This window comes from Neolamprologus multifasciatus, chromosome 17 (assembly GCF_963576455.1).
Source record: "Neolamprologus multifasciatus chromosome 17, fNeoMul1.2, whole genome shotgun sequence".
Classification (NCBI taxonomy): Eukaryota; Metazoa; Chordata; class Actinopteri; order Cichliformes; family Cichlidae; genus Neolamprologus; species Neolamprologus multifasciatus.
In genome coordinates, this window is record NC_140455.1 from 26,125,698 (window position 1) to 26,412,266 (window position 286,569).

A 286,569-nucleotide genomic window follows, 5' to 3' on the forward strand; every position below is an offset into this window, starting at 1 on the left:
GGCTGCGCTGACATCTCTGATTGGAGCAGCCCCAAACCTTAACGTAACAGGCCTTGAACAGCAGTGCTTCAGCAATTTTTCTGAAATTATTCCTTTGATTGTTATTCTATATCACCTTTTATGTAAAATAAAGGATGTTTTTTATGGGGTCTTCCTCCAGTTTGATGGAAATGGAAACACTTCAGCTGAAAACTACTGATTGTAGACCCACATAGGTTGAGTGCCGCTTCTTATTGATTTTGTGGATGTTTATTACACCACCTCTGCCTTTTTTGGCTTGTGACTGCACTGGAATTGTATTTTTTTTAATGCATGCAGCAAGTAGTTATAATGTTTGTCTGTATGTATGTGCTGTCTTGGACTTCTTTTGTTATTTTGTCTGTTTAAACGTGAGTAGGCAGATCTGATAGGTGCCGACAGAGCTGGCAGCTAGCCTGTGTATCTTAGTTAAAGGGCAGTGTGTGCATAATGCTGGCACGGCGGAGTATCAGGGTCTATAATCTCTTCTGGAGCAGTGTCATCATGGTGGGGTCAGAGTCCCCTTTTCCCCAACACGGACAGAGAAGGAGACTGAAGTGGAGTTGACAGTGTGTACACCGTAGGCCATACTCACTAAAGCTGCAGGAAAGCTAAGCACAAGGACAAATGACATATTGCAGCACACATTAGCATTTTTAGCCTAGCAAAGGATTAAGTGTTAGAGTTAGGAAATGATGCAAATTCATATGCATGTGCTTGCTGCAGCAGAATTAGCATATTGGCTCTGTTTGTATAACCCTAACCTTAACACATTGACTAGCACTTTTCAAAGTATCAAGAAGAATCAGTGAATTCCTGCTATCTCTAAATTCTCAGGTGGCTCTGTTATGAGTGTTAAACCTAGTACTTAGGGTAGCATTGAATAGGCTACCATTGCACGGCTTACTCTTGCAGCTTACTCTAGCACTTAGCTCAGTGCAAGCAAGAAAGTGTCATTGAATTAGAACTGCAGCAACTGCAGATGTTCTGACAGTGCAAAGAAATCCCCCCACCCCAAGTTGCCATATTTGTGTTTTTCCTTCTTCAGATGATTACCCCCAATAAGCTGTTGGTGCATATCCTGAAGAAGGGGAAATATAGACGGGGGCAGCCTTCAGCAGACGCTGCCTCCCCGTGTACTCCAAAAAAATCCCCTTTTTGCAAGTTTGAACTATCGCTAGAGCTGCTTGTTTTTATTCTCACTCTTACTCATCCCTCTCCTCCTTGAGAGATCTTGCTTCTTAAAATATTCATCCCCTTTTTCCCTCCTACTTTTCAACTAACTTTTTGTCAAGAGAACAATTTTTAGAGCCCCCCCCCCTTTTTCTTTTTTTTTTTTTTGCTGTCTTTACATCTCTCTCTCCCCCTTTTCTGTGTGGACTGTTTTGTTTGCCCCTCCAGACTTCATCTTTCTGTTGTTGTTATCTGGGTCAGTTTGCGAGAGGAGTTTCTTCTCAGCTTTTTCTTTATTTACCCCCACCTCCCTCCACACACACACACACACACACATTAAAGGGGGCTAAATCTATTCTTAGTACTACACAAGTAACAGGGGTTGTCCTCCTTTCATTGTTCCAGGTGACATGAATATTGCAAACAAGAGGACTTACTGTGTGGGAAATGAATTAGTGCTATTTTTCCACATGAAAAGGGCCTGTCTGTCTCTGTTACACGTGTGCACCTGATTGTCTTGCATTCCTATTCTTCCCCCCTCTCTCTCTCTCACTCTCTCTCACTCTTGCCTCTCTTTTTCTTCAACCTCAGCATTACAAATTGAATGATGAATGTTTTATTATATTATTTCCTTGTTCCCATAGATGCCAGGAGGTATATACGCAGGAGGCATTTCGACAGTGCCTTTGTGACATTCCCCCAGGGTTCTACAGAGGATTGAAGCATAGCAGAGAAGATTAACGCTTGAATGTTTTGTATTATTACTCTAAACCCTGGAAGGTGAATGTGGAAGGTCACCATTGTATACTGTGTAATATAAAGTACGCCTGCCATTGTCAAAGATTAACACCTGTCCAATACATTTTAATAGCTGCCATGGTAGTTTGTGATGTCTTAAATACAGAGACCATAGCCATGAGGTTATTTTGCCACATAATATGCAAGTCGGTATTATTTTTCATATACTGAAAAGCCACTTTTTAAGTGTTATATTTGCAACGCTATGGCTTTGTCAAGCTAATGACAGTTCAATCAAGGGAACTGGAAACTGCTTTATCATCACTCTGTGTAATAACTCAAAATCTATGCAAACTTCTGGGATTACCTTAATGAAAGGTCAAACTTCAAGGTCAAACCGCTTTAAATAAATTCTAACCGATTTGCATGTTTTACTTGTACTATAGTTGATCAACTCTCATCCAGAACCTTAGCACACCACCCAAATCTGGGGTGACGCTGTCCCATTGATTGTGCTTATCTGCAGCGCTTTCTTTTTTTTCTACTCTAACACCTTCTCCCTTATTGCCTGATTGCTTTGCCTCACTTGATAGGTTCTGTGTACCGTCAATATTTTAGTCAGAGATTAATTTCACCGCCAAATCTAGGCATTGGAAAGCTCTCAGCAATCAGATAACATTTATAAAGCCATGCTTGACCCTGAGCGTGGAGGATGAAGGGAGAGAGAAAGGGCGGGGTGGTTTGAGGATTGGAGGGTGGATGCAGCTCATTACGCTCACCTCAGACTTTTTCAATCTAACAGGATCCTCATCCTCTGGTTTGACAGATTGACCAGCTTGTCTGTATTAACTCCTCCCAGCCACATTTCTAACTGGCACAGGCCTGAAGTTCCTGTCAACTAGTTTCCTGACCGCCCTCCCCAAACGGTTCTCATTTCACCGCTGTTGTTTCGTAGCTATAGGCGCAATGTTGACTTCTCCTTTCATTTTCCGGGGGCATATGGACGACATCACATTAATCCTTTGCTAAGACTGCACGGTCAATCATACTGTATTAAATCCTAATACTTTCAAGGTGACCCTGGCACGGATTCACTCGGCATATGGTCCAGTTTTAAGCCCTGAAACAGCAACGTGCAGGGAGGAAAAGACTTTTATCTTTTTATTTCATTTAAATCAACACAATTTATGAACTTCTAGCTAAAGATCATTGAGGGCTTTAATGTTTTTTTCCTCTTTCCCCGGTAGATTGCTGATTGTGAAATCTGTGGCCACAGTCCAGGGAGCTACTCTCTGTGGTTTTTGCCCTTTACATCCCTTCTGTGAATTGATTTTCCTAATTTAAGCAGCGGTTGGATTAACTCAGAGATCACACAATGTTTTGGTTGACAAGAAAAAAAAAAAGACCCATTAAGCCAGTAAATGAACACATCCTTCCAGCCAACATTAACTTCAATCAGTTTGCTTTGAAATTTAGATTTAGTCAATTAGAGCTTTATTTATCAACCTGGAGAGAAATAAATGGGATTTCAAAGAGACCTATTATGACAAGACCACGGCATAAGTGAGCAGGCAAGCAGCTAGCCTACACTATAGCCTATTACTGCTCTTTGACTCATTTATTGTAGCTAAAAAGTGTTGCTGGCAAACTGAACCCAGCAGTAATTCTATATGGCACTGCTAAGAAATATTGATTGCAGAGACATCTATACATCATCTACCATCATTATTGACAGTTTTGCTCAAGGAGAATTGTTCATATTTGTGCGCTGCAAGGCCGAGAGTGTTGTCTTTATCCTATCGCAGCACTGATGATTGAGGTGTTTTTCTGTACACAGTACCGCTGAGGCCACGGGAGCCTCTGTTAGCTGTGACTAGGATGATAGGATGATGGTGTTGCAGAATGCAATGTACCATTGCTGTATTTATTGATTTCCAAACATGATTTATGCTCAGCCAGCCTTATATAATTGTTAGGAGGCACTTGAACGTTCAGTCATTTTAGGTAACTAAATTAGTTCTCATACTAGCATCTGGCAAGCTACCAAACAAGCTAGTGTCGCTTGATATATTGTGTTTGTAGGGCATGTTGCTTACAGTGATAAGCCACAACATTAAAACCACTGACAGGTATGGTAAAAAACACTCATCATCTCATATGAATGCGGTGTTCTGCTGGGGAGACGACACGCCTAAATCTTGCTGCAGACTGTACACAACAATGTGGCCCAAGACACTGCAAAACACTGCTCACGAATGACTTGGCAACATGGCCGACATGAGAGCGAGCCCAAGACCTTGACTGGCCTGCAAACTCTACAGATCCAATTCAAAGCAAGCATTCGTTAGCTGTCCTGAAGCAAGTCTACCAGTGGAGGCCAGCTGGGCCCAAAGGATTTAAGCATCCACAATCACCATAGGACAACCCAAGTGGTCAGTGCCCCAGAGACTCAGAGCGGTTTTGGAAAGCTTAAGGGCAATTTTAACACTAATTGGCAAGTGGTTTTTATTTTATTTATTTATTTTTGGTTGCAAGTCTTTTATTCCATTTATGATGCAGCTCAACAAAGACTTAAAGGATCATAGTTTTGGCTCACAGCTATGTAATGTCATCTGTGAACTAAAGATTTTCATGCTTATCTTGCTTAGTCTTTCAGGATGTTATAAATAAAAATAAAAGAAGATGAAAATATAGAACTGAATACTGTAACAATCAATTTCTACTATACATATTGTTAAAAGTCTCTGTTGTATGGAAGATGTCACTGCAATTACATCTCCAACAACATGAACGGATATGGAAAGTGTGGAATCAATAGTCAGTTGAACACATCAAAATGTTGTCCCAGTTACAATCCATGGCCTACAATAGTTAGTCAACTTTCAGCAGACTAATCAATGTGACTCCTACAGATGGAAGCAATGACCATTTAAATGAGGAAATTTGTTTGTCAACACAAACCACATTAGAGTAACTGAAGAGAGAGGATCAGAAATGCATTGTTCCACATTATTGATGCACGGCTGACAATGAGGCCAAAGGTTGTGGTTTCACACCGCCAATCAAGCCTGCTTTTCATGTATTGATCTGTTTTGAGGTGGTGCTGGTTGTTAAATGTGAATCCCCACTGATGACAGCTGGACTCACTTGTATTCCAGTCTGCATTAAATAGTGTAATTTCCACTGTGTTCCCACTGAAGGTAATAGACTGGACTTGACATTGCTGGGTAGGTGATGAGGTTTACTTATATTTAGTTTGTAGTTCAGTAACCACTTTTATAGTATTTATTCTACAGCGTTTGATTTACCCGGCATCCTTTTACTGAACGTCATTCAGTCATTTTCCAATTTATTTACCTGATTTAATCAGGACTCAGTGAGCCAAAAACTCTCGACCAACTACTTCAAAATATGTAAATGAAGATAAAGCAGTGATAAGAGACAGGCCAGTATGTAAAATGAATTTTATCACATTTAAATCTCTTCTTTCTTTTCTTTTTTTCTTTTTTTTGTTCAAATTACAGTCATGGTGATAAAACAAAGTACACCCTCTTTAAAATCTTTTAAGCATCCGGACATAATTTGGTTCTTAGAAGGTCATAACATTAGGTAACTAGAGTCTGAGATGGTCTACAAAACATGACGTATTACACTGTGACATTATTTATTTGTTAAAAATGAAGTCAAAAGGAAAAAGCAGTGTGTGTAAAAAGCAAAGTACATCTGTACAGCTTCCAAAGGAATTAAGAGGGTAAGTTGCAAGCAGGTGCTACTAATCAAATGCAAAGTGTGTGCACCTCCAAAAAAGAAAAGATTTTTGGCACTTTGTAGGTCCGGAGCATTCACTTTTATGTTAACACTTTGCCAAGAAGGTTTGCAAGGTTGCATTTGTACAAACCACAAGATTTCTGGAGCAATCTCCTTTGGACTGTCATGATCTGGGCAGCTTTTGGGTTTTTTGTATTATGGTTTTCCTTCTTTTTCTCTCTGAGTCACAGTGGGAGTGCTGCACCAGCTTCTCCATTGCTCCCACCAGTACATCAGAGTCATCTCTCTTGGGTCGCCCTTCCTGCACCTGGTAACTGCTAACATTCCTTCATCTCTCTCACTGGTTCAGTTTCTGCAGTCAGTTCTGCTACACCAGTCTTCTGTATGCGCTCAGTAAACCACTCTCAGTAGGTAAATAAATGTTTTAAACTTGCTCCCAGTTTGCTGAGTTTAAATTTAGAGGCCAATTTGTGCCGAAACATGACTTGAACAAAGTGGAAATATTTGGATATAATGCTCAGTGCCACATTTCAGTCATTTTAGATCAATCAGTCATCATCAGTCATCATCAGTCAGTCATTTTAGAGAAAAATGAGGCTGTTTGTCTGACAACAACAGCTGGATCATGCAAAAGTCAATGATCCCAAGCACAACAGCAAATTTACAACAAAATTGCTGAAAAGAATAAGAATTAAGATGTTGCAGTGGTTCAGTCAGTCCATACGTCAATCTGATTGTAAAGCTGTGGAGAAACCTTAAAAAAACTGTGTATAAATAAACGCCTACAAACCTCAATGAACTTAAGCAGTGCTGTAAAGAAGAGTGGGCCAAAATTCCTCAACAATGAACCAATAAAGTCTCACAGAAAATGATTTCTTCAGCTCTACAAGCTGTTGAATCACTGTACTTTGGCTTAGTTTTTACGGTGGCCCCTAGAGACAAAGCACGTACAAACTCCAAAACACTTGCAAACTCCAAAACACTTGCAAACTCCAAAACACATGCAAACTCCAAAACACTTGCAAACTCCAAAACACATGCAAACTCCAAAACACTTGCAAACTGCAAAACACTTGCAAACTCCAAAACACTTGCAAACTCCAAAACACATGCAAACTCCAAAACACTTGTAAACCCCAAAGCACATGCAAATTCCAAAACACAACGGAAGTGCTCCAGGACGCTAGGGGCAGTGTTGAGCTTTTGTTACCTAGTAACTACACAAGCCAGGATGTACCAATGACCGGATTTGGGGTCTGCAGCCTTAAAGTCCGCATTTTAAGGCCGATTACGTCACAGCGACACGACGAAGGCTGTCCCAATTCAAAGGCTGCTCGAAATGCGGCCCTCAAATGCGTCCTTAATTTCCCTGAATTTTAAGAATGGGTCGCTGTAGCCTTCATGGCCCAACATATCCCAGATTTCATAGCTCGCCTGTGGTGTGGATAATTTTGCCGAAAAAAACGGCTGAAGCGGAGCCGCCAAGAGTAAACTTTCAGAAGTAAGTACTGAATATTATGTCATTTATTTATGCGCAAATGTTTTTTATAATGAAGAACATTAAAACATTACTGTTGGCCACATGTCGGGAAAGTTATGTGACATTAGCGATGTTTGTACTAACTTGGTTTTAAAGCCTTTACTCCAAAATATACACCGTTCAATAGTTGACTTTAATCTTACAGAGAATGTGATGATTTTATGGATAATTAAAGTCAGTCATATATCCACAAACACAACAGGCTGAAAGTCAGTGATGCTGCTCGGTTTGCAGTCCTGAATATCACGGCACAAGCAGGATTCACTGCACTGTTAATGTTAGCTATGTTATATTGCTGCCACTGTTCGGTGGTGTAGAGCCAAACGGACTTTAACGTGTGTTTGAACGAGCTGACGGTTCACTCGTTAAGCTGAAAGAAAGGTGCTTTAATCACAGGAGTCACACACGTGTCCACTGTACCATCTGGGAACTCTTCTTGTTTCGTAATAACACAGTCCTCCTTCTTTTGTGCTGTTTTGTAGCAGTGTATACACCTGAGGCTGTCACCTGTCTGTCTGTCCTGCACTCTCTCTCTTTTTCTTTCTCTCTGATTGTGTAATAAAAGTATGAACATGTATTTATAAGTTACATTTGTGTTTGAATCCTGCAGCTTATCACGCATTTGATTTCCATGTGTGACAACTGCAAGTGTCCAGAGTGAGGACAGACTGAGGGACTCACTGCTGCACATCATCTGTGAGGCTTTGCACCCCTGATGATCCACCAGGACTCAGCAGTGTGTGAGGAAGAGGAGGAGGAAGAGCCAGCAGCAGCTGACAGATGGAGAGAATAGACAGACTGTTCCCTGTTTGTGAAGGACTGCTAGGAAAGTTTAACATAACTAATTGTCTGTCCTGAATCAGTCTTATTAGGTAATGTTCAAATAATTTTATCATTCCAGTGTTTGCAGTGTGGGAGAAAGTACTCAGGGCCTTCAAGTTACACACTATGAAAGGAAGAAACAAGTTTAATATTCAGAAACCTAAAGTATGTATCAGCAGCTGAATGGACCTAAAAATAAATGTTTGTTTCAGTTCTATGAAGCTTTGAGTATTTTGGATTAGTAGCAGTGCTGTGTTTGTTGCATCATATTGCTGTAATTGTTTATATGCTTTATATATTCTGAGGTAAGTTGATCTATAGCGTTACATCATATTCTATAATGATGCTATGTGTTTGTATACTTTCTGCCCAGTTTGACCCATTTAGCAGAAGTCAGCCTGTTTAAGGCTCTGATATCTATTCTGTATGACTTAAAGCAGTTATGACATGGTCTGATTTTCTCACCCAATAAAGGAATATTCAATATATCAGTCTACTCTTCATTTTATCAGAAACAGTTATCACAGCTCATATAATTTCTTTTTACACACGTATGTAAGCAATGAGCCAAATTTAGTAATGCCAACATACTGAAGGAACAACATTTCTCTCTTATATATGATACACCTATATATGCACTGTCAAAGATACTTGTCTTTGAGTGAAGATTTAAGGTGATAAGACCTATAAATAACTGCAACTTGAATCTGTACTGTGGCTCAGTATTTGACACAGAGTTCATGTTCACTGCTGTAATAGCTAATAATGATTAATATAATAACTATAATATTGGCCATATTATATTTACATTACCAAAGTGATATGACTTTAGTCTCATGAACAACATTAGCTAATTGTTATTTACTAACTAATCTTAAATGACTGTTCAGTACAGAAATGAAGCCCAAAAATCATGTTTTACTGTCCTGTGGTCTCAACCTCAGATACTTATCAAATCACACAAAGCTCTTGTAGAAACAAACAAACAAATGAACAAAATATGTTTTCCTTCATTTCTGTCAAACAAAGTTGTATGACACGTTTCCAGCGGTTAGTATCATGGTTGCTAGGCAACCTGGGAAGCGCGACAGAGACTAGACCGTCCCATACAGACAAACTTGCCGTTTATTTTGCAAATCGAGCTCAACACTGCCCCTAGCGTCCTGGAGCACTTCCGTTGTGTTTTGGAATTTGCATGTGCTTTGGGGTTTGCATGTGTTTTGGAGTTTGCAAGTGTTTTGGAGTTTGCATGTGTTTTGGAGTTTGCATGTGTTTTGGAGTTTGCATGTGTTTTGGAGTTTGCAAGTGTTTTGGCGTTTGCATGTGTTTTGGAGTTTGCATGTGTTTTGGAGTTTGCAAGTGTTTTGGAGTTTGTACGTGCTTTGTCTCTAGGGGCCACCGTAAGTTTTTGTTAAATGTTGTTAACATTTATCTGGGTTGTATTTACCTAATCTTAAGCCATGGTTAACGACGAAATCATTTTTTTTATATCCTGATATCTAAAACCTTAGTAATGTCAGAGGGTCTACCATCTTTCTTTCCATTATTGTACATTATGCATGATCTGTCATCAAAACCGGATATATCCTACCCCATCCTCTAATGCTACAATTACAAGCATTACAGCAACATGAATCAGGAGGTTCACTGTAGTTCTGAAGACTTCTCATGAGACCTTAATCATCACACTCACACACTGAGATAAATAATCTAATCTTAAGCAGCAAACAGATGACTGAGTGGCCTTCCTGTCCCCCCCATCAGGCTTAAAAACTGCACATAACTCAACAAACTCAACAAACAATTCTCACACACTGTCTGAATAGCTCATATGCATGCCTATCATGCATCACACAGCCATTAATGATCAGTGACCCACCCACATAGTGATTTAGTTTTCCGAGAGTGATGACTCATCATACTGTGATATGATTAACTGGTTGCATTTAGATCACTACATTGTTAAGTACTTAGTATAGTAGCACATAATGCTGATGTATTAAAATGGGGCAGTAGACAGATTTTTTATTTATTGATTTATTTTGCTTCATAATTATGTAATAATAGTGCGGCTCCGCGTGGTTTGGGAAAATAAATTAGAAGTATTTAGCTGAAGTGTATTTTATTTATGTTAGTTCTTTTTTTAACTTGTAGTTCTAAATTGGAACATTATATATATATATTTTTGTCATCGCTCAAAATAAGCGTCACACTCGCGGAGGCCGGTGTGCCCGCTGAACGCCATTCATTTATCGAGACTTTCAACCCCAGGTAGGCCAATTATGGATCTTCGGATCCACATTATGTCAGCAGCTGTTCTCCACCGTGAACTATGTTAAAAACAAACACCGCTCACGCCTCACAGATGACAGCTTACAGTCCTGCGTAAAGATGAAAGTGACTTCGTACAGCCCCGATTTGCAGACACTGTGCACAGAGGTTAGGGAGCAGAAGTCCCATTGTAAACAGCCGGCTGTAGCTTTTCAGCTCACAGCCCGACACATACCAACAACAGCATAGATAGCACAGACGTTAAGGCGGCGAGGCGTGATTGTAGGTGCCGCTCAGGTGCGTCCGCCTCCCCTGCAGCGGCGCTTCAGACCACGCCCCGCCACACACATTAACCAGGTAAAATACATATTTAGGCAGAATTTTGCAAATATCTATTTTTCTTTTTTTTTTTTAGCAGCATATTGCTTTTTTCCCAATTCAACGTCAAGGCTCCAAAAGCCCAAAGGCGATATAAGGGTGGCGGCTCACAACAGTTTTTGTTTGCTACATGGATCATTTTAGTTCAGCTGGGTGTCTTTCCTTTTGTTATATTTCTTTAAGAGTTCAAAATGTGTTAATTACATAAATAAAATGTAATTTTCTCTGTAGCAATTTATGGATTTCATAAGCAACACACTTTAGTTGTTCACACAAAGAATAAAGGTAAAAAAAAAAACAATATATACAGTGTTATCTTCGTTTTAGATGTCAAAAAGTATTTGCGGCTCCCAGTGTTTTCTTTTGCGTGGAAACTTGCGTGGCTCTTTGGGTGTTAAAGGTTGCTGACCCCTGGGCTATAGAGTAATTAAACCATCGCTGTTTAGACTGGTTGCCTATAAGCAGCTTTCACTATCCAAATCTGTCTGCCAGCGGGTACTAAATCTCTCAGAACAATGGCAACTCATTTGTGAAGCCAAAAACGAACGAGGACAGCACGTTTGCTTTTCTTCGTAGTTACTGGCACCTAATAATGGATATGATTTATACAGCGCTTTTCAAGGCACCCAAAGCGCTTTACAATGCCACTATTCATTCACTCTCGCATTCGCACTGGTGGAGGCAAGCTACGGTTGTAGCCACAGCTGCCCTGGGGCAGACTGACAGAAGCGAGGCTGCCATATCGCGCCATCGGCCCATCTGGCCAACACCAGTAGGCGGTAGAGTAAAGTGTCTTTCCCAAGGACAGAGAGCCCGGGGATCGAACCGGCGACCTTCCGGTTACAGATACGCTTCCCAACCCCCTGAGCCACGGTCGGAAACGGTGAAAACACTACCCATCAAAAGAAGGAAAGGAAACTTTGAGAGTGAAAAGTTTTACTGTCTATGAAAGTAAAACTAGAGTGAACCTTAGAGGGGCGTTCACACGCAGGAGAAAGCTCTGGAGCATGAGCCGGTTCAAAGGCAACGTTCACTTGGCATTATTTTCACTAGATCAATATAAAATAGAACCTGCTCACCTAATAGCCCAATACAAGAGGGTGCTTTAAAACAGAAAGCAGCCTCCCAAACAGCTGTGCAGTGGGAGGAGTGGGTTGCTTTAAAAATGCATTTTTGTTACAGGCAATAGCATTTTTACTTTTACTGTTTATCATGGATGTTTAGAAATGTAATTTATTTTTCGGTTGTTTTGGAATATTGGTAATCCCACTCTACAAAATGTTGGGATTCTTTGCTAAATGCTTGCAGATTTTTCAGATATAGGCTTTGATCCCAGCAACACATGAAGCCCCAGTTAACACTGCACAGCATGTAGTGATTTTGGAAGGGTACAGTAGGTTTTGTTCAGGGAAGACACATTGTGTTTCAGCAACATGATCCTGAATCACATTGTGTTTGTATTATAGCAGAATGGCTATTTTAAAATCCTGCATCAGCCATTCAAATATACAGCAACTTGTCTCCGCAAAACTTTAGATAGTGTTGTTAAAAGAACTGATGCAACTGACAGTAAGCATTCCTCTGTTCCTGCCACAACTTTTTCCTGGCATCACATTTTAAATTAGCATATGTATTTTCAAAAGACAGTTTCCCAATTTAAAAATGTACCCGTTTTCAGATGAGTATTGATTTTTAAATGATCTGCAAATCATTTCACTTCAGTTTTTTTTTTTAAATTCAAATTATCCACGGCGTCCCAACTCTTTTAGAAACAGCAGATTTCAGTCAAATTTGCCATTACTTAAGTGCCTTGAATGAGTCGCACCAAGAGGCCAATAATGCCCCGTGGTTGCGGCAAACTATAGCAATAGAAAACAGAAAGCTTTAGAATTACAGAGTTGGCAGGGAACTGACTACCACTGTGACTGTGCTGCTGCGGCTCCCTTCTCACTCTGAAATGCCTAAGATTGATGTGTTCATTTAACATTAGCCTCCAGCACCACAAAGAGGATAAGCACCTGGGCTCTAAAAATACCTCCTTTTCAGATCACCCAAGGAAGAGAAAATCAGATGAGTGAAATTACACTCCAAATGGAACCCCATTCATATTACAGTCTCCTCCTTGCCAGCGATCCACTGTGTTCACAGTAACGGCTCGCTTGCTACTGAAATATTGATATTCATATGGAAATGCTACCCTTTATTAACATAATAACATAAACAAATTGGGGATTTGATTTGAGTCCAAGAAAAGAGGCAATGGGGCACTTTTGGCAAGCTTGCTAGTCAACAGCTGTGCGTCTCAGCCCAGCATGATGTATGCTTATACGGCTTCTGTCGAGAAGCTTTAGCAGCTGTATTTTTATTTTTCTCTGTATAAAAGAATACGTATAGTGCGCGCTCGCACGCGTGTTTGCGTGTGTGTGCGTTAGTGAAGTGTGATTATATATCTATAAGCTTGTTGTCATAGTAACTGTGCCAGGCAGGGCTTACTCTATTTCTTTTTTCTTTTTTAGTCTGAGAAAAACAGCCCCTGGGAATCAAAAAGCCAACAATTAACTAAGCTGCGTCAGCCATTTAAGGTTTTTCAAAATTGCATGCTAATGAAAATAGTATCACAGGGGTGAAAAATGGCTACTGTTCAAGACTGTCCTTTTTCCTAGGATTTGCATTTATGAACATAATTCTTTAATACCAGTTTACGTTAAAAGTGTGTCTGTGGGGAGGTGGCAGGGTATTATGGTACATATAGCGGTATTAACACGTTTCAAGTGGCTACTATTTTGCAGGATTCAACTGACTTCACCAGACGTGAGGTAACTGATAAAGGTCACACACTTAAAATAGATCTTTCCAACTATGGGTAAATGGTGGCATAGGAGTAAAAATAATATAACAGTCCACTTTCCACCCTGCCAACACTGTGTTTTTATCTTTTTATGGAGATATTATTCAGCAGCTATGGCCCCTCTCATCATTCAGTGCTTCTGATCATGTAAGTGAGATGGAAAGAATGGAGATGTGGTCAGTCAGTCATGTCTAAGAAGACCTTGGAGGACCAGAGCGCTTTGCTCCTGGGACCTGACAGCACAAAGCTGATGGATTGTTTTACCCAGCAGACAAGCCGGGGTTAAAAAACCAAGACACTGTGACCACACCTGGGATATTAAATGGCACTGGAATATCATTAGGTTGATTCCTCTTGAGGTCGACTGCTAATGGGTCTACTTTATACAAAAACATCATATCAAGGTAAAATCAGAGTGAATTCCAGGAGCGTGCTGTGTGGATCCCTGGGAAAAGAAAAAAAAGGTTGAGAAAAACTTCAGATGGATTCCCAGAGGACCGTGTTTAGAGAAAACAACAGCCACTGTGGTCAAAAAAAATTATACTCATCATGGGCATTAATAAAAAAACATTCAAAGTCAGTTTTAAAGTCACCCACACACATGGATAAGGTCGGCTAACATTAAACTTCTGGAAGCCTTCCCAAAGTCCCAATCTCAAAATTTATGAACTACACTTAAAAGCCAGGTCCGTGCTAAGAAACCAACCAATTTATGTGACCTCCACTGATGCTACCAAGAAGAATGCCTTACCAAAAGGTGCTGTGGGAAATTTAACCAAATTTTAATGGGGTGTGTAAATATTTTTGAGCCTGTATATATACTTTTGACCCTGTGTGGATTAAGGATGTATGCTGTACAATCACTCCACCCTGGAAAAAGAACAAAGAATGTGCAGAGCCACTGAAAATTTCCATAAAATTTAATGTGATGCACTACCTGAACACTTCTAACGTATGGGTACCTCTAGAGATTTCCTGTAGTGTCTGAGCATTGAGTTATTGGCAGCTGATTGTTTGGATCCTGTGGATTTTTCATTGGGGCCTCTGTGTTTCAGCACCTTGCTGATGCTCACTTGGGTCTATAGAAACTGGAGGCCACCTCGATGCCTTAAGCTCTTTGTTATCTTCCTCCAACTGTTCCTAAGTCACTTCTTTTTGGGGCCGTGCCATTGCCACCGGGGATATCAGCTTAGTCTACGACATTTCCTAGGTGGAAAGGTGCATGTAGTTATACCATCCGGATGAATGGCTAAAGATTTCTCAACAGGACCCTCCATTGTTATTGTCAGTGGTGTTAATCTTGCAGCTGAATAGTCTGTCCATGTTATATCTCCAGTGACATCTCCACAATGCTTATAAGCAATTCCTTATCACATAGAGCAGTATAATAGGAGGTTTTACTGCTATGTTTACAATACATTTTTGTTCTTGCTAAATATCTTCTTTTAGTGCAATTTATGAGTTGTATGTGTGTATGTTAATAGCGTGATATTTCATGAAGTTCTGTTGAAATATATACAGATATAGATGTGATACCAGTGACTTTGTAATCCAACCACAACACAGCTTCCTCTCCGTTCCCATCATTTTTAGTCATTCTGTAGTCATCAAACAGGCAGCAACAGACACAATTCTATCTGTCCGACGTGAAGGACAAATCACGGGAGTGTGTTTGATTCATGTGCCTCCTTGAGAGAAATGCCCCTGCCATTGCACTCTTTATCCCAAAATCTTATCTTTCTTATAAGCTCCAAGGATACAACTCCCTCCAAACTCACAATTCCCTGGGATATCTAATGGAAGGAAGAAAAGCAAGAGATGAGATTGGCTAATTAGGTTGATTTTAGCATGTTCACTCTAATCCATGCAAACGGCGTGCCACACGATCAAGCCAACAGCTAAACGACCTGCTTGGAGTATTAATTGCAATCTATTAGTTATACATCTTAATTAACCCCCACCTCACCCTGCATCACCACTAAAATATATCGGACTTTCTGATAAGACTGAATTTGCAGCTGAAACCACGTCTTTTATACTGCTTGTGAGCATATTTTCCAATTAGTTGGGGGGATGCTTGAGAGGGACTGCGTCAAAAGTAATAAATATAACAGCAGGGAAGGATTTGTTCTCAAGGATTATAATAAAATGACTATAAATGAAGGAACAACTAATTCTCTAATATAATAGTTTTGCTTTTAATCTACCTAATTACTTTCCAAATAAACCATAAAACATATCTTTTGTTTTCAGTGTCTTTTTTGTGCTTAAATATAACTGGAGGTGTGGAGGATTTTTACAGAACTCGTATGTTACAGGAGAAGAAAATGAGCTTGAGCCAAGGAGGTTTTCACACCAAAACCGGACCAGTTATACTCATTAGGAGTTGGCATTGCAAGAGCCAGATCATTTCAGATTCGGAGGATAATCAAAGGGCCAAAGAGATTAAGGAGTCAGTCTCCTAACCTAATTATTCCTGACACAGACAAGCAAGATGAGGCCTTAAAAGTTGGAGCAGAACAACAGGATTATGCTGTGTGCTTACAAAAGAGATGTTTCCACATGCAGCTCTGTGGACAGGTCAAGGCCTCTGTCAGAACAGAAGGCGAAGACTGGTATTCAGGCTGACAATATGAGCTCGTCTTGACATTTGTGATGGATCTGCATTGTTCCCTGAATGTTTAATCACTCATACCCAGTGTGGCACAAAGAAGACGGATGATGCTTCTGCATTTTACTCAAGCCGTAAGATTAATTTAAGTGAAAATAGCAGAATGGGGATGAATGACAAGCATGGATTCAGTGGGTTTTTTTCATTAATAGACTGGTATTGTGGATCAATTTCCATTTGAATTCGCAAATGCAAACATTTCGTCTGCCTCACCAGCAAAATGTTTCAGCACATTGAGTGCTTTACTTAACTTGCGCTCAAGTTGCATTTTTCACAGACGCAGAGTTATTAGCCTTCTCTCAGCAGCATCAGCCTCGGCGTTCTCTCCGCTGTTGTATGAGACCCATATTACGTTACAGCTAATGAAAACCAACAATTACAGCTAGTGTTGCGCCATTAAAAGCAGTCAACTAGTGAAACACGAGATGGTTTTAATTATGAAGCAGTCGGAGAAAGGTAATGGATTTGTCACCGCAGTCAGAACTGAACCCAGGTGCTCATCGAAAGTGCTTTCACAAAGGTTATTCCTGCATGTTTCGCACACTACATTTTGTTTAAATGTTAACTTTAAAAAGCTGAAAAAGAGAGAAATGTAAAATATACGGTCCTGTAGAAATACAGGCATAAAGAGCAAGCATTTGTCTTTGATAGATTGGACACCTTGCTGTCATTTTAAAAATCTGAGTACACCTATATATTAACCTTCAGATCGTTACAGTCAAAATGAGGAATTCCACATTAGCTGTCAATTATTAGAATCCTCTTTGATATTACTGTTGCAGGAAGTAGTATAGTTGCATTTATAAAAATGCATGATCTGACTAAACTAGCATACACATAGTTGCATCTTGCATGTAAACCTGGATTATTTGCTTAGTGAAGGCTGGAAAAAAGCAATTGAAAATTTAATTTAATCATTTTTAGGACTTTCTTTAGGAGTAACAATCTCAAACCAATTCAGAACTATTTTAGTGCATTGATATTTTTTTTTTCTGAGATATCTTGATTGTTGTAGCAATCACGATATCTCAGGTTATTTGACTTTCTACAAGCACTTTTGGTGAGCAGTTGGGGTAATTATGACCTTCTGAACTAGCAAATAGCAAATCAGCACCAAACTATGATGGTACCTCCACTGTGCTAACACACACAATGGAGAGTACTGAATATCAGTATGAAAATTTGGAAAGTTGTAAAAAAAAATGCCAGCTTATAAGAAAATTGTGCATTTATTTCCATAGTCTTTGGGCATGTAATAAAAATTCTACTAAGCTGTAGAGTTGTACCAAGTACTGCCAGTGTGTTGCTGTCATTTTAGCTTGAAGTTTATAGGACATCCATTTAAAGACAATTTTTGTTCATGGGTTTGTCGCTTTTTCCAGCGTTTTGCATGATTTGATTTCTTTTAAGGTCCTGTGTAAGTTGTTTTGACCAAGGCAAGTCAGTAAATTTGAAAAGTGGAGCAGATTTTGTCAGTTAAGATGTTATGCATTTCTTGCTTTATAGAGAGTTGTACCAACGAACCAACACTTCGTCTCTTTTCTTTTATTGGAACTGCTAACACAGTTTGAATGCTCAGAGTATTCATACACTACACTATGGGCAGATTCACTAACACGTTTCACCTGCACAAACTGGATTTTGGCATAAAACAGTATTGTTGGCAGTGTTTATTATTTAAATCAAGTTCGCAAACTGATGGTAGCAAAACAGTCAAAGCTATTTTGACTTGATAGCAGTCAAAACTAAGAAATTCGAGCCCCATTTTGGAGCGAAAACTCCAGAAATCCTAGTACTTCCAAAAGGCTTTAAAAGCCTGCTGTTCTAATGGAATAGTATGCATGCTCTGGACAGATTAACTGAATATAGATTTGTTTGGCTGCAGTAACAGAAGACGTGTTTGGCAAAAACCAAAGGTCGCTTTTCATGAGAAGACCATCATTCCAAATGGGAGGCATGGTGTTGGAAATGTTATGGTTTGGGATTTATTCCCTGACTCAGGGACTGGGCAGCACACAGTCATTGATTCAGCTCTGATTTCTACATCATGAGAAATAGTGCTTGAAGATAGTGTTAGGTTATCTGTCCAAAAGTGTAAATCGAACTGGAATTGGACCTTTCAACCAGATAATAATCTTAAGCACACAGCAACCTCATTAAAGAATCTCTCAGCCGACGAAATTGAGGATTACTGGATAAAATCTTACCGAAATGCTTTGGGGAGATTTGAAACAGGAAATATTTGCAACTGAATGTATTTTGCAAATTTTCAGTTATCCACTGTCAGAGACCGGTGGACAATTTTGCAAAATACCTACAGAAAATCTGCTAAATGGGTAATATCTGAGGCCAAGGGTATAATAACTTCTCCCAGTGAAGAATATTACATAATTCCATAAATGTTTTGTTCACTACAATATTGAAAAGACTAATTCAAATTGTTCAAGTATATTACCTTTATCTAGACCGTGTATAAAAGAGCCTTGTTTGCTTGTTAATATATTTCAAAAAGACAGCAAGTGTTCATTCACCTTTTCTTTTTCACCACTCTATTTATGGTGTAAAAGGAAGTTAGTCAGTTAAGCTTGTATATACCGACCATGGCCACATTACTACTACACATTATCACCAGGTCATGGGCTATTTCCTGTTCAAAAAGCTGCTCATGCGAGACAATACATTTTTAGATCGACACTTTTATAGCCAAAGCCAGCCTCTAAACTTCCTGTTCATGGGTAAAGTGGAAAAAGACTGATGAATTAAATAACTTCAGCACACTGCCTCAGGCTTTTACACCAGCACTCACCTCTCATAAGTAACAGCACATAGTGGATTCAGCTCTCCAATATAATTTAGAGTTTTTTTGTATGAACATGCTTCTTAATCAGCATTTGGCAAATATGTAATTGTAAATGACTTAGTAAAGTGTAATAGAGAGTAAGAGGCCATACGGGACTGTGTCTGTAAAAATAGATAACTGCTTGGAGATGGTAGCAGTTTTCTAATGGTAAAGAACAAAGCAGTAGCCTTGGCAGCATTTTTTAAGGTTGGGCCAGTTTCTGCCCACAGAGAACAGTATAGCAATAATTTCCTGCCCCTACCACTGAACACCAGTGAAAATGTAGTATTTTTTTAAATATTAGGTCATTTGCTTGCTTGTTTTCGAATTAATCATGCTGATGCTAAATAAAACTGTGTTTTTTGAAATGATCATACAGTTGTTTCATATTAGAGGCACACTGACAGACAAATAATGCCCTCGCTAACCTCTCGTAATTGAGCTCAGTAGCATTCGATGGTGATTATGGCTGTGCTTTAGGTTGTTCAGGTGCATTTTTATGAGTCATACTTTTTTAACATTCTCTCTTGTGAAAAAAAAACATTTCTTTTTCAGACTTCCTCTGATTATTTTCATGGAGCTAGAATAGATGGTAGTCGTGACAACTGAATTTTGAAGAGAAAGAGATAAATTAGCTTGTGTGTTTACAGAGAATGTTTTTCTTTGTATTTTTTTTTTTTTTTAGAAAATATCTGTTTTTTAAAATAAAAGACTAACTATTATTATGCTGCTTTTCAGCGCATACGCATGTCTGCGTATGTACTGACCTTTTCCGCCTGTCAAGTTAGTGAGCTTTTATGTGCTAGTGTGACTATCTGTGAGTTATCAGTGTTTTATATACTGACCTTGTCTTTTTACAAGTTTTTTGGAAGTGCAGGTTGAAGTTGGCTTCACAGTCATCATTTGTCCCTGTATGGTGGGTACATACACATGGCTGACTGAGTGCACGGTAGGTGTGCCTCTGCATGCGTGTGTGTTGGTGCATTGAAACGTGGACACCCTGTCCCCTCGGCGGATTGTGTCGCTCCTGCTCAATCCAAAATAAAGAGTGCTGGCCCATTCTGCAGCCTCAGTTCCTCTGGTAAATGGCTGGCTGAGTGGCGGTAATTGCCTCCCGCCCTGCCAGTTCACAAAAGCAGCAGAAAATGCCGTGCAGAGATTCAAACTACAGCTCCCATTAGATTACACTGAGCAAGCTTGGGTGTCCCGATTTCCGATTGCCACCCTACACCACGCTCTCACAGTCTGAGGCTCAGTACTTTAATATGTGAAGAAACAGGATTGCAAACATCATCCAAGGTCATTTTTCCAGTGTAGTTAGGGGGGGAGATGTTTGCTTAGATAAACAGAAAGGTCATTAGCAGGAGACATGAGGAAGCTTTGACAAATGAAGTCAAGCCCAGTTAATGCTCCATTCTTTGAGGAGGTATCTTTGTAGAGATGAAAAAAATTGAAAATTGCCCTAACTCAGGGGTCTGCAACCTTTAACACCCAAAGAGCCACGCAAGTTTCCACGCAAAAGAAAACACTGGGAGCCGCAAATACTTTTTGACATCGAAAATGAAGATAACACTGTATATATTGTTTTTTACCTTTATTCTTTGTGTGAACAACTAAAGTGTGTTGCTTATAAAATCCATGAATTGCTACAGAGAAAATTACATTTTATTTATGTAATTAACACATTTTGAACTCTTAAAGAAATATAACAAAAGGAAAGACACCCAGCTGAACTAAAATGATCCATGTAGCAAACAAAAACTGTTGTGAGCCGTCACCCTTATATCGCCTTTGGGCTTTTGGAACCTTGACCTTGAATTGGGAAAAAAAAAAAAAAAAGCAATATGCTGCTAAAAAAAAAAAAAAAAAAATAGATATTTGCAAAATTCTGCCTAAATATGTATTTTACCTGGTTAATGTGTGTGGCGGGGCGTGGTCTGCAGCGCCGCTGCAGGAGAGGCGGACGCACCTGAGCGGCACCTACAATCACGCCTCGCGGCCTTAACGTCTGTGCTATCTATGCTGTTGTTGGTATGTGTCGGGCTGTGAGCTGAAAAGCTACAGCCGGCTGTATGCATACAGCAACCGTGTGTAAAAGGTGGTCAATAAAGAGATGCTAAAAAGCAGCGGGTCTGCCGTGGTATGTTTACAATGGGACTTCTGCTCCCGAACCTCTGTGCACAGTGTCTGCAAATCGGGGGCTGTACAAAGTCACTTTCATCTTTACGCAGGACTGTAAGCTGTCATCTGTGAGGCGTGAGCGGTGTTTGTTTATAACATAGTTCACGGTGGAGAACAGCTGCTTACATAATGTGGATCCGAAGATCCATAATTGGCCTTCCTGGGGTTGAAAGTCTCGATAAATGCATGGCATTCGGCGGGTACACCGGCTTCCGCGAGTGTGACGCTTATTTTGAGCAATGACAAAAATAATAGAATATAATTTGTCAATATAAAATTGTACTTAGTAGTCAGTATAATCTTTTTGTGATATATAAGTTTGCATATTATAGAATACTGCATGATGACCCTTTTATGACTTAGACTGTTGTTGGAATCAAGACTTGCTTTATAAATTCTTTCTCACAGTGATAATAGCTGAGCAAGCTGTTATCATTTCACTCCTGCCAGGAAGAGGGGAGCTGGATGCTCTTATCTTCAAGAAGAGGGGCAACGTCCTTCAGAATAACACACACACACATACACCTGAACCACTTTTATCTTCACTCCCTACATACTAACATTCCTCTGTTAATGAATAGACGTATTCACTGTTGTATTACTTTTGTATATAAATAAAGGCAGGTGCAGGAGACAGGGCGCACATTCACAGGGCCCCCACTCTGGTGTGAGCGTTCTGTGATCATGCCCTTGCAAGTAAAAACTGCAGCGTCTGTGTGTTTCTACCTTTAGATTCTTAGCTGAAGAAGTGTCTTTTGAATAAATCTCTTGACGTAATTTTATTTTTATATTTCAATATCACAATAATCTTCCAATTTAGAACTACAAGTTAAAAAAGAACTAACATAATAAAATACACTTCAGCTAAATACTTCTAATTTATTTTCCCAAACCACGCGGAGCCTCACTATACGGACTAAAGAGCCGCAGGTTGCCGACCCCTGCCTAACTGTATATCTCAGTTTTCTCAGTAAGCGTCTAAAGCAGAGCAGGCATCTTGAGAATGAAGAGAATAAACCAATATAGCATAAAGTATATACACAGTTTTTTTTCCGTTCATATGCCTCAAACTGCCAGCATATCCTAAACATCCCTCAGGCAAAAACCCATTTGATTACCAACCAGTATTGCATTCTCGATATACGATGGTGTGATTCTTCTTTCTTGCCGTTCTGTCTCAGACATCTGTTTGTATGGGTGAACAGATGGGGGGACGAGGGGGTGGGGTGGGGATGGGAATACTCTAGAGGTTATTGGCTATTGAGAAAAATGCTTGCCTGACTTCCCTTCCCCCCTAGCACTTTTGCTTTCTCAGTACATCTTGCCCTGGTGGACACAAGTGCATCACTGGCACATGTGACTCTCCCACCTACAGTGTGGCACTCTAACATACACATGCAGTTGTCTCATACATATATATGGTTGTGTGTGTGTGTGTGTGTGTGTGTGTGTGTGTGTGTGTGTGTGTGTGTGTGTGTGTGTGTGTTTATACACATGGACACATATATTGGCAACAGGACATTCGGTGTGTGTGTGTAGTCTCATGAGGCACCACCACCACAAACATCAGCAGCTCATCAAAGCAGGATATTAAAATGAGATGACTCAGACTGACGATGACGCTGTGAGACCCACCAAACAACCAGTGTAGCAAAGGGTAACATGCTTCTCTCATTCTTTTCTCCCACTCCGCGTCTTTGATACGTGGTCAAATAAGGAGAAGACACTTCACTAAAACATTCATTCACAAGCATAGAAATAACAGGATCACGTGGCATGCACGTCTGCGTACACATACCAGCTAAAGTAAAACTGGCATTAGGTGTATTAGGAGGTTAGGAGAGAAGAACTATCTGTATATGTATATTCATAGTCATGTTCATATTTGTTTAGCCCTAACTGTAAAATGAGGAGTCTTCGTTCCAGTCTTTCTAGAAACCACAAGCAAGTTATCTTTTGGGCTGATATTGTACTGTGGGGTGTTTAAGATGAGGCCCGGTGACTCAGGACTTGCAAGTGAAACATGTGATGGCCACTAAGACTCTAAATCCACTCCAAGGTTTTGGTGGCTGCTTGATTAGTGAAGAGGCTAATTTAGAATAATGTTTGTCACCTAGGTTGACCTTAGCTATCAGTCTTTTGCACTCTCTCTTCCAGACGTGTGTGTTATGAAGCACAATTAATGGGTTAATGAGCTGTATCAAGCTTGAAGTCACAGTTTTCAGTGTCACAAAAGTGGTCAAGTCACCATGGTAACATGCTCAACACATAACTTACTATGGAGCAGGATAAGTTCAGAATTTTTCCATTTAAGGTAGACTAGAAATGCCACGTTTTCACTGATTTGTTTATTTACAGCATGTCTTAAGTGGAATGTAGAGTCTCTGCAGGGGGGTATATGTTTAATATGTGCAGCTTGTTAACTTGTACCTTACTAACATTACAAATTAAGCCCAGCTGAGCAAACATATGCAGTTTTTATGCTAGATTCTAATCTGAATGAATTTCTTGTCTGATTTGTAGCAGCATTACATTTTACTTTTAGGTTTTTAGGATCTTTATATATTTTTATTACCATTTTATCATCACCATCTGATAATTTCTCTGATTGGAGCAGGAAGCACTCATAGCCATCATTGTATTTGCAGAAGATGAGTCATATGATGCGAGAAATACCCCTTTCTATGTGAGTGTACACAGAGCCTGAAGCAGAAAGCCCAACTAACAGAGGAAGTTGATAACCACTATCAACAATACTCATTATCTGCATCTGAGGGGCTTGTTGGCTAATGCAAAGAAAGCCTGGTTGTGTTAAACTTCCATCGCAGTATACCTGTAAGGTCAGTCGGGCTTGTTTGAACTTTCTTTGCATTATCTCTTGATGTACGTACACAGCATAGGTCTACATATCCACACATTACAAACATTAGTGATAAACTAATGATACATTTAACTTGTTTTATTGATGAATTTACATTTCTTATAAATCATGGTTGGTCTTTATCATTTGTTCTTCCCTTTGAGCCAGGGTCACGATGAAAGTGAAAAAGATTCAGGGCTTGAGCCAATATCACCTGGTACTTGTCAAAGACAACTGAGTGTTACTAAAAGAGTTTACCTTTTTTGTAGATTTCTTACATCTGTTGTATATTGTGCATAGAGAATATACATGTTCTGTAGATCGGGGGGTTGTTAAAGCCACCATTGAAGGAAGCTTCCATTTTTGGATTAAGATAGAAATATTTGTGCACATAAAACACTCTGTACTGATTGCCTAGTATTTCTTCCAACCTAAAGAAAACATATTTCCTCAAATGTCAGACTGTCCTTTAACCAATCCTCTCACCTCATACTGAAATCTGTGCTAAACACAGAGAATAATCCAGGATTACATAATAGCAGCTCCATGGCAGATGTTGTGACCCAATTCTCTATTCACTTGAGTGCAAGGTTATGACGGGTGCTGTGAAGGTTAGCTGGTCTGGTGGAAGTGAAATACATACTATATATGTGTATATATATATATATGTGTGTGTGTGTGTGTGTGTGTGTGTGTGTGTGTGTAGTATAAATATCTTGATAAGATAACATAGATAAGATAGATAGATTATATTGCCCAATATTAAGTGTAGTATAATGGATATTGGATATTAAGTAACTGGTGCATAATCCACTCAGACCAAACCTAGACTGAATCTTTGAAAAAAAAAAAAAAAGTTGTTTGTACACAGCAAATTCAAAAGTGTTAAATGTTTTGGTGTTAGTAGTCTTAGAGTTAATTTTACTCTAAGTAGAGTCACATGCTTTTAATGTAACTCTGAGGTGTAAAATGATAGTAGTTAAAATCGAGTGTTAAAAATGAGTGTTTCTATTTCAAATCTGGAGGTGTTACAATGGAAACATTAACTCTTGACCTCTTAACTCTGAACTCCTACAGGGGCTATGACACCAATAGAGTAAATTCACAGACTCCGCCCCCAGCACGGCTCCAATCGAAGCTGAAGTGAAGCCGTTTCAGAACATTTTGCTCTACATATTTGAGTTGTTTGCCATGCTTGGTAAGTCATGTTTTCAAAGATTGTTTCAATTATTATTATTAGCTTTTACTTCTGTGGCTCTTTGGAGTTGAGACAAAGCTGTGTGAAAGGCATTAGCCGTGTTGCTCGCTGATAGCACCGCTCGCTGTTTTAGCTAGCTGAAAGGTATTGTTTTCGGCAAATACCACAGCCTTGAAAAAAAGCTTGCATGTGAATTTTCGGTTAAATTTTTTGGTCAAATACACCTAAAACAATGTCTAGAATGTGAAATGTTGATATAATGGTGCTACTTGAAGCCTGAAAACGATCTCCCATAAAAAACGAGCAAACAGCAGTAGCAGATGTCCCGAGTCCCGACTGAGTTCTACATTAGCATTTAGATTCCTCCATAGTTTTGTGCACACGGTTTAGGTAAAAATGAAAAAGGTTGAGGTTTTACATTTAGTTCAGTACTACCTGTTGCCTGTGTCCTTATCTTTTGGGAAAATACTTTACACAAGTAATGTCTCAAAAAGGATTCCTTTTTTTTTTTTTTTTTTTTTTTTTTTTTTACTGTGCTGCAATTGATTTGTGCCATTAATTAGTGTCAACTAATTTTTATTCAATCTCCACATAGGATATGCTTGTGAAGATGGAATATGGGGGAGAGCAGAAGTGCGTTGAAGTTCCACAAAGTGATGACTGAAGGACATGCATATTGTATTTTGTATTTATTGAAATAAGTGATGAGAATGCTGTTATTTGCATTTACCAGCTCACCTATGTCAGACCTTTTGATAAACGAAATTCTAATGAAAGTGAGAACATGTACACTGTTACATCTTTCAGAAAATGTTTTGAAATTGTGGTGCACAGTTCAGAATAAATGTTTTTCAAAAACCATTGCGTCTTTTTAGTAAATGTTTATTTCCAAAATAAATTTCTAGAAGTTCAGAACAGTAAAATTCCCGCTTTTTAGAATTAATTAGAAGATAACTCTTACGTAGTTAAACTAAAATACTCTTTGAGAGTTAATATATAAACTCTTAACACCAAGTGTTAAATTATCAACTCCAGAGAGATTTGGTGTTTAACACTAAATCAGAGTTAACATACCAACTCTCCAAAAAGAGTTAAATTAACACTCTCTGGTGTGGACCCATATAGACACTTTAAAAGTGTTGAAATCAAATCTGACAGTGTTAATTTGGACATGCTGGATTTGCTGTGTACACTATAAATAGACGCTGAATTGTTTGACAGCGAATTAACTGTTTGCTTGCTAATTATTTGGTTATTCTTTGAAACCTCCAGCTATCCTCCATGCCTGGTAGCATCATGATTAGCAGAATGCTGACAAAAGAAAACCTTCCTTATCCACAGTGAAAATTATGATGCTGTGATTAATAAAAGCTGTGAAAGACTGACACAGAACAAAAGTGAGTATAGACTTAGTTTATGCAGGCCGCAAGGTTAAGGTCAGTCTCAATCACAATCTCATTTGCAAGTATCCTATAGGTGTGCTATTGAAACTGCTTTAGCTTGCCCACAACTGCTGCTAGTCTGCAAGCACCTTTGCAACCTATCTCAACCCCGTCTGGACCTTTTCATGCTGTTTTTGACTTAATGTTGTGTCTTTTATAATTGATGCCTGCTCTGCTCTGTTATGTGCTAGGTTTTGCTGCTGCTCTCCACGCCGCTGGCTTTCCATGTATGTACCCTGAAAGGCAGAGACGTGTGCTCTCCCTACCAAATGCTTTCCATATATGTGCGCAAAAGGGCATTGAAGTCCCAGAGAAGAGCAATGCCACCAGATATGAATTACTGCAGATTTCTTTAGACTATAGTGTTTCTGACTGAAATCATTTTTATTTCTGAAAAAGAAAAACAAACTTTTAGCAATACTACAACTTTGACTAAATTATGGACATTAACAAAATCGACTATAACAACTTAATGTTTGCCCCCTTTATGCATGATCTCTTACTGTTGCAACGAGTATCAGCCGGCTTCAAAATAACTGTTAATAATATTTAATGCCCAAGACGACTCCTGATAATGTCCAGGGTCCAGGCCAGGGTAGGAGGCACTGTGCACAAGATCCAGTGTGAACTGTTCCACACTGAATATATATGCCCTTGACAAGATAAAGAGAGGTGAAGGGCTTAAAGTTGGTCACATTGCATTAGCATCGAGCATGCCTGAGTGGCTGACAGGGCAATCTGACTGGAGCCTAATGGTGGTAAAGGCAGTATACAGGAGGAGAGGGACAGAGGGTCTACCATGCTTTGGGCATTACATGGGACAGTCAGATGGGGTCACTCAGCAAAACCAAGCAGCCACCCATCAATAATTAAATCAGTCACAGTCAATATATTTCAGCATGAGCGCCTGAGCACTTTGATCACAACAGAAAACAACAAAACTGACAATGCAAAGGACAAATTAAGCCATTTGTTTGACAAGGAACAAACTGCTACATGGGTGCAGCGTCTGTATGCCTTGTTCATGAAGTAGGCATTCATGTGTATACACAAGTAGGAAACTGTGCTATCTGCTTTTTTTCAATTTGAAGGGAGAGTGCGTCAACGAGTACTCCATTGCTCTTTATGGAGAGGATGGCTTTTCACCAGAGCTGTGGCCCCTCTGTCAAATTAGATTAAGGGCTGCTTACTCATTATTGACAGGAGCCGCTTGCAGTAATGACCCATAGTGAGAGAGTCGTTTCCTTTGATGTAAGAACACAGCCTACACTGGACATTTCCCACAGCATATCTCTTTGGGGGGGGAGCTCTTTGATGGCCATTACATTTTTGTGAATTATTCCACATTGCAATGCTAGTTCTGCGTCTGGTCCGACTTTGATCTAAAAAGCGCCTGTCTGATGTGCTTTTTTTCTTCCCACTCCCCTTCTTTGGCCCACCCTAAAGTCAGTTGACAGGGAGGTTAGATTTCATAAAGGCCCTTAGGAGTGTGTGTCTGCATTTCATTTGTTTGAGTTGGGAAGATGACAGAAGTCACATTTAATTACAGGGTTCTTGTGTCATCTCAGAAGATAAGGGGGTATGCTGTGAGTGCATGATGCATACAAAATGATCATAGTCTGTTCTCTTCCATATTCCGGAGGAAAATATATCTGCCCATTAGACTGTCGTGTAAGGCAAAGTATTTGAATTTCTGCTAGAGTGAAATTTTGTTTGTGGATGTGCATGCATACATGCATTATGGGCCTTCGTGTGTATGTTTGCATTATGTGCTTGCACACCTGCTTCAGTCTGTGTTGTGCATTTGGCCCACTGCAATGCCCCAGAGCTGTGCAGCTGCTCTGTGCAAACAGCAGGTTTCCCAGCGAGATGCTAAAGAGGAAGCTTGACATTGTGTGCGGTCCTTTGTGATTAACACTAGCCAGAATGCCAGAGAAGGAGAAAGCTATCTGCCTCTGATTAGACAGTGAGAGTTCACTTTTAAAACATACCAGTACACCTTACCATTCGAAGCCAATGTAGACAAGTCTGTGGTATTGTTAAATGCTTGTTCACATCAGGTATAAGGGGAAAAGTGTGCGGGGAGATCTCAATTGGACCTGGCAGTTTGGTAGAAGAAGTAGTTGCTAATCAAAGTCTAGCATTCAGAGCTGACAGTATGCTTTACTACCAGTGACAGAGACTGAGCTGTTGTATATAGCCTCGGTACCATCTGAGGTTTGGGATGCCCTCACTGCAAGCTTTTGGCCTTGGCAAAATGTTACCCTGACTTCAGCTCTGAATCATATGTCACTGCATCATCTCACGCCATGTGTTACACTGACCTTTACAAGGCAGGTGTGATTTTAAAAAAAAGCCATTTATTCTTATCCTGTAAAATTTTTTAATTTTCCCCCGTAAGGTGCACTGATAATTGCACAAAACAATTTTTGGACTGCAAGATTTTTGATAGAGCACTATTTATATCTTCATGTATGAATACTATGGCACGATGTTTACAAAATTACGCAATCATCTACCGACTGCTGCAGGGTATGGCCTGTGTTGTTGTTGCAGTCACCTACTTACATCACATTATCATATTGGTTTCAGCTAGTTATGGTTGTTTTCCTAAAAATGTAGTAGCAAATGAGAATTTAGACAAGGCAATGTGAAGTCTAGAAAGTCTATCATTTTTTCTGAAGACTAGGAACATCACTGTTCAAACATGATTGCTGACAGTATTACGCTGGTCCCAGCATGCAAAGGAGGAAACAGCTTCTATTGAAACTTTTTTTAAAACGGGGATGGGGTGAGTCAATTTTAGCTATAGAACAAACAACCTCAGTCTGTTTTTTGCCGCTGGCCTCTACAGCTATATCCGGCTCCAGATACTCAGTTCAAAGCAATCTGGCAGGTGGAGTTAGAAAAGAGCACAATGTTGTCAAACAGAAATCAGATTTGCTCCACTCTCCATTAGCCTTAGCCCCTTCACTCTCTCTCTCTCCCCCCCCCCCGGAGATCACATTAAATGACATCTGCTATCATCAGGATAACCTGTGTCAGGTACGTGACAAGACTGCAGATCCCGGGTTGATGAGAGAGATGATGGAGGAAAGAGAGAGGAGATAAAGGAGTTACTGCAAGCTTAGGAGTTCTCACGCTTACATTAGAGCTTGTTAGATCTGTCCCAGGATATAATTAACATATAAATCGAAGCTGGTTCATAAACCAAGCATGGTACAGTTGAGAACAGGTTGATGCCTCTGGGAGGAAAGAAAAGAAGCATGTATTCAAGGCGTATACTTTCAGGTACACCTCGTTTTATCATTCTAATAAGGTACTGTAGGACATGGGCAATGTGATCAGAAATCACCCGTGTTTCACAGGAGCATCTGTAGGAAAGACGTTTCAACTTCCAGGCTTAGTCTGATAAGAAGGTCCGTTGAGTGAATGCAGACTGAACAGTTGTCAAAAGTAGCCATGCATGACCTGGCACAGGAGCATCAGCCACAACCAACTATCTCACCTTATCTTCTGACAGTAGCGTTTGGAGAGCTCACACCCTTCTATCCGTCTCTATTTCTCTCTCTTTCATTGCATTCAGCTCTCCCATTTCCTCTTGGCAGTGCTAAAGGGCCACTTCTGTTCACTTGGTAATGAGAAGATGTGTCTCTTTGTCACATTCTTCTTCAGCTTCCACTTGGTTTTAAGCATCTCTCTTTTGTTGCCTTTTTGAACATCTGTTTGTATCTCTTTCAGTCTCTAAAAGGATTGTTTATCTGCCATCACCTCTTTAACAGCAAAAGATATCCAGCCGAGCAGATTTTATCTCTGAAATGCCTTTAAAGGACTGAGCGTACGTATCTTTGAAACGTGTACGCAATGTGTTTCATCCAAGCGTCTTGTCTCTTGATGCCGTCTTTGAGTATTTGGTCTTTCATCCAATTCCTAATTGTACTTATCCTGCTGTATACAGTACTGTGCACACTTTGTGGCTTTTCACTGGATAAAACACTGACTCCAGGCTTCTGTCCAATACGCTTCCATTGAGTACTAATCATCTGGCAGAATGTGAATTCTGCTTTTCTGGAGGAAATCATTAAAAAGACTCACAGAAAAAAAAGCTGCCTCCAAATAGCCGGGGCCCAGACATTGTTGGACTGAGGCGTCTGCACAGGCGCCTGATTAAAAAAGAAGCTTGGGTATTAATTGGCCAGCTGATGTTAGGTTGTCAGCAATAGCTGATGGCTCATTATGCTGCTGGAGCAGAATAGGGGGAGGATGAGAGATGAGCGCACCCCCTTATACATTCTATTTTGGCCATCCTTTAACCGAGCACACCCTGTAATTTCAGCATCAACACATCACTCAACGGGTCTAGTGTATTAGATAAATAAAATCTGTCATTCCCATGGATACAAGCTTGGTGGGAACTGCACTAGAGAGATGGGTATGATTGTGCTTGTGTTTGTTTGTGAAGCAGGGAATCATGGGGACAGTTTGCTTAGCTAATGGGGTTGGCGGGCAGCACAGTGCTCTCTCAGGCGAACAGCTAATTACCAGGAGCAGATGAGAACATGGTGAGTGTGTGTCTGGGATCCAAAGACGCACTGCTCAACCAACCAAGATGGTGCAGTCTCCCTTCTGCCCAATCAGAGGCCCTGAGTTGATACCTCGCTTCCTTATTTAGTGTCCATCCAGCCAATCGCTGGCATCTTCACCTTTAAGGGACTCACCCACCTCTCGAGTGAAGCTTCCATTTGCCATGGCAACAACATGTGTCAAAAGGCTACTTAGCCCAGAGGGGATCTCACATAAACAGAATCCATTAAGTTCAGGGTCATTTAACGTTCACATTCCCTAATGTCACTGCAGATGAACAATTGGAATGTGACGACCGTCCTTGAGATGAAATTGAGATTTTTGTTCGTTGGAGAACAAAGGATGAATCTCTTTGGCAGCACATGGCCATGATGTGAATATCTTTCTATTACATTTGAGATAAACCAGACCTTGTAGCCACTGGCCAGCCCATTCTCATTCCCGTGTCGTCAAACACTGCAGTTTTGTCAAGTTTTACAGGTCTACACGAGGTGTCCTGTGGTAGAGGACCCCTTGGCATTACATAAAAATGCACTGGGTTAGTTTGCAAGATAGATTTAGTGTAGCAGCATATTTTCAACTAAACCACCATCGTGTCCTTAGTGTATTATATTTACATTTTTTTCACTGATCTCTTTTTACAAATTTTATTTCACTTTTTTTTTTTTTTTTTACAATTTCTACTCTGCTGGTTCCTTTTTTGTGTTATCAGATTTTGCACTATTCTAAGCTTTTCTTTATAGGTTATGATACAATAATCCCACAGCTTTTTATCTAAATTTTTACACCTAAACAAATGTTTCTTGTTCCCCAAAAAAGATACACACAATTCTTTAATGGTTGAAAAACCTGTGACTTACTCCACCAACATCTCTGCAATCTACAAATGTAGACCATGTTGCTATTTAAACAAGGACTATTGTCCTTTGGCATCTAATGTTACCACGGCCAGTGCTTTAACCTGTCGTGTTCAGGTCAAATCTGACCGATTTACAAATCTAAAAACTCATAAATATTGTGTTTTACATCCGATTGCCTCGAGGCCTTATGACATTCTCCACATTATTCATTTGAACATATAAAAGTGATGAGCACCATAGGAAATGAATGGGGATCCACCCCCTAGCTTTGGCCTCTGACCCCCTGAGTGGCCCACTGAATGACCAAATGAAAGACCCACTTTTACAATCTACCGAACGACCCATTGAACTACCCACTGAACTGAATTTGGTGGTAAAAAATGTTTCTTATGTTAATTTAAGAGCTGTTAAAACTAAACGGTCAATTGTGATGGACATCTTGTGCCTTGGCAGTATTTACCACGCTGCAAAGAGAAAAAGGATTCCGGTTTGCAGTTTCCAGTTGATTTGTGCCTTAAAACGAAATAAAACGAAGAAAAGACTTCCTACTTAATAGGAGAAACCTCTAAAATCATGTCTTTACAAAGTGCGACAGGATTTCACTTACCTCCAACTGTCAGTCATCAAATTACTGCTTCAGGCCAGGTAACATTTGTAAATTAGATTTTTTTTTTAAAATTCTGCTGCACCTTTGAGATGATGTCGTGACACTTCTTATCATTTTTCAGTATTATTCTGACACAAGAGCAAAAAGGTGGAAGATATCTCATATTTCTAGGGTAACCATAGCAATGAATGCTGTGTCTACGAAGGAGTTTCTGCAGACCAACGCCTACTGCAGAGACTGGATGATGCTGTTGCTGTATTATGCAAGTGCAATAAATTTTATTGTTGCAAATATATAGATCTTTGTGAAAGACAAAGAGCTAGAGGGGTATTGTTCATAAATCTACACCGTGTGCGTGGTGGACGTACTGCTGAGAGTTGCATTATTCTTTTCTCTTTTGAATCACAAAAGTCCTGTGACCATGACCACGTGCACAGTTATGGTATGGGTGAGGACTGCACGCAAGACCTGTGCCGTAACGGCTCATTTATCATTCATCTGTGGTTGGCCCAAGCCACCCAGGGGAATGAGATTTCCTTGGCCTCATGGCAAGCTATTTAGGTGGATGCATAAGGTACAGACAGCCTTGCAGATATACAATACCATTTTTATCCCCTTCCACATATATACACAACTCATCAATACATCTTTTACACTGGAATTCACCTTTATATTGAGCTGGAATCCCCCGGTTTTAGTGTATTTTTAGGCCCACACACATAAAGCTTGTAATGTGAAACAAAAATTTCTCCATTTTTGTCCATTTAAAAGATCACAGATGATGGAGCTGCTGTTATAGCTTATCATCATATTGAGGCTTTTACTGCTAAAAATAAGTTTGATGTGCTATCTGGCACTGAAAAAAAATCGAATATTTCCAGTATGATATCATATCATTCACCCGTCCTGTAAATAGCACACTGCTCTTGCCTGGGATAAAATTCCATCATTACATTCTTGCCCGTGTCTAGCTCTGCTCTTTTCTGTATCCCTCTCATCTTTCCTACCATGTCAGTAAAGAGAGCATATTTGAGAAGGTTAGACTATCCACTGTCCTTTGAAAATAACTTTAAGAATGTCATTGTTCGTAGTGGGTACTTTCGCTGCCACACTTGATGAAAAACTCTTGTGAATACGTCCTAGTTTTGATAGGATATCAAAAAAAGGCGGCCTGTGCTTGCACCTTGAAGGTGACAGATACTTGAAAAATATAAAACACGAGACAGCCTCATTTCAAGCCCAGTAAACAAAGCAGAGCACATGTCAGACATTCCCCAACAGGGTACACTGACACTTAAGGGAAACACAGGGCAGCAGTCACTGTCACACACAAACAAACTGACCCACACTGTCCACACACAGGACACCTACTGTACAACTACATTTATATTTAACCGGCAGAGGTTCTGATGTATATTTCAGCAGTGAGAGGTTCTTGATGGTAACTTTTGCAGCACAGCAGTTAAAGAATGTATCACCCAGCGTGCCATCCAATCACGAGGCCCGATTTTCACTTCCCCTCTGCTCGCACACTATAGGGAACAAATCAGAGCGTCTTCATCCTCCCTGAAGACACACATAGAGAGAGAGATGCACATTTATTATACATGGTATATGTGGTTATGTGGAATGAACCGGCCGCAGCAAATTGGGCACATTTTGCTCTGACGCTAGTCAGTCTCCGAGGGGAGCCAATTACTACGTCTCTCCTTCAGAGCAGAGCCAAAATAACCGAAATTCCCTCATCTTCCCCTGAGCGCAGACGAAGAGCAGTGAGAAAAATGCCCACTCCCCGGTTTCTCATTCGGTTAGCCCTACAGACACTCGTTGAAATCACACATGCACTGCATTCATTACCTGCTAATGACTCTTCATCCCTCAGAGACCAAGCAGAGAGAGGAAAGTGAAGGGAGAAGACAAAAGATGGAAGTGGAAGGGTACGGTAAAAGAAATATAGATGGAAGTAAGATGCTGACGTCCAACATCGCAGACAGCAAGACGTGCCCCAGGAGCAGGTGATTTTCAGACTGGAACACTGAACATTGGAGACATGGAAATATCCGATACGGCTGGTTACTCCATGTTGGCTGGTGGCCTAGGAGCAGCCTGGCATTGAGAGCTGAACTGCCCACGCACCTGTGCTGACCTTCGCTTTGACTGGGCAACACAAAATTTTGAGTGTGAAAAGCTTTATAGACTGCATTTGCCAACAATACACAACACGAAGAAAATCCATTGATCGGTGGTTTCTTTTTCCTTCAGCTGGACCTGTAGCCCTTATTACACATTCAGAGTGAACCATTTTAGCCTCTTTGGAAAATAATGATTCTGTAAAGTGCTTTTTTGGGCTTCAGCAAATGGGACCTTTTACACACTAAAAGACCTAAAGATAAGCCATGCTTTTACATAATGGTGTATTTCACTCTAATGGTGTATATTGTGACCACACCATTAGCAATACTGTGCCACGAGAGATAATTTAACAGAAGGTTTATAAGACATATAATTATGCCCCATGTCTGCCTTCTTATCCTGCTGAACTATATTCTTTTTCTGGCAGCTGGAATTTAATTCAAAGTGTGTGTCCAGTACTGAGTCTTACTTTTTTTAGCCGTGGAGGTTATTCAGACCAGTTATTCAGTCTCTCATCTTTGTATTCCAAACAAAGGCATATGCTGAAGTAATATGTTACACCAGCATGCACGCGTGCATTATGCTATAAAATTATTGCGACTGTGTGCAGTGAACCTGCAGTCACGTCGCCTGTGAAGTGGTTGCTGCCATCTTCAAAATGACGTTGAAGATACACGATAAGACAGCAATAAGCAGAGGGGTCAAGTTGGCAGTTACATGCATGTTTGTGATGATTAACTGTGATAAATTGGAAAAAATCAAACTCGTTTGAGTCGGTGACCTGTATGTTTCGAAGATAACACACAAGCCAGGTTTCAGCTCCAGCCTGCATGTTGTTCTTTCTGCTCTCACTCCTATTTTTCCTGTTAGCGTCACTGTCTTGTCCAACAATAAAGGCTAAAAAAAAAAATAACACAAATTCTATCTGTTCATGTGTACATATGTAGAAATTTATAGTAGCTATTTACATTCATTTAGAAATTTAAAAGTTCCTCCATAAATATTGATGTAGTTGGTGCAGGATGGCCCAGACTGATGTTGACAATCAGTCTCTGTTTAGAAATTAGACTTTACATATTTTTAAACATTTGTTAATCTGTGTAAAAAGGATTGCAAAGACTGCAACTGTTTGGAGACAAGTTGCCTCCCACCATGTTGTAGTGTTTCAATTGAAAGTGGTTGCACTTGGTTGCCAAAATTGAAAAAGCTTTAGTCTTTCTGATAGCAGTGATCTTTGTACCTTAAACAGTGGGTCTGCATGAGTGGTGGAAGCATATTTTTTTATTTTGTGGCATGCAGACTTTTAGATCCCTTTAGTTTTATGGCAGTTAACAGCCAGCTTGAGGTCATCCTCAGAAAGAAAATAAATCTGGAGGTCCAATAAAGACATTTCTATACTTGCAGGATAACAATGGACTTGTTAGTTAGCAGTACAGAATGCTATCCATGGGTAATTAAGTTTTATATTATCTGGAGGTTGATTGACCTAAAAACATTAGTCAGCTAAAACTGATGTTGTGTTCTTGAAGGTAGATTGCATCAGCAGCTTATATAGGTGATACACAGAAAACCCACGCAACCTATTGGTTTATTAGGCCAACTCTTTCACTCATTTTTTTCTAGTCTGCTTGCGCTGCCTAACCAAGAAACACTGCTGCTGTGGCTCAACTGTGTCTTACTCGCAAGATTTAAAACTGCTAATCACTCATAAAACTGTTAAAGGAAAATCCACAGGATAAACTGGTATGTTAAATTTTATATTATGCATCATTATCAACCCAAAACCTAAATATATTTAGTTTTCTATCATATAGGTTCAAGATTCAAGACATCTATTGTCATTCTGTAACATTAGGTAGCATGAGAAGGACCAAAGTTAAGTAATGAGGTCCCCATGAAACTGTACTATAACAAATAAAACAACAAAATAAATAGAGCTAGCAAGGACAAGGCAAGGATATAAATAAAGAAAGCAGTCTAAGGTGCTGTAAGTGTTAGACTGCATAAGGGCATTGATAAATATAATATAAGAGTTTATAAGTCTGATAGCTTCCAGGAAGAAGCTGCTTCTCAGCCTGGATGTTCTGGACGCACAGCCTTCTTCCTGAGGGGAAGGGCATAAACAGTTCATCAGCTGAGCTGGAAGAGTCCTTCATGATACTGGCAGCCCTGTTACTGCTTCTGCTGATGTCGATATCTGCAGTTAATGAGAGATTGCTGCTGCTGAACTTCTTTTTGGACTTAACGGGCTACTGCAGTCTTCCTGTGTGCAGCAGAGCAGTTTCCATACACCCGAGTACCCCCACAGTGACCCACTTGAGCCTCCTCAGTAGGTACAGCTGCTGGCAGGCCTTCTTTATTAGGCTGCTGGAGTTGATGTTGAGGTGAGGTCGTTTTTGATGTGCATCCCCATGTACCTGAAGCCATGATGACCTCTTCCATTTTCTCCACATTGATGCAGAGGTTTGCTCTGCACCAAGCCTCGCGATCTTCTACCTCTGGCCTGCACTATATCTTATCATTACTGGAAATCAGTCCCACTACTGCTGTGTCATCTGCACACATGACAGCGTGGGTGCTCGGGATTGTGGCTGAGCTGGCATAATTTAGCAGAGCGTACACCAGGGGGCTTACAACAAATCCCAGTGGAGAGCTAATAATGAAGATGACAGGGGAGCGAGTGGTGCCGTGGGTCCCCAGTAGGGACTCAGCCCTAGTGTTATCATTTTGTGTATCAGAAGTAAATCAACAAAGTTTTGCAATTTAAAGCCAGAAAAGAGATGGCTTTCTTTTGTTTTTACTTCCTGTTAAAATCCACATTAGTGACCTTCTTTTAATGGTATTAGCTTTTGAGGATCGGGTTGAACATGAAGGTTACCCAGTCTGCCTATTCATTCATTCATTCATTCATTCATTCATTCATTATTTATATAAATATATCTGCATGTGGTGGCTATAGTGTCAGATGTCCTTGATGCATCTTCCTTTGTGTCAGAGATAAAACACTGTAACCATGGAATAAAGCATTGTATTCTTACATGCATGAATGAGTGAATCTGGCTATTGTAAAAGAGAGTTTTGAGTAGTCAATGAGACTAGAAAAGCACCATACAAATACCAGTTCATCTCCTTAAAAAGCTCAGAAACTGGCAAAACATTGTTGTCGCCATTGTCTTTTTAGCAATAAACTGAAAGGAAGCCAGCTAGTATTCAGTCTTTACAAATTGAAACACAGGCTGCATTGTGAACTAAAAGCCATACCAGCTGTGCTCTTCGACAGGAACAGAGATGAAACGTGCACATTCTAATTACGCTTCACTCCACAAAAAGTATGAGCCACTTGCTCACAATTAGTGTTAAAGTCCAACCCCGCAGAGGGCTGAAGTATTGCCATAGATTTTCTGTATCGTCAAATAAGTGCGTTTAGAGAGCAAAATGGTCTTTTTTGGTGGGTTTGACTCACACCCTGCTCCCTACAGCGAGAGATAAGGTGGGTGTTCACTGCGACATGATGAAATGATTGTATCTTTTCTGTAAGAGGTCCGCAGGGTGACTCAGAGAGACATGTGCATGAGCATTTATTCTCTCCATGTCTGACTACCTTTCTTTGAGTTTCCTGCACACACATAACACACACACACACAACCTCTGTATGTGACTGTGTGATCATGTGCACATAAGAGGGGAAGTGTATCTTTTAAATCACCCTGTGGACATTGCACATTGTGTGTGTGTGGTGTAAAACTCTGGACATCTTCACACTGGAGAGTTTGCCTGTGGGCTTCTCTCTGTCCACTGTCATTCACTGAGCTCAAACCCCTGAGGACAGATTCTTTAGCTAGAGGATTCTGTTTACTAGAAACCTCTGCTTTAATAACTGAGGACTGCTTTCTTTTTATGACATTTCTGTGTCTCCCATATATGACAATCACCTTTCAAGACACATGCATACTTTCACATCTTCACATTATATCAGCGTTTTCTCTTTTCTTTTCCTTAAAGCCATTTTTTGAATATGAAAGCATGGATTCCTGTGATAAAGAAAGTTTTCACAGGGCTCTCTGCACACCTGTGGAAAAACTAAGTAGACCGTCACTGTTTCCATAGGAATTAAGATGGTAAGTACCAGCCAGGTGCTGCGAATCGATCATAGGCAGGTGTGAGCACCTCTATAGAAAGGTGGTTTTGGCAGTTTGCTGGTGTGGAGTATTCAGGTGTGTGTTAGCACACAACGCCTTGGTCTTCCAGGAGTGGACATCAAAGAAAATTCACATCAAGGTCAGATTGCGCAATGCTCAGAGAAATTGCAAAGAACCCAAGAGCTACATCTCAGACTCTATAGGCCTCCGTCAGCATGTTAGATGTTCATAACAGTAGCTTGTTTGGAAGGATTGTCAGGAGAAGCTCTCGTCTCTCTAAAAACAACATGGCAGCACAGCTTAGGTTTGCAAAATTGCATCTGAAGAAACCAAAATACTTCTGGAACATTATCATTTGGAGAGATGAGACCAAAAATCAGCACAAACAACTTGTAGCAAATCTGAAGTGTGATAGTGTAGGGACAACTGTTAACTCATCTCCAAGTCTTCTAGACCAGGTCAATCAACAAGACAATGATCTGAAGCACAGCATCAAAACTAGGACAGAATGGCTGAAAAATAAAATAATTTAGGTGTTGTACTGATCCAAAGCCAGGCCATATGGTAGGACTTTAAGAGAGCTGTGCATAATCAAATATCCACAAACCTCAATGGATTAAAGCGACATTGTAAAGGGACAAAATACTGCACAACTGTCATAAATTTTCCTCTGATTATAGGTCTTAGTTACCTAAATGCTTATTGTAATTTTATTCAGACATGACAGGACATTTTTAAGAGGGGGCCAAATTGCTTTTTGACTTATGGAGCATGAGAGCATGATGACAGAGAGACAGTAATGACAAAAATGATGGAAGACTGTCTTTTCACAAGTTGGGTCAGTGATGGGCTTTATTTTGACAAGCAGGCCTTAATTTAATGACCATGTTGAGTGGAAGCGATGCTTGTGCCACTTCCCACAATGACTCTGTTCATGCGTTTTCTCAAAAGGAATCCTAACAATGAACAGGCACTGACTGAAAATGAATCTGCACTTACTTTGATAAGAGACTGAACGCCGGAGTCATTTCTCTAGCACAAATGTCAAATGTGTTTCAATTGTGCTGTTATTCCTCTTTTACCGTAATTGTAAATAAATAAAAAAACAAAAAAAACAAGTAAAATGATGAATATATGTGATACAGAGATAATTAATTAGCTTGGGAGCTTTGCTTAGACACAACAAGCACTTAATGCTTTAGGGAACTCATCAGTATTTTCTTGTGTTTTGCATATGAAATGTAGAAAATGATCATCACTGGCATGTCAGCGCAATAAAAGGGCTCTTGTTGTAGTGTATTAAGATTCAGCTTAAATGTGCAATGAGCTTCTGTTATTTTATACATTCTGTTTGTTTGTTTTTTGTTTTTTTCCCAGGGCTCTTACAGCGACATGACACAAATCTTTCATAAGGTCTGCCATGTGCGTCAGGATGAGGTGTGCTTACATAAAAGTAATCGAACTTCCTTGACACCACTTTAACAGCGAAAACCAAAGTTTCTCACTTAAGGCACAGCACATCTTTTATTCCCTTTTCAATCTTTTCATCAAAGGATCTACAGCACCAAGTGCCATTTCCAAGGTGAAACAGAAAGTGGACACAAAAGACGAATATCTCACATTCTCGCCTCTGCCTTCATTTTCACCGACTAAAGCCTATCTCGTCAAACAATATGCAATTACCAGCATTTAAACAGCTAAACTTGCTATAGTGATTAGCCGGTGTTTACCATAAGCAACATTTTGTACACAAGATAACGGCTCTCATTTGCATATGCTAATGCTCGGTAATTAGCTATGCTCCTGCGGGTAATTCCTATTCAGCCCCAACCTACAGGCACTTTCCTTTCTTTCTTTCCTTCTTCTTCTTTTTTTTTAAACAGCAAAATAATGAATTAATTCAATCAATCATGTAAAGGCTAATATATGCATAACAAATGGCAAGGGGACGGTTTTAATGTCAGAAATCAAAAGGCAAAGATCCAAGAATTCTCTGAATGAAAGAGAATGCTGCTGCTCAGGTAGACTTAATTGTATTTCTCTGACAAACAATAACACAAACACCTTGTTTGCCACATTTTGGGATGGTAATTGTAATGCTTAGTGTTCAGCTGGGGACAACAATATAGGCAATTTATCCAAAAACCATCTTTGTTATCGCCTGCCCACACAAACCTGTTGATCGTGTTCTTCCAATACAAGAACAACAAAATGGCTTTTGTGTGCTTTTTGAATTAAGGTAAACCTCTTTCGCCCTCCAGCCAGACATGACTTAGAAGTAGTGACGAGAGAGCGGGAGAGAGAGACGTTGATGTAATTTAGGTTTAATGTGTGTTTGCACTCCTAATCTTCTCTCTTCTCCGCTGTTGAAAGGCATGATAAACTCTGAGACTGTTAGCTGTGAGGCAGGCACCTATGCTCATCGTTCTTGTCCCATTACCTCAGACTGGGCTGGGGCATTATCACACCCAGTTCCATATTCATTCCCATCAAAGATGAGGCCAGAGTGAGGGCAGGATATATTTTACCTTCACAAACAAATGCCTAAACTATTATGAGAACTGAAAGGATGATAGCTTCAGGATAGCTGTGTTTGTGCAAGGCCTAAATTTAGAGTTTTCTCTAGTGAAAAAGGGGGGAGGGGGCGTTAATGTCAGCTGTCTGTCATAAAACCAATAATGTAGTGATTTACAGCGGCTCTTATATGGAGCTAGAGACTGGAAATTCAAAAACCCCAGGGGCATCGCAGTTCATGAACAGGCATCGCTGGAGTACAAGGCATGGCCTGCAATGTTAATACACACTTGTAGTTTTGTTTCGGGGATTTTTTTTTTTTACTTACTTAAAAGTAAAGGTCAAATGTTGTGGCAGCCCGACAGCACAAATTCACCACAACAAATGACAGCGTCTGGGTTTGCCAAAACTGATCACAGCTGAATTTGTTTCATTTGATGTCCCTATGAAAGCCATGTTTATTCTTATTGCATGCCCACTCACTTGAATTCTAGAGCAGGGATGGCAAACTACAGCCCACTTATGTGGACCGGACAAGTGAAACCTCTTTCTGTCAGTGTACAGAAATGGAAGTAATTTAATCAGGTGACCAAATTTAATCAATGCGATATCTTAACATAAGACAAAGAAGCACAGTTTCAATGGTATGTCTCAGTTCTTCCGCATGATAAACACGTTGCTGTAGTAAAATTTAAAATTACCAACAACACAGCACCGAGCTACCTTAAGGAACTCCTTAAATCGTATGTTCCTGCCAGAGCATTAAGATCATCTACTCAGTTCCTGGCTGAAGTCTAGAGGTGACCGGACGTTTGCCCTGGCTGCACCAGAGTTGTGGAATAACCTTCCGATTGTGATCCGGGCGTCTGATTCCATCCAATCTTTTAAATCACGGTTAAAAACCTATTTGTTTAATCTTGCCTTGCCTTTAATCTTGCCTTTCTTGCCTTTCCTGCTTGTTAATGCTCTAATCTGACTTTTAGACATATTCTATTTTTTCTTATACATATTCTTATACATATTTCTTATACATACATATTTTTATGGCTTGTGCTTTTATTATGTTTTTATTTTGATATGCATTTTATATTACCCCTGTGTATTAATGGCATTGACCTGTGAGGATATTTGATACCTGGCTAAGGCATTATAATACTCGTGTTACTTCTCTGTCTCTTATGTTAAGCACCTTGGTTTACCGCTGGTTTTTAAATGTGCTCTATAAATAAAGATTGTTGTTGTTGTTGTTGTAGTAAATTAAGAAATGCCACATGACTTTTTGGACTGTAAGAAGCAAATGTGTAAAACTACAGAAATCTGTAACTTGATTACGTTGGTGTAGTACAAATGGCCACACAAAGACTTTGCTGGGCCGATTCTGGCCTCCGGGCCTTATGTTTGTGCCAAATATCGCTTCTGTAAATGGTTAAATGACAGAAAAGACAAACATTTAGTCATAAGCTGTTTTTTTTTTCCACAGCTTGTTAGTTATCCCAGCATCTGATGGATGTTGTTATCGTCTCACTATTTTGTTGTGATTTTTATTTCTTGGCACTGTCACAGATGTCAAGCAACTACCCCACTTTTAACACCAACTCTCAGCTCAACAAAAATACCCTTCAGTCATGAGTGATGTTTTTCTGCCAACTACTGTCAGCTATTTAGTTGCCATTATGCTCTTACTCCATTAACAGCTGTTGTGGTGAAATGTGTTTATGCATAACTGTGTTAAACACCATCCTATTACAGGTCCTCAAACACATATCCTGAATTCAGCTCCTTCATGCTGGCTTCAGGATAATACACCTGAAAAATAACAACCAAATGTGGCTAATTGACACACAAAACTTCAGTCATTGTGGCCCATCGGTAGCTAAATCCTTTCTTAGGCAACAGGAAATGACTGAAATAGCCCTAGCAAGACTAAAAGATGAATTTTTTTTGTGTTAACTTTTACATTCATTCTCACTTCTCATCCTATGATAGCTGTGAGAGGCTCCAACCCTCATGTGACCCTGAACGGTACCAGCGGAAGAAGAAGGGAAAAATGGATGGATTTATAGTCCTGTAAGTCTTTGTGCTAGCCATTAGGAAACTCTCCTTCTTCAGTTGACTGTGCACTAAATGAGGTTTACTCAAGCAACACAATGGGAATCATTTCAGCCTTAACCTCCTAAGACCCGAACTCTTCCACGACATGCATTTTTAATTTCTCTTTGATATTTGGTCATATTGGGGCCCGATGAATGTAAAAACAAAGAATTACCAGATTTTTTTTTTCAACCTTATTTTTGTTTTTAAGAAAAAATAAGAGCCACATATGAGGATATTCGTTTACAATTTTTGATAGAACAGTAGCAGTATAATGCCCTCATAAGTGGATATCGGGCCCATGTCGAGCAAAGTTGAGTGTTTTAGTCTAAATAACCCAAAATGTGATGTCCACATATGTGGACGCCAGGTCCTAGGAGGTTAAATAAAAAAGCAAAACTTTGATATCATTGTATAGTGGTTTCCTGTTAATCAGGGTTTACACAACCACCACAGGGATTCATCTGTCTCCACCCTATCCCTTGCATTCTTTTCTGTCACACTAACCCTCTTCATTACATCCGTCTTTACATTTAAAGTCCCTTGTCTCACCTCCATACCTACCTTTCATTCTCTCTCGCTACCTCCTTTTTCTTTAGTTTCCTTAGCACCCTACTGGTCAACAGCACCGGCTGCAGTTGTTGTTAACCTGGACCATGACTGATCCACTATGGAAATGTCACTCGTAGTCATGTTTGATTTAACAAAGATTTTATGCTCTTCCTGATCCAGTCCATTTATTGTGGCTTGGGACTAGCAGCGGGGGTGCACTGCCTTGTGGACTCCCGCTGTGGCCGCGTTTCCAAAGAGGAGAGCATAACTGTGTATTGCTGTATTATTACAGCATTTATTTGCAGAGTAAATTGGTTTGAATCTCTGTTGCAGATGAATTTGTGTTTGCTATTTTAGCAAGATACTAAAAAAATGTAGACCCATTACCAAATATCAGTATTCTGGGAGCTGCATCTCTCATTAATTTTCCATCAGAACCAGCAGTTTTAAACTTCACTTTCAGCAACAGAGAAATGCAGCCGACCTGCTCTGTGGGTGGAGGTTGCCTTGGAGAATCACCTGGTGTTACCAGGGAAACAGATAAGCCGGTGGAATGGCTATTTATGTAAATGCGTGATTGCCATGGGTGGAGTGTACATGTCAACGCACACCTGACAGCCGAGTCTGTTGCTATGGCGTCCAAGAATTAAAAGTGGATGAAGGGGATTATTGCAGCCTCACAAAATTCAATAAAACACGATAGCAGCTGTACTTATTTAGAGACATTCTGGACCGATTTGATTTGGCTGAAAGTATCAAGGAAATGTGCAAATGATAAATTTAATACGTGTCCCCTGTTGGTGCCTGGTACCTGGGTCTCAGTCTGTCAGCGATAATAGCCCTTGGTATTTCATCATACATTCAGACAGTGTGGCTGGTCGTGTTAGAGCACGGTGAAATTACAAGGAAGCCACCATGACAAGATAAATACAATAAATCTAATATGCTCTTTGTCAAATTCAGGGCTGAGTAATGAGTTCTGGAGGCTTTCACAGTAGACAGCAACTTCAATTTCAAACAAATGGACAGTATGTTCTCATATTAGTGTGAGAGAGCTCATATGGGGAACTGTAAGGAAAGTTGCAGACTTGTTTCCAAGTCAATTTAAGTGTGAAGATTAGAACATGCCCGCAGACGTAAAGACGTATAACTGTAGATGGTGATACAGGAGTTTAGGCTTTAATACATCAAAAAACAAAACAGCTCCAAGCCGCAAACCCGCTGCGCTTACAGGTTACACTTCTTTGTGGAATATCACAGATGAACAGCATGAATCAGAGCATTTCTGCTGACAAGTGTTGCGTAGAAGCAGTTATATAATCATAGCATGTCGGCGCGCTGCATTTCTACATGCAGTCTTCCAACTAAGAGGCTCACTCGGGGGCCTGTGATGTCCCCAGCTGGCACCTGCTGCTGCAAGCGCCATCCCCGCAGTTGCAGGGCATTAGCATGGCATAAAGCTGGCACAGCACAACGAGAACTTGCACAAAACCCTCTGGGGAGAAAGGGAAGGGTGGGGTTTTTCTTCTTCTTCTTCTTCTTTGGATGTAGTAGGGAGTGTTCCTAGGCAGAGGCCATCCCCAGAGCAGTAGAAGGTACAAGAGAAAACTTGCAAGCCACCACATCAGGCACAGAGTGGGATCCGCATGGCACTTGATAACACTATACTCAGGTGGCTCACAGCAAGCAGATGCAGGCTTAAAACAATAGCCCTCAGTGGAAGGGATGTGGAGAAACAAGTGTTGGCTTGGCACTTGAACATATGTGGAGGTTGCGATCCTAGAAAGTGAGTGTGTGTGGTGGACTGAGGTGTGAGGAGGTATGCATATATGCACATATGGTGCAGTGCTGAACATGTTGGTGACTGTGGATGCAAGCTGGAGGGCAGGAAGAGGCCGCAGAAGAACAATGTCATTGTGCTTTTCTAATGTGTACGCATGAGTGCCACGAACTATACTTGTGTATGCTTGGCTTGCCAGTGTACCGAAAGCACTGCGAGGTTCAGGGAAAGATGCAGCCATCGTGCTCTAGTAACGAGATTCTCGCACCCTCTGGTGCGTGATGTCACTTCAGTGGAGGGCTTCCTCTAACAAGGTGCTAAAGGAGAAGACAGCAGAGCAGAGCATGCACTGCTTATCATCTGCATGAGTGTGTGTATCCGTGCACTGGTGTGTGTGTGTGTGTGTGTGTGTGTGTGTGTGTGTGTGTGTGTGTGTGTGTGTGTGTGTGTGTGTGTGTGTGTGTGTGTGTGTGTGTGTGTGTGTGTGTGTGTGTGTGAGTGAAGGGGGGGTGGCCTTTTTTGTGCTCCAACTTCAACTCCAAACCTGTCTTGGAAAATGCCATGGAAACCCACACTGTGTATTTAAACTAAGCAGCTTTTACCTTTCAAAGTATTGAAAAAAAAAGCTGGCTCTTAACTAAAGTGAAAAGGTGGGCGTAGTAATAAAGTACATTTGAGTGCTGAATTTGAGTTACTTGTCCTTTTCACTCCATATTATATATATATATATATATATATATATATATATATATATATATATATATATATATATATACATATATATAAATTGATGATTGAATCCCAGCCACAGCATGCATCATCTGATTAGAATATTAGCAAGAGACATATAAGTAAAGCCATACTGCCTGGTTTAGGAAGGTCCACATCCGGGGCATGCTGATGTAACGTGAACTATTGGAACAATAGAACCCATGGAGGCACATGGAGAACATGCAAATTCCTTTTCTGCTGTATATCATGCTTAGCTGTCAATTTTGACAAGTGGTTTTCAAAAGGCATCAAAGCAGAACTGGCTTTGCACCAGCGCAGGTACACGCACCGCATCAGCGGAAAATATGTAATTCTAAATATAGATATACTGCATACAGATTTAAATCCATTTTTTAAACTGTTTTCTAGACAGCAACATCAAACCTAAAAGTATTTTAACTCATTGACATCTTTTGTGCAAAAACCATTTTTTGTGCAAGAAATCCAATCTTTTTCGAATCTGTGAAAATTGTACAAAGACAAAACATCAAATATTAAAACTGAGGCAACGAGATATATATGTGCTCATTTTGAATTTTGTGCCAGTAAGAGGAAAGTTTGGAGGTGTTTACTGCTGTGTTTCATCATCTCTTCTGTTATTGTAATAGCACTGCACTTGGAAACTGCGGAGACCAATTGCTTTGGTTTAAAAGGAAAAAATACTTTCTATTGTTGCTTGATACAGGAACGCTGAAAAGCAACTCCAGTCTTTGTGAAAACATCTATCCTTATTAAGTGTTTTTTTTTAATATATATAAAAGCTGTCAGCATCAGTCTCCTCACCAAAAGTAAAATCAATACAAAGATGATGATTTTTATTTTGATTCACCAACCAACTAGAGCTCATTCTGAATAACATTCTATGGAAAAGAACATATTTTTTTTTCAGTAGAAAATCTCTTTTTCCTCTCAAGTGTTTGTGCTTGCTGCAGCATTTATTTAAAAAAAAAACCACACACACGCATTTAACTTTGCTTAAAATCAGTCTAGTGGTAAGATGGAGTCATCTGCCAACTAGGGGTATAGCAGGAATGTGGACACACAAATGTAAATACTTAAAAAGGAAACGTTGTGCTGGGGGAAGAAAAGCAAACAACAAAACTGTCTCCTTTTGAGTGCAAGTACAGAACAACATGAGTCACATTTACAGAAAAGGGCTGCTGCTGAAACATCGCTAGGAAATAACATGTCCGAAGGAATATGTCCTGGCACACACGTAAGCACATAATAAAGTCACACACACACTTACATGCAGAATAAACACACAAAGATGTTTGACAGGAGGTCTGAATGATGTTTGGAGAGTCTGAATAGCAGTGCAATCTGATAAATATTATCTGGATTATTATTGCTTCTCCGAGCCTCAGAGGAATCTTTGCCCTATTGGATACATGATTAATCTGTGAGCAAATTATTGCTCGCCGTCCTTGGAGGCCTCTTTTTAAATTGCACTGCAGTCTCCCAAAACCTGGAGTCAGAGAATGATTTGTATGAATAAGTCTTCCTTTTTCACCATTTCTTTTCACAGTCTTTTATTCACTCACCCACTGAGGACCTTCGGTGTATTCAAACTAAGCGGAACCCACACCTGTCGCAGTCATACTGCGCTGATGGATTATATAATGTCCAAACAACCCCGTCAGCATGTGCATTAGTGTCACGCTTACGCGGTGATAGACTACTGTACTGAACGTCCAAGTGGATCTGTGCGTCTACGTGGATCAGCGCTAAATTGTTTAGTGAAGACCCTGGAGTTCCCTTCTCTTTGAATTCACATCCAAATGATGCAGAGTGGGTGGGAATGGCAATGACAGCGTGGCTTTTTCAATCACTTGGACCTGGTACTTTGGAAGTACTGTGTTGGCCAGGCAGCTGGGCAAAATAGAAAGTAGCATGCCATCTAGCACTGAGCTTTTTCTTCCTTTAAATTTTAGAGCAGTTAAGAATGAAGGCAATTTTCTGACACGTTATATACCTACAAGACTCTGAGATGGTGTTCATAATGCACATATGCTCACAATTTCTGTAGATGTCTGGTTTACATTCCAAAATAGTAGGCAGTGATATTGCAGACTAACTCGGGTTGCCGTCACAGCTTGTACGTAAAAAAAAGGAAGGTTGCCTTCGGTTGCCTGCAAAGTGAAGGCAACATTCATTGCTTTTAAAGGACAACAGGGGGAGACTCCTCTGGTTGCAAAAAGAAGTCCTTCGTATAGACATCTGAAAGGAAACGACCCGTATTTCTCTATCCATTTATAACCTTTTCAGATTAGTTCATGATCCCACTCTCTAGTTTAAAGTTGCTGAAGCCCCAAGAAACCAGCTGCCTTGATTAACCTTAGCTTGGCACATCTGGATTAAAAACCAGTTATCAATAAATATTTGGCCTATGGGCCACATTTGATCTTGACTGAATATAAATCTGATTTCCTCAAATAAAATAGTCACCTACAGATACCTCTTATATTGACAGTTGTTATTGTTTTGGGCCACCTTCAGCTTTTTAGACCTAACTGAGGCATAAATGACAGAAAGGGAGATAAGCGCAAGACATTCTGCCCACACATTTAAAAGGCAACATTTTTTTTTGTTTCAAAGTTTCTATTGATATCACAGTAGTGTTATAGTGTTTTAGTTTGTGAGCCGGAATGCTGAACGTCCTGGGCTGAGAAAGGCAGTTTTAATCTGCACTGTTATTTGATGGTATAAGAAACCAGAGCTCTTGGAGAAAGCCCACACAGGCACAGGCAGGGGATTGGTTTTGAAACAAAACCCAACCCTAGGTAGGAAAACTTTTCATAGTAGCGTTTATGAACGAGGTGATGATTAGCTCTTCAGGGAGAATTGCTGTTGCTGCTCAGACCCCTCGAGAGCTTTCTCAAACAGCAAAGCCTTTTCTGTTAGGTTATTTGCTACAACATATTTAATACAACAAAGTATTTACATCTAAAAGGTCTTCAAATTGGCCTTATAGTTTCATCAAAAACATGCCCACAGCAGCATTCACACCAACGCAGCGCTTTGAAGTTGTTTTGACACTATGCTGTTGTTGGCCTGTTAACGGCCTTTCGTGGTGAAGGGCATCCCGAGGGCTCAGTTTACCGACTGACTACATGAGTTAAAATGTCAGCAGCATACTGTGCAGCTGTGATAAACCTTCTCTTTGTTAGGGATACTAAGACATGCAGAAATGTTGGTTTGACAAATTAGCATTTTGCCGATTGCCCCTACTTTTTCTGAATTGCAGGCACAAACAAAATTCTTTGCTCTGTACTTGTGATCACATTTGAATATAATGCACAAAAGCAAGCCTCGGACAGCTCAACAGGTTTAATTAAATTACGCAAATCCCCATTTCTGTGTCCGCTCACAGCAACTTCATCGCTATCTGGGACCTACAATGGAATGGACCCGCTGTTGTAATAGGAGCTTACAAGGAAAGAAAAAAATACTCTGGGGTGGTGAAATGTTAAGAAGCGGGATTACGCTAAAACCTGAAAAGGAATTACATGTAAATCTATATATTCTGGACAATGTCTACCTAATTAAACTTAAATTCTGGCTCTCCAGAGTGTCTTCCGCAAAGCAGTAATTCTTCAACAAGGTTGTTATTGCACAGTATTTTTAAGGATTATTCTACACCTTAACCTGCTTCTCCACTCCCTCCTTTGTGTATTCAAAACTGTAAATTCACTTTATTTCAGAATAATGAGCAAGTAAAAGAGACTGACTTGCAAAAAAAAAGGTTTCTGTGAGCAGCAGTTAAGTGTGAATTAAATTAAATATGATGAAAGATAAAGCTTAAGACAAGCTGAGGAGCCCTATGGCCAAATGTGACTAGCACTTGCCTGGTGGGGACATTAACCACGGAGTCGATCCCAGGGCTAAGTGCAATGCCTGTTAGTTTATTAACTTTATTGGTGTTCGATTGAGGAAGAGAAAAGTTCACAGATGGCTTCTTGATGAGAATGAGAAGGCAAACAAAACCTCCCACAAGTGTCGTACATTTGATTCCCAGAGCCACTTTTCCTGAGCCGGTTTAATTACAACGTTTTATTGATATAGAATAGCAACATCCATGACAGCATTAAGAAATGACAATGATTTCAGGAGAATCCTTTTTTCCCTGTAAATATGCAAATATCAATGTGCTTCAACACTGTAGTTCACAAATGACTGAATAGATTTGTCTAGGGAATGAATTAAAGCAGTAAACTGAGGCCATATTACATGTTTATATCACAGGCTTTACCCTATCCACGATCTTTCTGCACACAGTTGACCACATAAAATTTTTAGCTTACTGTGTTTAGGCCGGGCTGCTGGAAAAGTAGGTGGGAAACGTGTGAGCGATGCAGCCCAGAGTTTAGAAGAAATGACATGCCAGATTGTGGATGAGCCCCTGTCCAGATACTGGCGTGTTTTATCTCTCAGATCACCCTTTTTATATATTAGTATTTTAAAAAGCCCAATAAGTTAAAAAGTACCTAAATTAGTATTGAGAAACTTGACCAAATGAATGCTTTAAAAACTAATTTGTTCCGATCCATATTGAACAGCTGTAAGATGGTTGCTCAGAGGCTTAAGAACACCAGCAACTGCAGGAATCAGGATTTGCACATTGATTCTCTATAAGAGTAACACGGTTCACAGTTAATACACGTACACAGTGGCAGGAAGCCCCTCTCCCTATACACACAATAAAAGCTGTTTGTGTGTCAAACCACATTAAAAAATATGCACTGTGTAAAAACACCTTTAGTTTAATAAGAGGAACAACAAAATGAGATGTGCAAAATGTAATCCTTCCATAAGATTACACAAGAATGCGACATGATACTCCAAAACAATGTAACACCATAATGCACCTATAAGAAGCTACATGGGGCACAGTTAATACCCAGAGACGCACAGTGGCAGGCTGTCCTCTAATCCTCTGCAGGGAGCCTGAAAAGATGCAAATCGGGGGAAAATCAAAACCCAGGAAGACGTCAGTAATAGTCTTTTGTTCCATTTCAGTTTAAATTAGATTTAATGATTTTTAAATGTCTTAGCTTAACACAGCGAGAGAGAATCACAGCACATCTCACCAGTAACAAATCTTCTACGACAAGTAAACAAGAAACTACACAGACATTTACACTTGAATGACAGGTTAAGTTGGTAACCTCGTGCAGGTTATGCCTTTGTTGCACGGATGGATGTGCGTGCTGTACTTGTGGCCTTGCCCTGGGTTCAAAAGTTTTGCAGCTCCCTTCCACGTCTGCGTGCTCCAACAGATGCGGCACGCAGAGCAGCTTCTGACCTCTGTGCTTTTGTATAGTTTTGTACCTTTACATCAAAAGAGGTCGGCGCCTTTGTATGTGGTTTGTAGCTGCCCTCCCAATTAGAAGTTAGAAACAGGACTGGTATCATCTTATTTTTTCTATCGGCTACACAGAAAAATTATTTATTTAAGTGCCCCGTGATGCCCTTCAAACAAGCATTTGTATCGCAAAGATGTTTCAGTGGAATACTACTGTGTTATTTTTAAGAAGGTGGGTTTTGTGTAATGTTATCTGTCTCTGCGCATCAGCAACAGCTATCTAGGTAAGTGCTGTAACACAGTCATACACACATCCTATGTTCAAAACATCAAGCTCCCTGCAGCTTTCCTAAAATATAAATGTAATCATCTGGAGCAGCCACTTTGCTAGCTGGAAAGAAGACGTAATATCCAGGACAACTTGAACTATTCAGAAATGAATTATCCTTTGGGCTTCAATCACACAGGCTGGGCAGATACAGTCTGGCAACTTCCATTCACTGGGGAAAAATGTGTATTCCCCAACTGGTTGGTGAGTGGTTGTTATGGGTTGCTAGAGGACCCCGACTTTCAATTAAATTCAGTTTTATTTTTACAAATCACAACATCAGTCGCCTCAAGCTGCTTTATTTTGTACGGTAGACCCTACAATAGCACATAGAGAAAAACCCAACAATCATATTAGCCCCTATGAGCAAGCACTTTGGCGACAGTGGGAAGGAAAAACTCCCTTGTAATAGGAAGAAACCTCAGACAGAACCAGGTTCAGGGAGGGGCGGCCATCTGCCCCCACTGGTTGGTGAGAAAGAAGGAAGACAGGATAAAAGACATGCTGTAGAAGAGAACAAGAGATTAATAACAAGTACAATTCAATGGAGAGAGGTCTATTAACAAATAGTGAGTGAAAAAGGTGACTGAAGAAGAAATACTCAATGCATCATGGGAATCCCCCAGAAGCCTACGCCTATTGCAGCATAACTAAGGGAGGGATTAGGGTCACCTGATCCAGCACTAACTATATGCTTTAACAAAAAGGAAAGTTTTAAGCCTAATCTTAAAAGCAGAGATAGTGTCTGTCTCCCAAATCCAAACTGGAAGCTCAACTTGTCTGCAGACAATGTCCCACAGCTCTCTAAGTGATAATGTAACTGTAGCAACCATCACATTTCAAAAGAGACAACTTCCACTTTGAAAATGAATTGTCACTTTTCACTGTATCACTGCTCCTCGGCAAATAGTTGGCGAGTGTCTGTTGACAAGTTGCCGTCTTCCCTCCAAACTAAAAACAACTGTAACAATCCGCTAACAACAGATGCCTTCACAAGGTTTTTGGTGGAGTATCAGTTACCTCTTTGTCCCCAGTTTCCACTAACACCTGCTAAAAACTCACCAACTGGTCGGGGAATCAACATTTTTTCCAAGCTGTGGTTGCCAGGTAGTCACTGTCCGGCAATCAGTTTCACAGTCACAGCCACCAACCTCCAGTATCCACACCTTTTTCTTCTTCTTAGTGACCAGTGATTTCCTAATTCACTAGTGGTTGTTGGCTGACACTATGTGACATGTTTCCCAAGCAACCAGGGGTTTCTAGGGAGTGATCATCTAGTCCCTTAAGCCGCATCCACACGGGAAGCGATTTGTAGCGACAGGCTTACCAGAGGTCACATAAAGAGAGTGACATTTGGTGTCTTAAAACGATTACGGAAAAATACCCGCTGACGATACAAAGTGGGCAGGACCGGAGATAAACTTTTCTCAATTTCCAGACGACTAATTGAAGCAACTACCATTGAGAGTGAAGAATATCTGTGACTGACACATGACCTGATAGAAAATGCATTAGAAGGTTACCTAGGCAACCGGAGCCTGGAATCTCCGCCAGCGACCAGCCGTCAGCTTCAAAGCGATGTGTGACGAGCAAATCTCTTCCAGTGTAGACACAGCTTTAAGAACATTAGTATTTTTATCATCTTAACTGGGCTCTGAAAGCACTCAGATACCAGAAGGTAGCATTCAGTGTTGCCTCAGCTTTCATCAGGCAGTTTTGTTATTAGTAGTTCAATTTAAAAATTCTTCATAATTGCTAGATTTTGAAAATTGATCAAATAATTCAGGTAATAAAGGTATTATCACTAACTGCTAATTATATACTGAGATATTTTCCAAAGATAGTTCTGGCTCTATTATAATATACACAACTGATCTTTTACTTACCAAAATACTCTTTATTGGAACAGTTAGGCGCTTGAAACTAGTGGAGCTGTTTGACCAAGTAGTTTGATACCAAAACAGGCTTCCATTTTTTTTGCAATTCATTGTGGTTATTGGCAGTGAAACTTCAGGGGGCTTTGGTGAGTCACACGTCTGATGCCAAACAGCTCTTTCTTCTAGCTCTCACAGTCACTGAATAAGATGACAAATACATGGCAAGCTGAGGATTTATAAGTAACATGTGTTGCACAGAAAGCTGATTTGATTCCCACTCTCATCTGAATTGTCAGAAAACGAGATGATGAGGAGTGCAAAGGAGCTCAAAGGAAATAATAGCTATATATAGTTTGCACTTCACAGTTGGACTGGCAGCTGTTCGCTGCAGGTAAACCAACTTTAAATCAGACAGCAGTTTGATCTAAAGAAGTTCACTGGTGGGATAAAAGAACACAATAAAAAATAAAGAGAAGCATCTGGGAGGGAAAAAAGAGAAAAGGTAGTTCAGTGGAATCCTGAACTGCAGGAAGGGAAGTGGGTTGAATCTCCTGCGATTGTGTGCTGTCGTTATCTGTGGTGTGATGTGATGATGTACAGAGTAAGTCTAATGGTCTTGAAATCATTCGGGGATAAAGCAGCTAGAATCCCCAATAAAATCTTCTTCAGGGTAGATTTCATCACCAATGGTGGCAAATTTGTGTTGATAGTACCGTAGTGTACCGCCGGGCAACAAAATGGCAACATTGTGTTTTACTTCACGGGTTTAAAACACACACGCAAAATATGCTCAAAATGCAGGGAATGGAGAAAAGTGGGGCTTCTTTTTTTGTTTAAAAGAGGCGGTGCCTTTTTTAAACAAAATTAATTTTACTTCAGTATTTCGATAAGCTTTTACGTCACACCTGAGAGTTGTTGTGGAATTCATTCATCCACACATCCTGACCGGTAAACCATATCAAATACTAAAAGCATTCGCTTTATGCAGGTCAACTAATAAAACGGTGAGGTTACATCAAAAACAGGATGTGTTAGCCTGCAAAGACGGAACACTTGACTGCATGACACAGTGAAATGCTAGCCTTTTTGAACTCCTAATACAAAACAGCAAACTTGTGATGAATTGCCCCACATCTCCCCAACTTAGTTTATTATTGTGCATAAATGTATTTATTTTTTTCACCATCATTTTTAAGCTGTATAGTAAATGGCCCAAATGCTGAGTCACTTTACAACACCATCTGCTAATGCACATTAAAAGTCAGGTTTCTTTGTAGCTGTTACTGAAACCACTAAAAGCTAAATGCAGGTTTGTGCCTGTGATACATCTCTCAAAGCTGATTCATGCCTCATATAAAACCATGCCTGATATATAACCAGCTTATTGTTGATGTAACGTGTTGTTGTTTTTTTTTTTTTTTTGCATTATGTTTTGGTTGTGGCCATTTGATCAAATGTGCTGCTTTTAACAGTTTGTTATTTTTAGTTTGTTCAGCACATTCAAAATGAAATAAAATGATGGATGCATTAAAGTGCCGTGTCTCAACTTCAATTTGGCCATTTAACACAAAGTGCCCAAATTGCAAGAGTTCTGAAGTAATTGGACACTCTTCAACTGAACGCTTCCTGGCCAGCTAATTCAGTTAATTCATGCATGAAACGATTCACGTGCGGTTCCGAGTTGATAAGAGAACATCCATTTAGTTTCATTTAGAGTTGTCTGCCTGTGCAAGGATTGAGGAGACTGTGAAAGTAAAAGCAAATCTGTCAGAGAGTGCTTTCAAGGTGAGATTTCCAAAACTCAAGCAGGTGTTCAAAGTAAAATTCACCCTAAATTAGCACAAGACTTTTGGGTGAAGAAAAAAAACTTCTGGACTACAAAGGTCAAGAGGGTTTTCTACAAAGGAACATTTTTTCTTGGAAGAAAAGAAGAATCAAGTCCAGAGCCTCACAGACTTCTGCATAAATTCGTGAAACAGAAAGTACACTGTATTTCAGCTTTATCGGTCTCTGACATTGTTCTTCGCACAGTTCTTTTAGATTTGCAAGTATTCATTAATGCACAGCTCTCTGATGCATTCAGCCAGCTGGAGGTCTGGACCTTGCCTGAATTATTGCAACACCATGATTCTTTTCTTTTTCAGCCATTCTATTGTAGATTTGCTGCTGTGCTTGGTATAATTCTCCTGTTGCATGACCCAATTCTGGACACGCTTTAGCTGTTGACTGTAGAATGCTTTGGTATGAAGAAGAGTTCTTGGTCAACTCACTGACTGCAAGGTGCCCAGATGCTGTGGCTGCAACACAATTCCAAATTAATACCCCTCCAGCACTGTGCTTGACAATTGGTATGAGGGGTTTGTGCTGATATGCTGTGTTTGGTTTTCTCCAAATGTGGTGCTGAGGATTATTTCCAAACATCTCCACTTTGGTCTCATCTGTTCCTGTGGGTTAATTAGATACAACAAAACTAAGCCATGCTGCAGTGCTCTTTTTAAAGGGTAGATGCTTTCTCCTGCCAGCACTTTTAAACAAAGCATACTTTTTAAATCTTTTTTTCTAATTATACTGTCAGGAACTTTAACGTTTAACATGCTAACTGAGGTCTGCAGTCTGAGATGTAGCTCTTGGGTTTTTTGCACTTTCTTTTTAATTTGGGGTGAATTTGCTGGAATGCCCACTCCTGATAAGATTTCCAACTGCCTTGATGGTTTTCCCCTCGATGAACTTCAAATTGTTACTTTTTTGTTATTTATACAGCACCAAATGTAACAGTGTACTTTCTGTTTCACGATTTTATGCAGAAGTCTGTGAGGCTCTGGACTTGATTCTTCTTTTGCGTCAAGGCGCTTTCTATTGTAGGGTAAAGAACCTACACACTGCTTCTGCATTCTGGCTTTGATGGCACAATGTAATATGTCTTGTTTTGTTGTTCATCTCTGGTTTTATTTAAATCATTTAAACACCTGTTGCGAAACAGATTATTTTTTTCATGTCCTTAAATGTAAAACCTTAGAAGCGACAGAGGGCGTCCTTTCTTTTGGACAGCTTTAAGGTGCAAACGAGGGGTAAGTCACCAAAAAACAGAGGAAGACGTTCACTGAAACATAAAAGGAGATTAATTAGTATATGTAGGAGACAATAATACACAAAAAGATACAGAAACACAATGAAAGAATGCACACATCAAAAGTTTGCTTTGAAACTTTGCTTTTATATATATATATAAAAACAGCCATATAAATAAGAATTACAATGAAATGGACTAATAAGATGATTAGTCCATTTCATTGTAATTCTCACTGACCCTTTATGCACAGCTTGTCCTGGAATCATGAATGCTACTTTTAGATACCGACCACTAATTAACACTGCTACTACCTCCCAATAACTGCAGTATCCCTTTTGGCAATGTGTGTAGCACTGTGTGATGTGTTAACAAAGTGTCATTCATAACTGCCAGACAGATAGGAGAAGCCCTTACAGAGAGGATCCCATGCCTAAAATTATAAATACATCCACGAAGAGCTGTCTGAATGTGAGCTGGCCAGTGCTGTGATGGCTGCCAGCCTGAAGGGACTAAAGCAGGTGAATACTGGATACCAAACTGGACCACTGGAGGACAAGAGGGCAGGACGTGAGCGGGTGTTACTCTCAGATAAGGAAAGGCAGGGAAGCAGTGCAATATTTTTAGCGAGGGGAGGCATAAAATTAGGTGGCATGAACAGTAAATTAACAGTTCGGAAGATTAAATGAAATCAAATGAAGTTCAGATTTTAGATTCCAGCTTGTTAAAAGAGGAGTCTTAAAAGAAGCTAATGTTTTAAAGCAGTCCATCATTGGGGTGATGCATGAGCTATTTCATGTGTTTGGCATCATGTCCCCAATTCCTTACTCTCTTCCCATTTGTCTCCATTGTTGTTTTCCTTTACATGTCTCTTCTTTCTTTGCTTGCTTTTGATTCCTTTCTTCCTTCTTTCTCCTGCTTTGTGAATTATTAAGATTTATTTTCTCCTCAGACCCCTCAGAGGAAAACATGTCTTTGGTTCATAAAAAAAACATATTTCCTCTACTGTTGCTTTTTGTTCACATCAAATCATTGATTTCTTTTTTGTCTTTCCGGCACTGTTGTTGTGCGCACGCGGCGAGATCACAGGAAGAACATTATTTGCCTGATTGAAAAAGGACCTCTGTGATGCCTGCTTTTCTCTTACAAATACCTTCAAAAACAAGGCAACATTTCATGGTTTAATTGGTGTTGAGACGTTTCTGATTCGACTGCCGCAGATGCTGTGGAAGACCTCGTATAATCGACATTTCTAAGCAAACAATTTGCTGACAACAGTTCTCTGTAATCTGGCTGCTACGTCCGCTGGGCGTAGTTTCAACTATGACAGCTTTACAAACAGAGAGGAGATGAAATCAGAGGGCTTAACTTACAACTCAAACAGACAACCACTTTTCATATCTTGTGCGGTCGCTTTCTTTGCTTTCCTTTTCTTCTTTAGCACATGGCCCGGTTGCTATCTCATCAGCTCTGAGAGGCAAACCAATCAGGCACATGGGGAGACAAAGTATAAAAGACGATGAATAGTTTGTGACAAAAAAAGACAGAGAAAGGACGTGGATGTAAAAGACAAAGACATCGTACCGAGTCCATGAGTCAGCTCACAGCACAGACAGGATTCTTAATTGCCCTTAGAGCATATTTCTCATCCCAACTTGTGGTAATTGGACATGAACACCAGTGATAAATTGCCTGGGCCATCTTTGATTTGGTGGCTGCTGACTGCTATGTAGCACCTTGAAATTATAACTGGCATCCAGAGGGGAGAAATGCTGGCAGCACTTTTTATTTGTACCAGCCTCAGCTTTCAATTCCACACATATATTCGAAATCATTTAACACTTCGGTGTATGCGCTTTCTAACAGATACAATACAGCGTTTACTCATGAATAGTAATTCACGCCTTCGGTTTTTACATGTAAAGTAAAAACTTAAACCGTGTGTCAGAAAGAGCCATATAAAATAAAAGTACCCCTGCCATGTCTAATTGAAAAACATATCTTCCAGGCTGGAGGTGTTTCTTAAAAACACAATTTGAATGTTGAATAGGCAAACTTCTATTATTGTCGCCCTCTTTCAAAGCGGTTCGGTCACTCCGTCAGAGTTTTTAATCTCAAGAAGAAAACAGCCAAGCCGGTTTGTTCCCACCGCAGTTGTTTTTCATTCTAAAAGCCATCTGAAATGAAACTGCATATTGTTTTTCTGCTACAGAATACGTATCTGCTCTGTAAATCATATGCCCCGAGCCTAAAGTTACACACTTATATATAATAATTTTCAGTTCAATGATTACTCAGCCTCTCTTTGCATTAACTTGTGAGAATGCTTTAATACTTTTTGTTTTTTTATAGCCAGTAAATTTATATTTATGTAAAGCAATGACATCATCATTTTTGTTACAGCCAGTTGCTCACACAACCTAAACCAGGGGTCGGCAACCTTTTTGATGACGAGTGCCGTCTAAAATTTCCTCAGAAGTCAATGTGCCATATAATTGCATTAGCAATAAATTTAATAACGCTCTACACACTATATAGAACAACTTTACAGAATTATATTTGTTCGCAGATGTTGGCAGCTGTCAGCGAATAGTTATCAGCTATTTTGAAACAAAAAAATGACACTTTTATCCATAACAGCAAATGAGCTGTACAACAGAAAATGCAAATGCTATTTATGGTCTCCTCACAACAATTAAAACAAACGCTGTTGTGACAGTGATGTACACTGTCTTGTTGGTATATGTGTGATTTCTATACTTTTTACATCAGATAAAAACTTTGGTTGTAAGATTCAGATAATTATTTATTAAAAGCTAGACATTTTAAATGAGAATAAGAAAGTATTTCTTTGTGCCCCCCTTTCCCTGTTAATGCCCTACCTGGCCCCCTGGCAAAACTTTGCTAGACCCGCTCCTGCACAGTTACCAGCTGTCAGCTACGTAGAAAAGGATCCTGGTGTTATTTGTCTCTCAGAAACAGTTCATAACTTCCCTTCAACTCATTCATGTCACCTAAAAGGTAAACCTGTTTCTACATCACGTGTTCAGCTCTGATGATTCAGTAAGGACATCTCCTGGTTTCATCTTCATGTTTCCCTCTCACCACATATCCAAACCAATATCATGACCAGCAGATTTTACAGCTGTGGCTCCAGCAAACATCAGCTGATACTAGAAATTAATATGAAATAAATTCTAACAACAGTTGATCAAGCTTAAACGTGCTGCTGCTGTTTAACGCGACCTCCGCTGACCTCTTTCTGGCGCAGTGGGAGATAAACAAACAAGAGAGAAAAGCCGATCAGCTGATCATTGATCAGTTTCATGATTGAAGTAGCAACAGGAGAGAGAGGGGGGAGAATGAGAGGAGAAGAGTCCACTGTGCAGCGTAATGACAGAATAAATCCAGCTTTCTGTCTTTTTCCATTCTAGCTGAAGTCCGGGACAAACTGTTTCTTTTCAGCTCAATATGAAACGTGTAATATTTTCTCTGAATACGGGACGATTCCATTTTTCACAGGACGGTTGGCAACTCTACTAACCAACCTTATGAATAAAATAAAGTTTACTATCAGTAACATCATAGCACCCACCCAGATGTATAGAAACTCCGTCATGCTAGCTACCACGCAGTACGAGTTATTGTAACTGACTGTAAAAAGTCAGCACAACGAAAATAACCTTTATATCTGACCCAGATAGACTGCAGGTTACAACTTCTTACCCGAAGTTCAGTTCACCTGACACTCGGACCGGCGGCTGCCTTGGATCTCTCCTCCTCCTGCCTCCACTTTCCCTCATCCACCTGCTGCCCTCTGTGGAAGCTCCGCCATAGCCACCACCAAACAACTGAGTTATTGTTACACATCGGCCAGCATCTGGCCAATCCACCACCTTTCATTGTTTATACCGTTACAAAATAAAACCCCAAACAACAAACAAACAAACAAAAAACATCGACCCATAAAAAAGAAAAATCACATCGGCCCACCGGGCAAATGGCCAGTCCAGCTATGGTCGTGCCATCAGTTAACCCTTCGTGCCCAGGGTTGCCGACCCCTGACCTGAAACATACCCTCACTAAATACTACTTGGTGGATGGCAAAATATAAACATTGCAGCAACTCAGTTCTTTTAGATACATAGAGATGAGCTGCTGAAGCTCAATGCAGCCAAAGCGTGCAGATGAGCATCTCTGAATGCACAACAGGTCAAAGTGCAAACAGCAGAAGACCACACAGTGAGCAGCTTTTAAATGCCACAGCCTACACGAGCAGCTTTATGACCACAGAGTACCCGTGTTCTAACGACTGCTTTCAGCAGGATAACAACTTTTCTTAAACTTACAGTCACAGGATCACAATCGAAAACAGCACCTTTGGGATGTGATGGAACAGGAGATTCATGTCATGGAAGGAACTGCAACAAATCTGCAGCAACTGTGTGATTCTATCATGTAAATATGAACCAAAATCTCTCAGGAATCTGTCTCATGAAGAATTAAAGTGTTTATGAAGGGGAAAGCCGTCCAACCCAGTGCTAGCAAGTGAGCAGTGAGTCGAGGTTTCATACTACACCTCGACAAACAAATGCACCATGAATGTGTCTCTTCAACCAGTACAGATTTAATCAGCACAGATGTTTTCTTTTTCTACTTATCCATGATCTCCTGCCTAGGCTTCTGCCTGTCAAAAATGTGCCTCTTCAAAGACTCAGTCAAAAATATTTTCTAGCATTTGCCTTTTATTACCCTTTTATTAATAAACTCTAGCAGTAATAATACATTCTTTAAAAACGTGTGACGTTTTTGGCTGCAGAAACGGACGAGTGGGATTTCATTTGGACTAAAGGACTGGCTTTTTATTGAGCAGCAGCGATGATCTGCTCGCCTGTCTGTGCTGCCTATGTTATCTATTTCTGTGATGCAGTAGGTGGGAATAGCAGACCATCAGGACAATCGGTGACACTTGGGCCCAGTGTTTCCTCAGCTCCCTCCCTTGCTTAATCTGTGTTTTCTTTGTGCTATCCAACATCTCGCTCGTCACTAATCCACACTCGCAGCGCCTCGCCACTGACTCAGAATCTCAAGATATTTTCCTTCCCTTTGTGTGTCTTTCCATGGCTTTTCATCCAGGTCATGACACAGTGATTCAATGATGAGCTTTTTCTAGCGCTGGGAATAATGTGGCCGCTTGTTTTGTGAGTTATTTAAACACTAAAATCTGCCCTGAAAATAAATTCCTATGAAATTCAGTGAAAGTGTTGATTTAAAGAGAGCGATGAGGTTTTTTTCTTATGCAGGTTTGGATGCACTTCTTTTAATGACAAACAGAGCTGTCATTAAAAACTTGTAAACCGAAGCCCACTGGAAATCAAGTGTCCGCTTCACAGTTTTCAGTGTGTTAAATACCTATTTTGTCAGGGTGACTGACCTGCTAATGCAAAGCGCTGCTGAATTCTTATTATTGCAGTATCCTTGTTAGGTTTGCTCTTCGGGAAATAGGCTTTAAACCATATGTATGGTGATTTGAGGAGGCAATGGTGTGGTTTATGTAAGATTTGGCAAAGCATGAGTGCTTTATGATTAACAGTCATTTAATGTGGAGTAGAGCATTTATTTATATGGCAGGCTACATTAAATGTTTATGGGCACTTTATTATAGACCCTTTATTTTATTTTTTGTCAAGTTGCAGGCAAAAGCCGATGAAGATAAGCTCAAGAAAACAGATCAAAAACAAAGAAAAGTCAGATGAGTATTTCAGGGAGTTTACCTTCAGGATTGACAGAGAATTACCCGAAAAGGAAAAAAAATTCTGCGTGTGACAGGTGTCTGGGTGGTCCAACCTGCTGCTGATGGTGTCCAACCATGAGGGATACCGACTATTATTTAAATTTTCTATGTTTTATATATGCTTTTACAATTTCACTGACTCATTAATGTGGTTTCAAATAATTACGTTGGCATATTTACACTCAACCTGTTGTTTTAAATCCTTTTAAACATCCTGATCCGTACGTGGAAACTTGATTTGTCTGAGCCATGTGCATAAATGCTTTCACCACACCACAGATGAAAAGAAATGGTTTTCTTCCTTGTGTTGGATTAAAACTGGTCAACTATTGTTACCCGATTATGCGCACATTGATAGCGGTGTTTTTATATTTTTTGGTCTTTCATTTAAGAGATAATAATGATAATATTTGTATTTTTTTCCTTTAGATAATTTTTGTCCGTTTACTTCATGTAACTGTTAATGAGCACACTTTTTTTTTAGATATTCTTTACCAAAACAGAGTTAATTTAATAAGGGGAATGTAATTTTCTATTTAATTAGTGCCATATATTAGGCATTATTTAAGTGCACGTGTAATTAATCATTTTAGCTGTTTAGCTCCTAGTAATGAAAGACTAGCTCGCAAGCGCCCCCAGCTGAATGGCAGCTACAGTTATGTGCAATAGGATTAAAAGGGAGTGGAATGACTGCGCTGTTTGTGGAAGCCACAAAGGCAGGGTCCCTTTAAAGATCCAGAGCTAAAACTATGAGTCAGGCAAAGACTCTTACACTGTTAAGAGTCCTGCAATTAAAAAAAAAAGACTATATGGAGCTGAAAATTAATATAATGGATCCACTTTTATAGAAACCTCTGCCTCAGCAAAGATATCAAGTGTTACCTTCCTTTCCCATTTAACTCAGACAATTCACCTTTGAACTGATTTTTATTTTATATTTATTTTCAACAGAAGCATAATATTGTTAAGAGTGTAGTGTCTAGGCTCAGAGCTCATCACTCCCAGCAGATACATTAGTGACTGATGAGTGAGTAAGTACCCCCCCCCCGTCATTTTTTCAGTGTAACAGTCTCCAAACCATAGATCTTGCTGGCCCCTGTTATTTTACTACTACCTCTACTTGTGGCCTCCCTGTTATATCCGTCTCGTCTTCATTCGCATGTTTTTTCTCTTGGTTCTGACCTTTCTTCTCTCTCCAGAGCATACCTCCACCTTCTCCCTGCAGGTCAAATGTCACCTGCAAACATTATTATCCACAGACACTCCTGCCTGACCTAATCTGTCAGTCTGTAGCTTAACTCCATCCATCTCTTCTCCACTGTCTTCCATACATCTCCTGCACCACCCTCACATACGTCTCTGCCACTCCGGACTTCCTCATACAGTTTGGGTCTTGGCAGCTCATCATATGCTTTCTCTGCATCCACAAAGACACCTTTCTGCTTCTCCATCAACTCTCTCAAAGCAAGCATGACATCTGTTGTGCGGTTTCTCAGCACAAAGCTATGCTGCTGCTTGCTGATCATCACCTCTCTTTTTTACCTAGTTTTATTATCGCTTTCTTGTTGTGAAGAGACAGACAGCACTAACCACCCTGATATGCTACTAATTTAACTCAAGTAAAACAACAATTTAGAGGTTTTAGTCAATTTTGGTCACATCTGACAAAACAACATGACTGACAAGGCTTAGACGGACGTTTATTGGAACATATTGGGTAAACTTTCTAAATTCGTTCTGCCCCTGACAAACACCCACCATGTTCAATAATGAAGAAGACTAAAACTAATGAAAGTAAAATAAAACATTTTAAAAAGATTAAAAAAAAACAACAACTTTGGCCTTGATTGTAGATAAATCTTCAAATTGGACTGTTGTCGCAAAGAGGCTACAAATTCTCTTCCAATACAGATATATTTTGTTTCAGCCAATGGGATGGATCCAATCCAGTGCACGTCAAGGTTTTCTTTTAAAAATTATTTTTGAGAATTGTTTTTGTTTTTAAACAGGCAGGAAACACTTCAAACCTGTACTTTAAAAAAAAAAAAATCACCTCATGTAAATTCAGTAGCTGTGCTTCTGCACGACTTACATAAACTTTAAACTTTTAAGTGAAAACAGTTGATTTTACAGCCCGTTTGTTAGCAGTAGCTGAGCAGGAAGTGATACATTTGAAAGATTTTGGAGGTGAAGGTTAAACAAGCTCAAGCTTAGACAAATTACCATCGGTAATTGCAAATTTTGTGGTTAAAAAAATAAATTAAAAAACCCCAAACTGTCAAGCTTTTAGTGAAAGACCTTTGCTGGATTGTGATGTTTTACAGGAAACAAAACCTTTTATCTGCATTGAAGTGCTCTTAAATTTTGGCACGAGTGTTTCATAAAAAAACTGAAACCCTGAGCTTTATGTCTAAAGGACTTTGTTTCAGGTTGCATTTTTGCATTCTTTCATTTTTATTTGAGGAAAACAAAACAAAAACCCACATTTAATTTGCTTATTTTTTATTCATCAGATTTTTAATAGAATGCAAAGGTCCATTATGTGGAAACAAATTCAAACACTGTATCTGCCATGGCATACAGAGACAGGAAGAGAAGAGACTGCCAGAGACAGGATCATTACCGTTATCAGAATGTAAACTTTACAGAAGAAGAGATGATAAAATGCCACGTGAAGGCATCGATATTTACTGGTCATAAAAGTGTGACAGTGAATAAACGACAAAACACTCCCCACAAAAACATCTGCAAATGTCATAATCACACAGATATACACTGAAGACAAAAATAATTCATCCTTTTTTTGTTTGTTTGTTTGTTTTTTCTTTTCAAGTCTGTGTGGCTTCACCTACAGCACTTTTCTAAAACAAAGCAATATACACCTTTCAACATATCCTCACATTTACAAGAAATTCATTAGGGAAGCATTTGTTGCTTAAAAAAAACAAAGATTAAAAAAAAATTGAGCTTTTTCCTGCAAAACAGACGTTCCCTTCCGAGTAAAGAGGAAAGTGGGGCTTGGGCTAGAGTGTCAGAGAGCAAAGTCGATGACTGGCTGAAACACATACGTAGGCATCACTTATTATCATTCACACAGGTACTGCTGAGAGGATAGTGTGGCAAATAACGGACCGGCAATAGTGCAGCCGCTGATTAGGGAAACTAAAGGACGAAAGGAAAGTGATTCTTGCATGATAATTATTTTTTCTTATAGCTTTGCTAGCATGCTCTATATGGAGCTACTGGGGCTAGCAGGAGGACAAGATGTAAGAGAAGAAGAAAAGCCAGATGGGAGGGTTGAAATGCTAAATATGAGGGAAGAGTGAGTCGCGAGCTTGTTGTTTAGTTCGTCTTCTGTCCGAAGCATCACTTGCCGTCCACGTTGGTCTTTGGAATGGTGTTTAATGGATGGTCTGTTCTCTTTTTTGTGCATCTTCTTTTATCTTTCCTTTCTTTAACGGCTGTAACCGAACTCGTCTGCGTCGTCGGCACGGAAGTCTCCGTAGCGCCAAATGTTGAGCTGATGGGAGGACAGAGACAGATCTCATTGACCATACTGACACAGATAACTGCACAATGTGGTAAAAATGTCCCATTGCTTTGAATGGAACTTCCAATAACCTCTCCAGCACATTGCATGTTAAATGGACAAGAAAAAAGAAAAAGAAGCTAAAGGGAAGAGAGAGCTACAGTGCAACACAGAGAGAGAGAGCTTAGTGCTTTCACAGACCAGTGTGAAGAGCCAGCATCATCATCATCTCCATTTAATCAGACCAGCGTATCCAGGAGGTTCACAGTGCCTCAAACGCCACCAAGTCTATTACTTCTCCTATTCCATTACACTGACAATCCTGCACTGCCCCATAAACCATCTCGTTTGCCTGAATGTCGGCTTTACCGCGACGTGGTTGGCAAAGAGTGTGCGCACTTTGGAACAGCACCCAGTTAGTTACTGCCTTTTTAAAAGCCATAGAAGCCGTCCGGTCTGACAGGTGTTTGTGTGTATATGCGCAGGTCTGCTGTCTGGGATGCTTCTTTTATGGCTCTCAGAAGCATGCGCGTTCAGCTGTTAATGCTGTGATTCATACCTAATTAGCGACTGTGCTAATTAGCAGTAGTTATTAGAATGAATGAAATGAATGAAGCCATTTCCCTGTTTCGCACTCCGCTGCCTTTTTTTTCTGCTCCTCCCTGACACCCTGAAAACATGGCAGTAACTCCGATTGTGATTACAGTCAATTCCACCTCTGACTGACTCATTGTCTGGACATGCTGTATAACCGCCGGGTAGCTAAAGCGTCACAGGAGGGACTGATTCTTTTAGAATGTAGAGCCATCATGCTTTACAAGAGTAAACAAAGCGACATCCAAGTGTCTTCTGCGTGCTCCTGGGGCTCTTGTGAAAGGCTTTTTCTTTGTTGTACGATCCTGTCAAAGTCTCCAGGTTTCAGCCCTTGTCAACAGGACTTATTTGAACAGACCTTTATTACTCCTCTATTATTTTTACATAATGTCTTTTTTAAAATTTTTCTTTTAAAGTATGGCCCCGTAGAGCCGTGTTTGACAAGTGAAAGGTTGATGGTTCAATTCAAGCTAAAGACGCTAATCCCCTTTGCGGTTGTGTCAGGAAGGGCATCTGTTGAAAAATGTGCGGCGCTAACCGCTGGGACGACCCCTTGTCACAAGAGACGAGGTTCAAGTGGCTTCTATTTATTTATGTTTTAAAGGATCAGGATTCAGATTTCCTGAAGAAGTTGGGTAATGTAGTTTCAACTCTTTAATCCTTAAAAAAAACTTACTAGGAGAAACCATAGAAGCTCTTTTCTGAACTGAGTGTTTGCTGTAATATTTCAGGCCTGCTTATAGAACAAAATGACCCGGTGCGCTTCAGAGATTAGTGAAGGTGGTCTCTGCCTGTGCAAACTGTCCAAATAATCGTCAAACCACGTCTTTTTATATATCACACATATCTTTGATATGCTGATATATATGCATTAATGTACAGGGCAGGTCGTCACCCTTATGGAGGAACGAGTCTTAAATCGGAAAGTTGGCACATGTAGTGCACTGGTGGCTTTTAAAAGCAGCAGGATGAATATGTTTTAGTTCATTATTGCCAAAAAAAGGCAACGACTTTCTAGTTTCTTGTGCATATTTATGATATCATCAGTACATAGATGCTTTTGCAATGGAAGAAGTAGAAACTTCAGTAGAAAAGGAACCTTTGAGTGTATACAGCACTTGACCTAGACACAAGTGTGGCAATTTGGACATGTTATGAAGTCTAAACATCAGTTGTGTAAGGGGCGAAAAACACAACACAACAAAACACAGAAATGAACCATCAATGGTCTCCAGGCTTTATATGTGAAGGAGGAAGTTCAATATGATGTTCACTCTAAGTGAAAATCACATTTCCACTCACTACCTAAGGAACCCCACACACAGTGAAGCGATGTATAGAGAAAAAGAAATTGAAACAGTATTACGAGAAAGTAAACAATGGCACTCACAGTGTGTCTGGAGAGCTGGACTCTCGCAGCCCTCCCCGTCCATCTGTGCTACACATAGCGCGAGATAGCACTACACATTAAATTGTAACCCCCCACCAACTAGTCCCTAGAACTCTCTGGTCTGAAAGCACTTATTGTTTTTACATTTCCTGGGTTCCTTTCCAATCTTTTGCTGCCAGTTTCACTTGGCTGGCCGCACAGTTTACTGGTCACAAAATAAATAGATTTGCGGCGGATTGTTATGTCAAAACTCCGACTCGACTCATTCCAACATGAGAGCCCAGTGTGCTAGACCCTAAATCCTATTCATTCCTTCCTCACTATCCCCACTGCACTCTTTTGCACAAATCCCCACCCCCCATTTTCATAGAACGGACCTGCACAGACTGTGGGCAGCAGTCCATATGGGACAATGCTGACTGCCAATGTAATGTGTGACATCTTGAGAAAGAGAAAAAGCAGAGAGGAGAGGATACACTTTCTCTCTGATAGTTTCCAAGGGAGAGTAATTAGTGTTGTAATGTATTCTTGTTTTGGCATCAGTAGATTTCTCAGAGAGGCAAACAAACTACAGGAGGAGGCGACGGAAAAGTGGGAAAAAAAAGGAAAAAGAAATAGAAAACGACAGACAATAAGATGGTGGCTGGGATGAAGTGACTTACCCTGGCACTCTTGGCAGATTCTTGACTGTTCAGGTACTCTGTCACCTGAGGCAGAAAGAGACAAGTCATTAGCATATCACATCCCTGCGTCACCCGTAGGATTTTAAAGGATTAAGGTGAATCAATGCATCCTTTCAACCTGTTCTGCCCCTGAGACATTTCTTTTACCTGCATACATGGAAATTTACAAGTTTTTTTTTTTGCACAAAGTTGACTTTTTATAAAGAAGGGTACTTGCTCACCCTCCCCTTCAGCACTAGATGGAAGGAGCGCAATGTTCTCTGAAGATCAACAAGATCGAAACAACACGCAGACACAAAGTGGTTATGTTACTGCGGGCAATGCAGATCACACAAACATGCAAAGGAAGCACACGGAGCTCCCGACGTCATGTTACAGCGCAACGCTTTCTGTAACTGAGTTAATCCACCAATGGGAGTGGCATCACTTCATGCTAAGTCACTCAAGATAAGAGGCTCTCATACTCATACGTCGATGGTGTGCAGAAGATTTTTTTTTAAACAAGTGCATTTGTAGGACACCTTAAAGGTGTTCTCCTTTGGTGTTTTTTTTCTCTTTTGGTACAAAAACAGTTCTCTTTTGTTTTGTTTTTACAGTAAGGTTGTGGAACAGTGAAATCTAACAGGGAATGAGTCAGCTATGAGCAGTACTGTATAGCTAACTATAGCAACTGTTTGCTAAACAAAACGCATTGTAACGGATACTGTAGGTGCTGTGCAATTAATCAGCTACAACTATAAAAACAACACTGCACGGCACTTTGTAACGACAGCCTCTTTTACTGGTTTTACCCCTCACTCACTGACTGTCTGATAGGCTCCGGCAGGTTTAGTTGGATCGAGCTTTTTCTCAACCAGAAGCGCAAAATCAATTCAGCTAATTAGAAACATACAATAGTGTAAAAAGGAACCGAAGATACAGATCTGCTGTTTTCTTTAAAAAAAAAAAGAAGAAAAAAAAAGGCATCAAGTAATCATAATTGTTTGTTATCTCAACTTAGAGCCTAGAGATAACATTGAATCAACATGTAATTAGCAAATACAGCCAACCTGATGTTTATTCACCAAAGGCTATGCAACGATGATCTATCAAAGTCTGCAAATGAACTTAAATGCTAAAACCCGATGCCTTAAAAAGTGGAATTAAGCTATGACATTATAGTAAAGCAACTGAGTCTAGGGTAGCAACTTGAGCACGTGCCATCTCAGGGTGTATTTTTTGATAAAATCTTTAAATCTAAACTTTCTAATCTGTGATAAATAAACCTAATATGAAATAAAAACAAAGTGTACAAGTATTATTAAAGTGTATAAGTATTATATAAGTCCCCAGATAGTTCTGCCACATACTGTATATAGAAACTCTTTCCACGCTGTCCATTTGCTCAATAGAAGTGCTGCTTTAAAAATATCTACTCAAAGGTAATATGCACATATTGAGAGTATGGAGAGGATTATACGGGAGTTGGAGGAGAGAAGAGAAAACCAATGTGCAGTGTTGAGCATATTGACTGCTTCTGCTAGAACAGCCATTTAGCCTCATTGAATGAACCAGTGATGAGTCATAGGGCAGGTGGGGGGGGGGGGGGGGGGCAAAGGGAGATAGAGAGACAGTTTGCTTAGGTGGGTACAGTGTAAGTGGATGCTTGGACCTTGAAAAGCTCAAGCAACAGACCCTTGGAACGAGATGTCCTCCACCACTTACAATATTGGATAAAATTGTGCACGAGGTACACAAACACAAATAAGAGGTTGCACCACATCTACCGAATAAGCACAATCTGTACGATGCATGCATGAATTTGTTCATTCCTGTCTTTTCTGACATAGTGGCAGACATAACCATGACAGTAAAAGGAAAACTTTAATGAAAGAACACAAAGAAATCCAAAGTCAATTGAAAGAGCAGTCATTGTATTTACACATAAAAGACTCCGTTTTCCAGTATGTTTTGAAGGCGATTATAATAGCAGAAGAGCTGGTTGGCACATACACATCTAGAACAAGGATGCCAGATGTTAAAACAGTCGAGTGTGGATGAGGCTCTGGAGTTTAATTGCTTAGCTAGCTTGTGCACATAGGTTGATTTGATAGCTGCGCTGCATATGGCACAGCCAAGATAACAGACCTGTCTGTCTGTGTGAGCGCGTGCACATGTAAGTGTGCGGCTGAGGAAAGTGCTGTGGCTGCACAAGTCATCCGTCAAAGCCAGCTAAAGGAGAGATTTTTTTTGTTTTTGGAAGGCATTGGGATTTGGCATCTTGGTCCCATCAGGCAGATGTCACCATATGGAAGACCCAGCCGAAGATATTTCACAGACACAAAAGGCCAGTGATGCCATTTGGGCTTTGGAGGAGAGCTCTCAGTGCTCACAGCAGTCTTTCCCAGTGCAACACTTGGACAGCTAGGGGAAGCTAACATGATGGGGAAGAGGGTCTCATACGCGCCAAAGTGGATTAGGCAATATATAAACACAAAAGAGAGAATTGCATTTGTGAGGAAAAATGGCAAACCCCAAAAAGAGCTCAACTTTAGAGGAAATGTATTCCATCTGCACTTTTTCCAAACTCCATAGAGCTGAGAGGCTGAATCCAAATGCTAAGTATTCTGTGAAAGATGCAAAGTCAAGAGCACTACAGCACAATATGCACAGATGATATGCTGCCATACTGAAATTATCATGGTGGGCCTCTTTGTACTGTGGTCGGGAGGGTGCCTTTCCTGGCTCACCCTCATCTTTCACTGTTCCCCTCACTTCACTTCACTGAACACAACAGCCAATCACTGTGCAGCTGAACACAGATGATGACAGACTTTGGATTTCGAACGGCTGCACGTATCCTGTCCCGGATCCTTCTTTTCACAGCTTTTCTATTGGCTCCAGTAGAGAGGCACAATGGCTCATTTGTGACACAAAGTGATGTAAAACTCGTCTGGAGAGGCAAAGAAAAGGAATATTTATCTTTATAGCAAACAAGGGTGTCATCATATAGATGGAGGAGGAAGGGAAATGTAGAAATGATGGCAGGGAGGTAGAATAAGTAAAATAATGTGCACGTAAAATAAAGAAGCCCAATAAGAAAAGAAAAGAAAATGCAGAGTTTGTAGAGGGTTCAGGTAGCAGAAGGCTGCGGGCGACAGTGAGCTTGTCTGGATGACCCTACAGAGCTCCCATATGCCAGACAGATGCCATTAACGGTGAGCAGTGGCTATGGATGCTGGCACCAGAGAATATGTTGTTGGCTAAGGAGGCTGCAGCATACGTGGGAGTGCTCCTGAATGCATGTGATTTCATTCTTTGCAATTACTTGCAACAAAACAACTGACAAAAAAGTTCTACTGTAAAAGCCTGAGACTAAAAACATCTATCTGATACTCGCATTCGCACCAAAGGGGAAGGATCTGAAAATACTTTTGACTCAGCGTTAATGTATGCAGGTAACTTTCTCACGCAAGACTTGGTGGGAGACTTTGTGTAAGTGTGATGCTTCCCGTAAGATGAACGACAGGTGGTGTCGGTCTGGCGGTTTGGCACTTGTCTGTGTATCTGACTGGCTGTGAATCTGCGAGAGTGAGAGAGGCAGCGAGGGAGGGAGACCGTGCATTTCCCCGCACTGGCCAGCATGCCATGCCCAGGTGGTGTTCTGCTAAGTGCGGTGTGAAAGTGGCGGATCGGAGCGAGCGCTAACGCGGCACTTTTGTGACAGGTTGTGCACGTCTGGTGCGTAGGTGAGCTGCGTCTTCTTTGAATTTCACAGCACGTGAAAATGCTAAAGTAAAGCCAGATTTTTGGATGGCGTGTGTATGAAAAACAAGTGACTAATCGACGTTTCAGTGCCCGGGTGTGTTCACGTGGTCCTCGCTGACGATATGGGATGTCAGAGGACTTAAAAACCACCCGAGTGGAAAGGGAACAATGAGGCGTGTCCTCTGTGCATGTTGCACTTTTCTCATTAGCAGCAATGATGATCAGGCGCACAGCCTTTCAGACACATGCAGTCAAACTCCAACATAAAAACTGCCACTAACAGCCTTTTGTCACTATTTCTTTGTTGCTGCTTTGCTCTTGTTTTTTTTCATCCCACTCTATCAATCCTTATTTCGTCTTCTTTCATGTCCCCCCCGCCTGCCTGCCATCACAGCCTCCTTTTGACTACACTGAAAACAAAAAACTCTGCAGCAGACGGATCGTCGTCAGAGCTTCTTCCAGAAAATAATAGCTTTCATGTCCGCAGCTCAGGGTGTTTCCAGTTGAGAATGCTCTGTTAAGCAATGGACTGTCCTATGAGACATCTTTCAATCAACATGTCCACGCATAGCTAACAAGGGAGGGGACTCCTTGAAGGTTTGTCATGTGTCAGGACTGGAGGAATGCAGTGGTGCTTATGTAAAGACAATATAGAAAGACACTGAATCAGATTTTTATTTATTTTTTTAATGGATGTAAAACAAAGTAGATCTACAATGTCTGGCAATTTGTTTTTTGTGTGTGGCTTTTATTTCTCCTAATCCTTTCTTTACTTCCTACTAGGGCTGCACAAATGATCAAACACTTACAATTAACTATTTTTGTTGGCTTATTTGTTTATTTTGACCACAAAGTGAAAGTCTTCAGATTCAGATTCTGTCTTTTCCGTGAATGCTCTGGCATTAACTAAGCAGGGGAAATTGAAGCTTCTGAAGTTGACATAGAACCCAGCTGGGTATTTAACTTAGGTCCCTCATGCTATGAGGCAACAGTGCCAAATAATGAGCTACCAGACCTTGTTGGCCTGCAACACTTATTAAAACCTGATAATCGAGATAAAATGAAATTAGCAAAACTCCATTTTGCGATGACCCATCGTTTTATCTCGTGTTAGAAATCACAGCACACAGCTTTCCTTTGCACCGGTGTGATTTTGCTCCTTCCCAAACCCCCACCAAAAAGCCAAAGCACATCGAGTGCATGAGTGTCATTGCCCCTGTCTGCTGCAAACTAAGACTACATCCTGTTACATGCTGGTCCCCCCAGCATGGCTGTCGGATGAGATCAGATGCTTTGTTGGGAACGTGGCATGACAAGCCCACCAGCGTAGGTTCGTGGAGTTAAAGAGGACACATTCGTGTACCCCAAGCACATACAACAAATGCAAACAGCGTCTAGTGCTCTCCCAGATGTTCTGGAAGGAACTGCTCTTGTAAATATGCAATAACACCACTGCATCTCACCCTAACGTGCAAATTTACTCTCATAAAAGTTGTGTAAGAACATTTTGCTCTTCTCCAATACCATTTTATTTTTCCCAGCAAGGTCAGATATCACAAAACAGTATAAATTAAAACAGCCTGGTGCCTCTACTCCCCTCCTGTACTCACCCCGGGGTCTTAGGAGGGAGGATGGCGTGTAACAGTGTGTGTGTGTGTGTGTGTGTACACATCTGCAGAAGGAATGGCATCTGTGAAGTGGCGCGTGTCAGTTAGGACATGTACAAAAAAAAAAGGGAAAAAAAAGACCCTCAGAGCAGTGCCAGCAGGGGAGGAAAGTGCATGCTAGTGTGTATGCAGTCAATAACAGGGAGCAGAAAATGTCCATTAAAAGGCCCCATCTCTAACTCTACTTGTAAATTAGGTATTGAGCTATTGGTGGAGAGCGGTTATGCTGTAACACACCCGTGACACTCAGTGGGGGGGTGTTTATGTGTGCCCTGTGGGTTTTTGGGGGATGAAGAGGCTCTTGATGGGCTGTGACAGGCGTTGGGGGTTGAAAAGCGAGGGCAGCAACCTGAAAAATCAGTCAACTGGTGGACTGGATATGGCTAAAAGCCATTTATAAATGACACGGTGAAGACTTTTTGGGTTGGGGGCGGAGGCGGCGGAAATCTGATACACTGTGGGGTACCGACTTTCTGTACTCGGCCACACAAACTCCAACCTGCTATTTTTTGTTCTTCTTCTTTTAATCTTACTGGCATTTTTATTACAATTTCACAAACACAAATTTTACTACATTACTACTTATCTTTGGTATTCATCTCCCAGGTTTGCACTTGTGTGTTTTACCATCGCTTTCCTCCTTTCCTCCATGTCAAATACATGAGGGACAGCTACATATGTGACTCCTGTTCTTGGGGAACAGTGTTACATGAAACGTGGTTTGCCCACCAGGCCTCAATTTGTTACAAAGAACCTACTCTACAGAGGCAACAACACTCCCAGGAAGCATATCTTCAATCTCCAAAGCAGTGCCTTAACAGCATGGCAGCAGAGGTGCTCACCACATGAGACCCTTGACTGGAGACTAAAGGGGCAATCGTGGTTTGATAAATGGAAGAGGCGATCCCTGGAGGCAGCCCTCTGCACGTGTGACCCTCTTTCCTGATTTCCCCACATTCAGCTCCCTCTTTATCTACATTTTCAAACTCCATTAACACAATTATTCTGTCCTACTAGCTAACACTGGGGACTATAGCAAGTTGTAAGAAAACTACACTACCCCTGAGGCCCTTTGTGTAAGGAAAAGGGAAAAAAAAAAAAAGTCTGAATAAACAAACCTCACATCATGTGAGCTTCCGCTTACAGGCGTCTCTTCTGGGCCATCAAAGCTTTTCACTATAAAGTCAGCTGCTCAAAATTCATACGGTAAAAGCAAAGCATCAGTGTGAATACGGCAAGAATACAGAGCAAGAAGATAAAAGGCAAAAAATAAAACCATATTTCCTGAGGGGTTCCTGATAATTATAGCTTTCACTTTGAATAGGCCACCTCACAGCTGTTTCCACCACAGTCCACCTTCTGCCGACACACTCACGAAAACATTTAGGTAAAGATCTTCTCTCCATCTTTATATACATTAGGTTAAGGTATCTTAATCCTTTCTGTGGGGAACAAGGTGGAAGCGAAGTCGATACTCCAGCTTGGCTGTTGGTGATTGATAATAATTATGGTGGTGAAGGCAGACGCTTCCGTATTTGTAATTGAGTTGTAATTAGTAAACTGGAAATTATTAGCTTGTAACACTAATGAACTTTGGGGGCCAGCACAGACTTCGGTTAGATGAGGTGACCGAGTGAGACAGTCGGCACCGTGGCCCACCACAGTTTGAATCAGTCATATTTGTTGGCAGCTGCTGACAGAAAACACTGGTGAAAAGCAGCAGAGCACAAACGACAGCGCTCCTAACCACACAGACATCTTCCACTTGAGCTGCCATGACAGGCTCATTACAACTTGGATAAAGAAATATTAAGTGCAAGTGTGAAGTTCTGTGCAGTAGCTAAAAAATATCTGCTCCAGGCACTTATTACTTGTGTGCCCAATCAGGTAGAAAGAAAATAATATATCTGTCATGCAACTTGTGGGCATTATTATCAACCTTGTGTGGGTTTGAAGGGCAGAAACATCTGAGGTAAGTTGCAAATAATTGCACATAACTGCATTTTAAATCACAGCTCATTACGAGGCCACCAGCAGGTTTGATCTGAGCTCTTCTCCACTATAATTCCCGGGGATTATTGCTCATCATGACACAGCACTGAAAGACAAAATGCAAATCAGCACGAGCAAAAGCCAAATGAGGCACCTCGCCATTGAAATCTAAATGACATGGCTCAGGCCCAGGATAACATAAATATACTAAAAGTTGAAAAAATATGACAATCAGAAATGAGGCACTAGTATATACAATAATTCAGAGGAATGGACTGCGTAGGTGTGGAACAAGAAAGAAGGGATGGAGTGGAAAAAACTAAAAAGATAAGGTGAACAGTGAGTTGAGAAAGACAATAAAAAGGGTGAAAAAAGAAACAGAAGTCTGTTAAGTGGGCACCAGTGTGGAAAGCTGCCCTTCTGCGAGTGGATAGTTGATGGTGCCAGGACGAGTCTCAGGTTAGCGCATGAGAGAGGATCTAAATGTGTGTGTTTTTAAAAAGTCACTTTCTTTGTACACAGAACAGTCCAACAGGACATTTGGCAAACATTCATTATCTCTTGTTTGCCAAAGTGAACAGCATTGTCGTTCTTAAGCGTTTATAACTGGATGGAAAATTGTTTTCTCGTGCATCCCGATGCCTTTTTCCCTCTACACTTTTACTGTCAGAGAAAATGACACAAATGCTCCATTTTACACTGAAGAGAGTGATACAAATTTTCTTCATCTCAATGACGGCAGTTGCCAACAGGGGCAATCAGACCAAATGACACATCGCTCTAAATATTGCTACCAAAGGCAACCATAACGTGGCTGTTCAGCTTTACTGCTCATTTATGATACTAATTTGATGAAAACATGTACAGCTGGCTTCTTCTACAAACTGTGGCCAAATTTACCTAACAGTCAGAGCACAGCAGTACACAAACACCCCTTTGTTACCACAGAAGCGTGCACATTGTCGAGCTCTATAGCTGAATTTAAAAAGTCAGAACAGTGATAGAGTCCAAGAACAGACAGCTACACAATAAATAAATATAAATATAAAATATTTAAAATAAATATAAAAGCTTAATAAAAACACATGAGCAGATGGACTACACATGATATGCCATATGCATGTGACAGATTACACTATGAGATTAAAATCTCTTGATTACGCACATCCATTATGTTATGAGGGTGAATATTAACAGTTATTAACAGTTTAAAATATTTACAGCTGTTCTGATTCAGGTTAGTCTGTCGCTTTGGATCGTTTTCATATTATATAACTTGGTGCTTTATTTTCCAAGGACATCAGTGGGTAGGTTCTGTATTAAGAACTTTCTATTGATCATAATTAGGCTCAGTATCTTCCATCTGATTTTCCCATTTCCTCTTTCTCGCCTTCCTTTAAAGTGGAACTAGAGATTTAAGATGAAGCAGCTGGTATATGATCATCATTTCACCTACACTTTCACAATGTTTATACCTTTTCATGACACTGCTATACAGCAGATGTGATAGCTGTCCATATGGTGTGCATAGTGAGCATCTACTAAAGGGCTTAAGGCAGAGAGGCATTAGAAAAAAGAAATAAAGACCCAAATGGATGAATTTTCCTTCCTGCTTTTGCTCTATTGCGACACTGCCATCCTCAAAGACTGGTGTTAACCTTCCGTGCACTTATGACTGACTATTAATGGTTGCTGAAGTGCCAGTGAACATTACAGCCCATCTGTTACGTAAAGCTTTAGCACTAGAGTACAGATTACAATGACCATGTTCCAATGCCCAGGCATGGATAATGACTAAAGAACAGAGACAAAATGGAACAGATAGAAAGGACAAAAGTCATTTTTACAAGGAGGCTGATAGTCTAGATGCATAAAAAGGCAGAAGGGAGGAGTAAAAGAGCACAGGGTGCAAAGCAAGAATGCTTGGATTCTACACTACTGAGCTTTGGGAGAATTTTTATATAGGGGAAGAATGATCCAGAGGTCACCAAGAAGTTGTACTTTAGAACATTTTTTTGGCTCTATTGCACCTTCAAGATAACGTTTTCTGTTGTCGTGCTAGCAGCAGGCACAGTTGGGCTCATGAATCTCCCAGCCACAATGCACCCCACCTTGCACACAAATTACTCTCCATCAACAGTCCAAGTTCACTACAGCAAAATGTAAAGTAAGGTGAACACATTCATCCTGAGCAGCCTACAAGAAAGAGGGAAATTGGAACTGTACAACAGTTTGACTTTGAGCAGCTTTGATTTGTGATTAAAACTATAAAAACTAATGGTTCTCTTTCAGGCTAAAACTCATTCGTATTTTAACTAGGGCTGTTCGATATAACGATATATATTGGATGACGATATAAAAACGTCTATCGTTTCATTTTACGCTATCGTTTGTTTCGTGGTGTCGCAAAATAAACTGTCTACGGCAATATTTTTTCATCGTTTTGATGTCACTGTAGTGGCTATATTCATTTCTTAAAGTTCTTTCTTTCTCTTATATTTAATATAACCACACTACCGACGGACAAGCGCCTGTTTTTATGCGTTGTGGTTAGCAACAACGACGGGAACACCGTAACACATCGCATGTCCGCTTGTTTATGTTCCACATAAACCTTTCACAATAAAACTCAAGATCCTGTTGAGACTTTTCAAAATAAACTGAATCACGTGAAAGAGCAGATTATTTACGGATGAGAAGTAAAAAAAAAGAGCCGCCAGGTGCTAAAAAATAAACCTTAGACTCAAACGTTAGAACAGGCTTTTCCGCGCAGCACGCCTTGTAATAAATACTCACAAAGAAAACGGCGGCCATTACAACTTATGTCTAAAAATGTATCGTTTTATGCATCGGTTAAAACACTGGACTCCAGCTACATGAGCTGGAAACACTTCCCGCAAGTCGAGCTGCCCGAGAGTCACAGAATTTACAAAAATGTTACATTTTTGTGATTTATATCGTTATCGGACGATAGAATTCTTATATCGGGATATGAGATTTTGGTCATATCGCACAGCCCTAATTTTAATTATCAATTCATTTCCACAATATTTGGTTACTTAACACGTTATTCTTTTTGGCTAAAAAACAAAACAAACGGCCAACCAAAAACATTTAATCAATTGTTGATTTTCTGTCACCCAACAAACCGATAGATGCTCATCATTTCTAATAATGCTATAAAGAGCAGAACAGCAATTTGACTACCAAACTTCTAGTTATGCAAACAGAAGTCTAGCAAATAAGCCCACATGTACTGTGACTCAGACGCACAATTTACCACGTTTAGATGTTTCAGAGGTCGTCTGATCCTACTCGAGTTTGTTTTCACGAAGAAGAGAATGTGGAAGATGGCTTTGAGCTTGGAAGCAGACTTGATGGGTGGAATTATCAACAAGAAAGCTGTAGAGCTTTACTTAACACACACTTGTAAACACTTTGGCAACACTGCTGCTTGTTAGGCTTTCTCCACATCAAAATATTTGTCTGAAGCCAGCACAGAAGAGGCAAATGCATGTGGAGGCACAGCTGTTGCATACTAAAGAGGAACTGTTTGATCCAACAAAACCTAAATCTGTGGAGTCTATAAGCCTATTAGTTGAACTGCTGGGAGGTTTTAATCACCGTCCTTTGTCTAAAGGGACCATTAACCAGAGACTGCATTACAGCTGCTGGCTATTCTTGGGAGGTCAGAGTTCAAAACACTCTCACAACGATGCACAGTGCTTTATTGACTAAGGCGGGATGGGAGAGTAAATAAATTGTTTGAAACACTGCGTTGACAAGTCTCTTCTTCCCAGTAGCTTCTAATTTAGATTAATATAGAATCTGATTATATTTATGAGCGATTACACTCTGGTGGACACATTACTCTGTTCCTTTGTGAGCTTTAATTTTGAAATAAATAAGAGTGACTAATATTGCGCTTGTGCAGAAGGAGTAATTGCAGCAGGAATAAATATCCTCCATTTTTCTTTATCTTTCATGTACAGAGTGGCTTTGAGTCTACGAGGAGAATTAGCATAATGAGAGAAAAGCACATGAGTGATGCTTCGTGGTTTGACAAAATGGCCACCGTCTGAGGCAAAGTGGAGGTGTTTTAATGTGTATTGTGAGACTTGCATTTGACAAGTGAGATGAGATAAGCATTAAGTCCTTTGTGCCACAGTGTTTACACTTAGAAAATCTGCAGCCTTTCAGTGTAGTACTAGCTTTCATGTATCGAGAAATTCTCCATGACAAACTAGCACCAAAACATGGTGATTACTTAACTGCTAGGAAGCAAAAGACCTCGTAATGTGAAATAATATGCAATCGGGTCATTCGCCAGTGAGAATGCCAAACATTCACTGTGTATCTAAAATTGCAGTCCAACAAACTTGCACTATTGTCAACGGTGAACAGTGCTGAGATCCAAATTCAGTGACATCATATTTCTCTCGCCGACTTGTTTTCTGGGAGGCAGTCCATAACTGTTAATTCATCTTAAGCAAAAACACCCAGTTCACATCTCACCCAAACTACAAACTATGAATAACTGTCGGCCGCTGTTTGCAAAGTTGAACTGCATTGAAACAATTAAAGATGGGCAGCAAGGACTAGTTTTAAACAGGCACAGGGGCTAAATTATTGAAGGCTGTATTATTGAAAAGTGGTTCAGCTGTAAGCCATGGAGAAATGATGATGCGTTTTTGCTATTCCCAATCTTGAATGGTTCTAGCTTTTTTTAGAGAGGTGAAGGCGGCTTTCAGTTTCACATGCTGTGGGATTTTACAGCAGGAAGAAACAAACATTTAAACTTTACTGCCGAAACAAGCAGTCTGTTGAAGCACCTAGTGAATTACATCCAGGTGGATAAACGCAGTTTTCAACTGCCTACCTCATTGAATATGGGTAACTAAAATTAAAAGGAACCATTAGCCAGCTGATTATTTGGCTAGAAGTATTTTCAGAAATTCAAATGTGAAAAGGTCAGAGTATCATTCAGCGCGTCAGCTCACTGCACACAAACAGAGGCGGATTTAACTTTTTGATTTCAAACAAAGCTCTTTCAGGTTCTCTCTGTTTAACACATCATAAATGTCTTTTATTTTCCACAAGAAAAAAATAAATCTAAAAACAAAATACAAACTCAACCCAAACATTACAGTAGTGGAACTGATAAACGCAGCAGTACCAATAATCTTAACGATACCTATAAATATCAGCTATGTAATTACACGACTACCACATCTATGGCCCTGTTGAGACCAGAAGACTAATTAACGTAGACTGAGAATAGGTCTGGTTGCCTAAACATAACAGCAGCCAATTCACTAAGGGAGAGAAGCAGCATGGAAACAACAGAAAACAACAAGAAATAATTTTTTTTGTTAATCTAACAATGAGAGCTTGCGTCACCAGCATCACATCTCCTCTCCTCACTTACCATCTTCTGCAGATGCTTCTCCTTGCGGACATCCACCATGACTAAGCCCTCTTTAACCAAGCCGAGGCCCACGTCCTCCTTGGTGTCCCCAAACTGTATTGTGACGTGTGGGCAGGTGGCACCCGAGTACTCCACATTCAACAGGCACTGGCTGTTCTGGATGTCTCGAACCACGCAGTCCACCACATCAGCACGGGCGTCCTCCTGAAGAAGCGAGAGGATTTTAAGAAAAGATGAGGAAGGAATGGAAGGTGGTGCAAGAGGGAGACAATTGGGTAGAAATGGATGTTGGATTAAAGAGTGAAAAAATTAAAATTGAGTTGATAATAGAAGAAATGAATAAGAGGGGAGGGAGAAAGTAAAAAAAAAGATGAAAGAGATAATTAAGTAGGTTATCACTACTGATGGCTCACAAATGCAATCTAGAGACTGATTGAAGCAGTGTAGATGTGCACCAGCCAAACTGTAACATCATTCTGTTGGAAACAAACACTGGTAAATGGGGGGGAAAAAACCCTACTGGGCAATAATAACACCACCTCATTCATGTAAGTTATACAAATGACAGTTATCTACTCAACCAGCTAAAGAGGCTTTAGTCTGTCTGAAGCATCTACGGTTAGACTCCTATTGAATCTTCTCCTCATCTAGATCATCAGTCGTCTTCTCCTTTCTTCTTATTCCTCAGGTAGTTACCTCTTCTAATTCCTAACCTTCTCAAATGTGAAAGGCCAGCATTTGTTTGAACATATGGTAGAGAAGGAGGTGGAACAGCTGCAGATCAATCCTGACCTCATGTCCTCCAGCAATCAGGGTGGGTGGGTGGGTGGGTGGGGGGGGAGGAGCCACAACTTCAAAGGCAAGAAGACACTTAGAAACAAAAATCAGTCCCTGGCTATCATCCATCTCTCCCCTACTCCATCCATCTCTTTGCTTCCCTTCTTTCTCGCCCTGGTCTTGTCTCCATGGCAACCCCCTTCGAACTAGCCGCCCTTGGGTTATGTGCGTGCGTGCGCGCGTGTGTGAGCAAGTGTGGGCAGGGAAGCTTGTTCTAGGCACAAAACTAAGGGCCTTTTTTGTCCCCGCTCTCCCCCTGGCCAACTTGTCACAGGCGCTGCAGGGAAGCTCGAGGCAACATTGAGAGAGGGGAAGAGAGGAAGAGCGAGTCAGTGTGTGTCAGAAAGTAAGAGAGTGAGGGAGATAAGAGAGACAGAGAGACAGCTGATACAGGAGGAAAGGGAAAAACGCAGAGAGAGACTACCATAGAAGAGGAATTGCGCTGACACTCGCGAAGAGACGATACAAAATTAATGAGTGCCTTTCAGTGACCCGCTCTCATCCACTGTGTGTAGAACAGACATTTCTGAAGCACTTGAGGGCAACAATGTTTGCATTTGCACCTCAGCTTACATTCGGATAACAAAACACTTCTTTTTTTAAAATGACTTGCTTTGAGCGATATTGAAATGCTATGAAGAAAATGTCATTTTTAATAAAAACAACACAAGCCAAACTTCTCAGACAAGATAATATTACATCTCGTCCCGGCACAAAACACCTTTTTTTCTCTTCTTTTTGAACTTTTCATTTTCAAGAAAACACAAAGCAAATTATGAAAAGAATAAAATAGATGTGTAGTGTCAGCAGGTGTTCTACAGTTTTGTCTAGTGACCTTTGCTTTATAATTTTGGGGCGATCGTGGCTCAAGAGTTGGGAGTTTGCCTTGTAATCGGAAGGTTGCCGGTTCGAGCCCCGGCTTGGACAGTTGACCCGGTTGTGTCCTTGGGCAAGACACTTCACCCGTTGCCTACTGATGGTGGTCAGAGGGCCCGGTGGCGCCAGTGTCTGGCAGCCTCGCCTCTGTCAGTGCGCCCCAGGGTGGCTGTGGCTACAATGTAGCTTTCCATCACCAGTGTGTGAATGTGTGTGTGAATGGGTGGGTGACTGGATGTGTAAAGCGCTTTGGGGTCCTTAGGGACTAGTAAAGCGCTACACAAATACAGGCCATTTACCATTTTAGCTCCCCCCCAAAAAAGAAAAAGTGTATTTTTTCCACCGCTTAATTTGCACGTCTGTTAATGAGAAGAGATCGATAGCAGTCCAGTGTAAGCGATGCAATTTAGTACGTGATTGAGTAATTGGATGGAATAGTAGGCTTGTTTATAAGCCACTACCATTAGAAAGTGGCTATTTTGGTTGGAGTGCTTCTGTCTGGCATTTGTTAAAAGAAATAATTTGGGTGTTCATCTTTTCTACAAGAACAGTCTTAGCAAAAAAAGTTTTAATTAGCTGAAAAGGCAAACTAAAGAAAATGGCAAGGCAGCTGAGAGTTCATGATGCACACGAGAAAACTGGATTAATTACTGATAAATGTGTGGTAGATGCTGCTGGAGTGAGATGTCATGGAAATAACACGCTGTGCCTCTTTGCAAATAAAAACTTTAAGTTAAAAGTGTTATTCCTTCAAAACAGCAGAACAGTGAGAGTGTACCTTGGCATTTCCCCCCCTACAAAGATATTGTTGCCATATGAAAAGGCATTTGGAGGCAGGAGAATGATCTTATGCTACTGGCAGAACTGTGTTAAGAAGGATATACGACTGACAATGAATGACTCGGGATGGTGAACATCTTGTGTAAAGGTGTCAGGTTGCAGATTGCAAGACAAAGGCAGCGAGCTTTTTTCAAAAGGTGTGGTACAAAAGGGGTCGTGGGCTGTCATGTGCCGTCAGTTTGAGTGACGTAGTAAAAGGCTTCAGAAAAAACAGATGGCGAACACAAGAAAAGAGGAAAATGAAAAGAGAAATAGGAAAGAACAGATGCAGACTGACAGAGAGGGGTAAGGTGCATGTCAACCTCCAACATGTGGTTTAGCTTTGTGTGCGTATGTGTGTGTGTCTGCAGGCTGTAAGGTGTAGGTGATGCCTCAGTCCCCTGGGCAGGATCAACAGATGGGCCACTTCATCACTGACTCATGAGACAGGTGACAGCATGCACCCTGGTACCACCTGCTTGTGAACACATGCACTTTTTCTTCTTTTTCTTTCTTTTTAGTGAAAGCGATTCTGTTTTCACATCCAACAATATATTAGGTTACGCTTAAATATTGACGATGCCAGGGATATTAAACCGTGGGCCACATCCAGCCCACAGTATAAACAAGTTTAACTACAAATTTAATCCCTGACACATTTTAATATATGAAAAAAAAAATCAATTTCACACAACGTCTGTTTTTTAAAAATTTCTAAATGGAAAAAAAATGTTGCTTTGAGCTTTAATTGTGAGGAATAAATGTGTGACATGACAAAAAAGAATCTGTTAGCTCATTGCACAGACCGTCCTGTCATTGTATAATCTCTTTTTCTTTCTTTCTTTATTTCTGTGAACATTTTTTTTCATCATTTATCTATTATGAGGTTACTTTGGTGAGAGGTCTTCATCAGCAGGAAAAGCTCTAAAACTTTAAATTTTAGACTTATTTATAAACTTATTGTAAACTGTATTTTTATCAGATGTTCAGTGGGCCAGACTAGACTATTTGGTGGGTTGATTTTTGCCCCCGGGCCTTATGTTTGACATCCTTGTACCAATCTATCCAGTGGTTTTTAAAGGAGGTGCCGATGTGGATTTGATTGATACTCAGCTATTTGATTATGTTTCCTCACATTCACAACCCTATTAAAAATACTTTACGCTACATTTTCAAACATAATGATATCAAATTTGCAATTTGACTGTATAACGCAACAGGCTGTCTCACTGATGCACAAAACAAAACATTTCCTTCAAAGGGTTGCCATGTTTTAGAATAAATGGAGCCTCTATTGCTTACACTGTTAAGTGCATTTGATAATCTGCGATGCACTATTAAATGCAAATGCATTTAATAGTGCATCGCAGACTACAGCCTCTAAACTGACCATAACAATGATTCCACAGCTGTCCTAAACATTTAGACTCTGTTTACTGTAAATGTGTGTGATCATATTATTTTGTGAAACACGCAAACGCTCCGCACACTGAGTTAAGTGAAATCCAAACCCTGTAAACACTCGCTCTAATGCGCCAATTGGGCACATACCAAACGAAAACATGCTTCTGTTTTATTTCTATTCGGGATGCTGCTCGCTCAAAACGCTACCAATCGGTTGACCCCCCATGACACGTGCAAAACACAGTCACTCACACACATGCTGAGACATAAACACACACCAGTGGTCACTGGAGGTTGAGAAAACACACTCAGATGTAAACAAGAAGATTAGAAAAAAAATGCACCGGTGCTCTGCTATCAGATGGACATCCAAGTACACAAACACACAAAGCAAATGGAAGGCTTTTAATCGCTCTGTAACATGAGAAAGTTCGGGCTGCTGAAGCAGCGTGTATATCGAAATCCATCCTATCAAACTGTTAATAAAACCATGTCTGGGCACCCAATTATATTCAAATCTGGTGCAAACAAGTAAATCAATGACTTGGTGTTTGTCATTGTTGTGTCTGTTTTGTACAATATGCATTATGTATGAGCATAATTTTCACTAACACTTGCCTGGAATGACAACTCAACCCCGTCTGTCAGTTGCAGACTTATCGCCCCTTGTGATAAGTGAAACTCAAACAGTTTTCATGTCTTGCCAGGAAAGTCGACTTTCTGGCAGAAAATGAGGCTGAAGAAGCCGATATCTCAAAGTTAATTTTGAAGCTTTCGGCTGCGACACATATCTCGGCTCTGCGCGCGTGCTCGTCTGTGCACTTACGTCCTGGGGGACCTGGATGAAGGCGAAGGTATACTCGGTGGCCTGTACTGGCAGGGTCCTTGTGCTGAAGGCCGGAGGTATGGGAGCCAGACGGGTGGATGACACAACTTCCCTCTGAATATGAAAGAAGGACAAAAATAACAATCAATACAAAACAGATTCATTACAAGCTGGAGTTTGTTTTATTTCCATTTTTTAAGAAAATAGGTCAGTTACAGCATCAGTGAAGCCTCAATGGTAAAGTAAAGATTTTATACCTTAAACTGTTCATGAGTTTCACATTTTGAGATAGTGAACTGTTACCTATATGACCCACACACAAAAAACATAGCTTGTTATCATTGTCTGCTTATTAATTTCTGGCATTCCAGCCCCCATCCATCCCATCCATCCATTCGCTTCCGCTTATCCTTTTCAGGGTCGCGGGGGGTGCTGGAGCCTATCCCAGCTGTCATAGGGCGAGAGGCGGGGTACACCCTGGACAGGTCGCCAGTCTGTCGCAGGGCCAACACACAGGGACAGACAACCATTCGCACTCACATTCACTCGCACATTCACACCTATTTGAATTATCCAATTAACCTATCCCCACAAGCTGCATGTCTCTGGACGGTGGGAGGAAGCTGGAGTACCCGGAGGGAACCCACGCAAACACGGGGAGAACATGCAAACTCCACACAGAAAGACCCCGGCCTGATGGTGGAATTGAACTCAAGACCTTCTTCCGTGCCACCGTGCTGCCGTTCCAGCCCCCATCTCTCAAATAATATTGTATCAATTGTGCCATCTGTACATTGCAGGTCTTAATGCTCAATTCCGATTTTTTGATCAAATCCGATTTTTTTTGTCTGCTTGTTCACACTACAAATAAAATGCGACAGCAAACGCGCTCTAGTGCGAACCCTCAAAGCGGCCCGCATGCGCAAAAGAAGACGTCACACACAACGCGCTCTGTTTAGACCCAGAGCAAACAATATTGTTTGACTGATGGCCCTTAATATGAAGACTTCAGACTTTACGTTTCCCAATTTTTTGCTTTAAGTTATTTTGTTATTTACATAATAATGTAAATAACCTAATAATTATCCCTATTGCTGTTTTAGAGAGGAGCGGTGCTTCGAAGGATAGTTGCAGATTTCTGTCAGAATCTGCAGATTATACAGTACAAATAAAATGTTCACGTTTCTCCAACGTTGTCTTCCCAACAGTTTCACTGACATCTACGGTGGATGGCCAGGAAGTGTTCGCAATGTCTTATCTGGTGCTTCTCCAGAGGTGATAATTGGCGTCTGTCTTGTGTCAGTGACGTAAAAGACGGATTTAATGCGACTTGACCGTTCAAACAGCAGTCGCTTTCTAAAGCATCAGATATGTATCGGATTCAGTACCACATACGAAAGTGACCCAGATCGGATTTGAAAATATTGGATTTGTGCTTTTCATACTGTCATACCATGATTGGATATGGGTCGCATAGGGTCAAAAAAATCGGATTTGATGCGCTTTCGCCTACAGTCTGAACGTAGCCTAAACTAGATTTGCTCTCTAGTTTAGCTACGAGCTAAGAGTAAAGAAAGCAATACATGTCAAATTGATTGTCACCAACAAATGCTTCCAACACCAAATCACAAAAATGAAAGAAAGTACCAAAGGCTTGTAAAGCCCATCTTTAAAGTGCCTATGACAGGCATTTCAGGTTGGATTCATTTGTTTTGCACTGACATTACATGGGACCTGTTGTATTCATTCCCAAAACCAGATTTTCTATTCTTGAACTCGACTGTAAGCTACTATATAGTGGAGTATTGTAAAACAAGCCATTTTACCTCTGTTCCCCTTGCCTTTAAACCAGCTTTCCTCTAATTGGCTAGCCTTCAGAAACAAAAGGTTTGAAGAGTGGGTCGGTGGGGCCAGAGCTGTGCGTGGGAGATCTTTATTAAGTGCATTTGGTCTCACTGACATCATCCAAAGCAAAAAGTAATAATACGTTGTCTGAAGCCTGAGGTTTTTGCTCACAGTGACTGCTTGTAGATTATTTAAAAACTTTGGCCATGTTTAATATGAACATCCACTAATGTAACAATACATCTATGACAGAAAGCAAGTACAATAGGTCCCCTTTAAAATGTCACAGAAAAGTCCATAAAAACAACAGTTTTATGCATGTTCACAATACCGTTGTTGTTAGTTCAGTGCTGTGCTTTGACTTGGATGGCTCTTAACTTCCTACATCTAAATGAAAGTAAAACTGAAGTCATTGTGTTTGGGCTTCCTAAAGACCCCAACCTTTCCTTTGATTTTATGGGACCCCTAACTTCCAAATGTACTTCCTCCATTAAGAGCCTCGGTGTTACTTTTGACAGTGCTTTTAAATTTGATAAACAAATCAGCTCCGTAGTCAAGGGATCTTTTTATCATCTACGGATTTTAGCTAAAGTCAAGTCCTACCTGTGCAGGAACGATCTAGAAAGGGTGGTCCATGCTTTTATTACATCACGGCTGGACTACTGTAACTCCCTTTATGCTGGTTTAGATCGTTCCTGTCTGCATCGCCTCCAACTGGTGCAGAACGCTGCTGCTCGCATGCTGACCGGCTCCAAAAAGAGAGACCACATCACTCCGGTCCTCTGCTCTCTCCACTGGCTCCCAGTTGCTTTTAGGATTGATTTTAAAATTTTACTGCTGGTTTTAAGGTTCTTAATGGTACTGCACCTCCTTACCTGGCAGAGCTTCTTAGCATTTACCGCCCCAGGAGATCTTTGAGGTCAGCAGACCTGATGCTTTTAGATGTTCCCAGGTACAGATTAAAGACTAGGGGAGAGAGGGCTTTTGCTGTGGCTGCACCCAGACTGTGGAACAGTTTACCTCCTCACATCAGATTCTCCACAAGCCTAGGAACTTTTAAAACTGCTCTTAAAACTCACCTCTTCTCATTGGCTTTTAGCAAGGTTTAACTTACTGTTTTAACTTATTGTTTTTATCAGTGAGGTGTTTTATGTACTTGTGTTTTATTGTATTTTATATTTGTATTTTATTGTACAGCACTTTGGTCAGCCTTGGTTGTTTTTAAATGTGCTTTATAAATAAACTTGACTTGACTTGACTTGGCTCCCAGATCTTTTTAAAAAATGTATAAAAATTAAAAGTATGCACTGTATGTCAATGTTATGAAGCAATAAACTTGATATATCAACACAGGTAGGGCACACGTGAGCAATAACCAATCACACTGCGGTGGAAAGTCAGACAAATATGGCCGTTAGAAGTGGGGAGTTAATTTAATGACCCCCATATCTTAGGCTAATGTGTTCACTGGTCTGTACAGTCTAGACAGAGAAAACCTTGAACATTTATTATGGCTAAAACGTTAAGATTTATCGCCGCCATATTCAGGTTTGACAGCACTTTGAACGCGGGCTTTAAAAATGAAATGCCAAAAGCGTTCTGCTGTGTTTTCTAATGATCACATAATAATTCAGGTACTGACCTGTTCCCGAGCGAGGTTGCAACATTATCAACTAATAGCCTGAGCCATAAAAATCAAGGCCAGATTGACCCAAACTGAAATGACGCAAAACTACAAAGAATGAGGTACATAGCAGCTTGATTCTTTTCCCCCTTTCTGTGTGCCGGGTCAGCCTCGGAGAATCACACTTTCAGCAACATGCCAGGATGCATCACATCTGCCAACCAAACCTCGATGTGTCCCCTGCTCTGAGGTCAGTCACACACTGTGCCGCTCCACTGCATCATGGGAAAACTCCGCAGGGTGGTCGCGGGGGTGGGGGTTGGCTGAATGAGCCACTTGGTGGTATGGTGATGCGAAAGCATGTGTACGCACGTGGGCAGAGACGCAATTGTAACGCGTATGTGAGGATGTAGTGCCTTCGTCATCACGGAGTCACTGAATGAGAATCCTCAGAGAGGGGGGCAGCTCTGTTTTTGTCATAGTTACAGAATGAATAAAAGCAGTCTGCTTCAATCACATCAAAAGAAAAACTCCAGCTGAATAAATATGGGAACAAGCAAACAACTGGTGACTGAATAGATGGATAATAATGGAAAAAAATCCCTCTTCAGTTACTAAACTCCTTCTGGCTCTTGGGTTTGGCCAGGAAAAAGCACTGCTACTGTGCATATGTTTTGAGCCCTGAACACCAGCACTTTGTTTTATATTCGAATGATGACAATCCATCATTAAGGGACAAAGACAAGAACGTACACACACGCACGCAGTCAGTCAAATTCATTGTCACAAAGTTACTCACGTTGCCATAGTCAATGTAGAAGACATGGACCTTTGCCGGTGACTCAACTTTCTCCACTCTGGCTCTGTACCTGTAACAGCAAAAAAAATAAAAATAATAATTGAGAGAGAGACAGAGGGAAGGGGTAGCGGGGAGCAGAGAGAGAGAGAGAGTATACAGCACAGGGGAAACAGATGAAGACAGAGGGCACAAGAGGAAAAGGAGATGAGTAAATGATTCTGTGCTTATTTCCCTGGGGAGAATGTGTTGGAGGATCTGTCTGTTGTGATCGGAGGAGTGGAAGAGGAGGTGGGGTGAGGTGGGACAAAGGGGATCTATCAGGACATAGCAGGGCTGTGAGAATTGCACAGGGGGCTCCATGCAATAAAAGAGAGAAATTTAAACCTATTTTTGCCTTGTAGCAAATAACGTCAGTGCATTAGTGCTAATCAAAAAACCCAGCAGTTTCACTTTGTAACGGTTATATTTTCAAGCGTATCCGACAATTCGAATGAAAATAAACTTGTTATTACAAGGACATACTAATCAGGGTTAAATTAAAGGGGGAAAAAACCCTGAAAACAAAACAACAAAATGCCTCAACAGTGGCTAAATCCTTCCTGTGAATTCATACAGACGCAACATAAGAACTTCTTTTCCCTCACGATTGTGTCGTTTCATCTGACCATCGCTGACTCTTAACTTTAACAAATGAGCGTGAGGAAGAAAAATTAGCTGCACACCAAGGACAGCAGGAAAAAGTCAAATAATTAGGCCCACATGGGCAAAGACAGAAACGAGAGCACAAAGTTAAAACTGAATAAGTGATTAACAGGAAGACAACAAAGAACAGGAATGAGAAGAGCAAAAGACAAAGTGACGAGTGACTAATGAACAGTTTTTCTTATTCGCTCTTTTTTCCCCATTCACTTTGACTCTGTGGTATTCCGAGAGGCCTTGTAAGGCGACAAATTTCTATTATTACTCCCCGAATGAAGGACGTTTGCAGAATACTTCGATATGGATACAGAGAACAATGAATGTAATTAGCTTGCTGATAAATAATAGAAAATGACAAAGATATCAGATATTTTCCACCTAAAGGGGGGTTCCTGACAGACTTTTTTCCACAAAAAACAGGTTAAAGAAGTGAAAGGTTTACAGCAGATGGTTTGCTATAAATTTGAGCCCTGCCCTGAAAAAACAGGACAGGAAGATGGAAGGAGGGATGGAAGAATGAAAGGACAGCACCTGGGTTGGGGGAACATTTGGTTTTTAATCAGTTTCGTGGTCTTTTTTCACCGTCACCTTCTTGACAGACTCCCTCTCCCTCCCTCGATCACTGTGACTTCTATCTGTCCCATAACCATCTGTAAACTACGAACATCCAGTGAGGAGATGATGAAGAGGTGTGTATGTGAGCTACTGTCAAGCTACTGCTGATTCTGAAGGGCCAAAGCAGTGGCATTGAACTAATTACACCCTGTGGGTGTCTGCAGTCGACACAGGCTTAAATAGAGACAAGGTAAAAATGAAATGTCAGGTGTTCCTGTGAGGGAAATAACTACAGTGTGCAAGCACATATTGTACCTCACAAAAATGTATAAAATAAATGTTTCGTTTCGAGTTTCTTCCCTCAGCTGATAAATCACACGCCACCATCAAGTTCTTTTTTTCTTCCCTCGGGGCATCTGTTGATACCGAGTATTGTGGTAAAATCCATCAATAAGTTGGCCATCCATTGTATTATGTGATGACACTGATGAAGAAACCAGATACCATCAATCACATCAGCTGACACCTGATCCACGTAATAAGGTCAGTGTCACTCCTGACCGGTGCTGTCAAAATTGGGTGATTATTCATTGAGAAAAGAAAACCTGCACAGATCGAACTATTTATACATGCACTGCATCATTTATATCACTGCCTAGAAAACTGAATGTAAATTTTTTTTTATAATACTGAAGAACAGCAGCTAATAACCCTTGTGTCAAAAGAGAGAGACGTCTTAATCCTTCCTGTTTGTCATAAGATGACCTGACAATGTTGAGAAGGTTGCTATGAGGCTGCTAACATCAGAGGAACTATAACGCATGCTCACCATTCACCATCAGCAAACTTGGCTATGCAGTAGTCTCCCCGGCGTGGAGAGTAGGATCCTTCCACTGGTGGCTGGGCGGCGATTTCTGCTCTCATGGTCTCCATCAGATTCTCCAGCTGACTTCCTGATAGGAAATACATGTGAGATAACAGGTGAGGACTGGAGTTCAACTTACAATTCCAAATGGAATTTGAGTTTTCTTCAAATCATACTCATTACATGCCAGTGGCCAGTTTTTAACATTGTTGTGGTTTCAATCTTTTCTCCATTTGCATTTCACCTGACTAAAAATGGGACTTTCCACTCTTGATGCAGCAGCAGTTAAAAATATGTAACATCTGTGTGTAAAATGGACCTAAAATGCATTAAAATCCTATACAGAGGTGCCTGTGATTCCTCCCTTCAGCTGCTGGCAGTATGTGACTGATGGAGGGTGGATCCTGAGGCAGCGGCAGAAAATGAACACGTGTATCTTACCCCATGCAGGGCTCCTAAATAATTGTATGAATATAAATGAAATCAAGTCTGGCGCAGCTTTGTGAGGCATTATGATGCTTCTTGTGAGAGTGAGTATTTTCCTATCGGCTTGTTTATTCCCTTCATAACTGAATGGTGCAACTTCTAATAATCATTTTCCTTTTTGTTATGAATAAATTAAAAGCATTCCTGCATGCTCGAGTACAATAAGATACTTCAGTTCAAATTAAATTAAATCACTGCTTTAGAGAATGTACTTTATGCCTTGATTCAAATAGACAGACACAATAGGTGTGCTCAAAATGTTCTGAAAACACATAAGACTTTCAGAAATCTTGACCTCTGACCTTGACCTTGAGGTTACCAAAATTCAAACTTCCCTGAGATTTCTAGCAGAACAGATTCTGTATGACACAGAAAAATAGATGGTATGAATTTGAAAATTGTACGTTGGCTTGTTCTCGAATTATCGCATTCACAAACTTGGGTGTCTGTGCCGCCTGCCTGGCATGACGACGACGACAATACCGCATCAGCCTTTTTACATTTGAGGAAAACAATCTGATTATGGTGGGTTCTAGTCTGCCATCCTATGCTCTGAATGCACTGAAAAAGCAGGAATTCTTTTGGCCTTTCAAATGCAATCTTTGCTTCCACTTCTTCAAAATGAAAATCAAGTTGAAGGATAGCCCTTTTTTGACATATTAGAGGTGAATCACAGAGGCAGAAGTGCAAGGGGACATGACTTCTACTGAGAGATCTAAAAATAATAGCCACGCTGAAACCCGTCCAGAGGTGCAAAAGACGATGACCTTGAATGTAAGATTAGTCAAATTTAAATCAGGCTTAATTTTTCAACACTTAAGCACGACTGGTGGCTCAGTGGGAAAAAAAACCCCCAAACAAAAACAAAACATTAACGCCTTCAACCCCAAAACAACCTGCTTCTCTTGTTATGCCTTGACTCTGTTAGAGAAACAGAATTTTAAATTAAGCAAGCCAGCTCTCCCAGTGGGTCTTTATGGCCTATCAAGCCATTATATCATGCGAGGGAGACCTATTATGGTGGATTCAAGGCGAGAATGGGGCTGTCGATATGGCGGGAGCTTGAGAAATCAGATTATGAGTCAGGGCTTCATCCAATGACTGCAGTAAGTGGCAGCGTGATTTGCACCCATCAGTTGCAATTGGGGAGCTGATTGTGAACACCACTAAGTATGTGCATCTCCAAGAGAGCCACTTTTCTGGTGTTTGTGTATTATGTACAGTATATTTATTTGTGTACTGCAGAGCATGTTTACACACGCATGTCTATTAGTGTTCGCAAGTGGCTGTGCGTCTTGTGTGTAGAGCTGTATGAAGAGTGTGGAAGCAATTACAGCAGCTAGTTTAGTAAAGTGGCCCATATAAATTTCCATGGTGGTATTTTTAGAGGCCATTTTCACTGATCTACCACCTGGAGGGGGTTTGTGGGCAGGAGCGCCAGAATCATGTGCAATGGAGCATCTTTAAAAACATAAATTCATACAATGGGAAAGGAAACTGAGGCAAAAACAAAATTGCATTACACATACAGCACTGTGAAAATGTTGGAGGTTATTCAAGGAAAGCAGAGATGCTTTCGAAAATACTGCAAATAGCTTCCTTTCCTCCCCCCAATAAAATCATGTAGTAAGCGGTAAACATAACAGTCATATCAATATTTTGTGTGACAATACTGCATCTACGCATACACTTACTCCCAGTCTTACAATAGCAGATCCGGATATTTTTAAACCGCATGGATAGAAGAACTTAGCATGTCAGTCTTGGGTAAAAACCCAATTTCTCACCTTGTGCATGTGTACTTTTATTTTACAGTATAACTGGGGTATTACAAAAACATGTTTTCTCCCACTAACCCGTTTTCTTGTGTGAAAATAAATGCAGTCAGCGTGTGCATGTATCTGCTTGCAAAATTAGTAGGTGCTGCTTATGCATGTTACTATCAAACAGCTTGGAGGCAGGCACTGCACGCACCTTTTTTAATTTTTCTAATTTTTTTTTTTACTTATGTACTGCTGCTGTGAGTTGTCATTAACACCTAAAATTATTTATGCTTGTGGAGAACAAGAAAACACAAATAATGATGCTGTTTTTCCCACGGTTATCTGTGCCGAGACAGGCAGGCAAGCTGCAAACAACAGCAGACAGGGAACCTTCATTTGCATGCTGTCAAACCTGGAGAAAAACACCAACGAGGGATACAAAGGCATTGTGGGAGTGTGTAAGAAAAGTTGGGAGCTCAGTTTGATTGTGAGGAGGGGGGAGGCGGCGGTCAAGGTGGGGGTGTCCGACACATCACTAGCCACCCACTGGTACAGCAATTGCTAATGAATGCAGCAGAGAAGGTGGGGAAGAAGCATCAACACACCAAACAGACCCATCCTCAGCATTTTGTAGAGAAAGCAGTTTTTAGAAAACACATCAGATGAATTGCTTTCTAAACAACTTGCATCATATGGACCAAACACGCACGCACGCACACAGGCGGGGTGGTTGCATCATTATACTCCAGCTTTACCACTGTGGCTTGGTGCAGAATAGCTAATATTGCAGTGGACTACAGCTTCCACAGTCAGCCACCTCCTTGATTTATTAAGCAAATTAAAAAAGTTAGTGCGTGCCTTCCTTCTCAATGCGAATGTGTGTGCATTTAATTGAAAATGCTTTATTGATGTAAATGGTATTTACAATACCAAGCAACAGAATGGATTATTTACAGTTTGAACTGGAAGCTGAAGCTTATGAGACCACCATATCACAGATTTGTGATTTTATGCATGAGCATAATTATGCAGACTTCCTAAACAAATCTCACTCTGCAGGTGGGCCTTTTAGTGCCCATCACCTTTATTTCCTCTTGTACACTGCTGTTTGGTACAGTTTGAGCTAAGGGTTCTATTTTCCCTGATGTTTGGAAGAAGAAGAAAATTAACATATTTACCTCCTGATTCTTATCCCCAAGAAAGAGAATAATGAAGAATATAATACATCCTTATTTACCAGATGCATTTTCTTGCATCACAGTTGAGCTTCAGAACTTTCTTATCTCAGTCTCAACCTGATAGAGTTGCAAACTGACACCTACAGAGCACTCAATAATGTTCATTTCCACATCTGCAGACTGCAAGGTGTGTTCAATTTAGTATGCAGTGTGGGACTCACGCATTATCATTATTCCGTGTTGGGATTTGAAGGTCTAATTAGGAGTACAGAATTCTTGGATCTCAGATCAGAAACACTCCATCCATATGTCCAGGTTTAAGTCTATGCTTGTCCATAGAAGAACATCAGTGTACTGTCAAGGTGCAAATCGCAACACCAATAATAACAAAAGCAACAACAACAACAAAATGCACATGGAAATAAGGTGGATGTGCAAGGAATTACACACAAATACCTACGATTAAGTCTCCTCTGACTGCAATCAGTGTGGAAGAAAGCTAAAATGAACTTCACAAACTGCAGGTGAGCACTGACAGAAGTAATTTGCCATCTGGGGTGGATTGAATAAAAGCTTACGCAAGTGCGGAAATTGTGAATGAATAGGAAGAGTCGCATTAGCATGGAAGGACAGCGAGGAAACGCTGCATTACAGCACAAGATTCCCATTTTACGTTGGCATGAAGACAACTAAATATCTGCGTGCAGATTGGGTAAACCATGTCAAGCGTGAGTGCTCATTTTGCGTTGAATAGAGAGCCAAAGTGATGATCTAAAAAGCAGCCAAACCACTGACTGTGTCTTATGGCGGCCAATTTCTTTCTGTCTTCATCTCTTTATTCATCTGTTGTTTTTTTTCCACCCCCCTCCCTCGTTCTGTAATTTGTTTATTCACCGTTATGGATGCAGCTGTTTGCAAATCATATATAATTACATTTTGAATGCCCACAGAATAGCGAGGGAACAATTAGGCTTTAAAACAAGAAAACAACCAAAAAGGTGAGCGAAAAAGAGAGAGGGGAGAGAGACTGACATGTTACAGGTTAGTTATGATCATATTTTATTCTTTTGTGGCACACGGTGTGTGAACAAAGGCGAGGGAAAACAAAAGCCAGTAAAAACAGCAAATCAAGTGCCCTTTCACTACGCATCCCAAGGCTCCACTGAATTCTATTAAGCTGTTTACAAAAGGCATTAAACCCACACAACGGTAAATAATCACAATATGAAAGGAGCTCAGGCCAGGAGAGCAATGGCTATCTATGAAAGCCTTCCAATTTCCTGGTTTATAAGAATGACAAAATTAGGAGTCAAAGCAGAGAGCATCTATGAAAAGATAACTGCCAGGGAAATAACTGACTGGAGAAGATCCAGACACATAAACCTAGCTACAGCTCAGTCAGATTTATAAAAGCATGGATGGGAAGATCTAGAGGAGACACACAATTACCCCAAAAGCCTTTTTTTCCCCTCAGCATTCTGTTTTTTTTTTTACATCAGAATTCTCGCTCATGTTGAAAATGCTGCAGAACCTTTGTTGTGCCCCCTGCCTGGCTAGTCAAAGACTGTGGATACATGGATGGTACATCATCTACCATCTGAGAGATTCACAAACACTGAACGGAGCTTAGTTTGCGGTGTTAAATATGCATGAGGTTTGGACAGGCTTCATCCTCTCGGGGTAGAGGAATGGCTGTGTTTCAGGACATGCGAGCAACAATTTCAAGGTAAAAAGGCAGCAATGACAAACAACAAAACACAGCCTCAGTATACAGCGTACTGGCTTGGGAGGCCTGCAGTGAGAGCAAGCACACAAAGCTGTTATGAGATTATTGGCCCCCGTGTTTGGTCAACAAAGAACCTGTAAGGCAATCACCTGCAGACAGTGTGCAAAAGAAAGGCAAAATAGGAAAAAGACCATTTAATCCCCTTCCTGGCTGATCTTTAAAATATTCTGAGCATCTGCAGCATGTCGAAGGAGGTCAAGCTAGAAAAACAAATGATCGCCCCACCTGACAACTGCTGCTCCACTCCCTCTAGAACGGGATATGGATTATGTCTTGCGATACTCCACCAGCAATAACTCTCTTCCATTTTTCACTTCCTGACAGTCTGGAGTAGTTTTTTTTTTTTTTGAACGGCAAATTACCATTTCTGTAATTGGAAAAGCCATCACTGAGAGAGAAAGCATCTGTGGCTCTCTTTTTGCATCAGTCTCTTCTGTTCTTCTCTCTACCACCTGTCGAGTCTCATTGACTGCAGCTAATGCCTGGATTTGATTGTGGGGAGTTTATATAAGAAGGTCCTTATTCCCCAAATGTGCACATATTTGCACATTTTTGCCCACATTTGGTAGAGTTGATGAGATCCAGATTTAGACCTGCAAGTGGCTCACCACTGTGAAAAGTCCCATTCTGCCATTCGGCTTTAGGTAATCAACCTCGAAGTTGACATTCGTGCAAATCGTGCTTACTATGAGTGTGAACAAACATGCTTATTTTCCACCTGAAAAGCAAATGCACCCCACCTCAAACCGACAGGTGAGCTGACCTTTTAGAAGCTAAGTTGCGCATCTGATTTAATAATGAATGCCTTGGGAGGCGGAAGATCATCTTGGCGGGACTTGACCTCTAAATATTGCATCTGCTGCACTGGCAGGGAGCTGGAAAAGTGAAAAACAAGCCGCATCGGGTGCTTCTTCTCCTGCAACTTTCATTCCCTAGCTTGGTTACTTTGTTCAGTTTATGGTCGAATTGGATTACAACAAGGCCTTGTACACACTTCAGCTGAATTAAATATTAGACATAAAAAGGGAGGAGAACAGCGATACAGTGGCCACAGAAATACCTACTTTTCTTTTTTCAGAGTATGGTCCATTTTGTTTTAATGGCAAAACTCTAATTAGACTGAATTTAAAATTAAAGCTAGCATTGTATTGGAAACAAGTAGCTTAAGCTCAAACATAGTTGTAGTCACATACACTTAGTATAATTATAAAATCATTTACTTTGTAATTTTATTGAACCAAAAAAAGGTTTACTACAATCATTAATATACCCATCACAGTAATGCCTGAAAGTTGTTATTTTCCACTGCTAAATTTCTGCAATTTCTCTACTTCAAACTTTAATAAGACTGTTCAACAGAGAACTCATGCTTAACCAAAAAGACTTTGTTAAATCAAATGCTTTGGGGGGGAAAAACCCAAACAAACAGTATGATAACGCACTGGCACAGAAGTTAATTATCTTAACCCCTGGCTGACTCTGGCCCACAGTGTTAAAATTAGACATTTCATCCAAAACACACACAAAAATGTGACAACCGTTTTCAGTGCACTCTTGCCTCTTTTTTTTTTTTTAGTAAGCTGTACTCTGTAGAGTAATCCTCACTTGGCTGCCTTGACATGACATCTAATTATGAGGCCACTCACCCTAATTCATATGAAACTGAAGCTATAGTAATTCTTATGTTCTCTTATTGAAATCAACACAGTGAATAAAAAGGGAACTAGCCAAAAAAAATCTACTTGAACTAAAAAAAGCAATGGAAAAAATAAATTGAACCTAAATTGTAAAAATAATGAAATTCCATTTCAAAAAGCAGGAAAGGACTTGGTCTGAAGTCCAGCCAGACAGTGTTGTTCTGCCTGCATTGCTCCAACAGTAGCTGGGTCCAGCATCATTAGGTGATGAACAGCTGCTGTGTGTAAAAGGTAGAAGTGTGAATAATGTGGACGGAGTGGCACCTGGTTGGGGGGAATGACTCCACTCATTATGAGGCTGTATGCGTGCCAGGAAACAAGCGGTAGACAGGATGTACCGCCAACCGCGCTGCAGCTGAGGCTTGGGGTGAGCAGAAAATGTGTGTTTGTCGGTTGGGGCCAGGCCTAGCAGCCCAGTACCGTGGATGTGACAAGTGTGTTAAGGCCAAATCAGGGGGAGGTCACTAGCTAGGCAGTGACAAGTCTTTTGCCCAGTAACACAATCTGTGGCTTGGGAAAACCAATGCAGTAATGAGTAATAGTGATATTAAACAGTGTGTCACAGATTAAACATCTATTCTACACAAGTTTACAAGACAGAATAAATGGTGTTGTGGCAGCTGTAAGCTGTATGTTCAGGTAGATCCCAGCTTATATAAGCACTGATTTGAAATAACTGTACGCTTCCTGGAACGTCACCTGCAACTTGACAGCCCCTAAAACTGAGCTCTGTCTCTCCAACACTGCAGTGAAGCATGTGCAAATTTTTGACAGATCATCAGAACTGTCAGCTCTGCTGGATAAAACTCAAGTCAGCTTGCACTTTGTAAAAGGATACAGGTGGAAGACCCAGGTACAGAGTTTCTCCTTCTACCCAGTTCACAAAATCTAAGGCGGAGAACCTGATGACATCAAGTATGATGAGGATTTCACTCTCCCTGCTGCACAGGCATCATGGTCAGTGGCAGTCCCATCAGTAAGCCGCTGTCTTTCCCAACACCCCATGAAGCCCGCCCACATGTAGTAGTGTAGCTGGGCCTCTATTTGAGTGTGGTTTGGAGAGATGAGACATTTCTGGAATAAACCGTTTGCCACAAAGTTACTGTCAAAGGCTTTAGGGCTGGTTATGATTGTAGCCTCGTCCATTAAAAAACCTCAGTGTGGTTACCGTTCCTTCAGCTTACCAACCTGAGCTGTTTAAGGTGATCTGTCTCCTGTCAGAGAACTGCTCCAAGTCTGGCCAACTGATATGAGCCGATTCATCCACCGAGATGTAAAGAACCCAGACTGGCCCAGTGTGCCACAATAAGCGAGATCTAGCTAGAAATGCCACACTTAGATGGACAGCTTCAGCTCTCTGGGTACCATAGTGCTGATATAGTGTTTGAGAGATGGCGTCATTTCATTGCAGTGCTCTGTTTTAGATGTGTTATGCATCCTACACCATTTGCTATATAGTGGTAAAACATTTTTCACTGCCGATGTGCGTTTGGCTTCAATTTTGGCTGGGCAAGTGGGCTTTGGAAACATGCCAATTGGTCAGCATAGGCTTATGAGAAGGTTTATAAAGGAAGCCCATCAGCTGCACCCTGCTTTTAAGCCTCTAGCATGCCTCCTGCAATTTGCCCATCATTTCAGAGGCTCTCAGGGCTCCTTTGAAGTGTTCTGACTTGAAGGCACATTCTCTCAAAATTATCTTTTTCGCTGGCTTTCTCAGAAGCAAAAAGGATGTGTGAACTACATGTTGTATCTGCCATAGTTCCTGTTTGAAGTTTTTGAATCACTATAGCTACAGTTAGCCTGCTTATATATGCCCCACTCTTGGGGGGTACTGGCTTTTCTCCCCAGCTGTTTGTTGATGAGAGTAGCTTAATTCACTTTGTTATGTACAGCCTTTGTGCATCCAGTTGGATTGGAAAGAAAAGAAAAGAAAAGGAGAAAAAGGGAAAGCAGCTCTTTGTTTCCCAGGTTCCCACTCATTGAGGGAAGCTTCTTACCTTACATTGGTCAACACAATGGGTGGTGGAGGCTATTATGTTGGCACATTACTGCCAAGGACTGAAGTCTCCTACACGCGCAATGCCCCAGACGTGCAGCTAGTGTATGGGCCCCTTTTCTGTGAAGGATATCTAAGCAGCTGCTGACTGGCCATGGCTACAGATGTTTATTAGGATCTACCAGCTGGATATGCCTGCTCCTTGGAACACTCAGTCCTTAGTATGGGCACTTAAGGTCTCATTTATGCCACTGTTTTGGTAGGGTGCATTATAAACCTGAGCAGAGCTTTTTAGATCCATGTCTACATCTCCACTTAGTGTCAAAAATACATGCAACAACCAGTAACGTGTGCATTTTCTGCTCATGTTTGTGTTTTTATTGCTTCTTTAGTTTTGCCACTGACAGAAGTCATATCATGAAAAGGTCTTTGCAATGTAGTGAGTGATAGAAACACTTAAAAATGTCTACTTCTGTCACCACCTTGGTTATGCACATTTGGCTTATTGGAGACCAGCATACAAATATGTCTTTGTAGTCTTTGTATTGCTTGAAATCACATCAGTTCCTCTCACTGTGAAAGCTATATGAATGACAACAATGTAACCAACTTTCCTAGGCTGTAGTGTTTTGGTCAGGTAGATTTTCTGTAAACAAGGTTTGAAATGAAATGTTTAGTCACTACGGTGTCCAATATACATTTATACACACATGCCCACTTCATATTCATACCTATCAAGAGTGCAAGAATACATTTAGCAAGTGTTTAAATTACATAGACTCTCCAGCATAGTGGTAAACTAACAATATTGTACGGCACAGAGTCACTTCCTTCCCCTGTGCCTGGAGTGGCCTTTGTCTTTCAATGTCCAAGGTTACACAGATCTATGCAGGCCCCCCTCTGACAGTAATTACATATAGCCTCCGGAGAGGAAGCAACATGCACAAGGAAAATAGGGGGGAAAAAGACACAGCAGTACAAAGCAGAGAGATGTGTGTGTGTCTGTGTGTACTGGGAGAGGTGGGGGGCATGAAACAATGAGCGATAAAGACCCTTAAAATAAACTGAGGATTAAAGAGCTTCTCGCTCAAGCTTCTTGGTGACTTGGAAAACCACTCCTAACGTGAAATTAATCGCTCATCGAGTCTGTGTAAAGATTTTCATATACTGAAAAGCAGAGAGAAAAAAACAAGCCCTTATATCCTTATTTAATTATAAATGGGAATAATTAAAATGGGAAAAGGGGTAAAATAGAGTGCAGATACAGAGGGGCCCAGGAGAGTAAAAGGAATTATAAACCAAATTTCCTTCATTTATGGAAAAAAAAAAAAATTATATACACACACACACATTTTTTAAAAGTACAGCAACAGCTGTGAAAGCTTTTCAATACCCGCTGATCACAGCAGACCACAATAAATAAATAAATACATTCCATCCTATTAGATAGCCACAACTCCCACAGGGTTAATGGTTTGGAAACTGCATCTAAATATTAATGACTGTAACCCGACCGATTATGTGTGTGTGTGTGTGTGTATATGTGTGTGTTCTCTCTGTGTTCTCTTTCTTTATCTTTTTAATACATGCATCATCTTCTCATTATATTGGACTTAAAACATCTTTTTCTGCCCGACTGTTCATTGGTATTAATATCTACACTACTGCTAAATACTAAAGTCCTACTAGTCAAAGTCATGTTGTTTTACAGCCCCTGTTATAAAAACGTGTGTGAATGGATGGGAATGTCAGGTATACTACTATGTTAAATTTTAAATACATCTGTTGGTATATATAAATTCAACTCAGTGTTTACTCATCCGGTTAATTCCTGTTTCATATGACCTTACTTGACACATGTTATTACCTATAGATTGGAATCAGGGCAGTAGCGAGCACATATGTAGAAAAAAGCCTGCTATTGCAGATGTTTTCAGACATTGATAGTGGGACAGATGCTATAATCACGCTTTCACTTATGCATTTATGTTAGGTGGTATGTTGTCATGAGTTGCAATCACAAGACTATTAAAAAATTCTGCCTCCTCTTCCAAGCTTATCTGAGTATATAAAAGTCCTTTTCAGAATTTTTTTTGAGGTGGAGGTGGGGGCATGTAATGATAAAGCACTCAGCTTGTATGATTTTACAGGCCCTAACACTTTGATGTTCTCTTCAAGAGGTTGGTATGACTTAATGTAGCTTTGAGGGAGCGTCAGCGAAAATGAAAGAAACCAAGGGAGAAAAGGAGATGGAGGAAGGAGGGGAGGGGCAAACAACATGAAGGAGAGGGAGATGAGGAGAGGAAAGCAGAGGGTGAAGACCGGTCAGGTTTTTCTTCCCTGCTGAGAATAACATTTTTTTTTTAAAGTAGCACGTAAGTCTCTTGGTAGAAGAACACGAGCCAATTAAGAGGGAAAGAAATAAATAAAAAAAGCCCCAGCACTGCTGGATCATCTAAAAATCAAGCCTTTATATGAGAAAAGATTAAATAACTCACAGCTCCCCTGTCAAAATGCACCGAGAGCAGCAATGTTTAAAAAAAAATGCACATTGTGTACAATTTCTTTAAATGCAACACTTTAGATTCTACCCCGTAAAAAAAACGTTGAAGTTGTAAATACCTTACATCTTCCATTTCCCCAGGCTCGTTTATAGGTATAAAGAACTTATGAGAAATATGCTAAAAATCAATAAAAATGCTTTGATTTGCTCTTTTATGTGTAGCTTGAGTACATTCTGTTTCCCACAAGACCATGAACTCCTACTCAGTTTTAGATATTGTGTAATATATTTTTGCTTCTATCCCATCCCACCCAACTGAAAATAAAGGATGCTGAAAGCATTAACCCTAGTTTCAGGTTAATGTGCCATGTATCATATATTTCAGCATCTTCACAGAGACACCCAATTCAGATCAGTGATAAAAAAAAAAAAAAAACCCAAAAACAACTCACTCAACCTGAACATCAGTCCTGACTTGCAGGAAAGTGAAGCTGAAGTAGCCAGAGGCAGTGAAAAGGCTTTAGATTTGAATCTACAACTGATAGAAAAAATTGTTGAGCGCATGTCACAATACCCGAAGCTTTCAATGTACAGAAAGGTTATACAAACAATTGTGAGCTAAATGTTTTTCACAGTCATAAATGATTGGATTATTAAGATGTGTGTGATGCTTAGGCTTAGATTGGCAGTAAATGAAGGCAAATTAATTAATGATGACAGTGAGGCAAATTAAAAGGTGGCCAAAGTCAATTTCATGGCCTCTACCAGGCGACTGCCAGTGAAGACAGATGTGGGGGGCGGCAGAGAAAGAGGAAGACCTCAGAATCCTGAGTTGCTCCTACAAACTGGCAGACGATGAAGGGATAGTGATTGGCATAAAGGATTCAGATCTGTTCCAGCTAGTTCGTCAATGCAGCTTTTAATGTATTTGCATGTTTCTAAATGCAAAATTGTGTCAAGGCAATAATTAAAGCTACATAGACAGAATTTAAAATACACAACCCACCCCTGAAGCGCTCTTCCCTCTATTCTAAACCCTTCAAAGCAGATAAGCACATACTTACATATTTCAAGCCTTTTTTGTGTTTTGATTTGGATCATTATGGCTTATACCTCATTGTAGCCCAAAAAAATGAACTTTTTTGAGATGCACAAAGACAAGTGCCGCGTTTCATATGAACTAAAACAAATTCCATGTTGGCTTCACACAACACTTGCTCATCCAATTGAGCATGTATGCCTTACTTCCTACTCAGACTTTTGTGTACACACTACTCATCTGATCTGATCTCAAGAGTTCTATGATTGGCTGGATTTTCTAAAGCCCAAAATCAAAGGCCAGCAGAAGTGCTGGAGTCTAGTCCCCCCACATTGCTTCACGGTGGATCATTATAGACAAACCACAAAAATTTCAAACAGATTGCCTATCCGAGTTTTAAATGGCAAACTTTTTGTTATCATAGAGAGAGTAGATTAAATTGTAAGACTCCATTTGACTTAAAAAAAAAAAACTGCAAACATCAATGGTGACAGGAGGGGATGTGGTGATTTATTCCTATCATTTAGTAGTAATAATAAGCGGGACGTCCTTTGTTTTGTCTCCTGGTGGGAGGGATGCTGCAGCAGGGGATGAGCCGAATGTCTGAGTAGTAGAGATAATTGTCATTCATAAAGTCAGTCTGGTGTTAAAAGGGAATAAAATGCAAAGTCCTTGCTTGCCACCGCTGTTGGGAGCTGGTGTAGATAGTGGTATTTAGTGTGAAGCTGCAAAAGCTGACAGAAAAAATATGCAGCTTGAAGTAAAACAGCATGTTTATAAAGCAATTTCAACTTTTCTAAACTAATTCTCATTGGTTACTCTATCAAATTTTATATTCACTGGAGTCTGTTTGTCTGGTTTTGCAAGCTGCCTCTTTAGGCCAACTCGAAAATTATATACTTGGAAAACTAAGTGAACAAAAATGAATTTTCACGCACTCCCTCACACGACCATCTCGAGGTACCTGTCTCTACATCCTGGGCGTAGAAGTGCAGGGTGTCGGTGATTTCAGTGACATAGACTGGTTTGTAGTTTGCCACGCGCTCCTTCTCCTCTGAAAGATGCACGACCTCCTCCACTGGTTTCTCCTCATAATTCGCCCAGATCTACAACACATACAAGGAGTAAAAAATGTTTTAAAAAAAGACATGTCAATGCAACACAAACATGGAGATCAGATAGGTCAAGCTTAATGTGCCAAACATTTTTCAGGGATAGAAATTCATACAATGAGAATTCGTACATGCTGCAGTAGTGATCCAAGATTTATAACAGCATGAGACTACTGAATGAGACTGGAATGTCATGCTGACATACCCGGTTCTTGGTGGCATATTGCACAAGCAACAGCAAAGCAACATTCGTTTTCACTAATTATTTTTGGTTCAATTTCAAACCCTTGATGCTGCCAGCATATGGGACAGTCCATCACTCCTATGACAGATTTCTGACCTCACATAATACTACAAAGATGTTTCTGAACACAGATATTTGCAAAGATCTTCCTCACGTCTTCCAGCAGTTGTTTTAGGGCAGGGGTGGGCAATTCCAGGCCTCGAGGGCCGGTGTCCTGCAGGTTTTAGATCTCACCTTGGGTCAACACACCTGAATCACATGATTAGTTCGTTACCAGGCCTCTGGAGAACTTCAGGACATGTTGGCTGTATCCCAATTCAGGGTCTGCAGCCTTAAGGGTCGCATTTTAAGGCCACAGCGACGTGACGAAGGCTGTCCCAATTCAAAGGCTGCTTGAAATGCGACCCTCAAATGCGTCCTTCATTTCACTGAATTTTAAGGATGTGGCGGTGTAGACTTCGTGGCCCAACATATCCCAGAATGCATAGCGCGGCGGTGGGTGTGGATAATTTTGCCGAAAAAAAAAAAGAGGGGCAGCCGAAGAGTAAACTTTTAAAAGTAAGTAATAAATATTATGTTACTTATTTATGTGCAAATGTTTAATAACAAAGAACATTAAAACATTACTGTTGGCCACATGTCAGCAAAGTTATGTGACATTAGTGACATTTGTACTAACTTGGTTTTAAAGCCTTTACTTTAAAATATATGCCGTTCAATAATTGACGTTAATCTTACAGAGAATGTGATGATTTTATGGATATTTAAAGTAAGCACTGAGACAAATTTAGTAATGCCAACATATTAAAAGAACAACATTTGTCTCTCATATATATAACACAGTTATATATACAGTGTCAAAGAAACCTGTCTTTGAGTGAAGATTTAAGGTGACAGGAAATATAAATAATATAAATAAATGCAGCTTGAATCTTTACTGGAGCTCAGTATTTGAAACAGAGTTCATTCACTGCTGTAATAACTAATAATGATTGAAATTATAACTTTAATATTGGCCATATTATATTTACATTACCAAAGTGAGATGACTTTAGTCTCATGAACAACATTAGCTAATTGTTATTTACTAGCTAATCTTAAATGACTGTTCAGTACAGAAATGAAGCCCAATAATCATGATTTCACAGTCCCGTGGTCTCAGCCTCAGATACTTATCAAATCTAAGCTCATGTAGAAACAAACAAACAAATGAACAAAAGATTTTCTCCTTCATTTCTGTCAAACAAAGCTGTATGAAACGTTTCCAGCTGTTAGTGTCATGGTTGCTAGGCAACCTGGGCAGCGCGACGGAGGCTAGACTATCCCATTTCACAAGCCTCTCACTTCCGGCCTTAGCGGTCTTTGAGTACGCGGCCCGTGTGGACCGTTAATGCTGCGTACTTTAAGGCTGCAGACCCTGAATTGGGATACAGCCGTTGAGGAGCTAATTTAGCCATTTAAATCAGCTGTGTTGGTTCAAGGACACATCTAAAACCTGCAGGGTACACCGGCCCTCGAGGCCTGGAGTTGCCCACCCCTGTTTTAAGGTTAAGGATTAAAGGTGGACCGAGGATCAAGTTAAGATTAGCCATGTAATGTCGGCGATAATATCACTCCCCCGGTAAAGAATGTTGTCAATTAGGTTCCTTCACGAGCACAGCAATTTATGAGGATGCGTGTAAGCAGGTTACGTCCTTTCTAAGCTGCATCAAGGTTAGTCCTCTTTCGGCTCCCCAGGAGAAACGGAGGGCAGGAGGCTCATTAGAGAGAAGTGCTTTGCCTTGGGCCACATATCAAACTGCATGGATGTCAGCAAGCCCGCGCGTGTATGTGTGTTTACATAAAGAAGGGGATGCACCAGAAAGAGTAGGCGGCTAAAGCGAATAGCAGCATGTCTGTATACAGCTTCAGGTACAGTAATAGCATTAAACACATGCGTAAACACAAGACTGTTAGGATGAAAGCGAGCTAATCAGCTCCCTGTTGATGAATCATTGTGAAACAGGAGGAGAGGTTACGTGGGGATCTCAAAAGTCAACAAGTACAGCTGAGCTTCATACTGCTCCAACTTCTTGTATAGCTGTAGCCTGACTGCTTGTTACTGCACATTTCTGCAGGCTATTTGGAAACTGTTTATTTTTAAAGGTTACTGAAAAAGAAGAAAATGAGGCGGGCAGATTTTTAACAGCACACTGATATCAGCCAATTAGATTCTGGCTAATTATTTCAGTGCACGGTATCTTTCAGCTAATTAGATTAGCTGGTTTTACTGTTGTCACTTTTTCCACTCTGTCTTGGCTCATCTGCCAAGATGCACGTGGTAATCACACCTGAGGCTTTAGTATAAAATGTGCTCCTCTGCGCGCTAAGATGATCCTGTACCTCATTGATATGGCCCAGGTATTATTCAAGCTGAGGGGACCTAAATCTGTTCGCACCATCATACTGTGGGGGGCACATGGTTTCTTTATCGTCTGAAGGCATATTTTAAGGCTGGGGCAATTGATGGTTTTGTTGAGCAAATAGTAAAGGGCCTGAAAAATGGAACATGCAAGTGCCAAAACTGCAGCTCTACGAATGCCCCCAGAGTTAAACTGCCCAACTTGACTGCAGAATTGATGTATTCGCAGCCTGGCACCAAATAACAGTTTTGAAGCACCACACAGTTAATTGTGCATAGCTTACAGCTTTGCAGCTTTGGGAGAAAGGAAATAAGACAGAAAGAATGTAGACAGGTAGAAATTCTGGGGGTAGAGGTCGATTAAGGTCACTTAGGGCTGAAAACAAACCCCCCAAGATCAACCAATATTAGGAGAGCATAGCTATTTTAGATATGCAGACTTTATGTGCACACTTACAAATGCTGGAATAGACAGCGTCTAGTAATAAACATGATTACCATATTGCAACTGAGCTAGCATGACTTGGCTTTTGATCAAACCTGCAGCACCAATTAGGGAAGACAAAGATTAGAGTGTCACCATTCATTAGCCTGGCAGATGTCACTGCGGCAGTTTTAGGCTGATAGCAAGTTACGGGGGGACTGGACAGAGAGCACAATGAGAAGGCGCAAAGGTTCAAAGTTATAAACTATTAGAACAAAAACATGTTTTATTTAGGATATCCTCAAAGAAAGAAAAAGCCACAAAAAGAAAAAAAAAAATCGCAACCCTGAGTTAATTAACTGTGTCTCTAGTTTTGATCTTTACACCTCTGATCCTGGTGTCCACTTCGGAAGCAGATTTATGCTAAAAGAAAACATCAGATCCCTGTTTTTCCCTTTGTTGCTGCATGATTGAATGAGGGCAGAAGGTTATATATTAACATATTTATTATTTGTGACCAATACGGATAAAAGACACGAGTGATCAGTGTGATTACAACAAGATGAAAATTTATTCCGCATCATTTGAGTACATCATCAGAAAGAAGAAAGAGCTCTGTCACTTTTTAAAGCTATAAAAAAAAAAAAAAAAAAATAGAAATATATGCACACAAACACACAAGCGTGCACACACTGTGCCCAGGGCTGATGACCTTCCGTGAGCAGCCAACCATCCTGTTTGTTCCACTTGAATGCAGGTATGTGACTGCTGCTTCTGCTGCTGCTCTGCAACTGCAGCCAGACGCTAGAGCCACCGAGCTGCCACAATGAGAGAGTAAAAGAGGGGACGAGAGGAGAGAGATAGAATTATGGGGAAAAGGGATAAAAAAGAAAAAGAAAAGCGGCAGGCCATTTAGCTCATGTTGAAAGGACAAGTCCTAATAATGGAGCCCAAGCTGAGAGATGGAAGGTTAGGCTGACCTTCACAACTCTTGAATGACAAAACACACTTACACCCAAGTGAGTGACAAGTGAGTCCAGTGGGGTAATGTGGTGATGGGGAAAGGTTGCGCTCAGAGTGACTATCAGAATCACATTAAAAAAAAAAAAAAAGCTGGAAGAATTGTTGAAGCATGTGTGTTAGGGATTAGCTGATTTCCAATTTCCAGCTGGATTTTTTTGTTGTTTCCTCTAACTTTCATTCTGTTAATCTTCCATTATCCTGCTTCCTTGGTTTTGGCTACAAACGAATATGCAAACTCTTTTATTTTTCTAATCACTTTAACCACACATGATAAAATTGACCAAAAAAAATAAAGAAATTCTGCTTATCGAGCTGAGAAGCTTTGGCATTAGCCAGTGTAATGTTTAATTGCCAAATGCTGATTAAGTAACGAAAGGCTGTATAAAAAAAAAAAAAAAAAAAAAACAAAACGAAACCTCAACAGCTCTGAAGAAAAATGAGCCGTCATGGCCAGGTTTTTACAGCAGTGCAATAGTGGCAAGCCTTATTTTCTAAGCCTGGCACCCAAGACACCTCTCTGGCTGAAGAGTACCTCTTTGACAGTTAAGTGCAGCTCTGCTCTGGATAATTAAGAGGTCTGCTGATTAGTTTAGAGTCAATTTATCTGAATATTTCTAATCTGAAGAAGACTGCCGCAGTCCAGAAAGACTAAGCAATGGTGCAACATTCATAGATTCACACATCCAAGCACAGGTGGATGAATACACAGACAGATGGATGACTGAACACACACGTAGTGCCAGAACGAGGGTGTGAGGGCTGGTTTGAACACTGATTAAATGTGGCAGTGTGTCAATTGTAGTAGAGTGCGTGTGTGTGTGTGTGTGATTGTGTATGTGTGTATGGTCTGTTAAAACTAAAATCACCATTGCTACACAAAGTGTACACTTTTTTACGCAAACAAACACCCCAAATTTTCATCATAACAAGGGTCTAATACGCCAGACAAATGCAAATACAAGATTGAGAAGCAAAGAAAAAAACAAGGCCTCACCTCCAGATGTTAGAAGAAAACAGTGCAGTAACATTAAAAAGTAAACATCTCAAATATGCCTCATTTAGATGCAAATTGCTTGGAAACAAATCTCTAAGAGAAAAAAAGTGTTTCATTTCATACAACTCACTTTCTCCACCAAATTGAGAACATCACACTTATTTGAGGCATAAATGCAATCACATTCGAAAAGAATATTATCTGTGCAACAAATTCAGTAGCTTTACAAGTCTTGTCCTCATATATGGCACTCGGAGGAAGCACTGCCATCTGAGTCTAACACACTTCAGGAGACTAGAGGGCTCAGCCCACGCAACCTGGAACAAACAGGCGTCCCTCAGAAAGAATGCTGCAAACTAGCTGAAGCTAGGGCTAATGTGATTAAGATAATAAAATCTTGGTGGTCTATCTTATTACATGTGTTTTACAAAGTTTCATTATTTATTCATTACCCAATCAGACTTGAAGAACAATTGAAATCAATAGGAGTACGTTGTTCATGCAAGTGCACTTTGTGAATCAATTTAGCCCCATTATATCCCTGATGAATCTCCCTTTAGCGACAAAGGTTCATTAACTCAATTGGAGGGCACGTTTTTTCTCTTGCACATCAAAAGCCTTTATGCTGCACATAAGAAAATAGTTTTGCTTTAAGATTCATTTTCATTTCTTAAGACTGTCAAATAATAATACGTGGATGGTTGCTACTGGATACTGTATTAAAACGAAGAGCTAGATTGTGTTGACAAGATGTTGCCTTAAAACTCTAAAAGCTTGACTTTTGCTGTAAATTAGGAGCAGAGAGGAATCTGATTTGCATAAAAAGTGAGTAAGAGCTCATTAAAAATCAGCAACAGTCTTATGTTAATGACTGGGTCAGGTTGGCAGAAAGGTGGACAGGCCTAGATTTTCTGTTCTTTAACAATGTTTCTATATTGACAAAGTCATTAGAGCTGGAGAATGATCAACAAGATGGACAGCCGCCACTTTCTCATAGCCTATTCAAGGTGGGGCTGTTCTTCCTCCACCTCGCCGCTTCTGTGTAAAAGGTACTGGGATGCGATTGGGAACGGTGCTTTTTGTTGCGCCTTAAAGCTAGCAGCAGAGGCCGTCACAAAGCGGAATCATTGTCTGTGTGAAAGGGAAAGCCAGCATGGCAGGACACGCCACACTAGACACCAACACTGTTGAGTTACAATGTCACGCTGGCATGCCATCTTAGGACTGCGGCGGCATTATGCCGGCATCATTTGTGCACGAGCAAAGGCGCCGCAATGAGGGGGTCTTCGCAGCTGAAGTACAGCATGATATGGGGGCAACCGAGATGCAAGCTGCCTCGTCGCATCTGCCATAACTAAACAGAATCCTCCAAAAGAGAGAAGTGAATTTTCAAAAGTATCTAGTTTATAAGCATACAACGTGTAGCTTTAACCCAAGTTTGTTGTTGTTGTACTTATAGAAGTAAATCAAGAGCAACAAACTCGCATGGTGGTGCAGTGGTCAGCAGTTTGCATGCTCTCCCTGTCCTTTTGTTCACTGGGTAATTAGTATAGCTGTAGTATAACTGGTGACCCTAAATCAGAGTAAATCTGCACATGAATGTGCGTGGTTGTCAGTCTCTGTGTCAGCCTTGTGAGGGACTGGCAATGTGTTCAGCTCACTGCCAGTCCCACTTTTACCTCTATGACAGAATCCTCCTCCACGACCCTGACCTGCACACGCAGTTAAGAAAGTGGATGCATGGATAATGATAATAATAATAATCATGTTTAATACAAAAGGTGAAGTGATGGTCTACTATAGTTATGACAATCTAATGCCAGTTGGAGGACTTTAAAATGATCTTGACTATGTGTCACCCCGACTTCTTTCCCAGCAGCTGTTTTTAAAAAGACGACTTCACTCACACTCTGAGAATCATTTTGCTGACAGCTGACGCAGTCATCTTGAGCTCATCATCTGTGACAGCTGTAATTCTTGGCTGTTCGACAGATTTTTTGTGGTTGGGAGATGCTATGAACTCGTTCTTATTTGTCACAAATTTCTTTCCTGTATGGCAGCGGAAACAGACTTTCAGAAAGTCCATCAGTTTGAACTGGGCTGCCTAACACTCTTAGGGCTGATTAACTGTGAAACACCCACTCTAAACAAAAGAAGGGAACTTTAAATACCGGGCTAGCCTCACAGCACAAGACCACAAAAATTCTGCATAAAGCAGGGTACATTTTATAGTTCTCAGAAATCTGACAACCCTCTGCTTTATCAAATGCAATCTCCAAATTAAGAAAACTCATGTTTAATATTGATCTTATTTTAGCGCAACTACTTAATCAGCCAAACAAATCTAAAAAAAAAAAAACTCGTAAAAACGATTATTCAAGGAGAGCAATTTATTTTTGGTATCACTGAAATGGTGAAAGTGCAAACTTTTTTCACTTCTCTTTTCAGAACAATGTCTAACAAGGAGATACTCGGAGCTGATCAAGGTAGAAAGCAGCTTGACTGACGGGCATTCTACCAGACTCCACCACTTTGATTTACTGACTGTTTAAGAGTTCATTTGTAGTGCAATGATCATAATGTAAGGCAACACTACAAGTTCAGGGTCACTGCTGTGTCTCTGACAACTTCCAATTCAAATGGAGTAGCCTCCACATGAAAAATGTCATTATTGATCTTGACTGGACAGCTACTTGACTGACAGGTGCTGCGAAAGCTCAATTACTCTTGAACACCAAACTAAAAAGACACTAACCCAATACATCACACGGAGCATAAAAAAGACAGTGTTCAAGGTTAAGAGGGGTTGTTGATGGTACATTAACCTTCATGGCTCACCTTGTCTTGATGGTCTAAGTAAGCAGGACAGGAGAATAAAAAAAACTGATTTAGAGGTTGAGGGACTTGCTTTGCAATATTCCTTGTCATTTCTTCCTTGCCGTACTCATACTCAGACATAATACATGACTGTAGCCCTGGGAAAAATTGGTCCAGGTTAAGCTACAATGTGGTAACAAAACCGTTTCTGTCACAGTGGGCTAATGCAATACGACTGCTTTTGGGCCTGCAAGACCACGTAAGTGGGTATGGTAACAAAACATGTCAGCTGCATACAAGCGTATGACAAGCTGTAAAAACTAGAGTCATACAGCACCAGTATATTAAGATTGGAGACATGAACACAATAGTATAAAAGTATAGGAGTCCAACAAAAGTATTCTGCCTTAGGATTCGACATAGCACCTCTTGCAAAGGTTGAAGAATAATCAATAAGATATGTAAATCGATCGTCTAGTTGATGGTTGCCAATAAAGAGGTCAAAATAGGTGTTGCGTGGCTTCTTGTTCTGCTGCCAGAGGTGAAACTGAAGTCTTGTTAAACTGAAGTTACAAAATTCTTCTCGACTCGAGCTGACACTACTGGCTGCTGATTTCAACACTTGGATACACTGCCCACCAATGAAACCTAATCAATCCTAATCTGCTTTAACAGGAATATTAGGAAATCGGGGTCCACGTCGACATCCCGAGCCAAACCTCAATGAGGGCATAGAGGGAAAGGATGAGACGGATGGAGAGATGAGTCTCTCGGATGTGGTTACTTAGCAGATAAATTATGCATTAAAACTGCACAGGTGGTCTGGGACAGGGTTTTTTACGTGAAGGGAGGGAGCCGAGCAGCTGGGGAATTCATAACAGAAACGGAAGAGCAAGTGAAGGAGAGAGGGAGAAGGAGAGAGAAAGAGATACTCCCAAGCTTCATATCACAGCCAACAGATGTTCTCCCATCAAAGAGGCAGCAGGCAGGCGGCAAGGCTACTCAACCCCAGCTTTACACGGCTAATATGACCCCCACACATACACATACGTGTGCACGGACGTGCAAACAGCAGTCAAGGGCTTGGAGACGACCTAAGGCTATCATGGTGGCAACTTGTTACACTTTTTAAATTGACACAAATTGATCCACTTAGACGTGTGTGTGTGTGTTCGGGTGGGTGGTGGGAGTAGGTCTGTCAGACCGCTGACAAAGTACTATTAGCAACAAACACCAAGTTACACCTGACAGAGATTGGTGGTATGAGCATGTGAAATGAAGGGGGGCATGGCGTTACCATAGAAACAGAGAATGTGGGTGCATATGAAATCAAGAGCGATCTGCGTGCACGCACAAAAACCTACACCTGAGCTACCCTGCACACGGGTGCCACCCTACTCACCATGTATGAAAAGACAGACAGCTGTGAGATCGATCCAGGCGTTGTTTACAGATGACATTCACAGAAGCGTGTTTGCGCGCGCACACACACACACACACACGAGACGACAACATCAACAAACCCATGGTCCCTGGAGGTAGTCCCTCTAGTATATGGAGCCTTATGTCAAGTGGGCTGTTTCTTTAACTCGGGCAGTTTCTGTGTCTTTCAGAGGCCATTAAAAGATGATCAAGCCGCACAAGATCAGAGCAAACAAAGGCATCGCTGGGGAATAGGCATGCAATTAAAGTCAACGAGCTCCAAGAACATGATACAGAAAAATCTTCAAAGGTTTAGACAAAGAGCGAGAAGGGACAGAAATAAGGGAGTGATACAGTAATTAAGTTGTGAGAAAGACAAACACTTTGTCTCACTGTATTTCATGATAACTTTGATTTAAAAAAGGAATAAGTGCTGCTGGAAAAGAGGGCCACAATTACAAATTCTGAGGTTTTGGTTCAGTAAGTTGCCTGAACCATGAATCATGCACTAATTTTGCAATTGTTTGCCAAATGAACTCTGCATCCTCCACAGCTGCCCTGTATCCTTAATGTTGGCTCTATAAAACAGTCTTGTTAATTATAATGAAAAACAAAACAAAACAAAAAATTTCTTCAATAACAATAAGGAAATAATGAGTAATGGTATTTGTTAGTCAAAGACTATTATTTTCAGGTTGGCAGTTTGTACAAACACCACACGAGCGTAACAGCATCAGGGTTACAGAGTGGGCAAGAAACAAACAAACAAGGACAAAGTTACCACGAGGAGGACCAGATAAAAGAAACACATGAAAAAGAAATTGTTGTGGAGACAATATAACAGTGCCAGCACTGTGCCATGTGAAGCTGCTGGTAGTGCCTTACTGAGGCACCAGCAAAATGGGCATAGTGTTGGATGTAGAGATAATCAACTTAATGATGGAAAATTTATTTTATTTTCAAATTATAACAAACCTTTACTTAATGCATCTGTTAACACTAACACTTGAGCTTATACCAAATTTATAAATTAACGTATTACCAACCAAAACGCAACATGTTTGCTTTCCTTTCCCTACATTAAATACGCAGTGCTTTATATATATATATATATATAGCTACATAATTATGAATACCTAGCAATATAAAATAATATTTTCTAATATATTATATATTTCTAATATCTTCTGGCCAGCCCTCCCGGGGCACACAGCTTTCACCTCTCTGTGTTGATTTCCCTAGTAACTGTCCTTGGTATGACCTTGAGGCCAAATGTGTCAAGTTTACTTTCTATAGCATTACCTGCATCTGCTTCTGTGTGCAGGGAAAAAAAAGGGGGTGGGGGTTGAAATTAACGGTGACTGCACATCCTTTCAGCTCATCCCCTCTCCCTGCTCTGTCTTTCAAGCCTCCTCCATAAGATGTTTATAAGCTCAACTGGATTACTGTCCGTGAGAGCATGCTCTCTGCCTGATCACTGGAAACTATAGAAAAGCTTAAAGGAACAAGAGCAAGAAGTGAATAAGGAAAGACAAGTATAGAGTGATTAAGAAAAAGGACTACTTTGGTTTTACAGTGTACAAGTATGCAATTAAAAGACAATTAATCACCTTTTTAATTAACAGGCTGGGCCGTCCTCGATTGCCAAAGTGTTGCCATGACAACTGCCTTTACACAGGGTGGCAACATCCTCCCTAGTCTGTTTTTCTCTGTAGAAGAATCCTGATCATTGTTAGTGAGAAATAAGGGAACAGGAGTAATGTAGAGTAGAGACGGAGAGGCGGCGCGGTGACGAACAGCAATGGAAAGCAAAAAGAGAAGTAAGAACTAGACAGGAGAGAAATAAAGGGGGAGGATATTAAGAGCATAACATTCAGATTTTAATGAAATCAGAGGTAAAAAACTTAAATGTCTCTGAATCACTGTTCTGATGTTGTCCCCCTGAATATCTGATGTTCCATTTATAAAAGTGAGATTATGAGCACTTCTATCAGCAGCGTCAAGGCAGGCATTGTCATCTGCACGTGCCAGAGCAAATCTCCAAGCTGACACAGTGGTAAAAAAGGCATAATACACAACATTCATAGCCCCCCCCCCCTCCCCCCCTCCTCACATTTTAAACGGGAAAGCTTAGTGATTAGGAGATTGGTCAAATGGATTCTGTTGTTAACTCCTTGACTGCATTTATAGCAGTGGAGAAAAAGAACCCGAGTGGCTTGGCCTGATGGCTTGCAGAACACATCACCAGTAAAATACTAAGTGAATGAAAAAGTGGTTGCTAAACACTTTATATCTTGTAGTACACGACAGGGTTTTTGCCTAATATAAACAAAGCCTGTGCATAACAGCTGAAAATCTATTCTGTGCGTTGTCTGCTCTTTGGGAGAAAACTGTTCATTTGAAGAATTTGGCAGGAAAACTAAATGCTACACCCAAAGCTGACATGGCTGCAGCAAAATACAATTTTAAAACATCATGAAACATTTCTCAGTTTGTGCTCAAGCTACCGAGATCATTCCCATATTACAGTAACATAAAGTGTACGCTTTCCCAGCAGCTCTATATCTGAATTCCAAGTATACTTTTGAACCATGCAAAGAGCTTCAGGGTGACCCTTACTGGCACACTGAGGAAGTAGGAAATAAACACATAGTGTGTGGAGACATATGGTGAAAAGTCAGTAAATAATTGAAAACTGGAGAGAGAGAGAGAGAGAGAGAGAGAGAGAGAGAGAGAGAGAGAGAGAGAGAGAGAGAGAGAGAGAGAAATGCAGTATGAAAAGAGGCTGGTACAACAGCGGGAATCAAAATGTGGGGATGACGAGAGCCTATTTATGTAACAGTCTCTCCCTAAGGCAAGAGAGGAGGAGAGAAGGAAAAAAAAAAAACAGCGGGTCCGTAAAATGCACAAAAACTCACTCCCAAAACTAGCAGAGTGTTCCCATTCTCTAGATTTAGAGGGGGTTTTCCTGCAGGCTGGCAAGCAAGGATTCTGAACACAGTAGAAGTGGACTGGCCTAAATTACAAAGGAAGACTACTGAGAATTATAATAATTAAAAAATATATCCTGGAATGAATCAAAAATTATCTCCAACCTGGGTTTGAAAAAAAAAAAAAGGTGTCAAGTTTGTAAAATCAGGCAGCAAAGCAAGGTGGGAATAAAGTTATTTCAGGCACCTTGCACACGCTGCAATCCCACGCCTAGTTTAACTGATGAAGCATAATATGCCAGTCATGCCCCTAAGGGTCAGTCAAAGAATAACTACGTGTAAATGCATAGAAAATATGGCAACATTCATGCTCTTGACAGTCATTTAAATAATTATGGTGGTGACATGGATGGGTCTATCAAAAAATGTAACACATGGGTTTAAAAAAAGTTGCTCACAAGTGACAGAAAAAGAGGGTGCAGAGAAATAATGACTACAAAAATTTATGAAAGGCGAGAGCAACGGAACGATTATGTTAGGAGTCAATCTGAATCCACTGATAATTACCTATGAGAGCAAAATGCACACAATACCTGGTCTGATAACCTTAAGGTCCACAAACTTCAACTTTCCTTCCTATAATTGGTTGCACAATGACAATCAGTATTCATTCAGACAGTCTTAGAGCTGGTAGCGGCAGAAATGTAGCTCAAATTGGCCCTGTACTGATACAGCACAAGTGACAAAACATACAGGAAGTCAACATACAATGGCAGTTAGAGAAACTGTAACCTGGGAAGTGTAGGGATCCAAAATAATATTGTTAGAAATCATCACACATCAAGAAATTAAATCAATTAAAAATAATAGTAATAATGTACTTTGGCAAAATGATAAGTACGGGTAAAGTAAGGGATATACGATAAATAGGATATCTAATTCAGAGCCTAGATTGCAAAAAGACAAAAGGGGAAGAAGGAAGTCAAAGACAAACAAGTTGAATTAAAGATGAGAAAGATGGGGATGATAGTGTGTAGGCACTGAGGCAAGAGGAAACTACAGACTGTACTGTGAGCGGAACACGTTAGCTGCAAAGCCAGTGAGTTCTTCCAACTCCTTTGATCTCAGTTACACACCTGAAAAGTTTTCTGGTCATCTTGCACAGTACTGACTCTACTGCATTAAGCAAATGCCAAAAGAGCAGTAATTCCCAGTAAAGTAGGTGCCTGTAAGACCATATTTGGTCACAAAGACAGGCTCAGAAATTGACAGTAAAATCAGCTGTGCTGTTGTCGCTGGAAATGAATCAGTGCAACAGAAAAGGAGTAGAAGAGGGGGATAAAGTGAGAGAAATATAGAACTGGGGAGGCGGTCATGAGGCAAATGGAGAAAAAGAATAAGCAAATTCATTTAGGAACAGAATTGGCTGCTCAACCAAGGGGAGTATGCCAATGTGTAGAGGACTCCGTGTCTGTGTGCAGGTAATAAGGAGAACTGATGAGGCGTTTGCTTCCACAGCGGCTATACAGTAAGCTGCTTCTCTCCATTTGTGGCTGAAAAAAACAAAACAAAGACGGCTCTGATCCGTCTCATCCGAGAAGATGCTAAAGGAACGCTTTGCATATTGGCATGACAACAGCAGCAACGCAGTAATCAAACACTGATCAGCCACAACATCGAAAATACCGACAAGCAACATGTATAACACCGATATTCTTATTACATTGCAATGTTTTGCTGCAAAACCCTAGTCCTAGCATTTGTGTGAACCTCTGACACAAAAACAGCGCAGGAAAAAGAAAGAGCTCAAGGCACTGACCCTGACCCCAAACTCCCCAGATCCCCAACTTATCAAACATCTGTGGAGTGCACTGAAACCAGCACAACTCAGATACCCAGAAGGATCTGCCTCCTGCAAGACACAACAGGACGGGCAAGAACTGCTCTGGTGGAACAAGGGAAGTATTTAGGCAGGTGTTCTTGTTGTGGCTAATATGTGTAAATAGGAATGCAAATTCAGCAAGCCAGAGGTGTCAAAGGGGACAAGTACATGTCATAACCTGTTTGTGTGACAACAAGGCCAGCAGGGAAATGTCAAAAAGTCTCATCTTAATGCTTGGAAACTAATATAACTGGAACTCATTAAGTGGAACAGGATATGCAGATCCCAACCAGCGCAGGACCAGCATTTAAATGCAACCCTCAAGAAACAAATATTTAGCATTTCATTAGACAACAGAAAAAAGCAAGGGAACCAGAGAGGCAGGCGGGGGGAAACGTAAGGGAGGCGTGTTTCTCTGCCGACCCATAGTAAATAGAGTTAAGTGTGGCTGCGAGCACGGGCTCTAAAAAATGTCAAAGTGTGTGTAAATGACTATTACTTGCATGTCTTATTTTTAGTGCGATCGTAAATAGCCCACCCTGTTTTGCTCTTTTTCCTGATTAAATAAGGACGATTAGAGAAGACACCTGAAGCGGGGCAAAAAAATGTGCAGCGTTGATGTTTCTGATTAATCTGCCTGATGACTCCCAAAAATACATAAATGTCAGTCATCTACGGAGAAAATGCCAGTGCTGCTAATAGACGTTCACACGAATGGCATTATCAAAAAACACGATAAGAGTGGTTTGTACAAGGCACAGCAAATCCATGCTCACTTCGGTTATCATCTAACTGAATCCAATCCTCTAAACTATTCAAAGTATTTAAAGCCTAAAGTTTCTCAAAGAAGAGAACCTCAAAGAAGACATTTAAAGGGTATTATGAAAAGGCATAGTTTTACACACGGGTAGTTTGAAGTAAATGCGTAACATTTAAGGAAACACTCATAATACTGCATTAAGCACAAAGGAAGAACCTCTGCTGCAACTGACCAATCAATGCTCTCCAGTCTAAGGTCAAATATGTCTGTGTTAAAATTCAAGGCTCATTGCTCTTATTGCATGCACTCATTCTGGTGAAGGTAGAAGGCAGTCAGCCACAAGTAGTGCTCAGCAAATCAAGTGGAAAAGTGTCTCCTTACAGTGTCCCAGGAGGGACTAACCCCCCCCTCCCCCCCCAAAAAAGGCAGCAAATAATTCAGTAGCCCAACTGAAGTCAGTGCATGTCCTTCACACTTACTTTAATCAGCAAAGATGGCGGAGTAACTGGGGCAGAGGAGAGGGGAAAAAAAGAAGGGAAGCCCCAAGATATAAGAGGCAGGGAGAGTGCAGAGAGGCAGATGGGTAGACCTTTGTGTTTTTCTATTGCGGGTGACAGAGCTGAGCATGTGTTAATCAGCCATAATGCAACGCACTGTGTCATATCATGTTATGCTCTCTGTCAGTGCATCACCTCCACTCTCCCTTTTGAGCAACCCTCTCTGATCTCATGGCCTCAAACCTTCATCCTAAGACTAGAGCGAAGTGATGGGAGGCTGGGCGCCTGAGTCATTTCTACACTGATGAAGCAGAGGGAGCCGCAAACCTGCCCGCGAGGTCCTCCGCTAGGAGGCATAAGTATCTTGTGCATGACTGGAGAAAGAAATGCGTGTGGCCAATGACACAGAGACAGACGTACATAAACAAATGTATAGGATTATATGTAAAATAATCGTCACGAACACAAGTTGAAGGAAAGATGCAAACTAACGAAATCATGTGCAGGCTGCCGGAACACAGTAGCACAAATACACATAGAAAATGTTGTGCTAAACGAAAAAGGCCCACTTCCTGTTTATATGCTTCATCAAGTAGAATATTTCATATGAGGGTGTTGGCTCCTTAGGATTGGCCTGATGTCCTGGATGCATTTTTCAGATGACATTTTCAAAGACTGCGTGTTATCCTGGAACTCACGTAAATATATTATTCGCCAAGCAGAAGGTGGGACTGCTCAGATGTCACTGGGGTAGCTTCTTGCTCATTAAAAAAAAAAAGGGAGGAAAAAAAAGAAGAGAAAGAAGAATGTGAGCGCCATGTGCACGGGGTGCAGCCTTTGTGTCAAATGGAGAATGAAGCAAATAAAGATGGAAAGGATGTTAGTATGTGATTTCACAAGACTGCGAGCAGAGCTGACAGAGTGCTGAATTTGCAGCTTTGAATTGGGGAAAAGGAAGATGAAGACCGGGAAAATGAGAAAAGAGAGTTAGAGAGAGAGAGAGAAAACTGGGAGTTGGGGTGTAAATAACACACACATCACTGGGTCCACTGATCTCTTCTTCTGTCTTTCTGTCTCTGCCTCAGGGCACCGAGGGTCCAGCTTGCCGACTAAAGTGGGGGTGGTGTTTCCGGAGAGAGCGTGCATGTGTACATCTGTGCGTGCTCCGTCTGTCTGCACGGGCTCAAAGTGTGTTTGACTAAGCAGGAAAGAGACGGTGAGAGTATGGTGCGTGCACGTGTGGCACCTCCCTCCATCTGCAACAAAGTTTGTGTGTATGTGTGCGGATGTGTACACAGCACACTCAATCATATTATGTAATCTCTTAGCTATACAAAAAAAAAAGAAAGAAAGAAAAAAAGGCTCCGTCAGCTCTTTGCTTTTGTGTGGTAGGTGGTTCATTTTGTGCGTACAGTGCAGAGGGAGGATGAAGGCAGCCGTGCACTCACTCACACGGGTATACACACTGGCTTACAGTAGTAAACAAACAAAAAGGAAATGGTATGTAGTCACATTCAAAACGCACATCTGCACACATTGTGCACGTATGAATGTGAAGGCACAATGCAGACAGAGACGGATGCCTGGGAATCTGTAGTAGATAATAGAATGCACGGTTCACTCCATCGTATCCAAAGATGGGAGGTCTCAAATGGGTCACTACTCCCATAGTAACCACCCTGCAGGGAATGATGTGCCCCCTGCTGTGATCTTACTGTCCTTTCACACATGCCACCAAAGCCTTCAACCTTCAGTTTGCTTCTATACTGCCCAATCATTTCCAGTATGTGAAATGATATAATAAGTAATTAACATAAAATACTTATTACAGTTGAGTACAGTATATAGTTAAGAATCTGTACAGCACTTTGGCCCACAGAGGTTGTTTAAAACATGCTATAAAATAAACTTTGACTAGACTTATTACAAACACATTTAGTGCAGAACAAGATCCCCACAGGATCCAATCTAGCCCACCTGAAATGTGAAAATTCTAAGAGTAAAGTGCAAATACTGGATTTTTCCACAGTACTCTGACCTTAAAAATTGAATCACATCACAAGAGTCTAAACAGTTACTTCTATTTGAATCAGTGGTCTGAATAATTGCAGGTTTTACAGCCTTCTTACAGATAAACACATCACCCACACTACACCAAAGAAATTGATAACATAATACAAATAAATAAGTTTTAATTAAAAGCATTAAACATCACAAGTTTGCTTCCCCCACCACTCACTCTACATTTTTAAATGATGGCACAAATTCACAGTAATGAGCTGCCAGTACTTTTAAATATAGTTTTACAGATTTATTTCTTAGAGAGTGGTTAATCCCAGGAAGCAGTGATGACGGCTTCTTTGATTGATTACAGCAGGATTTCTTTGTAATGCGAAAACACTGAGATGTTTTCCCTTTCCAAAAGAAATATCTCAGCCTGTTTATCTTGAGTTTTATAAATGGACAGTTTACATAATGTTTTCAGGATGAACTTAGTGTAGATGAATCTTCATCACACTAAAAGAAAGAGAACATGTAAGTTATTAGAAAATAGTTTTACTGGTCTGGTCTACTTAAGATCAAATTGGGCTGCAAGTGGACCATGAACTAAAAGGGGGTTCGACACCCCTGCTCTGAGGCCTGTTTATATGATTCCAGTTATTATCCAAGCACACACTTGGTTCGTTTTTAGTACAGATGCATTGTGGTGTATAATGGTCCTAAAAACATGAACACCTTTTGTGAATGGAGCACAAAACACATCGGATTTCCTGAATGAAGGCACAAAAGGTGATTTGCCCACAGTAGGCTGAGGACTGCTGCACCATGAGTCATCAAACTGTACTAACTTGGTCATTGCTACTTGCAGCTACAACACTGTGTTCCAAGCAATGGACGTAATGGTGAGGGAAGCAGGGTCCTTAGGGTATAGCAGCTATTGGACAAGGGAGTGCTGTTGTGCTGGACTTTTTAATTCTGTGGACGATATATTTCCAGCACAAGCTTGACTTGCATCGATAGTTTGCCCACGGGTGAGATGATGCACTGTGACTTTTGGCACAGTTTTAGCTACTCATCTCTTAAAGGGCAAAAAAATGCAAATTGCCTGTGACATAATGGTTTCCTGGCCCTCTATCTTTGCGATGTCACCACTTCCCCTCCTTTTATTTTTCCATTATTTTTTATTTTATTTTTTGGGGGTGATTAAAAGAGCCTCTGTACATTGTTTCATGTATCATATAGATAGAAAAACAATACTCACTGAGCAACTGGATATAGATTTTAAATTATTTGTAAATCACTGCATTCTGATTGCTTGTACGCGACATCCCATGCTTACGTTCAAGCAGCACTGCAGATTGAAAATGTACTGTTCACCCTGTGATTTACTGGTACATAACATGTCTCGGTGCTCACGCAGGTCTTTAAAAACCTGCATTATGCATGAGCTGCACATTGTATGCAATGTGTTCCTCAAAGTCTTTAGTATAGATCTGAGGCCTTTAAATAGAGTTAAAAAAACCAGAAACAATAAAAAGAGAGGGAGAGGGGGGTAACTGCCTCGTAACCAACACTGCCTGAGGTAAAAATGTCTCAAATTAAAATGAGGATGTTTTCTGGCATTTGCGGCATACGACCAGACAAAGTGCCTTTCATTCAAGTTCACCCATTGAAATTCTCGTGATGGACTCTTCTGAAATCGTTCCAAATGCAAACAAGCTGTACGCGCTCATGACCTTCACCATATCCCACAACCTGCAAAGATATATTACACAGCGCTTCATAAGTAACGATTTTAAATTATTTCATTATCATATCGCAGTCTCGAGGCACAAAGTATACTGCACACAAAGAAGACAAGAAATCAGAGAAGAAGAAATGCAAATCCATATGGTACGGAATAAAGACTTCAGGTATAATCTTTAATAAAAGAAACCTTTGTGGGATTACAGGAGACATTTAGAAAAGAAGAAAATTCCATCCACCGAGACAACAAAGAGTATGGATTTTAACATAATTAAGAAACAGGCAAGATAGCGGACTAGACTAAAAGGAAGAGACTCAAAGAAAGAAAAACTTAAAACATCAGCCCGGTAAGAATGACTTCCCTGAAACACAGGTATGTCATTTCTAACCAGGCCCGAGAAGCAGTTTCCTCAGCTGCCATTCCCGTTCCCTCTCAAATGGTCTGGACAGGTGTCGAGCCCAGTCATTAAGTAAGTATCACTTTCTGTGATTGCCCATGTCATGGTCATTGTTCCTGTCTCGACGCCACACAGCCTTCATTTGTTAAATCACAAGGCAACAATGACAGCAGTGAGCAATACATTGGAGAGATATTCGAGAGGTATGCCTGGAATGGTAATACAGTTGTGCAATCATTCCGTGTGCCTTCAAATGCCATTATATTTTAATTCTTTACACACTCTAATGCAACTTGTGAGAGGAATGTAACGGCACTAATTATTTCACATTAGCCAAAAACTCTCTTTGCAGAGACATGACAGCCAGGGACTCAGACCAAAAATGGCTCAAGTTAAGAGGAAATAATTTGCGAGAGCAGCAAAGGGATTTGGCAAAAAAAAAAAAAAAAAAAAAAAAAAAGACCCAAATTTGAGAAACAATTTTAGAGTCAGTCATAGAAAGAACCAAAATTATTTCACTTCAAGACTCTACAGATGACCTTACTTTAATGTTAATCCCCAGCTTTTTTCCATTATATTGCCTGGTGGCTGCCATAGGTTATTTCACTATGAGAGGCCAAGGAAATGTGAAAGGATAGAGGAAATAAAAAAATTCAACCCTGGAAGGATTTCACTGGCTTCAGGGCTTAAGAAAGCACTGAGCGTGGTATTAATAGAATAGGGACTGTCATCCATGGAAACCAAACAAAGACGGCAGTATGAAATTTTATGTAGATTATTAACAGAAGACTGAGAATTATCATGGTACATAGGTGATAAAAAAAATCCTTCACACTACAGCAAGTTTTTTTTAAATCCACACATTTGATCTAATTTCACTGATAGGGAAATATACACCAACATCTAGAATTTTATGCAAACAAACGAGAGAACGCTAACCATATAAATCCTTTGAGTGAATTCAGCCAACTAGAGGTAAACTTCCTACAGCATGAACTCAGGGACAGAAGCTAATTATCTTTGCTAAAAGCCCAATTATCTTGATTCATCCACAGTGTGTTCCTGTTTAGCCAGGTGTGTGATGTGCTGACTGCAGAGAAGATGTAGCTTAGAAAGCAAGACAGGGACAGGTTTTTGCACAGTCTTTGAAAACAGGAGGAAAAAAAAAACAACTCATAAAAAAAGCACACTGAGATGTTTGGCTTCCACTGTGAGCTACCAACTGACCTTTCAGAGGAAGCAAGAAGCAACTGAACCAAAATAAAGATCTAGAAAATTGCACTGTACCAATATAATCAGACATGCAAACAATGTTAGTCAGCCAATAGCAGCAAATTCGAGTTCTGTGATCTGCTTTGCACAGTAAAAACAGATGATCTGGGTCATGTGGTAATCTATACTTGTGAACAGGGCCTTTGGCAAAGTGACAGCTAAGTCGGCTGGACTTCCAAGTCTGGGGACCACTTGGGGGTAAAAAAAGAAAAAGGAAAAAAAGAAAAGAATGCTGAAACAAGATTATGTACTTCAATCAGGCTGCTCCAAGGACACGTCACCTGGCTCACTGTCAGAATGATGCTGCTTCAAGTGCTTTTGACGGGTGCTGTTGATGGACGGGTGAAGTATTAGGAACGGCAGCACCAGATCCTGGGTTTATGTTTCCAAAGGTTTTTTTTTCCCCCCCTTCGAAAAAGGTACAACTGCTGCAGGTCCTGATTCATTCTGAATAGAGTCCAGGCCAAGGAACTGTCCCGCATGATCCAAAAACTGTAAAGCATCTAAAGATGCCAGGGGCATGACTGGAATTTGATTATTAGTTGAAGGACAGAGACGAGAAAAAAAAAGCAGAAGGAAGGGTAAGGATGTGAGAAAACAGAAGAGATTAAAAGAAAGAGAGTGGTCTGTGAAGAGGGCCAAGTAGGACTGAAGGAAAGGGGCGGGTAGTGATGAAAGGAGAAGATTCCTATGACATGAAATATCTTTAACAGGGTTTGTCATATCCTCTTTTGCCCTTTATTCCACGCCTTTTCTTTTCTATCTTCTTTTACCCACTCTGAGAGCCATCGGAGTGTATTAATCTCCTTCAAGGTTGGGTAATTATAGCAGCAAAGAAAAAGAGAAAAAACCCGCTTGCCCAACAGAAAGCACACTTTATCACTGAGCACCGATTGTTGATTCATCTTTTCATAATGAGGCCACTCCAATTACGAACATGTTTCTGTCCTCGTCCAATTTATAGCTACTTGGTTGCCTTTTTTTTTTTTTTTTTTTTTTAAAGTAAAGGTGGGCCTTAATAGAATATTCACAAATAAATACACACAAAAAAATAACACTGCACATCTGCGAAGACCTCTGACTAGCAGAGCACAGCCAAGAGCTTCTGGGAGTCTAAATTGATTTCCCCTCTCGTGAACCCATCTCTTAATTTCTAAGTATTTTATTTCATTTTTCTGTTTCTGAAATCGGAAAGTCCCGAGGCACAACTACATATCGACGAGCCAGCTCCCACACCTGTTCAGTCTTTAGGGAACTTCAATGAAAGCTACAGCCAACATTTCCCCTGTCAAAGACTCTGCTGTTACCAATCCACCGAGCCAAACTACCATTTTGCACTATTCATTTCTCTGAGCTGCAGAAAGATAGTAGTGGAACATAATATGACTAGCTGCAAAGAGATCTGTCTTATTACAAAGACAAAATGCACCCTCTTTGCAATGAGTCTTGTTTACACAGGTGACTGCTGAGCGAGAGTTTGTTTTTATAACCAAAGGAGATTTTGAATATACACCAGACTACTTTGTCAAACCACGGAGGAGATTTAAGGAGGGGGGGCGTGACCATGGCTTGGCAGCGATCAAATCATTGTTAAAACACCACAAGATAAGTTTATACTGTGTCCCTGGGTCGGTCTTTTTCACTGAATTATAGGAATGTTAGTGCTGATAGCGTGATGATAATTCTTACAGGGGGACACACTTTAGAGATTTATGTAAACAATAGTCGAGGCACAAATGAATGTAATGGGGAAACAGGCTTTGGAGCAATTCCAGGTCTACAACTTAAGCCTTCTGCATGTTGTGTGGATGGATTTGCTCCCAGGACTGTTCCAGATATTGTTCCAAGAGATGCTGATGTGCAAGATCAAAATGCGCTGAGCTCTGAGAAAAGGGGTCTTCTCCAAACCCTTTGGAAGGCTTCATTTAGAAGACAATCACTTTGTCCCATTGGCCTCATTGTAGCAAAATCTCATATTCGCTTAAGTCACTCGAACTAAGCAGTTTTGGTTCAGGATGCTACTGCAGCAAGCCTGAGTCCCTCCCCCTCGATGTCCTGCTGGACCACCGACGCTTTTCTTAATGAGTGTGTGCATGCATACACGCACACATGGGACCCTCTTCATTATGACAGCCTTGTTTTCTCAGAGAGACGCCTGACGCAGCAGTACCAATGATGTCTTCCATATCCACTGCCGCAGGGACAATAAAGAGAGGGCAATGAGAAAAGAGGAAAAGAGGGAGGGCGATGGGAAGGGATACAAGCTACCATACCAGCCTACACAGAAAGACCAACCACCTTAACTTCAAAAGAGAAAGAAAGGCGGGGGGGAAAAAATGCATGCTCTTAGCTTTTTTTTTTTTCCCTCAAGATGGTCTCTATGGGTTAATTAGAACACCAAGTCCCACCTTATCTGCCTTCAAGTTGCATAGTATGCATTCACACACAAATACAACTAACTGCCCCGTGCCCTGCTAACACAACACGCTTTCCACTACACACATGCACAAACAAATCAGGCTGTGGTTGATTTGTCCACCGGTGCCTTTGGCAAACTAACATCAAACATAATCACCGTCTGTCTGGTCAATTCAGGCCCCATTCTGTTGCCTTTCCTCACGGCCCTGTCCGCACTCAGGTTAGCTCAAGTCAAAACCTTGTGGTGAAAGTCAATCTGTCTCAACACTGCAAGGGGGTTTGGAAACCGGTAGTGAAATTGTTATCGGAGGTGTCAGGAACACGCCTTCATGCTGCAGTTAGATTTAACATGGCAGCGTCTGTGTGCTCACATCACTGGCAAGATGTTTTTCCTTTTTTTCACCCCCCCCTTTTTTTTTTTTAAATGTCAGACAAAAGGTTCACCTGCGCACCACTCTATTCAGAGTTGTGGGAAATGGAAGATGTAGACAGAGAGTAATTGGAAGAAAAAGAGGAGAGCTGAGAGCAGGGAAGACACAAGAGTAGGAACACACTCACTGTGAACATGATAGATTCAGAGGAGGGGAAAAAGAACGCAACCCCTTCTTGGCTCTGGCACTACATCACATTTATGGGGAGAAGATGCATTTGTGTCTCCTCAAGGACCCAAATAGGTGGACGCAAGTGGAAGAGCGAGAGGAGGAGAGGCATGAGCAAAAGAAATAAGTTACACAGATAGAGAGAAAGAGGACAATGATGACAGCTGGCTGGGCACCTCGTGCATCTGCCAGGGGTGAGTCGCGGAGCCATAATGAAAATGCAGGGCGAGATCAGGATCACCGTGAGAGAGGCCTCTATCCATCACAGATTTCCCACTGAGAAAAGACAGCTTCAATGATAACTGCAAATATGTGGCTATTTGCAGAAGCAGATGGAGTATTTTCAGAACACTGTAACTTTAACTTTTAGCACTGCATCTTATTAATGCACTTTAGTCACATTTATATTGCCACCGGGGTGACTTGGTGCAATTTCTCAGCATTATTTGAACAAAAAGCTTTTTATTTTTCTCCACTCACTTCTGAAGGATTATCATTTCTCCAGACAGCACCTTAAACTCTACTAATAAATGTATTACTGGCACTGATGTTGAAGGCGGAAAAAAGAGCTGCTGGATCTGCGATGGAAGAAATAGCCCACACGTGGACACAATACAATATGGCCACAGGCAGGCAGACCTAAGTCACTATGGCTCAGAGATGGGAAAGCCAGTAAAGTAAGCACTGATGCTGCTGCTAAGCCAGATGTCATCTTGAGATTTACTTCCATCAGCAATTTTGAACCTAAAGATAGCTAGCTTTGGTTAAATGACGACTGCTGTGCAATTAACATCTGAAAGCTTTTTGAGGGCCAGTTTAATGCCATTTGGGACTCTAGTCATTGTTTTGTAGGTTGTGCAGTAGCGCTCTTCTAGCATCTAAATGAAACCTACCTTCTCTTTCCTCTGTCGGCACCCCTCCTCTGCTGCAACCAGGGTTTTATAGTAGGCACTGCGCTCCGCTGTGAAGTGCACCTTGGACAGAGCATTTTCTACCAGTGCCACAGACAGATTCACACCTTCAATGTGCAGCCAGCCAATGAAGTTCCCTGCTTTGTCCATGCTTTCCACTTCAACTTCCACCTGGAAAACCACAAGAGGAGGAGGGGGGGGGGGGGGGGGGGGAGGGAGGGAGGGACGAACGAGAGGAAGAAAAGAGGCTCAGTTAATGTTCTGTATCAAGATTAAGTTTGAGATTCGTTTACAGCAATAGGATGGAGGGGGTCCCCCTGAGGAGACATCACTGTTCTTAAATAGAAACATCAATGAAGACCTGTGAGCTTTCTATTCAGTACCACACACACACGCATGCACACATGTGCAGATCCTGTTTCATTCCACTGTTGTGGACTTCCCAATAAATCTGGTCTTGGTCAGTACTTTTATAACCAGAGAAAGCCCCGCCCGCCCCAGCAGCGACTGCTCGCCTAAGTACACTTTCAGAATAACTTGAGTGTTTGACATTTTCAATTAAGCATGACTGTCAGCTTTCAATAACGTGTCTATTTAGAAATCACTGGGCCTGTGATTGGCCTGCACAAACAGTGGAGGCTATTAGAGGCTTTAAATTAGTGTTGCATATGCACTTCAACCTTAATTAAGAGCCCACATTTCTTCATCCTATTTTTTTTTTTTTTTAAACAACGCAAATCATTTTCAATTAGTGACAGCTAAGTTGCCATTCCCTTAAGTAAACAAATGAGGGCACCCAAATTAGCTAACCCTGCTGACAAAGTAGGAAAGATTTCACAACATTGCCCGTGATGGACTATAACCAAATTCTGCCTATTCAGGCTAATTATCTATTCATTACTTTTTTGTTTCATAAATGATGGATGACCAGGAGGCGAAAGAAAAAGGACCAAAAAAAAATCAATAGCATTTTTCTTTACTCTAAAGCCTAAAGTCAGCGAGAAAGTGAGAGGGCAGGTGTGCTGAGGAGATAGGACGTAGTCAAGCGATTAAGTCTTGGACTGCTTAGCCCTGCAGTCACAAGGGAAATCTGAGGGGAATTAAGTTTGTAAACTGCTCTGCCTTGTTCTCAGCTGAAGTTAAAAAAAAGAAGCTTTTATTACTGAATGTATAATCTGTTCTTTTATTAAGCATAAAATTGACAAGCTATTCATATAACAGTGGGACACATATTTCCACTTTCTGGATCCAGTTATATTTGGATAAAGCGTTTTTATCTAGGGTTTGTTCAAAAGCGATATAATGTAATGTAACACCACTTGGTACAGTGGCATATCAATGAGGCTCTTGTTTTCAAACGTGGCAAACTATGCAGAACAATTTCATATTTACAGAAAACAACCTGTTTCCTACCAACTAATAAAAACATAGCAGTACTTGTTTTTAACATGTAAAACGAGCAGCTAAAACATTGGCCTGCCCTCCCAGGACAGCAATGGAGTCTAAATTCACTCGTACCTCATCCGCCTATGTAAAATCTTCATTACTGTCTTTCTGTCTTCCTCGCTGCCATCTCAGATACTAACCCCATTTTATCTTTTTTTCCCTCCTCTAAGTGGAGAAGCAGTTACATAACTAGGCTATAAGAGCAGCACCGGTCCTCTGAGTATCCAAATGTCAAATGGGGAAGTGGGCGAGTGCTGGAAGAAAAGAGCCAACTTAACTGTTACCAGCTTCCATTAACGCAGCAAATGCAAAAACAAAAATAAAACAATGCTGACAACTAAAAGCAACACTCATAGCTGGGAAAAAATCCAATTTGAAGGAAAAATAGAAACTCGACTAGAAGTTGTCTAGAAGTTATGATCGGAGCACGCAAAGCTCCAAAGCAGAAAGTGTTTATGCTCGCTGTGGGGGAAAAAAAACAAAAAGCACAAACCAGGAGATACGAGGGCAACTCTAGTGTGCTCAACAGAATGAATGAAAGCCTTTTGGCTACCCATTTTTCTTTAACTCTGACCGGTCCTTTGCTTGGCAGGAGATTCTAGCAAACATTCAGTTATGAAAAAAATATCTCGATCTGAGCTATAAAGACAGGCACACTAAGAGATAGAATAATATTTCCACAGGGGGGAGGGGGGGGGGGGAGAGGAATTATACACTGGAATGTTCTATTGCCTCAGAGAATCACAATCCACAATTATTCTCTAATTATCATATTTTGGAGGAAAATATAATTCTCCAGGCTGTATAGAATCTATTAAATGTGATGAATATCACCAACGTGAGGAGAAAATACACAGTCGAGTAAGTCGGATCAACCATCTGTAACGAGAACTGATGTTAAAAAAAAAAAAAGCAAAAGGAAAACAAAGCGATCCTAAGAAAACACTTTTTCAGTCACAACAACAAATTCGTCTGTGTGCTTTCCTGGACCACTTACATGGGAAACTTCATTTACCACATACTGCCAACCTTATGCAAAGAAAATGAGCCTGCCTGAGCTGATGACGACAAGATGACTCTTGTCTTTGCCTACAGGGATGCTGTAACAGCACACAGCATTAATAACCACCAAACAGACCTACTGAGAAATGTCAGTAATATTACAGGATACATGAGCTGAATGGAAAGCACCAGCAAAGACAGCAGGCTACAATCACACACGCCAGCCTGTCATAATCAAAAGGACTATACCCGGACAGTTCAACTTTAATTAGTCAATCAATAGAAAATGATTATTAAGAATGTTATTCCCTGACTGAAGTCAAAATAAACAACAAATGCGCATATTGAGTGACCACAAAAACCTGAAAGCATATGTAAAACTGAACTGACATTTCACCAGGCAGGGGGGCAGAGATAAAAGAGGCTTAAAATCAATGGCAGGATTGAAGCCTAATACTACCGTTAGCGCAATATGTGGCACACAGCACTACAGAGCAGAAAAATGGAACAACATCAGCTCCTTTATCCATTGAGCAGTCACTGCCAATTATGAGAATCTATCGCCACCTTGTCTTCGCATTCTGCTTTAGATTGTTATTTTTTATAATAATACTCTCATCTGTTATTCACCTTTACCTGAAATGCCTTACTTACCATTAATGAGGCTCAAATACCTTAGACTGTTTTGAAATCTATCAACTTGCCACAGGACTTTTTGATGTTTTTGTCAATTTATAGAAGAATTTATTATTTACATGAAGTCGATACATTTTATAGAAATGATCACGTAATGATTCCTGCAACCAACACATTTCATTATCTGTATTTTGTGCGGAGGAACAGTGCCACCCACGAGCTTTGGAGCTTGATCTAAAGCATCAAGAGTTTCACAAAGACACAGACAGAATTCAAAGTTCTTCTTTCCTTCAAAGTAAATAGCTTTGGTCACAATGTGCAGAGGACAGGGGAGGCGGAGTGGAAACTGCTTTGAGTAGAGCCCAGATGGTTCCCAGCGGAGGCCTCATCTGAGCCAAGATGGCTCCCGTCGGAACACAAATGGGCTCTGGTAATCTCATAAACGCTGGGATTGTGTCGACACAGTGGACAGAAAAGAGAAAAAGCAAACTACGCATACGCACAAAGCTAAGCGTGTGTGTGTGTGCGCGCGTGTGCAAGTAAATACACATGTGCACTCGTTGACCAGTACAAAGCCATTTGGTACAACTGAAGTGAAACCATGGCCCAAGGGCATGTTTTAAAACTGCAGAAGATTGAATTCACTTAGCTGTTTGAAAGTGAGGAGGAAAAAACAACAAAACTAAACCGCAGTTGGTGACACATCATGTCAGGGCCAAACCCACACTAAAAAGAAAATGAAGGAATACAGTGGGCTGGCAGTTTAAAACCTGGCATGCAAAGGGATCCAAACAAAAGATGTTTTAAACACCTGGAGGGGAAAACGCCAGTGGCTAAATAAGCACGAGGTACAGAGAACAGGGTGTGCCCATTTCTCTCAGAGCCATTTAGACCCCATGAGGTCGAACGTGGCGGGTAAAAAGCTTGTTTTAGCAATGCATTATGTGCTATGCATCCAAAACAGCTTCCTGTAGGCATTTATGCAAAGCACACAAGAGAATAATCTACTAATCAGAGCTTTCAATCATCACTGACAGCAGCTCCGTCACAACTTACATCTCAGTTTTAGTGCATGATCCAATTACTGAGATCACAGTTATCACCGTAGAGATTTACATTTATGAGTGAAATTACCAGTTTTGGTCATAAAAGTTTAAAGCCCGAGGCTTTGTCACTAACAAATATAGTGTATGTTCAGAGTGTACTCTAGGCCGCCGCTGCCGTGTGTGAGCGGCTGCCAGAGAGGAAAACGACTCAAAAAGTCTGTTTATCAAAGAGGGCTCTGTAATGCACAGAACACCGGAAAACCAAACTGGCAGACATTTAGGAATGTCTTTCTTTATTTTCATTAAGCCACTAGAAGGTGGTTGCTTTTATAGTGGTAGTACTCTACCACTTAGCTGCAGACTCTCAAGTCTCTGAGTGTCTATCTATAAAATATATTAAAACAACCAAACAAAAAAAAACAATCAATAGTTCCTAAGTAGCAATGCTACTGTAATGTTGATTAATAGCATCACTTTTTGTCCACATATCTTTTAATGTCCCTCGTGACCTTGACTCAGAAAAAATGAGGCAAGCAAATGGATAGAATCTGTGTTAGAAACAAAAAGGAACACTTAAGTTACTCCCACATACCCTTTGCTCATCCAGCAGAATAAGCCATCTATCAAACTGAGCCTTGGTGAAGATTGAAGAAGTGATGCGGAGGTGTGTAATGCGCACGTATGTGTGCTCTCCTTTGTGTGCAGGGGCAAAAACATCAAACCTTCTTAGAGCAATGAGTGGTCCTAAGCCCTACATTGAGGTGCAAAGTGGGCAGGGGGGGAAAGGAGTAATCAGATAATACCTATACCTTATTTCATATTCCAAACCTTCCCTATTCACTTAAAAGAAATCACAGCCTTCAGACACTTAATTCAGAGTCATGAATGTCACATGAAAAGGACAAACTGTCCTTTTCATGGGCACATGAGGATTTAAGGAGAAAAAGCCAAGCTTTGAATTGGTCAGCTTCAGTGCTCCGAGCCCACTCTTGCGTGAAGACTCCATTTGTGAGTAGAGCACCCCAATCCAACAAAAGTCCATCATCTCTCAATAATTCCCCACGCATTCCCGCTTATATTGATCATTTTTCTAAGAGGGCACAAGGAGCTTATATGGCACATGTGGAAGCCCAAGCCAGACATACACACAGAAATTTGTTCAGATTTACACCTCAATTAAAGTTTCATAAAGGTATACAGTTTGAGCAGGTCATTTATCAAAACCGCTAACTGAACCCAGCTGTCGACAAATAATGAAAAACTGCTACTAAGTTAAATTATACATAATGTGTTTTATAGTTGTGATTACTTACTAAAGCAACAGCATGTAAAAGGGAACTTTAACATGTGCGAGCGCAAGTAAGTATGAGACACCTGGGATTAGTATTTTAGTGTGGATAAGCTGTAAACGTGCTAGGATGTGCTAGCATCATGTCTCTAGTGTTGTGGCCACCGTCAACCTGTAAAAAATTATTCCTTAGTCCATTACTGTTAGTACACGGCAGGTCCATAAACTGCTGTTAATGGGAAACAGTAACACAGCATGCCTGGGAAACAGGGGAATTTGCAAAACCCTCAAATTAAATTCTTTTTTTTTTTTTTTTTTTGGCAGGCAATCCTACTATAGTTCTTTACAGATAAATGAGGCAATTTTAAGAAAAGACACCTCTTTTTAGTGTTTAAAACCTAACCACTGGTGAAAACAAAGGTTCCCTGAGTTTAATACAGGTTATGTATGTTAGCTGGTTACTGTGGTGGAATCAGGAGAGGAAAAAGCTAACTGGTTCCAGGAGAAATCTATAAATATAGATCACCTTTAAAAAACGACAGCCGGAGAGAGAGAAAGAGAGAGAGAGAGCAAGAAAGACAGACAAGAATAAATGAATGAATTAAACAAACTGCTATCGATTGCTTAATGGCACAGATCAGGCAGAGATCTAAATACTTTGTTAATGGGGGCCTATAATTTAAAAAAAAAAAAAAATCTTCACATGGAAAGAACATCAGCCAATTTCAAACACAGGTGAGTGATCAAAGTGATGATTTATGTAGTCCACACTCCATAAAAAAACTGTAATGAGAGGAAGAGCGGGTAAAATAGGTCACCAACCATCAAATGTCGGAAACATATTGATGTTACTTCTGTTCTTTTATTAATATCTGCAAATATTAATAGGCTACATTTTTTCTAAACTTACTCTGTTTATTATTTTTTTAACATATCCACGGCTGTAATACAGACAATGGTAGCCTGAAAACAACAAACATTTTCTGATGTGGGATGCCTATGGCTGTGGGTTATTGACTGTACAGCTAAAGCTCTGGCACCAACAAATTCCAAACTAGGTTAGTTCAATAATTGTCAGATCACAGGGTCAGGATAAATGGGTAAGAGGAGCATGACAGAAAAACGATTCTGTATTATTAATTGTTTAAATATGTATACATATCTGCAGTATAAAGGGATCAAAAAAGGAAGGGCTTGTTTGTACAGCTATAAATGACTTGTTTCTGTGCAAGAACTTCAAATAGGTGGAAATGTTAAAAGAAAGAAACAGTCAATTTGCTGTATGGTGTAAGGTGAGGATTGGCTTCACCCTGGCAGGATATTGCTGTCCAGAGTGCTCACTGCAGAGCTCGAGTGAGTCTCAATCTGGCTGTCTAAACAATTTGGTGCCAGAAGGACTTTGGGGACTCACTCACTCTACTTCCTTACATGCCCAGCATCTACAGTTATAGACATGGCTGCTTTGAGGAAAACAAATCTTTTACTGGCACTACAGGAAATCAACTAGCGTACGCTCCGGTCTTTCAGATTTGAGTGCTTCACCCTGGCCTGACATCCTGTTCCTGAAGCAAACAGTCAATTTCTTTCAAATCTAAGGAGAAGCGGGTGAACTTGTGATGCCAGATTCTGAAGCATAAAAGGACACGATTACGACTCCCCGGTGAAAGAAAAGACTAAGAAAAAAAGTCCAGGCATCAGCAGACTTCAGAGGACCTTTGCAGCCTTTTGGCTGACTTGGACAGAGATTTTAATCATTCGGCCGAACTGGGACTGTGAAGACAGGGTTCACAGAGAGGCAAGTATGAGGAAAAATGCATATTTTTGCATGGCTCTCTTCCTCATCTACTGCGTATATCTGAATTAAACCGTGATGTCATTAACGTAGAAGAATGCTGTCATTTTAACAGACAAGTGAGGTACATGTCTGAAAAGGGCTTTATGCTGCTTTACAATGTCAATGTACAAACTCAGCATCCTGTAGAAATAAAGGTTAACATTTGTTCTTTGGGAGTTGTGACCTATTTCAGCAATGGCTGGTGTTGCTTGCATCGAGCTATAACATACCAGCTGGACAGGAATGTGTTTGTGTGCGTCTTTGTGAGTGTGTTGACTCTCCCAAGGGTGATCAATGTGACTCAGGGGGTCCCATGCATCACTGTCAGTGGCAGGCTGCTGTCTATCGGTGAGGAGGTTGGGGAAAAGTCAAACAGTTTTTCAAATGGCCAGAGCCATTAACAGTCAAGCAAGCAAGCATGATCCCCATCATTAAACCTGCCTGATGCCAATCAAAGAGTTTTCCTTTCATCAATAGATAACTGACATTTCCCATACATCACTACTCTAATGATAGACGTGAATGAAGGAAAGCTGGTGGAAAGAGTTGAATAGGAGAAACCGAAACATGGGAATAGTAAGCCGCGTGATACTAATACTATTCAAGTAAAAAAGATGGGAGAAACGATAACATAGAAGTCTTACATGTTTTGTTTTTTTTATGAGTCTGTTATTAGGCCCTGGCATCACTTGCCTTTCAAGCACAGATCAACTCTCTTCACATCATGTGGCATTTGTTGAAAATGGAGAAAAACAAGAACACAGTTTTAACCTATTTCATAAGTAGCCATTTAATAAGGTGGTTCCGGATTGTAACTATAAAGCCTCATGGAAATATAGTAGATACAGCCAACTGAGAGGAGACGGAGGATCAGACCCAGGGTATGTTGAAGAGGTTATATCTCTCAGCTTGCCTCACTTTCCCCTGAAGAGCTGGAGCTTGTGGCATCTCAACTTAGACTCCTGCCCCCTACCACCTAGATACGAATAAGCGGTAGGAAATGATTTGATTAGCCACAATATAAAAACCACTGACAGATGACATGTTAAACATTGAAAATGTAATCAATTTAAACCTTGATCCAACTTTAATGTGGATCTAACTTTAACATGTTCCACACTTCTCCAAACACAGGCAGTGTCAACCTCCCCCAGATGGACAACGTGCCCCATCATACACCAAAAACTGCTCAGAAACATCTACCCTCTACAATTCCCAGATCCCAATCCAACTGAGCATACGTAGGATATGCTAGAACAAGCCTGACCCACAGTGGACGTCACCAGAGCAAACTGTTAATGTCTTGGCACCCAACAATACAGGATGCTCCCAGAGGTCCAATGTCAATGCCCCAAAGGGTCAGAGCAATTCTGCCTTTGCATGAATTTCACAAACAATGCATACAGACCGCATTAATGCCTTTGTTATGTCTACTATACCCCAGTTTAAATGCTGATGATTCTGTCTGTCGTGCATCTCGAAAGGAGAAAAAAAAAGTGGGGAGAAAAGGATTAAAGCCAGAGTTCTGTTCACAGTCTAAGTGACTGGCTGCACTGAGAAAGTTAAATATAAGAAGAACAGCTTTTCTTTTTAGAGAACGGCTTTGAAAAACTAAGAGTTCATAGAAAATGTGTCAGAGTAAAGACTGAGAGAAAGAAATCAAAGGTCAACAAGGAATCTATCAGGGCAGAATCTGCTGCTGTCCTCCAAAACAATCTACTGTAGACTATCATACTGTGTATTGCTGACTACACATAGCATTTTAACTGAAGTATTATCAAAAACAAATCCATCTTTTTGCCAGCGACTTCACATGAGAAACCAAAGAATGACTTGAATCATTCTATCATGGTGGCAGCTACTTTGCCATAAAGAGCCCTTCAACGAGTAAGAGTAAGAGTAATGATGACCCAAGAAGGTGCAGCATCAGTGTATGTTGCTAAATCTGGTCTGATAGCTCAGTAATGTTGTCAGGATGGTTGATCCCTTGAGTAACAAACAAATCTTTCAAAATCCACAATCTGAAACAGTTACAAATGAATATTGCATTACTTATAACAAAAAAACAACAACAATTTTGCTATGAAATTCATTAAATTTTTGAATGGGAGAGGTGCTTTTTTGAATTGTGTGTAATGGGAAAAAAGGGTTGACAAAATATATATGATAAAAGCGACAGCTTCAAAGAGGGCTTGAAGATAAAAAGGTAACACTGCAAGGGTCAGGAAAACTAATCATGCTAAACCTGTAGCTAAATTAGTTTATAGATTATTTGTTATCCACATGAAAGAACAGCACAGTCCTTGCAAAGCACAAGACATAGCTGAGAAAGAGCAAAGCTCCACACTGGCCCTAACAGCCTGGTTATTAAAATCAATAACAGCAATAACTACAATCCATCTCATTTTTAAGGAAGGGGGGACATGGCATTCGGGTCGATGAATATTGAGCTACATTTGTAATATTGCTAATATCATATAATTCCCCTTAACTGGGTGTCGTGAGGGTACAGGTGGGGAAACAAATTGAACTGAGCTCTAAGTTATTGAATGGTTGTTAAAAGCACACACACATCTGTGAAAATCATTAGTTTACAACAATTTTCTTTTCTGTCAATATAACACCATGATGTAGCTACCATAGCTGTGAATAGATACAAAGGGGGTTTACAAAAAAAAGAGCCTCTCTGCCAACACTGGATATTGTCCTTTTGTTTTTAAGCATTTTTCACTTAGTTCCCAGAGCTACACTGTGCTGTGTGTTGAGATGCTCAGCTTGTCAACACCCAAGGGTACAGGAAACCCACAGCAGTTCAAATCTTCAAGTCGCTGCCTAAAGCAGTGAAAAGCTTGGCGGGAGCAGTCAAGCCGCATTGAACACATTCAGGGGTGGTCGAAATGATTGGAGACCACATTAAGCCACATTACCTCGGGAAATGACAGCGTGGTTTTTCCTTGCAGATCCATTCACACGTACACCTTTGACTGCATAACCAATGAAGTAAAGCCACTATTCTGCAATCAATGAGCAATGAACAGTATAGCGACAAAGAAAGATAGGAGGTTCAAAAAACCTATAACAATAACAAGGACAATAAAAGGTAAACGCTAAAGTGGTAGCTCATATTGTTCAGCTGACCAGTGCAGCTCATTGTATAATAGAAACTGCAGGTAACGGCTCTAATCATGAAAATGATTTAATGCAACTGTAATTTAACCACATGGAGGTTTTTCTTTTTTTTTTTTCAGCTTTCAAACACACACAATTGCAAAGCTGCTCGCTTTACAGTGAAAAAAAAATACTCTTTCCTCCACTACATTACAAAACTATGCCCCCCCCCCCTCCCCCCCCCTCCCTCAGTGTGGTTAACAGTGGATACATTCTCATGGGGGAAGAACCCCCCTACCCCCACCATAAAGGAAAAAGCCTCAGCACTGGCTCGATTTATAAGCGTGATGTACTCTATGGGGTAGATGACTCATTAACAACACTCAATCAATCCCATTTACTATTTCCACCCTATGCGGCTTATCACTATGGGCGATGACACACATGTAAAAGTAAAAGACAATGACTTATGAAACATCTCTACAGTGATACTCTGCAGTAATATCCATCACACGAGCAGCTGTTTCTTCACTCCACTTGCAGCAGCTTTATGAATCAATTTAAGATTTCATAATGGAATTTTAAAAATTTATGATTCTGTGGCTGCAGTGACCCAACTGCAACCGAGTGCAATGATAGTGATCTGTCAGGAAAACAGTGGTGTTACTGGACATCGTAAAGCACTGCCAGTTGTAGACAATGACAGCCTTAAAGAACAGATGAACAGAGGCTAGATGGAAGACAGAAAAAGAGTGCAGACTGACAGCAATAGCAACATCCCCACGAGACCAGGCAACACTTAGACACGGTGATCAACAGAAAGAAATTGTGAGGCGGTTTGGTTCATTATTTATGACTGGCCCAAAGTACCTACTTGAATTTCCTCTCACTTCAAGACAGATATAATTTCCAAGTAATAACTGAAAAAGTGTTCAGCGTACCGACGAAAAATCTTTAATACAAAATTATATTGCGAGTGAAGAAGGGAGCGGGGGAAAAACCCAACAACAACAACAAAAAAACTTCCAAGGCACTGAGACAAACACTTCTACACCTACCGGCATAGTGGCGATGTTATTATGGCTCAGGGGGGAAGAGATGGCAAGTGACAGAGAGATGGGGCACGGGGCAATCACGGCCAGGCCATCATCATTTGTCTCTACCTCTTTTTCTATCCTCTTTCACTAGTTGACAAGGCAAATGGCATGGCCAGCCTGTGTCACTCAAAAAGCCATTTCTGTCCTCCCAGACCATGCTTGTGCTGACAGAGTATAAGAACGAGAGTGAGAAAAAGGGGAGGAAAAGCGCCGACAGAGGATTTTTCAACATGGCTTTTTGTCAATTTCTGTGTGCTTGTCAAATCGAGAGGCAGTGCCTAGTTGCGGGGCTGGTTGGAGAGTTGTTAGGCAGAGGTTGAAGTTTGAGTGCGAGAAGAGTGGTAGCGATGAGCTGCTGAAGAGGTACTCCTGTTTGCTATAAACTAGTGCTGCATTAAAGAGTCGACATTATAGGTTGGAGGCCACCAGGAGTTGGGCAGAAGGAAGACGTTCCTGCTCTGAACACGTTTATTCGAGATTCACATGTCATTTCTAAAGGGCTGCCATAAAAGCACAGTCAGGTTTAAGTGGAAAATTATACACAAGACTGCAGTGTGGCAACTATTAGAGATCACATTAAAGCCAGTTAAAATGAATCTTTCGTGGCAACAGGTAGCCAGAGATCACGTATATAAAATCGGAAATGATATGACCCCATTCAGCTGCATAAAAGAGAGCACCTCTTGAGACAAATCATTGCATAATCATCCGTAAGTTTTGGCAATCCAATTCAAGCTCGCCGCATATTCAATCACATAAATGGCAAGTGACGATCAAACAAATTAGATGGGGAATTGAGGTGGGTGTTGGTGTGTGATTGTGTGTGAGTGCAAGATGGAGGGGGTAGGACAGATTGAATCAAGTCATGCTTACTTATGAGCCATGCAGTTAGTCTGTTGCTGGCCTGCAAACGATGATTCATTGGCAAATATAATTTGTTCTCAATTTTCCATCTTCAGCTGCGCGGTTTGACCAGTCTGACTAGTACCCTGCACACAGGAGTTTATCTAATCAGCGTGTGTCAAATAAATGAGATAAGAGCCACCCTTGCACCTGGACTTCATTAGCAGATCCACCTTTAGGTACACGGTACTCAAAGACAGATCAGCTAAATGGAAGGTTAGGTTGTCTCGTGCTAGTAAGTTTACTCATACTGAGTAAGCACATATAGTAAATATTTGGGCCATACTTGGAAAAGCACAAATTCTTGGACAACAGTGCTTTTTTTAAATCGCCAATTTGAGTTTGAACCCGTTACAACTACTTACCGCCTGCGCTCCTGAACACACTGCATAGGGAACTATGCAACTATAGCCACAGAAAGGCAATTCAGCTTCTCCCGGCGATTCTTAATATTTAAGGTAAGTTTCAGGCTAACATCATTTTATTGCTGTGACTTTTGTCCAATCATCACTTTCCTCATTTTTTTTTTTTTTTTAAACTGCTATTCGGGGAAAAGGAGGGACATAAAGTGTCTAAAATAATACAGGGCCTCTAAACACCTCTATTATGAGGAGGCAATGGAGAAAAGAAGGCTAACATGCTTTGGACTGAGACTGACTGAGAGAAAGAACTGCCAGCAGTAAAGCAGAGATGAAGCCGACCGTCCACACATGACATGAGAGTTTAGGTCAAAGTTTTCAGTTTCCTCCCCACTCACCATTCCTTCTCCTATCACTGCCTAACAAGACTGCAATAGTGACACTGCTAAAAGAAGCATCATAGAAGGTTAAGTCATTCAGAAAACTATATAAAAAAAAAAAAAGAAATAGTTACATAGTTACGTTTTACTTCGATACTTGCTTATTGCACAGTAGCTGGTTTTAGAGCAGGGCGATATGGCCAAAAATATTTATCATGATATATATTTGAAAATTTGCAATAACGATATAACTGACGATATATGTCTGTGAAGGTTCTCAGTCATCCAGGTCATCGTAGTCAAAGGAGCTTGCAAAGAAAAGCGTCTGGACTTCTTTAAGTTACTTGAAGACGTTTCACCTCTCATCGGAGAGGCTTCTTCAGTTCTAAGGTCAAATGGTGGAAAGTCCACCAAAGTCCACCATCACACCCGATCAGATTTGCACACTGTTAGACCTCTGCCTCACCACTACATATTTCAAATACAACGAAGGCTATTACAGACAAAAACATGGCTGTGCCATGGGCTCCCCCGTGTCACCTATTGTAGCCAACCTTTACATGGAGGAAGTGGAAAGGAAGGCTCTTGGCTCTTTCAAAGGAAGAGTACCCAGCCACTGGTACAGATATGTAGACGACACCTGGGTCAAAATCAAGACACAAGAAGTGGAATCCTTCACTGCGCACATCAACGCTGTGGATAAAAACATCAAGTTCACCAGGGAAGACACAAAGGATGACTGTTTGCCTTTCCTGGACTGCGCTGTGCACATTGAAGAGAATGGCAACCTCAACATCGAAGTTTACCGGAAGTACCTCCTGTTTGACTCCCATCACCCTCTAGAACACAAACTTGGAGTAATTAGGACCCTACACCACCGGGCAGAACATGTTCCCTCTAAGCCTGAAGGGAAAAAGAAGGAACACACACATGTAAAGGAAGCACTCAAAACGTGCGGCTATCCTAAATGGGCATTCTTAAAGTCAGCAAAGAGGCACAGAAAAGAAGATCAGACACCAGCGAGGGAGGATAAGAAGGACAGACGCAACAACATTGTCATCCCCTATGTAGCCGGTGTATCAGAGAAACTCAGGAGGGTTTTCTCCAAGCATGACATCCCGGTGTACTTCAGACCCAGCAACACACTCAGACAAAAACTGGTTCACCCGAAAGACAAAATGCCAAAACACAGACTTAACAATGTGGTGTATGCCGTACAGTGCAGCGAGGAATGCCCAGACCTCTACATTGGAGAGACCAAACAGCCACTTCACAAGCGCATGGCACAACACAGAAGAGCCACTTCCACAGGACAAGACTCAGCAGTCCATCTGCATCTTAAGGATAAAGGACACTCTTTCGAGGATGCCAATGTTCACATTTTGGACAGAGAGGACAGATGGTTTGAAAGAGGAGTGAAAGAAGCCATCTATGTCCACTGTGAGCGACCATCTTTGAACAGAGGCGGTGGTTTACGACACCAACTCTCTGCCATCTATAATCCAGTTTTGAGATCCCTTCCCAGACGCCTTAACGCCCACTCACACCCTGGGCCATCTGACCTCAGGAATTCGCATGATAAGGTGGGGCCAGGTTTCACAATGAACTCACCCGAAACTCTGGCTGATTGGGACCCACACCCAGTTCCACACCTTGGCTCAGGCGATTAGAGGATCATCAGGGGGTCCTTTTGTCCCTCTGTGGGGGGACACTCCCACCAGGTTTATATCTGGGACTTTCCACCATTTGACCTTAGAACTGAAGAAGCCTCTCGGATGAGAGGTGAAACGTCTTCAAGTAACTTATAGAAGTCCAGACGCTTTTCTTTGCAAGCTCCTTTGACAACTGACGATATAATTGATGCGAGACAAAATACAACTCCACAACTTTTACTAGTACAAAAAAACATCCATTTATTTTCACGTAAATAAGCAGCTGTTTTTTTTATGCGCACTAAAGCTATATAAAAATTTAACAGTGCAAATGCAAATTCCTTGCTGCAAGTTTAACTAAAGGGCATTTCCAGTAGAAATGGGCTGACATATCCTGAACATACCCATGTATAATATCCACTAAAGAGGTGCTTTGCAACATTAGCTGCTCTATTCCCATGTTGTTGCAGTATATTAATGACTAACTTCGTATTGTGGATGGATTATCTCAGTTGTTCTCCTGACTGAAGTTTGGTCCGTTTACAGCATCCTGCCATGCGATTGCATTTGTCTCTAACCATCAGGAACCCTCACGTTAACTTTTATCGAGTGGAAAAATGTTAGCGTTCATCTTGCTGCTTCACTATTCATGTTATGCTAACATAGCTGTGTCACTAGCGATGACGTAGAACATCATTATATACCAGGTAGCCCAACTTCAGTAACCCTACAAACGTCACTGCTGTTTAGTTTTCTGTCTTTATTTATGTTGGACGTAATAGCAGAGCTGTACGTTTTAATTTGTACAGAAATCTCTCAGTCAGAACATGGTATATCATGCTTAGGTAACTAGCGAAACTAGCGAGCTTAGTTCCGCTAACTTCCTGCTAACTTCGGCTAAACTCTGTTAAATGTAATAAATTCTGTTTTCATGGATGCCTGGATGTTAAACTTAATTGTTACACCTGGTAAAGCAGCAATGCTGATCATTTTATTAAAGGTGAAAGAATTTAGAGTTTTTAACTCTTTAACTCTATGCTGTACTGTCATTTCACCCTGGAAGAACAACAGTTCAAAGAAGTGATTAAAAGCTGAAAATAACCATCACATCCATGTCCATGATGAGTAATAATAATAATAATAATAATAATAATAATAATGGATTGCATTTATATAGCGCTTTTCAGGACAATACAATACCACTATTCATTCACTCTCACATTCATACACTGGTGGAGGCAAGCTACAGTTGTAGCCACAGCTGCCCTGGGGCAGACTGACAGAAGCGAGGCTGCCATATTGCGCCATTGGCCCCTCTGGCCAACACCAGTAGGCGGTAGGTGAAGTGTCTTGCCCAAGGACACAACGACCGAGACTGTCCGAGCCGGGGCTCGAACCGGCAACCTTCCGATTACAAGACGAACACCCAACTCTTGAGTCACGATCGCCCCGTGTATGTAAACTTCTGACTGCAACTGTATGTTTAAAAAAAACATCCATTATTTATAGTAAAATCTATTAAACTCTGCAGAAAACAATACGAACAGCACACAATTATGCACTTTGAAACACTTGGCTTACAAGGTACCATTTCCAGCAGAAGTGCTTTTAACACCACCAGGTGTGTGATATTACAATTATGCTTCCAAACAGGATGGATAACACTTGATTCAAAACAGACAGTAGTGCACACACTCTTCAAATTCAATTTCAACAATGCGGCCACAGGCAAAAGCAGACACCAAACTACCATTCTACAGTGTCAGAGTCACAAGCAGTGTTGGGATGGTTACTTTTAAAATGTATTTCACTACAGATTACAGAATACATGCCTCAAAATGTATTTTGTAACATATTCCATTACATTACTCAATGAGAGTAAGATATTCTGAATACTTCGGATTACTTACTATATATTCATGCTTTTTACAACTACATGAATGTACTCTTGCTGTGTAATTTATTACTATTACTGAAGGTTACTTGCCATACCAATACCAACTAGATTTTTAAATCTTAATATGAGTAACAGTAGGGTGGACATTAGGTAATGCTGCACTTTTCCCGCGCATATATAAAACAGGTCCGCAGCTCCGAACTGTAGTAAAGGGACCTCTGGCTAATACATCAGGTTCCGTGTTGGGATCGTAGCCGAAAGCTAGCTTTACTTTGTTGTCTGGGTCAACTTTGCTAGCGAGAGAGAGAGAGGCGTTGAAAGGCTGCTCCAACCGAACTTATTGTTTCGGAGAAAAACACGAAAGATAGTGTACAGAGTCTTAATAGCTTACTTGCAACTGGACTCGTCAGGCACTCTTTTTGGCTGCAGTGGTTATTATTATATTTACATACTTGCTCTTGACATGGGCTGCGAGATTGAGACCCAGGCATTAGAGTCTCTTAATGCGCGTTTTGTTTGGGTTTCCACTGGCGTGGAATTACCAAAAATAGAGAGGGCATAGCCTAACATATGAAACAGGAAAAGACCGCTGTGTAATCCATTTATTTCAACAAAGTAACTGTATTCTGAATACCACCTTTTTAAACGGTAACTGTAACGGAATACAGTTAGTCATATTTTGTATTTTAAATGCGTAACGCCGGTCCGTGTATTCGGTTACTCCCCAACACTGATCACAAGCTATTTAGGCATCTCAGTGGCTTTATTCATTTTATTTCCTCAGTAATTTATTCCTGAGTAAAGCTGAGCAACAAACTAATGGATGGCAGAAAAGTGTCAGGAAACTAGAGCAGTTCGAGTGTCAGCAAAGTGTGTGAAAAAAAAACATCTGCAGGCCCCTCATTTAAAACTTACATACATACATCTGAGTTAACATTTTATAGTCAGTTAGATGTAAGAGAGGTCAGTGGCATGTGCACGTGTTCCTTTATGGACTGTGATAATGACATTATGCATCTCAAAAGCAGAAACTTACTGGGAACCCCTGTAGCATTTCTAATCACTACAATTTGTTTTTGCCCTTATCACTATATGAAATTCAGATCTTTCATATTATACAGTAAATTAAAATAATAGAAAATGGCCTGCTTGGGATAAGGTAAATTATTTCAATTCAAAATGATAACTTTCAGCAAGATGTCAAACAAAGAGAGACGATAAAATTAAAGTTAAATCAATGTCTGCCTTGGGAAATTACCACTGTTCATCCATGTGTCAAACCAGTCTATGTTAGTGTGAGTGTGCGCATGAACGTGTGTGTGTGTGTGTGTGTGTGTGTGTGTGGTGGTGGTGGAGGAGAGAGAGAGAGAGAGACCGAGAGAGAGAGAGAGAGAGAGAGAGAGAGAGAGAGAGCGAGAGAGAGAAACAGGGCCACACACCAATAAACACAACCAGGGTGTAAGTGACCTAGACTGATGCTATCATTCAAAGGCCTGACAGAGCAGACAGAATGCAACCTGGTAAGGGGACTAGTAGGCAGTGGCCTGTGTACAACGTGGATCTATAATATATCTGGATGTTTAAAAAGAGCAAAAACCAATCAACCCCCCCCCCCCCCCCCCCCCAAAGAACAACAAGAGACAAAAGCATGAAATGCACGCTAGTATGACATAGTAAGCATGACAGCTTTACATGTGCAATGGTAACATCCAAAGGCAATTCTCAGCATGCTTAAAAAGTCTAAATCCCCATGGTTAAAGAAAAGCCTCACACTTCAGTAAGCCTATTCCCCCGCTATCATGCAAAATTTAAACATCTCATTGCATCACTGTATGTGATTGTGTTTGAGACAGAATCCACCACACGAATAACCTTTAGCTTACAACACATTCTGTCACACAAGGATAAAATAAAATAAAATAACCCTCAAACAAGCAGTATTTATATGCAGGCACTTAAAATTTGGACATACCAGAAACTGAAAATTGGCCTGCAAAACACGCATATGCACTTCAGCACACTACTGGGAACACAGGGTATTAAAACTGCTGTTAACCAACTCTTTTTTAGCGTTCTGCTCAGCATAAGTGAACAAAAAGTGCTAGCTCCCAAACAAATCGTGCTCGTTCCATGCTGTGCAAATATGTCAGTAACATTACGTAGCCGTCATCAGATTCATAAGCGTGTAAGCTTAGCACACTTGCATCGACACACTGGCATGTCATGTCAGCCAGATGTCTACCATTTACCCATTTCGCTTTCCTACACATGCTCAGGGAAAGCTAGCCATACCCGTTTTAATCCCCTAAAGCTATGTAGAAGTGCTAACATGTGAAAAGGGATTAAAGGCAAAATAAAGCTGTGTGTGCATGTGTCTCAAATATGGCTGCATTAGCAAGATTTCGTACGAGGGCCAGATGTAGAGTGAAATCACTTGCGTGTAGAAGGCTTGAGCATTTGGTTGAGCTTGTTAATTTATCCCAATGTTTCCAAGTTCTGCAGATTTTCTTCTTACTCAAGACCACAACGCTACTTAAGATTCAAGTACTGTTGAAAAAATGTCAAACCTGAGTGGGAGATTGAGATTTTGTTTTCTTGGACATCAAATTTCTGACGTGCACACCAACATTTCCTCACTTGCTTTTACCTATATAAACACATGTTGCCATGGGTTGTGGTAATTTCAAGCACTCAAATTGGCATCCTACCCTCAGCTCTACTTACTGGCTATAAGTGGACTGTGTGGGAGGGCCCGGCTCTGACAGAACTGACTGTTGTGTTATTGACTTCCGTTTAGAAAGTGCTGCCTGATGCTTCCTCCCTCCCTATTTTCATAGCCAAGACCCCTCACCACCACCACAGCTTACCTTTGGGGGAAGTTCCTGATTGCATTGCTAAAGAAAACCAATTTAAGCAATGCCACGGGAACGGGAGTTTAGATGGGACCAAGTCCATTTGTACAGTGTGTATGAGCTGGATGTGGTTTTTCCATGAAACAGTATTCCTTTCCATTTTTCCCCCCAGCGTTCTTTCTTTTATCCCAAATATTTGCTTTTCCTCTCATTACTTTTTCTCTCTAATGCTTCCACGCTCATTTAGCAATAATGTTAACGTCCACTCAGGTGTCCCTTTCTCAATTTTCATCCCTTCCCATCCAGCATTGTCTCCAACCTGCTTGGGCAAACAGCTGCTTAAGTATTGCATTGTTGGATGCCGCCAAGCATTTGATGCTGTGCTGGATGCACTCATAGATTAGACACACTTAGCTAGGCTTCTCAAATCCTCCGTACCAAGGGGAAAAAATGCAAAGGGAAAAAAAAAAAAAAAAAAAAGGAAGGCAGAGAGACAGAATGCTCCACGGGAAAAATACTTGGCTTGGTGTCGAGTTGTCAACATTCAAGACAACACACAAAAATCATCTCCTGTACACACACTCATTCTAACATACCACTTTTCTTTTCTAAAAGTAAAATGACTCCCTCACAACAATGACCTCAGAGCTCCTTAAAGTATACTTAAATATATAAAGTGTGTGATTCTCATTATGTTCACATGGCAGATCAGGGTTCATTTGAACACAGATAAAGTAGAATGGCAACTATCGGTAATGAAATCCACATTGGACGCATATTAGAAACAGACTGTGTTTACTCCCTACCTACCTATCATCTGCTTTCCATCGCTGGAGTGCCACTGAAAAGCAGCCTTTAATATCATGTGTAGTCTGCACCAACATATCTGGTGTGGGCCAAAATGGAAAGGTTTGTAAACACAAACACAGAACTGGAAAACTATTGGGGGGAAAAAGAAATACTGGCCTCAACATGGACACCTTTTATCTGCTGGATAAATGAAAACTTGTTTGTTTTTTGCCATCACTCAGTCTGTGCTGTAACAGACTTTAGTAGGAATAAAACCAATTGTTATGGTCATCATGGCACCGTGTCCACATCATCCGCTTGAAGCACACTGCAGCCGCCTTGCAAATGATACGTGCTGTTCCTCCCGCTCAGAAAAACCACTGCTTCACCACTGAAGCAGGAAGTCAAAAAGAGTGACCGTGGAAGTTTTTCCCAAGTTTTCTGCACAACTGATCTTACCCGAGTCTTGCATCAAAATTCCCTCTGCACCATAAAGGGCTACCTGTGCTTCTGACATTGATGTATCATGAAGACGCCTACAGAGACTGACCTGTTTGCACACTTGTACCTCCACCCTGACCCCATCAACTACACTGCACACGTAAGATTCCAAAAATTGGCAGAAAAACGACAAGGCGGCAGTGGCGAGTTTATTTTGGGGCATGATGCTGTGCAGTATGATGACAATGGTGAACATAAACTGCCTGCAATTCTCCCTTAGACAGAGCGCTACACAGATCCTTGTGATTACCCCTGTCGTAGATCAACATCAAAGACAGCAGCAGCTACTATGATTTTAAGAAGAGGGGCACCGCAGAAAACAAATGCAGCTACTTTGTAATTGGAGATGAAATTTTAATAAAGTATGACTCAAATGATGGCATAGTCGTTCATGACCACATTAAATGTTAGTAGGGATTTATTTCGATCATATAGAGAGATATGTGCATTTAAAGGCAAACTATTTTCAGTATGTTATATGCTATAAATACAGTGCATAATTCCTGGTATAGCTCTAATTTGATTTTAAAACCAAAGCAATTTAATGAACAACAAGTAATTCAAAATCCAAAATAGGAGAATGTAATGTTTCACAATAACATCTTACAACACAAGGATTCTGTTTTGACCTAAGTAATGGAGGAGAGGGAGGTGGATCTCAGGGTCTTTAGAAGTAAAATATTATAGGATATTAAGCTCATGAATTAGTATGTTTTTTTTTTACCTTCACATTGCTCAGAGAAATCAGTTTCCTTCACCTGGCAGTTGGCAAGGCAACATTGTGATGAACGCGCATACAGGGATGCTCTATGAATCCTAATGGGGCCAGCTGACTAATGACGTGGCCAAGGCGGGTCATGGAGGGCATTAGCATATGGTGAGGAAAACATGGGGAACCAAGGGCATTTTAGCTCACGCTTGGCACATTAAGTCAAGTTTAATATGGAATATCAGTATTTATAATTAGCACTTAATTAAAAATTCTTTATGGCTGAGTGAATATGGCTTTAACCGGTAAAATGAAATGAAAAATCGAAATTAAAAGGGTTCAACAGTCTTATCCAAATGTGCATGAAGCATCTCCTGCTATCTATCCTATAGCTATCTTGGCTCACGCTGATTGGGTTACCAGTGCTAACCTAACAATATCTTCTCTTCTGCTTCCAGCTATCACAGCACTAGGGCTAATCCCTGCTCTGGCAGCCAGTACGAACACAGCTAACCATAATGAAGCCCATTAGTCTGGAGACAATGGCTGCTAGCAAAGCTCAAATGCTGAAAAACACTGGATCATAAAAAAAGCCCATCTTTTACTCTGTGCCTTCAGTTGCTATGACTTGATATTGCCCTCGCTTGAGAGAGCACCCACAATGTCACAGACACATATAGAGCATAAAATGAATGAGCAAACACAATTAATGTGAGACAAGCCTGCAAATACCAGTCATGAATAACACTGTAAACTGTATTCATTTAGAGTAGGAGAGTGAGAGCAAAAGCAAAACAGGGAGAAATACGACTTCCAGGAAATATAAAAAGAACAAAAGCAGTGTTAAAAGTAACAAAGCGAGCAAATGAGAAGGACAGGTAGAAAGAAAAGAGTGATTAAAAGTAGCCAGAAAAGTCAAAAACAGTAAAAGTCTTAAAGTAAAAGCAAAATAGTTACTAAGAAAAGAAAAAAAAAAAGTTCAACCACGTTTCTTTGCTTGATTAAGTTCCCTGCCTGCTTAAACTGTTTCAAAGAAATATGCCACCAAACCATATTCCATGAAAATGCAACAGTGTTAATATGTGGGATACAGCACAAGGTGATCAATATTCCTATGCTGTATTGACTGGAGGCCACACAAGGTCAGTGAAGGCAAATTAGCAAGACAGATCAGGTACTGCGATGAAACAACAACCTGAACAGATGGAAGCGGAAGCCACTAATAAACCCTACTGCCTATTATAATCTCTTGATACGCTGGCATATGATTTGTGTGTGTCTCTTTGTGATGAGAAAACCGATAAACTGAAAAAAAAATCCCCACCAAGCAGTTTAAGCCTTCACTGGGACACTGATAGCACTGCGTGTGTGTGTGTGTGTGTGTGTGTGTGTGTGTGTGTGTGTGTGTGTGTGTGTGTGTGTGTGTGTGTGTGTGTGTGTGTGTGAGAGAGAGAGAGAGAGAGAGAGTGCAAGTGTATTGCACGTAATCTCTAGCAGAATTAATTCCTAGAAATTGAAATGAAAATGGAAAACAAACTGCCCAATAATAGGGCCTTTATCTCAAGGTCAGCATCACAGAGTTTAGGGTGTCCTTATGAGCACAGGTACAGGATGATGGCCTAGAATAAACTGACTTAAAACTAATACTATGTTAGGGTGGTCACTACTATGATATAGATCACTGGGACATTACTCAGTACTCAGAGGACATGCCCATTCATAAACAGAGAAATAAATGAATAAAATTTATAATAGCTCTCAAGCACAAAGCAAATTGTAAAAACAGTGTGTCCCTTGTCTCCTTGAGAAATGTTTTCTGACTTACACATGCTGACAGAAAAATATATGTGGATAACAAAGGATCCCAGCAATGACACAGGCAATGCTATTGTCATTAGATCTATCAATCAACCTTTAATCCCATTGTGATTGTTGCTACACCATACTGCAGGTCATTCATCCAAACAGGGTTGACACACACACACACACACACACATGCACACACACACACAGGCTAACAGACAGGCTGCCGACCTACATGTGACTGGCCGTAGCCCAGATTTGCTAGCACTAACCCCAGGGGATGGGTTCTGTACTGATTACATATACCCCTTGAATATGCTGGCGGACAAACTGCACCAAAGTAGGTCGTGCAGCACCCTAAACTACAACCAGTGCCCTCCTGGCCTGGTGCAGCGCTTGGCTCCATAGAGCTTTGTGTGAAGCAGTTAGGGCAGGGGTCGCACACTAGGCGATTGGGCCTGGCATGACAGCGTGAAGGTCCCACGTATCTGACAGCTCGTCAAAATGTAATCGTTCGGCAAGTCCAGAAGGTGAGGCCTGACAACACCCATCTTGTCAAGACAGTGCATGTTAAACTGTGAACATATGAGACCACTATATGACCTGGATGTTAGCTACTATCCACCATGGATATCCTGGCATAATCTGAACTGCAAAAAGAGAGTTTTGCAATTTCAACATTGGCTTGCACCACCAAACAACTGATTTAGATTCAAGTATACTACTAAACTCGATTTAGCTTGAGAAAAATACATATATAGATTTTTTTATTTTTTTATTTTTTATTTTTTGTGGGGGGGGGGACAGCATTTGGCAGGGCATGACCCAGGCTCCATCAGTACTGAGAAAGCGGCGTATCCACAGAAAGACAAAAATTGAACAGGAATTCTTTTTTTTTTCTTTTTTTTTTTTAAGACAGCTAAGAGAGAAATGGACAAGATAAGGGCCAAGAGGCGAGAGCTGCCCTTGCAGTGGTGGTCACTCTACGGGTCAGTGGATGATTTTGGTTAGACATTAGTCCAAGAAGTACTGTCCTGGGTGGGTAACACGCAACCTGAACCCATTCTGGGTCACTTGCTCATGAAACGGTGGCACACCACACTTAAAGAACAGTGCAGAGGCAGCACCCGACACAAACAAAGGAGTGCCGTTATGCACACAGTAGTAAATTTAACTTCTGTACCTAAAAATCACATCTGCGAGCTTCCATGTGCAGCTTACTGCTCCAGCATGCTTGTTTAAATGCAAGTGCATTATCTCACATTATCAGCTGCTTGGAGAATGCACGAAAGAAGCTGCAGTACACCTGCGATATCATGCTCTGCAGGCCTGCGATGCTATGCAATCCCAGAGGAAAGGAGACGAAATAGCTTTTCTTTCATAATACTGGAAAATCTCCCCTATACTCCTGTGGCTGCCACCTCGCTGTTACATGTGCTTCATTGAAGCCTGTTCATATTCAACTGCAGTGAAGTCAAGGAGAAAGTCTGTGTGTGTATAATATAGGAGTTGGCTCTATACTCCTGTGCCAGTGGGAATAACGTACTGCGCTACAGGCAGTGTGACCTTTTCTAGCTCGTGTGCCTTCTCTCCTCCCTCTTTTTGTCTCTCTTTTTACTCGCTTACTCTCTACCTTGGACATGAATGCACACACCTAGCAGCAGTGTTACAGCTAGCTTTAAATTACCCACACTGCTACCTTGTTTAATGGGCATAAACTGGTGCAAATCATTTGAGGTAGAGGGTTACAGGACAGTCTGCTTCATTTGTTCTACCTCTCCCACTTCCATCAGGAAGGTAAAGCTTGTCTTGTTTTCTCTATTGTGCCTCCTTTAACATGACCTTTATGGCTGTGTGCTTTCTGCTCAAATTGAGGGTTAAGGCCTGCCTGTTTAAAGTGCTCTAACTACCTTCAAAGGCGTATGACGTGGAAGAGGATGGAGAGTCTCCATTAGATATAATGTACTTCACTTTCCAGTATTTATTTTCCAGTATTCTTTTAAAGAAATTCTTTGATTTTAGAGTCACTCTGAAGTCCTACTGCAGTTCCAAGTTGAGTAAAAGTATCTGATTATGGATTTAACAAAGTAAACTTTTAATTTCCCGGAGCTGAAGCAAGAAATGGGGATTATACTTCATTCCAACCTGTGAAATAAAACTAAAGATGGAATTTGGTGACCAAAAAAAGTTGTGTAAACATGAACTTCTAAGAGGCTTCGTGTAAAGAAATAGCCAGCCAGAAGAGTGACACAATGACAGACCAGGAGTGAGCAAAGTGGGAAAGATAGTGAGGAGGGTGGAGTGGGTGGAGGGAGTTAATGCACATAACACACTGCATCAAACCCAAGCACCGCTCCAAGCAGGATGCGTCAGCAGTCCATTCATGTTCCTCTATTTTCCACGAAAGGACGAGGCAAAAAGAGTGAGAGCAAAGAGAGCTCAAGTGAAAGGAAAACAAAGATAAAGAGTGAGGGGGCTGAGAAAGGAAAGAGAGAGAGAGCATGATGAAAGAGAGGAAACCAGAAAGTGAGAGAAGCGGTGAACCCATCCTTACCACCAAAGCAAAACTGGAAAGCTTTGCCAGAGTCGTTGGAATGTTTGGAGTACTGCTGGGCACAAGGGGGTTAAAATATGGTTGCTGTGGGGATGCCACTGTCCATCTCTGACTTGTGCTTGGACAGCCTGTCCATTCCCCTAAGCCACAAAAGCCCCAGAAAGCCACAGAACAAGAGACTATGAGCATTAAAAAAAAAAAAAAAAAAAAGGAGAGCGAAGGACAGCAGGAGCAAACTGGTTTTCGAAGAGGTAGATCTCTAAAAAGGTCTGAGTGCTTTGAGCTCACTCAAATACCTCAGGACACTGCAGAGAGTGTGAGGGAGGCAGGGAGAGAAAGAGGGTGTGAGAGAGAGCAAGAGAGGGTGTGTGTGAGAGAAAGAGAGAGAGAGAGAGAGAGTGGGAGATAGAGAGACGGTGTACGCTCTCTCTTTCGCTGCTACAACGGATCCTTTCCACATCGACGCTGCTGTTAACGTCACGCCTGTAAGCCGCGCTTGCCCAGCGCTTGCCTTCTCTGCCTTGCTCCTCTCCCAGTTGGACGCTGCATTTGCGAGGGGGTGCTGATCACCACAAGAAAAGGAGGGGGAGAAAAAAAAAGACAAGAACTGGAAACAAGAAGAAAAAAGAAACAACCCAGAGAGAGGAAGGAGAAACTGCGCGCCATCCCTCCTCCCTCTAACCCACCTCGATCAACCCAGCTACAATACCCCCACTCCTCCCAGCACCCCCTTCCATCCCCCACCCCACTCCCCCTCTGAAGAAACTGACGGATTATTGGGAAGTGCACGGGAGGCAGGCTGCAGCTGCTGCTGTGTGTGTGCTCGCTACTGCCGCTGTATGCTTCGTGGGGATGGTGTGTGTGCGTTCGCAATTGCTGCTGTCGCCACCGCGGCTGCCGAGGCTGGAGCATGTGGCTAGTTAAGAGGAGAAAGAAGATAATGAAGGCTGTGTGTGTCGCCTAGCCTTTTCAACTGCTGCCAAGAGCTCCCCAGGAGGAAAGGAGAAAAAAAAATAAAATAAAGAAGAATCAAGTGGACATGACACTGCGTTGAAAAGGGGAGCAAAGAAAAGAGTGCAAGAGAGGGAGAAGGGCTGTCAGACTGACCAACCGACCAACTGATTGACTACTAAAAAGTGAAAAGAGGAATACAGATAAGGAGGACTGTTTTTTTTCTTCTGTTTTTTAACCCCTCCTTTTCACTACAAACAAAAAACATAGAACACTGGAAAGGACTGGATTTTTTTTTTTTATCCTTCTCTAATTGTAATTCCTTCTACCTCCCTCCCTCCTTTTGTTGTTTCCTGCCTTGGGTTTTGTTGCACAAAACAAAAAACAATAGTGCGTGTGCATCTCTGTGGTTGCCTGGACTATGGAGACCTGGCTAAGGTGTTTAACGGGGGGATCAACTGTCGGATTCCAAGGACAAGCAAGAGAAGAGGAGCCGACAGCGAAGAGCGAGCAAGGGAGCACTGCTGCTTTGGGAGCCTGACTGGATTCCTAGCTACAGTCGTTTCCCCCTCCTTTTTTTTTTCTTGGTAATCGGCACGTAAAGGAAGAAAAACATTCACAAAAGGGCCTTCGAACCTTTCTCTTTGGATGTATGGATTTACAAAAGGGCTCATCTTGTTTAAGCTCTTTGGCACTGATGCCCGTTTTGACAGGGCAAACATAAAAGGTTTTCTTTGCTGCTCTTGGATATAAATACATCTGATGCGAATACATCAGCTCTTTCTGATTGCAAAAAGGAGGGAAGCTATATATCTCAGTTCAAGGACCTGTAATAATAACTTGAGGTAGGTGTCTAGTGTTTCAAACCCTCTCTGCATCAATTTGTAACACCCTCCCCTCCCCTCTGTCTTGTAATACGGTTTTTGGTTGCTTAATTTGCCATCATGTTCTTCTCATACACATATTTCAGAAAACCCAGTCCTCTCCACCACCCCATTTCTTTCTGCCCCTGAGCACAGTTCATGGAAATAAAATCACCCCTTAACTGAGGACAGGTCGAGTCCTCTTGCCCCTTAGCAACCACCTAAACCCTTGCTCTCCCCTTGCCCACATCAGTTCCCTTAACCTTATTACTTTGGCCCCATAAACAGTACTGCTAGCCAAACAGCTGATTTCCTTGCACCCACACCCCCAAAACACCAGCCCCAAACATCCCCATCCTCCCCCCCAGATGATGCTGAATTATGAACGTGCCACATCATGAGTCTCCTGGGGCGGGTAGCTGTGCATCGTGCCAGGAAAGCCGCCCTGCTCTGTGTAGTCTTCCTGATGGTGCGAGCGTGGAGCAGCGCCTCCCTGGCCTTGGCGGGGGCGGCGGTGTCTCAAGGACCCCAGGGCTGTCCACCGCAGTGTTCTTGTAGTAATCAGCAGGGGAAAGTGGTTTGCACCCGTCGTGGCCTCACCCGTGTCCCCCCTGGGATTCCTGCCAACACGCGACACCTCAATCTAATGGAAAACGCCATTGAGGCGGTGCAGGCTGACTCCTTCCGCCATCTGCACCACCTTGAGGTGCTCCAGCTTGGGCGAAATGCCATTCGGCAGATTGAGGTGGGCGCGTTTAATGGACTCACCAGCCTCAACACACTGGAGCTGTTTGACAACCGGTTGACGGTGGTGCCCAGTGGGGCCTTTGAATACCTATCCAAACTAAGAGAACTATGGTTGAGGAACAACCCCATTGAAAGTATTCCTTCCTATGCCTTCAACCGGGTACCCTCACTCATGCGACTGGACCTGGGAGAGTTAAGGAAACTGGAGTACATCTCAGAAGGAGCTTTTGAGGGCCTACAAAATCTCAAGTACCTCAACCTGGGAATGTGCAACATAAGGGGTGATATGCCAAACCTAAGTCCCCTCAAAGGCCTCGAGGAGCTAGAGATTTCTGAAAATCTCTTTCCAATGATAAAACCAGGCTCTTTCAAAGGTCTGCGCTCATTGAAAAAGCTATGGGTGATGAACTCTCAAATCACAGTAATAGAGCGCAATGCTTTCGATGACCTATCTTCACTGGTGGAGCTTAATCTTGCCCATAACAATCTGAGCGCTGTGCCACATGATTTGTTCTCCCCGCTCAGGTACCTGGTGGAGCTCCACCTCCACCATAACCCTTGGAACTGTGGTTGTGAGGCTGTATGGTTAGCACGCTGGCTAAGGGAGTACATCCCTACTAATTCAACTTGCTGTGGACGTTGTCACTCCCCTGCGAGCATGAGAGGTCGACAGCTGGTGGACGTGGACCGAGGTGAGGGTGCTGCAGTCCAGTGTTCTGCACCATTCATTGCTGATGCACCAAGGGACTTGAACATCTCAGCAGGGCGAGTGGCTGAGCTTCGATGCCGCACAGCTCCAATGTCTTCAGTGCGCTGGCTCCTACCCAACGGCACTATACTGACACATGCCTCTAGTCACCCAAGAATATCAGTCCTCAATGATGGTACCCTTAATTTCTCAAATGTCCTTGCAGTAGACACAGGCACCTATACCTGCATGGTCTCCAATGCAGCTGGGAACTCTAATGCCTCAGCCTACCTCAATGTGAGTGCAGCTGAGCTTAATACATCCAACTTAAGTTACTTTACCACAGTGACCGTGGAGGTCTTGGGGCCAACCACTGAGATGCCCAAACCTAAAACTACAACAACCACTGCAGCTGCTGCAGGCGCTGGTGTTGCTGGGGGAGGAGTAGGCCTAGGGACAACAACTACAACTGCCTCTCCTTCTGTCTTTCAACCAGTCTTCATCTCCACCCCAACTGTACTGTTGCAAAACACTGACAGTCCACCAGGGGCAGCTAAACCATCTGTGTTGCCAGGAATTCAATCGACTAACAAGCCAGGCAAGTCTGGGCCTAGCCTCGATGAAGTGATGAAGACTACTAAGATCATAATAGGCTGCTTTGTGGCAGTGACACTATTGGCTGCTGTCATGCTCATTGCCTTCTACAAATTGAGAAAGCGCCACCAGCAGAGGAGCACCGTGGCAGCTGCCCGCACTGTTGAGATTATTCAGGTGGATGAGGAGGACCTTCCACCACCAGCATCTGCAGCCCAAGAGTCAGCTCTGACATTGCCTGAAATCCGAGACCATAACAGCATACACAAGTTGGACTTTATCAGCCACAAGACTGACTACAGCTTTCACAAACCCAAGGCTGAATACAAACCCCAGCCTGATTTCACACTTCACAAGCCGAAGGCTGAGTATACCACATATAAGCCAAATATGGACTTTAGCAGCCACAAAACCATCACAGATTACAACACACACAAATCGACGCCAGATTTTAGCCTTCACAGACCAAAGCCTGACTGCAGCCCATTTAGACCAGAATATAGCACCCACAAACCTAAAGCAGAATACAGCCCATTCAAGCCAGACTTTGGTACTCATCCAAAAACTAAATCAGACTACAGCCCATTCAAACTAGATTACAGCACTCATCCCAGGCAGAAGAGTGACTTCAGTCCATTCAAACGGGACTATAGCACTCAGCCGAAACCTAAACATGACTACAGCCCATTAAAATCAGACTACAACACACAACATAGACCTAAAACTGAATATAGTCCATTCAAGCCTGATTTTGGTACACACCCAAGACGTGATTACAGCCCATTTAAACCCGACTACAGCACTCAGCCTAAATCCAAAACAGAGTACAGTGCCCAGAGATCTAAAACAGACAGTACCTACAAAGCTAAGGACCACTACACCCCACATAAGACTGCAACAGATTACAGCGCCTTCAAGACTGACTTCAGCCCCCACAAAGTGGATTACAGCGCCTTCAAGTCTGACTTCAGTCCACAAACTCAGAGACCTAAACTGGATTACAGTCCACATAAACTGGACTACAGCCCTCATAAGGTGGACTACAGCACTCTAAAGCCCAAATATAATACCTATAAACCGACTGGCCATGGGGCTAAATGGACAGACAACAATGTTGGGAACTCTTTGCCGCGAACCTTGCCCAGTGCCATCACAGCAATGGCTGAGCCCTATGTCGTAAAAACTCACAACAAGGAGAAGGTACAGGAGACTCAGATTTAAAAAGGCCCCTCCAAAAGGCTCTCACCCCTTCTCCCAGTTTCCTAGCTCATACTCACCCCTCTTTCACACGCCCCTTGTCCTTTCCTCATTTAAAAATCATGCAATAGAATGCACAACGAAAAAAGGACAGGACATACTTTTGTACAGAGTGCAAAACTTAAAAGACTGATGATTTCTTGTTGTACATGCTTATAAATAAATATATATATATGGACGAACTAAAATTACCATGGGTTGGTGATAGAGAAACGTATATTAAAAAGAAATTGAAACTATTTTCTAACTTGTAACTTCTATTTAAAATAATGAGTTGTTTAAGATGCTGTCTTGACTTTGAAAAATGAGGGTAGTCTTGTTTTAACAGAGGGCATTCTGTGTGATTTTTACACCATGCTACAGAGAATGCAGTGATAAGAAAAAATAATATTTATACAGAGAAGACTTTCTTTAACAAAATCCGGGAAAAAAAAGGTCAGTGTTGATCTTTACAGGTTTATCTTGTAAAAGCACCAAGAATTTGTACTGTGCCAAATGTTATAAATGCAATAAAAAGGATTTTTGGAAGAAAAAAAAAAGTATTAGAAAGAGATGTTTTTTCCCCCCCTTTCTCTTCTTTTCCTGGCGTATACTGTAACAATCAGCCAAATGCTTTAGACACTGCAGTAAGATGCTGCAGCTATACTTTAACTCTAAGTGTGCTGAATGAATCATGGTGCAGAAGTGGATGGGTTTTTTTTAAAATATCCCTCCACACATCCTATTATATTATTTAAAGCAACAATCTGCTTTTTTAATTTTTTGCTTACTTTTTGTTTTATAGCCATGAGTGACTGTCATGATGCTTTTATCAGTCTGTGGCTGATCAAAGCACGCATTTGATGAAAGTTTAAGTTCAACAAACATGTTAACAGGTTAAAAAGATCCGATGGTCTCGTAAAAGAGACATACAGTAGTGCCATTACAAATACTTTATTTGAAATGCTCATGATATAATGCTTCAAGAATCCAATCTGTGTTACCTACCTCATTTTCTCTATTGCAAGGTAGTCTTATTAATCAAACGTAATGAGTGAAAAAGGTGCACTTTGCCAAAAAATATAGATCTTCATATCTCTTTTCATTACATTTCCAGCTGTTGGGGCTTCATCAATCAGTATGGGGTCTTTTTATGGTGACAAATGCATTTGGGTCTCACTGTTAACTGTGCATTTTTCATCTTCAACAATATCACCCCTCTCAATCATAATAAAGCCACACAGTTCTAACAAAAAATGATACACAGTGGATAGGAAACACCGCCTGTAGTATTGTGAGACAGGTAAACCACATATTTTGTCTTTCTGGAATTCGGCCAAGGGGCATTAAAGACCCGCCAACATTTTCTGTGACTGTTTCTTTTCTCTTATTTAATGACAATACTGTGTCTCGAGTTCTGTTTGTTGAAATGTAAAAGAGAAGGTTGTGTGCAGTACACTGGGAGAACATTTCAGTAAACAGCAACATACCATGCTTGGAGTGGGCAACATGTGGGTGAGAGATGACCAAGAGAATACTACAAAAGATCTCCGTGGGAGTTGTGTTGATCATAATCATCACAACCAGCACAGATACTCCTTAGCTAATCAAAACATTATTAGAACGAAGACGTGAAAAGATCCACAGTCACAGATGTGTACTGGGAGCGAAGCTTATGGCTGGTAGTGAAGTTCACAACACCTGTTTACATCATCAGTGAGCGTGGCAAATAAAAAGCTGGTTAAAAGTAGTACTTGTGAGGTGAGCACCTAAAATATCTGAACTTCTCTCTTTGACAATGTGACATTTCAAACTTTGTGTCACTGGAAGTATAGCGACAGAGGTTAAATCTTAAACAAAAGAAACGAGTGTGACAAAAGCTGAGAGCATATCAGCTCAATATGCAATGGAGGTTAACAGAAGAGCAGACTGATGTTTATTTGAAGGGGTAAAAGTCCAGTTCCTAAAAAATTGAAAAGGACAAGATGGAGATGACGTGTGCTGGTGTAAGAAATGGAGGTCAAAAAAGACTGCTGAAGGACACAGCAAAGCACACCTTTTTACAAATGTTTTAGCAGATGTCTTGTGCTTGGAAACATCAAATTGTTGTAGAATAGGAGCATGTATAATTTAGAGGTCTAACATTGTACATTACAGGGGTATGATATAACCATCCCAATGAAAAGAGACATCTGGAGAAAAAAAAAATAAAACAAGACAAAAACAATGAGAGCTGGAAATATTTAGATGCAGCCCAAAAGGAAAGAATCTCCTGATACGCAATACAAAAAATAGATTTTATGTTCAGATATGACTAACTTGAGAAAAACTAACCAACTGCAGTACATCCAGGGCTGTCCAGACAGGCCACCTGGACAAAAATGAGATCAAATCAGCAACAGTTCTTGCTATCCTACCCTGCTTTTTCTGCCATACATTCATTTTGTAGTGTGCTGGGATACGTATAGAACTGCAACAGAAAGAAAAGATAGCAAGTTGAATTATTTAAATTGAAGAGTTAACGTGACCACTTCATCTTGTACTGACCATTTCTAGCTAACTCTCATATCTCAGTTTGCATGCCGTTGTCTCCCACATCTTTTGTTTACTTGTAATTGTTTTGATAACTATGCAAATCCAGACAATGAGCTCCCGATTGTCTCTAATGGGACACGTGTGAGAGGAATGTTCAAACAAGTGTAAGAAAGCAGGCTCAGCACGCTCTTTTTAAATAGATAATGTTGTGGGATTCGATGGATTGTAACTAACTGGACAGATGTAAGCACCATATTACGCATTCAGCACTGTTATGACAGTCTATCATATGCTTGGCAGTGCTATATTACACCTCCTTTGCCCCAGTGAGGTATAGCAGGATAGGGCTTATGCTTCATCACACTGTTCAACCCAGAAGTAGAAAGAGAAAAAAGTATGCTGTGCAATGTGATCACATATTAAGCTGCACTGTGCTATAAAAGGCTCCATCATGCTAATCGGTCAAAATGGCTACAGGGTCATCAATCAGCCAATCAGCTTGCCAGTCGGTGAAGAGCCCGTCTCCATGGAAAACACTTCTCCACATCCCTTCCTCCTCCACATCATGTATTTTCCTTTTCCTGTTTATGTGCTTCATTAGCAATCATGAAGCCATTTGAAAGAGGAAGCAGGGTAAGATGAACCTATTTAACCACAGCTCACCGAGCCTGTAGGGCAGGGAGGGAGATGACTTAGAGGACAAAGAAGATGTAACGATATAGAAACTAAGATATATCAAAGACATTTTAAGTGAGATTTTGTGGCAGATTACTTAAAATAAGTTATTGGGAAGGTGGAAATTTGGTAAAAAATTGATAAACAGACGAGTATAATAAGCAAAGAGCAGAAAGCAATCACAGAAAATAAGTACGCAGAAAAATGTGGCAGAACTCGATGTGGTGGGAGACTAAAAGAAATACAGAAGACAACATGGAAGTGATGAGAAGAGGTTAATTAAAAGACACAAAGAAAGATAAGCATGGTGGGAGAAAGGAAAAAATGGAGGAAAAGCAATTGAAAAAAAACTAACCTGAAAATGAGGAAAAGATGGAAATGGAGCTACCAAAAGAGGGGAAAGGAATTCAGGAAGAGTGAAAGAAAGCAAAAGCAAAGGCGCTTGAGGAAGAAGGAAACAGAGCAAATGTGATGCAAGAGTGCCAGCTACAGATGGAATAGGGGATATATAACTTGGCCGTCATGGCTCTCGCATGATTGGTGAATGGCCTGAACTGCACCACAAGGAGAGTATGTGTGTGTGAGGAGGGGGGGTGGGTTACGTAGCAGAGTGCAGCAGATGAGAAGTGCTGATACAAGAAATGGACCACTGTGCTTGAGTAAGAGATACTCAGGAATATAAAAGCAGAAAGGAATGAAATGGAATAGCAGGGACGAGGTGTGTATGCTTTCAGTGTCAAAGGTCAAAGTACTTAAACCTGCTGGAAAGTAAACATACTTGCTCCTCTATTCAATTAAAAAAAAAGACTAAAGTAGCTCATTTTAAACTAAAAGGGGATTGCAGGACATTTCAAAACCCAATTATTTTGATGCAATCTTTTAATTAGGTTTTTTTCCTCATGTTAATTACCGTGCAGTACAGAAGCTGGAACGAGTAAAAGTATTTCTTTAATTTAAACCTACACTTACAGCCATTGTAATCAACAGCATCAGGCATGCAAAAGCCAACTCCTCAAAAACATATCTGCAAAATGTCTCCCAAAAAACAACAACAACAACAAAAAATCCAAAGGTGTTGCTTCTTAACGTTCAAGTGTTGTTTTTTGTGATAACTCTACAATTTGCATATCCATAAGCGCAACATTTAACCTTGCATTTTTCTTTTATGGATTAGTTAGTAGTACTAAAAAATATACTCCTGTTAATAACCGAGTATGAAAACTGCCTTGAATCCCCGGTTGAAGCGAAGGATGTGTGCTGCACGGTGCATACTCTAGGATTTCTGTGTGAACACTAGCCACTGTGCTAGTGGAGCAGAGGAGAGGATATTCTAAGCAGGCCTGTGAGCGTGCTGCCTTGTGAGTTAACATGAGTCAGGGCCAAAGAGATGTTGGGTCCTAATGTCAAATAGAGAGACTGTAACAGAGAGCAGAGTCAAAGGTGGAAACAGCAAACCACAGCACAAAGACAGAAGAATAAAGCAGGGACGTGCTTATTATGACGAAATTTTGATGGTTTAAGGGAGTTGGATTATTGACTTACTCTGTGTTAATCATTTGGCTTTACTGCATTATCCTTACTAATAACATTACTACACGAAGAATGCGCGCCACATTGAGAATGCATTTTACGAGCTTTGCTTTGTAGATATTCGTTTTGAAATATCAAGGAACGTTTATGGAAGGTAATGGTGACAGTTGTGCATGTGGATTAGAGGAAAGGCAAGTGGATGCGTGCCGGTGCATCTGCTTTAGCTGTGTGAAAATGGATGCAAATAGCCATATTCAGTGACCAGCTGGTGATATGATTTGTTGTTACTGAGGTCAACAGAGGCAGAAGAAGAAATTTCATCGCAGCATCCTGCTGGCAATGTGCCTAGTGCAGTTGAGGCTGTAATGTTGAATAGGTGTATGCCAATAGACTGACATACACCGTGGTCGAATTCCCACAGATTTTGCTGCCGTAACCGAGAGTGAATGACAGGTGGGCTTCTTTTTTTTTTTCTCCTCCCCCCACGAGCTAACCGCTCAAGTGTGTTACTCCCTGTGAGACAGAGTTTATTGCCCTTTTGGTGGGTGAAAAACATCCCTGTTTTCTTAACAGCAAGAGACGATGAAGCCTTACTTTTATGATCCCATCCAACAGTTGAGTCGTGTGTGTGTGTGTGTGTGTGTGTGTATGTGTTTTTGTGTGTGTACTAAATCATGTCCACTGAGAGCAACAAACAGGGGACTGAGACATATGTGAGGTGGGGTATGCTGAGGTGTTTGTGCGCACACTAAACACAAATAAAGACATAAATACACACACGCGTGCACACATAGACACCAAAGAGAGGTGAAAAAAAAGAATGAAGCCACTGACCATTAATTTCACTGCTTGTTGAGATTTACACCCTGGAGAGAAATCATCATCACAGGCACAGTATCACCAAGGAGACTGCACTCAGGATCAAACCTCATTCACTCACCCACACAAACACGTTTATACAGAAACGCACAAGAGCAGCCAAAGCCACGCGGTTCAGATGCCTTTATGTCATCTTTACTGGGCTGTTTTGATATGTTTACCCTGAAATGTATTTAACGAGCTCCGGCTCCCAATTTAGCGCTGAAATATGCACAAGCTGCCAAGCAAATGTTCTGACCGTTGACCTCCTTTATAATCAATATTCTTGATCTTCTGAAAATGACGTTTGTACTTCTTTGACACTTTTATCATCAAGCCAAAGAGAGCACCACATGTATACTGTAGCATACATGTGTCGTGAAGTGACTGCAGTGAGACGTCCTTCACTTCTTCTAATTTTCTTAGCCATTTAGGCATTCATTTAGATTCATGCTGTCATGTGTGGACCACACAACTAGAACACCAATGTGAGTTTTCAGAACTGCATTTGTGTTTTTGCCCCCCATCTTTGTACGTTTCCACGCAAAAGAGTCCATGAAAGACCAGAAGTAGCCCATACACAAAGTGTTACTGAGAAAATCTCTGCTTTTATGCTGCATGGGAAGAAATGAGGACAAAGGAAGCTTTTCTTGCAAACCAGAAGACTGATACTCAATGCAACTAGCAGTGCATGGAGTTTATGGAGAGTATTCTGGGACTTCATCTTTTCAAGGGTTCAATGTGGTGTATCTGAGCATAGACATTTTGGTGATCGTGGAGGGGTGGGAGCGGGGTTACAAAATGGTGTCCTGTACTGAACAAGAAAAAGAAGAAACTGAGGAGGGGGGAAGAAAACAAAACAACAACAACGGACAAGGGAGAGAGAATGAACTGAGCTCAACGGTGAGGGCAAAAAATTAAAATTATCTATGACACTCCAATTTGGCGTGTCAGAGGACAGCGGCGTCGTATGTAAGAAGGAATGTAGGGAAAGAAGAAGAAGAAGAAGAAGAAAAGGAGTGTGAAAAAGAGGCAGACAGAGGGGAGGGATAAGAACACAGATCAATGAAGCTGAAAGGAGAATTTACAATGTGATTGCAATAAATAAGAAGCCCCTATTGTGTACTTTATAGAAGAGCTCAGCGTTCACTGTGTAGTAACTGTAGGCTCATGCATTTACTCTGATGTGGACCTCAAGATGACAAGCAGTGTGCTAATGTGAAAGACTTGCTGAGAAAATGTGCACCGCTGAGCACAGAATGGCAAAGGAAAGCAACATCAAGAGGAACGCACTGACAAGCTGCGTCGTGCAACAACGGGGCTGAAACACAGCTTTCACGTGGAGCCGAAATTATTCAGTCGCTGCAGCAAAATACAGCATGTGTTTAAGTGTGTGTGTGTGTGTGTGCAGTTGGGTCAGCAGTGATCTTTAAAGATCAAACTAATCAATAGTCAGTCTCTGTTTGCAGTCTATAGCTTAAGCCCCACTGCACTGTACAAAGTGGTGTCCCACCCACCCCTCACTTGAGTTTTTAACATTTAGTAGGGGGCATTTGAAAAATTGTCAGACTTTGCTAAGAACTTAATCTAAGTGGAATAAAATGTAAATGCAGCTCCTGTATAGTCAAAAAAAAGAAAGGGAGGGGAAATAAGCTCGCAAGCTGTTTTCATGGGGAAGTGGATTCAGGCATTAATGCCATCCAAAAGATTTAATGCAGCCCAAATAAACATCATCTCCAAGCATGCCTACTTAAAATGCACCCCTTACTTTGAAGAAAAAAAATATCTAATGGCAGATCTGATGTGGCAGGGAAACAATGCCATATTTTTGCAAACATCTCTCTCTCTCTTTCTTTCCCTTTTAATTCGGATTTCAAATAAATCTGTTTAGCGTTCGGTCTAAAGAGGGAAAAGAGCAGTGACGTGTTCTGCAAAGCTGTGATGTCCAGTGTGTTTTTGCTCTCTTATCTTAGGGATGAATTTGGCTCCCTGTAACAACTGAAACACAGATGCGTGACAGCATGTTTGTCTATGTGAAAGTGCTTGTGTAGGAGTGATTGTAGGAGTGAACCTGTGGCAGTCTAACTATGCCACCTCCACAGAAAAACTGATCAAAGCATATGTCATCTCAGAAAACAGGCAAAAAGACCCAGTGGCAGTTTATTGAAGTCAGAAGACACACAAAAACTTACGTTTGTAAGATCTTCTGCAGTGGGACCAGCCTAACTGAACGTCAGCAGAAGGTGAAAAATTTAATTTTTAAAATTGTGATGTTTAAGAAATAACATTAACACGTGGAAGGAAAAAGAAGTGGCTTGATTTAATTATCTAATAAATAACTAAAGTGGACTGAACCATCAGAGTCAGGAAAGACTCTAGATTGGCATTTTCTGCAGTACTGCCACTCCAGCACTAAACGTGACGTATAAAGATGGGACGAAGCTACTTGGAAAAAGTTAACCAATATGAAATGATCTCAAACCTGCATCATTTATAAAGGAGGCGACTCCTTTGACTTACTTTTGTAACCAAACTGTAAAGAAGCCAAAGAGAAAATGACCACACTGCTAACCTAATCTGCCCAAACACTTTCCTGATGGGTTTATGGCTTCAGTCGCCAGCTTCAATGTGATGTTCACGTTGTAAATGTGAGCAGATGCCTTTGTGTCAAAGTAGCTGAAGATAAAACATAGAAAAACATGAAGGTGATTTTCCTGGCCTGGGATTTTATAAAAATATTCTGCAGTACATCAAAAACGAAAGAAAACCATTAATCAACACATGAACATTACCTCTGAAGTTACAGCGGTTTTATTAGAGACACGGCTAAGCGTTTTGCATTTTGCATAATTTTAAAAAGTTTAAATTTGTTCAGTATTGAACGGCAGAAATTAGGTTTTCTTTTCGGAAGTATATAAAACGGAAGAAAAAAAAACGTCGGCCGACAGCGCTGTAAACAACGGTAGATTTGTGCGTAACAAGCAAGCAAATAATGCAGAAAACAGCACAGAGAGAGAGAGAGAGAGAGAGAGAGAGAGAGAGAGAGAGAGAGAGAGAGAGAGAGAGGGAGGGAGAGAGAGAGAGAGAGAGAGAGAGAGAGAGAGAGAGAGAGAGAGAGAGAGAGCGAGCGAGCGCTGTGCATCGTGGTCGGAGCAAAACAGCAAAAGTAAGAGTGAATTCATGACGATGTTTATGTGAAGCGTAGTTTGGATCTTCTTTTGCTGCTGGTTCGGTCAGTATTGTTTGGAGAGACATCACACTAACAGCTTTGGAATCAGCACATAAAGGGCGTGAACACAAAGCGCGGACCCGCCGACAGATCAGAATCAGCGAGCTTTCGGCTTTCAGCCCCGACCGTGAGAAAGGCAACATCTAACTGATTCTGATCCGAGGGTTGCGCTGTGTGTTTAAGTCTTTGTGCAGAATCCGTGTTCCTGCTCTCATTTACTGTCTTAGCTGTTTGGTGGTTGTTGAAATTTTGTGAGATTTCACCAGAGATTCTGGCATTTCGGGCAAAATAAATTTATATTAAAAAAAATCGATTCAGGATTTTAATGAATCGATTTTACGTTATCCAAGCCAGAATCGATTTTAATCAATAAATCGATTATAAAAACCCACCCCTACTCCCTACCACATAAGTATACGATGACCCTCAGTTTCTCTGTGAAATAATCCCCTTGCTCAACACGTGAAGTTGCAAAGCACCAAGAAGGGCTTCAAAGTGAAACGTCTCTACCCAGCGGGTGATGCCACGTTGGATATGTCCACCTTTTATATACAGTCTATTGTCAGCACTACAGATATCTTGAACAGTGATTCTTTTTCAGCGACTTCTAAAGCACTTCAGATCAAAGATGTTTTCGAGAACAGGTGAATCGGGGGCAATGTGGCCCGAAGCCGTACGTGACCTCGACAGCCCGGCTGATATGAGAGTTCCTGCCCGACGGGGGAGCCAATAATTAGCGAGGGAGTTATACTTCTCTTTCCCCCTCGCCACTCTAACTCCAGCTAATTAAACATGACCGGACACATCAAAGGCATATATGTGCAGACAGGCTTGTGTTTGTCCATCAATTATAGTTTTGTTGTTATCGCAACAAAAACAACTTCAAACCAAGTTTGTGCTCGAAGACTGTAAACATCAGAGCCTGGTGAGCCCAGGAAAGGGAAAAAACTGAAAAATCACAACAGAGTGGTAATGTGCAAAGGGGATTTGAGAAAAAAAAAAAAAGAGGATGTGGTTCAGCCCATGGGAAGAATATACAGAGTGAGAAAATGATTAAAGTAAAGAATAAAACAGAAACGGGAGGCACAGAAAGGTTAGGGTTTTTGTTGGGGAGAGGAGAAATAGAGGAGGCTCAGGGTAGAGGAGATTTGGCAACTATTCACCGTCCCACTCGGTTGGCAGCAGAGGCACAAACTGTTTGCTCACAGCAGTACATGCATCTATTAGTATTGTTCCAGGAGATAATAACTGTGTGTGTGATTGTGTGTGTTCTATGTGTTCCTGGATGTCAATTCTCAGCCAAAAGTGGCTAACAAGTTGTGATGAGGTGACAAATTAACAATATGGAGTGGCAGTATAACATGTATGTGGAAATAAGCGTTTGTCTGTGGGTGTGTCAGGCTAATAAATGAAGGAGTCTCTGTAGATGTGCCTGTATATGTGCCTCAATAACTGTTCATCTGAGCTACTTAGTATGTGTCGTGCCATCGTTACACTTTGGGTAAAAGCTGTTTACTGTTAGCTTTTCTCTACTAATGACCGCCTGAATGCACGGGGTTACTTACACCCTCGGTAAACTGCATGACTCGGCGTGGACATCAGTCATACTCTGTGCTGCTGCCCACCACCATCACCACAACCACAACCACCACCGCTGCAGGTAAATTCAAAACCTGTGGGGAACTCGGCATTGAAATTTGGGCACGACAACACCACTAAAAGATCGCACATCAGATTGTTAGCAAACGCTCACTGCATTTGACATTTTGTCTAATTGAGATCAAACTGTATGCTATGTTTGTAACTATAAACTACCCTTATAGTCTATGTTATCACAGCTGTAGTCATGTCAAAGCAAGCATGCAATCTGCCAGTTCCAAACAGGCATTATTTGAGGGGCCACTGTAATAGTGGTGCTAAATGTCAGCAGTGTAGAAACACCAGAGGCCACTGCGCTAACAAGACCACAGCTCCCTAACAACTACAGCCTTCATTAGTCTCAGATGCAGAACTACCAAAGGCTAACAAAACATTACATAGTAGGAGAATGCTAAACCTATTTCAATCTAGTTTTGTTTTTGTTTGTTTGTTTTTTTTTGGAGTATGAACAGGGAACCCAGCTGTTGATAATGTGCAATGAAAGAAACCTTTTGGGAAAACACACTGAGAACTGAAAATCAGTAGAACAGAAGATAACCTGGGAGAGGCAGGACTTCATCAGGGAATAAGAGGAATATAAGCACTCCGTGTCTTCCTAATTCAATTTCTGACTCCCAACCTCTGTCTAACTGTACATCTGGTATACATCCGGCCACCACTAAGATTAATAAAATGACTTAATGAATGTCACAAAAAGATAAATCACCATAGGCTTTGGAAGCAGTACAAGCATCAGCAACTACTCTCACTTTAAGGGAAATTCTGCTGGAAAAGGGAGCATTTTAAGAAACTGCAGCGCTATCACCATCCTTTCTGGGAACTTACCCTGCATACACCCCTGCACATTCAGAGAGAGAGATTCAGCCAGAAAAGGGGTTTAAAGAAACTACATTTCTATAGTTGGCCTCAATCGAAGTATGCTTATACACACAGCCTCCTGCCTGTCGCCCACTTCTACCATTAGCTTTATCTGGCTGAATTTAAAGCTGAGAGCCCAATCTCCGTTCGGATTTTGAATAGATTTTGCAAGGCTTGTTCTTCCCTTTATGCCCCCGACTGTCCTCTGGGAAACATAGAAAAAGAGGGAAAGGGAGGGGGAGGGAAGAGATGCTGATCGCTGACACAGCCACTGAGATAGCCTCTCTGTTGTTGGTAAGGGATATAAAGAAATGGAATGAGAGGAGAGGTAGATGGAAGGCGATGCTGAGATGGGGATAAAGGTGCAGGTGTGCCGACATTATGCTGGGGTAAGCTGGTGAAGGATTACTTCTTCAAGTCTCTCCTCTTTATGGCCTTTATTTGCCGTTTACTTATTCAGATCATTTGGAGCTACATTCCTTCTCATGCCAGGGTACATAGACACACGCACAGATAAATGGTAGCTTTGTGAAGGCAGAGGAAAAGGCCAGAGGGAAAAGAAAAGAGGATACGGTTGGTCGAGATACATATGACCTCAATGATGTTTAGAAACTTTTTAAAGGAAGCAAGCAACATACAACTGGCATGAACCACTGACACAAAAATACTAATGGCATGTGGAAGGTTACAAGCGGATTGTATGTGTGTGTGAATGTCAGTAAGTTCTCAGCTCTTCCAGTTTCGAAGTCTCACAAGGACTGAATGTCTCTTTTTATAATGGCTGCTGACTTCTGCGCCTGTACGTCCCTGCGGTTAAACCTAAAGCCAGGATGATGTCGATGTGTAGCAACTGCTGTGTTGTCAAGGGAACCATTAGCACAGAGACCAGAGTCGCGCACACACAAAAACTGCATTGATGTTGGTGATTTATGGGTATTTTCTACGCAAATGATTCCTTGTCAAAACCCCTACACATGGCATGGATTGCAAAACGCTGCAAGAGTTGATACATGCACTACTAGTCTATATATTTGATGTATGTATGGCGGAGAAACAAAGATAAATACGCATCCGTCTCTCAACCTGTTAATATGTTACGAATCAACAGAATAGGATCAATCTGAACATCAATAAACCACAGGCACCTAAAGCCATTTCCTCAGGCAGGCTCATCTGCGATTCATCTGACACACGGTGAAGGACACGGAGTATAAACCATTTTTAGAACTGTACACTATCAAGATAAAAACTGCAGCACAGAAAACTGCAAGACGACCCAAAAAAATTATAGTATTATTCCAGGTGAAAATGTCAATAAGACATTTATTTCAGGAGTGCTTCAGAAGGAAATGGCTTTAGAATTCTCCCAACTGTAAGCATAATATATTTGCTGACAAGAAATGTGACACTGTTAATTTTGCTTCCGATGCCAACTGCGTGTCATTTTTGCTACAGCGTTTAGGTAAGCGCCTAGCAACCCAGCAGCTCAGAAGGCAATGCAGCATGAGGATTTGGGCGTTTGTGTGTGTTCAAAGTGAGTGAATGAAACTACCAGCATTAAAACAAAACCCTGTTAACCTTCTTAAAATGACCCAGAGATGCCACGCCTATCACTTGACCTTACAAATATCATCTCAGGATCATGTTTAAGTTTCGCACTTTTGTCTATTGCTTTAATTACCAGCATCCAAGAAAGATCAAAAGGTATTCATATATTTCATCAGCTCTGTTCTGAGTTTTAAACAGCAAGCCCTATTTTTGAATTTCAATCATTCAGTCATCTCTTATTATCATTTTCTTTATTTGCCATCTCTGAATATCCCTGACAGCGCTGCATAGACAGGTGGGATATAATAACAAATTCAAACAAGCTGGAAGGCGGAATAAATGAAGCCAAACAATAAGACGAGTAGTGACGTGTTTATTGACACAGCCGCTGGCTATCTGGCTGGCTGCCTCGGGTATTCACAGCCAGACCAAAATCCAATATGTAGTTTGGCTATTTTCCTTTTAAGTGAGATAGACCAGTACAAGTAGAGAAAGGGCAAATAAAGACACAACAAAGACAACAGAAGCCTCCCCCCCCCCCTCCTTTTCCTGCTGCTTCTATTCCTTATGAAACACATCCAGTCTTTTGTCCTTAGGTTCAGTAATAATTCAAGGAATGTGTCTATGAATGTGAGCGCTCACACTGATACTCCATGTCCTATACCTTCATTTTGCCCAACTCTATGTTTAAAAATCCAGAAGCAGCAAAATGTAGTGTGGGAATAAAAAGAAGTGCAGTGTAGAGAAAGACAATAAGAGAGTGCATTATACCATTGCCCTCACTGATGTGGAAGAGCACTGCAGTGCCCTTCATGTAGGGGATAGACGAAGAGGATTCAGTGGGTCCCTGTGTGCACCGTGTTGCAGTCTTAGCACAGTTTGCACGTTATACTTATCAGGGTGGACGATGAAGTTGCAATTTCATCACACCGACTCGCACAAACACACACACACACACTAAACACAAGGTCGCCCTTGTAAACGAGTTGTGACCATAAAGCAGAGAGAAGGTTTCTACCTCTCTCTCCATCTCCATTCAAGCCCATTTATCTCCCCATCTGCGATGGCGCGAATGCACCGTAATTCACTACTTTCAGGGAACAAAGAGGCAGAGCGGTACTTAAATTCCAAACTGCTGCAAAAGTAAAAGCTGGACTCCGCCTGTGACACCAATTAGTCCAATATAATGCAGACAAGCTTTTGTGGGCAACAAAATTTATGGTCAGAAGTTCAAGCTTGAACTTTTCCTCTTTTTTTTGAATTGCAAACTTGCATGGTTTTCAGAGGTCATGCAGCTAGAGCTTTTGGGGGGAAACCTATCTGCTATCAGAACCGAAACAAAATAATCGTACTGAGATCGGATTGGTTTTAAATATCTATGTCAAATTTAAATACAACATTAACACTTTGTGCTTCCTTTCAGATTTATTTTACTGTCATCTCTTAAATGAAAACCATTAAAAACGCCATATGGTCGTTCGCTACTCGTTGCTAATAAAACACACTCGTGTGCAACCGCTTTTGGCAACAAGCTACCATATGATAGGAGAAGCATTAAATATTTCTTGTATAGTCCAAACTGGTCATGCTGCTAGGCTAGTGCCAGAGTTATGAATGGATGGGGACAGATCCTGTCTGTGGTTATAAAGCAGCAGTAATCTGGATATGGGGCTGCCTTCTGCAATCATGGTTTGTTTAACTACAGCATGTGATGGGGAAAAGGGACCCGAGGGCCAGTTCACCGTCCCCACCGCCTGTCTCGCTGACCAGGAAACCACACCATGAATTATTCATCGCGTATACTTATTCTCTGTCTCTCACGCGCACACGCAGCACGAGTATGCCGAAGTATGACAAAGAAACTCGAGTCAAAAATAGATAGCAAAGGCCAATATAAACAACAAAACAGTTGTGGGGGGGCAGTTGTGTGTGAGAGAGCACAAGAGAGGAGCAGACATGGTCAAAGGCTGTGAGATCCAGCACTTGTGTAATCGACCTCTTGCCAAAATAATTCAAGCTTGATCGGAAATCAATGTGAGAGCATGGAAGACGTGAAGAAATTCGATGGTGTCCTGCGGCGCTGTGCGGCAAAATAGGACATATAAAAAAAAAAGGGGTCAGATCCACGAAGGGGGTGTATGTGTGAGGAATGCTAAATTAAGTGATCACAGTTGCAATGATTGCAGATGTACAGGGACAAATAGAAAAGGCACACTAAGTAACACTTCAATAAACCAATTGCCACAGTGTGCCTTTATACGCGAGCAGAAGGCAAAAATCCTCTTCATATTACAAAGGCATTGGGTTTATTAGCATTTAATCAAAATGCTCACCAAGAACAGTTATTAAAGCAGAGAGATCTGCACAGGCAGGCATTAGCAAGGCATCTGTGCTGCCACGCTGGCACAGTGACTCATCAACGCTCCACAACACAACCTCCTGCAGGTCTGAAGGCAGCCTTTGCCAACCCCCACCCATGGCAGCCTGATGCACACAGTGTTCGTGTCACAAGGTGGAAAATGCGGGTGGGGGTGAGGGGTTTGGGGGACCTCTTTTAGGCACGAGGGGGCCACGTTTAGGACAGCATGCGACACCACGTGAAACCAAGGGAATGAACCCCTACACAGAAACTGAAGTAAGTGCTGTGTGTGTGTGTGTGTGTGTGTGTGTGTGTGTGTGTGTGTGTGTGTGTGTGTGTGTGTGTGTGTGTGTGTGTGTGTGTGTGTGTGTGCGCGCGCGCGCGCGCACGCACGCACTTTGGAAGTTAAAAAGCTGGTTCATTTTTCAAATTTCTTTTGCTAAAATTACTGATATCTTCCTATGTTTTCAGCTATTTTTTATTGCCAAATACAGCTCAAGATGAAAATAAGGCTTCTCTTAAACTGCAAAGTATCTAGTAATTCAAGCTCAGAAGAAAGAAGATGTGCAATCACTTGGAATAATGATGTGTAGCTTTTACTGTGTGTTATTTCAGGTTTAGTCAAACAGAAGGCAATTCATCCGAGTGAATAAAACTGTTGAATCTATTGTGGATGGTTACTGAAACTATGGTAGGTACTTTGGTTTCCCAAGAAGTCGCCAGGGAGGATGGCACAGACGTTATGTGGGACGCCCTGCCTGGCACAACCCTCGCTTTTCTCCAGGCTTTGGCTCTGGCAATACACATGGTTGTGACCACTGATATTGGGTGTGTGTTTCCTTAATAACCTCAGTTTAATCTATAGTACGATTTTTTTATTTTTAAATGGCAGAGAGGTTACACACTACGATAGGGACCTTGTTTCATGTCAATGTTTTTCTCAACTTGATATATGTGAGAAAAGGCTATTAAAATGTATGCAAAACAGAGGTAAGTGTTATTGAGTAGGCAGTCAGCGGTATACACTAGATGAGAACACCCAGACTGAATGAGGTCAATAGAAGTGACAGTATACGTAGGCAGAAGAGTGCATCACATATTACTGTCCACTTAGCCTGCTCTTATGCCTGCTCAAACACGCCATCCCTGCACCCCCCTCCCGTCTTATTCTTGCCTCCTCTCCCACCTGGTGAGGCAGTTATGCAACACCAACAGTTCCAATCAGGGATCCTTTCTGTGTTGATTACTCCAAACACACTGAAAGATAAAATAAGAAGAAGAAAAAAAGAACACAAGTAGATGTGTTTTAACAGAAACAAATGGTTCAATCCTCAGAGCCTAAGAGCTAGTAGCCTTAAAATACAATGCATCATCTGACGTATCAAGCAGATGATCACACGGCAGCCATCTCACTGGAATGATCACTGGGCCTGCAGCATTTTAATGAGCCACCGAGATGGTTCAAATATTATTTCACTAATATCTTGTTTATTAACACTACAACTCTAAATATATCCCAAGACTAGCTGAGTCATCCCAGATAACCAACGTCAATGCAGTAAAATTCTTCCGTTCCCCTGCCTCCTGGTTAGGTTGAGCTTTGAAGATGCCACGCAAAAACAACAAAGAAAAATCAGCGACTAGTGAATTGACTTTTTTCCCTTTTTTTGTCAATGGAAGGTGGGAGGTGAGACAAATTAAATGGAAGACATCAGAAAAGAAAAAGGAAATGTCTGGGGAGTGGTGTTTACCGATGCATTTTTTTTTTTTTTTGCCCCTGCTCAGAATTCTATGCTGCTGTTTTGGTCCCACGCTGGGAACGGGAGCAGTGTCTGTCAGAGATTAACACTACACAGAGTGTGAGGAAGGGAGAAGGACGAGAGAGGGATAAAGGAAGACAGAGCTGATAAACACAAAAGTCTTCCTTTTATTTTTTTTTAAACAAGGGGAATCAGAAAGCGCAAGAAATCTTTTTCTCTTTTTTTTAAAGAAAACAACTGAGAGACACAGAGGCAAATCTGTGACGATGGTGGCAGCGGTAGTTGTAGTGGTGAGGGGGTAAATAGACTAAGATGGAAGCCAAGGCCTCTCCCCTCACTGGGTGCCACATTAATTATGCATGTCTGTATCAAGAGAAATTAAAACATAGCCGTGTAGCACTTTAAAGATAAATTGAGGAAAGGAGGGGGTAGAGGGAAATGGGCGTTAAGGAGAGAAAACGCTGGGAGCAAATGTCAGGCAAAGATTTCAAACTGGACGCTGAAGACAAGAAAGGATTTATTTTATTTCTTGAAAGGGGACCAGAACAGTGCTACAACAGAAAAAAAGAGACAGAGAGCACTGCATGCTCAACTCCAGCAACCAAACTCAATTTCAAGGCCACAAAGAGAAAGAAATAGCTAATTAGAGCAAAAAACGGAGGTGTCGGAGTGGGAAAACGTAGTGGCCACTGAGTCAACATATCGTTAGCTCAACAAAGCCCTAGAAAACTAAAATTGGCTGTCGAGCAGCGTAAGCAGGAAAAATATTTTATGAATGCAAATGACTGCGCCACCGAGACCCAAAATCAAATGGTATTCACGTGAGGCCACCTTAGGAGGAGCCTCAAAAGCTGCTGCAATCAGATGCTATTCAGAGATGAACCAACAGCAGAATCTCATGCTAATGAAATCAAATGATCCACATTCACGTTGGAGTGAGACACACCTTAATAACCAGTTTCATTTAGACTCGCTGCGATCTGCAGGGATGGGAAAGACGGAGAAAAAGATGGATTCAAGGGCGAGGACCAGTTCTTTGTTCTGTCTATCATCGGTTTAATTCTGTAGCTACTCACTTGCCTCAATAAAGCGACTACATTTCCTGTCACCTCTTCATTCCAGCTTTCTCTCACATGTGTGTTCTCTTACAGCTAGATGTGCACTTGCGCCAATTTGTTCACCGAAATGTAAAGATTTTTTTCCCCTCAAGGTATTCAAGAGACATCATGAGACTGCGTCATTAAAATACTTTTCTCCTCAGTGATTCATCATCTACTAACTTTCTTTCTAATAAGTGACAGCTTACGTATGTGTGAATGCTTAACTCTATTGTTAGCTAATTGAATGTGTCCCTCTCAAGAGTTTGACTGTGTTTGTGTTCATATTAGCCCAAACAGGAGGTAGGTGCAGCCGGCCCCCACACTGGGCTCGAGACTCATTATATGGCTCGGTCTTTCCTGCTAACTCCCACCTACCTGTGAAAAACTTGCTGACACCACCAATGACTGGCAAGGGAGAAAATGTGTGTCAGAGTGTGTGCACGAGCTTGTATGTATGGATGGATGAGGTTATGTACATGATGGCATGAAGTCAATTTTTTTCCCCAACCAAAATAAGCATGTCATGTCTTAAAACAGCTTTGATAGGCAGCTGACTTTGGCATCATTTGGGCATACAAAAGTCCACGGTGTCAATGAACCAGATGCGCACACACACACACACGGTTGGACAGAGAGTGCAGGAAAGCACCAAAACAGCATACCTGCACTGCAGCTTGATGGTAAAAATGTTCAGATGTGGGGAGTTTTAAAAAAGGGAGAAAAAAAAGTGCCATATGGATATGTGAACAAGGTTAAAAACTCTATTTTCATTCCAGGGGGACTTTAATTTAATCTGTAAAGAAAACGTAATCTCCAAAGACTGTGTGCCTCTTGTAGATTTAATCATATATGCATGAGAGTGTATACATGCATCTGTAAAAACAATAAAAATTCAGATCATATACCTGCTCCTCGACATCTGCGCTTCTATTATCAAATTCCCCAGTTGTTTGCATCACTGTTTTAACAGTCCAGGCGTTCTGAAAAATCTAGGTTTCTCAAACGCATACAAACACACACATGGGTCCACCTGTGACGGTGGCTCCATTTTCATTAAAATTAAACATCAGAGGACAGTGGAGTTAGCCACCCCACACAAAAAAAACCCTTTAAGACTGAGATAAGAATGGAGAGGAGTAGTTTAAAAAAAAACAGAGGAGAGACTGTGTGTGTGTGTCCTGGATAAGTGGTGGCAGGATTATAGCTAGTTCCATCATGGCTTTGGTCCGTTCACTGCCTCCTATAAAAACCTATTAGCATGTGAATGAAGAGGCACACAGTGGATGGAGTTTTCTAAAGCCCAGGAGCACTGATCCACTATCAGGTGAGTTTTCCGTAAACTGGAATAAGCACTGGAGGATGGTGTGTGTGTGTGTGTGTGTGTGTGTGTGTGTGTGTGTGTGTGTGTGTGTGTGTGTGTGTGTGTGTGTGTGTGTGTGTGTGTGTGTGTGTGTAGGTGATTTTGAGGGTAGTGGATTGGGATTGCGTCCACTTCTGTCAAAATTCTTGTTGAGATTTGCTAACACTTTAATGCACTTGTAATAAAGCTCATTTGGGAGTAAACAATTTAATCAGCTTATTAAAGCTAGTGGCCCTATCTATGGACAAACTGCCTTCATATTAGGTTTGACGGAAGGAAGGAAAAACTTGGATTTTTTGATAGCAGAATTCAGCTAAAAGAGCTGCTCTCCCATCTGCTGTTTAAAGCACAACACACATTCTTCTCACATCTCTGAACCAAAATGATCTTATGTTCAAAGTAAAGTAAAACTAAAGTGAGTGTGAAACTAAAATGCTGCAAAGTGGATACTGAAACTCAGACTGTGAATAAGAGAGCGAAACAGAGGAAGTTAAGCGCCAGAACAGCAGAATATCAAAAGTGCCCAACATGGAGCTGGGCTTTGAAACAATAAGAACTGGGGCCAAAATGTTCCACTTCATTGCTTACCTCCCTTTGCAGCACCAGCTCTTTGGTGAACAGCATGGCCTCGTCACTAAAGGGTTCAGCCACCTGCACGCCTCCAGGCGTATTCCGGGAACTGCGTGGACATTCAATACCTGGCCAAAGACAAAACAGTTGCAGGAGTTAAAGGTGAGCACAGCTGCTACTCAAAAGAACAGCAAGATGCCCAAAATTGGTTTAACATTATTTGGTTTGCAGAGCCAGAACAATAAAAAAAAAAAGGCATGACTGAGTCAAATTATCATTTGGAGGGAAAAAAAGAAGAAAAACCCCTCAAATTACATCCACATTTTCCAGGTGCTCCTGACAGCTTAGACCACATTAAGCACGTTCCTCGTCCCTCTTAAAAGGTCAAAAATTGTTTGGCCGCTCAATTGTACAAATGCACGTCAGAGGCAAAACAGAGATTAACCAGGGGCACTATGATCTGCGCTAAACGGATAATTGGTTGTCAGAGGTCATACCTGAGTGCATGAAGCACTTCTTTAAAAAAAACATTTAAACTAAAAGGTGGTCTTAATAAATTTTTGTCTTTGGATCCTATGACATGAACTTTGGTATATTTTCAAAAGCTTCTTTGTTGTTGTTTTTTAAATAGAAGGGAGATGGGAACGAATAAGCCTGAGAGCAGAGGTGAAGGGAAAGAGGAAAGAGCAGGTATAAAGGTGCTTGTACTGTAGAATATCTACATCAACCAGTATGAAACTAAAAAACATATGTATGCATGCAACAGAGAACAGAGAATTTATCTATTTAAAGGTGCCCCAGAAACGGCCTTCAGTTTATGAATGTATGTGAGGATCTTAGTCTTATAAAAGAGGCTCGGTTCACATACTGAATTATACATGTATAACCTGTACTGGAGAAGATATGTTTCATTGACTGAGATGCCTCCTCCTCCTTTTATTCCCTTTCATACATGATGACGTGAATGCTCATGGAATCTCTTTCAGATGAAGATTCAAATGGAAACGGTGAATATAAAAACACAACAGCTTTATTTATTTATTTTCGTATTCGTTTGCATCCAGTTTTCTCCAAATACTTCAATTAATAAGCAATTAGTGTCACTTAACCACTAAAACAAGCAGGTTGGTGCTCTATTGTTTTATGCAGAGTAGCCTAATGATAGATTCGGTTGGGAGTTCAACCCTCGAGCGCTGTGCTAATAAAGCAACAGCTCTCTCTCCTACGGTCTTTTCTTCCCTCTTTGACTCAAGGTTTAATTTAATGAGCTTCACTCGAGTGACAGATATACTGCCTCGGGATGGACTCACAAATACATGACAGAAGAGTAAAATCAGATTTGCTAGGGAATCCTGGTGACTTAGTGCTCAGCGTTGGCCATCTCCCTCTAATACTATCCTGGGATTTGAATCTCACTCCTGGTCCTCATAAGTATTATTTATGGTCTCCTTGTGCTCCCTTGGAGAACTTCTGAATGATGATGTATTTCTATAAGAGGCATTTGAGATTCGCAGAGGTATATGCTGCTGAGATTGTGTGCAAAACTGAAGGGGAAAAAAGTGTGTATGGAACAGAAAAGCTCATGTGTGTTAGATTAAGGGAGGAATTGCATACGGTGAATAAAGCCTTCAAATTTAAAGATAAATCTTTAAATCTGAAGGCTTTATTCACCATATGCAATTCCTCCCTAAAAAATGGATATAATAAATTATATCCATTTTTTATAAATGTTTTCAAATTCATATATACAAAAATGCTTTATTTCAGAGACTATTTGTTTTTAAATATGCAATCAGCAGCCACTTTATTAGGTATACCTGCTTAAAAGCTAGTTAATATAAATATGTAGTTAACGCATTTCTTGATGCAGACACGGTCAAGAAAGGGGATTTAAGTGACTTTGAACGTGATGTGGTTGTTGGTGCCAGATTAGCTTGTATGAGTATTTCAATAGATAGCTTTGAGCTTATAAGAAAACAAAAGTAAGTGCAATAACTACTTGTTACAGCCAAGGTAGGCAGAAGACCAGCTTGTTACAGCAGCAGCAGAAGACCACTCCTGACTAAGAACAGTCTCACCAAAACTGGATGACAGAAGATTGGAAAAATGTTGCCTTGTCTGGTAAGTCTTAATTTCTGCTGCAGTATTCAGATGGTCAGAATTAAGCATAAACAACATGAACGTATGAATCCATCTAGTCTTGTATCAATAGTTCCCACTGAGGGTGGTGGTGTAAAGGTCTGCATGAGTATTGTTGCTGATAATGTCCATCCATCCCTTTAAGACCACAACGTACCCTGAACATGGCACGTCACAAAGCTAAATCTAATAAAGTGGTCAGTGAGTTTATATTTTTCCTACCTCTACCACTAAAAGGTGGTGGTAACACACAGAGAAGCTGTTTTTGGACTACTGTTTAACAATAAAAAAAAAAGAAGAATGTGTTTCTCTGCTAACTAACAGACCCCAGACCAATAAAATGTGTGGGCCACAGCGAGAGCCATTTAACAGCTTTTAAAATGAACAAAATTACATCCAGCGTGAACTCCACCAGCTTAAGATAGCATGCTGCAAGTCTATCACAACTATGGCCAAATATATTAGAGGGATGTTAAGTCTTCAAAGAATAATGATGTTACTTGAAATGCCCATCCCTAGTTTACAGGGTCATTAATCTAAGACACTATGAACCTATAAAGTGTGTAAACACTGGCTACTGCAATTTATAAGGTTATTTTATTTATTTGTCCTTTCTAAGAAGTCATTATAAACTTTCTAACTGCCAAAACATTAACATTACTGTTTATGTATAGAAGTAGAAAAAGACTCGACTGAAGGACCAACTGACTTTTTTTTAAATCTCATCTTTTTGTTTAGTACTTTCTGTTCCCTGTGTGACCATGTCCCATTTATGAGAACAAGAACAGAAGACATCAGCGCATTCACACTGGCAGGGAAGGGAAAATGGCCCAGGAAAGGCAAAAATGAGGCCACAGGACAGTCAGCACCCAAGGGTTACGAAGAACTGTTGAGTCAACCTTCTTCAAGACTTAAGGTGTCCAACAGCTAGCTTTAAAGCCAAACAGACACGTGAGATTTCCTCTTTTACAGTGAAGTTTGCATCGTTTCACTGCAGCTCAAATATCATGTTCCTGAGTAATTCAAGGTCATGATGTTTAAATTACAATATATGTCTGTGAAGGTTCTCAGTCATCCAGGTCATCGTAGTCAAAGGAGCTTGCAAAGAAAAGCGTCTGGACTTCTTTAAGTTACTTGAAGACGTTTCACCTCTCATCCGAGAGGCTTCTTCAGTTCTAAGGTCAAATGGTGGAGAGTCCCAGATATAAACCTGGTGGGAGTGTCCCCCCACAGAGGGACAAAAGGACCCCCTGATGATCCTCTAATCGCCTGAGCCAAGGTGTGGAACTGGGTGTGGGTCCCAATCAGCCAGAGTTTCGGGTGAGTTCATTGTGAAACCTGGCCCCACCTTATCATGCGAATTCCTGAGATCAGATGGCCCAGGGTGTGAGTGGGCGTTAAGGCGTCTGGGAAGGGATCTCAAAACTGGATTATAGATGGCAGAGAGTTGGTGTCGTAAACCACCGCCTCTGTTCAAAGATGGTCGCTCACAGTGGACATAGATGGCTTCTTTCACTCCTCTTTCAAACCATCTGTCCTCTCTGTCCAAAATGTGAACATTGGCATCCTCGAAAGAGTGTCCTTTATCCTTAAGATGCAGATGGACAGCTGAATCTTGTCCTGTGGAGGTGGCTCTTCTGTGTTGTGCCATGCGCTTGTGAAGTGGCTGTTTGGTCTCTCCAATGTAGAGGTCTGGGCATTCCTTGCTGCACTGTACGGCATACACCACATTGTTAAGTCTGTGTTTTGGCGTTTTGTCTTTCGGGTGAACCAGTTTTTGTCTGAGTGTGTTGCTGGGTCTGAAGTACACCGGGATGTCATGCTTGGAGAAAACCCTCAGAGAAACTCAGGAGGGTTTTCTCCAAGCATGACATCCCGGTGTACTTCAGACCCAGCAACACACACGTCTTCAAGAAGTCCAGACGCTTTTCTTTGCAAGCTCCTTTAAATTACAATATACTTAACTGTCAGACAGTTTAAAGCTATGAAATGCCAAAGACTAACAATAAATATATTTAAAATTAAGAAACATCTGGGGTTTTTTTAATTATAGCATACAATAATTCAGTAGTATCATAGTTGTTGTGCATATTCTCCAAAGTATTTGTCTATTTTCAAACATTAACAAGAACATAAAGAAAATAAAGCCTCCAGTAAAACAGAGAGAAGGAGGAGGAGGAGGAGACACTGATGGCCAAGATCATTTGAAAGTATTTATAGAAGTGGACCAGGACAGGACTTCCACAAGGGACGCTGTAGCTACAACGCTGCCTGAACAAAGACAGGAGGAGAGGTAAGGGATGTCGGGGGGGGGGGAGAGAAAAAGACAAGAGGAAAGGCTGTTAACGGCTTGCAAATACTGCAAGCAGTTAGCAAAAATTGGTATATGAAATAATTGGAGAGGGAGAGATATTTTAGTGTCTGCTCGAATTGGCCAAAGCTAAGATAAGGGCTGGAAATGTAGGGTTTTACCCCCACCCCCCTAGCATAATCCGCAGAAAAGACGAAACATTAAGAAGTCTGGTTTAATTGTATAAGTACACAAAGTACAAGGAATTTCCAGGCATGCAGGGAAAACGATTTCAAACCAACTAAAGCAAACCTCTAACAAGTAGCTAGAATTTCTTAAACCCTAATGCATGCATCCTAAATGTGAAGTCCAACTAATCAAGTCAGACGTATCTGCAAACAAATACACACTGCATTGTCCCCTCAAATGACCTAACTGCACTCAATATCCTGTGACTTACTCACACATACTGTAGTCTCCTCCCTGCAGCATTTAGACCAAACCAGGGAGTCACTTAGCATAGCCAATTTTAACCTGCGCCACGATACATAACTCACGCCTGACACCCCGATAAACATCTGGGTCAAACTGCAGGATATCCATCTTATCTCCGAGACAAACACGACATACACTGATCGTCCTGACATCACACTATATACAAAAGCAAAAAAAAACCAACAACACACACACACACAGACAGGATGCTGCTGTACAGCTGCTCCTCATTATTGCCTGCAGTGCCTGCCTACTTGTCAATCCACCATCAATCATTAGATTTGATGTGTAAGACACGGGCATTGGATTTTGCATTTTTAAATGTCTCAGCCAGACTTTAGAGACAGCTCCGGAAGGACTGTTAGTAATGAATGACTGGTTCATTTTGGAACAAATTAACGCACAATCGAATGAGCAGATTAAAGAATTAATTTGTCGTTTCCAAATGCTGCAACTCGACTCGTAAAAGATGACAAGCTATCAGCAGTTTCATTTAGTAATGCTGTAGTTTTGTATCACCCCCAATCCCTGCCCCCCCCAACCCCCGCCTCACTTCCTCCTCCTTCCCTACTGCAGAGCTCAGGCTCAGAGACGGGTGGGGTGGCCCTGTGGTGAAGATGTTTTTAATCTGTGATTTGGGGTGAGCAACATGACTGATGAAATACTGCCTGCCCCCTTAGCTAAAAACACCTTTCCTGCTTAGTCATATACACACACACACACACACACACACTTTAAGCTCCTTTGCCTCGCACCAAAACACTATCCCTCCATCCAGACAGGTCCTCACAAATTCTCCATCACTCTCTGCCACAATCATTCTCCACACGAGGCGCAACTGTTTCTATACGTTCTGCTATAAATCGATAAAAAGGGCTCGCACATAAGATGTATGGAACCAAATTCAATCTTCTAACCTTGTGGCAGAAACACACACGCGCAAGCTAAACCACTTCGGCTTTCTCTTGACAACTGTTTCTGTCGTACAACCAAGAAAGATGACAATCTCATTCGTTTAAGCATTTACAGTACTCTCTGTGCCCACTGTCATTTCAGAGAAGAAGAAGGGAAAATAAAAATAAAAATCACGAGTCGCTTACATTGAAGCCAAGATATTAAAACTTCAACATATGTTTGTGTTGCTGTGTGGGTTGTGAATACTAAACAAAATACAACCACAGACTGTAGGTCTGAAAAATGAATCCACTGCTCAAGTGCTTTGAACCTGTATTCTTTCCAAGGGGCCACTGCACTAGTTTAAAATAGCCAGATTAAAGATAGAGCTTGAATTAAAGTCAGATTGTATATGGTTTACATTGGCTCATTAAAAGCAAAATAAACTGTAAACAGACTTTTTTGTATTTTGTAAAGTAGTTTTGAGCAACAGTTCTCCAGGCTTTACAGCAGATGAGCAGCATCGGAAAGTCATGGCTTTAAGAAACAGGGGAAAAACCTGACACAGGACCTGTCTGTTTATCTGCTGTTTGTTGAAGCATCATCAGAAATGTTCTGAAGGGTGTCTGTCAAGAAGCCAATCTCAAGGAAAAAGCAGGGAGAAAAAAGGCTGAGGAGTGCCAAATTACACAAGGACGGAACTGAAAATCGGTGGCAATCGATCTTGTGGAGTGATTAATCCAAATGTAAACATTTTTGGTCCAAATAGCCATCAGTAAGTATGGACAACATCAGGAGAGAAGTACAAAAGTGAGGGTCAAATGCCATCTGGTAAACATGGTGGAGGCTCTGTCGTGGTTTGGGGCTTAGAATAGAATTAGGAATGCATAAAAGTTTAGTCAAATGTCTGGAAAGTGCCTAATTGGCAATGATTGAATTTTCAAATTTTTAACTTGCTGCCGATGCAGTAAAAGCAAACCTAGACAATGTAATAGTCATGGATTGACCTCCCCAGACCCTGGACCTTAACAATATTAAAGCAGTGTGGAATCAAAAGGCAGCAAACATCCAAAGAAGAGTTGAATATCCTTCACAAAGCCTTGTAAAGCCTTCCTAAAGACTACTAAATTACAAGAAGGCCTGCCTAAGAGACTTTAAGTCTTACCAAATATTGACTTTCCAGTTTGTTAGAACTTCTATACTTTATTTCTATCTCTTTTCCATTTCCCTAGCAAAATACAAAGAAATGATGTGAGGCTCAAGACTTTTGCACAGTGCAGAGAAAATGACTACTTCTCTCCTGATGCATTACCGCAGTAAAAACCCACCCTACTGAGTTTATAGTCTCAGTCACTAGTTTAAATTCATATTCACTATAGAATAACTTACTTAAAAAAAAAAAAAAAAACTATTATCCTAACTACAGCAAAATGGATTTGGCAGCTTTGTAAAGGATAAAAGTAACTTATGAGTGATCAGTTTCCTTTGCTTCACATCCAAACCTTGCTCAAGTAAGTAACTTATGAGTGATCAGTTTCCTTTGCTTCACATCCAAACCCTGCTCAAGTAAGTAACTTATGAGTGATCAGTTTCCTTTGCTTCACATCCAAACCCTGCTCATCGTCATGCTTAAAAAAAACAAACAAGCTAAACACTGTCAAAATGTCACACTTAAAGATTCAAAAACAGGATAAAAACAAATGTGAGGGGCACAGTGGCTACATCTATCTTTTATATAAAGCTAAGCATTTACCCTGCTTTAAATCTTTGTTATAACCAAGCTAACGACCTTGAACCAATTTCATTCTTCACAGGAAGACATGAAGGTAATAGTGATCCTGTCGTACAGCGTACAGCAAAAGTTAACGTAATTTCAAAAATGTCAAACTTTAGCCGCTTATTTGTTTAATATGAACACGTAAAAGAATAATTATTATTTCCAAATCATTACAGCTCACCTAAAAGAACCAATCTGGATATATAAGTGACAAATATTATGTACACTGCCAGCATCTAGTAATCTAGTTAAAATTCCTCCCAAAAACTTTACTGTGTAATTCAGTGAGCTTTCAGGTGACTAGAGATTACAGTGGTGGATCAACTTCTCTTCCACTGGTAATGAGGAAAAATGACAAGTATCTTCTTACAGACATGTGCCTCTCGTGGCTGTCGTGCACTAGTGTCATCATGCAGTTTATGCAAACAAATAACACGCCACAAATCCTTAAGCTGGTAACCGGCATGCTGATTAGCCTTCGACTTTTTACACATACCCTGCCAGATGTACTGTTTTTGGCATGTCTGCAGGTATAAATGGATGCTTAAAAGATAAAGGCAGCTCAGTATGAATGCTATTACTGTCTATCATTTTATTTTATGAAGTCACTAATTCTTAATTTTTGACAGGCTCTTGGCAGGTTATAATTAGCCTTACAACAGGCAAACAAACAACTAGGAGGTTCATGCCTAAGCGTGAGTGTGAATTCAGCTCTAAAATCCTTTCCTCAATAACCCCTTCCATCAGAACTTCCATCTCATTAATCCTTGCTGTCCTTCCCCGTGTGCGACTATAAGGTAAATTTCTCCTATTTGAATACGTCCACCTCATCCTTCACTTCCGTTAATGCAAAAAGGCCAAGCCAAAGTTTACCCGAGGGTAAACACACACATAAACACACAGGTGGCCAAGCCACAGAGTGCAGGCAACTGATGGCAAGATCACGAGAGCGTGCTATTAGGAAAAATCTTTGGATTGTTTGACTCTCTTTCATCCTCTCAATCTGTCTTTCCGCCTCACCATCATCTCAACACGGCTTTCAAATGTAAGGCCTCATTACCTCAGACAAAGCTTAGGCAGTGTTAGAGCCGTTCCTCTAGAGCACACATTGCATTTTGCATGGATCTGTTAGGATTTAGGAAATTTAGTATGTATAATTATATTTTATATTTGTTTGTGTACAATAAACAATGTTGTCCCTCCATTTACAGGCAGAGGATCTTCTTCATAGCATGTTTGCACCACCGTGCTTCCATAACAGCAAGTGTCTTTATCTGCGTTTTCGGGGCCTTCAGATCAATACAGTTATATTTATAAAGCGCTGATTCACAATAGCAGTCGCCTCAAGATGCTTTATATTGTAAGGTGGAGACCGTACCTTAGTACAGAGAACAGCCCTACAATCAAACAACCCCCTCTGAGCAAGCATTTAGCAACAGTTGGAAGGAAAAATCTCCATTTTAATAAGAAGAAACCTCCGGCAGAACCAGGCTCAGGGAAGGGCAGCCATCTACCTGATCCATAGTAAAGCCTGATCACTACTACATTGTTAAAATTGATACCAATACCAATATTTGGTGATTTAAAAATATATAGACATATTAGCTGATCTTTTCTTTCCTTATCAGATACACAAATTGGTTTCACTAAAATGTTATAGCTTTTCATGAATCTTACTAAGATGATGTGACAATGCTGTTGCTTCTGTGATATTTCAAGCATGTGATGCAACATCAGGAAAATCACTGTTTCATGCCGATAGCCAGGTTAAAGGGTGTTTCTCCCATATCTTCTTTAGTTTTTTCCTTTTTAATTTATGTGTCGCTAGAAATGCTGATACCAACATACTGGCAAGTAGCTAATATTAGCCAATATATCGGTTGGGTTCTACTGAAGGGCACAACAGCATTTTATTGTACATACTCTCCTGACTATGTTGGGATTATGCTTACCTTTTTGTTCACATTTTAAGATAGCGTGTCTTGAAATTTTCTACCTCATTTATTTTTCTGTTTTTATTTATTTCTTTTTATAAATCTGCCCTCAGACTAAAGTGTACCACCAACACACGGGTGTTTAGGGCAGTCTTTGTCTGCACTAAACCAAACACTGTGTGATGGCTAATGTTCCTTGCTGACACTGGAAATCTTTGTGTCCGTCTGATCGGTGGTTCATCTTTTTGACAGTTTGCTGCTCGTAACTTTACAACAAGTAACTCTGGAAGTGCACTTCACCTGCTCTGAACTCAAACTCTGAAATCCACTGAAGACGATAAACTTTTACATCCTTTTCACCACTTTGTCCACCTTTGTTTAAACCATCTTTTACTCCCATTCACCTTACAGGAATTGCTTTTTTTATGTCTCCTTTTTACCGTATCCCCTTTTTGTTAACCTCCATGTCCTTCCAGCCTCCACATCTTACTTCTGCTCTTCCTTTCATCATCCATCGAGACCCCCTCACCACACCCTTAAATCCCTTTCCTATACAGTACCCCCCTCTCTTAGAAACTGGATGACTCCTTTACCCTTTATCAAACTTACATATTGAAGTGACAGTGCCCAGCCAGAGAGTGAAAGAAGAAGAAAAGTAAGGCAAAGTGCTTCAGGAGACTAAAGGGGAACTACTCCTGAAGCACACCTCCGGTCTTGTTTGAAGCATGGGCTTCACTTGCTGCTGTACTTTCTTTCCTCAACTGTCTTTCTACATCAAGGAAAACTCTGGAAAAGGAAGGAGACGCCGGGCCTTTTGAGGCACCTCGCTGGAGAACCAATTTCCTTGCAGTAGTCAGCGGGGTTCAGTGTTAAACCGGGACAAATAAGCATGGCTAAAACAAAAGAATAAAAATGCTGCTGGCTAAGCAGGCCGGGAGATCTTAAATTGTGTTTTGGTATTGTAATATTGAATTGCGCCATTACATCACTTACTGCCTTGGGATGATTTCATTTGCAGTGCTACTGTAAACACTTTGTTCTTAAATGCCCTCCCACAACACTGTTAAAGAATAAAAATTTGGCCTTGATGAATACAGTATGAAGAAAATGCAGCTAATGAAACAGATGACTAATGCAGGGCAGGTTTTAAAAGCAGCATCCTTTGAATGATTTCCTTTTTATCTGCATGTAGTGAATATTTACATAGCACTCGGAGCAAATTACTAAACAAGGGGACTCAGCATATAGAAAACATACTTTAACCTTTTATCCATAATTAATGGGGTGATGAGTAATGACGATACTTAACCCTACAAAAGCATAAAATGACACAGCTGTAAAACTTTATGGTTATGGTAATGAGAGATAATAGACTATAAAGGCTTAGAGTAACTGTTCCGACACGTCACATATGTACCATGCAGCATAAATAGCAGTTTAATTTCGGTATCAAGTTACAACTTCCAATCGCACACCTTTAAAACATAAATATTAAATCTGCACAATTTAGTGCCAGAAAGGCTTTTGTCATGTATACAATTATCTCCTTTTATGAACGACTCTTACGTGACATACATTAACGGTAAGTCCTTTCAAACTAGCTGAACATATCGGAAAAAATTTTTAATTTTATTTTCCGTCACAAATATGCAATAGCCTGAAGAGAAAAGGTCCAAAGGGCCCCTGCAGTTTCATACGCAGATAAACACGACAGGCTTGAGGGCAGCCAATTTATTGTGCGTCTCATTTTCCACAGCCCTTGGTGCAGATGGGCGAATAAAACGTCGCAAGATAACTTTGACAGGAAAGAGAAAGAGGAAAGAAATATGACGCACTTGGAGATTAAAAGGTACGGCGATAATAAGATGTCCTTTGTGCTGTGGGGCTTCATTTCATGTATGGCTAACTGTTTAAAATTTGTTATCGCATAAAGAAAACCATGCACAACATAGATGAAAGGAACTGGTGCCCACCATTAAAGATGAGGAGAAAAATAATATGAAAAAGAAGAAACAGAATAGAAATGAGACAACAAGAATAAGTACACATGTAAGCTCTTGAATTCATGCAGAGGACTAAATGGAAGAGAAGCTAAATACATTAAATAGGTAGGGAAATGAATCATTTTTATCAATCAGGGTTAATCCAACCAAATGTGTGTATTAAAGACAGCATGGGTCATCTTCTGGGAACAGCTTTAATCAAGTCTGCTCAGTGCCCATCAGCACTAATGCAGTTCCTAAGATTTTCTAATAATCTTTGATTGAATAAAATCATTTCAAAAGTATACCATGTAAACATCGGTCTGAGTTTACATTATGGGCACTTAGCTAACGAGAAAAGCAAGACCAAAACAACAAACATACGGTCTTGTGTACAGATGGCTTCTTTTGATGGGGTCATTTACATGTATCCTGGTGCAGGCAGTGGACAGAACAATGCAATTTAAAAAGCCATCAGTGGATCGCAAGACAATCGGACACAAAATTACAAAATTAATTAATGCATCTACAAGTCAGCCACGCATAATTAAACTGAATCTGGCTGTCTTGACAGAAATATATTGTGTTTGTTCTACTGGGAATGAAGAGGAACTGTTTAGCGAGTAAATGTCTGCCTGGAATAAAGATGAACTGAAACACAGTTTGATTGCAAAAAGAGCATTATCTGTGTAAAGGGTAAGCCTTCTCGCTACCACCCATGATCTGGAAGGATGCACAAATCATTGGTGGCTGCTAGAGATACAGTCTCTGTGTTTTTATTACTAGCACCAACTGTCAACACCGTCGGGGAACTGAAATAAATGACTGGACCTGCTATCACGCAGTCCCTATTTCATCCCATCTGCATCTGCTGTTCTCACTGAAAATAATATAAAAGGTCTACAAAAGGTAGGACACGTGAGATTAATCTCTGAATTTTATTCTCTATAAAATGTCAAACAATAGCGATATTTGTGGGATAGCTGTGGGATATTTTTCACATGTATTTTTACTTTTATTATCTGAGACGCCAAAAGATTTGTGATATTTGCAAAGAAATCCACCACATCCTTACATATTAGCAGAAAGAACCAGCGAAATTTTCTGTTTTTCTCCCCTTGGTCACTCTTCTGTATATAGTTTAGTTTCATATATTGGGATTAATCAGTCAATGAAGCAACTGCAGCAGCACTTTATTTATTTTCGATTCTTCTCTGTGTTGCTGCTTTACAGGTTAGTTTATTCTTCGTTTACCGCTTCTTCTTCTTTTTTCTAACTGTGAACATATACTGCAGTTTTCACAACATGATCTTGCCACATACTTAAAGTAAAAGAGGACAACAAAAAGGCGGGTTTTGTACTTGAAGCACAAAAGAAATGATAAAGTGTAGCACTAAAAACCTGGAGTTTAACCCTCACTTTATCTTGAAACAGTAGCCAGTTTCTAATGAAGATTACTACCAAGTGGAGAGCAGAGAGGGAGTCCATTGCAAACTTGGCAGAACACCAGAAGGGGGGAGGCGAGGCTAAAGGGGGCACATGTTTCACGCCAACACTGGTGTTCTGAAAGATGGTGGGCTGGGGCTGGAACACGCCCAGCTACCTCTGTGCCCTCTCAAGGTTGGCTGCTGAGAGGAGTGGGAAGAGCCTAAACCTTTGCCCCCTGCATCATCCGGTGTCCTAATGTGACGCTGACTATCTGCACTGGCTGCAATCTAAATGAAAATAATTCTTCTCTGTTACTGAAAGACATGGAGAGGAATTTTATCAGAAGAAACTAATACCCACCAAGACCCAGATGTGACTCAATTAGATGACACAAAATTAAATGACCTTCACGGCAGAAAGGTAAAAGATACCCACCGGCAAGGAGGAATGTGATGAGGCAGGTTTCTTTTGGCATGTACAGCTTTAAGCGCGAGCCGCTGAAGACGTATTCTACCACAGCCTCTGACCGGCCAGCCCTCTGCAGGAAGGGCAGGAACTGCTTGGCTTTCTGTGTCTCCTGAACAGCAAAGAAAGAAAGAGAAATGGCATCATCAATTTAAGTCACAGCTGGACTTTTTGAGAAGGAATAAAAATAAAAAAAAAAAACATTTCAAATTTGAAATAGCTATGTAGACAAGACACATAGTAAATAGGTTAATAGACAACATAATGTGTGTGCTTAATTCAGATAATTTTACACGTCGATCAGATCCACCCAATTAAAATAAATAAATAAATTTAAAAAAACACTCTCTTTTCCCGTTTCAGTCTCTGTTCTCAAGGGTGAGTCACTAGCTTAGTGGTGCGCTTGGGCCAAAATTACAAGCAGAGCCAAATCATGTGTATTCAAGCCGGGTCAGTGATGTAGCGGCGGTGGAAGATTTGTAAACGATAAAAAAAATATTTAATATGCGTCTACTCCAGGCATGAGCATGTAGGCACAACAGACCAGTGAGTCACTGCCCAGTGTGTGGCAGTGTGGACATGGGAGTAGGCACAAAGCCTCAGAGGAAAGGACGGAGCTAAAACGAGTAAAGTCAGAGCGAAAACATGTGTTCTCCCACTGTTATTGCGAGTTTATGCGAGGGTCAGAGCGGTTCAAAACCACAAATATCAATAATTCCGTTCCTTTTTTAGAGAATGCTACACTAGACATAAAGCGGCAACAGAAAAGACGGACGAGAAGAACCATGCAACGCGCGTCACCGGGGTTTTTGAGCATTTGAGTAAAGGGTATGTGCTTCAGTCATAAGATGCACCACCTGAACTGCACCCACTGCAATCCAAAATAACCCCCTCAGTGGGAGACGTCAGAACTGAACGCTCGCTCGTACACACATTTACAGCACCTGCAGTGTGTGGGCTGTGCAGTCTAACTTGGTTCCGAAAAAGAAAGAAAGAAATGAAGAGACATGGGAAAGGAGAGGACCTCATTATGCAACCTTTAAAGGCATGAGGTGAGTCAAGTGCTGTATCTACTCTCCTCCCACTACCTCTGTACATCTCCTACACAATACATTTATAAACCCATCCTTGCTCTATTTGTGACTGCATCCCACTCAATGTACATAATCCCTTTCGGTAAACCTGTACCACCAAAGGATGCTGACGTATAGAAGCGTGCAAGAAGTGTGTGAGTGCGAGAGGGTGCCCGTGTATGTCCGCAGTTGCATGTAGGCGTATACCAAATTAAAAAGAAAAAAAAAACAGAGTGAAGAAAGTGGATGGATGCTGAGGTGTGGAGTTGCAATGTTGCTATTTTGGTCCTTTTATTAGAATGCTCATTACATTAGCCTAGCCAAACAACTGGTGCATGCGCACGCCCACTGGCATCAATCCTAGCTGGTGCTGCAAATCATGCATCTCTTATTTGAAAGTGACAGAAAGGCTATAGAGGGGCTCTGCACAGCACTCATGTGCATGTCACACATAAACACATGATGGAGCACAATCGCGCTAAAATGCAAGGACGGCTACGACCTTTGTGGGCTTAATGGGACAGAATTTAACGAGTGTGATGTGCAATTCTCTGTGTGGCCTATAATAATTTTCTTACTACTGTTATAGTTAATTATTGAGCACCTCCCCGTGCAACCACTTCTAAGTCATTGCCACATATTAAATGTGGTCAGTTTAGCCAGTTAAGTTGGGTGGAGGTTTATAAGCAGGAATTGCATTAAACCTCCCAGATGAAATATAAGAGCTGCTCAGTCAGCACAACAATTCCCTGTCATAATTACTTTTACAGGGACTGCCGGTAATTTATTTGTGCTGCTGACACAATGAGACAGGGAGCCTACAATGATGACAACGTAGAAGAGCAAAACATCTGAGAGCACTTATACACAGCCACATCTTAATGACTTATTAGCCAGACTCTGAAGTCCAGTTGGCGTTAAAGAGCTTTAATGATTCGTTCAAATGCATCATTAGAGCAGAGCTTATACCCTCGCAGGCCACTTGGTTAGGTATAGCTTTTTAACTACTGCTCGTTGCCACAAATATCTAAATCAGCCAATCACATGGAGGCAACTTAATTCATTTAGCTATGTAAACAAGGAGAAGGTGACTGAATGGGGATGAAAGTTGATGTAAGTCACGAGACGGGCTGGTGTGTGTAATTCAGGAACTTCTGATCTACTGGGATTTTACTGCACAACTACCTTTGGGGTTTAAAAAGCTTCCATGTGAAAGCAGTAATTTAAATAGCCAATGTTAATTTAAGATATGCAGAAGAGAATATCTGAAGAGACAATACAAGCAGTTGGGCTACAGCAGCAGACGACCACACTGGCAGCTATGAACAGGTAACTGAAGCTACAATTTGCATTGGCTCACTAAACAGAAGATTGGGGGGGTGAAAGTTACTTGGCTCGGCAAGTCTTGATTGCCTATTGTGAGATTCAGGCAACAGGAGGGGAGAATTTGGTGTAAATAACATGAAAGCATAGATCCCTCCTACCCTGTATCAGTGGTTCAGGCTGCTATTCTATAAATAGAATTGTGGGCACACTTTGGTCCCTTTATCATCTTTTATGACTACAGTGTTCCCATCTCCTGATGGCTGCTCCCAGCAAGATAATGGATCAAGCGACAAGGCTCAAATCATCTGAAACTGGTTTCTTGAACATGATAATGACCTCCACAGCCACCAAGAGAGAACCTCCAGGATGTGGCGAACAAATCTGCCCCAACTGCGATATTCCATCATGTGAAAATGAACCAAAATTTCAGAGAAATGCTTCTAATATCTTGTTGACTCTGCGCCAAAGAGTGAAGGTAGTTCTGAAGATAAAGAAGTACAACCGGGCATTAGCAAGGTGTACTTGAAGTGTCCAATGAGTGTGTCTGGCCAAATCTATATAAACACAGTTGTCTCCAGATACAGAATAAACTGGGTAGCTGCATCACAGCCCATTATAACATAAATAGGCATTATTTTGGACTGTGAATCATGCAAAGCTACTCTAGAGTCCAAGAATAAAAATACAGAATCTATGAGTAAGAAAAAAAAAAGAAATACAGACTAATTAATTTAACAAAATGTCTCTCCGGAGCAAACAAGAGTACTACAATAGTGAGAGAGACAATGAGGTGTTAATGTTTCTGAAGTTCAGTTTCCACTTGTTAAGTGTCTCGTCAAAATCTATAAGAGACGGGGAGTCGACAAGCACAGTGTTAAGAATTTTGCTTCTATACACACAATGGGTTTCAAATGAGGCAATCAAAATGGGATTGCTTTCAGCTTTAATTAAAAGGGTTTAACAAAAAGAAGAATTAACCATTTCAATTACAGCCAGTCTGAATCCTGTACTTAAAAGCAATTGGACGAACACAATCATAAATGAAAGGATGATTGCCATAAACTCCACATAAATAAAATGACATATCCTTAATGATTAAAATACAAAAAATCTATTTTTATATTAAAGTAAGCGCGACAGCGACGACAGGGTGAACAGAAGACAGAAAGACGTGATGATAAAAAATTTGAAAAACTGTGCGTGATTTTTAAAAAGAAAAGAAAAACGGGGGGGGGGGGGGGGGGGGGGAGTGCACCAATCACCCATCACTTGATACTGAAATACTTTTCCTCACACTGATGCTCATTTGGTAAGCACTCTCAATCAGGCTTCATTAGCCAAACGATGCCTCTATCAAGCCCCTGGGCACACGTAAACAAGCTAGGACCAAGTCTCGCTGATGATTCTATTAATGGTGCTGCATATTTTTAGAGGACACTTATAGGGGTGAGTCAAGGATTAGAGAGCGTCTTCTGAGAATCACTGGCCTGATGTATCTTCAGGTTGTATGCAAATGAGTCTGCATGACTGCATGTTAATCAGCATACATACATTTTTATTCCTCTTTACACAGAATCTGCCAATCTGCATCCATTTATACACAAAAACATACTCACCCCAGAGATGTCAGCCACTCTGTGGATGGGAACCTCCTTCTTGCTGTGCAGCCCTTTCCCATTTTTGATGGCCCTGCAGTAAAAGGGTTAAACTATAAACACATGTCTCTCAAGCATAGCTCAATGGCTTTATTAGATGGAAAAAGCATAAGACTGGAGGTTTATTAGACCTGGAGAAACAGAAGCTCTTTCTTTGTCATCACTGTAGATACATGGAGAGCTACTGTGGATTTGTACAAGTAGAATATAAATTCATTCAGTTTTCTTTCCCTGAACTGCCATTACAGCACAACTGAAAGCACTAGTGGGAGGATTTTTTCCTCCTCTCAGCCAGATAATCTATATGTTTGAGATGAAAAGTCAAAATGATGGCAGAAGAATAATAATGGAAGAAAAATTACCGTTATACCAGCGAAAATGAGGAGAAATTGAGAGATGCTTTTATAGAGAGTCAGCTAGCAGTTTTTAGTGATGGTTACCGCAGCTCCAGGGACAAATAAGATGAAGGTGGCCTGCGGCTGCAACTGCAAAGTGGGGGCGAACATGCCACAAAGTGCCACATGTCACTGGGATGCAAAAGCACTGCCTTTAAGGATTGACTGTGTACGTTCATATGAGCATGTATACATGTGCATTTAACAGCCAGGAGGAGGTTCCTTTGAAGGCTCTGGGCCACTAGCCTTGTGCAGTGGAAACTAAAAATAAAGTCAAGGCCACAGAAAGAAACCTCCCATCAACTCTAATAGGACCCCACCAGGGACAGAGAGAAAGGGAGAGAAGAAGAAAAAGAGAAGGGGTAGAGAGAAAAGGAAATGGGAAAAGAGGAGAGCTAGACCAAAGAAGGACAAAACTAGCTAAGGTGCAGAAATAAGGACAAAATGTGCAAAGGATGAAGGAAAGCGGGAATCAGGTGAGAAAGGAGAAAAACAGGGCAACTGGGCAGTGACACACGAAAGAAAGAGAGGAGAAAGAGTTAAACCAAGAGGCTGTGGCTGCATCTGCTCTACCTATAGCAAGCAGATCCTAATCTGTGGCAGAGTAATAAAGCCTGTACTAAATCTCTCCTCGGCATCTCCATATAATTATTCTTAGGCCCTGTGTAAAGAGCCTCTGATTTAATGTCTAGCACATGGGAAGACGTGTGTGTATGTCCCTTGGCATGTAAAATTAAAAAAAGGAAAGGGCAAAAATGTATGCATGATTCAATATGTGAGGGTAATGACATATTTCTGCAGGAAAAAGCAATAGCTGTGACACGCTGGAACTTATGACAGCGGTGACGCTAAAATACACTCTGAAAAATTGAATTACTTCACCTTTGCAGTGCAGCATTTAACAGCAAATTCAAAAGAAAACTGAAGAAGGAAAAAAGCCTCAAGGTCATTTTTTTTTTTTTAAGTCTCCTACATTTCACAAAAGCAAAATCTCTCAAGGTCAAAAGAGAGAGTGCACACATGTGCGTCACAAGCATGTTTCGTTTGAAGCAAAAAATGTGTATTTCTGAGAATTAATCATTTCAAAGCCCCCCTTCATGCCACGTGCACGGCAGCGTTAAGTTCAAGTAAAAGGTAGACGGAGAGTGCTTTGTGTGAAGGAGCGTGTGTTCCTCACCGTGCCTCTGCGGCAAGCAGTTCGTCATAGTGGGAGGAGCGCTGGTCATCATCCTGTCTGTATCTGATGACTGTGGCAAGGCCTTTACTTACGAGAGCCTCTGCTATGTTGCTGGGGAACAGAACAGAGAAAGAAAGATTACTTTAATTAAAAACAAAAAAACAAGCAAAACCCCTCGGCTTCACAAAGGAGCTCTAAAGGGAGCTAGCTCAACGGGGGTGGGGGGGGTGGGGAATGCATACTACAAATCCCAGAAGGTGGGTTTGCTTACGAACAAAGGTCACTTAAATGTTGACACTGCACACTTGACTAACCCCTTCTACCGTGTGACACTGATGTAGGGAAGAGAGGATTGAAGGCAGAAAGACGGGGACATTGTGCTGCTTAATGTAGCACTTAGTTGCTAGCCCTTGGACATCAGTGTTCTAGCTAAACCATGGGAGAAAGAAATGAAGGGACAGAAAGAAACTCTTCAGAGTATTTGTCAACATGGTGCAGGCATGGGGACTGACGCAATCATTCAGCCCTTGTTGATGCCAGTTAAACGGTTCCTTTTCTATATTTTAAAGCTCTTCTGTTGGAAATAATGCAGCTAAATGGGCGATAACCTGGAAGCAATCATCTTTATCTTTATACTATGTATGAAAAGGTTTTAGGCATTTGATCCCCATTTTACTTTCTGCAAGCAATAGTGACACCAGAAACAAAACCACAGAAAAACATTTTCATGGACAAAGGGAACAAAAGGTCCCTCAACAGACGGTCTTATAATCGAATTGATATTGGATGACGTGAAACGATGGAAGCACTTTAGACAATCTTAACTCGCACAAGACTCCAAAAGTTCTCCAAGACTGTTAGATCTTAAGTGTACTGTGCATGAGTGTCTCGTGGAGTGATTTCTAACAAATAGCCTCCCGCTAAGTTTCCAGCAAAACACAATTCTTCGTAAACAAGCTACAGAGTCTCGAGTCCATTACCACAAGAATAGCTCATACAAGGTCAAAATCCTCTGCCCCGCTGACCAAATCAGGCCCTGACCTCAGGCCTCATGGGGAGCCTCACCAACTGTTTCATCTCAAGCAGAGTTGCTGGTTCTGGTTTGACAAGGCCGGATCCTGACCTCTGTACGGACATGTACTACCAAACACAGGACAGCTGGTTTGATGAAAAGAAGGCATCTATGTCTCCATGTGCGCATGTGATGACGCTTTATGTGTTGAGTGATATAAACAGAGGGAACCAGAAGATAAGTGTGGCTTTTATCTTTTTATTATTTATTTTTTTTGAGTGAGAACAGACTTCTGACGTTTAATTTCAAGCACAGCGGCATTAAAGCACCTCTTTACTGGCTCTGATTAAATTTGAACCTCTGAACAGTTGTAGTAGTAGGTATGTGTCCTTATATCTTTGGTACTGTGTAAAATACATGTTTCAGACGGATGACCCGAATTCCTTCAAAGCAGAGTTTGTAGATAGAAAATAATTGCTTGCACTGAGGTGACGTTATTCTTCTATTTTTTAATATGAACTTAAAAGACATAGAAACACTTTCAGGTTACTTTATGATTGATGGTGAAATTACAAGTAATATGAATTTAAAAATGAATATTTTGTGTCATTTTACAACAGATTAACCTGACTTTTAAAGGGTTTAATAGGGAAGCAGCTGTACTAACAAAATGGAAATGTGTTAGTGAAATCATTTACACTGATAAATTACGTGCTGTGTGATCTCCCAAAAAGGTTGGCTCAGTGGTCTCCTACTGCACACTAAAGACAACTGAACAAACCTAAAGTATTTTGATATCCAATGCAGTTTTTCTATACTTCCATGTTTTACTTAGCCTTTCTTGTTTCATATTGCTGGATTATCTCCAGCCATTCTCCATCAGTACCAACTCGGATTGATTCGGCGTGCCTCGATGCGGCACGGCTCGCCTCAACTCGTTTTCCATTGCAATTGAGTACCGCCTAATGTGTGTGGGTTTGTTATAGTAACGCAGCCGAGCGTGTCCTGTGACATAATTAGTACACAACGTGAACCCCACATCAAAAAGGTGGACGTCGAGGCATCAATATACCTCTCATACTGTGGCTTTTCGTGAGACTCTGAGACCACAGTCTTGTTTCTGTGTATCCATTTCCATGTGAAGCCATGATTCATCGAGTAATGACACTGACTAGCCATTCGGTGGCATACTCTGGTGTTCGCCTCAGATCGCTTGGAACCCCAGGGGAGAAGGTACCTGGTACCAGGTACTATCACCTAATGGAAAACCCTGAAAACCGTGGCGAGCCGACCCGAGTAGGTATTAATGGAAAAGGGGATTAAAACGGTAGAAAAGAATATAAAGCAGGCGACTCAGTGTGGTGCATGGCTTACATGCCGCCAATTGTGACTGTAGCACAGGTACGCTCTGGGAAGGCAGGCGTGCCTTCTCCTGGACCAGTAGCTGCTCTGATGTAGTCCACTGTCACGTTGACCTGAAAGGGGGAACATAAGGCAGAGGTCAAAAAAATATACCAAGAGTAGAGAGACAAAGTGATGGCAACAACGGTTATGGTAATAATTAGTGTGAGAAGTGTGTTCTGGCTTATGTATGTGTATCGGGGTCTTTTCATTTGTCCCAGTTCTCAAGGTCACCCCCAGTCAGTGCGAATCACATCAGCCAGCACTGCAGATCTCCCCAGAGGAGGAGTATTAACACACAGTGGGTGTTTGGGACAACACACACACACATACACACACACACACACACACACACACACACACACACACACAAAACAGTGATAGAACCCAAATGACCCCACACTGTGTGTTCTCAACACAGCTCCCTGGGGATAGACTCCAATCCACCCACCCCGAAGATACAATTTTGTCACTCAGCTGCGTGCATGTGCAGGCAGGAGACAGGGAAAGCCTGCTTTGCGGGCTAGACACAGGCAGACAGCAGTAACAGCAGGGATGTAGCCATACCAGTATACACCATCGGTAGTTTAAGAGCTACGTCTCAACCTTGTCAGACAAGTGTGATAAGACGGAGGAATATTAAAAAAAGGGGGGGAAAAAAGAATGTGGGAATTTGACTTTGCATCACAGCGCCAAAGCATAGACATGAGTCCAACAGACAATGCAGGCAGGCCTATTACAGGGACATGAAAGAACAACGTTGGCCTGTCGTTAGATGGACAAAACGAGTATGTAGCGACGTGAGCAGGGGAAAGGAAGAGTGCCGTGCTGTTCAACAGTAACTGCAACTGTATTTTCAGAAAGGAGAAAATAAAAAAAAAATAAATTAAAAAAAAAAATAGAAAATTTGTATTTTGTACTGGTTTTGTGTGAAATTGTTCTTAATGACCATGCCCATATCCATGGTTAGGCGTGGGAGAAGAAGAATAAAAGCCAAAGCAATGTGACACAAGACCCCGAGTGCAGGAATCAGATGAAACAGGAAATAGTAAAAAGGAGAAAACCAACACAGAAAGAGGAGACTGGGGGAGATTTCAACATCCAAGCAAAATGTAATGCTGGATGCTATAAGCTCTGTATCTGAAATTCCATTGGTTCCCCATTAAGCAAGGTGATGACAGATTATAACTCTGACCAGCAATGTTAGATTAGAGGAGTTCCAGGCCTATTCTCCACGGGCCATCTACCAGATCTCCTGATAAGGCAGAGCCATCTATAAGAACCCCCCAGAGGAGAGTGAAACAGAGGGGGAGAGGCAGTGGATGGATTAGAAAGTGGGGGAGTGATAAGGACAGTAGGAGAAGTGAGAGACAAAATGCGTTTGTTCTGCTGAGGCGACAAGCAACATGGGAATATTCAGTCAACTCTGCCAAAGGAACAAAATACTTGTTTTTCTTTTTACTATACACTGGCGTTTCTGCGTGTATACTGGCAAAGGGTTTAGCGTGAAGATGATTTCAAAAAGACTTCGAGTAATAGTTGTTGTTTTTTTTGTCTTTTGCAAATTTGTATTCTGCAATAAAAAAAAAAATATTGGCTTATCAAATGTGAGTTCTGTGTTCACATGCCTAGCCAATGAGGTCATTCTGAAACAACATAAGGCTGTAGCCACAAGAGAGAGGGGGGAAAAAAATGGATGTTGCTGCAAAAATTTTGCATCTTCAACCTTGCGGCACAGAAAAACTACACCGCAATCCCCAAAGTCTAAAGACAGGTCACTAGTTCAGTATGAAAAATCAAATCTTCCTTTCTGCTTCTGAGTTACGATGTTGAATAATGGCCAACACAGTGGGCTTAAAGAACATTCGGAATTCACAATGATCAAATGTCACAGCTTCATTCTGTGTCTAAGGTTATAAGAAAGGTCTTTTTAATACCACTTTAAATTTAATATAATGCCAAATTTGCAATGGAGAGATGTCGACAGTGAAGAAGTTTGGAAAACCTTTGGCATACAAAACAGTTTGTTTTCTAAGGATTTCCAGGCATCGACTTTAACCACCAAGAGAAATTCTTATTCTCAAGCCATTTATCTTTAAACTTACATCTTAGACTGAGCAGTCTGGCTAGCAAAGCCTTCTCTACTGTTATCATCATGTATGGGCTTTACACCAGTGTGCTGTAAGCCTAGTAGCCCACTGGGCCTAAACCAGGCCTGCTGAGAATTTCTGTAATTCTAATATTCTTTTTAAATGGGTAAGCTACAACTGTTAAGTTAGCAATGTCCTTTATCTCATCATCTTGCTGTTACCGTTTACTGTATTTTTCCCTTTATACATTTTCATAAACATTTTTTTTTAAAAAAAAAAACACTGTGACCAATTAAGTTGAAGTAGCAAGCAAGCAAGCAGCACTGTGTGCTGTAAAATCTTGTGGGGTCATGACTAAAACATTTAAGACTCATATCCAAGTGAATTTAAGACATTTTATTGATTTTTAAGGACTTAGGATTTATCATTTCATCCTATCTATCATAAGCATATGAATTGGTAAGTTTTGACCAGCTCAGTGAACTTAACCTTAAATACCTGAATCTAATGATTTCATCTGCCCAAATGGATCTTTATGCAAAGAATAAAAAATAATGCCTTATGCCATGACTGTTACCGGCACGGATGCATGAAGACTAAGTCGAATTAGCATTCAGTGCAAACAACCTTTGCCAATAACGCAACATAATGACAGGCTCGTGACTGTGGGGTTGTCGAGCTTCCTAGAATGAGCTCCATTTGCGGTGGTCTTAAGTGAAAGGCTATTACAGATAACTTATGCTAAGCTGTGATATGGGAAGGGTACCATGTTGTGAGAAGCCCAGTATGGGTTCTGCATGATGGGGTTTCCAGACAGGAGCACAGTGACAGGCAGCTTATCCCAATAGCATGTAGGTGATTAATTTTTGCTCTAGCTAAAAACAGAAAAGGAAAAAAAAAAACATGTCGTTTCCTACACGGTCTATCTACCCAGCTCCTCACAGCTTGTTCTTTTTGCAACTATTTAAAATGGACATGCCAACAAATACACACTTAAAAACTGGTGAAGATGCACATGTAATCAAAGACTGCATTTAACAGTGCTAAAGCTTTTAGTGGAAATTTCACAGTTCAGCTGTTGCAGCATGCATACCAAGGTGATAAAAAAGAAAGCGGTGGGTGTGGGGTTGTTCGACATGCAGGAATACACACAGGTGTTAGAACAGCCTCACCTGCACCTGGATGTTGGAAACACACAAGAGACTATCGTATATAAAAGACTGGACATTTTTAAGCTTCGAAGAGAAAAGAAATGAGGAGAAAGAAAGAGAGGGATAATTAAGAAAATTAGTGCAAGATGAAAAAAAAACGAGGTATGAAGCTACTGTAAGAGAAGCGAGACTGTGTGGGTGAGTGAACAACCGTTTGTGTGCAAGAGAGGTGCTTAGGTTGCTGCTGTGTTTTAGCAGGCTATAATCACAGCTGGCTATCATTTAATGAAGTGAACTGTGCTGAAAAAAAAGAAAGAAAGAAAGAAAATACTGGGACAGCACGACACAGAGAGGACGAGGGGGGATTAGAGGAGGAAGAGGGAGCCCCATCTGGATTTTCAGCCATGGGACCTGATGACGCTTTGACTACCTGCTTTGCGTCTGCTTGAACACACATACCTCAAGCTTTTCCCAAATCAACTTTCACATTCACTCACACACACCGCATCAAATACCACATTGCGTGCGCACACACACGACATTCTCAATTCATTCACACACTGATGTGCACACCAATAAGAGGGGGAAACTCTGTCGCTAACAGTACTACACAAGCAGCTGCATAACAGGAGCCACTTTGAGCACGCAGGATTATCCGAATGTGCTCAACCCTGATAAGTGGCTTAATGCAACATTTCCATTCTACTTTTTTTCTGCTGAGGCTGAGACCCAGGCGCACAAGAAGCACTACTTATAAAGTTAGCCACATCAAGCTTTTTGGGATTATGTCACCATGCAAGCACTGCCATTTCAATGGGGGTGGCGATATAAATGAGAAAGACCAAGACAGTCAGTCAGAAAGACGTAGAGTGACATCAAGAAAGGAGAAAAAGAAAATGCCTTAGTGTATTTATAGCTTACCATAAAGGGATAGCTCAGAAGAAGTTCTTGGATATAAGATAGAAGGAGTTACTGAAAAATTCCAACACCTTCTACTATTTGTCACATTTAAAAAACAAAAATCATCAAGTTTTAGTTTCAAAGTCTTAATATAAACATGATTAAAATTTAAGGAAATTAGCATGTGTCAATATGAAACTCAAAAATGTCTAGTCGCAGGAGCTGCTCAGAAGGTATTGAACCAATTCATTTTTGCCTCAGAGAGCTATAGCCTCTGCTTGGGCAAAAAAAGAAGGGAAAAAAAGAAGTCTTTTGAATATGGATATTAGATATGCTTTATAAAAGATCAAAAGCCCCACGCTCTCCTTATAGAGATGAGGAATAGGGGTTTAACAGAAAGAAGGGGAAAAAAGCATTTAATATAGCTTTATTCTCCTAAACCAGAGCGCTGGCATTAGGGCATTGAGCTGAGCACACTGAGACTGCTGGTTAATGCTTAGTCACGTTCTAGCAGGTTTAGTCACAGGGAAATCTGCTTGTTTTCCCAATTCCCGTAATGTATTGCACTCTTGGGCTTAAAGGCAGAGGGGAACACCTGTAGGTCGATATGATAGTTCAGCCTTGTGACTGGAAGGGACCATTAGCGTTGGTCGACACCTGTTCAAGATGATGCTGAAATACACCTACTATTATCTGACAGATCTGCAGTTAGAGGGAATTACATCCTCTGCTTCTTTCAGGGAAGACATGAAGCAGAAACTTCCAATTTACCCCCCAACAATATTGAGGTCAAATCTTTGTCTGCATTTGTGTCAGAAAGCAAAAGGAAGACAGGATAAAAGTGGGGCTTTCTCGAGCAAAATTTTAAGGGAAACTGTGGTCTTGGAGTCTGCTCCAAATCTGTCTCCTTGGAGCTCATTGTTCTGACACAGGATGACAATAAGTGGGTCGACTAAACTCCTCTCCTTGCTGGATCGCAGCATGCATCTGCACACTTGCATACCTGCATCCAACTTGACACCACAAGTAGGCCAGGGTAACATGGATTAACATTAAAGCCTCGTGGGTTGGACTTGTGCTCAAAAATATTCCCCCATCATCATTTTTGGGGGATTCAACAAAGCAGGTAAAGAACAACTCTTGTTCTTTCAAAAGTCGGGTACGGCTGAGTAACTATTTCTAAAAATGATACAATGTGACAAACGGTTTAACCTTGTGTCTTTGGAACAATAAAGAAACAGGAGGAAGGCAACATTCCTGAGTTGCTCTGTTATTGATTCACCAGTGAGGAGAGAGGAAGCTGTACTGCTGGCAAATGGGCAAGAGCTCTCCACTTAAACCTAACTCACTTCAAAGAGCCTATAAGTACACACTTGGGGGAATCCAATGTCAATACTAATCAAATGGTGAGGAATATGGTGGCATATGCTATATATACAGTTCTAAATTCATTCAGCAGTATGAAAAACATGCAGTCAAAGTCATAAAGGGATGTCTTCAGAGTAGGGACATGCATGATTAGTTGTCTAGGCAACGGAAATATAAGTCGGTTAAAGTAATTATTCATACTCCATATATCAATTTTAGCATATTTATCCAATTTATTATATATTTTATTAAGGCACGATGGCAGTTGTCTACCCTGGTCTCTGAATCTCTTCAGTACTCTAATATAGAAGTAAAAGCTTTTATGTAGGCTATGTCAGCAGACATTCAACCACTCAGCTGCAGCAATGCGTAACCACATTCTGCACCTGCAAAGAAACAAGGCTACTGGTGTTAGTACTGCTAGCATTCACAATGTACAAGCTAATCTGGCACTATACGTTTGCAAACTGCCACAGATTTCAAGCAAAATGTACATTTTAAGTGTTGAAGAAGATTGTTAACAATTACAAGTAGCTTTTAAAGAGACATGCAATATTTATATGGATAGCGTTTACTCCCATCACTTAGATTATGCTTAATTTATAGTGTTTCTCAGTTTTAAGCTAGTCAAATAGTCATAATTTTTGTTCTCTTGTTTAAATTTTAACTAATTAAGCCACCACTCTGGAGTCAGTCTTTGATTAAATGAACCATAGCCTAAAGCAGCAGAACTGTACAAAGTTCTTTTAAAAAAGAAAAAAAAAAGACAGTTTGAGTCAAACTGTTTTGACAGCAAATATGTCACTTAACTGCACTTTCTATGAAGTTAATAACTTAACTTAACTTAATAACAGAGAAGGGAAGCACGAGGGCAGATCTTAAGAGAAATGCCATGTAGAGAAAGCTATCAGATGATACTGTAGCAAGAGAGATGGTAATTTGCCTCGGGTATTAAATGTTCTGTGGGAGTTCTTTGCACCCTGCACATATTATAGCACTGATTAAGTGTTCAAGGTTGATTTTGCATGCAGACAAACAGATCCTTAATGGCCACCACTTCCAGCTATACCTTGAGTGATCAAATCTTTCAACGTGTCATGAAGCGGTGCTTCCACCTGCATTTAGAGCTGTCTACATGTGATTGGATCAGCCAGGATTCATTTGAATACACTGGGCAAACAGAGCCAGTGATTCAATCCTGTGAAAACATGCATAGTCAACACACTTAAGACACTAACTCCTTTTGACGCACACACAATCATGCGTACTTTCCTCTGCGATAAATGCTACAAAACAGCAATTTGCCAGAGGCTTAGAGAGAAACAGTAAGGCTTTAGCTGAGTTGACTAAACACCCGTGGGTCTAAGCAAGAAACACCGTGAAATCAAACTTAGTATAAAGACAGTGCAGACTGATATGAGTAATGTCACATGTTCTGAGTCGCATGCCATTTGTACTTGCATGACTAAACAGTTAATGGCTACAGCGCACGAGTGAGGGTTCTGATAGATGTTTACATATACGTCTCAAGCTCTAAATTAAGTGCATATGTATTGTGACATCATCTATATGCAAGTCCATGCACCATAAACACATGAGCCACTGTTTGGTAGACAAGCCCTGCACACAAGCCTTTATAGTCAACATGACATTAGGCTGACACATGCATATTTATCACAACACTGTCACATCTTTTTATACCTTAACAAGGCTATAGGTTTCTATTCCCACTACCCGCACGCTCATCTTTCCAAACACAAACACCACAAATAAACAGCGCGATCATTATTCGCACTTCAGTCGCAGAAGCCGGCTTACGGCTGAATTTTCTGTCATTAAAAAAACATTAATGAGTATGATTAAAATGACTGATGAGAGGCTGGGACAGAAATATGAGTCTCACACGGAATGCCAAAAGTAACTCTATTGGCTTTTGGCTTTGAGTGGGTGCATGTTTTTGTGTTTATCAGCCTGCACTGCCTTTTTTTTTTTTTTAAACTCAGTTGAACAGTTATGAAGGTGTGGGTGACATGTTGGCTCCATTTATTGTAAGGCTGTTGTAGTTTGGCCCCATTAAATCGCTACAATTGTTTGGTACATTCTCGTACCACTGGAAATACTTGCTGAGACTTCACAAAGCACACAAAGGATGGATTTGTTGAGGTCTAAGCTCCAAAATTTTAGAAGTCAATTGCAAAACAGTATTGAATTTATGAGTTAACTTCTATCTGGGGAAATCATTTTGTCAGGGTGATTGCGCATAATGACAGTTTCCATCAATCTGTGCTCGCAACTGCATTTCCATGTAAATTTCTGCAATCTTTTCCAACATGGCCCTATTATTATATGGCCCCTGTGCATCTGACAAGTTTTAAACTTATCTTTATGGGAAAACATAAACCATTATTTGGCTCAGGCAATGGACAAAAGCTCTGGGTCTGCTGCCTTCTCTCCATGCATTACTGCCACTGGAGGTGGGAAAATTGCCACTGTAGCGCAATGAAAACAATGTAGGTGTAGCGTACATATGAAAGATGCAGAGTTATACACTAAAAGGTAAAAATGGAGAACAATTCCATCTTACAGACCAATCATTTAGCATAAAGACATAAAACTAACCTAGTGTTTTAATTACATAAGTAAAAAAAGGCAGATGCGAGCAGGCTGTGAATCTGAATCATGAAGTAATTAGGATGGACTGTGAAGGACATCCAGGTCACAGATTTTTGGTTAAATGTAAAATGCAAGTCCTGAAAAGAATTGCATTTGTTAGTGACATTAATGTCTAAAGAAATCGGCAATTAGGAAGATGAATGATTCTTTGGTCATCCTTGTTTCCACGCTTTATCTAATCCCTCACCTGTTTGGTCTTTGCTTCTTGAGTTTAATAATCAAATCACTAGTCCATCTCCTGATATGGTAGCCATTATGTTACAATGGTCAAACAGACTGAAGCACTGAAAATCTCTGAAATGTTATTTATGTTGCAACACAATTTCAATCTTCTCTGTCTACACATAAGAACTTTTTTGTGCTATTCTTGGAATCATTTTATTTGCATTTCATCATGGTGAAAATGAAGAATGTTGCTCATGCGTCCAATAAAAAAAAAACAAAAAAAAAAAAAACTAATCATCGCCAGAGAAGAAGGTTAGAGTTCCACAAGCAAATTGCTGGCATGCAATCTTCACGTGTAAAGTTGATGTAAATACAGCTCCGCTTGGAGTCTACTATACACCTCTTTATACAAGTCCTCTGAGGCGCAGCTGTAGTAAAGCACATTCAGAAATATGCTCAAGCTTCCAAAATTGATAAGTTCAATGCAATTGTTTGTGGAATTTGATGTATGAATAATATGTCATTTAATTATTTGCGTTTAAAAAAAAGTCATAATCTGGTTCCTGAGAGTGTCCAAGACAATAACTGCCATCTTTGTGGTGTTTAATTCATTAATTGAGATGGACTTGTGTGTCTAAAAGAGTAAAGTATAAGCTTTATACAAAGAAGTTGAGAGGAGACCAGCACAAAAGTCCTTAACCACACCTAAGAGGATGTCCCGGCAAGCCCTGTACATGTTCACAAATGCTTGCTTTTCATTAAGTTTATGAAAATTAAATGTGACAGAGTGAAAAAAAAGGGCAGATGAATTAGTTCTTTATTTTGAAAAAGTTAAAAGATGCGCTACACAGATTCTTAAGCCATATTAAGTTAATGACTTTAATCAACATCATTTAAAGCTGCCCAGGGAACAATAAAAGTCTTTTTTTCTTGATGACCTCTAACTGCATTTCTGCATCACTAATATCGCCTGACTCTACCCGTCTGAACGTGCTTCGACGCTGCTGGCAGATCACCTGAAAAGTAGGGTAACACCCCAAAATAGCAGCTTGTGGCGCAGCAGAGCCGTGTTGACTCTAACTGAGACGAGCCGACAAAAAAAAATGAAAAATCAGATGCCTTAGGATCGCAGTTGATGTCGCTGGTACTCTGAATTGCTGTGAATTAGTCTGAATGTGTCCCGGTTAGAATTAATTAAGTCTTACAGACGTTTATTAGCTCCCTGCTCAGTCGCTATTTATCGATAGACTGATAATTAAATCCAACATCTTCCCTTTCATCATTATTAAAAGCGCCCGTGTGCTATTTGAACCTCAAGCGTTCATTTGTTTGTCAGTTCTGAGGCTGGCAATATCTCCATTTAATACGCGTTCTTTCTTTCTTGATAGGTACTTTGAATAAACCTCTTCGTTCACTGGAAGGTTTTGGGTGTTGCGTGGAGTCTTGAGCAGGTATATTACGCTTCATAGATCTAATTACACGGTTTTACTTAGGGGACCCTTCTCCAAAAACTAACCTGTGCGTATGAGACGGATAAAAATGTCGTTTTGGTAAGATTCACAAAACCAACTTTCATTTATCAGCTCAATTTCACTTTAATAAACTAGATAAAATGCTCAAGCTATGGTGCGTTCTCTGGAGTGCTCTTCAGTTCACTGCTGGTTTCTGCTGGGTCAGATGTGTGTAAATCATAGCAGCCCCAGCTCCCTCCCCCAGGGTGTACAGACCCGGTGGATCAATAGACACAAGAGGGGGAAATCAACATTGCTTGTTTAAATGGAGCAGCACCAAGCCCTAGGGCATCTACCAGGAGTATTTGGTATTCACACTAAGAGATGGAGAGAAATAGCTATCTAACTTGAAATGTATTTGGATACCACTGGGAGGGAAAGGGTGTTGGAGCAGCTACATTACAACTATTGTTTAATTTCTTAAAGCTGATAAGAGGTATTCATTTTGATTCACACACACACACAGACAGGGTAAAACTGGTGAATGCAGGTGCGTTTGAGTGACTCTCAGTGGTTCTTACCTTTTTACCAATGAGCTTCTTCCTCAGGAACTCCCGGGCCTCAAACATGTAGGGGATGTCATAGAGGGGACGGAAGCGTTTGTCTTTGTCCTTGTTCTTCTCCTGAAGAGATTGATAAGTGATGAAGGAGGTCAGGATCAGGATGCGGGGAGGACAGGAGAAAATGAAAATACAAAGAAGGATGGGGAAGGAGAAAGTTATTCATATTGCACTTTCTACAACCTCTCATAAAAGAACATGCACCAACTCTGATCTCAAGCATACAGACAGGAAGAAAACATTTTTTCCACAAGGTCAACTTATTTTTCCCTTTTCCCACTTTCCATTACAGTCCCCGAAACTAACGGAAAAATTAAGAGTGTTGCACATCTTCCTCTTGACAAAAGCATGTGCTACTTTCAGTGCTGACACATTACACAAAGAAATAATCAAATGTAGCCTTATCAAAGTAAAAAGACACGAAAGGGCCAAGGCAAAGAGAAACATGGTGAGGTGAGCTGGAACATTTTCATTTACACGAACTTGCAAAAGTTTGGGCACCACAGGTGAAAACACCTGTTACCTGTTAGAAGTAAAACATTATTCGCACCTTTTTAAAGGTAAATGAACATTCAGAATGTTTGTTTTTTGTTTATTACACTTTAGACATACTGATTCTTCAAAACCTATCAAAACAATGACCACAAGCTTTTTACTCAGATAAAAAAGTATTCTAATAAGGTGGTCCTTTAATCATTTGCGCATTCACACAAAGATATTTTGACCAAGGGAGCCCAATTCTTGCAAACACACTTACACACACAGCTGCAGACAAAAACTTCCCTCAACACGATCGCCCACTCTGTGACAGCAGCCGGCCACAAATAGACCCCATTTGCATTTTCAAAGGAGGCTGAGGTTTTGTGTTGCTCCCAGAGTGAATAAATGCACATGTGTAATAGAAACGGACGCACAAACGCAGAGTGACAGGTGTAGTTTTTGCGAGGGTATGAGAAAAAGAAGAGGGGAAAAAACTGAATGCACAAAATGACAATGATGCAGTGGGAACGTACGACAGACACTAACAGGAGAAAGGAGGCTATGAATGACAATACCAGTATGCTCGCCACCCCTGCCCCTCCCACGCTCTTCTATGAGCGCCATCATTATCTGTCATACAAACAGAACTGAGTCTCCTTCAAATGAGCACACAGGCTTGGATTAATTCCTCATTTCCGTCTGTCTTCAATGGGGTTCATTCATTTTTAATGACTCTCCAGTTGTTCCGAGCTGCCAGGTGTGGCACACAGCTGGGCAGATGGATGTGGAATGAGACACATGGGGAGCAAAGGATGTATGAGCGTGCGTGCCTATGGCACTAAGGCATTACGGTGTTTAAAACTAGTCTTGTTAGAGGGTGGGGCAAGAAAATCAAAACGCCCTCAAAAGAAATACACTCAACTGCCCTGGAACAAGAATGGGAATAACCTAATCTACCTTCAAATAGCCTTTCTTTAACCATAATGGAATTTCAATATTTGTTGCTTCCTTCCCTTCTACTTTCACTAGTGGAGTCTGTGCAGGATCAAACTTCAGGGCTAATCTCAAGTATTCCAAGTGGAAATCCCTTTACCACTCAGACAGGAGCCAACGTCTTTAATTTTGTGTCAGTCGGGGCAAATCGCCTGGGAATTTCATCCCTACCAAGTCAGTTGCACTGGGATAATGGGGCCTCTTAGGACCATTGCCAGCCAAGCTTCCTGCATTTAGTGCCTGAGCTGCAGACACAGCCATCCAACTTCTGGGGATGAGAATGACTGACGTTGCTGGGGTGAAATAAATCATTTGGAGCATATTTTCCTTAATGTCATATCACGCCACATTAACTCAACATTAAGACAGTTCCAAGATAATGGACTCTGGTGTTTACACTGGGATTCTGATAGAGACAGATACAAAACAACAAGATAACTTCAATGGAGAAAAGCAAAGAATGGGCTTGAGAAGAGTGAGAAAGGAGGAAGACTCATTTCTAACTAATAAGCTGTTTCACGGTGTAAAGGTAGCCATGTCACTGAGGGCCAAGAGTGTAAATGTCAGCACTCTATGCCAATTAGGCACAAGGACTGAAGAAGTAGACCAAGAGGACAAAAGGTACTTCTCCTGCATCTTTTAGAACGTCTACGGGGAACAGAGCTAGACTGAGTGGAATGTGGAAAGGTGAAAGAGTCGGAAAACAAGAAGATGAGACAATCAGAGGAAATGTTACAACTTTAAAAAAAAAAAAAAAACACACACAGGCAGTAGTGAAGAACACACAGGCAATCATTCTCCAAACCAATGCCCATGTCCGGCATTATTCACTGGACAACTTTAGCCTTGTCTTAAAACTCACCTTGGCTGATAGTATTCTTGTCACCACCATGCTAAGCGAGAAACTGAAGGGAAAAGCTATGTCTTAAACAAAAACAGCCAGCGCTTTAGTGAGACAAGGAAGCGCTAATGCCTAATGACTGCAACAACTGCCCAGTATTCTCAGTGCGGTCCAACGTTACTACAGTCTAACTTGTGCTATGCTGCACAACCAGGCCTAACGAATTTGTGGACAATTTTAGCGCAATTCATAGATTTTCAAAATAAATGTCTCTCCCTGCCAAACAAGCATAACATAAAGCTATTTGCCTTGATGAGTCCAAGTCTTCAACTTTGGAGTGGAGAAACCGACATCACCCACACCCAAACAATCTAATATTATCATTTGATATTCAAATTATAACAATAGCAGGCTACAGAGATACAGGTGTCTTCATAAATACAACTCAAATACAGAAACATTTATTTAATCATTTAAGCAGTTATTTACAGAAGACGATGCTTAATTATTAAAAAAAAAAAAAAGTATATCCATCCATCTTTCTCCCATTTATCCAACTGGGCCGGAGCCCATCCCAGCTGTCATTCCCAGATTAATTTGGAAAATGCGCGATCTCATAGATTTTCCAATCGAGCAGCTACTACACCAATGTTTATAACATTCTCAGTACTGCCCACAGAACATTCAGCTGTCAACTGAAAATAAAGTGGTGTGGAATGAAGCACTGCCTTAGTGGGTAAAGTTGCTCTAATAAAAGTTCACAAAATGTATTTCCAATATCCCATATATTGAAAGTGCAATATGTAGACAGTGGTGGCATCTACACAGTACTGTTTTTATTCCCCATAAATACTGTATTGGCCTCAAAAGTCCACTACTGGTCAGACTCTGCCATAAACCGCTATTATGCAGCTGCAGGAAGGTTGCAGAGAGAGGAGAGTGTCACTGCTTTGTCTCAGCCATAACCCACTAAGAACAGTTTGCTCTCAGTGTCCTCGGGGGAGTTTTGTTCTATTTGGGGTAAATTCCCTTCATTCTAAATTACCCGCTACAGCTCAGGAATCGTGTCTGACGATTGCAGAGGCATGGCTCTGGCTGACTTGTACAGTGTCACAGGGCTGCAGAGTACTGCAGATGTGTGGATGCTCGTGCTGGGAGCATCTGCAGCTTCTGGGGTAAAATCATGACTCAGGAGCATGTCACACTTTGTGATGCTTGGCTTTGGTGTTGGGGGAAGTGTACAGTATTAGGCTTGGGGCCCTTTCTTCATGAACACTTGTTTTTTCTGGGTTTTTTGTGTGTTTTTATAACACTATTGTTTCTCTTTTTCCCCTCCTATGCATTTTGGCCTTTCTTCCACACGCCAAAACAATTTTAGGTCACTGAAAACAGACCTTTTGGATAACTCCTTCCGGGGTTAAGATAATCAGAAACTCTGCAGCGTTGACATGTTGACAGGCTTCTGATTGGCCAACATGGCTTTAGGGTTTAGATTATATCGCCGCCTGTTGGTTTGGCAGGCTCTTGACAGCACTTCAATTTTGTTTACGGGTTCTCTTATGTGGGAGGGATTATTTAGTTTGTTTTGAGATCGCCGTTTTAAAAATCTTTTGTACATGATCTCTGGGGCTTAGTTTTTTGGGGTTTGCATGTGTGTCCCAGACAAGATGTGCACTGTTTTTTTTTTTATTAAGCACTGCACAGGGAGGCTTAGACAAACAGTCAGCATTTAATATTGTATGCCCATTAACATTACTAAAATATGCATGCATAAACAATAAATTGCTGAGGTAGGCTGGGCTGGAGAGATAGCACTACAAAAAAAAAAAAAGAGAGAGAGAGAAAGAAAAATTATTGCTCGTTATAGCGTACAATCCAAAATTCATGCAGGATATGAATAAGTCATTGCTAAACCGACTTGAATTGATTCCACAACAGACACAACAAACAAACCTGTATTTCACAGTGAAATTACCCGCAGCGCCACCAAAACAAACAGCCTCTCAACTCATGATTAGCTGCTACCACACGGGTAAATATACTGGGACAGCTGGGACAGGTTTCAGCCCATGTTCAGATTGTTCTGCTATTAATAAGAATGTCAAACACCAACTGCAACTTAGATCATCACACTTGCTGCCTGAATAAGAGAGCTACACTGCAACTCAATGTGCTTTTGTTTAAAAGAAAAAAAAGCTTCTGAAGCAGACGGTCGAACTTGCCCTGCAGACGGATAGAGTGATGGACAGACTGAGTAGCTGGAGCTCTCCATGTCTTTTTTCCTTTTTTTTTAAGCCATTAAAGCCAAAGTCATTCAACTTCTAAAAGTTCAGCGCCAGATAACACTGCACCTATCTCAAAGAGAAAGCCCCACAAAGCTTTTAAATGACTCTTATCTAAACAAATCCTGTTCAAAAGGTGCAAATCAGTACTGTAACCTACATCTTTCAGATAATCTTCTAATGCAGCTTTTTAAATATCGCCCCCTCTTGTGCTCACACAGAAACAAAAGGAAGCTAAGCCTCAACTTTTAAAGTACAGACATCTAAAAAGTAGGAAAAGCAAAATAAATAAATAATCAAATAAATAATAAAAGAGAGGAGGGGGTACTAGCAGTTCCCGGTGTGCCTCACCCAGCCAGTGGCGCATAAGTGAATCACGGGTGGGGTGACCCTCCTCCCTTGTCATCATGCTACCAATCTTGAGGTCAAAGCATTTCTTGCTAGGCTTTTAGGCACGCTCCGAGCGCGCACACTGCTTGACACAAGATTTTGAGGATGAGGACAGAAGTCAGGAGGAGGGAGAGAGGGAGGAAACCGAAACAATGAGCCTAGTGGGAGAAGATAAAGTGTCGAACACAAAAACACAGCCGACAGCAAATGAGCCTTTCTGCTGAAAGATTTGGTAATTATACAGCTGTATCTCTGTAATTCTTTACAAAATCTGTACGAGCATGACTTTTTTTAAAGAATCTGCATCTAATTTTCAAAAATTATGTTCCATTATACAGAATACTGAATATATACCCCAGTGCGGTTCTGGAAAACCAATGAAAATCAACACAAACATTCCCATATAGGCCTCATCTCCACATACACGTTGAATAATTAATTGAATTCTAAAGCTTCCTTTGAAATTGTGTCTTTTTTATTGAACAATCATTATGCTACAATTGGTAATTAGTTTAACAACTGTAACATTTTTTTTAAAGACCTCGACATTCTGACTGTCATTGTCATGTCAATCAGCGGTAAACCACTCTGCCGTCTAAGTATTGTTCAAATATAGTACGTCAAATAACTCTGACTATAACTGTGACTTCCAAGTACTTCAAAGGTCATATTCTGCCCACATGTTTTGCATGTACTGAATTTTTAGAGAAACAAGCCACAGTGATTAGCACTTTGGTAAATATGGCGGTTTCACCACAGGTTTGAACAATCTGGCTGAGGTGAACTGCGGAGAGGTTGGACAAGTAGGGAGAGCTGTATGTAAGAGCCATATTCATCATGCTGCTGTATACAGTACAAGAACAGTGAGTTAACTGCTCTCTGTGCTCCATCAACACCGTCCTTAACCCTACTTAAACTGCATAAGCACACAGATACATTAAAATGAACAAAGAGACACGCATACTCAAACATTTGGGACTTGATGCACGTATCATCAAAGCAGAAACACACCAACACATCCAAACACAATGAGTGTGAGTGAGTGGGCGTAACAGTGAGTCACTCTGTGGTATAGACGTATCTCCCCACTCGTGTTTACACTGGGTTTGTCCTACTGCACATGAAAGGAAATGGAGAAAGAAACAAAAAAAAAAAAAAAAAGGAAAGAGAGAGGAGAGAGGAAAATAGAGAGAAGAAAAAGCTGACTCCAACTCCCAAGCTCAAAATAACACAACGGGGAGGAAAGGAACCAAAATCTAACAAAGAAAGAAAAAAAAAAAAAAACAAGTGAGGAACTCTGTATCCTATTTTTTTCTGCAAACAGATGCCATAGGTCAACTAATCTGTCAGTCTGAGCACAATTAGCATAGTCATCAGAGAGGACAGGGGGAGATGTGGCACTAGGACACTAAAGCGAACCACAGAAGATGGGAGGAGGAGAGGGACTTGGCAGGAACTGTCACAGTTCATCAGTGCACTGGTACATCGCATCTGGTCTCCATACTCCAATAAAGTACACACAACCTGACACACAAACATAAATGGCATTGTTGCAGAATACCAAGTTCAACAGGGCACATACACATCCAGACAGACAAAGATAATAATGACAACTGGCACGACACAATCCCGACAGACCTCTACAGAACACAACACTCATACAGTGTATGAACGACAAAAACAAGTACAGCCCTGTGCAATATCACTTAAATGCCAAATGATTCAAACCGTATAATCTCTTAATAACTGTATTATTTCTAAGTTGTTGCAGATTTCCTGTTATGAGAAATCACAAACAAACATTTCAGAATGACTACAGTGAAAATACAGGTCGCAAAGTAGTAAGTGGATGCAACTAAAGTGTATCTGTAAGCACTGAAAAAAAAAGAAGAAAACTGATCATTTAAACACAATTTCCCATCATGCCATCTGCATAGACATGGTTATATACTAACCTTTGAATAGTCTCACTTATCAACCAGTGGGAAAAGAGTGAGTACCTCTAAATAGAGAGCTGGTCTAAAATGACCAGCAGAAAAATGCCTGCGCAATCTAGCTCCAAAAGATCCTTTGCACTCAAAGGTGCAAATCTCTTTGGATGACATCAACAGTAAAATAAGATCTTACTAAAGAACATGAAAATAAGCCGATAACAATTGGTAGCATGACTTTTATCATAGTCTGGTCTGAACATGGAGAGCATGGAGATGGGATCGTGATGACAAGAGGCTGCAGAAGTGCAAAAGGTGCTAGGGAAATTACATTTAGAAATGGTAGGATGAATGCCTGTGGATATAGTGAAAAACTGGGTGATGAGATGTCTCTCGGTCTCCAGAAGCTTGGCTGAAGAGAAATATTCCAGCATAATAACGATCCAAAGCACACTGCCAAAATCACACAAGAGTTCCTAAGGAAGAAAAATGTGAAAACTCGGGGTGGGCCAAGCACACTGCGTGACTTGAATCTAATAGTAAATCTCTTCAAAAAAATTTAGTTTGGTAATATGGGATGACATGGTAAGTACTTAAGAAGAAAAACAACATCAAAGTAATGAAAAGCAAGCTAAATTTAAAGCATGTTAACTCACAATGAATTGTTCTGCCAGGTAAATATAGGTCATGGTCACGATTTGAGAACGACTATAATAAATCTAAAGAACCTATAAGCAAATATCCTACTCGTCGGTTTAGATACAATATCATGTCAACATTATATAATAATGAATAATGTGACATTTAAGTTACAATGTATGGGTGTAACTGCTGAGTTTGTTTCCTTGAAGCTTGCCGACTGCAGTGCTAACACAGCCATATATATCACTTCTTATTATAATCAGTTTGCAGACACTCTGACGCCAATTTCCAAGATGTTTCCTGACATAGGCTAATGCAGCTTAACCAAGCATGTCTGTTTGTGTGTGTGTTTTGAAGCTGCACCTCAAACTGTGGCAATGTCTTTATGACTGCCTGCTGCACTGTAAGCAAGAAGACAGTTCACTGGTGATGTTAGCCAACATGATGTCAGTGTGTGTGGACCTGATTGAGGCATACCTGCCCTGACGTCTCCCTCTACAAATCTAAAGCAAAGAATCACCTCCACAGATAAGAGTTTGACAAAATTAGGCTTTTTCAGTGTGGATCCATCCTCCTGGCAACTTTTAGCTATGAGCTTCTTTACAACATGAATACAGATGAGCACTGGTATTCTGAGGTGTCAAACAATATTTTTGGGGCTTTCTAAATCATTCAACCAACAGTAATGAATGTAAAATTACAATGTCCAGAATGGCTTCTAATAACTGAAGGGGAACTGCTACATCTGCGTCTGTAAAGGTGTGTGGACAGGGCATGAAATTAAGTTCTCCTGCTCACTTAAGATAACAGCTTACTTGCCTAATTTAGTGGTCAGACACAGGGGCCAGTTTGCAAATGAGACAGGACATAAAATTCCCTATTGCATGCACAGTCATTTTTTCCTTACTCGCTATAGTCTACCTTAAAGTCAAAGGGCTCATCAAAGTCTCAGCAAACCTATCAAAACTCTGTATTGCTGCCATAGCGACAACATTCAAAGCTAAGTCCACAGCATTAGAGACATGCAGGCAGCTCTTTAGCTCACAGACAGAAATAACAACCTAACAAATGACACCAGCAGCAGCACCGCCAACTACCCTCATTTAAAACTAAAACATAGCAGCAGTTTACATGCAACAACATCAAAACTGAGAATATGGTCCGACTTTTCCACATAGAGGGCTTCGTGTGTGACAAAACAACTCTGACATATACAATTCAATAAAGAAATCTCCATGTTTTTAACATGGAAGGGAATTTTTAGGTAGTTCTTACTTTATTGTTTAGATTAGGAAGACTAAGTTTAAGTGTAATTATTGTGTTATTATATAATACTTCAATAAACAACATGAGTCAAGGATCTAATGGGTAATAACAAGTACTCTGAGCTAGTACATTATACTCAGTCAAATTTTATCCAGCCTGCTACAAATTTCAGTCTAGCAGCTCAGTGAGGCAAGACCCAAACCAAACAAATTTTGATGAATATGGGTATTTGCACAATAATCTGACACACGACCACACAATTAAACATGCATGAAGTGCGATAAAAGCAATACAGCACTGTGCCGATGTAACACCAATACAATGCACACAAACATTCACATCTGGGCTCGCTCTCCCAGGCTCCCTGTAACATACGACAGTGTAATGAAGCACAAAACACATACTGTTGAAGCATCTGGTGCAGGCAAAAAAAAGAGAGGAAAAAAAGAGAGACAGACAAGAGTAAAGAGAGACACTGAGAAAAGTTAGGAGCAAATGCTGTGTAATGCAGGAAACGAGAGAAGAGGAGAGAGACAAAATGGAGATGCTTTTGCCCACAAGCTTGTTACAACCACAGATAACTAAGGAGAATAAATACACACGAAGGGCAACGGCACAGGTCAACAATCTGACCACACTGAGCACACCCGGAGGGAAAGGACAGCAGAAAGTGACTGTGGAGAAGAGGGAGAAGAGAGCAGAAGGAAGACCGGAGGGAGGGAAGACACAAAGTACTAGTGTCTTAATGATGGGAGGCACCAACAATGCCAGGGGTGGGGTGGGGGGAGAGAGAGACGCGAGAATAGGACGAGGACAGAGAATAAAAACCAAACTTAGAAGACAATAAAAAGGGAAAAGACAGGAAAGCGCACACCATAAAAAAGACAGAATGCACAAAGAGGGAGTCAATAAAAACCAAAACAACCAAAACAGAAGAAAAATGAAAGAAGGGTTATTGCAGATAGTCTGTAAGCTGACTTTTACAACCGCTGCCTAGACAAAAGCGACACACCCCCTTTGCCTCGTACCTTTAGAGGAGGAAAATGTAATACAAGCTTATATAAAAGGATATGACATGAAACGGTGTGCTGACTGAAAGCACGATGGTCAAACATCCTTGAGTGTGGAAAAGGGGTTTTTATTTCAAATATGCACTCTGCCACGACACTAAAATCTTATAAACGGAAGGGATAGTTTAAGGTATCTCTATATTTAGAAAATGAAAATAATTCAAGGACCCAACAAACCTGTGATAAGTGCAGTCAAAAAATGCTTTGATTGGTTCCTTCTCAAAAATAAATGCACGTCAGTCACCTGGAAATATAAGCAATGCATGTTTTTGTTGCACAGTAATGCAAAAGATTTCATCTCCAACACTAATTTCCCTGATGAGTGCTCAGGAGGTAAGGAATGAGAGACATCGAGCACAACAGACTCCGGGTCACTGCAGTCTTTGTTTTGTTTCGTCTTTTAAGGACACCATATATTGTATCAATTAGTATTTTTCCCAGGTGTCGCCAAGTATACGTGTGTTAGCATGTACTTGTGTGTTTTCAATCTTGAAGTGATTCTGAGGAAAGCAAGTGTGGAAGGGGAAAAAGAAAAAAAAAATCGATCTGCCTCACTCTCTGCAGTGCTGCAACCACTGGGTGTGTACTACTGTTTCACTGTATCTGCTTATGCCCCAACTGCAGGGGCGCCACCAAGTGGTCAGACTTAAATCCACAGTCTTTTGGAAAGAATTTAGACTGACGTGCAAGGAAAGAAGAGAGGCCACGAGAACACAAAGAGGCGGACAGATATTTATAGTTGTGCAGCTTTTGTTTAAGTAACTAAGCCTAGGTGGAAAATACCTTGACACCAGATGCTGGCTGACCACAAAGCTCTCACTCATCCAACTACATTCACTCACTCCTTCAATTTCAAGTAGCTCCTCATTGCAAGCAAAGCTGTGAAAACATTTAAAAGCAGATAGAGTTTTTTTGTACCTCTCCCTCATTCCTTGGGGGCCGAATGCTGGACAGGTGGATGGTCTTGTATTCACCAGAGTTGAGCTTGACCACCATGGCGTCAGCGTTGACCACCTGCATCACCTACAAGGAATAGAAGAACAGAGGAGCGGGAACGGTTAAAATAAAAACAGCCCCCCAAAAAAAATAAACTTCGGGAATGTGATTAGGTGAGCATACAGCACAAAAACAAGAACATGAAACTCAATTAGAAATCAATTTAAGGGTCCAAAAACTTAAAACCTTGGGGTAATTACAAACCCACGTGCAGGGCAGTGGGGGTGCTGGAGTAAGAAAAAGAATGGCAATGGTGAGTAAGCAGATAGACTGACAGAAAGATGGGAAGTGAAGGAGCAGGTAAAGGATAAATGGAGAGGAAGAGATCTGTTCAAAGGCAGAAAGAGAGTGACAGAGCACACTGTGTGCTGTCATGAGCAGGAGGCAACAAGAGTGAGGTAAGAAAGAGCGATCCTTGAGTGAATGAGTAAGTTAGCAAGCTACGGCATCCCAGTAGGCCAGCTAGGTTTGGAGGACAGGGCGAGGACGTTCTGCAATCTGGGGGATTGACAGCAGGCAAGGAGGGAGGGTAGAGGAGGGAGACAAGAGTGTGTGAGGGAAAAAAAGCTCTAAAACACAAACATCGTGTTTAAGATAGACTGGCAGAGCATTACACAGTTGTCTACTCAACTACTTGCTGGCAGCATTTTGTTCTGGAGACCTTTAGAAGTGTAACTAAATACACAGACTAATTTATGTCTGGCATTTAAATGTTATTTCTCTCTGTTCCAATGGGAGTTTAGGGAAGTACAGTTCAGAAGTATGTGTGGATGTTCAAAAGTGATAGCTTAGAACTAAAGCATTTCTTCCCAATGACAGAACATCACAAAAGCACTCAGAACTTCAGAGGGAAATCTGAAATCTACTGACATAGATGATAAATTATGAATCTCAGAGAAATGTGTACTCGTGTCAAGTCATTAAAAATGAAGGGTGAAGCAAATATTTCTAACACAGCACAGTCTATATATGTGCCGTCCAATGTGCTCACTTTACTTGGAAGACAGATTGAGGGTATAATGTGATTTAGACGGAGAAGGCATCCAAACTCGGAGCCTTTAAGTAGGCCACTTGCAACAGACTGAGAAATCAATCGCCCTACACATGTAGCCACCCACACATGCATTAAATGGCCTCATCATCACTCAAAGTGGAGTTCATATGTAGGCCGGGCACAAAAGTCCTCAAAATGAGAGATGCAGGTCTGAGCTATGTATCAACCACAATTTGGACTGCGTGGGTGTTTGTGTGGCTGCAGCTGTGGTAGAAAAACAAACCAACCAAAAATTGAGAAAACGTTGAAACTTTATGTCAATACTGCAGACGCAAATCCAGGTATATTAGGCTCATTGGGAGATTCATTATTCCATGAAAACAAATCAGACTGCCGTTGCATTTTGCCACCAGAGAACAGAAATTAGACCAGCCCACATGCTAAATAGGCTGCCTGCAAAAGCAGCCAAAATACATCATACACTAATCACTGAGCTGAGTGGGAGAGATACAGAGACTTAGGGAGCAGGAGGGAGAGAGACGGAGAAGGGGAGAGGTGTAATGAGTAAGAGCGAGGGGACGCGTGCATGCACATAGACGCGCGCACACACATAGACGCGCGCACACATACCAGCCTACATGCATTCACACTGTAACAAGGTCATTTTGTGGCCTGCCCAAGTAAATAAAGTGCAAGAGAGAGAACGTGGCGGGAGCAGAATAAAAATGGCTCAGCATTTACTGGCTAATTATCAGCTGGAGGAGGCGAGAGGAGCGAGGCGAAGGAGGACAGATCAACACACACCAAGATAGATGAACAGAAAGCTGGAGCGAGCCAGGGAGATAGAGTGTAATCTCACAGCAAATATCACAGGAACAGAGACAGAGGAAAAGATGGAGAATAGATCGAAAAATAGAGCAAAAACTCTTTGGAAAGTTAGCTGCCACGAGGGTTGAGCGAGCAGGCAGAAGAGACAAACAGGCTGGCAGCATGACTCACTGGTCTATTCTGCTACTCGAACGGTGGGGATCTACTGCCACCCTCTGCCTAGTAATGACATGACATCTGCAGTGGTCAAGATCAGTCATAGTGCAAGGAGAATCTTGGCTACTATCGGGGAAAGTGCTGGTTGACTCTCACATTTATTCAGTTGGTTTTAACCACATGGCCACATGTGGGCTTGGCCAGGACTTCACCTTCCGCAAAAGCAACACCAATGCATTGTGTTCCATGTGGACACCAGTGGATTTGATGTGATCCGAATGCCATGGTTTAACATACAGATTTAAATGCCATCAAAGCTGCATATAGGGATAACAAGCATATCACATGGGTATGACAAGCACTTAATTTGCACAATGCTGTTAAACAAAAACACTAAACAGCAGGGGTAGGGAACTCCAGGCCTCGAGTGCTGGTGTCCTTGGATGTGTTCTTCATCCAAAACAGCTGATTTAAGTGGCTAAATGACCTCCTCAACATGTCTTGAAGTTCTCCAGAGGCCCGGTAATGAACTAATCATTTGATTCAGGTGTGTTGACCCAGGGTGAGATCTAAAACCTGCAGGACACTGGCTCTCGAGGCCTGAAGTTCCCAACCCCTGCTTTATAGGGACTCAAGCCTGAATAACTTTAAAACTTTTTGGGTTTTTTTTACTTTACCGCTGCTCAACTTTAGAGTTTAACCTGCAAGCCTTTCTCTCCAAATGTGTCAGTTTGTTTTGTTATTTTAAGAAGCTTTCAGACATTAAGCCCAGTTTGTCTAACTTGGTTTAAAGGCAGTGCACATGTTACCTTTCTGTCTTACACACAGTATTAAGCCATACTTACTAATTGTATTTTGCACCTATGCCTCATTACATTTAACAGCACACCCATAAGCCTTTTTACTCCCAACACTGATCAGAAAATCTTTATGCAACTACTAAAACTCCCAGCTGGAGAGCAGTAAATCCAGATACTTTATACATATGCGATTCTTATGGATTTGGATGAGCTCATCACCAGCAGTGTTCCTGACAAGCCGCTGATGAGCTTGGCAAAGGGCTTTACAGTACGTCACCCTTTGTCTATCACCTTGCAAGTCAGTGGTTACCTGGGGGAGAAAGGGGGTACTATTGGGACATGGCCTACATTCCTATTCTTTAGTCCCAGCAGAGGAGGGGGAGAAAGAGTCGAGACAGTCAAAAAGGAAGATGCGTCAGCAGGATTGACTTGTGGGGATTGGACCCGCTGCGTCTCTCCACTCTATCCATCACTCAGGTAATAAGAAGTGAAAAGCAGAGTGGATGAGGAGAGGGGAGGAGTGTATGATGATGGGATTGATGGATAAAAGTGTCCTTGTGAGAGTGGCTGCACTGCAGCATTAGGTGCCGACAAAAGTAACAGGGACGAGTGCAGAAGGGCAGTGACAGGCCGGCGTAACTTTAGCCTGCCCGGTATGTACTTAGCTTTAAAACAGTTCAACTAGCTGCAGGGTCAACAAGACACTTTCCATCAAATCAATTTTTAAGGGAACATTTTTAGACCTGCGTGGTCTAAAAACCTGCGAGGCTTATCACTCACTGGAATTACTTTGCAAGCTATAACAGACAGCATTTAAGTTATAGAAAGCAGTTGCACTTTAAAGGAGATCACCCAGACGAGTCACAACATCCACAAAGTACGATATCTAAACTAATCCCCAAATAAACTGGCTAACGTAGCAGCAGCTGACACTGAGCACGCTTAAGCTGCAAGGTAAGTAAAGGACAAAGAAACATCCTGAGAAAAAATTCAAAAGTGCATCAAAGTTTAACTGGGGGCATGAGCAGTGCACTGCAGAAGGCCAAAATAAATAAATAAATAAAAATAAAAAAGACTGACTACTCGTTTCCTTTTCATCCTATACACATCCACACAAACCTACACTTTCAGTGTCTTCTTTAACCCTCTACCTCTCACTTTTTTATATTCTTTGTGCCTGCTTTTCATACACTCCCCTGAGCTCACCACCAAATGTTCCCTCACTTGCACACTGCCCACATTCAACCCTCTTTTACTGAGGGGGTTCAGAGAGATCTAAACGCAGCTCGCGCCGATAATATAAATGTTTTATTCTCTCTCGATCCTCTTCCCTCTGACTCAGGAAAAAAAAATATACATGCTCATAGTTTTCTTTTGGTGCCTTCTATATGCTTGTGCAGTTTATCAAATTCATCCTGTAAGCAGATTGCCAAAGCAACACCTTTTATGTAACCCTTAGGCCAGCTATGAATTTTTCAGGGTCTTAAAAGTTTGGGGTCTGGAGGGAGCAAATGCAGACAAAAGACAAACTTCCAAAAGGCTCAACTTTTTTCTTTTTATTAAGCGTTTCCAGAGAGAAAAATATATATATTTACTAAGGGGAAGGTATGGGGGCAACTAGCCAAAATGCTCAGAGGGGGCCACATTTAAAGCTGACGTTTTAAGGCTAGAGTTGCTTTACTGCATTAAAGTGCCCTGTAATGTGTTATCTCATTGTGACAACAAGGTTAAGCTATATTACCAAATGTATCAAGGAGTCAATCTTATTTGGTTTGAATGTGCTGACATTTAGGATGGACTGCACCTCCACTGTACTTGATATTATGGATGTTTCTTTTCTCCCGAGGGCCGGGCCAATAACCTCCAAAGCTAATATCTCTAGTTGTTGGCTTTTGGGGTCGTTCTGTGCCGCTGCTACAGCACACGCCAGCAATTTGGCACTAATTTGCCTGGGGATTGCTTCAAGGTTGCTGTTAAGCATTCCTTGTACCTTTACTGAAGGGATCTTTTCTCCCTATATATTCATTGGGGTGTGTAAACGTGAAAGCAAGAAGTGTCAGGAAGAGATAATTCATTACAAGCATCAGAGTGCTCGTGCTTTTGCTGCGATACCGAGAGAAAATTGGAAATGCAGCAGAAGGCATCAACTTGTGAATCCAAGTGAAGCTGCCTTTCTCGCTTCCTTTTACAACCAAATTCAAGTCTTACACATACTTAACAATGCCTTCATGTCATGCACAAAGATTTACACTCTACACATGCTCTCTCTCCCCCCGATGAAGCAAATTGATCCTCATAACAAGCCCCTTCTTAATAAGACTACAAATTACCACTTTAAGTCCTCACCTTAGCTACAAATTGCCTGTCCTTCTGATCCAAGTTGGCTGTCGGCGCCACATAGTCTTTCCAGATCCGAACCTTGCGCTCTTTAGCAGATCTGGAAAGACAACAACAAATAACATTTAAAATAAAAATATAAAATACTCATCATTAGTCAGATATCAGGAGATATGATTTAATCAAGTGACTAGAAATATCCAGTTGGCTGGAAAACACTAAAAACAGCTGATTAAATCGAATTTAGCTTGTGTCAAAATGTATTTTCTGTTGCGTACCGTTCAGCAGCTCTGAGTTTTTCAGCTCCCTGGGTGTAAACAGCCATGGACCAGTCCACACAGCGTGCAAACCCTTCTTTCAGCAGGAGTTCTGTGATGTTACCATTCTGAGACAAAATCAAATGAGCACAGTCAAAAAAAAACCCAAAAGGAATAAAACGAAAAGCCAAGAAGTAACAATGTCACCACTAGGTACTGATTCCGGTGTTTTACCGGGTGAAGGATTGTGCCCAGTATGATCTGGTTGGGGCAGCTCTCCAGGATGATTTGAACGTCTCGCTGAAGAAGACGGGATTCAGTGAAGAATCTGGCCTCTGCTGCGAATGGCTCTGGCGTTTCTGTACCATCTCCTTCCCTCTTGAATGTGGGACACTGAGAGGAAGAGAAATGGAAAAAGAAATATAGATTACCCATGCACTAATCAGTGTATGTTTTCCAAGTATTTGTGCATTAAAATGTATAACTGATTAAATACACTTTGCAAGAAACTCTTTTCACTGTGCCTGCAGTCTTCTTAATTGTTGCCACCTTAATGTGCATGTTATCTCTAATCATGTCTGAAGCGTGGCAAAATACCAGACAAATATATTCACCATGGGCGAGACAAGCAGACAAGTCTTTGAACAATGAGGCAAAGAACACCTTGAAATGAATGAAATGTCTTCAAGTGGGGGATGAAAAACATTATTTATCTTAAGTGATCCATTGGCAAAGCTTGATGAAAGAGACTGATGGGCAAATGTGCAAGAACACCACTGCTAGAATAAACAGACTAAAGGAAGTGACAGAAAGAGACATTACTTGTGTAAAAATACCACCAAAAAAAAATAGCTAGGTGGCTTTTATTTAACTACATGTTTACTTCAATCTCCTAGCAGAAACTGCAGAGACTTAATTGTTTAAATTGCAGGAAAAGAAGCAAATAAAACCACACTATGTAACATGTAACTGTATGTGCAGCAAATGAGTGGTGGTTACCTTAATACCAGACAGCATAACAGTGACCAGATAGTAGTCTGGGAGCAGCAAGGCACGAACAACGCTTCCATCCCGCACATGCTCGATGATGGCTAAAGGGAGAAAAGACAACATAATGTAAAATCATTCGAGGGAGGAAAGATTGTGTGTCAAATTATGATGTGCTTAAATACCTCAAGTTCTTAAAGTTAAATGTAACTGTTGTGGACTACACAAAACTAAATCACGCAACTGCTGGCTTAGGAAAATGTAGAGTTTAAAAGATGGAAATCTAGGAGTGAATTATTAGTGATCCAGGGTGCAATCCAATTGGTTTCAGAAAGCTCACTGAGTGATTGTTATTGAACTCAAAACAGGAACCAGGAAAGCACAACCCAATGATTTAATGAACAGTGTGACTGAAGAGTTGTCCTCTGAGAGGAGAAAGTCACAGACTGAACTCCACATCAAAGTCACATTTCATCCAAAACCCACTACTCTAGATTTAAAGGAAGAACGCTTCCTTCTTCGTGACATCAAAAGGCTGTGATCAGTTTGAGCTCATGTTGGTTAAAATGAACTGGAATACTTTTCACACCCTTAAAAGTAACATCGTGTTCATAAAGCGCTGCTTCGAATGATTTTGCAAAAAATATAATTAGAAAAAAAAAAGAGTCAAGTTTGACCAGCATATGTTCCCTGACACACACATTTAACAAATCACTAGAAATACCTTCTTTCATCTGTGCAATGCTGTCAAAATTAGGAACATCCTGTTTCAGAGGGACGCTGAAAAACTACTCTATCATTACTTATTTTCACTGCTGTAATTCCCAGTCATCTGGCTGTCCTAAAAATCTTTAGTTGACTCAACATGCTGTACAAAAAGTACTAACCGGGAAAAGAAAAGGAGATCACATTTCTCCCATATTACCATCTCTTCTAATGTTAAATTAAGAGCTTTTCTCATCACAAACCTAACCTTTGGAAACAGCTTCTCATGTGAGCTCAGGAGACAGACGCACTAACCTTAAAACTTTCTTCTTTTATAAAACTTGAAGTTAGGGGCTAAGTCAGGTGACTCTGAACAATCTTGAATTTAGAAAGCGCTGTAAGTTCAGGCTGCAGTGGGACGTCTCATTCACCTCTCCTTCACACCATAGTGTGGTAATAGTGCAATTAATTAGCTTTTTTTTTTTAATTGTGTGTTATGTATTATTTACCTTTTCTCTGAATTGTGTATGAATGAACTAAACCCTTAAAAAGACACTTTTGTTAGGTGCCCATTTAGCTCAGAGAGCAGCGGCCCAGGTTTGAGTCCCGCCCGTGGCCCTTTGCTGCATATCTTGCACCCCTCTTTCCTCACCTTCCTGTCCATCTTCACTGTTTCACTATCCAACAAAGGCAAAAATGCCAACAAATAATCTTATAAAACACACTTTTGTTTAATAAATGTATGATAAGCTAATGAAGAGTCATGTAAATAATCAAGAATATAAAACTGCCTGAAATAATAACGATGATAATAATAATACTAAAGTTATAATTAACCAGCTTTAATCCACTGTCTCTCATAGTCTGTTTTTTAATCCTCTTTATTTCGAGTATTTGCAAAAAATGAGAGCCTGTTCTGTCTGTCTGCTCTTCCTTGTTAAGAGTTCTTCTTCCCCACTGTCACCACATGTCACTTCATGGGGGACTGTCTGATAATTGGTGTCTTTACCTTATAATTTAAACTCCCTTGAGATCACTTTTGTTGTTGAACTGACACTACATGAATAAAGCACTTTGACTGTTGTCAGCTTGAATGCATGCTTCATATTTTCCCAGTACATACTTCTTTCATAATTCTTTGTGTGGGGGGAAAAAAGAAACCAATTTATATCCATTACAACATTACATCACATTACAACAGACTTCAATGCAGGGGCATTTAATCTGGACAGGTTTTTAGGTAACTGTTAAAAAAAGGAATTTCACACCTAAATAATCTTCTGCGATGGGCTCACTCAGTGTCTGAAAGGTTTCTGTCTATAGATGTGAATGTACAGGTGTTATATGCATGTCAATGGGAACAGATGAGAGAAACTGGCATACCCATTTTTAAACAGCTATTTTCTGTGTGTAGAATACTTCAACTGGATTGCTGCCTCCAATTTTAAAATAGCCCTGAAATTCTCATAAATGGCAAGAATAAGAAATGAAAGAAAGAAAAAGTGCCCCTTGTTCATTTTTCTATTCTGCAGAAGGGTGGCGAAATGAGCTTAACCACTGTTACCGGCACTCTTCTCGAAATAGAGTGGCACATTACAGCTCGAGTAGGTCGAGATGAGGGCCAAAGGAATGAGCTGGTGAAGAGCGAGACAGTGTGTGCCCTTACATGCCATGAAGTGGATATTCAGGACAAAACATCCAAGCCCAGATCAACTGATTTCTGCTGCCTTATAAAGATATGATCTAACAGTCTTAATTTTAAATAAGATTAGTTTTTCTGAAGAATCTTACAGATCACAATATTAAAGGAAAAAAAACAGCACTGCCCAAACTTTCCTGCTCTAAAGTTATTTAGTACGACTTCAACATGTAGTGCTCATGAGGCCCATGATCCAAATAAACAAACAGAGGTTATGTATGTAATCTCTTTTTACATTTTCATGTATTGTTTTTCTTCATAGGCCAAACATTCATTTTTCAAGAGTGAGGTAAAAATCCATCTAATATTCCTTACCATTGATAGGTTTCTGGTGCAAAGAGTCGACAAAGTTGCGGGGATTCTCTATGGTGTACTTGATGTTGCGGATAGTCTGCGCGCCACCACCCTCGCTCCACAAACCCTTCTTAGAGGCCTTTGACTGGTCCTCCAAGTCACACAGTCTGGCCTGCTCTGGACTGAAAAACCAAAAACCAAAAAATTAACACCCACAAAAAACACATTTCAAAATTTTGACCACTCTTAAAGTTGTAAAATCTGTATGGTGCTAAATGTATATGCAAGAAATAACATTGCTAACTTTTCTCTATATGAGCTTTGTGATGCAATTTTAAATATGTGGAAAACTATGCGAGAGATATTTTGCCTATTGACAAGCCCTCTATTCTATGAGAACTTGAATGCAGCCGCAGTGTGTGGGCTCATCACTGCAGGGGCAGTTGAGTTTCTCTAATTTTAACAAACCGCGAGACCAAAACGAAAAACTCCATGGCAACTATAAAAGATTCCCTTCGGTGAAAGCGCAATGCAGCATGAAACCTTGCCACTGCGGCGCTACTTTATATGTGGCTTCTCACCAACCTTGAAATTTAAATGATTTCTGTTAAAGAACACAGGTGCATTAAAGCTGTAACAGCTTGAGTTAAATATTGTTATATGTTACAAACAGCACCTACAAAGATTAGCGGGTCTTTGAGCACCATAAAACCGTTCTGACAACCACCACTGGCTCAGCTTGTTAACAAGCTGCAATTAATTTCACACTGGTTAGAGAGACACACACACATTGTATTTAACAAGCAGGAAAAGGTTTTGATTGTAGTCGCTACCCTTGTTAAGTTCAACATGCTTCTCTTATGCTGCCTGTCGATTCAAAGCTCTATACCAGTAGGCAAAAAAAATTACCATAACAATAACTACAACTACAACAACTGACTTCTGTCATGTTGGCTTCATCGCAAATTCACAGAACTACAGCCCCAACTGGAGGGTTTTTAGTCCCACACAACAAAACTGTCACAAGCTATGCAAAAGTGATCATTAAAAAAAGAAAAAGGACCGTATGTGCTTGCAATGGTTTTTAGCTTTGTTAAATTAAGTGCCGGTTCCAAAAAAACTGCACTTGTATTATTGGCAACCAGCTGATGACCAGATTACAACTGCTTACAAATGTATCTGAGCATTTTGTGAAGCGACAATAACAGTGTTTAACAGCTCCTTCAAAAGCAGCCACGCAGCTGGCTACAAACGCCATAATTAATTCCATGCTGGCTTCCTAAATTGTGCAGCCTAATGCCATTTGAGAGGCCTCGCACAACTTTAATTATTCAGAACTTCAATTGGCCGGCGGGTTTTTGTTTTTTCAAGAAGCAAAAGCCGATCGACTGGGAGTTGCGGTCTGTGACAAGAGGTTTTTAAAAATAAACAGAGAAATTGAAATTTTTCACATCTTGCTTCACTTTGCAGAGCCAACAAAGTGGCTCGCATTTAAAATGCCACACACATACAGACACACATATCCCCCCATCTCCAGCTGTGTGCTCTTAATTGGGCTTTTGGCCACACGCCCAAAATGCAGTCAAGTTCACTTTCCCCTCTACACTGATTTAGCTACAAACTTCAAATTGAATTGAAACAGTTTCTTGCTTACTGAGCAACAATGGTGAAACTTTTCTGTAAGAAGTCAATTTTGTTTAAGCTACTTAGTATTTAAGAACCAGACGGGAACAGAAACCTACAAAGATACAGAAAGAGAAACTAAGAATGCAATCAAGGAACGCAGACTGAAGAAAAATAATAAAGCCTCAAAATAAAAGGAGAGCAACTCATAAGCAGAGATTGGTTAAGATATAGAAATAACTTCATGTGTGGAGGAAGACGATAGCAAACTTATCCATGTCTCCAAATAGACCGCTTTCTTTTTAGGTCAGCAACTCTTCCAACCAACACTACTTCAAATCAAAACAGATATTGACGGGTGAGAGAGCGAAATACTGAGCAAGACTGCTGGAGAAACAAGGGCCAAGGAGAAGCTTTCCAATTTCCTTATATTTGAACATGCTGTAGGCTAAATCTTTCATCACCTCATGTCTCCCTTGTGCAACCCAAAATACCATAAACAGATACAAAAATGCGGAACTTTAGTAAACGGTTCCCTCTAGTCTTCGTACAGTTCGAAGAGGTTATAGTAAGTCGTGCTCCCTGGTGTACTTGACTGGAAGGGTTCCACTCCCTGTGAACAGTGAGACCTAGAAGAAAAACAGCTTATCCCTCAGACAGTTACACCCCTCAACCAGTGCTCCTCTGGGGCTCCAGTTAAAAAGAAGCAACGGGGAGGGGGGGGGGGGCTCTGATGGGTGGGCTTTATAAACCAATAAGTCGAGCTCCCCCTTCATCCTGTGGCTTTAATATTTCACAAGGAAAGTGCATCAGACTGGAATCTAACCAATTTTCAGGGTCTAGCTTTTCTTTGTAAACGGATTACCCATTTACAAAGAAAAAGCAGGCAGACAAAGTGACAGAGACTAAGATGCAAAACTAAAAAGACGAGACTGATGACTGAACTCAATACAGTCCCCTTATGGTTCCACACTACAGACAGCATTTTCTACGACTGATCAAGTCAAAGCAAAAATCATTCAAATGATGAATCTCTTAGCTTCGATTTGAAAGCTAAACACATATTTCAATTCTAACTTCTAAAGGAGAAAAAGAAAGGGGAAAAAAAACAGAATAGTCACAGTTTTCTTATAAATGGCACTGGTAGCATTAAAAAAAAGTGTCATTAAATACAGTACCATCCTAACACGGTGTACTGCTGTGCACCAAATTTGTGAACAGGCTTAGCTGCAGCTTCAGTTCCTGAGCACATGTTTAACTGCACTGTCCAAAGCCATCATCATTATCATCAGCTCCATAATTATCACACCATAGTTTGTATGATCAATGTAGCCAGTCATGAAGAGCAATGATACTGTTGGTTAGTGCACTCGCAAAAAACTGAGGCCTCCAGTCCTTCCTGAATAATGGGTTCCCCCTTTGGCCAAATGATGCCAGCTTACACTTTAAGCATAATTTACATTAGTGCTTGTTCTAGGCCATTGCGCAGAATGCTTGAAATAGGTCATTAGTTGCAAAATAGTCACATCATCTCTGTTCATATTGGAAGATATAAATGTAGCAGCGTGAGTCAAATTGCTTGTAATGTGTGTAATGTGCAAATACTGCCACTGGGGGGGATATACAGCACTCTGTCCTATAGCTCTGCATGTGCAAGTGTATTTAGAGAATTACTGCCTAAGGGCAATGTGGCAGAAAAGAGTTTCAGAGGGACACTGATATAGCAGCAGGGTAATGCTGCCACCATCTGGGATACTTTGGCTCCATCTCAATTCTCTACAGTCTAACTAGTTGAGGACTTATGTATATCTCCCTACGGATTTTCCAGTTTTGTACTGCGATAAGCCTTAGCAAGAAGATTACCTCGTGTTGCCAAAAGTGATTTCCTCCCTGTTCCAAGTGCGAAATGTTTAGATGCAAATTAAACACTCTGACATCAAAATTACTTTAATAGCACTGACTGAGCCAGCAATCTTTAAGTGGAACAAATCTACAATATCAGTTACATATATAATGACCCACTTATGGTTTGTTGTGCCAACATATTTGATTATGGCACCCTAACACATAAAATACAACCAACTAAAATTGTACATAGCACGCACTCTATGCAGATGCCACCTGAAAGTTTCATGTATGCAAAAATGTTACTAGGTCTGACATCATAGGATAGTCTATGCTACTTTTATGGCAAAGTTACCAAGGTGCTCAGTCACTTTCAGCACAGCAAACATCTAAACCGCCTGCAGTCACATCAGCAGATAAAATGCACGAGACTGGGACTGAGCATGTCTCTCGTGTATCTTTGAGATGCCAACCGCCTTGGAGAACACCCTAAGTGGCAAACGCATGTACGCCCTAACGTTCTACCTCGTCATTTAGATAAAAACATTCATCTCTTGTATGCTTCTGATTTCCCTGTCCTAAAGCGCTGTTGTATAAACATACACACTTTCGTTTTGTCTTGATGACAAAGCCATAAAGACCTAATGTTTGAAAGTCTGTCTACTCTTTATTGGAGCCAGTGTTATATAATGCATGTTGCCACGGATCATTTGCATGTAAGCAATGAAGCTGAAAGGACTAAAAGTGACCCAGTCTGAATGACAATGCTGTCATGTTAGCATACTGATGATGCCAGTAATGTTTCTCTCAGTTAATAAAACAAATGGCCACATTATTTTTTAAAACATCCTCATTTTAGTTTCTAGTTCCTAGTTTTAGTCTCTGCACATAGATGACATCTTTATCTTATAAAGGATCTTATATCCATCCAGATCAACTTAGACCATGTCTTTGAAAAAAACAAAACCATTCATTAGAATTGTGAAATTACCAACTTGGATCAGGTCTAGACCTGCTCTTGATGTCATCTGGCTGGAGAAGATTCTGAGTATTTATTTACTTTTGCTTTCACTACCAAGCTAAAAGTTTCATAGACATAACAGAGGGTTTAGATATGTAGAGCACTCATTGATACAACAATTATAATCAATAACCAGACAAGACAAGACAAAACAAGCCTCAAAACAATTTGAGCACAGAAGGAGGATGTATCAGGTACATTTCTATCTGGTCTTTCTGAATAGGCCGTCTGCACTGACCTTGATAGACTCGAGTAACTCCTGCTACCATCACCCTGACATTTTAACCATATCACGTCCCGAACATATGTTGTATAAACAAAACATTCTTGAAAGCAGTCGAAGAACTCATTGTGAGTGGATAGTTTTTTTGAATCTTGTTTCTGCAGGTGTGTCTTCCCTCACTCACTTACATACTGCACTTTTTAAACAATAACAGAACAGTTTATTACTCATTATGCGTGATTTGTTTTTCAAATATTCTGATTTTTTTTTTAAAAAAAAACATATATTATCCAGTAAGTGTACTTTTTAAACTCTTATTATAAATTCTGCATCAGCCACAATGCAATGGGATCGGATCAGCAGCAACACCTAAACGTGTTGACATTGTGTCCCACGAGAAGAATTCACGAGTACTGTCCAATCATGTGTCAGCCATGCCCGTGATCTCAACTACATACTTACATACTTTTATGACAATTACTTTTACACAGCTGCAATGCTATGGTGCCTTTTTTTCTCAACATAATTAAACATACACAGAAGCTACATTCAAAAAAGAAGTCTCCCAACTGATAAAAAAACTATGTTTAAGATTCCAAAATTCATAAAAAATGAAACTCTTAAAACAAACAGTAATACATAACAGAAAGAATAGAACCAAAAATCTTACTTGTTCCCTCTGAATCCTTCCCTGCGGACTGTGGCAAGGCCTTCGGACACTAAGGACTCAGCAATGTTTTCACCTGTTGTGTCTAAAATAAAAAGAAAGAGAAAAAAAATGTATTACCATCACTAGTCTACCGTAATGTACCATCTGAAAATTGCAAGGGTAAAAAGACAGGCAGGGCATCCGGTTCCTAGGGAGGTCCCATGAGTTAGAAAAAAGCAACCTATGTTTTCCACATAATGACATGGCTTTATAATAGAAATACAAACTAACGTTCAAATTTTAAAAAGAAGCATAATTGTAGTTTAAGAAATGGCACTACACCTTTCCCCAAGTAGACCATGCCATATTCCCTGTGCATATTCTTGTATTCCACTGTGAAGCACACTTCTTTGCCGATTAGCTTCTTCCGCAGGAACTCTCTGGCTTGGAAGGCCCATGGCTACATTGCAGACAAGAAAAGGTGACATTTGACTCATCAGTAGATGTCAGTATCAGTAGATGTAAACAAATAGTAAAGACATACTGGCTCAGGTACAAGTCCAATCCTTTCTTTTGGATAAAACATGTTGGGGAACCACCTACAGCTTAAACTTCCTTTAGCCTCCAAGGTTCACAGCCACAAGACCAGCATAAAGGTGTGTTGTATTGACATGAAAATAGCCACATTAATGCTGGCCCCTTTTTAAATATGTCACTGAAACAATTAAAATTGTGTACTAACGCTATGTCCCTGATGCACATGCAAATGACTTGATTCATTTGGTCAATGTCTGAGCAAGTGTGCACATTTCCTTTATGTGAGGAACCAGCCAAATCAACAAATGCAGGTCCTTTAAATTTCATTAAACATATGACCTGCACATATGCGGACTCAGATTTTTCCACGACACACCATTATTGGTAACATACTGACACTGTTTCTGACAAGGCTGGCTAACTTGTTTTAGGATGCTAAACTTCTGAAAGCGTAGCTAACATCGCTCATAATAAATCTATATCCAGCTCAAATTCATTGATCGGTAATTACCTGCTACTTGAATTGACAATATTGAATAGTCTTTTTTATGCAGAGTTAACAATGGTGCTTCAAGACTCAGTAACAAGTTTAATAAACCGGTAGCAGAATATATGGTAGTAATGTTTATGATAAATAAAATAATGAATATAAGAAGTACGATAGCCAACTGTTTAATTTACCTAGAATTACCTTAAAGCCTCAAGTTGAACTATTCCTGGAACTAGCACCAGTCTGTGCATCACAGATATGTGTCAAACATAAATATAAACACAAACCACCAGAACCACTCACCTCGTCAGGGGTGTCCTTGCTGTCGGGCTGGCCCTGTGCGGCTCGGCGGGCCAAGGCCCCAGCTCGGATATTGCTGAGATTGATCTGACGCTCTGGGGGTGGGCCACCTCGAGGCTGACCCCGAACTATGATGGCACAGCCTGACAAGACCTGGCAAAGAAGACAATATAAATGGTCAGTTCGGTACGACAGAAGCAAAAGTACGAATATTGGTTAAAAACACCACACATTCTGCTCTTAAACCATAATAATTTCACACACACAAAGATGTGAATAAAATCTGTGGAATTATTTAAATTGGTGTGACATTAAATACAATTAGTCAGCAAAAGAGGAAACCAACAGTGTGGATGCTAATGCGCCTGTACAATTGACTGGAAAGGAGCTTCGTACTACGTTACTATGGTGACTGTCATTCAAATGCAAGGCGAGATCAGCCCATGTGATGGCACAGACAATATATTTTTTTTAAATAAAGATAACCTCCTGTCGGGTTTGACAACCATGGCATTTACACAAATCTGAGCAAACAACCTTTATCTGCTAACTCCCCAGGGTGTCTGCAGGAAGCATCACTGGGTGTTGTTGATCTAAGATCTGCTCTAGATAAATCAAAGGTGCTCCCACTAACCGACTCCACTCTCTACAAGTAAAGGCAAAACAGAGGTGTAGCTGTAACGAGTAACAGACAGTTAGAGGGGGGGAAAAAATGAACAACCCATTCCTCTCTACATCCTGAATTTTCTGCCTGACTCACTGATCACCTTTCTCAAATACAAACTCCTTCATAAAAAAAATCAGTTGTTCAGACTGAAAGAACTTCTTGTCATGCATTATGATGCATGACAAGAAGTTCTTTCAGTGTTTTCAAAAGCTGTTGTTGTGATTTGGTGCTATTTAAATAAATTGAATTGAAAGACTAGGAAGCATCGTTCTTTAATAGAGTGCAGAAATTGGACAGTAGTTTTTTATGTGTTTGTTTCAAGTACGGAGGTCTGTATGGGCCACAAAGGGCAATTGAAAAAACAACAACAACAATAACTTATTAATTTTGTCAGCTCATTCAAATGTTAAATGACTTCATTGAAACACATCATGAAACTGTCATCATGAGAGGTGCTTAAACGGATCTGTATGTACCAATTATATATATGAAAACAGTTTTGAACAACAAAGATAGCAGAAGTGCCCAGGCTGAAACTGAAAATACACGAGAAAAAACTGACACTGAATAAAGTTTCCCATGACTCAACCCTAAGCAACATATGGACAAACATAGGTTACACACAACCGAGATGAATGGCAGATTATAGGGGGCAAGAAAACTGCAGCTACGTGTCAGTTTTCTCTGGCTGGTTTTAACCAGCACACCGAGAAAATCCCCCGTCTGTGGCTTCAGCTGACGGGACACATCAGCCAGCTAGAATCTTACAATGTCTGGAGCCCCGCAGTTATTAACAGACACTTTGAAGCTAGAAGACGTTTCAGCGGATCCCGCAGGAAACCGTGACAAAACGCGAAACGGCAACTTGAGGACAGGAGTTTCTCAACTTAGTTTATACGCTAGTCTGAGAAGCATTGATTAAACTGGTTTAATCTGCGCTACTGCTCAACACAAAGTGGACAGTGTTTACAGACACAACGAACTTTGTTCATATAAGTAACCAGTTGCTTTAAAGTAAATATAAGTTAGCTGTTGGCTAGCATAGCCGTTAGCTGAGAAACTAAACATCTGGTGTCGTTACAGCTCCCACGTTACTAAAATGCAGTAGTTCCTAGGTAATTCGTCTACAAGAAAATGTGACTCAAACCAGTCAGTGGATTTTAAATTTAACTCAATTCCAATAAACTTTGAATTTCTAAGCAAATAGTTTCCAGCTAACTATCAAGATAGCGACCATGCTAATGTTTCCTTCTGCTTACTAGCTGGCTAGCAGATTTAGTGGCGAATCGCCTAAGATAGTTATTTAAACTTGTCAGCACCACATTGTCAACAGATGCATTCAACAGATAGTATTATTTGTAATGTCAAATAAGATCACTTAAGGCTATATGAGTTTTATGAGCCTTTATTAGCCCTTGGGTCCCTGAGCTAACTAGCTGCCTCCCTACACTCACGCAGTGTGCACACATTTTCACGTTAGGCTCTTTACCATCTTCACGATTCCTCTTTGCAGAGGAGGAGCCGAAGCAGAGGCTGTTTGAGCTGGTCCCGAAACAGATGCCATGTCCACCGGTTTGAGATTCAACGCCGTTAACGGGTAACCAGGCAAGTGAGCTGGGACTCTGAGGTGAATGACTGTTCTAATGAAAGCCAAGAGAAAAAGGCTGAACACCGATCAACACACACGTTATACCGGAAACACACTTTGCCACACACGTGAAAATTCTTCCGGGTCTGGAGACCAGCGTCAATAGGAGTTAATGGATATGCTTTTTGACCGCGTAAGCGACTTGAAATAAAGACTTCCGGTGCAAGAGGTACGACACGTCAGCACAGTGTTACCCCAGTTAACGCTGCCTTCAAGCCGTGTCGGAAAAACGTAAATTTCGTCACACCCCCCCAAAGCGACAAATAAAATACATTAAAAGTTGGTCGATGGAAACAAAGAATATGTATTATAAACAATAATAACAGTGAAATAACGCAGCTATATTCACAAATTTTAGCTTCAGAGAGGCAAGACTGAGATGGTTTGGACATTTGCAGAGGAAGGATAGAGGATATACTGGAGATATTGAATATGAAGCTGACAGGCAGGAGGAACAGAGGAAAACCAAATAGAAGGTTTGTGGATGTCGTGAAGGACATGCTTAGTCTTGGTGTGATAGTGGTCTGTGTAAGTGATATTTCAAATAAAAGGCCAAACTGCCTGTATTGATTCTCCAGTTTAATCATACTGGAAGAAACCATCAGAATATCTGAATACATCACATCCTTCAATTACATCAATGAATAAACACAATCTCTCAGAAATTCCTTGTACTTATTTGCAGTAAGGGACGAAGTGGAATCAAACTATGTTGCTAAAATGTCTCCAACAGAATGCCAAGCATAAAGGTTACGTTTTTTTCACTTCGGTTTGTCACCTGTGTTCTGTATATGAGCAGTGTGATATAGGCAGTTATGAAATTACATACTTTAATGACTGATTATGCAGATCTAGAGAGTGCTTTTCCATTTGTAAACACTCTTCATTTTCATCACTATCATGATAGTTTTGGGCTTTAACTGTTTGAACTGTTCTTTTTTTCAGAGGGGAATGATTGTACAGCAAACATGTTTAATGACTAAAATAAGAATTGGGTGTTTCGTTTAGACATTGGAAAGGTTTCTTGGAGCTAATTCTAAACAACTGTAGATTTGAAGATCATCAGTTCAAACAGCTGTACATAAGTACAAGTTAGTTGGTTGTTTCACCACTTTGTCAAGGTCTGGAGGAAGACCTGGACTCTCACCCTTAGATGGAAGGGCATTTGTTAAGATGTTCGGGAACATCCCACAAACCATCAGAGCTCAAGGCTGCCATGAACTGGAAACTGCTGGAACACTAGGGTCACTGTCCACACTGAAGCAAGTTTTCCATGGGCTGTATCGACCAAGAAAGGAGACCATGGTCTAAAATCAACACCGCCAAGCTTGACTGAATGTTGCAGCTGCACATGTGGACAAGCCAAATGCTTTTTAGAGAAAAGTTTTACTGGTACATTGCACAAAGTGGATGGAGTAATGAAGAAGGAGGACTACCTCCAGATTCTTTAACTTTACCTCAATTCAAAATCTAGATGGGTGAAACTTGAACACATTTGGGTGTTCCAACAACACATCAAAACTGGTTTTGAAATAAGTAATGCAGTCTAGCATTACGTTTCTGGAATGGATGTCCCAAAGCTCCAGCTTCACCACAACTGAAAATCTGTGCTTAAAAGTTAAGTCCATGTCAGGAAACCAACGAATTTGAATGAACTTGACCAATTTAGACAAGAAGGGTAGTCAAATATCCAGCCAGAATGTTGCCATTAGCTTGTTTGAGGTAAGTACATATTTAAGCCTGCATGTATAATTTTACTGTAAAGAACTATATGTATACTGTGGATTAGTGAAGATCTAAAATATAGTCAAACTTGTACACCACATTCTTGCTTTCTAAAGTTAAAGATGTAAGCTGAGCAATCATTTCATGCTGGAAAAAAGCAGTTCAAAGAAACCATTTAAAGCCCAGAATTACCATGACATTCATGCTCACGATGAGTGCGGGTGACCACAGCTGTATTTTCCCTCTAAGTAACATGAATACTGGGCTATGCTGATGCATTGGTATATATGTAGACTGAGTTATACTGACATGACGTCCTTTTTAAATAAATAAATAAAGGAGTATTATTTGAAAAAAAATACGGGGTAATTTAGAAATGATAATCTCCCCAACAGCGATGCTGACTCCATTATTTAAAATACTGTCAGCAGTCTGCAGGATGTGCAGCAGAGTAAAAAAGTGTCTTGAAGATAAGTTTGTAACAGTTTTCAAGGTATTGCTAGAAACCTGGACAATTACCCCATTATTCTCACTTTTCACTATAATTATAATTCATGCATTTACGTATATTTATATATTTCATGTAAAGGTTAATCTCTGTTATGGGCTTTTTAAAACTCTAGTTAGTATTCAAGTTGGCAGGACAGTCATCCTTCTCCATAGATAGATAGATAGATAGACAGACTATAGTGGTCCAAAGTCACAATTGTTTATGATATTAATGTAAAATCCACATGAATGGGAGAAACTAATATTTCCTAACCTAACATTGCCTCAAAATAGGTCAGTGCTTACTTCCCCTGTCAGTAGTTTTAATGCTGTGTTTGATTCGTGTATATCTGATTTCAATTTGTATTCATCTTCTTGTATGTTGTGTGTACATATATACACATTTCACGTTCATTTTACGTCCTATAAATAGTATCACCAAGTCTTAAACCTGGTAGTCTTTACTGTTTTCACATGTTTGTATGTTCAGGTGAGTCAATCAGTGATTGCAAGGGAAGTTTTTACTAGCTTGTTGACAGCTAAATATTGTCCAACACACACACACACACACACACATGAGCTCACCCAAGCACGGAACATATAAAGGTTCAACTGGTTTATTGACAAAACAGAACAAAACAAAGGCAGGCCAGCGCCAAAACAGTGTGTTCTTGGGCAGCTGGTGACCGTTAAATTGGAGCTGCTAATAAAAACCTTTGATGCTTTAAACCATTGTGAAATCAAACCCTTTGAACTAAATCAAATCATTGAATTGACGATCTAAAAATGCTTGTATTTTTGTTGTTATTTTTAATCGTTTAGGTATATTACAATTATTTTTTTTAATCAAATGTTATTGAGCATACTTTGATATGGAAAAGCTGCACAAGGTTTAAGGGGGGAAATCCAGATAAAATATATTTATCATTTTCTGTGTCCGTGCTGCAGAACACAGAAGAAACCAAGCGCAAAATGTATATTTATATTAAAACGTGTTTAAAAAAGGATAAATAGTGATTTATTTTCGTTTGCATAAAGTTTGGTTTGGGGATCTATAAAAATGTAAAAAAAAAAAAAATAAAAAAAAAAAATCAAATCCTAATGATTAAAAAGTGGGGGGTTAGGTTGCGACTAAATGTTGGGAAACCTGGTCATGTGGAACATGAAGCATTGCAAGAATGACTTACCTTGCATAAAATGTGTGAATAACGCGTGTATTTTCCAAATTTAAGCTGTTAAAAATATAATCAGCATTATTTTTTTTTAGTTCCGTCAAGTAAAAAATAAAATCAAATAAAAATAAGCATTTAAGTCAAATTTACACTGAATGCCATGTTAAGACAGACTGTTTCCGTCTTTTATCCTGCTATCTGCGGCCATGTAACCGCATGTAGGATATCTAACAATGATTAAAAACTAAAACAATCACCTCCATTCACAGAATGCGGGAACATTTACGATACTAAAATTCAAAAAGGTCAACATTCCTTGAATCGCGTTGCCATCTCGTAACAGGATGGAGGAAACTGACCATGAAAACGAGTTCGTTGCGCACACAGCTACTCGGTGCGCTTTGGAGAGGTTGTGGTAACCTTTTTACGCGGCTGAGTTTTTTACAGTTCTAAACGCTTTAGGACACAGTAAAGCAGTAAAGCACCAATACGCAAGTTTTTATACACAAGACAAAGATCTATGGCATGTAACTAAAACGTATATATTGTCCGTGGCACTATTTAAGCGCTGAAACTCACCCCTTCCCCTGGCGAGCACATACTAAAATTTACGCACAACGAAAACGTGTTGCTGTCTTAACAACACAGCATAAGTTCTTTAATTATTCTCGTTTGGCACACACTGTATGTGCAGTAAAGTACTATAAATCAATGACCACGCTGACTCGCTGGTAATAAATAGAAACCGTCGCCCTGGTCGTTCTTTGTGTCGGTTGGCAAGGAGATGATGGTGTCCAAAAATGGCTGTCCTCTATCCAACCTGGCTGATTGTACACACAGTATTATTATCCTCTAACTCGTGGTTAATGTATAATTTGGGCCATATGGCATTTTAAAATCTAAGCCTTTATTTCGGTGGCACTTCGATCTGTGTGGACCCAACTAATGATTCAATTAGTCATTAAACAGACCAAAAGACGAGCCTCGTGTGGGTTTTCACATAGGCTAATATTTGCTCGTCAAATATTTCCCTTTGAAACGTTTACAACGTATTTTTATCTACTGGCTGCCCAAGGAACATCTGTGAGGGTTGTTTTAGCCTCCCTCTTCTGCATAAAAAGAGGTCCCCCAATTGGCCCTTTCCTTGCGCCCATATAGGAGTCTATTTGTTCACGTTTTGAAAGAAAATGTAATAAAGAGACTTTGTGATGGATTTATGATTTATCAAAAGCACTTTACCATATGGCAGTCGTCATAGGAGCAGATTTCCAAATGTTTGTTTTATGAAAGGAGACCAGAGATCATTTTAATCTGAGCCACTTAACCTAGGAGAGGATGTTCAAGTCACGTGACCCACCAAAGTGTGAGAAACACACTGATGTTGATCATGTAGTTTCTTTGAAAGAAGACGCTTAGGTCTGTATTTTCGTTACATTAAGAAGAGCCAAAGCAGAAAAGAGAAGGACTGAAGTGTGCTGCGCTCAAAACTGTATTGTCTAATTAAGACTGCAACCAGCTACTGCGCAAAAGGAAGCTCTTTGAGTTCCCAAGCTCGGATATTACTCTTTTGTGTGTCAGCTGTTGGAGCAGTGCACGGGCTACTAGACATTAAAAACAGACTTAATCTATTTGTTTGTGACGCTTTAGATGATCAGATTTTGCCAAGATATTCAGTAAAGTGCGCTCAGGTGGCATCAGCTTTGCCCAAGTGTGCAGTGTGTAATATCCCACTGGTAGATGGTGCAAAGATGCTGACATGATGTGGGGGTAGGTTATATCTGATTGGATGTTTCACACTATGACATGTCTAGATGTTATTATAACAACAAAAACCGAGCTCTAATTTTGGCTTGCCGGAACGCTTTGTGGGAAATTCTTCTACAAAATACATTCCTATCACTCACTTGGTCTTCCCCCGTCTGCATTTGCTTTTAAAATAGGCTACTTGAAATGTGCTTTGTGAATCGCCGAAAAGGATCAGAATACAGGTGGTTTTAAAGCTAGGATATTGTTCTATGTCCGAAGATTCTGGCCGCTTAAACGCACCAACTTGAAGCACATGTCCAGCCTTTAACACGCACATTCTCTTTCAAAGCAGTAGACTATTTACATTTCAGGAATCGGATCACCACGTCATGTTGAGGTGTGCAGGTCTATAAATTGCTGCTGAAGGGTGGGATTCCTCTCACTGTAATTCGTTCACCAGACTGGAGTGGAGTTACCGCGACAATTTCGTTAATTCTAATTTATCACATTCTTCACATTGCAGTCCAAGGTCTCCCCCCTCTCTGGAAGAAAGTTCTTATAGTTTTGACTTCAGTTTCATCCTCAAGGCTGGGAGCAAGGAGAGATGTGCGGAACGAACACTGATCTGGAAAATAAAGGTTCACTTTTCATTTTTTTAAACCACTTATTTATATTCAGACCGTTGCAAATCAGTGAATATGGATTAGATATGAACCACAGTAAGACATTTTAGTGGACTCGTTGTATTCGGTTAATTAGAAAAAATAACCAATTTAGTATGTGTTGTGATAAGGTGGTGGAAGTGTCAACCAGTTAGGAGGAATGTTTCTCAACGGAAGACCTCTCCCACAACCCAAGAGACGAAAAATGATTCAGCTGGCCTTGGAGGGAGTCCGTCCAAGCCAGATCTCCAGGATACTCAGGGTACGGTAACCTGAATAGTGAAAAACAACAACAACAACAAAAAAAAACAACAACTTTGGATTTCGAAAAAATAAGCTTTTGCGATGTTATGTTAAATGCAGCGTCAACGGATTATTCATGTTTAACACAGTGGAGCTCACTTGCATCTTTAGGTGTCCAACGGGTGCGTCAGTAAGATCCTGAGCCGCTACCGGCGCACAGGACTCCTGGAACCCAAGACCATCGGTGGGAGCCGCCCCCGACTTCTCACCTCCGGTGTCATCTCCACGATCATCCAGTGCAAAAGGGAAAATCCGACTATTTTTGCTTGGGAAATCCGAAAACGTCTCGCAGCGGCGCGGATATGCAAGGCCTCCAACGTCCCCAGCGTAAGTAAGATTAAAATTCGAATGTACTTTAACTACACTGAAAAGATTCCAGCACTTGATGGTGTTTTGTGCACACTGTGTTCTGCAAGGTGTCGTCCATAAATAGGATTTTAAGAAAGATCCACTTGGACCGCGGACCATCGTGGATGGACCTCAACGCTGATGTCAGGGTTGAGCAGGGTAAGTAACTTGGTCCTTGGAGAAGTTCATTTATAACGGTTTAGGAAGACTATCGAGTTTGATCAGAATTCTTATCACTGAACATGACAATTTAACACATAAATGTATAAATATTAACTGCATGTGTGTTTCCATATGTGCAGATTTGTATTCTCTGGCTCAAGAAGAAGCAAAGAAGTTTGAGAAGTTTGAGACAGAGTGCAGTAAAAAACAGAAATCCAAAGGTGTGCAGCACAGAATCCGCACCACCTTTACGCCAGAGCAGAGCAGAGCACTTGAGCAAGGTGACTTAAAATCTCTTCAGCTATTTCAAACTAACACAATGCATAATTTTTAGACTCAGTAATAGTTAAAGAACTATTTCTTCGTGTTGAATCAGAATTCTCTCGCAGCCAGTATGCTGACATGTACACAAGAGAGAAGCTATCTGCTGAAATTAAACTTCCCGAGGACACCATCAAGGTAGACTTTTCATCAATTTTAGCATCAAGAAATTCATATACATTTAAGCTGTCTGTTCCTGAGGTGTGGCTTCTGTCCCTCAAAGGTCTGGTTTTCTAACAGACGTGCTAAATGGAGGAGAGAAGCCAAGCAGAGAGGTAGTACGCAGAGTAAGTGTGAGTGTGTGTCTGTGTGTGTGGTGCACACATACTTGGGAGCTGAGTGTGGGTGGCAAGGATGTGATAAGAATGTGTATAATTTGACCATTGGACAATAATAAATGGAGCTGAACACACTGGTAGTGGAAAGTCCTCCTGAACACATCAATTCTTGCCTCATAGCTGTTAAAATGTGTTTCTTTGTAGCAGCTGAAGACTTTGAAAAGCAAAGTGACTTTGTTCCTGTGAATCCAACAATGACACACAGCTTCACATCTCAACAGGTACTGTGCAAACCAGTGATATCTACTTTAAAGCCCTTAAAACATGCGACACTGTGAATGTTTTTCCGAGCATAGTTTTCTAGGCAACACTAGGCAATTTCCAAATTAGATTTCTGTGTTTTTAACAAATGTCTGGTGACATTGTGATATTTAAACTTTGTTTATGCGGTTTCCAAGGCTACTGGAATGGCAAAAGTCAATCCGGACAGCTCTTCATACAGCACTGTTGCAAGGAAGCTGCAAAATTGCTGCTTCTTCCCAACAGAAACAGGTGAGATCCAGGAAAACGGTCTTTGACCAAATCACTGTCTTTAATAATCTTTCTCTCTGTTTGATTATGAGGATTTTCATTCAATTTAATTTTTATTCATATTGATAGAGAGTATTTAACAATGATGTTAAAGAAGCTGGAGATTCGCTTGATTGTAGTTTAGCTGAATATGATATAAAGGTCAGTGATGAGAGTACATGTTATAAAAAGTTTCATTCCCTGTGATGGGCTTGGGTTTGAATTTACTAAACTGCTAAAAATCTATTAAGAATCCAATGATCCTGATTATGAACTAATTTAAGGTTGCACAAAAAAGGTATTATTATAATATTTTCCCTCCTACCTGTCTGTTGGGCATCATATAAAGTTGCCTGGACTTGCAGAATTCTTTTCTGCTATCTATGAAGCCATATGTTAAACATGTAATAAATTTATGTCGATTTCACAAGTCATTTGGGACTTGTAGTGATGTTAAACTATATTCACTATTTATGTGTTTATTCATTTAAATATGAACAATAGGGTAGGTGTAGGGTAAAGCCTGCCTGTTGGATCACAATATGACTTAAAATCACTACTCTCAATTGTTCCTAAGTACATACTATCTTAATTTTTATGCAATAACGTTTCAGAAATTAAAGAAAATAATCTTTTCCCCCTTGACGTACAGCCGTGAGGAATTCTGAATGTCTGACATCCTCATTTCCCCACCATCTGCCGAGTGACATACAAAACACAGACAAAACTCCTCTGGATCTCCACAGAGATGGATACAGTTTTCCACTGGTTCCCCACCACACAGACATGAGGAGAACCTGCCCTTTGGCAACAAAGACAGGGGGGCCAGACTGCTCTGTGATTCAACAGTGGAACCAGCAGGGAATGCCGTTTACCTGGAGTCAGTTTCAAACAAATGAGCAGTTTCTGTTGGTCCCGGATGTGAATCAGCATCTCTACATGGACTGATAATGAGACCAGTGGATCAGCGGGAAGAGCTTTTGACTGCTGCTTAATTGCTCGACTGAAGGGACACTTTTCAACCAGTAGAGGGAGACAAAGTATGGACCCAACAATTTTGTCCTTTCCACCTATTGCCTCTTAATTGCACTGCAGCTCGACTCATCACTTTTCCTTAAGTCTGTGCTGTTAGCACGCAATGTAATCTTTGATTGGTAAGATAATTAAATTAATTCACTAAACCCATTTGCAATGAAGCAAACTTAATGTGACTTTATAGCACCAGATGGGATGAGAAAATAGATAAGATGAGGATGATAATAAACTTTTTCTTGGAAGAAAAAGTTTATTATTTATTCTTGTCCTTGTTGCTGGGCAACAAGGACAATAAAGCTAGGTTCAAGTTAAAGAAGGTAGAGTTTAGTACTGACAGAGATTATTAAGAGATACATTTTAATCTCTGAGTATAATCTTTAATGAATACTTTGCTGTGCTCCTCAGTTATATATCAGTTTTAAAGACTTGTTGACTCCTACATAAATGATTGCTCCATGGATCATTTAAGGTTACCACACAATGATATGGATGTTATCTCCTTTATATTGTTAGGCTTGACATTTGTGTCAGTGTAGGAGCATAAGGAACACTTCCAAGATTTCAGTCCAGGAAAAGCCGGTGGGAGAATCCCTAAAAAAAAAACCCTAAAGTTTAAATGCGACCTGATATCTGCTCCGCTCGGTATCACTTTTTACGACTGCAACAGGGCAGAGGCATTGAGTTCCTTTATATCCCTTTACTACAGTGAGGAGACAGTAAGTCTCTGAGTTTCCTGATAATTGGTCAGCAGGGGAAAGATTGGGTTCAGAATACAAAAAGCTTGGTCAGCAGCATGGAAGTGGCCTACTGGCGAAATGACCCCCACTGGAATATAACATCACGAAGCCAGATAGTTAAATGATATCTCCACGTTTGTGTTGTGACTGTTTCTGAAACATCCACCAATCTTGCATAAATTGAGGCAAGTTTTAGAATGACTGCATATGAATTTTTAACAGCAGGTACTGAACACATGTATTTAATTTAGACCCAGTTTTCAAGTGTTTTTATGCTAATTTATGACACATTTCAGAGATTAATATTTGACCTTTTATAAGAGTTTTTTTTTCCAGCTCCAGTGATTTCTTTAAAGTTTGTGCTTATATAGTAAAATATCCTATGGTTTTCTTACAAGATACATTTTATATGGATTGCACCCACTGTGCCCTTGTGCTTCCCAATATTTTTGGTTGCTAGCGTTTCCTCTTCTAAACTCTTCAGCTGTTTTAACCTTTTCTGGATGGAGAAATGTATCCATGAATTCAGGTTCTCATAGATTACTTATCTACTGATATTTAATGAAAAATAAAGCTAAATCCATTCTGACCTCCTACAGTATTACAAAGTGAATAGTATGTAAAGTCTACAGCAGCGGGCATGCCCAATTCTTGTTACAAGGCTTTTGTTTTATCTGTTGTACTGCTTTCTTTTTCTTAAGCAATAAACCTGAATACTTAGTGCACTACTTTAAAAGCCTTCATATACTAATTTGACAGAAATATTAATCTTACATCTGGAGGATTCTCTGTATCTTATCTCATATTGAGCAACTAAAACTTTAGGAATTGCTGAAAAGCACATCCAAGTTCAACTGAACCTCACTCTAGTCTGGGATGTCCAAATTTGTTATCCAAATGTTCCTGACATGTTATTATTTATCTCCTTCCCTTGTTGTATGTATGACCCCCGTTGCTTTAGCCACTTAAGAGTATTTATTATACACTAGAATTTGCTTCTCTGACTGATATAAGGACCAAACTGCCAAAAGATGGAGTAAACAGACTCAGAAATGGTGTTTCTGGCATGTTCCTCGCAACATATTCCGCAGAGGAATATGTCAAGCGCTAAGACGGATGCAGCTTAGTATAATGTTATGGTGTTTATTAAAATAGGAAAATTACAAAAGGTTACAAATTTCGGGAAAGATCACCAATATGAAACAAATCACTAACACAAAATAGCAGCTGTTATATTTTACAGTATACAAACATTTGAACAGAATGATCAAGGAATAAAATACTCAAGTATGATATTTACAAAAATTACAATTTGTAATTTACAGAACGTATGAGGCTTTTTATATTAAGGAAAATTAAATAACAGTAACACCACCTTAAGAGCATTCGTTGTGGTTCACGATCTGCCACATGAGTATTGGTTTTAGCTGTTTAATCAGCCTTTCAGGAAGCTACCTTTCCATAAATTAGCCACTTTACAGACCTTCACTTTGATTGGAAACCTGTGTGAGACTATTAAAGGCTTGCATTCGTACAATGATACTGAATACCGTTTGTTTCTTTACAAGAATTCCTGTGAATCCTGGCCAAATGACTTACTCACTGGTTAGAACATAAAACCCATTGACTTACAGCCAAATATATCATTTTTTGTGACTCTACTGTAACATTTCCAACATGATATTTGCAGCAGTTATCTTAGAACTGAGAGTTAGAATTTTAGGTTTTAAATGCTGTTGCGACATGCACAAACATCCCCACAGCTACTTTGCTGCTGATAGCTGAGAAACACAAGGCCACTTGGGGCATCATTAGGTTAGGTTCTGGTTATTCTAAAGTTGTGGGAATGAGAGTCTTTTAAGCAAACCACATATTTATTTTTTCTAATCTGTGTAATGCTAAGTTGAAAGTGTCAAAAGTCTATTATGCTCTAATTTGTCATGTAGGGATTTTCCCCTCCCCTGATGATTTTGTTCATCTTGTTTATCCCTTTGCATGGAACACCATTAATAACTAATATCAATGTTAAAGAAAAAATGTGACTAACATATTCACCTAACAGACAAAAGATCATCTTTGAGCTTGAGAGGACACACAAATCCCTCGGAGGGTGCAGGAAAATGTGTCAAATCAGATATGCACATCCATCCGCTGTAGTGACCCCTTATAAGGGATCAGCCGAAAGAAGCTTTATTAATATGAGCGAAAACTGGATTAATCAGCAACTCTTGTCTCTTGTCAGGTCCTTTTATGAACTAAAATAAAGTATAGAAGAGTGGTTGCAGTAGTTGTGCTACAGCAAGAACATCCCAGGTTCAAATCAACCAGCCAGCCTGTACCTGAGTAGGTTTTCGCCGTGTGCTCCAGCTTCCTCTTCCTCCATATTAGGTTAACTGGAGATGCTAAATTGGCTGTAGGAGTGAATGTGAACTTAAATTGTAGTCTGTCTCCTTCACCCCATTTCAACTATCACCGCCTTAAGAAAATATCCCCCCTCCTCCTAGATTCAAAATTTACCTGTGGGCAAAATAATACCATGAAACAAAGATCCTTGATTTTAAAGTTTGGCCATATGAGGCATATTGTACCTAATATTCTGCTCTGGTCGGTGTTATTTAAATGTCAGGTTTACGCCACAGTTATTTAAAAGTCTGTAATACTTCGAAACAAGAAATTATCATCAAAATATCACGTGGAATTACGAATTCGTTTTGGAACAGTTTTTTTCATTTAGAAAAATAAATATACATTACTTAGAAGCATCCAGTCTCTTTAAATATTAAACATACTTAAGCACAAATAAGCCAATCTGACATTACCGAGTGACCCAAAAATATTCCAGATCTATAAGACCTATAAATTTATACAGCACAGCAGAAACAAAACAAATCTGCAGGTATCCACATACAGAGTCGCTTTCCATGAAACAAAACAAAAAAACTATAAAATATCCTACTGACCACACACAGCCCGCCAGGGGCAACAGTTCCCTCCAAACTGGAGACCAAATAGCCATGTTATATTTGGCATGGCTCTTCTTTCTCTCATGCTACAAATATTAGCATAAGATTTGGAGCAGTTTGCTCAGTCTTACTTAGACCCTCTCATGGGGAAAACTAATAGTTACGGCTAACTGGGGAAAAGGTAGTTCAGCTACTGCACACAGTTAGCGCTGCCAGGCTGGAAGGCTATTTTCTCAAAGGGAACATAATAGGCAGATTGTAATGACATTTTCACGCATATATTTTCTTTTCTGGGACATGGACACCTTTAGTTGCTGTGATAATCACCTTAATACCAGATAAGTACCCTTTTTTGTCATGAAGGCCACATTTATGTCAATCCACATCGCTTGTGTTTAAGGTAAAAAAGACCAGCTCGACACTTAAAAAAATTCTTCTTCTTCATCTAAAAAAAAGAAAAGGTCCCAGTCAATGAAGGCTACCTAAAGTGATAACCACCAAAGAGTTGGGTTCAAGTATATTCCAGGAGATAATACTGAATCACAAGTGTCCTCCTCACTGTCATTGTTTGCATGGCTTCAGAAATTCTGAACATGTCAAAAAAAACAATTTGCACGCCGTTTATGTGCACAAGACTTTGATTTCGAAAATGGTATCGAGCTTCAACGCCGAGATCTCCTCGTTTGCAAAATCGAAGAACGGGTGAGAACCAGTTAGATGCATCCAGTCTCCAATTTCTAGTTTATGTCATCTACAGATGGCGACAGATTCCACCATAAAATCCAAACTTGTCACTATCATACAGTCATTTTCTGTATGCCACCCAATAATCCATGTTGGAGATTTGTGGCCCAAGTTCCTCTGCCAGCTCTTGCAAGCTATGGTAGTCCCCTGTGGGTTGCTTTTCACACCACTCCATTAGTTTCTTTACACATTCGGGTAAAGTCTGAAGACTTTGTATATCCACTCTGAGTAGAAAGCAACATTAACAAAAAGTGCTGGCTGTGATGAGGCACATTTTGTCCTTTGGATGCTCACACCAATTATGACTTTGCGCTCATGTTCCTGGCAAACCAGTGGGCCACCGTAGTCCCTCTGCAAGAACAAAATAAAGACAGACTGTGGATTAGCAATAATTACACCAAAGCAAGTCTATAGTAATAATAATAATAATGATAATAATATAATGCTTAAAATATCAGTTCACCCACAAAACAAACATATTTTGCCATTTAAGCCTCACTGGCTTCAAAAGGCCTAGGTGTTATTTGGCTCTTTAAAACACCTGCTGCTCAACAAAGGGAACTATTTCTTCAGTAGAAAGTAGTTCCAATAAATGGTGTTTGTTACACACTTGTGGTGAAATGAACCTTTAAGCACCGAGCATTCAGTTCACATCCATGTTGTTTTGCTTCAGGATGCATTTGGTGATTTGAGATCCTTACATCACACACGCCTTCTCCCCTTTTCCCGCCAGCACATATTCTGCTTTCCCCGGCGTCTTCTTTGATTTGCGAGCACATGTCGTTGTCCACCATCGGCATGATTACAGAGTTAAGGGCTTCATCGTGTCCAGTATCTGCACAGAGAAGGATACAACAAACACAATAAGCAACTTGTAAAAGGAACAGTGTTTTTTTTGTCATTAAAAAAAAATAACATGGAAAGCAGCATGTGGTTGAAAGAAGGCAGTACTTTTGGTTTCCCCCCATCCATACATGGTGCAGTTGGTGCCTTCAGGGATGCGACAGTCTTTCACGGGAAGATGAATGGTGGATGCACCTTCAGACACAGGGGCAGGACTAGAACCAACAGAAATCATCACAAATAAAAGCCAAAGCATGTTGCACGACCTTTCTTTTTACATTTAAAGCACTCACAGTATTTTCTATCACTGTCTTTTTCTTTAACTAGAAGCATAAATCAGCTGACACTAGCCACTAACTGAGCACTTACTCTGCTAGCTTCAACATTACTAGGTTGGAGCCGTCTGGGCCACAGATCAGGCGAGAGACTCGTAGTCGCGGTCGGTTTTTAGACTCATCGAGGTGATGCAGACCGACCTGCACACTGTAATCCCGGAGATCTGGAACGCTGATGATTACAAGAGTCAGTGTAAGACAGAGTCATACAGTTTTTTTGAGTCGTACAGTGGATTACAGTCAAACGATGATTCAACTGACCGGATTCAATAGGAAATCCTGCCCAGATCTAGAGCAGCCTTTCTTTTGAACAAATCTCACAAAACCATCTTTACAAATACTACTTTTTTTGTTTTAGTTAACACATTCCACTAGCTCTTGATATTTTTCAAAGACACACTTACTTGCTTAAAATAACATTTCCTGAATGCCAAATATGTATTTTTTTCATAGAGAAAAAAGCCAAAAACAGGCAAGGCCTCAAGCACCTCGAGGCTCCCCGCTAAATCAAAATATCTGCTAAAAGCTGCTGATCTACACCATATGTATTACTTGCAGCATTGCACATTACTACAGAAAAAAGGGATCTTTTTTTTTTTAATCAAAGCCAGTGCTACACATGACAGAGACATTGCACAAGGACAATATGATTAGTTCTGACATAAGCAACTGCAGGTTAAACAGCAGTCCAAAACATGCGGTCCCTATCTCAGGTCAAGTCTGTCTGGCAGTACGCTGTGCAGCCTTTAAGCAATTATAGATATAAGCAGCAAAGGAAGCGTTTTTAAAGAAAGAAAGTAAAGTCTGAAAAGGGAGAGAAATTACCAGGAGGTGAAGCACTGCTGGTCTGTCAAAACCCAGTTCTCTCTGATTAGTGAGCCACCACACAAATGGACCTTCCTAGGAAAAGGTAAGAAGAAAAATGGATCGATCACAGTACACAGCTTAAACATGGATGAAGGTGTAGGCTTCTAAAGAACAAAGACTGAAAACCACTTACTGTCTTTGGATGCTTACAACCCAGCTGCCATCTGTACCTCGCACTTGATGTCCTCCAACTATTCTGGTGTTTATGTGCACAAAGCATGATATCTTGGGCCTCGTTTGAACTAAGCAAGGAGATATAATTGATACTGTGTGTTAGACAGATGTAGTTTTTTAACATTTCCATAGGAAAATATTTATCAAAACTTCAAAAGGAAACTATTTGTTCAGTTAGGTAAATATCAACAGACGGACTTGATCTACAGAGAGAGAGAGAGAGTTACAGAGGAAAGGAAGGAGATCAGAGATAAGCACATGAGCAAGAGGACCATTTTTGGTAAAAAGAAAGAAAAAGACATACTCACTATTTGTCTGAGGAGCCTTTGTAGCTGAATCACCTGATGTAAGTAAAGCAAAGTACAATATGAACATACACCACACAGCAGCAGGGAACATACAAAACATGAAACCTGAGTAAATATGACAGCCTTTTATACTTTATAAAGGCTTATCTCTGGATCTAAATAATTGCTGGAGGCTATATTAGTCAGCAACCGCAACAAATAGATTTGCTCAAGACTTTAAAACTTCAAGGAAGACGTGTTTTACATTATGGAAAATATTCAATGCAGCTTCACTGAAACCAGCCAAAGAACATGCAGGGTCCAGTGGCCCAAGTGTGTGTTTTCTCAAATGAAATGGCAACAGACTTTCGCATCTGTTTGCTGTTTGAGCATCGTGTATTCTCTGCCAATTGGACTAAACCACAGCGAACAGATTACGTAAGCCGTCCAGAAAGCTGTGCAAGAAAACAATTATGATATTTTGGTTGAAGTCAGTAAAGGCTACGAAGCTAAATCACTTGTGTTATTTCAATGTACTACACCCACACATCAGCACTTCTTCTGTTCTAAATGTCATTACATGTTCTTTCAGATGTCCCATTTAAACAGTCTCAAAGGCTCTGAAAACTTCTTCTTTGTTTGATAAAAAGGAAGCACATTTAGTACCCCTCAGTTTCATATTAAACTTCTCTGCCTTTAAAGACAGCCATGTTTTTGATTTGCGAGCAATGCTTCTCTCCTGGGTGTTACAGACTACCTAACACAGCCTTGCTGGTTAGCTTAGCACAAAATTAAATAGGGACATATATTCCTAGGCAGCCTTTAAAGCTTTTAAAAGAAGGTAATGCCCAAGTGCCAAAAACTGCAGTTGCTCTAATGGCCACTTAAGACAGGTTCAGAAAGCCAATCAATCCGCAAAGGCCAAAGAGGGTACAAAACATGGATGTAGCTTCTGGGTATGAAAAATGAACCCAGTACAGAAAGTCATTAGCTAACATTTTTTAGCCAATAGGCTTGTGTTTTAAGTCAGACCCACCCTTTATAATCACATCTTTTTTCATAACCAAGATGGTGATCACTCATCTTGAGGTTTCAAGAGTGATCCATCTATTACACTGTACATGCATACACTCCCATGTTAAATGCCCAACTTTGAAGCAAAAATAAACACATTTACAGCAAAGAATGAAAATGATTTGATGGCTAATAGCTAACATTTACACTGACTGTATGGCGGTGTTTCTTTTTATATATTACCTAAGTTATAAACATTGAATTTATGACTTAAATGTAAGCATTAGGAAGGAGTTGGCTGCCAGAAATGATGCTGTTTTGCTTTGTTTGGGTTTGGCTGCAGTTAAAGTCACTCGGGTACATAGTTTTTACTTTAAGCTTGTTATCATTAGTCAAATAATAGCATCTCATTTAATATAGTAAATTACAGAACCAATTACAAACCAAGCTAGTGTTAGCTGGCAGCTCTGCAGGTCTGCCTTCTGATCCAAATATCATCACATCCAACATCAAAAAGCCCAAAATGACTATGGCAAAATTAAATATTTGTGGCTTCAAAGCTGTGGCCTACAAACCACCGGATGATATAATAAACATCCATCTGTTCTGGAAAGTCAACAGTTATATCACACTTGTTTAGTATGTGTGAGTATTTAGTATTAGTATGGATGAGTTGTGGTCCTGTTGGTCTTTGGCTCTTAAGCATGCATAATCAAAGCTTATCAGATATTGGCACTGACTACACATTTACATACACACATACACAGATATATTTCATTCTCATTCTACTTGGGTAAACACAGATATTATCTACTTACCGAAACTTACATAGGGTAAATGTTTATTTAAGGAACTCACAGTGTTTTAGTTTACAGTAATCCCAGGCCAGGCGGTTATTTGGACTGGTGTAACACCAGGGGCCGTGTCTGTCGCGATCTGGGTTCCTGCAGTAGTTCTTCTCCAGCCCTACATGGGACACCGTAGAGTGAGAATCCCCACTGTAAAACACACAAATACAGATTATCATATCCCATGTGTTATTTTGCAGAAAGACAAAAACTAATACTGGGTCATATCTCATAAAGGTGGGCACATGTGTACACGGAGTTGCACAAATGCTGTCAGGCACATATATTACATACACACGAAAGTAACCGTGGAATGCCTAGAAAATTCTGACTCTGGCTCTCCTATAATGCAATGAATCCTCAACATTTGCTGCTTAGCCTGTAGAAGGAAACGCAGAGTTTTGCAAAGAGTGCTCATGGGAGTTCAAAAGTATGCAGTCTAAGCGTTCAGCAGGGTTCAGACCAGCAGGAGCCACATCCTCTATGGAATGATGCAGGTTTGCTTCTGATTTGTAGGAATTTATATCTAATTGTGTGTCATCTAAGCCATCCACAATACCCGTAAAAAAAACAGTTACTTGGTAAGAGTTCAGACACGTGCACACAAAAATGATTCTAATCAACTGATAATTTGTAAGGGGGTGAAGACAATTCTACTTCCCAGGGGAATGTTAAACAAGTTGTAGCTCTGAGCATGTTTCCTAGTATGACCCTGAGCCTTGAACAGAGTAGACTCGCTGGCTGCATTCTACGGGAGGGAGCTGATTGGCTTTGATCTACTTTCCTAAGAAAGCACTTCCTGGGGTCAAGGGTCGGCTCTGGAACATGTCCATCTGTCTGTGCCATTTTGGCTTTTAAAATTCCTGTAAATTAAGTAATTCCAACAGGCTGACTTCAGCGTGAAGTAACGGCCTTGGAGCGGGCAGTCTTTCCCCCAGTATGGGTCACTTTGAGAGCACCCTCGGGTTTCCTCTCGTCAGCTAGATGAATAATAATTGGACCTGGTATTGACCCCTGTGGAACCCCTGATTTCCTCTTGCTGTTTGTTTTCAGTGCTTAGCCTCATTCATTTGAAAGGGATTTTCACAAGGCAATGGGAGCTAAGTTGTCAACAAACACTCATCAAGTGAGCTGAAAAGAATGTCAATCTCTCTAGGAAACAGTTGCAGGGTTGCTCGGTACGGTGGGAGTTGCACTGGGAGCCAACAACAGAAATGCAACAAAAGTCTTTGCAGAACAAATTATTTCATTACCTGTTTATGTGATGTGACCAGTCTGCACAGGGAATCCCCGATCGAGTTATGGATAAAGTGCCCCGATAAGTCTCTCCATTCTCTTCATAACACTCTGATATAGAACAGGATAAAATTATTCAGATGACTTTGTTAAAGCGCTAAAGCTTAGTGAGCCCAACAGCTGGTTAAACACCCCTTCATGTTGTTGGAATACTCACAAACACAAATTCATGTGCTTGCAGAGACAGAGAAAGAATTTGGGTCTATGCTTGTCTTTGTGGTTTGGACCATTTAATATTATGGGCCTCTGTGTAAACGGTGTCTACCAAATCTCATTATTTCTGGTCTTAAATAGAATCAGAGAAGGGTCTTTAGTTGCAAACTGACTGGCTGCTTTGAGACGCGTGTGGTCTACAAAATGCAAAGCAGAGAAACATGGGAAATGACAACGAGCAGCTATTGCCAAAGTCTGGTGTTGTTATTCTTGCATGAAATAGAATTCGTTGGGCAGCCCGTTGACAAGTGGCTCAGTCTTATGAGAGCAGTATTCTTCTACTTTACAAAAGCATGACATATCTTTTAAAACATCTGTAGTTTGGAATTCAACATGGAAATTTCCTAGTAATTGATTGAATGTATTTTGTTATTTACTTTTAAAATATTCTAGTAATTTTAGAAGAAAAGATTGACACTTTTTCAAATATATATTCTCACAATTAAAGACTGAGGAAAGCAATCTGGCCCTGTCTGAAAGCAACAACATTTAACACTTTAGAATCTATTTCTTTAAACTGATATAACAAAAAAAGATTTAACAAAGCCGATTTTGGCTTTATGTCAAATGAACCTGGCTTTGAGCCATAACCTTTATTCAAAAGTGATGACAAGACTGAGAGTTGTTGAGTTGTTTTTACAATACATTTTTTAAAAAACTAAATAAACATGATTGGCTATGCTTGCTGTTACTCCCTTTTTTATACAAAGCAAACAACTGCATTCCCCAAAACACTGAGCAATTCTCAGAAATTAATTTTCATAGAATTTACCTGCTTTTTGTGTAGCCTCTGCACCACATCTGGGGATGTGGGTGCAATTGGCTATCCTCTGATTAGGGTTTGTAGTGAAGCACCATGGGTAATCTGCACCATCAGGATTGCGACAGTAATTCTCTCTGAGGTCTCTATAACACACACACAAACTACAATTTAAATGATGATGCTGATGATGGTGTTAAATGCACAAAATACTCTCAAGTACTCTTCTTGACATTCCTGAGAGAAGTGAATCCATGCTGTCAGCAGCTATGAAGCAGCCGTTACTCACTTGCATTTGTAGTTCTGCGGAAGAAATGAGTGGCTATGTGGGAACTGGGAATCCCAGCGCTGACATGTCACACCTTCCGGGGTGACATTCATTGTGCCTTGGTAGTCTGTGCCCTTTCCCTGGACACAGGAAGTTGTTACTTCAACATCGGAGTCCTCGGTAGGGTCTGAACCTGAAACAGATAAATGTCATTGTAAGGTGGAAGCATGCAAAAAAAGAGAAAGTCACTGAAAAAGCAAACTGTAGTCAGGAATGAGGGAGGAAGAGAAGGAGGGGAATATTAATCCCTACAAGAATGTGTCATGTTTAACCTAGAGGCAGATGATCAAAAACAGTAGCCCTTCCCCCTGCTTGTATAGTAATAGAAACTTACTGTGTGTTCATACCAGTGGTGCCTGACATTCTTTCACGTATGGACATCCACAACAATGAGAAGTTGGTTAACTTGCTGACAGAACAAGTCACAGAGCTCGAAGCCTCATCTTATTTATACTTTTGCTTCAAAATGAAACACTGACATTATAATTCTTGTGAATTTCTATATTGCAGGCCAACTAAAGAAAATGGCAACAAACCCAGTCTGATTTGGTCGATATTATCCACTGGCAGACTATTCCAAACATCTTTAGATGGAATTCTGGTGTTCCGCATAGCAGTGCAGGGGTAGCACTACACAGTGAGCAATTTCCAGATTTCTGTCTTTGTTTCTTTAGCCTTTGACAAATGGGATGGGAGAAGATGGAGGAGGCGAGGGAATGTTTTGAGGTTGAAACGAGAAGGTGGGCGGAAAAGGATTCTTTGGCTTGATGTAATGCATGCCAGTATCTGTGTGCACAGTGTAGCACAGGTCAGTGGTTTTTATCTTTCTAAGGGCAGGCATTGAGGGATACACACATCTGGACAAATGCAGATGCTCGCTGTAAATCATAACCTGTACACTAAAGTCAATGCGTGTATGTGTCTGACAGAGACAAAGAGAGATGTTCTGTGAGGTTGTGGGTGTGCATATGGGAATATTTCAATGCAAATTCTCCAATTTCGCAACATCTTTTCTAATTTCCATTGATTTCCTTTTCCCTCTGTCTTTTCAATTATATATAAAGGCAACATGTCATATACCATATACTTGTCCCCGTATGGGACAAACTTTTTTTTTTTTGGTTTTAACTAACATCCAGAATACAACAGTGTATAACAGACACATACTTTAATTGCTGAATTTTATATATATATTTAGAGGGAGAGAAAGTGGCTGGAACAACATGCAATAAAGGACCCAGCGTGGACTATAACTCCAGGCCCCTGGAGAAGACTTTGGGCAAATGGTTCATCTGCACAACCCAGTTAGCTATACCTGTCTGTGATAAAATGCACATTCATACCTAGTATCACTCCGATTTCCACCTTCTCCATCTTCAAGGACAGTCATTTTTGATCAGTGAATGACCCTTTAACAGAAGGGTTTCCTTAGTGCAAAACCTGGAATCAGTAGGAACTGTCAGAGCAAATATCTCTACTAGCACCTCTTAAGCTCACTGTTTAACATTTTAGATCCAAGAGCCAACTTCTGGAGGCAACGCAAAGATGCCAAAAACTGCAATTCCTGGGTCCAAAAATGAATCAGTCAAAGGCACACATGTTAAAATGCTTAACTTCATGTTTACTGCCTGGTGTAAAAAAACAAACTTTATATATATAATTTTCCCCTTTGTGACAAATATATGGGCCTTTTTGTTTTTAATATAACTCCATTCATCCATCGATTCTCTTTGGCTCGCCGGGGGGATGGGGGGAGCCTGTCCCACTTGTCTTAGGGCGAGAGGCAGTGTACACCCTGGACAGGTCGCCAGTGCTGCAGGGCTAACACATAGAGACAGACAACCATTTGCACTCACATTCACACCTATGGGCTATTTAGAGTTACTAATTAACCTAACCCCACTAACTGCATGTCATTGGACTGAGGCAGGAAGCCAGAGTACCCGGAGAGAAGACCATGCAAACATGAGAAAAACATGCAAACTCCACACAGAAAGACCCCGGCCTGACGGTGGAAGGACCTTCTTGCTGTGAGGCAACGATTCCACCGTGCTACTCATCTGTTTAAATTGTATAAAGGCTCAAGGTTATGCATTACAAGGGGCTTGGCCGATGAGAGCCACAAACAGGTGCCAAGTACACTTCTATCTGTCTGCTAGAGTTTTAAACATAGATTATCTTTTTTTTTAAACATAATCTTTATGCAAATATCTGACAACAAATATGTTTCGGAGTGTGCTTACTTGTACTAAAAGACTGTACAAGAAGTCTGTTCTAAGTATATTGTGAGCCATAATGTGAAAAGTTAGGCATCAAAACGAGAGCCCACCAAAAAAGTGTTACTTTTATGGCCACACAATATAATTCACATCCATCATTCTCCTGTTCAACAAATCATCCCTTTACCCAACATGCCCTGTAAAGAAGCATATGCAACTGTTTTGCTCTTTGTGCATTATTTCAGGTCTTTTCTCTAATTTCTCTATAAAATTGCATCATTTTGCAATCAATGTTCACACCACTGAAACAACTTTTAGACTTTCCGATTGCAATGTGCGGTATTTTGGCATAACAGCCTCTATTGTAGTCCCCCACTTTATAGCCCCAAAGGGCTTCAGTAAAACACTTCAAGCTTTGTGAAGTTATAACCGCCCTCTTGCAAACAGCCTATTTAATGTCCCTTGCTGAGGTAGGATAACTTGGAGCAACAAACGCCCACATGAAAACACCATCCGGATAAACAAAAGTCTTCTGAGACTTTGCTGGGGAGAAGGGGACCTTTTTTTTTCTTTTTCTTTTAGCTCAGTTGACCACAACTGCTCCAAAGACACCAAAACTTGTATGTATCAATTCCCTGTTGAACATTTAAACAACTTGCTTGTGGTAAAAACCAAATCCAAAAACCAAAGCTTGCTCAATCATATGTTCACTTCTGAATCCTGTATTACATTCTTACATGTGTGACACATAAATGCTGCAAGGGTAATGCATTTTGAACCAATATAAAGTCATAAATCTGAGTAAAACAATAATTTGTTGCTCTCAGTTTGTTTGAAGACTTTGTCCTCAAAGCCCTAGCCTCAGATTTGGAGTATATACAGTGCACAGTCTCTTACCACACACAGTGATGTTACAGTACTCCCATGGAGTTTTGGGATCCATGGTGTAACACCAAGGACGGAGGCGGTTATTCGGGTTCCTACAGTAGTTGTCCTTTAAATCTTTGTCCCGATACCTGAAAAGAGGGACAGAGAATGTTAAAAAACGAAGGTGGATTTAAGTAAGCCATAACAAATCATGAGATCTACCTCTCTTTTTTTAAGCCTGTGTCATGGATGTGTGCTGTTGTTATCTGTGAGAAAGATTACTATGTGATCTGCAGCTTACTTCTTGGGCTGGAAGGGGTGTTTGTGAGGCCTTGCCGAGTCCCATCTCTGGCACTCTTTGCCACTGTCTGTATGGTCCATTTTGCCCCGGTAATCCTCCCCGTTACATGTCATGCAGACATCTGTCAACAAAGAAGCAACAGTTATCAAAATGTTCTTTTGCCTATGAAGCTAATTGAAAAAGAATCGTGTCTTTTAGAAAAAAATGAACCGCGCAACGGATGAATCGCCTTTGGTTTTATTTGTTTAAATCTTATTTTCTAGTGCTAATACTTCATGGGTCTCACCTTCTGAACACTGTGGTATGCCACACTCCTCAGCTCGTACATTGGGATCTGTGGTGTAGCACCACGGACCACCGGGATCGTTGTTAGGATTCCGACAGAAGTTGTGCCTCAGGTCTTGCGTCGGGTACCTATCTGGATAAAACCTACAGGGGTGTAGACACACATAACTGAAAGAGTTACCTGATACTGTAAGCTGTATAAATACATTTCTGGGAGTACTTGCACACTTGACTGCTCTGGTTTTGTTTACAGTACCACACCTGCACGCTAGTGCTCTCAGTAACAACCCAAATAAATTCAAAAGGCCTTTACATTACGGCGTATGCCTCCGCTCTGTGAAATACGATAGCAAGACCGGGTTACATTTTACATCCTCTCGCAGCAATCTTATGCAAATAAGGCATCAATATGCCTCCTTTAGCCAGATTTGCACCTCCTGCACAATCGCCTTAGTGACTCCAACCACATCTCCCCTCCTTCAAGTATGAAGCAGCGAAACTGTCACAGCACAGCAATCTGCAATAGCACAGAACACCGTTATGCACCACTTGGAGCATCCCATGCAGGTCTTTTGCTGGCTGCCCTGTGAACATGTTTAAACCTAATCCCCAATGGCTCCACGTAGTGAGCAAGACTTTAAGAAACAGAACCTGGACCGTCCAAGCAAGTCTGTGCAGTCCGGGGATTCCCATACTAAATGGACAGTGTGGGAAATTTGTCTTCTTTCGTGGCAAGACGACCAAAAGCCAGTATGTCAGCAACTCCCTGATACATGCCGACCACGATCCCCCCTCCCACCCAGGGAGACATTGAAGCAAGGCAGAAGAAAAAGTGAAAAGAAACAAGTGAAGAGACTGATTCCAGTACACACAAAAATCTTAATGGAGTGAGCAAAAGGGATTAAGTTCATTGTTTAACTAATGACGTAAGAAACAACTTGCAGGAACAATTAAAAAAAGCAAAAGAGGTAGAGGCCTCCCTTTAGCAGCTTGTCTAAAAACTACCTCAGGCAATGACTCTTAAGGGAGTCTGCTCTGCTTTCCCCTTTGTGCCCAGAGGCTTATGCAAGATTTCTCTAATAATGTACAACATCAGTCAGCCCAGAGGTGGGAGAAATCACAGGCATCTGACTTGGTCAAGAGAAGCAGAGTGCAAAGGAGAACGAAAGGGAGGACCATTAAAATGCATAGTTTTACCTACATGTGTCAAAATATAACAGGCCATACACCAAGTTCTCACTTATGCATGTAGCCCAAACTAAAACAAAAACACTTGTTCCCCTCCAAAGCAGCAGTTTCCACGGGCCAAAACTCACATCTGCTGAGTGTAAATCAAAAGCTCAATAGACTGCATCTCGATCATAATACAGTATCCTTAATTTATAAATGGAATTACAAGGTTGCTCACTTTGCAAAAAGAAATAAAAGTCTGCATCTGCTGAAGCTCCGTAAAAAGGACCCAGCATGGGAGCAAGTTAGTCATAATGATGTTGTGCTAACAGATGTTGACCAGTTATTCATCTCCTTGCCAAAATCTGCTCCCAGCGGAGCACAGGCAGACACTATGTGCACATGCTTCATTCTTGGGGACGACTAAACATATTGGCTGGATTTGGGATAACACTGAAATCTAGACCTGAAGTAACTGCTGCAAAATGTCTATCAATACCCACACCTGGTGGAACAATGCTGTGATTTAGTACTAGAGCATCCGAAGAATAAAGCAGTCGGAGATTAAAGCAAGCAGACCAAGACACAGTTTATCTTTGTGCATAAATAATTACTTCTGGAAGCAAGGTGCAATGGGAAACTCTGTGCCGCAAGGAAATGATATAAAATTAAAGAAATTTGCTACTTCAGAGAGGGTATGAGAACTCAGTCTCATCTTTTAAATATAGATACAGCTTAGTCTGGCTTGGCCTGATGCTATCCAAATGTGACAACATCTGTGAACCAGCACATCTACGCCTACAGCATTGCTCATTAATTAATAATTAATAATGATTAATAATAAATCAACCATGCACAGCTGTATTTTTCTGTTTCCAATTTTTATGGTAAGCAAACTCACTGGTTTCATTTTTTCTTTTTATGGAAGCGCTGTAGAAACTTTTCACTGGCTCTGCCTCCATGTAGTCACAAGAATCTATGCAGTCTTGTGAAAAACTAACTCCACTCCACCATTAAGTAGCTTGCAGAACCACCTTTAGCAACAACAACTCTGTATAACTTTATCAGTCTCTCACATTGTTGTGGAGGAATTTTGGCTCACCCTTCTTTACAGTGTTGCTTCACTTCATTGAGGTTTGCGGTTTATGTACAGCTCTCTTAAGGACTCGCCAACAGCATTTCAACCAGGTTGAGATCTAGACTTTGACTGGGCCATGGTAACACCTTGATTTTTTTTCTTTTTCAGCTTTTCTGTTGTAGATTTGCTGCTATGCTTCAGATTGTTGTCCTGCTGCAGTTTCAGACAAGCATTGGCTGTCATACAGATGGCCTCATATTTGACTCTTGAATTCTTTGACCACCATTTTGCTTGACAATCGGTATGAGGTTTTGTTGCTAGTTTCTTGCTAGTTTGCCAAATGTGGCACTGGGCATTTTGGACAAAGTCTCCTCTTTGGTCTCATCTGTTCAACGGATACCTTTTAAGACGTCTTGTTGTTTGTTCAGATGCCCCTTTGCAAAACCACAGCGGTTTCCATATGATTAGCTAACAGTTTTAGCTGCTAGCCATAGTTGTTCAGTCTTTATGTAATAGCACTATCATGAAATGTATCATTTAACATTCTAACTGAGGCCTATAAATTTTTACTTTGTGGATAGGTTTACTGTTAGACAACTGCTAATGCATACTTTATCCATTTCAACCAAAGACTATTTTGTACTCTCACTGGTTTAATCGGTGTCTATATTATTAGCTAACAATTTTAGCTGCTAGCCATACTTGTTCAGTCTTTCTATAATAGCACTATCATGAAATTTATCATTTAGCATTCTAACTGAGGCCTATTAATTTTTACTTAGTGGCTAGATCTACTGTTAGCCAACTACTAATGCATATTTTTATCTATTTCAGCCAAAGACTATTTTTTACACTCACACTTTCCATATGATTAGCTAACAATTTTAGCTGCCAAATGATTAGCTAACAATTTTAGCTACCGCACTGTTAACCTCCTAAGACCTGAGCTCTTCCATGGCATGCATTTTTAATTTCTCTTTGATATTTGGACATATTGGGACCCAATGAATGTAAAAAAATAAGAATTACCAGATTTATTTTTTTTTACCCAATTTTTGTTTCTGAGAAAAATGAGATCCACATATGAGGATATTTGTTTAAGATTTCAGTAGAACAGTGGCAGTATAATGTCCTCGTAAGTTGATATGAGGCCCTTGTTGAGCAAAATTTAGTATTTTGGTCTAGACAACCCAAAATGTGATGTCTACATATGTGGACGCCAGGTCCTAGGAGGTTAAATAAATGTTTTCAAAAACAGAAAAATAGTTCCCTGTTTTTTAGAATAATTTATCTCTGTGCAGTTCTAAGCGTGTTGCTAATCTCTTTTTCCCTATGTTTTGAAAGGTTAAACTTTCAAAGGTTAAACTACTAAGATGCTAAATATTTTCCATTCAAGAAAATCATAAATCAAAGCTGTAACTGTGCGTGTGCCTGTAGCTGAGAGCATTCACTGACATCCCATTGGAAAAATTGGTAGAAAAACAAAAGAAAGTCCCTAGGGGGTACAGATAAATGATTGCAATATTATCTATTATTATTAATAAGAAGAAAAATATTCCATTCTCCATGCTTGGCTGGACATCAGTGCACATTTCTTTCGGAGCCTTGGTTCAAACACTAAATATAGATAACAGGTGGAAGTCCCTTTCCGGGAAGGGAACCTCCTGAGAAATCACCCCTGCCCCACACTGATCAGTCAAGCGTGAAAATAATAGTTACCTGAAACTCAAATGGTGCGTGGTTCATTATGGTGGTAATTCTCACACAGCAGGATGGTCCCATGTTAGGTAACCCACTAAATCTTCCTTAAGTAAGCTCCCTGTGACCCTCCGAAAGTCAAAACGGTAGAAGTCCCCTTCTAACTGAGAAGGAGACTGGGACCATGTGCCAAATAAACAATGACAAAGGATTCAGATTGTGAATAACTGCTTCTTGAAATGAAAATAGGACTTAAGGGGAATGTGGAAGAAGGGAGGTAAAAATGGATCAACATTTAATTCTCTTGATTGTATTACTGACCTTGTATTTTCTCTCAGTAATATTGTGGCTTTGTGAGCTCAGCTGGAAATCAGACAGAACATGACTTCAGTCTATAAGTCTTTGCACCTTCTTTCTTTCATTTTTACCTCCATTCTACTTTTTTCACACTGCACTTCTTCAAACGGTTATTATTACCCCCACCCTGCCGCCTTAGCTGCAGTTAAAATATCTTATAACTAACGAGCACCACTAATGAGGCCCTGGCACAGAACCATCTTTGCAAATTCACTGATTTTGCCTTGCTGTGCCTGGGAGAAAACATCTTCGGGGATACACCTGATGGTCTGGAGTGCTCCAAAAAAAATAAACAGCCCCACCGGGGAGGAGGTGGCTACATGTGTTGAAAGAAATCTGACTTAACTCTGGATAAACGTTCAACTGTCTCTGAGCCTCCGCCTTCCCTTAACCCCAGAGGTGCAAGGGGATGAACTGAACATCAATAAATCAGCTGCCGAGGCCTGTTCAGTGTCAGACACAGAGAAGGAGCATCCAGGAAGGTGGTGGAAAGCATGGAGATTAGAGACGCAAGCTTTGAAGCCTGTTGTTTCAAATCTACAAGAATCTGGTAAGGGGAAGCGAATGATTAACATGTTCTTTTCCTTTAAAAAAAACCCTCTGGGGTACAGCTGAGTAAGGCATCACAAGTAACTCTTCTTCCTCGAACACGATCTGAATGGAAAAATGCACTTGCTATTGACTTTCCTGTGTAAAAGACGGGACTCGGAGCATCCCAATTATAGCATAAATCACATCAGCCGAAATGGCGCTTATAACGAGTTACCAGGTTGGTTCCAGATGGGGCTGCGCTGCTCCCTTTCCCTTGCATTTCCTTCTCTGTATCTGTGATTCCTCACCAATAAAGGCATAAATTAAAAAAAAAGAGAGATGACTTACGTGTGCTCATTGATGTTATTATCTGACCAAGCTTGGCAAGTGATATTTGACTTTGTCCATGACCTCCTTCCTCTGTAGTTGTCCATGGTGCCAGAGATACACTCCCTTATGTAATCTAAATAACAGCAAAGGCATAAAAAAAGTATATGTGTTAATTCAGATATAATTCCTACAATTAAAAGTTAATTTGCCTTTACAGCCTTGACCTCCTGGAATTTATTTTCCCATATATGGTACATTTTGTATTTTTGTTTTTTCACAGCCAGCATTTAGTAGTTCCCAGCTTGTGTGTTATTCCCTAAACAGACGACTCCCTAAAGTTCATTAAATGTCACTGGGGGAAGCTTTTGTAAATTCTGTAGCACAGTCTAAAGTGCTAGATTCCATAGTTGACTCTTGAGAGAGCTTTGCGCTCTGACTGTAAGCAATGATTTTTTGTTGTTTATATTCCACTTAAGTCTTCGACGTGCTTTTGCATGCGACTTTCCCCGCTGGGGTGATTAAACAGCGGGGGGTGAGGTGGCTCGGTTCCTTTTATTGCATCAACAGAGAAACCAAAGACTTAAAAAACTGAGGAGCAATTAGCAATTACACATTTTGCCCGTGTAAATACCTCCCCGCACCTGAATGTTCTCATGAGAAAAAAACGAAAAAACAAAAGCGAATTACATCAAGTTCTTTTTGGGGCTTTGCCATTTACCTTTTTTTTCGTATAAAGTAAAGTTGATGTTGGCCTGCTTCTGCACGTTGTTGGTGAAACGGTCAAAAGGAAGCAGGTGGCATTTCTTGCTGTGCCGCTGAAAGTTAAAGGCTCTGAAAAACACCCAGGAAGTACTTCAGAGATAAACAACTGATAAAACAACAAATATGTGTAAATACCAGAAGGACAACAAGAGGATTGAGGAAACCTGGTTATAAAGAAACCATGTGCGGGAAATGAGATAAACACAGGAACAAAATATAATTCACCTGCAGTTGAAGTTTTTCTTCACTTTGCATTTCCGGGCACAGCGTTCCTCTGAGTTGCTGGTTCGTATCAATGGGAGCTGAGGACAGTCTGTGCAAACCAGCATGTGGCTTTCAGTCTTTTCATACCTCTGTAATAACTGACGAGACTTTCTGCAGCAACCTGCAAAACACAAGGACACAACATGAGATCTGCACATGTTAAAACATCCATTAGATCGGATAATAAGCCTGTTTACGCCAAGGATCACCTCATATGGGAGTTATTCTCTGGTTTTTAACGTCTTTTTAACCTGTTTGAAGCATCCTCGTTTAAAAGCCAAGGCTTTTAATTTACAATGTCAACATTTCATAGTTTAGCATCTGGCTGAAACCTTATCCTTAACCCTAGATGAAATCACTGCTCATCTTTTGGATTTTAAGAGGTTAAATATTATTAATATCGCCATAAAAGTTGCATATCTAACTTGTAAAAAAATTTTTGTTTTATTGTTGGACTTTGATAATATATAGCTGGCAACTACTTTTGCCCCAGAGATTTTTTTCAGGGTCTTCTGATATGACTGCACATAAGCCTTAAATGTTGGCATCCTTGTGAACACTGTATAAGTGCTGGATGGCGAGGACTGATTTAATCAGTGGTCAGTCTGGGAACCCATCAGCCCATCATCAGGAGTCATCAGTCTGATGACTCCTGGGGACAATACTATTTTATGGCTTGCAGTATAGTCATTGTATAAGACTTGTTATTGTGTGTGTGTGTGTGTTTTGTGAAGGTAAATTATAAATAAATAAATAATCATGCTAGTTTGTGATTCTGGCAAATGTAATCCCTCTTTTGTTGTCTACATTGAATATTTACCTGCCTGTAACCAAGGTCCACTTAAAGGTGATGCTCAGTACTGCTTGGACTACACGCAGAAAACACAAAGCTTCTAGCACCACATATTATGTTCTGCACCTGAAGACTGGTCACAGATATCTTCGTATGAGAATGCACAATGTTCAGCTCTGTGAAGGCTGCTTATAAGACATTGAGGTGGCATTGCTCTTTGAAGCCATTAGCATTTAAAGCCTCACTCCACTCAGGGGTATTAATAGCATTTGGGCCGTCCTGGTAATCGGATGGATCACAAATTGTGCGTGCCAGTTTGTAACCACTGTTTTTGATGTGGGCCAGGGATCTTGGTTTCTATACTGCATATTCATTAACAAAGTATAAAACATTAGTCATGCACTGCTCTAATATTAGTGCTGTTGTTAAGGAGCTACTGCCAAGAACTAAAGTTTTCTCATGGTGTCACCATGAAGGTTATCAGGCAGCGTGACTGCTGGTTTCAGCGAGTTGGCATCAAACAGGGAGAAAAGATGAAATTATTTCCCCATCATCCAGTAAACTGGGCGGCCAGCTGATGATGAAAACATCCTTCAAATATAGTTTGCTTCAAGCCTTGTGTTTGCTGGCACGTCAGCATCCACACACTGAAGTGTTTTGTGCAAGTCCGGAGCTGTTCCAAGCTCAGCTGTTCTGCAATTCTTTAGATACAATGCGCGGCCTCCGCTGAAGTAACGGGTAAAGCAGGTTATGTTTCAGGATAAAAAATCAGTACGAAAAGTGGCCGGAAGCAAAGCCCTGCATCAGTCTGAGGTGCTTTAAATGAGCAGATTGGGCAGCCAAAAAAACAAAACCAACGGGGGGTGGGGCAGATCTTGTTTCATAGGAAAACTTTAACATCACTCATAATTTCTACAATATAGTAAAATTTTATGTATCAAATTTTATGCATAGTCTCTCAGCTATTGGCAATTGGCTGGATGCTCATGTGGAAAAATGGAAATGTTTCAAATACATAATTCATTCTTGCTTTATTTATAGGCATTTGTTGAGAGCTTTTTCCTAGAAAGAAGTACATCAAAAGGAAATTCTACCATCGGAACAATGTGGCAGGATGCATATGAGCTCCAACTGGGTTCAAAAGCAGGACAAAACCATATTTTAAAGCCTAAATCCCCCTAGTGATGCAAATCATTCATTTTTACGGACTGGAAAAAGTTAAGATCCAGTCTTTCAGCGGTATGAAACCTTTCTGTAAAAGACGCTTCTGAACATCTTTAGATGGGTTGTGTGTCTGCTCACAATAGTTTTGAGTTTACAATTAAGAGCAAGTGCAACATAAATCACACCGGAAGATCTTATGCTACTGAATTACAGCTACACGCTCCTGTGCCAAGATCCGACACATGACGCTGTGTGTGTACTTAGGATATTGTAAACTGTGGAGCGTTTAGAGGCTCCTCGTGGTTGAAAATGGTTTTCGGGGAGGACGTGTTATTAATGTTTTTGGGCTCCACTGGACCACATCTGGCACGCATCACAGTGTTGTTTCAGCCCTGATGTCTGGCCAAGCTGCTCAATTAGATTTCACTTAGTCTCTTCCTCTCCTCGCACTCAGCTTTCTGCTATCTCCAAATCCCAAACATTTGCTGAGGTTGAAGATTATAATAAAAGGTGCTCAGTGAGTGAAAGACATCAGATTTAATAAGAAGAGGCAGCCACAGGTTAGAGGAACAGCTTGGAGTATCTAGCTGAGCTTGAAAAATGCAGATAGCTAAGGTGAAATGCCAACACTCTGACCTCAGAAACTTCCACTTAGGTGCCCTTGAGCAAAGAATTTAACTCTCAGCTGGATAAGCGTTTTAGTCACGCTTTCCTATGTAACAATACCTCACTTTGTAATAATAATAATCATTATAAAGAACATAAATGTTAGGACAGTGCAGACAAAAATCTGTATTACATGAACAACAGGAAAGTAACAGGTTAAAGGTGCGCCTCTGTCTGGGAATTACGCAGACATTACATCTGCTTCAGAGAGCGCAAAATGTGGTAGTGGGCTCAGCAGCCAGATGTTAAACCCTACACACACACACACACACACACACACACACACACACACACACACACACACACACACCTCCCCTCCCTCACACGTATACGCACACACACCTTTTCCTTCTCTCTATCGGGAGAAACGCACGAAAGGGCCAGCCAAAGTCCGGGCCGCGCATTACTTTCCCCTCACCTCCGGGCCGGTCAGATGTCAGGGTCGGCACCCCTGGAGGTGGTAACTACGGATTCAGTGGTCAGATGTCAGCGGGGCGGATGTGACTCTGGACAGCCACCAGATAATCAGCGCTTGGTGAATATAGGAGCAGCCCGCACGGTGCTCGTTTACAAGACCGGTTGTCGTGTGTGAAGGCCAGGCTGTCTGGCATCCTCTCTATAGCTGGCATAAACCCAACAGACACAGGAGTGTCTATTACTAAAAGAACCACGACCTATGAAAGATTTTCATGACAAAGAAGCAGATTCATTCCAAAAAAAGTGCGCTGGAACGGGTTTGGAGCTGGAATTTAGAACCGTGCACGTCCTCAATGTGGAGGCAGAAACGTGTAGATCCCGTCTTAATTACAGAAACTTTAATCACACCAATCTGAACTCTTGAGCTATTTGCTGTTAGAGCAGCAGGTAAAGTGAAAATAGTGATGATTTCATTCAAAGTCTTAAAGCGCGCAAAGGTTATAAAAAGTTGATTCCTTCTAAAAAACAACAACAAATAAACAAACCAAAAAACAACAACGTAAGTCATTATTGTTTTCTCAGAAACTTTTCTGAAGGTGGTCTGTGATCAAGGTCATTCAATAGCACGAAGTGTCATGGTGTGCAATTAAAAACTGATTATTTGTACAAAACGAAGTGCAGCTACAAACTTCAAGCAAAAATCACGACTGTCAGAATCCCCCTTTAAAAAAAAGTAACTTAGAATTTCTCCACCTTTCCCATTTCCAACTTTTAATTTTTCCCTGCGAGTTTCTTCACTCTCTCTAATTAATTCTCAATTTCTCTATTTATTTCTCACTTGAAAGCATGAAAAGCAGAGACGGAAAACAGCCAGATTTCAGCCAGTGCGTGCAGATATTTATCATCCACTGGAACCGTTCAAGTCCTACCTGTATCCACAATAGTGAGCAGAACACAGAGCAAAGCCTGATAAATCCAAACGTATGTCCTCATGGTTAAAGATTTGGGTGCAGGTTAGAATCCGGATTAAGAGAGCGACGCACTCGGAGCTTGTTTGAAGTTCTGAGTGGCTGATGGTGAGCAGAAGACTTATCTTCCTCTCACAGATGTCACCTTCCCAAAAACCCACACGTCCTCGGGTCAACCCCCTTTTTCTCAAGTTTGTACTATCAGCGTCTCTCTGCTGTTAAGCGCACCAGGGCAAATAGCACAACTTCCGGTTAATAATTTCAAATTAAAACCAGATGCCGTTCTTTTTTTTTATTTTCCAATTTTAAACGGAAGCAATGGATTACATTCATTCTACTGTCAACCAATAAATAAGGAAAAGAAAAACGAATTAATGTTACATATAATCCGTTTTTGGCAACTCATTTGGTGGTTGCTGTGTAGAATTTAACCTTTAACTTTAAAAAGAAGTTTATAAATTGTAAAGAAATAACTTAATATTGCTTTATAGATCTGCTGTTAATCTGCCATCGACATGCAGGATGCAGTCTATTTTTTATTTATTTATAAGTTCATATAAACTACTTATTACTCGACTACATTAAACTAATTTATTAACATTTTTTTAGTTGTTACATTTAAAATTACTTTATGCATCATTTCCAAAAACAGACAGCTCACTAACTTTTGCACTTGGACCATCTGCTGCTGAGAAATCCGTGACTGCAACTAATTATGATCTAACACTACTCTGCATAGCCAGGGTGAGGACCTTTATTCATGACCTATGGCTAAATTGTTGTGATTAAGGTAAAAGATAAAATGATACTTGGTAGAAACTGTTCACCCTTTTACATCAGTGGAGCACTGAGGCTGAAGTGGCCATAGTGTGTTGTCTTGAGGCCATGCAAAATAATTAAAGGACCTTTATTGGTCTGGTGATCATGAGGCAAGAGCTTTTTCTTGAAAGATCCCCTTTTCTGTCCCTCCTCACTTGCCTCAGTGTGGCTCAGCCAAAAAGGCAGATGGGATTCTTTACATGTTGCGCCAAAGAGATCTTGGCACAAGGTATTGATTGCATCCTCTGTGGATTAACCAGTTGCAAAATACCTAATGTAGTACCAGACACAGTGCACAGACATAAAGGAATACATAAAACAAGGAACAAATAGTTCTGAAATTCCCTGAAGCAAGACACTGAAACTGCAGCAAATACCTTTTCTCTGAACTCCAGCCAATTGATACAAAAACACTCTGAGTTTCTTCAATCATTCAGCATGTCAGTGCATGTCCGTATCATAACTGTCTCTATAATGAATGTGCTCTTCACAGTGACAAACATGCCACCAAATTTGCATGGACTCGTCATCACGGGAGAGCATCTTCTTTCAAAGGCACACAGGGTCAATTGTTCTCAGGGAAGTCAAATGACAAAAATGAAAAATATCTGTCAGGGACTGAGCGAATCAGACGGGATAAAAATATATATGAGGTGAAAACAGTTCCAAGAGTCATGGCGTATGGTAATGGCACATTGTAAAGTGACCTTACACAGTCCTAACAACTATATTATTTGCTTTATAAAGGGATACGATTGGCTGGAGCAAAATGCAGCATAGAACTTTCTAATGTTCTCTATCTTTATTATTGTTGCACTGATCACTGGAGTTTAAAAGTGCCATAAAGGTACAATAAGGTCACTATAAAGACAACACTGAGCACCACAGGAACAGTATAAATCCCTATAGGGACGTTATAAGACATGAAATGTGTGTGTTTAGGTGGGGCAGCTGGAAGTGATCCTATTTAGGTACTAGAGTACAGAACGTTTGTTGGGCTCTAACCCTTATTTGACAGGAAATCCACACTTCAGCCGTTAACAGGCGGCAGACTTAAAGCCCTCCAGAGAGAGCAGGAGGGGGAAGAAATGGTTTGAGGTAAATGCCAGACACCCAGCCCTCCCTCATTAAGACGCGTGCAGGTCATTTTATTTCTCTTTGGTCCCTTTGCTTGCCTTTCGTATGAGTATGTGGTACAAAAGTGTACCAGCAGGTGTAGAGGTGTGTGTATGCGTGTGCTCAGGGGGCTGCAAACTGGAACTCTGTAGGCCCTGGCAGCAGGCGCGTAGGTGCGCTGTTCAGCATGCACACAACCTGTCAATCAGTGGTAGAGCAAAGAAGAAATCCAGACACTCGAAATCTGTCTTGGAGGAAATTTCTGTAGATTGGTACCTTTTGAATTACAGCGCGCCCTGTCCCATGTGCTTCACAAGCCTTGCGTAAATAAGTTAGGTTTGACAGCTGATTATGCATCGAGGGAGGAGATGTTGGAAGTTGGAGTGCGCTTTCATAACAGACTAAAGCAATGGGAGTATTGCCTTCCACAATTTATTTTTTTCACTTCAGGCCTGGTGCTGAGGAATCCAAGATGTCAGTCATTCTGCAGCACTGTTAATGAGAGCAGGAGATGTTATGTATGATGTATATGATCGTTTTATTTAAATACAAACTTAAGACGCAATCAGTGTAACTGACATAAACTTCACAACTGCCAGAAACTACATGGCCCAGTTCATGACAGCTACTTTTTTTTTTTTAATCTGATAGCAAGATAATTCTCAGATGACTTCAAGCTGATGTGCGATCGCCCTTAAATTCCAGCAGGCCAATGTCATCCAGGGGAGATAACGATAATAATTGCAACCTTGATCTTTCTCGGGTCCTTTGGTTCTGCCACATTAAGAAAATACTCTTCCAGGCAGAAAAGAAACAAATGTGATTATTGATTGAAACAATTTTCTTCTTCCTATTAGATCTCAATTTCTACTTTTGTTTTTAAAAAACCCCAAACACCAAATGGGCTTATTTTCCCGATCAAACACTGAGGTTAAAATGGTAACATTTTAATTTTATTTTCCTATATGGAGGATTGAAAGTGTCAAATCAAAAAAGGGGAAAAAGTTAGAAAATTACTTAATAAATAAAATCATCTTTCATTAAACTGAGCGTAATTGAAATTAAAATTTATTTAGGCACAGATGCCTTTATATAATGTGACAGAAATTGATTCATTTTTGTCTGTAAATAAATTTTTAATTTGTTAATTCTAATTTTTGCAGAGTTGGACAATGCCACACACATAGATGCATATAGTGAAAATTATACCACTTAGGTATCAAAGAAGTAGTTTTCTTACATGTTACATATTATTTACATATCACGTATGAGTATATACGGCTGTCTTTTTTGTCTTTTACTCTTGCTCTCTCCATTTATGCCTACATAAACACACATCCATTTAATGGCCTGCTGAGCCAAGTAAAGAGGTGTGGACAGGGGAAGTGCAGAGCAGAGAGACCTTCAGAGATTGGTAGCGTTGCTCATCAAGTGGATTCAGGGAGGAAAGGTGCTTTTTTTTAATTGTCTGCTCACACTGCATTCGTTAAAAGGAGGCTCATTCGACTGCTTACAGCACGATGCCAGCACACTGGTGTCTAAGATAAATGGTTTTTAAACACAGCTAATTTGCTTATCCAGCTGGAAGCTCCAGGTCTCTGATTACTGATATTCTGAGCATTTGGGAGGAAGTAGTTCAAAGGGCTACAATAGCAATATTAATAACCCTTTTTCAGTGAACTGCTACATGAAATCTCACAGTGTTAAAGTTTTTAGTGGGAATAAAGTGCTCAGTGATGCACACTTTGATCATATGTGTACATATGCATGCAAATATTTGGTGTTCATAGTTTGGCTTGGATTATTCTTGCTTTTATCTGTACCTGGACTCACCTTATCAGCGTTGAGCCTCATCAGCCATCACCTCTGTTATTTACAACCCCGTGCCCTGAACCAGGGCGGTATCATTTGCAGCACTGGCCATGCTTAATGCAGGGCTTTACCCATTTCTCTCTAATTACTTTACACCCCAGCTGCTCAACAAACACTCCCCCTGTCCATGCTTCCCTCCATTCCTGCACATGAAGGAGGCTAATCACCGGTGTGATCACCCCCTTTTCACCTCTGACCCCGCCAACACTAGAATAACAACCTCCATACCAGCCCCACAACCCCTCAACGCTTTTCCCCAATTAGGAGGGTGCTTTTCCCCTTGCAGATGACAGATGAGGGGTCAGGGGGCTGTCAGACCCCCTTGCTAGTTTCTCCTCATGCCCACCATGGGATTAAACAGAAGGACGTCCTTGCCCTGGGGAGTGACAAGAAGAAAGAGATGGAAGTCTTGTCGACATAGATAAATAGCTATCGAAAAACTAGACACTGAAGCTCACAGAGTTGGGAAGTGGGTGTGGGAAATAAGAGCTGTTTGATGAAAATAGAAAGACAATATAGGTGTGAAAAGTTGATGGTTGAGACTCGCAAAATGGGTAGACCTCTCAAAGAGCATTGGCTGCACCTGAGGAGAAAAGACTGGTGCACGAACTCAAATTTCAAGATAAAGAGAGCAAGATGTTGATGATGGGAATAGCAAATAGATACAAAGATTAAATGTCCAAAATAAAAATGAATAAATAATTGAACAAAAAAACAGTTGAAATAGAGAACTGCGGAGGAAGAAATAGAGATGGGTAATGCAGCGTTCGTTGTGTTGCAGCGAGCCTTTTTTTCTCTGCTGCAATAAAAGTCGGTCTGCAGTCCAATGAATCAATGGGTTGGGGGCTTTCCTCTCTCTGTTGTGTGTTATGTCCACCGCTAATGGGCAGCAGATGTGGAGGTATTTCACAAGTGTGGCTTTGGAAAACATTCCCGCACATAAACCCAATTAGGTCGGACCCTGAACACGAGCTAGCTGGTGAGCAGGCGAGCGTGCTCACGACCGCCCAAACTCTCCACAGACTCAGTTGACTTAAATAATCTGATTTTTTCACTGCAGGAAAAAGGAAGCTGCAGAGTTAATTATGCTTTGAGTTAGCCAGTGTTCTAATGCAGAATTTTCAAATTCTTTTCAAACAATTTTTTTTTTCAATTTGTCTGCTTTTATAAAAATGGGTCGGTTAATAAGCTCTGACGGCTCAGTATCTTCTGTCAGGTTTTTCGTTATCTAGGTGGTTCAAAATAACCAAGAAAAAAACAAATCAAAACAAAACATAAAACCAGTTAAGCCACCATGGAGAACGACATGTATGAGAAAAAAATTACTGATTGGATCTAACAACATAGCACACCTTGATCTTAAAACTCAGGCCAACGTTATATCATGTGTTAGAAAATTGTAAGTATTGTAAGTATTCTTACAAGTATATAAAAATAATGTGTAAGTGGAAGACATATATCTTCCTGATAACAGAAAGATAAATAGCTTTAAGCGCTTGCAACATATATGATGAATACCTTGCTTGTTTGCATGCTGCAGGCATTATTTCAAACTGTCACTCAGACATCAGCACAAGTATTTCCCACTGACTCAGTGTTCCCTCGAGTTCATTCTTTTCATTCTAGCACAAGACAGTGAAATTCAAACTGAAAATAGTTACAAATTTACCAGTGAATATCTATCTAATGAACTACATGCTTATTGTATATATCATGCTACCTATGTAGAGATTTCCCAAAGAAGAAGAGGCAGTAACTGGTGCCCTTGAGCAAAAAATCAAAAGTGCCTCACAGCAAGAGGATCCTGTGTTCCTCTGAAATGTTATGTTTTAACATAAAGGGATTCTCATTCGGATGAGGTCTAATCAGGGTTAGGGCTATGTTTATAAGGCTACCTAGTTTTGCCTGTGAACTACCAACATCGTCCCAGCAGCTTCAGCAGGACACATTATCTGACCTGGAGTCGGCATTTAGCAACAGAGAGAGAAAATTTACGAGGAAAATATCAGCAATTGCATTTAACAAAAACATTTTAATAATGATGATAATAATGGATTGGATTTATATAGCGCTTTTCAAGGCACCCAAAGCACTTTACAATGCCACTATTCATTCACTCTCGCAATCACACACTGGTGGAGGCAAGCTACGGTTGTAGCTGCCCTGGGGCAGACTGACAGAAGCGAGGCTGCCATATCGCGCCATCGGCCCCTCTGGCCAACACCAGTAGGCGGTAGGGTAAAGTGTCTTGCCCAAGGACACAACGACCAGGACAGAGAGCCCGGGGATCGAACCGGCGACCTTCCGGTTACAGATGCGCTTCCCAACTCCCTGAGCCACGGTTTCAAATTGCTTTCCCCAATTTTGAAAGCACGCCCAAACTGTAAGGCCCACTGTTACGGCAAAGTTGTATCAGCAGTTGGAAACAGCACCCAGATTACTTGCCCCAGGATAAAATGCACAATTATAATTATGGGATCTCTATGCCAAAATATCTTAAGGCAGAAAAATCTTTTTTATTTGATCCTCATCAAATAAAAGGCGTCATCTTAGAAAAGGTTATGAACCATGTCAGTACAAAGTGACAGACACATACCTTCGTGATTACAATAAGTGAAACAGTTTTGAGTGACTGGCATTCGGTATAACTGAAAAGATAACTTTAATTAATAAAGGTGTTAACTCACAAATGCCTTGTTTATGTATTTAAGCGAGGTGTGCTTGCTTATTGGCATGTTGCAGGTGCAAAGTGTGACTCAGACACGAGCACAGACATTTCCCAATGGATGACTCAGTCTTCCCTAGTTTTCAAGCGTTCCATTTTAGCGTGCGACAATGCAGTTCATACTGAAAACAGTTGAAAATTTACTAGTGAAAATGTATTTAATGAACCGTGCACTCATTATTTACACTATATGATGTATGTTGAGTGTTTCCTCCCAAAAAGAAATTGATTTTCAGGTAATGAAGGGTCCGGAGTGCCTTTCTGTGTGGAGTGTGCATGTTCTGCCCAACATGCATGTTAAGTTAAATGGTGCCTGGGTACTCTGACTTCCTCCCGCAGTCCAGAGAAATAAATAAAAAGTGCGAACGGGTATTTGTCTCTGGAGTGGATCGTGAAATGGATGAAAATACGTTGCATGGCTCTGATCATTAGGATGAGATCTAACCGATGGGTTTGTAAGAATATCTAACAAGTTCTGTTGGAGTTGCTTGAGTGTAGAAGAAGATTTGGCATGAGTATCATAAATATTTCCATATTTTCTCATCTAAATGTTTAATGTGAAATCCAGTTGTTATGAAAAAACAGTTCCTCCAGCTCCTCCTTTGAGCATCTAGCTGTATATTTGTGGTGAAGCTGACCATAATTCTCTTTCCCCGGACACTACGAACATCGTCCCACCAGGTTTAGCAGGACATCTTATCTGACCTAGAGTCAGCATTCAGCAGTGACAGCGACCTACTGTGCCTGCATCATGAGCTATTGTTTCTCATGTGGCAGCTGCTGCATGCTTGTCTGGCACCTCATTCCCTGCTAACTGGCTCCACGTGTGTAAAAAAGACAGGTCCAGATACATTACATGCTCTTTCTGAGGTCCACATATTACAGGCATTAAATGCATGCTTTGCCACACGCCACAGACAGACACATGTGCACAAGCACACACTCACTAATCCCCTGGCTTTAGTGGCACAGCAGGAGTGTGGTGGTCTTGTGTGGCTTTATTAACTAGGGTGGAGAGTGGAGAGGTGAGGCGGCAGAGTAAGGGATAGAAGGAGGTAGGGAGGGGGAGCGAGGATGGAGTAGGGTGTGTGGAGAGTCCCACCAGGTGCTAATAGATTTCCTGCAGCTTTGAAACGTTTACTTGCACTCGTCCCCTGGACTGGAATCGAGTTTCATCTGTGGCAAATTACCCGGACCGAGGTTTGACCTCCCTTCAACACAGATCCCCAGACGCATGCCTGTGATACACACTTACCAAGAGGGGACAGACATGTGTGCACACACCCACTGTTACATCTGCTAACATACATCCTCAGTGTTGACGTGGCCTTACAAATTCATATTTATGTTCATTTATAAAGTCAAAATAGTTCAAAAGCTTTGAGAAATGCGCTCATTTGGTATTGTTCCAAACGTTAGACGCGAGAATTAATGTTACTGTCGTGTCTGCAGCTGGAATCGCAGCTAGCTTGTAATTAACATGAGATGCAGGGAGGAACAGCATGTCCTCACTATGTCCAAAGTTAAAAAATGCTCCTAATCTTGTTGCACTAACTTTTGGAAGATGGAAACAGAGTAACAGTTGTGTGTTTGATACTTCTATGCTTATAAATGCCTAAGCTAAACAAAAATAGGGAAAAGTAAGAGAACAGATTAGCTGTTGTTACGATACACAAGAGAACAGAAGAGCCGGATGAAGAACAGGTAGAGCTACGCTACGTCAAAGAGCTGAGAAGGTTATCTAAAAACAAAAGAATAGAAAAGGGGATAAGGTCCAAGGGATTTTACTCAGTGGATCTGGTCCATACCAAATCCGCTGAGTAAAATAAAACAGTTTTTGGTATTTATTTAATGTGACAATGCAGTTTTAGCCACATGTACAGTGATGAATAATACTGAGATGGACTCAGAAGATAGAATCTTTTGTCTTTAACATCGTGTTTGTCCTGGTAATAATCCCGGTTAACAGAAGGCAGTTACTTACCCACCGTAGTCTTTGACTGTTAGATTCTATCACCTTTGTTTTACCTGTATAAATCCTTGATATTGTCAACTTGTTGTTGTATGCTATATATTTTGTCTCCATTTGACACCTACGTGAAAAGCATGTCTCCACTTTAAATGCCAAAAATGTCCATTGTCTTTTCAATGGTTCAATGTCATTCATTCGCCTTAGATCAGGGGTGTCAAACTCAAATACACAGTGGGCCAAAATTCAAAACTTTAACAAAGTCGCGGGCTAACGTTAATATTTATTGAAATATATTTATTCCTCCAGATATAAGAATGAATCTTTTCTTATGGACTCAAACACGTTTTGCTGAAAAACTGAATATGGAACAAGCAAATCTTAATACTAAACAATATATATTTTAGCTGTATAATACCAGTAGGCCAGCTCTAATAGTAATTTGGTATGGCTTCGCGGGCCAAATGTAATTAGGCTGCCAAATTTGGCCCGCGGGCCAGAGTTTGACGCCTATGCCTTAGATGAAAAAGAACCTGGTTCAAGGCCGGGTGGAGTCACAATTT

The 286,569-nt window shown here is 40.7% G+C and overlaps 4 protein-coding genes and 4 long non-coding RNA genes across 8 annotated transcripts; 3 read left to right on the forward strand and 5 right to left on the reverse strand.

The window, feature by feature from the left end:
- Positions 1-24,972: 24,972 nt before the first annotated feature.
- On the forward strand, positions 24,973-31,947 carry LOC146499509 (uncharacterized). The gene is made up of 2 exons (XR_014870182.1): positions 24,973-25,305; positions 25,901-31,947. It is a non-coding gene; the product is annotated as an uncharacterized LOC146499509 (long non-coding RNA).
- A 33,687-nt stretch (positions 31,948-65,634) lies between these two features.
- On the reverse strand, positions 65,635-243,518 carry snd1 (staphylococcal nuclease and tudor domain containing 1). Its single transcript, XM_085137231.1, has 24 exons — positions 243,257-243,518; positions 241,104-241,253; positions 240,116-240,233; positions 239,795-239,876; positions 234,434-234,594; positions 231,727-231,818; positions 230,962-231,120; positions 230,749-230,855; positions 230,480-230,570; positions 225,278-225,382; positions 214,426-214,527; positions 204,020-204,120; positions 201,634-201,744; positions 200,023-200,095; positions 195,978-196,119; positions 182,622-182,731; positions 131,610-131,798; positions 106,741-106,882; positions 93,293-93,416; positions 91,210-91,279; positions 86,942-87,055; positions 82,180-82,383; positions 69,325-69,369; positions 65,635-66,669 (listed from the first exon to the last, which is right to left on the reverse strand). The coding sequence occupies exons 1-24, from the start codon at positions 243,329-243,331 to the stop codon at positions 66,604-66,606; spliced, it is 2,733 nt and encodes a 910-aa protein (XP_084993357.1). The 5' UTR covers positions 243,332-243,518; the 3' UTR covers positions 65,635-66,603.
- LOC146499511 (uncharacterized) lies at positions 87,807-91,203 on the reverse strand. The gene is made up of 2 exons (XR_014870087.1): positions 90,036-91,203; positions 87,807-89,136 (listed from the first exon to the last, which is right to left on the reverse strand). It is a non-coding gene; the product is annotated as an uncharacterized LOC146499511 (long non-coding RNA).
- On the forward strand, positions 157,254-180,989 carry lrrc4.1 (leucine rich repeat containing 4.1). The gene has a single exon (XM_085137230.1). It carries the CDS (start codon positions 159,695-159,697, stop codon positions 162,545-162,547), a length of 2,853 nt encoding a protein of 950 aa, XP_084993356.1. The 5' UTR covers positions 157,254-159,694; the 3' UTR covers positions 162,548-180,989.
- LOC146499513 (uncharacterized) lies at positions 188,605-195,971 on the reverse strand. The gene is made up of 2 exons (XR_014870086.1): positions 190,034-195,971; positions 188,605-189,923 (listed from the first exon to the last, which is right to left on the reverse strand). It is a non-coding gene; the product is annotated as an uncharacterized LOC146499513 (long non-coding RNA).
- Positions 196,347-200,015, reverse strand: LOC146499514 (uncharacterized). Its single transcript, XR_014870089.1, has 2 exons — positions 198,244-200,015; positions 196,347-198,210 (listed from the first exon to the last, which is right to left on the reverse strand). It is a non-coding gene; the product is annotated as an uncharacterized LOC146499514 (long non-coding RNA).
- A 5,821-nt stretch (positions 243,519-249,339) lies between the features above and the next one.
- Positions 249,340-254,017, forward strand: pax4 (paired box 4; the record flags this gene model as incomplete). The annotated part of the gene is made up of 9 exons (XM_085138423.1): positions 249,340-249,471; positions 249,624-249,839; positions 249,929-250,019; positions 250,163-250,303; positions 250,399-250,481; positions 250,567-250,630; positions 250,826-250,902; positions 251,080-251,173; positions 251,844-254,017. Coding segments are annotated over 9 exons (1,194 nt in total), but the record flags the coding sequence as incomplete, so codon positions are not given.
- Positions 254,018-254,092: 75 nt separating this feature from the next.
- hgfa (hepatocyte growth factor a) lies at positions 254,093-277,815 on the reverse strand. Its single transcript, XM_085138422.1, has 18 exons — positions 277,467-277,815; positions 273,459-273,618; positions 273,190-273,302; positions 272,490-272,604; positions 267,309-267,451; positions 267,023-267,143; positions 266,752-266,870; positions 263,597-263,768; positions 263,320-263,471; positions 262,292-262,385; positions 261,049-261,188; positions 259,198-259,230; positions 258,849-258,957; positions 258,674-258,748; positions 257,883-258,020; positions 257,622-257,728; positions 257,372-257,505; positions 254,093-257,021 (listed from the first exon to the last, which is right to left on the reverse strand). Exons 1-18 carry the CDS (start codon positions 277,528-277,530, stop codon positions 256,854-256,856), a joined length of 2,157 nt encoding a protein of 718 aa, XP_084994548.1. The 5' UTR covers positions 277,531-277,815; the 3' UTR covers positions 254,093-256,853.
- Between the last annotated feature and the right edge of the window lie 8,754 nt (positions 277,816-286,569).

Excerpts from the sequence above, each read along its gene's own strand:
- lrrc4.1 (XM_085137230.1), top strand. The coding sequence starts at position 159,695 with ATGAGTCTCCTGGGGCGGGTAGCTGTGCATCGTGCCAGGAAAGCCGCC.
- snd1 (XM_085137231.1), bottom strand. The coding sequence starts at position 243,331 with ATGGCATCTGTTTCGGGACCAGCTCAAACAGCCTCTGCTTCGGCTCCT. Across the intron at positions 239,877-240,115 it reads CATGGTCTACTTGGGGAAAG|ACACAACAGGTGAAAACATT; the intron begins GTGTAGTGCCAT and ends TTTTTATTTTAG. Across the intron at positions 69,370-82,179 it reads AGAAGCATCTGCAGAAGATG|GTGACAGAGTACCTGAACAG; the intron begins GTAAGTGAGGAG and ends TTTCTGCCTCAG.
- hgfa (XM_085138422.1), bottom strand. The coding sequence starts at position 277,530 with ATGAGGACATACGTTTGGATTTATCAGGCTTTGCTCTGTGTTCTGCTC. Across the intron at positions 263,769-266,751 it reads CTGTAACATCACTGTGTGTG|GTTCAGACCCTACCGAGGAC; the intron begins GTAAGAGACTGT and ends TATCTGTTTCAG. Across the intron at positions 261,189-262,291 it reads TGGTCACATCACATAAACAG|TGGGGATTCTCACTCTACGG; the intron begins GTAATGAAATAA and ends TGTGTTTTACAG.